The sequence below is a fragment of the Larus michahellis genome, chromosome 1 (genome assembly GCF_964199755.1).
Source record: "Larus michahellis chromosome 1, bLarMic1.1, whole genome shotgun sequence".
NCBI lineage: Eukaryota > Metazoa > Chordata > Aves > Charadriiformes > Laridae > Larus > Larus michahellis.
Window position 1 is genome coordinate 57,829,218 of NC_133896.1, and position 285,371 is coordinate 58,114,588.

Below are 285,371 nucleotides of genomic sequence, written 5' to 3' on the forward strand. Positions count from 1 at the left end.
TGCTCCAGAGAGGATCCGCAGCTAAGAAACCGCAGTGGGACCCCACGTGAGGAAAGGTGCCGGGTTTGTGCTCTCCATGTTTACTCAGGCCCTTGCTGTGAAGCTGAAGGGAGTTTATCGTCATGACACCCCGTCCCCTTTGCTAAGGGCAGTGCTCAGCTCTCTGCTGCAGCTGGGGAGTTTGGGTCCGAGGAGAGACGGCCAGCGCAGCCAGCAGCCCTGGTGTTCCACTGGAGGGTAACACACAGCATCTCCGTGGCGCAGGAGGAAATCTACACCAAGAGGAAAACCTCCCCTACCCCAGAGGTCGTTCGCCTGCACCCCTTCCCCAGGCAGAAGCTGAGAAAAACAGAGGTGTTTGAATAGAAAAGCCGGCGGAGTGGCTGGGGACAAGTGCCTGAATGTGCAGGGCTGACTGGTGCAGGACACGTGTCCCCGCTGCCACCGACAGAAGCGTCGGGACAGGTATGGGACCAGCACGGATGTTCCAGCAGCCAAGGATGCGGTGCCACGTGGAGCGTGGCCTGTGGGGCTGGTCCTCCCCTCGCAGGGCGTAGCGCGTCCCCAGCGTAGCTTTGCGGGGACACTGACAAGCAAAGCCTGCCACCGTGTCCCCAAGAAGGGACCCGACTTGTTTACTTTGGGCAGCAGATGAATGAGGGTTAGGGACAAAATCAGAGCGAGAGGGACCAGATCACAGCTTCTCTGTGGCTCCTCTCTCATTATCTGGGTGCAGAGAGGCATGTGATGGAGAGAGGAGGTGGTCACCCACCGCATGGACATGGGAGGAGCTGCATCCAGGATTATTGTGCAGGACGGTCTGGAAATAGCCTCTCTCCAAAGCCAGATTCCAAGGTCTTGGTGGACAGAGTGACCGTTCCCTGTTCTGCTGTCCATGCCCTGACAGAGGAGTCCCCCAAAATCTTCCCTCAGCATCCCCCCGGCACCTCTGCAAGCCGTGCTCCGGGGTGCCTGCTCTCTATAGGGCCGCAGTACCTCCGGCTCGCCCAGCAGGAGAGGCTGCCTCACCACACCGCCGTGGACTATTAAAAGCAGCAAGATGATTAAAAACTGTCACAGGACATTCATACCAAACAAAAAGCATGAGCTGGAATCCTTCGTTTCCTAGCAAAGTTAATCTGTATTTGCAGGCAAGGGAGATGCCCTGGAGTCGGGAGGCGGCTGGGCGATGCTGGCAGGACGCTCCCCAGCCCCACTTCTCCATCGGCAAGCGGTGTGTGGGCAGGGTGACTCCAGTTTCCCCCCTCGAACAAAGCCTTTCCTGACCGCTGGGGCGGAGGAAGGAAACACCCCGCAGCGGGAAGAGCTGTGGCTGGAAAGGCCGGTGTTCTCTTCCCAGCCGCAGCAGAGCCACGGCTGCGCTGCAGGAGGGGGAGAGGTGCCTGGGTGGGAGCTCATGGGGCACCTCTCGCCCGCAGCCGGGGCTGTGGGGTTGAGCCCAGTGCTGGTGTCTCCGGGGTAGGCGTATTTCAGAGGCAGAAAACCTTCCTGCCCTGCTCTTGCAGGGTCAGGTGTAGGCACTGCAAAGGGTGCGACACGACTTCGGCCACGCTTCCCGGTATTCCCTGCAGTAGGCGAAACACGGTACTGGGGTCTGCTAGACGGACGGGTGCCTGCCCAGCACCAAGAGCCCCCCAGGCCGTGCTTGCTGTTGCACCCTGATCGTGCGCTTTCTCTGGGCTCAGGTTGGGCTTTGAACCACCCCGTTCCCACCCACCAAGGCAAAGAGGGCTCCCTGTGAATTGTAGCGGGCTGGTAGGACTTTCGCTCACCCCGGGGCCAACCAGAAGAGCCCACGGCTCCCTTCTGCACTCGGTTTCCTCCAGCAAAGATTAGAGGCTCCCTGACATCCCTCCAGCTGGTCCCAGCCACCCTCCTGCCTGCCCAACGGGGCCCCTGCCATTACTAAAAACGAGGCACTTTTAAGCTCTTGTTTAGGCTGAGGGTAAAGCCTTGGTTGCAACCACTCAAGTTCCTTTGTTGGGACGATCACGGCCACCCCCTTCCCAGGTCTACCAGCCCTGCGTCACCTCGCACACAGCTGAAACTGGGGACCCATCTGTACACGGAGCAGGGCGAACCCACCACGTTTAAGTCGCCAGGTGAGAGGGAACCAAGCAGCAGCGATGGGTGGCACGGACAAGAAAATTTTGCTTTGACATAATTTGTTCCCTTTACTTGCTTATCTTTCAGGTGCTGCCTTTTCTTCTCCCTAGTTGTGACCAGCACAGCCCTTCTCGCCAACCCGGGCAGCTACTGAGCCAGGTCAACAACTGCTCTCATGTGGTTTTGATACTACTGCTCTCTGGTTTTGCTGAGCAGTGAATAAATAAAATATTTGCTGTCTTTTCTCTATTTATTTTTTCTTTTTTATTCTTTTTTTTCTCCTCTCCTCTCCTCAAGTGCTTTGATGCCTGTCATAGCACAACATTTCACAGAAAATAAGAAGTGCTGATGGCAATTCCTGCTCTGCAATTTGAAATCCTGTCCTCTTAAAAAGAAAACCAAAAAAACCCCACACTGATGGGAGAAAGACCAGTGGTGAAAACATGAAACCTGGCTTTAGCGAATGCTCACACCCGTATCTGCAGCTGGGCATAGGCTTCTGTAGAAGCTGTCGGGTAAAATTTGGGGATGTGTAGATCTGGTAGGGTCCTAGTGCTAAACTACAGCCTCAGAGGATGACGTGGGAATTGTGGATGGAGAATATCGGCTGTGACTGATGGTCTGGGATGCGTTTAAAAATTAAGTAGCTCAGAAAACTAATGAAGAATGGTTTCAGCTGAGAAATTTCTCATGGGTTGAAAAACTGGAGGAAGGGGATGAATTATCAGCGCTACAGCAGGTGAAAAGGGGTCGCCTTATTTATTTCCGAAGCACAGCAAGAGGCGATGTGTACTTACCTGTGTTGATTATGAGCCCCGCTGAGCTTGATTATAATCTGCTCTCCCGGGCAGGCATGCTGCGCTCGGCGGCACGGAGGAACCGCAGAAGGAATTTGTCTGCGCCGGGATGAAATGTGGTTACTGGCTGCCACGCTGCAGCAGGGGCTTGTTTCTGAGGGGAAAAAAAGGGACACGGGGACAGTTTCTTGCAGCTGGTAATTTTTTTTTTTTTTTTGGCCTGTTTCTGACTGGCGTGGTGCCGTGACACCTTGCTGGCGTCTCGTCACAGGGCAGAGCTGAGAGCATGAGGCGATCTTCTTCAAAACCAAGCAACGGCGTGGTAATAGCTTTATGTTAAAAGCAGAGAGTTGCTCTAAACTAATTCTAAAGCAGACGCTCCGTAGAAGTAGAGGAGCTGGGAACTGCTTTGACAGTGGTTTTAGCTGGAGCTCGAGCAATTTATGAAAGGAATTACCTGGCGTGATGGCGGTGCTAGAAGGGTCTGGGCTCAGTGACACAGGGTGGCCTTTCCCCTCTCAGAACAGACATCTTCTACCTAAAGATTAAATCTGAGCATTTACGAAGGACAGATGGAGCAGTTGCTCCTTCTCTTTTTGACAACACGCTGCCTCAGGCCACGCAAGAAGGCTTGGAAGAAGCAGGCCTGGAAAAGCTTGCTTCTGCTGGCAGAACCCTGAGGTTCCTCCAAGACCTCAGCACCCGTCTCAGTTTATGTTTCAGGAGCCGTCGTATCGTGACACGGTGTTTTTCCAGTGGTGACAGTTAGAAAACCAGGGGGATTCACGAGCAGCCTGATCTCTGCCACTGGGGACAAGGTGAGCCACGGGCAGCACGAGCAGGGATTTTGGGCACACTGCAGAGACCTCGGCGGGTGCTGGGGAAGAAGGCGGCTGGAGCAGAGGCAGGGCAGTGAGCCCCAGCTTATGGGCTTATGCTCCTGGTAGCTCTGGAGCCTTTGACGAGTTTTTGGTAGCGGACGGGTGAGTTTGTGGCTGTTCAGGATACAAATGTCTGGGTTCTCATTTCTCCTCATCTCCCTTCTCCTGTTACTGGCTCCCAAGGGAAAGTTCCTGCTGCAGGAAAGGGTAAGAAAAGAAAAACCACAAAAGCAGGGAGCTGAGGGACACAGGGGGTGAAGCAGTCCCCAAGGGGCTGTCCTGCTGGAGCAGATGCAGGGATGTTGGCAAGGGGGCTGCAGCAAGGGCGGACATCACCCACGCATCCAGGCTTGCGTTCCCATGGCTCCAGGCCAGCCGGGAGCTGCAGAGGAGGGCGCAAGCTGAAAGTGTGCCTCCAAATCCCCAGTGGCCTTCTAACAGCAGGAGCCCTTGGGACCCAGCATCCAGCACCGTGCGGGGTGGTGGGGGTCCAGAGCATCCCCCTCCAGGCGGGGTGGGCAGCCGGAGGAGACGGAGTCCCTGGGAGAGGCACCGGCGAGGGGCGAGCAGCCCCTGCAAGGAGCAGAAAAGAGAGGTGCTGAGGCTTTCTTAAAGCCTTATGTGTTTGCGTGTGCACGTGGGTGTCTGTGTGTGTGCGTACATGTACATATAAGCTTACATACGGGTGCGCACAGACGCATGCGTGTAGCTTTGCATTAAGGAGAACGTGGGTGTTTTCCAGGGTAAAGTCCATTACGCAGCTATTGTAATTAACCTCTAAATACATACTGCAAACTGAGGAAACTTGGTGGTAAGGTCAAACACAAAGTGTATTTGGTGAGCGTGTTAAGGTAAGCAATGTACAGCTGAAGCACCCAAAGGGGCTGATGGCTGGAGAATGGGAATGAAGGGGAGAAAAAAAAATACCGTGTCTTTAAAAATAAGTGTAAGCGAATCTGGGAGCGAAAACTAAATTGACTCCTCCAGAATGACATGGTTATAACCTGGTACCGCAATTACATTTATTTAGGTGCCCTACCTGTGCATTCCCACTGCTGAAGAACACACTCGGATTGCTTCCAGCATTCCCCTCTGCCCTAAATTGCCTGAATTTATAGCACGTACTTGGGAGACTCCGGCAATTTCCCCGTTCCATATTTAACCCGTGTTACCCAAAGCACCTCAACTCCGTTCCGAGCACAACTCATGTGAAGGTAAGTGGTATTAGTAAAGTCTGAGGCGAGCCTCTGGAGGGAGCGGGGCCAGCAGGGCAATCGTAATCCTGAGTCACACAGCCCGTTTCTGGGTCGGCCGGCCCCTGCGGCGTAGGGCTGGTGTCCGCGGCCAGCGCCAGTGTCACTCAGGCAGGGATTCCACCAAGGTTTTATCACCTGCTTCACAGGCAGGGCTGTGGAGATCCCCTTCTGAACTTCGCATGGGCTGGTACCGTTTTATTTTGGTTTGAATTTGCAGCCCTGCCCGCCTTCCAAGGGGCTGTTCAGCAGGCAGGGACAGGAGAAGGGGCTGGAAAACATGACTAAATATGGCTGTGTTTCTGATTGCTACAGACTGTGGGATTAGCGGTCCCTTCTTGCCAGCAGCCACAGCTGAAGTTCCCAATGTTCAAGGAGCACCAAGAAGAGCTGCAGTCCAGCCCTCCCCCCTCTTTTTTTTTTCCTTTTTTTTTTTTTTTTTTTTGTTTTCCACGGAGAAATCTGCAACCTATTGTCTGGGCTAGCAAATTTGGCACCCTCCAGCCGCCTATAAAATTGCATTAGGCGTTTATATTTCCTGTAGTGAATTATGGGTTGTCTGGATTTTGGATGATTCCGGGCCTTGGTGGGTTTTTTTGGTTTGTTTTTTTTTTTTTTTCAGTAGGGGCTACAAATTGCATTTGAAATAATTTCATCTTCTTGGAGATAAGAGAGGACTGGCAATTGGCAGAGCAGACGGATGTGTTCTGAGACAGATGTGGGCAGCTTCCCCTGCCTCCAACTTACACCCACGGCACAGCCCTGATTCAGGGTACTCGCCTTGTCCAGAAGCGTGTCAGTAACCACATCGATCACAATGATCTTTCTCATGCTTAAAGTTAAGCAAGTGCTTAAATGTCACGCTGAATCACAAGAAAACGATTTCTTCGCACTCTCACAGTCAGTCCTCTTGACCCAGCTGGCTCTGTGTTCATGCACGCGTTGCGTTTTGATGCAAACTCTTAGTATTTCTGCAGATGTGGCACGTACGGAGGATTTTCTTTACAAACTGGGGTTTGCCTAACTTTGAAAATATCCTCTTGACTCGCACGCAGAGAATTTATTGTGCTTTATCGACGTTTTCTAATTTGGATCTGAAGCCAGAGAGGCAGTAACTATTTCTGGAGTGGAGAAATCACGTAAAACCAGAAGTGTGTTTTCAAATCTTATTTGAAACATGTGCTGTATCAGCAACAACTAGCATCGTGACAGGGTAAAATCAGATTGCAAGTGCTTATTGATACGATGCTATCATAAATTCACATAGCTCTTTTCTGTGCAAAGGAAAACCGATAATCTTTTGTAGAAAACATACAATCGAAGGGGCACGATTTTGGGATCACTTTTATATGAATAAGTAGTGTGCGTCTGTCCCGCTGAGACGAATGCTGGACTACTGAATAGCCAGCAGGTGGAGTCATCCATAATGTATGTGTTATGATCTGGAAAGTTGAATAAGTACGACTGGACACGTGGAAATTTCAGTTGAAAGCTGAGACCAAGGAAAATATGAGGAATGGAACTGGAAAACTCGGCGAGCGCAGAGGAGACAAAGAGCTAAAACTTTAGCAGCAGAAGAGGAGGGGCCTGCAAAATGTTTGGAATAGCGAAAAGCTGGAGCAATCCTGGAAACACTCCTGTGGCTTGGATCCCGAGGCGTAATTCATGCTGTTGTAATTTGCGCAGACGGCTGCCATCTCAAGGGAAGGCTGGAACAGCTGGGAAACATCAGGGTGTGGGCCTGCTTCAACCGCACACCCTTTCTTTATCCCTCCATCAGTCACAGAAGTGAAAGGTGATACAGGGCCTGCTGGAGAAAATATCTGCAAGCTGTTCTCTGCCCTGGGAGATGGCTCCTCTTGCTACTTGAGTCGTGTTAAGGACCAGCTTAGTTTGGCATTTTGTGTATAACAACGCACTTTCAAATGATTTTCAATAAAATGATTAGGGAGAAAGAATCAGCCTTGACGCCAGAGATCAGCCAGGTAGTAAACTGAGTTGTAACTGAGGGGCTCTAATAAACAGGGTACTTCACTGAAAACAGAGTTGCGTGATAACGCCGGTTCTGTTCGCATGATGTGCCCCACCACCGCGGCGGGTGTTTTGCTTTGTCCTTCCCTCCAGCTGCCTGTTACACCGAGAAATGAACGCTGCCTCCGGCAGGGCATGTGCCCTTCTCGAGCTGCGCAGCCTCCAGCCTATTTGGAAACGAGTAGTTGCAAATAATGATTTGTACCACCTGTTTGTCTGTGTGCCCACGTAGGCTGAATAATAACGTCATGGCCACTCGGCTGCTACAGGCTTGTGTCTGAGAGAGGAGAGGGCGGCACAGACCTGACGTACTTCGGAGATACAGTCAGGGATGTCTTTATGCAGGGGCTGTGGCTCCAGGGAGGCTACCGGAGGACTGCATCAACAGCCATCGCTGCTGACCCATTGACATAGACTCCAGCCTCCAACAACCTCTGGTTCACTCATGACAGGCAGCCGAGGGGAATAAATGCCAGGTATTTCCCTCCTTCCTGATCTCTGGCACCCAGAGGGTGGGGGAGAGCCAATGCATTTGGTTTGTCTTTTTTTTCTGGTCTGCATCCCCATGCGCTCGCTGTGGTACCGCAGTGGCTCACGCTACTTGTCTTGAGCAGGTCTGCCCCGCTGTCTCAACAGGAAAGCAAAAGACCTTTAGTTTCCCAGACACGCTCTTCACACAGTTTCCTATTATTACAAGTTTTGGGGGTATGGTGGGAGGCCCCTTCATATTAGAAGTGATGAAGGACCTACTTTATTCCCCATCCTCCCAGGCGTAAGCAGTGCAGGCAGACGGCATTTTTATGCTAACTGCATATATGCAGATAACTGCATCTGCACTGCAGGTGTCGTACTGCTTTAGCAGCATTGGTATACCTGAAACGGAACAACTTTTGTACACGATGATGCCCCACAGAACCACAGACCAAGCAGCAATTAGCAACGATAAATGTGCTGCAGCAATGTTTGAAGCCGGCAGGAAAATAAGTCAGGAAAATAAGTCAGGAAAATTTTGCTCTGAGTTCTCTGGTTGATTTCCAGACATTGACATTGCTGCCCTGCCGGAGCACCGAGGTGCTCGCTGGTGCATGCTGAAGCCAGGTGTCCTCTTTGCGAGAGGTGGCACTGGGAAAAGAGGTGGCACTGGGTGCATTGTGGCTGTTGCCCCACTGACTGACAGCTGCCAGCACCCTTGCGTCAGTGTGACATATTGATATTGGCCTCCTGCCACTGCATGGGGACTGGCATCCTTCCGGCAGACGGTTTAAGTCAGGTGACAAGGTCCTTGGATTTTGTTGACTTAGGTTATGTATTTTTGGCTGCATGCTAATTGGTGACAAGAAAAGGCAGCTTCTCTTAATAAAATTTTGTAGCAAAGAGCTGGCCCTAGATAAGCAAGGAGAAACATTTACCCACGCCTGTTGCTATGGAAAGCTCCATCACCGCTTCCTGCGAAACCAGGACCAAAGTGCAGGCTGAAACTTTACCTTGGCAGCACTTTGTTACCTGTGGGAGTTAGTGCTGTCAGGAGGAAGTGCATTTGGCTCCAGGAGCTTGGCTGGCAGGATAGAAACAGCAGAAAGGAGCAGGGTTGGGCAAGCCGCTAAACTTCCCCCGACCCGCTTAGCAGAGAGAGCGAATCCACTGGGAAGGAGAGGGGTGAAGCTGTGGGAGGCTGCGAGGGCAAGAGGGAGCCAGTCAGCAGGATGAGACATAACGTGTAGATGATGGAAGCAGCAAGAAACCGCCCTCAGTTGTGGTGGTGGAGAGGAGAGATTTGCTTTGAACTGTCTCCTAGTGATTTCTATGCCTTGGGGTCAAAGACTGAGTTTGTGCCTCACTTCATGCCTGTGCCTTAGAGCCTGCATGAGTCATTGCCTCTGCTCCATCCCAGCACGTCGTGGGACTCCTCTCTTTGTACTTCCATAGACCTTTCGCACCCAGCATCCCCATGCCACCTGATCTCCAGCCCAGAGGGAGCACCAGCACATGATCCTTCAAGGAACCCCTTCACAGGGTGTCTTTCTGGGGGAGAAGCACCCCAAAACTTTACTCTAAAAGGATATGAATCTGTTCAAAAGGATATATTCTTCATACCAGCTTCTGAGAGCTCTCTGGAAGCATAACATGTCTTACAGTTGCCTCTCATTGATCTGCCAAATACAAAGCACTGGTGAGAACTCTACAGACTTATCTGTAAAATCATGGCATGGTCTTTGGCAAGAGGGCTGTGCAGCAGTGTTAGGGTTAACAGAGGAGTCAGCTGTCTGTTTAGTATGTCTCAGATGTCACATACAAATACCTAAAAGGCAGCTGGGTTGTGTGAAAGGAAATCAACGGATTAAGGTTGTAGTCCCAGCTCAAAAGCTTTTTTTTGTGACTTCAGGAATGCCTCATATCCCATCTGCTAAATGGAGATAATACCTACCCCACAAGCATATTGTGAAGATTAATTCATTAATCTTTTTTAAGAGGAAATGGAAAAAGCTAGAGAAATAATAATATGAAATATCACAGCAGTAATGACAGAAAGCAAACGATAGCATAGAGCATGGCAGCGGCAACTGCAGAGTCAGTTTGGTAGGGAGGGCGCAATACCTGCCTCAGCTCTTTTCACCCGCACCATAGCCGAGGGTGCTCTGTGCTCTGCGGTGGCCCCGGCCGCTCCGCTGGCAGGCTGCAGACCAGGGCCAGCCGAAAACCCCTCGCCAAGGGACCTGCCTGTGGCACCACCAGCTCTCCCGGGCAGTGCTCTGCAGCGCAGGCCTTGCGAACGCAGGACGCAAGGGGGAACTGGCAGCAGCTTTGGCACCTGCATGGCAGGAGAGGGTGGAAATGGGGTTAGGGGAAGATAAAGAGAAAAATGGAGGCTGGGAACTGCAGAGCGACTCCTTCTTTCCATATCCCTCAAGGGGGGCATTGGACAGATGCCTGGATCACAGCGAGAGGAGCACACACAGACTTGTCTCCAAACTATTTACTCCTAGCTTGTCTTCAGGTTGAAGCCTTCTGCAGTGCCTTACGGGCCATACCTTAACCTGTACCCTTCATCCAGAACCCCTCATTAAAATTAGGAGGAGGACAAACACAGAAATGCTGCTTTCCTCTGAATGAGTAGCATGCCAGGCACGAGAATCTCAGCTTCTTTTTAAGCCAAGAGCGGACCGAACACGTCCCTTCAATGTTGTTTGACAATCTGGCTCATTTTATCAAACACAGTCAAGACGGATGAGACATGTGTTTACCCTTGGTGGGGGAGCAGACAAAAGCTGCATGTAATTGTCCTCTGGGTGCCTGCCATTCCATGGGGATTTATAATCATTTTGAAAAAAGAGATTTTCCCCATCACCAGAGGAGACAAGCTGGTACCTCAGCACAAAACATCCCACTTAAAATAGCTTTTAACGTGGCCTTGGAAACTATTTTTGGATTAGGAAAAATGTGGTGTAAGGGAAGGCTGGAGTCAGGTATTGTAACTGTCACTCATGAACATCAGCAGATGGGTAAAGACACACCAAGGTAACCCTAACTGGTCCACAGGCTGTGTTACACATGGTGATATTTGAGAAGTCAAGAAGGGCTTCCTCCTTTGTGTGTTGACTCATAACGACCACCTCCATTCCTAGTTTTCTGCTTTTCCTCCAAAGCGTTCGCAGGTGGAGGAAGAGTGCCATTCCCATCCTGTAATAAAACCAACCACAGATTGTACTATGATCTGCAGATTACTTTCTCCGTCAAGTTGCCATGGCTTCCAGACTACTTTCAGGACAGTACAGGCTGCCTGTGCGTTCCTCATTCTAGAGCAGGTATCATCCTTGGTGCTACCAGACAGCCGCTGCCTAATAAAATCAACTTCACTTTTCTGTTGAGGATCCCAAATTTGTTCCTCGAGATCAAAAACGTGGAGACATACAAAAGGGCTGATGAACAGGCTTCAGGTTTTTGAAGACTGGTGTCTCCATCTGGTTGGAAGTCATTTGCAGCAGAATGAATGAGGAGTTATATATATAAAAATGCAGGAGAAACCCATGGAGGCTGTTGGGAATTGGAAAACAGATCAGCCCTGTTCTCAAGAAATCAGACGCAGACTGGGGCTGTGAGATGGGCCCTGGGGTGAGCTGCCCAGAGCAGCACGGAGGAAGCCTGGAAAAGGCCAGAAAAGACCTGACATGAGGGACGGGAGGCTGCGCTGAGCAGGGGCACCATCAGGTACTGAGTTGGGCAGTGCACACCCAGATGCTGGATGCTCCTGAAGCAGGGGATCAAGTCAGTACCCTTCACCCCAGATTCTCAGCTCAGCACCACTCCCGACAGGAACAGCCACGGAGACCTCACCCCGAGAGGCAACCTTACGCGGGCGGGGGACAGAAACATGGCTGTGCGTGCAGTGGGGGCTCTGGGGACATGGCTCTGCCTCAGCCGTGCTGAGGGGCGGGGGGAAGTCCTGCACCCACTGCCACCTGTTAATCATGGGATCACAGAATGGTTCTGGTTGGAAGGGACCTTAAAGATCATCTAGTTCCAACCCCCCTGCCATGGGCGCAGACACCTCCCGCTGGACCAGGCTGCTCCAAGTCCCACCCAGCCTGGCCCTGAACACCTCCAGGGAAGGGGCACCCACAACTTCTGTGGGCAACCTGTCCCAGTGCCTCACCACCCTCACAAAAACGCTTCACTGGCCCGAACCACAAAGCCTCCCGCCCAGCCCCGTGGCAAAGAGACGCCCTCAGCGGCAGGCAGAAACCAGGCCGCCCTCGCGCCTCAACCCTGCGGCCATTTTCCCCCCCTCCCGCAGAGCTGCTCTCCCGGCTCGGCCCAGGCCGCGGGGAACAAGGCCGGGCCGGGCGGCCATTTCCCGCCGCCCCGTGCGGCTCCACAGCGGCGGCAGCGGCGGCGGCGGGCGGCCTGTGCCCCGCGGCCGCCCCGCCCCTCCCGGCCCCGCCCCGCGGCCGGCCCCGCCCCGCGCCCCGCCCGCCGCCGCCGCCGAAGGTTGCCGAGCGGGGGTCGCGCGGCTGCGGCGGCCTGGCCGGCGTTTCCGGAGATTGCCGAGGGGCTTCGGCCCCTCCCCAGCCGCCTCCGAGCCCGTGACTGAGGCGCTCCGGCGGGTCGGAGCCCGCCGCGCCCGCTGCTCTGGTCGCGGCGCGGGGCTCACCCTCCTCCTCCTCCGGTGTCGCGGTGACAGAGCGGGGCGATCGCGGCGGCGGCGGGGGGCGGCCGGGGCTCCGGCGGCGCGGATGGCGGAGGGCGGCCAGCCCCCGCAGCAGCAGCAGCCACAGCCGCAGCTCCTGGCCGGCGGAGGCGGCGGCGGCGGTGGTGGGGCCGCCCGCGGCGTGAAGCGGGAGCCGGAGCTGGAGCAGCCCATGCCCGCTGGGGACGGCGCCGAGGGCGGCCACAGCAAGCGGCTGCGGACGGAGGCGGAGGCCGAGGGCGGCGGCATGCAGGTAGCGGGCAGGGCCGGGCCGGGCCCTCGCCGGTTCTCCCGCACCCGGGGCTCGGCGGGAGGAGGGGGGCGGCCGGGCCGGGCCGGGCCGCGTTTAATTTCGGTTTTGCGGGATTTGCTTTACCGACCTTTTTCCCTACCGGGAGCAGCGGGTTCTCCTTCCCGGGGCTCAGTCCAACACGTGGGGCGGCGGCGGGGCCGCGGCCCTCGGGGAGCAGCCGCTGGGTCCGGCGCTCCGGGCACCGCCGTTCTCCGCCCGTCTGGGAGGCGGCGGGTGGCGGGGCTGGGCCGGGGACACCGGCAGGGCTTTGGTGGGTCTCCCAAACCATCGCCAAGATGCCCACCCGACGCCCCACGACCCCTTTCCTCCTTCCCAGGCGGAGCTGCCTGGGAAGGGGGAAAGGGGTCGTGGGGTGTCGGGTGGGCATCTTCCAGCTTGGCACAGGGGCTGCCAATGTTCCCATGGTCCCAGAAACATCGCTATTCCCAGGTGCCTTTGCCTTTGCGTTTGCCAGAGTGATGCTGCCAAGGTGCTTTCTGCTTTCCTTTGTCTGGGTGTTAGTTTTATTACGGCCCTTCTTTTTGCTCCCGTTTCTTGCGACCAGTGTGCCGGAGCTCTTTGGAAGCAGCGTGGGTTTATTCGCCTGAACTTGTTTCTCTTCTCGCCTTTCCTTGGGTTGGTGAGCGCTGCTGGGAGTTTCCAAGGGGAGCATCCTCTCCGCTCCAACGTGCTTCTCATCTAGATGCCCAAATACTGGCCAAGGATCTTCCTTTTTTATTTCCCAGGCTGTACCCGGTTTGCATGTTCAATATTTCTTTTTTTTTTTTTTAATAGTTTGCAGCAGGAAGGTTTTGTTCGTGGTTCTGTTTGATGTTCAGCCTTTCCTGGTGGTCTCTCCGCCTCACAGCATCACTTTTTCACTGGTGTGATAGTGTGGGCTGAATGTAGGCTGGAGCTTCACACCCGAGTGCTGCCGCTTGCGCTCCCTCCCGCAAGGGCCAGCAAAAACCATGCCATGCTCTTATTCCTTGAAGTAGTATCTTCTCCCACACGTAGATGTCAACTGTGACTCAGACAATGTGTATAATTGCAAGGAGAAAGATGCTGAGCGTTGAAGGAGTGCTTATACGTTGTGTCTTGCTAGGAATTATGAATGAGTGCCTGAACATGGTGACATGAAATTCTTCCAGCTCTTCGGGGTCGAACTGAGGCACAGGCTACAGGAGATGCACTCGTTTACCTGCAGTTAGTGATTAAGCTGGTTGGTGTTGATGTAAACTGGTGGTAAATCAACTGAAAATTGCTCAGGAAGGAACTTGAATTGGTTTAAGAAAACAATTTTAATATTTTTTTTTTCATTGCAAATGAGAACAATTTCTATATACATAAAAGACTCTCCTCTATATTTACATCGAGGAAAGTGTTTTGTTATCTGTTTAATGAATAACACAAGATATTAAGATTGCAGCATTCAACCATGGGGCTACAACAGTGTGCGTGCACAGCAGTGTGTAATATTGGTGGTAATGGTAGTAAGGATTAATTGTGGATCTTAGCGCAAAGTTGGATTTTGTTTTCATATCAAACGCTGGCAAACAGTGGAGAAATTAGGTGGAGAAGTGCAACTAAAAGAGTCCAATTTTGAAGTTAAGTGTGTTTATAGTCTGTATAACTATTCTTCAGACTAGGACACTCATATTGTAACTACTTCGTATTCTTAGTGTAATTGTAATCTTTCCATATGTATATATATGGAAAAGATTTTTTTCAATCTTTTCAGTATAAAAGATGATAATAAACATGTATGTATATATGCACACACACGTACCATTATGTCCAGACGTTTCCCTTGACTTTTTTTACTGTTAAAAGAGTGTGGTTTATTTATATGGAGAATCTTCTCATGGTTATAAGCAAGAAATACCAGATTTGAAAGCCAAACATACAAATAATATCAGAGTTATGAAAACTGTGTTCTGTAATATTTAGGAAATTTGATATCTTTTTACCTAAAAGTCAAAATACAGGATTGCCTTTCATGAAGATTTCTGTCAGATAGCGTATTCTTTTGAAGTATCTTATTTGAGAATAGTGGGTGGTTCTTAGTAAATTCTCTATGTTTAATTGTACATAATGCTTACAAGAGGAATAAAGAGCCTATTCTTTGATATTTTTTTCTTTTTCTTCCCCCCCCCCCCCCCCCCATGTACTAGAGGCTTTCTGGAAGCTGGAAATAACACCAGCAACCTTGTTTTTCCTGCAGATCCTGTCAATTTTCTACTTCCTGTTCCAGAGCCACAGGCTGTTGCTGTGTAAACTTGGTGACCTCGTTCGCGTCTCAGTGCTGATAGTGAGGAATCCCGGGGTGCCACGCTTGCCACGGTTTCTTCTGTGCATAACCCCTACCTGCTCATGGTTCAGAATGTGAACACGACTTGTAATGCTTAAATAAATAATTTAGCTATAGAAATTACTAATGCAACTCTAAAACTAATAGCTTTTTTTGTGTGTCTGTTAACATGAAATATAAAAACTAGCCTATAGGGAGATTATAGCTAGTTATTAAGAACCTGTGGTAAAGTGTGCCTTAAAGCTTAAAGTAGCCCTTAAATTTGCTGGGCTGCTTGTTTTCTGCAGTCTCAGGCCAGCATGCTCAGACAGCTTATGCAGTTAGGGTTTCATTATCTAATCCATCTCTGATCAGGCCGGATAAATGGTGTTTGGCCAGTGCTGATCTTGTTAGGAGGGTGGTGTAAAGCTGCTTGAGTTGGGATTGGGACAAATCGGATCATGGCTGCTATCTGCTTCTGGGACATATTTCAGTTAATCGTGGCGTGGGAGGAAAAGGTCCAGCACAATCTGCTGATTTTTAGCTCCCTTTGGTCCATATGTGGCAAAAATCAAACACCACCAGCCAGGAATGTCTCCTGGAAGTATTTGGATATGTTTGTAAGCTTTGGAAGTGAAGGGCCCCAGAGGTACTGCTGCTTTTTAACTGTATAAATACTAGCTAGGAACTAGCTTGCTCTCTGTTTGCTGGCTTGGATGAGTTGAATCATTTGGATCAGCTTGCTGATTTGGGTAAAAATAGTCCCTAACAGAGGCAAGGGGAAAAAAAAGTTATATTGGCTTAAGTCACTTGTGAAACTGCACTGAAATGCAGTTGTTGATGCAGCTGTATTTGCTGCTTGTCGGAAGAGATTGACTGCTGCACCGATTGTAGAGAAAGCACCCTTGCAATAATCTCTCTCCTCCTCCATTCCTCCCATGATGAAAGACAAGAAATGTTGTGGCTAGCTGGGAAGTGTCCCTTCTTTTTCTTTGGAGCTGCAGACAAGGATGTAATTCCAGGGTGCTGTGTTTGTCTTTCCCATTGAGATGCTAGGGGTGTACCAGCCAGCTTATGCAGCTGAAGAAAGTTATTAAATATCTTCCAGTTGCTTTGCATGGGGTTGAATGAGTTAATCAACCCCTCATTCGGTCCCCAAGCTGAATTTTGATTTAACTTTTTTATGGGATCTAGGCTGGTTAGTGAATTAAAATTATACGTAGGGGTCATCTGTGGTTGGAATTAGATGCAAGACGTGAGCAGAGCTGATCTGTGCTCCTCTTTCATGAATGACTTGTGTGCTCAGTATCCCTGAGTTTTTGGGAGAATTACTCTTCTGCAGCGGTGAGCATGACTGACTGGTCAGGGAAGACAGTTAACGCAGCTGTGGCCTATGCCTTATCCAGCCCACATAAACTTTTAGTGGCAGCGATGAGTGGTGACTTTGTGTTGTCATTCAGGCATGTCTGTGTAGGGTTCATAAAGATGACTAGTGGTGTTGAGATCAGTCCCCTGTGACTAAATAATGACATAACAGACGATAAGTCTTTGCTCTGCAAGAACGTCTGCGGCTTCTTTTCCTACTGTGAGCCAGATGATGGTCTGTAACACCCTCTACCAGCTTGACTCCTTCCAGTACAAAGACTGGAAACCTTGAATGGCAGTGTGCCACAGAAAGGGGAGAGCGGGGATGTTGCTGGTGCTTCATGACAACCAGTGTCCTCGTTCAAAGTATGGCCTGTTTGTGGTGTTTCAGAGGAGGGCAAGAAATCAGTCTGCCGATAACTTCCAAAGACAGGTTTGGGTTTTACAAGTAAGATGGCTGACTGGGATTGTAGTCAAGAAGGGGCCAGTGAATAACAGGTTTTATGCTTTGGGGGACCCTATGGAAATCTGTATTTTTAAATCTTAGAGATGAGAACATCTAGTTCCAGTAAATCATGGAAAAGCTGTGTAATCAGGTTAGCTTTTTCCTCCCTCTTATTATTCATGGCATGGCCGTCGTCTTAAAGAGATGCAGAGCAATAAAAGGGATAAAAGATACCCTAGAAAAGAAATGGAAGTTCCAATTTTTAGAAGCTGACCCCTGCCTTGGATCCAGGATGAGGTTTCCTGGTATGCTTTTTGGACAGACTGTTGCTGATGTGATGAGACATAATGAATCACCTTTAAGTTTGCTGTTATTTCTCTGTTTGCTTTTGTCCTTTGTGTTTTTTTTTTAAATATTTGAGTGTTATGAGTTAGACCTGACAGAGTCTGGCAAGACTAAGAAAATCTCCAGTTCAAAGAAAACGTTTGGCAAACAGACTGAAAGTTGTGATTTTAGCGATGTTGAGAGCACTTTAATGTTGGCTCTTTTCTTGCCATATTCAGGAAAATGGAAAGCCCAAGTAGAATTTTCTGTGTGCTTTAGTACCCCTCCAGGCTCCGTCGGTATTTCTCTTTGGATTTCAGAGGTTTGTCTTTAAAGGTGATGGCTGCGGTTGTGAGGTTGGAAGACGAACAGAGGTCTGACTCTACTGGAGATGGTTTCCTTCTGCGTATGTGTACCAGCTGTAGACATATGCTTTTTATTTTTCCCTTTCAAAATTCCCAGTTAGAAACATGAGTGTGCTGGCATTTTGCAGAAAGCTTGGGCTCTCCCTTGCGTTTTGAAAAGGTTGCCCACCTAGCTGAGTTCAGAGCAGTGTGCCTCTCTCCCAGGCACGTCCTGTGAAGTACCCTCTGTCAGCTTTTCTTCCCAATGACCCAGCAAGCGAGGCTCCCACCTTGCCCTTTTGTATCAGGGATTCACACACCTGTTTTCAAGACCGTCTCAAAGAAGTGCTGGTCACTGAAGGTTTAGCAGCTGTGCTGCTGTGCTGGCTTCGTGCTTTATAGTGGCGGGGCTGAGGGCTCTCAGTGGCTCTGCTGCAGCAAGGCTGGTGGCAGCAGGAATACCAGAACACAGGAGACGTAAAGGAGGCATCAGTAAAATAAAATAAATTAACTGCTTCGTTTGGACTAGTAGTAGGGAAGCCAAACTGAAGTTGAGACAGACCTGAACTGGATTCTGTGTGTGGTCCGTGGCCCCCTGGAGACTGCTGCTGAAGGACATACCCCTGTTAGCTTGGAAAAATAAAGCCTGTTGCTAGCAGCCTTTGGTTTGCTGCACAGGAGCCTCTGCCCCTTTAGAAAATGTTAGGGGTCGCATCGGTTGAAGACGCTTTAAAACCTACCGCTCTGCCCTGCTGACTTGTCTTGTGGCATGGGGCAAGCCTTAGTTTTCATGCGAAGCAAAAGAGGAGGGCAGGTGTTTTGGTCAGCTGGAAACCTCTTCTTTCATTGGCCCATCTTGGATATTACTTGACCTTCTGTGTGTATGTGTGCTTTTGAAATGCGGTGGCTGAGGGATCAGAGGAACATCCAGAAGCGAAGTGAGAGAAGCAATTAGAGGTAACGAGTTCCAGTTCATTGAAGCATTCTGTTGATCTACATTTTGAAGTGGTATAGAGTGGACGCTGGAGTGTAGCTGTCATGAGATAATCCCAATGTTTAGGGATTAGAGCTGCTTGACTGCATTTTGGGCCTTAACTCCCTTTGCTCTCCAGTAAATTTAATTTTGCCAGCAATATTTTCTAAATTCGGGAAAATGCCAGTTTGAAAGATGTGTGTGTATTTTCCCCAGACTGCTTCCCCCTCCTGCTTTACTTTAGGAGCGCACCTCTTTTTTTCCAGGTTGAATTTGAGATGTTTGCAGGAGCCAAGCCCAACGATGGCAGGGGCTGTATGAAATGGTCTTCACCAGGCTTGGACCATGCCACCGTCCTGATCCGCAGTGTTTTTTGTCAGGACTCTGCCAGGTTGTCCCACCGAGCCGTGACAGGGCACCTCTCTTGCAGGAGAGCTTTGCTGTCTGCTGGGCTTTGCTGAAAAGGACCCGTTGTGGGTTGACATTCCTAACCTGCGTTCTTGGTTCTGGTGGATTTCCAGGGTGTTTGGGAAGAGGCTTGTGAACTGTTTCAGTCTCTCGTTTGGCTTGTCGCACCTAAGTACAGCATCTATTGAAACCACCCCTAGCAGCTCTCTTACTGGACCAAAGGAAATGGGACACTAACCCCTTAGCAATGATAGGATGTATTTAAGCAGCCGCAAAGTAGGAAAGGTTGTATACAAAAGCTCCCTTGTTTAATGAGAGGCAAGAGCAGAACTTGAGCTGGATCCAGCATCTGTTTGGGCAGAGCAGGAAGCTTTGGCAGTTTCTGCCAGTTCAGTTGGTGTGACATTGGTGTTCAATCAGCTATACCGTTGCCACCTCCTAACCTTTGGAGTGTGGGCAGAGTCTACTTGTGATTCATACCGATTAGAAAAGAGGTCATGAGATCTTTCACTTGCATCTCTTGGGTAGGACAGTGGGATTCGGTCTGGCATGTTTTTGAAGTGGCTGTGCGTTCCTCGGGCTGTTTCTTGTGTTTGCCTTTGTCTAGGAAAGTTCATTGTGCGGGAAGATTGGATGCTTGCTTCAAAGAGTGTGGGCTAGAAGTAATTGTTGCTTTTTCTGTAGGACTTTCTTGCGTTTTATCTGCTCATAATTGCCTCAGCAACAATGCAAGTATTAGCATAGAGATGGGGAAGAACTTGAACCATTTGAGAGGGAAAACCCCCCCAGTGTGTCAGCACTTGTTACCCTCTGGCAGTACTTAGATAAATTTCCTTTAATAGAGAGGCTAAAGAAGAAACCTTATGTGGCATTTCTGTGTGTTGCAAACATCAAAATATTCTCCCCAGAGGCCTTTGAGGCCCTGAGATCTGGATCCAGCTCAGGTTTCTTCAAGGGACCGGAGTGTGCTCTTTTAGCTGAGGCTCTCTGCACAGCTTTTCCGCTGCTATTTCTGTAGGAGATTCTTGCAGACACTTGGGGTGGTTGTCACCACTGGGGGCGATGCCTGGGAAGAAAATCCCACTGAGGCTTCACTTAAAAGCCTTGATTTAGTGCTGCGTGGGCTGAGGAGAGGCTGTAGCTGGCATCCCAGGCCTATAATTTGTGGCTTGCAGTTGCCGTTCCCTTACCTGGAAAGGAGTGGGAAGGTTGCTTTTCCTCCAGCCTGCTTATCCCCTTGGGGTGGGGGGAAGGCTGGGCTTTGCCCTGCCGCAGAGCTGGGTGCCTTCTCCCTGGGGTCCTAGTTCCGCCGGCAGCGCAGCCAGGCATGACTCTCGGAGCAGCTGTGGTGAGATGGTTCTTCTGAGCCATCTCTGCCCGGCTTTTAGTTTTTATTCTGTTCTGTGGCTTTGCTTCCTTTTTGTGGGAAGATGAAATGAGGGAAGTGTGTGCATTAAAGGGCTTTCCATTACCCTTTGTACTTTCTTGTCCTGGAGAGAAGGTCCATCAAAAAGGCCTATTTTCCTATCTTGTTTCATATTAAAAGCCTCGTGTAGCCTTGGAGCGGAGCTGGATTGGTGTGGAGTATGTTTTGCAGGTGCTTCTCCTTGCCTGTGGACACCAGTTCTTCTCAGAGCTCAGCTTTGGAGTGACTTGGGGTGGTTCCAAGAAGTAAGGATTGCTTCCTCTAATGCTTCTTCTACTCCCATGAGTGGGACCAGCCTCACAACCTGGGGAGATCCAGAAGGTTCATTCAGGGAAGAAAACCTAGCATGTGGTGTTGCCGTGGCAGATTGAACCGTGGGGCATACTCATGTCCTGGGGCTGGTGGGATGGATGAGAGCGGGAAGCAGGAATCTGTGTGACATCTGCCTCAGGAATGATCCAGATTGCGGAGGAAACCGAGGCAGTAAAGTGTACGCGTAACTTCTGGTTTGCCGAGATCTGAATGTCTCTTGGGCAGCCTGCAGGAGAAATCAGTTGACTTCTGCAGCTGCTACCTGTCCTGTTACTTGTTTTATCCAGGAGTGGAAGTTGAAATGTGTGAAAATTCAGAATGCCCTCAATGTTCCAGTTTTAGGAAGAAGTGTGTTATGCTGCAGCAGTGCTATGGGAGTTGGTGTTTGTCCTGGGTGGTCTGAAGCTGCTGGTTGCTGTCTCCTCAATGCAAAGGGGTGGAGAGACAGAGAACGTGCCAGAGTGAGAACCAGTGCCGCAGCAGGCTGTGGCCGGGGTAGATTTAGTACATGGTACACTCAGAGTGGTAGGGCCTAGAGCTTGTACCCGGCAACTACCCCGCAAGGAGGATGTGACAAGAAGGCACCGTGTGAGGTCTTAATTATGTGGTCGTACATTTTATGTTTTTAGAGATGACTTCATCTCCGTAAGTCCATCAAATGGATAACGCTCACTGACACGCTATTAAATCTAGCGGGAGTTTTGTTATCAGTTAAAATGGGTCTGAGGTCAGGCTTTGGACTGAGAGCTATTCAATATTTCATTTCTTCCTTTTCATCTCATGTGTGACCCCAAACCGAATTTACTGCAGATAATCTAAACCTTGCACTGAATACAGAACTATTAATTTTTAATGGCCTCTTCTGTGGTACTCACCACTGTAGTGTGGGTGCTTCACAGATACTAATGATCTTGTTTTTGCAGTTTTCCTGAGAGATAGAAAAGGTATATAATCTCTTCCTGTGGAAATGGGAAAAGACATATTGGTAGTAAGACCAGTTTTGCAAAAATCCCATTGATGCTTGCAACCAGATTTATTTTTTATTTGTATTTGTTATTGTAGCTGTTGGGGTTTTGGTAATGTTTAAATCCTTGATCTACAGCTCTCTACAACTTCCACTGTATATACGAATATCTACCACTTCCACAGGCTGATCCTTAAGTGTGTCATGGTGGGCCAATGTAAAATGATGTTGTCTTCATCTTAAAATAAAAAAAAAAACAAACCAGTGGAAAAGCTTGAATTAAGTAACTTGGTCATCATCGTAGTGAAACTTTACTTGGAAGATGAGGTTTGAAATCTGACTTTTTAAGCAGAAGGGATATTGCTTGTCTATAACTACAAAACCACTTGCGTTTTGGTTTCTGCTGCCATTTTTCCTGTTCAGAACACAGCGCTTCCTAGGCTTGAATGAGGCAGGAGTCAGGAGAAAATAGCACATAAACCTGATTTGTTGTAACATCCCTGCACACGAGGAAACGGAGTGGAAGTTGCATGGGTAGCTGTAACTGGTGTTTTTTAATCCACAGCCCTTGACTTTTGCAATTGAAATGCTGTTTTTAGGAGAGAATGTTAGAGTTAAGAGTGTGTTTCGGTCTGTTAGCAAGCAGAATGCTGCTGGGTGGACAGGAAAGGCAGGAACTGGCTCCAGACCTGCTCCCTGCACTCGCTGTGTGGGGGGACCAGCAACTCGCCCCCTTCCTGAGGACACAGGTCTCAGCGTGGGCGCTTCTGGGGTCAGTGAGGAGGAGGAGACAAGCTACGGCACGTTTTGCTGGGGAGGCTTTGAGACACGTTTGGGCTGCAAAACAATCCTGCTACTTGGGATTCAGGTGTCTTGGGTGAAAAGTACTTGGGTGATCATGGACTTGGTATCTCCTTCCTTTTGCTTGTTTAATAACGTATTCCTGGTGTGTCCCATCACTGTATGCTTTTTATTGCTTCTACATGGGTGTTCGGTTATGTTCTCTTCTTAGCGGAGTACAGTACTGAGAAAAGGGGGAGCCAGAAATGTGCTGTATGGCTGGGACTCTGTCATCTGCAGAGAGCCCTGGAGAACAAGACCAGGATTTTTGACTGGATGCCCTATCTTGTTGCCAAGATTGTCAGACTACAATACTGGAAGTAGTATAAAGCTGTAGGGGAGGAAAAAACACGCCGTCCCACTGCTTTTTCACCAAGAGGAGATAAAAGACCAGCCTGGCAATGCCTACTTTGTGCCTTGGCGTGTGTTCTAGGAACTCTTGTTGCCTTGAAGTGAGGGTAGGAGATGAGGCTGCAAGCCTCTCCCGCTGCTCACTCAAATCCAGCGGAGACCTGGCATCTGCTAATGTCACCAGCTGTATCTAACAGCTTTTTCTGTATATGACCTTTATACCTAAGCACTTCTTGGAAACTTTCTGGGCTAGTTAGATTTCCCTAAGAGTGATGGTCTGCATGTGAAGTGCCTCATGTTGGGAGAGCTGTGCTGAGAGGTCACAGTCACAAACAGCAAGGCCGTCGTTTGCCATGGTGGGATGGATTCTGCAGGAGGTGATAGTGGCCTTTTGTGAACAGTGCTGTCTGTGTGATGGCTAGACATCAACCATGGGCCGGAGAAAGCTTCAGAGAAGAGGAGAAGGGGGAGAAAAAAGGAAGTGGACCAACTATGGATTTTGATTTTTTTCAAATAAAGGGGGTTATAGTGGAACTTAACTCTTTGTAGTGTTTTCATTTGTCTATCCCTTCTGACCTGTGAATTATTCTTGTCCAAGAACTGGACTGTTGTGGTGGACTTGGGTGTGGTGAATGAGACTGAGACTGGCATTTGAATATATGTTGTCTGACCAGTTATCTGATATATGTATGTCTGTGTGTGGCTATGCCGGGAAATTGAACCCATGCTTGTAATTAGGTCTGGTTTTTCTGTGTGTGCCTCTGTCCACTGATTGCATCCTTCCAGAACAGACTTGCTGCATTTCACCATCTTGCCCGATCTCTTCTGTCGTCTTTTAATAGGAGCATCATGTGGTCAGTGCCAAATACTGCAGATTCAGAAAAATAACTTTGCTCAGTTGATAAATCGCAAATTAGCACCACTAAGAATTCTTGATGCTTCATTTCTGTCCTGAAACCTCTCTGTTGCGGGGTTGAGAACATATCTGAGTGTATCTCTTTCAGCCAGACTGTGACCGACGTACACGTTCTCCTGGGAATGGGTCTTTCCCATGGGGAAGGTGTTGACTAGAATAGATGGAGGTGCTGTGAGACTTTTTTGTGTGTGTGTTTTCATCCTATTATTCAATGCTTAAAGGGGTACGTAAGGATTCCTCTTCTGCTGATCAATGAGTTCATGTTTTTGTCTTGAGTGGTATCAGGTGTTCCTGACTGCTTTGCATGCCAGGAGGAGCATGGGTTGGATTCATAGCAGGGACCAAGACTCCTTTAAGGACTGGGAATTTTTTGATGAGTGATTACACTGTACTCTGGGCTGTTAGTTGATGGATGTAGATGGAGCATGTCCATGTTGCTTGGGAAGGTTTCCTTAAATAGGCATGACCTTTCCAGTGAAAACAGGAAGATAGTTTTTGCATTGGTGGTTTTTTTTTTTTTGAGGTTGGCATTTGTTTCATTTTTGGAACTCATGATTACCGCAGGCATTTACCATAGAAGTAGCTTACAGTCGTGGTAGCTTTGTGGGGCAGGGTTTGGCAGCTCTGTTGGAGTTTGATAGGGAGATTGGCTTGCATTGCAGTGCAGCATTCAGTATAGCATTTGTTCATCCTTTCTGTATTGACTCCGTCCTTTCTGTACCAGCCACTATTTTTCACCTTTGGTGATCTGGTTCTCCTTCCTTATCATGCTGGCGTCTGAAAATCTGGGGCACATCTGCATATAAGGAAAAGACTAACCAGTCTACATATTTTAACATGTAGATAGGGAACGGGTAGTGCTTCACTAGGTCATGCTACGATAAAAATGTTCTTGTTTCTGTCGGGGTTTAGTATTTGTTGGCGTGGGAGTTGCAGGCAAATGGGGGACAGTGGTCCTGTCCCCTCAGAATGAGGAACCCTCTGGCTACAATGTGAATGTGGTGACAGTCTGCCTGAAGTAGTGCCTGTCCCTGGCCATCCTTGGGAGGTGTAGCAGGAGATGGGTGTTTTTGACTCCTGTGTGTACTGAAATTTTCCAAGTTGCCTGGTCTCAGCTATTTTGTCACTGTTGCTGACAAGGTGTTGGCAAGCTCCTCTATGAACTCTGTCGTCTATGTTTGTCTCTAAATAAGCATAAAATCTCTGTGCTTGGGCTCCCATATCTATTGTAAGTTGTTATGGTGGGTTGCTTCTCTTGGATTTGGTCCTTGATAGAGATGATACAAATATGCTGGAAAAGGTGCAATACAGTGGACAAACTGACCAGCCTTGGTGGCACAGTATTATCAAGTGTTTTGTTTGGCTTGTGTGGTTTACTTGATCCTCAGGGTTAGTCCAAAATACAATTTTTATGTTCATTCTCCTGAGTAGTTTCTTGTTCTAGGTCACCAGTGTCTTGATGCCTGAATTCTTGGGAGTTTGCAGTTAAGATTCAGAGGTTTGTAAATCTGTTTGGTTCTAAGATTTACAATTTCAACTTTTGTTTCCAGAAGAGGATTTTAAAGACAAAGACAGTCCCTAAATCTCTGGGCCCTTTGGGCAGGAGTAAACATGGGGCATTGTTCCCCTTCCATGGGTGAATTCCTACCATTGTAAGCCGTTCTCTGCCTCTGACTTCCTGGGCAGGATTTTGATGATGAATACAGTCACACTAAGTAGTGGAGAACTTCTTAATAGGCCACTTCCCAACTCTAATTCCCAGGCAAGTATTTTTCTGTTTTGTATGAATTTTCCTGGGATGCAGAAGCTGTTGGGTGGTTAGCTTCGCTCTTGGGATGATCTGCTTAACTACAGATGGTTACTACATGGTGCTTGTTGTGGAGGCAACTATCTCCACAAAGTTGCTAGAAGAAATTACAATGAATTTTGTACAGGCTGTATTTGAACAGATGCGCTGTGGAAATAAGAGTGCAGTGGGAAGGGAGGACGGGACATGGTACGACTCATCTCCCAAAGGCCGCTCCGTTCCAATGGAACCAGGGCAGGTGGTGCTGCCTTCCCCAGTGACTGGAGGAAGACTTTCACCTCTGGCTACTGTTAAATTGGCCCTGGGTTGGAGTTGCTGGAAGTCTTGTCAAATGATAATTTAGCATGTTATGCGTGAAGCTAATTGGCAGGGTAGAAAAAATGATGTGCCTGTACAAAACTTTTTTCTTACCTGGACGAGCTTAAGCAGTAAAGATGTAAAATGTCCTGTAGGAAAATTTCCTCTTCCTTGCACAGTTAGCAGCAATAACCCAAAGCAAATTATGCAATGCTGTGTTCAGAGCCCTCTGATAGTATTGTCATGCCTTCTGCGTCTGTTTACAGATTTCTCATGTAGCTGAATTAAATTAACAAGACTGGTCAATTCATTGCTGTTGTATTTAACCCCCTGGGCAGCAATGAATCTGGCAAGGATGGCGCATCATTTTCACATGCTGCTTGAAAAGGCAGAATGTACAGCAAAAATAAAGCAGTGTTATTACTTGGGCGAGAGGTTCACAGTTGCAGCTCAGATGTTAGATGAAAGGAATAGAGAAGGTTTCCAGGAGTCCTTTTCGTCTGCCGCTTCCAGTATGGCTCAGTCACTTGAGTGAGTTAGGTAGTGTGATGTTTTTTTGTCATGTATGGGCTAGCCAGAGACTAATGTACCCACAGAGTTTGTTCAAGGCAGACAGCATTACAGGAATCAAAACAGATCTCTTGATTCCTGTTCATAGATTTAATCCTTTGTTTTTAGCAGTTAAATATCCGTGTATTCTTTAGCCTAGCCTCCGTTATCATGGATTTGAGCCCTTCTTAAGTCATAATGCCTGTAATTGCATAGCATTAATGTTAGGAAGAAAACTGTGGCACAAGGTAATGCGCAGAGGTCTGAAACAACTCCACCAGGTCACCTGTGGTATGTGGCCTCCTCACTTAATTGCTGCCCACTCCATCTAAGGATGGTCCTTGGAGGGTGTTGGCAGCACATGGTGAGCTATACACTGCTACCATCTTGTACTGCATCAGCTTGCTGTGTTAACAGAAGATATGCTCTGCAGCATTTTAATTACAACATCTTCCCCTAGTACCAAAATTCACTTAAAATTAAATACATGCATGGATCTGCATCCTGTTGTTAGAGATATTTCAAATTTTCTTTAGGCTTGTGCAAAATAAGTAGTATAGTTGTAAAGGTTGTACAGATTTCTCTTCCCTTTTTTAATCCCCTCTCCTATGAATCTGCATCGCTTATGAGACTGGGATGGTACCATGTTCTTAGCCTTGCAGCCAATTTGGAGATCTGAGCTTCACCATACCACACTTGATTTTCTTGCCTGGTTGCTTAGAGTTTGTACGTGGAGTTTACAGGTACTGGTGCAGTTTGCACAGTAGAAGGTGTCCTTTGTAGCAGCTGATGGGTGGATGACAAACAGCTGATCAAGCCAAACCTTCAGAAGGTTTTTGGAAAAAAAAAAATAAATTAGTATTAAATTCATGCTTTGCAAATGTTATATCAGTACTACTGGCTTAAGCAGTGTTAGGCCATCTGGCGTAGGTTGGTCTGATTGATAACACCCCTTTGCTCCGGACCACCAAGAGCTTGTGTTTGTGGCGTGTCTACAGTAGGCACAGCCCTTGTGTAGTGACTCCCTGTGTTGGGGTGGGTGGTGTGAAACCTTACCTCAAGGCTAAGCTGATCCAGTGGTAAACAGCTGCTGAAAGAAGTGATCCTTTCCCTCTGCTCGCCATTTCACTCCGACTTTCTTTTTTGTGATCTCATAGAAAATGAGTAATGCCAAAGAGAAGGAGTTTATCATTAAATCCAGCTGACTCCACTGTGGTGGATGTTGTGGCTGTCTGTCTGTGAGGTCATGTTTAAAAAGAGGGGATGGCTTTGTGAACCCACTGCTTTTTTGGGGAAGGGTGTGGGATCGTGCCTTTTGGATCCCACCAGGTGTTGGAGTGATTTATCCATAATGCTCAACTTTGCCCTCGGTGTACAGCAACTGCATCTTCCACGGTAGTTTAAAGTGATCTGCAGATTAGCCTGGGGTACTGCAGGCCTGATGTCTGTGTGGTGGTCCTAGGAGCAAGGGACATGAGGCACCAGCACCTGCCTGGGGAGTCGGGGTGTCCTGGGGGCTGAGATGTGCTGGAAGGGTGCAGGTGCCGGGAAGGGGTCCTGCCTGTGGGTGCAGTTGGGAGAAGGGGAGATGCTTGTGGCTGAGACCATAACAGGTAACCCCAGATGTTGAGGGGATAAAGTGAAGCAGTAGGTCAGCAGGATTTTTCTCTGTGTGTGCGCAGCAACAATGGCAAAACTTTTATCCTTAATACTGATTTTTTTTTTTAATTTTGTTTTATTTATTTTTTAAATCAGTAACTGCATGTTGACTTTCTGGAGCCTAGGAGACTCGGGGAATGACCTGAGAGGAGACTCTGGTAGTGTTGTAGAAAGAAAAGCTGTTGAAGAAGCCGGGTTGTTTCTGCTGTCCCTTCAAGAAGGAAGGTGATGTCGGGTGCTTGCTGTGCCTGTCTCTGGTGCTGAGAGCAGCAGTGCGTACGTTGTTGTGGTGCGCGGTACCCACAGTGCAGCTGCATGTCACTTCTGTCACCTGGGCAGCATCCACCTGGGCGGCATCTGTAGCTCTCGCAAGGAGAGCCTTTTGCATGTTTAGTACCGCCACACTGCTGTCAATCTCTCTCACACCCGCACTGCTTTAAGAGTGAGCAGTTGTGCTCTCCTCCTGCAGAGGAGGGGGGATAAACGTTTGTTCATCTGCGGTTTCTCCCATTAACTGTATTTTCAACTCAGCCTTTGTAGCTGACGGCAGGCCCTCCTTCCCCTCGGCGCGCGTCCGCAACGTGCTCATGTGCTGGCACGCGTGTGCTGCCCTTGAAAACAGACCAAACTTATTAAAATCATTGCTAGTTGCCATGGCAGCTGTTGTCGCTGTGGGCTAATAGGAAAGGCAATTACTGCTGCATGCTGGGGAGCGTACGGGGAGGGTGTGGGCAGAGGGGGGACAGGCGACTGCATGCTGATGAGCTCTGTGACTTATAGATTGGCTGTCATAGTGAGCAAGCAGCAGAGAAGAGAAAGGCCGGAGGTGCCCTGTAATGAGGTTTGGCCAAATACGCTGTATTTCCACCTCCTGGGCAGGCTCATTGAGAGATTCCCACCCTTCCTTTGATTGTCAAGGGGAGTCTCGGGGTTGAGATTCACGTTTGCAGCTGGGCACAGTGCAGTGCTGCTCGGTGACTCTCAGCTGGCCCAGAAACTGAATCGGGGAGCTGGAAAACTTTATACACGTTGAAGATACTCATATGGCCTGTTTCCAGCTGTTTCCTCTCTGTAAATATTCATCCTCGGCTCTTACTTTGCTGTTTCCTGTAGGTTGAAGGTCGTGATATAAAATAACTCAAATTTTCTTGGAGTGAGGAGGATCAGTTATGAAAACTGAGGTCAGTTATGTTTCAGGATGCTTCGTGGGTTCTTGTGTGCGGCTGTGCTGGTAGAAGTCCAAAATGTTTTTTTTTAACGGACCTGTATGTAGATCCCTGTGTATCTGCAGGTGTCGTGGTCATATGGCAAATGCTGTGTTTTCATGCTTTTCATAGTGAATTTGAAGCTAAAGAGAAATTGCTTCCTTCGTCTTTTTTCACTGAGTTTGGGCAGTGTGTGCTCAAGCAATGCCAGCACTGTTTGTGCCCAATGCAAGCATGAGAAAAACAGGGAACATTTTATAGTGAGGAGCTTGTAGGAAATCAATTAATTCCTTGAAAGATTTGAGTTGGGGAGGTAGGCGAGAGCTGTAAATCTGCAGCTTCTGTAAAAACTCAGGGATACCAAAACCTGCTTTGGCAGTGTTTAATGAGCCCCGCACCCCCAGATTGCAACCCTCTGTCCCCACCAATTTGTGCTGCTTTCTTTTTCCCTTGTGCTAGGAAATGGCCTGAGACCTCGCTGTACCGGAGCTCTTCCAGGAGGAAGAGCCACCAAGAAGCACATTACATAAGTTTCTTCTGATTGCTGGAGTCCATCATGGTGTCAGTGAAGCTAAAACGATGGTTGTGGTCCCCTTTGATGGGGAGACAGTCCCAGGAGGTGTGGGGAAGGCCTGTGGTCCAGACAAAGTGAGAATAAAAAAACAATCCTCTTGGAGCAAGCAAAATCACGACCTTGTCTGAATTTCTCTCCCTGTTTCAGTTGATCTCCTGGCAGCTGTTTCCAACTGCCCTCCGTATCGTGCCCCGTTGGGATAGCAGTGGTGACTCACTTGGCTGGGATGGTTTCCGCAGTGTGCGAGAGCTCAGCTTCCCAGGGAGCCATGGCACCAGGAAGGGGAAGGTTTCTGGTGCGTTTGATCCCTCAGTAAAGATTATGCTGTGTCTGTTTAATTAGAGGCTGTTGCTTTCTTTACCAGTGTACTAAATATAAATGGAGGAGCTGGTCTAATATACTTGAAGTTGCAAATGTCAGGAGTCAATAGCTTTATTTTCCTCTTGCTAAATCTGATTTAAGTACTGCCACTAAATCTAATGATGCAGTAATTCCTGTTTCTTAAAAGGAATGCACGATTTAAGCTGAGAGGGACTTTATACTCTTCTCCCCCCCTCTCATCCCACCTCTGTTTGCAAAGGAAGAGCTACTGTTTTGCAGGTATTTGTACAGTATGATATGGAGTGTCAAAAGGCTTGATCTAAATATGCCTTGTCTAAGTTTATATTCAGCTAAAATATAGTTGTTAAGGTTTTCGCTCTGCACAGTGTTTTGGTGCAGATTTGTACATTCCAAACATTACCTTTATGACAGTCAGCAGAGTGCCAAAAAAATTTAAAAAACAAAAAATGCAGTGAAGATAAAGAAGCTGCTGCTGGAGCCCAGGCTTGCAGGGATTTATTTGGGGCTTCGTTTTCGGTTTGGGATTCTTTGTCTGCTGAACTACAGTCTAAGTCCTGGCAGGCCCCAGGGAGATCTGTAATGGGACAGACATCTGTGCTTAAGATGCCTTGCCCTGTCCGTCTGCCAGTGCGGGAAAAGGAGTAGGTAGCAAATGAGATCTTTTTTTCTATTCCCCCCCACCTCCTCGGGCCTCCTACTGAGCACAGTGGACCCTATCTACCTCCGTCTGCTTAGCCTTGTGCAGTGCCATCGCACACGCTGTTTGCTTGAGCATGTCCGTGAGCCGTAGCGCGATGCCCAGGAAGTACAGCTCGCTGGGACGCTGCTGGCGCTGCTGCCATACGAAATGCTCGGCCCCAAATCAGTCGATTGGAAAGTCGTTGAGAGCAGAAACGATGGGGAGAACTCCTCATGGTAAAGGCTGACTCAGTGCTGTTATCAGCCGCCCGGTATGCAGTGAGGCTCTATGTCTTGCCGTCGGCTGCTGTAACCGCTGTTTGTTCACGCCCTGGCCGATTCGGCGTGCTTTTTTGTTCTGGCTGGTGGGATAACATGGGGTACCTGGTCTTGGGGCAAAGCTGGCTGCTGGGCTGGAGGAGGAGGGAGCACGCTTGTTACGTGCTGGAGGCATTTTTTGCCGTGTTGCAGCACGTGCTGGGGGGAGGCATGCCTTAAAAATGGGAGCACCCAGAACATGGGGTTGATCTGCCAGGTCTCTTCTGGCCTCGAGGTCTGTCAGAACAGTTTCAGCATTAGGTGTGTTTTTGTGGAAAGGGGAGGAGAGAAATCCAGAGATACTTTTCTGCCCTTCTTGAGGTTTTCTTGATCCTAGTGGTAGCAAGAAGAAATTGCGTTTCTGGAGTGTGTTGATTTGTAATCAGCCTCTGTTCTCAGTCTCGGTGGAGGAGACAGAGACTCTTCTCGGTGTTTCTGTGTGCTCCTGGTCATCAGTAGACATTACTGACTGGCACAGAGGATTTTTTCCAAAAGCTGTTTCCTCTTCTGCATGATGCAATGTTGAGTCAGTAACCTGTGCCTTTGAAGGTTAACATTTTTCACATCCCCAACACTTACTTATTGTCTTCCTTTATCCCGCCCCCCCCCAGCTTTTCCTATTTTTGATAGACTAATCTAATGCTAACCTTTCCTAGGGCAGAGCGGTGGCTACAAGAGGAGATTAGACTCCATCCTCCTCTTCTGCGTTAAGCTTTGGGAGCTGGGCTGATGGAGAGCACATGACCCTCCCGGTGGCTTTTCCTTCCCAGCGGGACACAGGGAGCTGTGTGCGAGGGGAACAAGCGGTGCTGTGTAATGGCTGGTGGCAAGGGCAGGCAGGGCTCGCTGGTTCCTGCCAGTGTGGCACGGTTCGGCGAGCTGGTGGCTTTCCTGGACAGTGTGGGGCTTGCCCACCCGCGTGGTGCTGGCACTCCAGCTTCCCATTTTGACCCTGAACGTAAGCGCGCGGGCTGGCTGAAGGCGATGCAAGCTGGCTTCGTCTTTCCTTGATGCGGTGTAAGCGAGCAGGGTGCCTGAATTATTCACTCCTCCTCAGCCTGCTGTTTGTATTGAATTCCCCGTGTCGGGGCACCCTGCCAGCGCCCGGTGATGAATTCATTGCTATGCCTGCCCCGGAGGCACCCCGCGCCGTGTGTGTTCGGGGGAGCGGGACTAGGGAGGGTGGGTGGCTGCCAGCACCAGGCTCACCCTGGAGTTTTGTAGCCTGGGGTCGGTGGGACTGGGTTGCCCCACGGTCTTTCCATCCATGGTGTAGGTGGGTGCCGTCCCTTTCACTGCTCCAAGGGCTGTTGGCAGGTTTGCATGTGTTTGTATCTGTCTCTGCCTTGCAGCCATGCTGAAGTTTGCCTGGGCACTGGGTCCTAATCTTTTTCTACCATCTCTCCATAGGCAGTATGTGGTATCCTATCTGTATTTTGTGTTTGTAGTGTGGATTTCCCTGCAAACCACGTCCTTATTTTTTACACGCAATTTGAGGTTCTCCTCTTTTCCGCATCCTGAGTTTTCAGGGGTGGCTGTGCTAAAAAGCAATCACGTTTCACATTTTCTGAGAGGAAACGCTTCCTTTATTGTCCTAATGGAAACCATTTCCCATTCCCCTATGATGTTAGTCTTACTAATCTGAATAATTTTATTGTTAAATGGTTTAAAAGATCTCTACTTGTTCACATTATCACAACTCATAAAAGCTACCTAAGGTGTGTTTTATACTCTTAGAGGAGATTATCACTTCTCTTTGCAAGAACTTCTGGATGTAAGTTTGGTACCATATTCATTGTATTGATCCCAGCTCTGCTTTATTACTCTACGTTTTCTTTTTTAAGCAATTAGAGCAGGTGGCTGGTCCCTGGGGAAGCTTCCTTTGACCAGGGTGTGCTCTGGTCCCGGTTGATGGGGTCAGATGGAGTTTCAGGTCCTCCTCCTGGCTACACAGAGGAGTGCTTTTTCACCTCTAATTGGATCATGTAAATCAGACCTTTCTTTGTCTCATCCTCTTTGTCCAGAGTCTCCTTCTGGTGATTTTGATGAATAAATCAGTCTTGACATTGGATTGAATTTTGTTTAGTAGTTATGTTGATATTTAAAAGGTACTGTATCTGATGATCAAAATAGGGGTAATAATCAGAATTGTGACCAATAATTTCCCTCAAAAACTGATTGCTGTAGTAGAGGTGATACGTAAATGATTGAGTACAAAGTGCCAGGGTCTGGTTTTTGTTGTGGGGTTTTTGGTGCTGTGGTGTTTTTTGGTTTTGTTGGTTTGTTTTTGTTTTTTTTTTTTTTTAGTCCTGTGCTGTTACAGCCCTCTGGGATTTTAGTGTTTGATGAAGTGCTTTAGGATCCCTAGGGTCTGACAGATGCTGGAGAAAATGAAGCTCCCTCCCAGAGAGAAACCCAGTCCTTTCACGTCAGAGCAAATGCTGGATACTGGAGGGGTGCACTTTTCTGCTGGCCAGTGGGAAGCTTTTGCTGATGAACATCGGCCCTTCAGCCAAACCAAAGTCTTTCAGAGTCGCTGCTTGTCTCCCTGGTCTCACTTTGCAGTCTGTGACTGTGTTGGGAAACCCGTGAGAAGAATGTGCTGTCCTCCTTTTTCCTCGTTTGAGTCTTGTGCATGGAGCAGCAGAGTATGCCATTACCTCTGAAGTGATGGCTGCAATATTGCTTGCTGTAGCTTCTCTGCAGCAAGCGGCAGAGGAGATTTGAGGTGATCCAATGGAGAGAGAGAGAGAAGCAAAACAAACCCCAGGAAAGCCTAGGTCGTTGCTTGTGTCCATGAGCATAGGCCGGTGGATGAATCAAAAAGGCTAGAAAGAAGGGAGCAGAGGATAATGTTGCCTGTTTTGTCCTTTGTACAGGCAGGAATGGAGAGAGGTGTAGTATTCCCTGTCAGCAGAAGAGAGAGAAATGTCTGAAACAGGCTTCCTCCTATTACTTTTAAAGTTGGATGAGTGGAAGGGAGACAAGAAGTTACAAAGTTGTGAAGCCTGCAGTGGTGTTCATGCAGAAATGGGGAGGTCGTCTGGGGCTCTGCTTCCCAATTAGCAAGCAGGGCTTGCAAATGTGACTTTTGCTGCGGGCAAAAGCATTCAGCTCCTCCAGAACTAAATACAAAAGCAGATGGACTAGGGCTCATGAATGGCGAGGCCTATGTGTAGTCAGTTGTGAAGCTGAGCCTTATTGTAATACATGCCTTCTAGGGTGCGGGAGAGAGGTGGAATAGCCATTGCCAGCATTTGGGGCTGTACACTTCTGTATTATTTTTCTGTAATAGAGATTTTAAGTTTTGGAGCTTCTCATTTATACACATCTTGACTTTAGTAATGGCAGCAGGAGAAAGGGAAAACTTGTTCTTCTTCCTTCCCTTTTTTTTTTTTTTTTTTTTTCCTTCCCCTGGGAGATTTTTGACTGTTTCCAGAAGGGAGCATATTTCCGGCTCTTTCCCTCATCCTCCTGATCCGATGGAAGAGCAGTGGGGGAGAGAAGCAATCTCATTCAATCTGTGATTTGCATGTGTTCAACCCTTCTGTCCTGAATCTGCACAGTGCCTTTCTGTGTGGCGGTAACAGCTTTCCCATGCAGCAGCAGCATCTGTGTGAAATTCCAGCATCTTTTAATTTATTTTTTTTTCTGCTGCTGCTTTGAAAGCTGCAAGTAATCCTCTAGGCACCAGTGCTATCCTTCAATAGACTCTGACTGATGCAATGCTGTCTTCATATGGGATGGGATTTGGGAGGTTTGGTTTTTCACCCAGGAAGATTACAAGCTTCATTTTGACACAAACATTTATACACTGCAGGTGGTAGTGCTGGTGCCTCAAGACTTGATTTTTGGCACTAGGAAGATGCACCGCAAATCCAGTGACTTTCCTAGACTTTTCTTCCTTTCTGTGACAGTTTTAGTGCTACAAAATCCTTACTTGTGTTGGTCATTACCTAGAGAGTTCAGGGGTCTGTTATGTTTCAGTTTTGGTCAGGTTCATATATATATATATATATGTATTTGTGTGTGTGTAATATATGTGCACAAATGTATAGTTTATATACACACACACAATGTTATCTTCTGTGGTCATAGTCTGGGTGCTTTCTTGTAATGCATTAAGCAATGTGACTAACATGAGATGATCTGTGTTCTTTCCTATCCTCTTGAGGAAGAGCAAAATATGCTCCTTCAAGAGTAGTTTTTGAAGATTTCTGTTCACTTTTTTAATGCAAAAGAAATGTTTTGCTTGCTGCTTTTTTTTTTTTTCTCTCTTCCTCTTCCCCCCCGCCGAGGGAGGATCTGAAGCAAGCGTGTGCCTACCACTCCTGGAAAGTGATGAAGTTTGCGATGCTCCTTGGCTTCGAGTAGCATGTTTTGCACTACGACCTGTGTAAATGTTCACCTTGAAACCTGCTTAGTCATTTGTATGGAGAACTGCAGTGGTTCAAGGCATGAGATTGTCAGCTCCAGTTTCTGTGTGATTTGGAGTTTCCTAAAAAGACTTGTGCTGTCACTGTCACCATGCTGTAGTCCAGCTGAGAGGTAATTAAAGCATTAATCATTGAAGCCAGGTAATGTTCCAAGATGAGTCTTGCAGCTTTTGGATGTGTACAGATCTTGTTATTGCAAGCTTTAGCATCAGGCTGAGAAGCAGGAACAGTTCTAAAATATGAATAGCTCTGATGACAGAGGATGAGTACTTTTAGCATGCTTAATAGTAAAGTTTTCTGTGTGCCTCATCCTACCATCAGCATCCTCCCCAGAATCAGTGTCTGCCAATATTTCTGCAGTTGGTGTTGTCAAATACTTGGCATCTCTTTGTGACAGTGGTGTATGGGCTACAAGCAGAGAGCAGTGCTTTTTGTCCGAAAGTCATGGAGGTCACAAATCCAAAGCACTGAAGACAGAAGGGGTCAATATATGTTTTTACAAATTCAGTGGGTGAAAAAAATATTAGCATCTGTTTTTATATGTCCTCTGCAATTACTGATCTGAAAACTAGCTAACAAATGTGGGTAGATTTAATTGATAAAAATGGCTTTTCACTCCTGGGTTCTCACAACTCTGTAAGTAATTAACAGACCAAGCATGACAGCTTGGTTTTCAATACTCATGGCTACTATCTATAGAGCATCCCTTGAAATCTCACTTAAGCAGCTTCAGTCTTTGGTCAAGCAGCAGCAGACTTGAGTTGCTCCCTGCTTCTGAGGGATGAAGAAAGGAGAAGAGTATGAGCAAACATTACCTGTATCTGGTTGGGCCATACAGTATTGGAGACATCTTGGCATGAGGAAGGGAAGCCGTGAAATGTGATCAGAAATAAGACTTTCTTCTGCTGCCTCAGATGACTGCTTGATGTTTCTTATGATCTGTTCTTCAAGGGACTAAAAACTCTGAATCTTGAAGTAGTGTTAAAGATCCCTGTGAAAAGGCTCTGAAACGCATGGAGATCAAGGATTGGTAGTTTTTAAGAAGGAGGCTTGTCAGTAAAGCTCACGCAGTTGCAGTTTCATCATTGGTTTAAGCTGATCTAAGACTATGCTTTCATGAAAAGAGGAGCCCTGCTTTCTCCCTGACTCCAACCATGTGGTCCTACACCCTCCTATATACAGGTGTTGGGGATTACGTGGCCTGTAGTGATGACCACCTTTGTTCGCGAAGCTAATCCTTCTCTTTTTGGGGGGGATTAGTTTACAGGAGGATCAGCAAGCTCATATGACCTGCCGTGTTCTTCTGTGATCCCTACTGTGTGTGCAAGAGATGAGGTAGGGATGCACACTTGGGAGCAGAAGGGGAAAAATCAGGTGATTCCCTTTGTTGGGAGTATGATTTTTGAGGTTGGCCTTATCTAACTGTAAACCCCATGTTCTTAGAAGGTGTTTTGTATCACCGTGTAGCTCAAGAGAGTTGAGATTTAGTCTCTTTATACTTGGTCCAAGCAGTTGTTACCAAGAGTGCAGAAGGAAGGAGCAAGTAGAACTGAATTTGTAGGGCTGCAGCTGTCTAGGGCTTTGGATAAAAACTTTGGCTGTATTTGCAAAGAAACCTTGAGAAATAAAAAAGGCAAGTGGTGTTTTGGCATGGTTTGAAGCTTTGCCTGGCCCACTTGTCTGCTATTTGCTAGTGTGACTTTGGTCTGCTCCAGTGCAGGAGTTTGCTATACTGCCAGTTTTTCTGTACCTAATTTAGGATGTTTGTATGTTCGGTGGGAGGGTGGCTCCCTTTTTTGTTTCCTTCATCTGGATGTGCCGCATAGGAAGCTACATGATGCTGTAATTTCAGGAGTTGAGTGTTTTTAGATCTCTTCTGTTCTGCATTTCATCTCTAGGCTTACGGAGGGAAAATGGAACTTCTTAATGCAAAGAAGTCTCCGGGGATTGCACATAGAAGAGGTTTTTAGACTAAATTGTGAAGGAAACAAGCTTTAGGTGAATGTGCTGTGAACAATCCCTTCCCACACATGCACGCTTACAAACTCAGCGGTAATTTCGATCGCGTTTTAAAATGGTACAATTGTAATGCTATCGCCTTCCTAAAAGCTTCGTGAAAAATGGTGGTGGGGTGGTGGTGGGGAGAGAGATGCAGACGAGTGCCCACAGAGGGTAAGGCGGTCAGGACTTGTGAATTACACAGTCCATATGGAGCAGGCAGACGGATTGGTCTGGCCCCACAGCATGGTGTGTGCTCCCTCCTGCCTGGCGGGACCGTGGCAGGGGACATGGCGAGGGGGGCTGCGGTTGTAGCTGCGGGAGGCTGGGATGGGAAGCAGCCGGGGGGCAGAGGGTACAAATCTGTGAGGAACTAGTTTCGGTTAGTTCCACTAGCGCTGTTGGAGCGGCTTGTTTATTATATTGTCTTGCAGGCAGGGAGGGGAGGGGGCTTTGATGCTTTTGTATGGTGCTGGCAGGAATGTGCAGTCCGGGGGTTTTGAGACCTCCTGGGGGATGGGTGTGTGTGGATCTCTTTCCAGTGGCTTCAGACTGTCCGTAAAGACAATAGGGTGGAACTGAGGCTCCGTAAGGAGGTTGTCTGCTGTTTCTGAGGACTTCCTGGGCTTTCGCTAAACCTAAAGCTGGTAAAAAGAGAGAAATGCATCGCAGGCTGATGGGATGCTGCAGGCAAGAGGTGTGTCTGTCTCCTGACCGTTCGGCAGACCCAGGTCTTGTAGTCTACTAGGTGCCTGGGGTGCAGCAGCCTGGTCCTTTAGTGCGGCAGTCACCACAAAGATCGCTGGCACCTGTCTTGACCTTTCACAGGCCCAGTTAATTCCTATGACCATGTGCTGTTTAATTGCAATCTTATTTTTATGGTTGACAGTCATATTTAAACCACGGGATGCACAATAGTATAAGAATATCTAGTGCCTGAGATTGCTGGCAGTCTCTCACTTCATTTTTCCGTTAATACCTAAAGTTCTTGGCCCTTGTGGGTAGTATACAGGCAGCAGCAGCTTTTCCCTTATAAGCAGGGCTAGCACTCCCATCTGGGCCAAACTGAAGAATTCAGACCACTTACAACAGATACCTCCTTGCTGGGTAATTTTGTTCTCCACAGTAACAGGATCTTTCTTAGAAACGCCTTCAGAGTGGCTTGCCTTGCTTCTGTGTGCAACGAAATGGAAACAGTAACTTACTGTAAATGCCTCATTTTGTCCCCAGGGCCCGGTTGGGTGGTGTTTTGTTTTGAATCGTCCTCTCTTTGCAGAGCACTCTCCCAGCTTTTTGGATGCAGCTTTCCAAATGAAGGGCAGGTCTTCCTTTCTCTTAAAATTTTGAAGCAAAGCATGTACTGAAACTCCTCTCAAAACTATTCCAGAGAGGAGGTGTTCCTCCTTTGGGAGGGAAGGAGATGCTTGGTTAGTGCTCCCTTCCTCCCTGTTTTAACCCCTTTCTAGCTCTGACCATTGCCTGCATGGGGATGCTTCATTCCTCCATCATAAGTTATTTGACTAGGTTGGGTCATCAGGTATAGCCTGCCATACTGGACAGTATGTTTAGGGTGGGTGTTTCTGGTAGCTTAGGCAGGATTTCTTTCTTCTTATATACTCAGTAGAGAGGTGTGACCACAGATACAGTGCTGGCATCTCGGAGCAATCGTGTTTAGCAATAGTTACTTTTGCAGATGCAGCGAGGAGGTTTGTGTAACAGAAGTGGATTCCACAGAGTCCTTGGTTAATGGCTGAGAAAACCTGTTATTTTAAGACTTTTTTTTTTATTTCTATGAATTGCACTCCAATTATAGAGGGCCTTGGCATGTGGCCACATCCCATACAGGCTGTCTGTGGCCCATAAAGAGATGGCAGTCAGTTACAGGGTAGGTGTAAGAAGAAAAGCAGAGGTGTGTTTTCTGTAGCGGGGTGGCATTGTGTTATAGCAGGAATCAGTCATGTTACTTTTCGTGTGTAATTGCTTAATTAGGATGTTGAAAGGTTAGCTTTGATTTTGTTTTGATATGTTTCTACATTTTTGTAGGCAAGTGTGTAGCACTTGGGTGTCTAATTAGAAGAAAAACCCTGAAAAATACTGATGTGTGGGGGAGAGGTGAATAAAGGTAAAGGCAAGGAGGGAATGTAAAAGCCCTGCAGGCTCTACTTCCTTGTGGAGATTGCAGCCCTTGCAAGGGGAGTACCTCTCTAATAAACTGCTACACAGTGATTTATTCTGGTAAAATTCAACAGTCATGACCTCTCCTTTTCCATTTTAAAATACTACCAAACGGCATTTTGGAGACAGACACCCTCTTTGTCTCCAGAACGTGTGCTGAGGTGCTAACGGGCTGTCTCAGTCCTTATTAGAAGGAGCCCTTTTGGGGGCTGGAAATGGCTGCATCAGTCTCTATCACCCTTCTGATTCTTGGTACCTCTAAGGCAGCAGGGGAGCATCACCATGATGATGTGCTTTGCATCGTAGTCTTCCCATCCTCTTAAGAACTGAATTAAATCTCTAATGTGTGTCTGGAGTATTTGTTTCCGCTGGAGTGGATTCTCTCACATCTGTGCACTGATTTTTGGCACAGAAATGAGAGCTTCCAAGGGGCCGGAATTCAGAGTGATCCCTCACCCTGCACATCTCCCATTTGGGGATATTCTGGCTGCAGTTGGACTCACTGTCCGTGTTTTCCCCATGTTGGTCTTACTAAGTGCACGTAGCGCCCTGGATGCGCTTTCACCAGCACTGCTTCTGAAGCAGTGTGCTTCAGGAGATGGAGGGTTCAGTCTTTCTCTGTCCCTTGTGATGCCACTTTGGGCTGCCCCTTGCGAGCAGAAGAGGCTACTGTGCCATGCAAGCCACCCTCACAGCACTGGAGGGGGTTCTTTCCCTTGTAGAGATGCCTTTTTGTTCCTCGTGGTTGCAGGGAGAGGAGCTTTCCAGGAGGGGGATGAAGAGGCCAGACTTAATGGTCTTAAGAGTGGATTTATTATTTTTTTTTTTATTATTTTGGGAGGGAAGGCCTGGGAGTTGTTTCTCTCTAACTGTTTCCAGATGGTGCTGCTGGAACACAAAGATTTCTAGTGTGTTTGGGATGGCGGCGGCTGAGACCCCCTAGCCCCCCCGGTGCTTCCTGTGCAGCTCCACAATCCTGTGGGCTTAATCAGAACCAGCCCTGGCCGACAAGGCGCTCCTGAAGCGTGCTTTTTCTTCACCCTGTGCCCCAAGCCCTGTGCTTCCTTCTTCCTCCAGGCTTTTTAACCCCTTGCCATTACAGCTCCAGCCCTTCAGCCTGCCCACCTCACTTCTCTCATTTCTCAGGCTGGCTGTGGGCCCTTGCAGTGCCCCGGAGATGAAATTGCATTCGGCTAGACTGCTTGAAGAAATTATGTCTTTGGTGAAAGGGAAGCTAGTTTGTAACGCGAACCTGGGGAAATAATTTCTGTAACTATCTAGGACGGCTTATGCAATCAGGCAGCATGTCCAGGGCACAGAAAATTTCTCTTGCACCTATTTGCCTGCAGCACTTGGTATACAGCATGATTTCATTGGAATCATGTGCTGTTGTGCCTCTATCTCTCTTTTGTGCCAATTTCCCTAAAAGCAAGGCAGGTTTAATTTTGTATCACAGCCTTTTTACACCCAACCAACAACTTAGTTTCAGCCTTTTTCTTCTGCAGGTAATGTAACAACTATAATTTTGTTCTGGAAAGTAGGAGTACTCTTCTTTCCTTTTACCCTTTGAGCAACAGCCTCTGAATATCTGCAAAATCAACCAAGAAGCTTGTGATCAGCTGACTTCCTTTCTGGATCTGAGGTCTATCATCTCCCTTGTCCTGTTCTCTCCCGTATTTTCCATCCTGTTTTTGGAGAAAGCAGAAGCGATGAAGCCATCATCTAAGGCAAAACTCTGTAGTCCTCTTTGCCTTGCGAAAGCTTGTAGCTGTCTTGTTTGAGCAAGCTGGATTTTAATGCCGTGAGCATGTTGCCCTGTAATGAGTGGTTTAGTGTGAATTATGTGTGAAATGCTTCCTCAGCCCAATGTAACAATTACAGCATCCAAAGGTGCCCCCAGTGCTGGATTTTAAAGCCTTATTATGAGCCCTGTCCTGTTCCTGTTGAGTAAGAGTGGAAGTGAAGATGAGCTGCCATTTTAAAATGCTTCTGCCTACTAAAAGAGGAGGGAAATCAATATTCTGTGCTATTGACTTCTGTGCATGCACAGTGTCCTTGTATTTGCTGGATCATAGATGTCACACTGTGCACAGTTTTCCCAGGGGCTTTAAATCGCACTGGGATCTATTGTTGCCAGTGTAGGTCATGGACCAGCAGGGGCAGGCTGTATTTCCTTTAAGCCTGGAGCAGTATGAGGATGCTGCCATATGTAGTCCAAAAAAAAGTGTATGTTTTGCACATTTAAATTGCCCTAAATTAATGAAATCTCATCTCTTTGAGAAGCTGAAAATACCCCTTGGCTGATCTGGAAAATGAAAAACCCAGTTGGTGGAAAGCTGCTTCTGACCTCCAGCAAGCTACTTACATTATTTAAAAAAAAAAAAAAAGCCAAGGAAGAATCTGCGTTGTTATAAAGAATCTCTGTAAAATACTTCCATTTTAGCTCTTCGTTTTAGCTGTGCAAGTGCATTCTGTGTATGAAAGTCCTCCTTCTCTCTGTAAAATTAAACATCTGTATTGTAACTTCATATGGATGCTGTCAACCTAAAACCTGAGTGTGTGTTTGTAAACTTGTTGCAGACTGAATTTTTTTAACAGGCCTGGAAGGTGAAATACCATCTTTCTGTGTGGTTTGGTCGGATATATATTTGCTTGTATACAGTTCTGCCGCTTCTGCTGTACCACCTAGTTATTGTTCCTGTAGTATATAGAGGGTTTCTCAGAACAGAAGTGCCAGGAGGCTGGAGTTAAGAAAAGAATGTATTTCAAATACAGAAAATCGCAGCAATGCGTTTGGGCAGTTTTACCAGGGTTCTGTTTGATGGGGCGCAGCCTCCCCCAAAGTCGCCCTGTTCTGTCTTGCTGGCAACCTCGTGGGCTTGCCTAGCTAATGGCTCCAAACTATTCAAACTCTGGTCAGGGCAGAAAGCTATTTTTATTAGTCTGACATCACCTTCCTTTCTCGTCTTCACTGTGTCACTGGGCTTCCCGCCCAGGGAGCCTCTGGCGGGCCTGGCCTCCCTCCGGCCGGGTCCTGCCTGTGAGTGATGGCCAAGCGGCGAGGGCCTGCAGGCCCCATGGCGGGTCACAGGCTGCCTGGGGCTGCGGGGTACTCCGTCCCCGCTACAGAGGGGGGCGTCCGGCTTTGGAGAGTCGTGGTCTGGCGGAGCCTTGGGGCCGGTGTGGACACCCAGGAGGGGGACCCCCGTTTGCCGGGGTCTGGGGTGGGTGAGAGGCTGGAGTTGGGGGAATTGGGAGCCCTGCGAGATGGCGGGGGCCGGTGCAGGAGCCCTCTCCAACATCGTGCTGACTCCTGATGAAAACACGATATTTTTAGGAGAAGGAGAAACCTGGGAGGGGGGTGGGCGTGGGGGGGAGAGTGGGCTGGGCCGGAGGCTGCCGTCGCTGTGACAACTGGGCTAGAATTCCAGGAAGGAAGAGGGGCCGGATGGGCCTCCATCCCGGCCCTTGCCAGGCCCTGGCTTCCAGGCCCTGGAGCAGGGAGCCTGTGGGTGCTTCCCTGCTCCCGTGGGGGCAACTGATGGCATCAGGCCCCCCATGGCTGCAGCATCGTGCTGGTGGTGGCACTTCTGGTTTTCTGTCCCTCAAGAAGTGGCCTCAGTATTTCAGGTAGGCGTAGGAAGCCAGGGTCCTGCCGTCCGGTGTGTGTCTTCCCTGCCATCAAGGACAGTGCTGTGCAGTGTACTTGATGTGGTGCCTTTATCAAAATCTCAGGCTTTTAGTCCCCAGATATGCTTTTTAAAAAAAAAAAAAGAAAAAGGGGGGGGAAGCTGGGGGGTAGGTAAGGAGTAAAATATAAGTCCTGTTACTGGCGCCCCTGTGAGCCCAGGTTGTTGACGTCAGGAGACTTAACAAGGAAGCAAATAAATGGAAGTCCTTTGCTAGATGATGTCTGTGTGTCTGGAAACCAGCCAAAGCCAAGAAGCAAGTTTAATTGAAAGTGAAGACAGCTGAAGAGAAGGGTCCCACACTATAGATTCAGTTATTGGAACTGCAGAGTGATTAGTGAGAGCTATATATCAAATTAGGGTAAGTATCGAGGGAGAAGGGTGACATTAAGATCCATTTAAAAACTACTTTAGTTCAGTTTTTCATTAATAATCGGTAATTCAGCCTTAGATGCTGCTTTCCCCATTAATTTTATCCACAGACAATTTGGGATAGGGAGATGGCAGACACATTTGAGAAGGTAGATCAAACACATCAGATACACTTGGACAAAGAAATGGATATTTCTTTTTTGTTTATATGCAATAATCTCTGCACGTAAGGGTCTAATGAAGAATTACCTGTTTTCTTGGTAGCTGATAATAAGGTCAAGGCATTTACGGTTTTACTAGTGCTCTGCCACAGTTAAAGTACTAAAAAGCCTTTTTCAAGACCCCCGTCTTCCCCAGCACAGGGTTTCTGTCTTTCCTCCTATGCAAGAAGTAAAGCAAAAAAGATGATGAAACCACTGGGCTGCGGTGAACAATGCTGGGATTTCTGTCTGGCTCGCAAGCTTTACTTTTTTGCAACTGTCACTTTCAGATTAATAGCTTAGCTGCTAGTGTTCTCAGATTTTTTTTTTTTTTTTGTAAACATCTTATTCTCTGTGTTCTGGAAATGTGGCTTCTGTTTTTCTAGCACAAGTCTCTGATAAATGTGTAGCTTGTGCTATCGCACCACTTCAAAATCTCATTTTGCTTTTGGGAGGAACAAGTAATTTCTTGTTGCCTTTATTTCATTGCTCTTTGTAGTCCAGGGGTTTCTGGCTTTCCAGAGTTGGGGCTCTCCCTCACCACTTCTGTCCAAGATACCAGGCTGCTGTGCCACCGGTAACTCTCAGGGACAGCTGGAGCAGCAGCAGATGAGCTGGGGTTGTGTGGGTTTTGCTGCTGTTGCTCAGAACGCAGTTGTGAAACTCAAAGAATTGCGTTAACTTCACTCCACTTTTTCCAGCATTGTCAGGAACGCAGGCATGCCGTAGATCCAGGGAAGAGATTGTACGGTTGTGTTTCTGAGGTTATCTTTGCAACTGAAAAGACTCGACACTTCAGATTGCAGCTTGGATTCAGCAGGAACTGATTCTCCAGCTGGGGAAATGTGGATGAACTTGCTAAGCTAACAATTCCTACCAGCAGAGTTTTAATCTGCAGACTTTAGGTTTAGTTTGGCTGTCAAGAAACCATTGCTAATCAGGCCTCACTGATTGTTGCGTCTGGCATAATGGCCAGTCTGTGATGTAAAACTAATTTGTTCTGGGTTCAAGTTAGGTCAAAGAGAATTACTGCCTTTTTAAGCTAAAATTTAGTTTTATTTAAAAAAAAATGGTGAGAGGACTTTCAGAACTTCCACTATATATTACAGCTGTGACATTTCCTCCAGAGGACTGATTCCACTCCAGTTCTCTGTGGCCTTTCGTAAGTTAATAGCACCTGCAGAGCTGATCACTTCTTACTCATGTCCTGGTTTATTGACAATTCGTCATGTTTTCAAGATGTGTCTAATTCAGCAACTTCTAAAACTTATAAAGTTGAGAGCTGTCAAAAAGCCCCACGACCCCTAAGCCTGGCTGTTCTGCTAGTGCAGGAGCGTCTCCTTTGTTCTTCGGTCATCTGCAAATGGCTGTTCCATGTTTGCCTTGTGGTCCGAGATGGTACCTGTGGCTTGCGGTTTGTGGCAGAACTTACTGTTGCAAATGCCAATGAAAAAGAACTTCTGTTAGCAAGGCTGGAAAATTAAAGAAGGGGGAAAATTTAAAGTAAAGCAGGGGGGTTAAAGGCTTAGTGGATTTGACTGAGTTGTGACTTTCATCCCATTAAATCCCATAGGCCGGCACAGAGACTATTACTGGGGTACAACCACAATGCTCACGCATCCTGTGGAAGTGTGGAAGCCCATGCCTGAGGTTTTTGATACGGTTTGAATAAAATCACAAATGTGTTGCAGAAAGCTGATGTACTGTATTAGCTTCTATTTTTTTCTCCCCACTCTGAAGCAAATCGCAAGTACCTGAGAAATGCCTTTCAGTGGTAAACAAAGTAATGAAACATCCCAGTGGCAGTTTGATTTGATTTTGCAGGCTAGCGCTGCCTAACTCAATTTCTTTACAAATGTCTGGTTGCATGTTGGTATCGAAAGAAAAATGTAATTGGCAGGAGGGAGCTGCGAGAGAAATGGAGTTACCTGGGGATTCCTTCTCCCACCACGCTGCTGCCAGAAGGCAGGGTCCCTCCGTGTTTGTGGCAGGGTATTTATCTGTGTCAAACCTTCCCTCTCTCTCTTTTAACTTCCATTTTGTGAGATTGGTTTTGTGCGTGTGCAGCCAGAGGAGGAGATTGAGCTGTATCCCCAGCCTCTGTTGCCTTATATTGCCTGCTAACTAACAGGGGTTTTCTGTCTGGATGTTGCTGAACTGTCCTGTTCCAGTTGCAGGAGTTTAACGCTTTCACTTCTTGCTCTGTTTAGTTTTCAACAAAAGCAAACTCTGTATGGAATAATCATGCAGCAGGCCCTGGATTCACCATTAGTGACCTGTAAAATTGGCAGCGCTGGAGATTATTGGCAGGAGACGGTTTCCCTAGGCGCTTCCTGCCTTCTCTTGGAGAGTTAAGTTCAATTAGAGCAATGATACGCACAGCAGGGATTTTGCAAAGAGTTCAGTACTTGGTGGTAGTGTTGCTACACGAAAGGCAGAGATATCTTTGGCCTTTTTGTGACCTTAATGCTCCAGCTGCTACCCTCTTGCTAACCTCTGCTTTCTCCAAACTCTCGCTTTCCTAGTGTAACCTCCTTTCACCTCTTTTACCTTCTGAAGCAACTATGTCCCTCAAACGTTTTTAGTCTGCAGTTTGTGGTGTTTGTCTTCCAAAAACCAAAGTGGAGATTGTTGGCTGTGGTTTGGTTTCTTTTTTTTTTTTTCTTTTTCCTCCACTTGATTTTTCTTGTTTTCTTTCTGACCTCTTAACGTATTGTGGACTGCCCTCAGGTCTTTGTAATCGTCTTTCTCTTCCTTTTCACACTCTCGTGACTTGCTTCTACTTAGGAAACCGTTTGGTTTCTAGAGGTGGTTTCTGGGCATCCAGGTCCTTTGACTTCAGGAAATCTCACAGTTTGGTTTTGTCTCTTTTCTGCCACAGACTCCTGGTGACAGTCCCTTTTGTTAGTCCCTCATGTGAAGAACATCATCCTCAAAATAATGATTTCATTTTCCTTTCTTCATTATAACTTTCTATTTGTGTTCACTGCCCATGTATTTAGTATCTACAGCGGTAACTTCTCCATTCATCCTTATTCTCTGTGTTGAAATCTTCCTGGTTTCCAAGGCGTTGAGAGAGACTGGCACATGAGCGTGTCCAAGGTACTGACCTTGCAGGTGTGTGTACAAGTACTGTTAAAAGTATACCTGGGAATGGTCTTTGAGGAGAACACCGTATCTCCTGATACACAGTGGACGTTTATGGCACTTATATCTAAGTTGGTAAACTGTAGTGTGTGGGAGAAACAGCAATCACAGTACTTTCTTACAGTGTGTACTTACGTTGGAGGAGAAAAGTAATAGCCGTGCGTTTTCATCGTGATGTTGCTTGGGTTTTAATTAAGTTCACAGTTAAAATCTAAAAGCTCGGTGAGACCGTGGTACTGTAGCTGTCAGTCTCCACTTGCTTCTTCCAACTTCTGTGTCTTTCCTTCTGTTTCTGTATTGTTTGCGGAGTTTTGTGCTTTACCTGCTTGGTGGCTATTAGTATTTGAGAAGAATGTACTCACAGGGTGTTCAACCTAATTAATTACTGTTAATCCCCAAAACTGGCTGCCAGAAGTTTTGTTGTCCTTGAAGCACTCATACTGTGCGTGTTCCTGTAGGTTTAGCATGAGAGCCTGAGGAGAGGCTGGATGTTTCCTGGCAAGTTTCCATGGAGAATCCCCTGGGCAGGTCTGAGGTAAAGCGGAAGAGAGGGAGGACGAACACGAACTTAAAATAGCATTGTATTGAATTTTTAGCACTTTGCTTTTTAGCAGAAGTTGTGTTAGAGTGTTCTTCTGTAAACTCTGAAATTGTGCCAGTGGCCACACGCCCTGTGTAGGGCAGAAGACCTCTCAGGTAGGAGCTGGCCTGTTTAACCTGAATATCCCAGCACAAAACCCAAAACATCTTAACACAAACTCTTCCTGAGAGTGGTCATACATCTTGGTTAACTTCATGCTGAGAACATCTTTGCTTTTGAAAATTTGGGATTGTTTTACTGTGTTTTGTCAGGGTCTTCCCCTTGGGTCTCTCCTCTCCCCTTCCCCAAGAGCTGCTGGAGAAAGTGCAGGCCTGGCTTAGGAGTTCCTCCTCACAAGTCATAACAAGAGATAGGAACAGACTTAAAAACTAATTGCGGAGGGCGGCTGCCGCCTTTCCTCCTTGTAGCATTCTACTGGGAGTTGCTTGTGAATTCACAGGAGTATCAGGGTGGAATTGAAATAGACTTTGCCTACTTCATTTAGTTTATCCTTCACCCAGGAAGATAGATACACACACGGCACATGTAAACGCCCTCTCCCCATTTTGAATAGGAGATGTCGGAGGGAGAGTAACAGAAAATAAATTAAAAAAAAACAAAAAAAAAACAAAAAAAAAGTAATTTGTGAAGTATTTTGAAGTACATTATCTTAATCCCCTCTGCTCAAATAGAGACGGGTCTGGGAATTGAAGGGAGAAATTCCAGAAGTGTTGGAGGTGCAACATATTCCTTCAGAGCAGGATGACAGGGCTGCCAGTAACACAACACATGTAGCCTCAGAGTCCCTTCTGGGTGAAGGAAGAAAGTCTAGAGGATTCGTTTCCCATTGGGAGTGTATGAGGTATTGTTTGGGCTTATCAGGGTGTTTGAAGTTACACTGACTGATTTTTAAGTTCATTTTAAACTATTAGTATAGTTCTGAAAAGGAGAAAATTGACACTTCTATGGCTAATGTTTAGGGAAGCATTTCTTCAAGACTGGGCAAGGTGGGCAGCAGCTTCTGTAATTTTATGTTCTGTTTTGTTCAGTTTTTCATGATGGTAAATTAAGTTTGCATATAAAAATTCTTTGGAAAATTACAAAAATGATAGCCAACTGAAATTACGGGCAGTAAGGTAGGATTAGTTTATGCTTATTTTATGGCTTTGATTTCTTTTTCCTTCTGCGCTATTTGGCATATGCAGTTGAAAATGAATCTTAGATGTATTGGCTTACATGGAAAATAGGAAGTTAGCAAAATACTTTAATCTTAGCTCATTCTTCCCTCGTTTCATGCAGGTTCTTGTTTTCAGCTGAGTTAAGGGAGACTTATAATTCCTTGGTTTCTATTCCTTGTAACCACTACATTCACTCTTTGTTTTCTTGTCTTGCAGAACGAGCCTCTGACTTCAGGTTATCATGGATACCCAGCAAGAGACAATCAAGTAAGAGTCTGATTGTAGTAAATGTGTGCGTGTGTCTCTCTCTGTACACTTATGGATGTTTTGTCCGACAGTTTCCTGGCTGTCTTGTTATGGAGTGGAAATTGTTTTGTTCTGTTGTGGAATGCTTGTGGAGATATATGTGGTAAATTGAATGTTTTTTATGGCCTCTAACGCTATGTGGCAAATTGCCTGGTAAGGGGTTAAACATGATCCACATTACCAACGGCTCAGGAAATTCTTTATTCTTAAAAACGTCGTAACTTAAAATCCCTGTCCTAAGCTCCCTCTGTATCTCCTCAGCGTTAATGAATGTAGATGTTCAGTGCCAGTGCATGCTTGGCCCTGTTTTATACTTATTGCTGTAATTCTAGCATCTGGGGAGCAAAACAACACTGAGTTTTTGTGAGAGTCTGCTTTTCTGGTACAGTAGGGAATGACACATCCCGTTGGGTTGTTTCTAGTGTCTGTGAACTTGTCTTGCCTTCCTTTCAAGTCCTGCAGGGCCCCTGCCCCTTGCTCTTATTCAGGATGTTCTCCTTTTACAGCAGTAAAAATTATACTGTTCAGTGCATTGTAGCTGTAAGCATTCTCTTGCCTCCTAGCAGAAGACAGAGAAATCCCAGTTGATGAATTTGCGCGACGGGAGGAGGAGATGCTTTGGAACAAATGAAATTTAATGGGTTGTAAGATACAACCGTCACACATTAAATCTCCATTCTTAGAATGAAGTTTTTTTTTTCCAGTGTTTTGCAGTGCTACTGCAAAACAGAGTATGAACCAGTGTAACAGGAAATTAATATGCACGGAAAAGCAATAATGCAGCACACTTCAGTAATGAGCAAATAACAAAACCAGAATCAAATTCTTTAATACTCTCAGGTACTGCTATATAAAGAAAGTGATTTTCATCATATCTTGATGAGTCTTGGGTATATGCAATAACAGCTTAACGGGAGATGTTTTTATGAAGGAAGTGCAGCATAGTGCAGGCTCAGCAATTGAAGAGCTCGAATCTTTGGTGCTTGTAATGTGTGTGTGAATTTCCATATAGGAGGAAATTATTTGGAATGTCCACTGGGATATATTAAACTGTTACAAATAAATATTGCGTGCTGGGATGCTGTGGGAATTGTGTTCCTGCTCTATCTAGGCAAAGTGAGGTATGCTAGGTTGAGAGGCAGAGCCAGTTCTAGATCCTTAAAGTGGTTCATGTCTGCCTTTGGCTTTTCCATTCCGGTGGTGCCCTCTGCACCCTATTTTGCGCTTCACTGTACCTCCAACCATTTAGGGGTGTTTTTGTATGTCTTGAGGTGTTTCATTTTGGTGACTACCAGTATGTCCCGCTTCACAGGTTTTGTCTTTCTCATCCCTTAATAATTCCTCTGATTTGGAAGTCCAGAACTGCTGTTTGCTGGCAGGTCACCAGATCAGTGGAGATGGGGATGGAAGCCGTATGGCAGCCAGGGTGTGAAATGAGAATTACATCCTGGGCAGCCCTGAGGCCTCTGTATGGGTGAGCACAAGAAGTAAAGTGTGTTAGCCAGGGTGCGTATGTGTTTCAGATGGCAAATAGATTTATGGAAATCTTTTAGTGGACAAACAACTTCAGTTTAACTCAGGTGTTTTAATTTTAGCAAATACTTGTAAAAATCTTTTTTGGCTGTGGGGTTTTTTTTTTCTGCTCTCAGTAACATCTTGATCTGTGGTAAGAGTTTGTCTTTCTGTCTTGCATTTGGCCCAGCTTAAATTCAGGTCTGGTTTTCACTAATGAGGTTTCAAGGCTTTTAGCTAATCTGATTGGGAGCCTCTAACATGATAGCAGCAGAGAAAGAAGTCTTCTGTTGCTACAGACTGGGGCTGGTCTGGGAGAAACAGCAATGGCTGATCCATCACCTGCCTTTCTGCTCTGGGGAAGGGGGAAAGAAGCAGTGTGGGAATACGTGTAGCTATCCTGACCTAGTAATAAAGCAATTCTGAGATGCAGGAGCAATTGTGTTGGATGTCCTCAGATTAGGAGCTGGATTTGAGCTGGTGAGTGTAAGTCTCTCTATCTTGCACTTTCTCATTGCAGTTCTTTATTGTAAATACTTGTACTGTGCTTTTTCACTCAATGTTTTCCTTAGCAGAAGTAGCAAAGCAGAGCTTTATTTTCAGGGTGTCGTCTTGTGTGACCACAGTAGTCCTGCTAGAAATTCTGTGGATGTAACTTGCCCTTTCTTTCACCTTACATAGCATCCTATTCCTTCACTTGTTTGTATGTCCTTTTTGCTCCTTAGAGCTCTAAATGTCATTAATTGCTGGCTGCAGACCTTTCACTATGCTGTTTTTACACCCTCTAGTGGTTAAATCATACCCAGATGTTCCAGATTATTGGAGTTTTCTTTCTGCCAGTCGAAATATGTGATTGGTCTGAGTCCTTGCTTTGGCCATTTGGGAATGCTTAGGTCTACAGTATGAACTTTATTTTGTATCCCTTCCCAAATGTTTAAGCATTCTGTCATCATCACGCACAGGCAGCAGCACTGAGGCGAATGAGGTGGGTTCACATCGAGGCTGTGTTCCTCTTAATTCTGGTGCTGTGTGGTGGCTTTATGGTAGCCCAGAGCTTTGGGTTGTTGTACAGCCCCCCCTGTTCCTCACCTGCTCTGCCAGAGTGCTGTCTTGCTGGACTTCTTGTGGTGGTGGGGCTTGGGGAACATGTGTGCTAAATCATTTACAGTGTAAGTTTGCCTGAAAAGAGAAGGCTTTCTGTTGATGAAGCGTTGTGCTGCTGGGGCTACGTTACTGCAGTGTGAGGAGCTGGAGAGCTCTCTGGGACTGTTCTCAGGAATTCAAGGTTTGCTCTGTGGGTGTCTAATGCACATAGAGGAACGGCAGGATGCCCCTTCTTTTCCCCAGAGCTATGCTGATGGCAGGAACAAAGCCCTTGCTAAAGGGAAAAATACGGAAAGTGTTAGTGTAACATTGTTAACCGAGATGAGAACCAAGTCTTTTGGTGAGGAGACCTTATTCTCTGGGGACTATTCAGTTCTTTATGCCTCTGTTGGGCCTGCCAAGAAAATGGTGTTTCTTGTTTTGTAACATGAGCGCCTGCCTGAAATGCAGTGAACCAAGACTTCCTTGCTTCATTTCCCAAGCTGTGACAAACAGCTCTGAGGTACTATGAGTTGGTCTCAACATGGAAAATGACTGGTACAGCTACACTGATATAATTTTTACATATAGACAAACTCATCAAGAATAAATACTCTGCTTCCAGAAAGCTAACCCATGCTAACTGTGCCAGCTTGTTTTATATATAGCCAAGGCCTATGTCATACTGCTCTAGTGCTTTTCATGTCAAAATCTATTAGATGTGATATCTGAAATTTGTTTGAGTGCTGAATACTGGCACTTCTGTGGCAGAATTTGGCAGCTGCACAGAATAATTTTGTTCCCCACCAGGAAGCAAAATGAGCAAGAACACCTTGTTTAACTGCCACTGAAGGCAAGAGAGGAGGATAGAGGGTTTATGGAAGCAGGAGGTAATTGCACACACCAGAACTGGGTCAGGATGTTAGAGCTATTACACCTCTTCTGTTACGGAAAGTGATCCTCACCTATCACAACGGGTTAGAATGTTGGTTTGAAGCCTCTTTTAAAAGCTTGTACTTCCATGAGTACAATTCTTAAATCAAACTGGGCCATTGGCTTGGTACTAATGTGGTGGAAACATTGTTACCTATCACAAGTGACAATTCCTTCAACAGCTTAATTTCGGTGGCTGGTTTTCCATCTGAGCGCTCACCAGGCGTGACCTGTTGTTCTCGTGTATGTAGATGAGACTGCAGCCCAAGGTAGCGCGGGTGCCCATGGCAACTGCTAGGAACAGCTTTATCACTATCCCCTCGGTTTGAGTTCAAGCTTAAGGTGAAATGCTGTTAAATCCTCTCCAGTTGTCAGCCTGCTCCTGTGGGTCTTCACTGACTTGTTGCTTCGGAGTATCTGTTGGGGCATTGTAGGCAGCAGGCAGCTGTGTGCAGTCTCCTCCCTGGAGCTGCTAGCTGGTCTGGGTGAAGGGTGGCAGTGGCAGACTGTGAGAACAGGAAGCCTCGCCTGTTGTTTTTTCCCCCCTGTTTGTTTTCTTTGCCCAGTCCCCCCTGATGTGGAGAGTTCAGCAAGGAAGCCCTTCATCCTGAGATGTGAAGGCTGTGCGTGAGGTCCCATGGGGAGGCAGGACAGCAGGTCGTGGGCTTCCTGTTGGAGCTGGCTGCACAGAGGCACCGCTGCTCCTGTTGGTGGCTGTTCCTGTTGGTGGTCTCTCTGCAGCGAGCAGCGGGGATCTCGGCAGAGATTTCAGAGGCAGAAACCTCTGTCTTCTTGTCTGTGTGGTCTGAGGCTTCTTCACCTATCTTCTCTGTCACGTGGATGAAGCGTGAATTTGGGGATATCGGCACAGCTTCATTAGCAGTGGAGTGGCTCAGTATGGATTAGGATTTCTACAGAAAATACCTCTTGGTTTAGTATTAACAGACTGAGATGCTCTTGTCGTAACACAAATAAAATGTGACCTTCTGGAGGAAAATGGTTTGACCATTTTTATTTGTACCATGATAGCACCAGCCACAGTCTCTCCAGTGCCCTACTTTGTCGGTCTTGGAACAAAGGCTCCCTGTCTCAAGAGTTTAAATCTGTAAGTAGTGCTCCTGAAAAGCATTTTGGCTTTTAATTTGTGTTCCTGCTTGTAACTGACCATGAAAATAAACCCTAGAGGGTTATATGCTAGCTGGCTTGGTAAACAGTAAGATTGTGGAAGTGTTAAGTTATTCAGGAGCTAGAAAGGAGAGTTGTTTGTGGGTTTTTGGTTTGTTTGGTGCTTACACTTCTGGTTTGAATAGAGTGTATTTAATACAAATGCTTAAACTGAGAGACAGAGGGAGGGAGAAAGGCCTTAAATAAGGTTTTAACACCTTACTCCTTGAGTTGAATAGCCAGGGCAAAGATCAGGAAGTGTCTGAGGTCCTCTGTATAAAATGGAGAAGACCAGTCTTGGTATTCCTGGTGCTTCTGAGGAATGCCTCTTTGCTTGAAAGCAAACAACCCAAAATTTGAGATGGGACCAAGCTAATGAGGGGAAACTGTTCTAAACATCTTCCTTATGTTTAAAATGTGGTGAATTAGGGTTAAGACTGCCAAATCTACTGCTTCCTGACTTCCACAGCGTCTCTTCAAGCAAGTAGTGAAATATTTTTACTCTGTGCTTGAGAGGGCCAAAGGGATGTTCTGTTACTGACCTAACTGCAATATCCCGTAGAAAATAACAAGCTTCGCTTCAGAGAGTGAACTCTGGGCAAAAATGTCCAACATATTCAGGAGATGGGAAGCATCTGTGAGGCAGTTGCTTGCAGAGGGGTTCAAGGGTGTGTAGTGGCATAACTGCTGGGGGGGTTATCATTTAGCACCTAAGCTGTGATGGATGTGGGACAGTTAAGATGTGTTACAGAAAGGTGTTTAACACTACAGAAGCGTGAGAAATCCTTTACCGGATTGCATCCAATGCTGTTTATAAGTCTCAGCACGTTCAGAAGGTAAAAAAGTGTTGATAGAGTAGAGAGAGTTAAATTAAAAAGCAAAGGAAATCGTGATACCTGACAAGGAAAATGAAGAGCAGAGTGTTTAGCTAAAAATTGAAGGAGGAGTGGTTACAGACTGAAGTTGAAACAATTATCGTTGAGTTGGAAGAGGAAAGATATGATCCACTGAGACTAATCTAGTAATACTTCTCCCCTGAATCCAGCATTGTCTTGGTAACGCACTTGGTCGATCACTTGAAGCGCAAAGAAGTTGTTCCTAGTTTTCTCAAGCCCAAACTACATCCCTAAGAAACAGCAGGGAAGATTCAGGAATTGGAATTAGAAAAAATTGTAACTCATCCACCACTAAATACTGAGCCTGTTGTAAACCTGGTTTCTGAAATTTCAGTCTGAACCAAGTCGCTGTGCTTACATTTGCCACCTTCCCCCAAATCTCTCCTTTCCTTTCTGTTTAGCTAATTGCCTACCATCGAACCCCTTAAATAATACAGGAAGCATGGTGTCTTGCAGTTGACACAAGTCTTGCAAACAGAATCACTCTGCGTATTTATTTCCCTTTTCCCTCACGTCTGCAGCCTCTCCAAATACAAGGCAGGGAATCCTTTCCTTACAGAACCTTGAATACCTTTCACAAACACCTTTGGCGAGCTCCACACCAGCGCGTGCCTCGCTGTCACTCAGTAACAAGAAAGAAAAAATAACCAAGTGGCGCAAAGTTGTATGAGAAGAAGTTGTTAAGGAGTGCATCTAATTGAAATACGTAGGAAGACTTCCTGACAATAAGCTCCTTCAGTCCTTTAAAGAGCTTCTCAAGGGAAGTAACGATTACCTTGCTGATGAATAGTTGGGTCAAAGCTCTGGGTCTGTAAGGCGTTGGCAGGAAATGGGCTGGATGATGTAATACAAATTCCTTTCATGTTTGAGTCCTCTGCTTCGAGCAGTTTCTCATCTCTGCTTGGGGTTAAAGAGAGGAGATGTGAGTCATCCTTCTTGGGAGAGGACCAGGAGACCACTTTTTCTCTTGCGACGTACTTTTTGGCTGTTGAAGTGTTACCCGATGTCTGCAAGAGTCTTGGAGACTCCCAAGCCCAAGTTATTTTGGCAAGAGGGACAGCTGCTTGTTTAGATTTCCCCTCCTGAAATTGTAGGAGTGCTAGGGAGTCTGGCACGTGTGTTTTAGAACTAGGCTGTAAAATGATCAGTTGGAGGACCAAAACCAAACGGTGTAGAGAGAACAGCCCGCTGATGGATATTATATCCTATTGAGGACGTGAAAGCGGCTATTCTGGGTCAGACAGAAGGTCTCTGCCTTCCAGTGTTCTGGCTCTGACAGTGTCTAATAGCAAGTACTTAAAGGAGAGGGAGCAGCGCCAAGATTTGGTGATACTTCCCTTCCTCCGTACTCTTGAAGTGATCCTGTGGCTTTGGGATTTCCTGGCCATAGATTATTTATTTTATTTTAAGTCACCTGTGATAGATTTCTCTTTATTGAATTTGTCCAAATGGCTTTTGAGCCCATCTAAATCTTTGGCATCCGCAACATCCTGTGGCAACGGGCCCCCCCACTTTAGATATCTTTTATGGGGGAAAAGTTCTTCTGTGCACAGCTAACTTGATACCGAAGTGGTTTTAAAGCTCTCAGGTGAGGGGGGCTTGGGGTCCTCAGCTCGCACTGAGTGAGGATTTTTATCTTAACTCGGGAAAAAAACCCAACAAAACCAAATCAAAAGAAAATTTAAATAGTTTGTGTGCCTTTAGTATATTTTTCTGTTTCTGGAGGATGATAATAACTTTGCGAAAGTTATTGCTCGGTACCTGCAAATGTTGCTGACGGGCACGGAGGGCTTTTGAAGGGCGCTGCTGCAGCGCGGTCGGGAGCTCAGCCCCACGGCCCTGGCCTCCATGTCCAGCCCCGCTGCGTAACCGGGAGAGCTCGGGGAGGAGGAGGGTGCCCGGGGGGCAGCGTGGCTGCGTGGGGAGCGGGTCCGGGCCGGCTCTGGCGGCGGGCTGCCAGGAGAGGGCAGCCGGCGCACGGCCAGCGCTCGCCGCCCCGCCCCGCCCCGCCGGCGCGGGGGACCGGCACGGAGGGCGGTGCGGGGCGGCCGCTTCTCCTCCCTCCCCGCAGGCTGCTTCTTGGGGTGTCCCCTGGAATAAGCCCCTGCCGTGGCTCTAGGGCTGAAGGCCTTGGGAGAGCGGGGGAAGTGGGTTCGGCCTCTTGTGCCCCGCAAGACTTCTCTGCAGTTCTGGGACAGCCATCTTCGACGGGGACAAAAATTCTTGTTTGGAGGGCTGGGGAGAGGATGCGTCACTGCCCGAGCCCAGCATGGGGAGCATCCAGGGAGGGCTGAGACAGGCCCTGCCACCCCTCCACAGGGCCTGCTTAGGGATTTGATTCTTCAAAGAGAGATTGAGGAAAAGGTTTTTGTAATGCACGTCTTTGCTCTGTTCCAAAATGTCTCGGGGGTGAGCAGAGGGGGAGATGCGGGAGGGATGTTTGAGGAGTGCTGGTAATAGAGACCTGCTTTTAGAGGGGATTCTGAGCAGGCAGACTCTAGCGCTTCCACAGCTTGAGCAAGCTTCTGGCCCGAGCTTGTTTTATCAAAAGGCACATGTGCTGCAGAGTGCTGCTGCTGCTGCTTAGAGGGCAGTGCAAGATGGATGCACGCTTATGGTGAGGGTTATGGTGAGCCTTCAGGCCCATAGAGGCTGTTCTTGTGTGATCAGTTGTCTCCAGTGTCTATTCTGCGTGTCAGGAAATCTCACAGCTTTCAAGTGAATGAAGGGAGTGTGTGTCTTCGAATAAATATTATTCTCCCAGCCTATTTTTTTTTTTTAAAGGAGGCTACAGATCCCAAGAAATACAGCTGGTTAGTGTAGTTACCAAACCTGGAAAGAAGCTGAAAAAGGTCAGATGCTTATGGTCAAATCCTTTACTAAAGGAAATTAAGGCAACAACAGACATACATTGCTAATTTTTAAGGACTGATCATGTCAGATCAATTTAATTTTCTTCTTTGACGCAGCAGCAGGCCTGGCAGATGGAGAAAGTTAACTGGCTTTGGACCTAGTCCCGCATGACCTTTACATAAACTAGGCAAATGAAAGGTGAAATTAAGAAGGGGCTGAGCACCTCATTGGAAAACTGCATTTGGAGTAATTATGTCATGCGTTTCTCTGTGTGTGTGATCTGGAGTCTTAATGTGGTCTGCCCTGGCTGCTCTGCTCTTCTGTACTGTTGATCAAACATCAAGGTTATGAAAGTGACTGAACATATGTATGTGGAGGGGCTGGCAGCTTTTGGAAGGTAGGATTAGGTGTCAGAAGGATAACGGTAAATGGCAGAATTTGCCTGAAATCCAACAATGTGAAATTAAACAAAATGAAATTGTGTTAACACAAGGAACTGTATACGCAATATAAAATGGAGAATAGCTGGCTAAGCAGTAATATCGAAGGAAAGATCTGGGGTAGTAAGAGATAACAAACTGAGTACATGGTGCTGGTTTTTGTGATCTTCAAAACCTGGAATGTATTTCCAAGAGGGTCAAGTAGGTGCAGAAGGTAGTTAATTCTTCAGAGCCGAGCACAGTGATTGGGGCACTGTACCTACTTTTAGGCACTTCAGGAAAGATACACACAGAATTTGGAAAAAGACTAGGGAAGAATGAGAAAAGGAGGCTCAGAGAGTGTGATTTAGGAAAAAAATATTGAGCTTGTTCCTTCTTTAAAAAAAAAAACAAAGAGTAGAGAAGTATGGAGGATGGGGATTGGTTATTTACTATGTCCATTGAATGCAGCTTAATTTGCATCAAGGAAGGCTTAAATTGGATATTATGGGGTAAACCAACATTTCTGAGTCGATGCAGTGAAGCACTGGAATGATAATTTAGGGGACAGAGTTCCTGTTTCTGAGAGTCTGTAATAACAAGTCAGGCAATTCCTGATGGATGTTTGTCTAAACATGCTCTGTGCTGCCTCTGAGCACGGAGGACCTCGTCTCCCCTGCCCTGTACTTGCGTTATTCTGTGGCAGTCAGAAGCCAGTTGTTGCCACCTACATAGTTCCACAGCCGTGTGACTGCTGTTGTCTTGGGCCTTTCTGGGTTTTTTTGTGTGTCTAAACATAAGATAGGAAGCTCCTCTGCTCCTGTGTGATCTTAAAAGTGCCAGAGATCCTTTCTTTGTGATGGTGGCCTCGCAGCTCTGTTTCTTCCTGAGTTCGCCTATTACTCAAAGGGTGCGGGGTGTTCAGCATCTCTGAGTCAATCCTTCCCTTTGTCTCATAGTGATAACATGTATCATGTATGAACCTTGGAGTGTTTGATATCCTGATTTCCCTTTAAGCTCTCTGGCCAGATCTCCATTTCAAGTGTGCTTAGAGGACAGATGATTTTTTTTTTTTTTTAAAGTAACATAAACAAACATCTCCTTCCTACCCTACCTGCAACTCCCCTTGCACGAAGAAAGGACTGAGAGAATTCAGCAGGAGCATTTCCTCAGCCTGAGCGTGCTTCTGCCTGCTTGCTGCTGGGATCTGCTGTGGGAGGGCAGCCTGTGTGCGTGACGCCGAGTACGGTCACTGCTTCACCGCCCTGCTCGTGCCGGCTGCTTCAGCAGGACCCCGAGTAAATGAATGGGATCGCTTTCTGTTCTGCTGACTTCTCCTGCATGGTGAGTGAGCAGCTGTGCATTGGCTGGGGAAGGATGCTGCGTTGCAAGAGAATATTGCTCCCGAGAATAGCTGGTGGATAGAAGATGGTTTCATTCTTCTCAATATTAAGGGAGAGGTATTTCCAGCAGTAGCATAATGTTGCTCGGAGCAGGCATTTGCCAGATGGTTTTAGCTCCCCCGAGGCTTTGGGATGTGAAAGGGAAAGGGCCAGGAACACACTTTTGATTCATTCCATTAGTAGATTAATCGGCACTGTCCTGGCTTAATAAGTCTCTTAGATTTCCCAGTGGAAACGGCACATGTAATTCTGCCCAGGTCACGCTCTGCACACCTGTGTTGAAGCTTTCACAGTAAGAAGCTATGCTGCTGCAGGCAACATCTGCAAAACTAGACTTGGGGGGGGGACACAACAGGTTTTTTTTGGTGGGGGGAGAGGTGAGAGAAAATCTTTTTAATAAGTACTCTTAAATAACGCTAGTGGGAGTGAGATGGCTTGTGAGAACATGCTTGAATTTTTCTGTCGTTTCACTGGGGGATGTATTTAAAAATCTTGCAGTGGTAATTTGATGTTATGAAGCTTTTGTTTTTTTCCTCCATTCTGTATTAATTGCCGGCTAGATTGCGTTTTCCAGGAAGTCTGTGATTAGAGGGCAAGGGTGCTTTTCCTGATAGGGGTCAGAGGCTGCTGTTTCAAGAGGATGGTGATAAAATGAAGAGAACTGTCTCACCGATTTCAGCTGAAAACCTGAGCAGATGCTGTGCTGCTATTTATTTGGGGCGGGGGGGAGGGGGAAGAGGGTCCCCCATCACCTGTCTCTTCCCGCCTCTCTTTCAGCTGGGCCAGCCAATTGTTGGGGAGTGGATTTAGTTGCTGCTGCCGCCCACACAGGAGAAGGTTTGTAGCTCTTGGCAGTTTTAGCAGGAATCTGCGTTTTTAACTCTCTTGGTGCCTGAGGATTGCAATGAGCTGCGTTCTGATGTCACAGCAGCGCTGAGCTGTGGTTGCTGCTGGGCCTAATAGAGGTTTACTGGTAGGATTGTATCTGATGAGATATGCTGAAATTCCTTCACAGTTGGATTTTAATGAGGAGAGACTTCAGGTACTGCCAGCAAACACATTTTCCTTGCCTTTTCTGCTCCATTGTTCCTCTAATACAGCTGGAGAGTATGGGCTACCCTTTCTTTACAAGTCAAGAGGACGGCAGCGGCTAACGTTGGCAACAGTTTGCTCGTCATCTCTATTTCTGGGACACCTGTCACCCTGGCTCCCCGCCATGGTCTCCCTAAGCTAAAACAGCACTCCTCAATTCCAAGTGCTTGGAGAACAACTTGTTTTCCAACCATCTATGGCAGTCAGCTCCAATCCTTTGCAGGGTCTGAAGAAAGACTGACAAGGGCAAAGGAGTAAATGTCATGAGACTCCGGACTTTGTGTTGAAAGCTGAGATAGAGATATTTTACGTCCCACAGTATATGTTGCTGGATTTAGGCTCTCTGGTATTTCCAGTGGAGTGGCATTTCAGAACTGGGAGCTGAACTCTGACAGTAGCGTTGTCCCCAGTTGCTGCCAACTTCACCCCAGACAGAGAACTGATGTATTTTTTGAGCAGCTGCTGCTCTGGAGCAGAGCACGGGAAGAGTGCTAGTCTCTGAAATAATTTGAAATATACTGGCACAATAGACAGATAGAGCCAGCCCTCTGAATTTCACTCAAGAATTAATCTAATCACTGTGTAATATGTTCTTACTGGTCTATCCTACCTAAAGGGCAAACTTAACTACATTAGGCACAATTTGGAGCATTTGATTTCCTTCAGACTTAGAATTAGGATACAGCTGACTATCCATGTACATATTTCGAGGTTTCTGGGCATCTCTAATCCAGTTTGTAGTGACATTAGCATTAGATAACCATAGCAAGGCCTTTATCTAAAAGGAAACATGCATTCTTCAGGTCACACAAGGGTGGAAAAAGATTGCTCTGGTCACTGTTGCTTTCTGGGAATTTGGGAATGGGTTGGAATCATCTCATATATTGTTGTTGCTGGTTGCTTTGTTATCAAAGTGAGTAGCTTCTCTAGTGGGTACAGTAGTTGTCAGACAGTACAGCTACACTTCAAAGCTTAAATTCAGATTAAGATAAGATGAGAATGTATTGCATAGGACCTAGGGCACAATAACTGCACGTGTTGACTGGCCATAGTTACTTCATACCATTCATCTCGTCTAAACCGAATGTGAGGGAAGTGCTACTCACTTGTCTGTCTTAAAAAGGGATTGCAAGAGTAAGGAAGTTGAAATCAGTTTCTAATGGAAGAGTTTAATTTTGCCAGGATTTGACCAGAAGAGGTATCAGAATGTAATTTAGTACTGTAACTTTTCTTTTTTTTTGGTCATGGCAGGGTGTGGGGGAACGAAAGGACGGGGAACAGCCTTAATACGAGCTCAGCTGAAGGTGGAAGGTGTTTGAGGTTCAGAGTATGTTTGAACCCCACAGACTGCAGTGATGCTGAATACCAGATCTGTAGCTGATCTGCTCCTATGAGAGCTAAAATTCTTCCTATTCAAGTACCTCAGTTGACACAAGTGCCAAGAAATACATCTGAATTTGCTGGAACATCACATGTTGCAAACTCTGGGTGTTTCCAGTACTCACTGCATGCGAGATATGCAGAATGGCAAAATGCCCTATTAAAAGATGTAGGTAGGTATCTATCTGCATGCCTTCTTGGAAGTCCCATATTAAATACATACACTAAAAAGACTTTAAAGAATCTTCTGCTTAAAAAGTAGGAAACAAGTAGCACAGTTAGTCTTTACATACACACACTTTTCTAAATTGTCTTATGCTCATAATTCCCTGAGGAACCAGTCAGATGGAGGGAGCTGTTTGCTGCAGCCATGAGAATAATCCAGCTAGATGGTGGTGGCGCGGATATGGTTAAGGACCGCTTTGCTCAGAATGAGATCAGAAGCAGAATTGCTTTTCTGACAACTGACCTTTGCTGATCATTGTGAATTGAAGTTGGGGATATTGTATTTTATAACTAAATTTTTCCAGTAGCATTTCTATACTCTAGAATTTTTCCTCTTGTATTTTATATCTATTTATGCCTCTTGTCTTATGCTTTATTAATGCCTTTTACATTTGAACAGTCTGCTGTTCCTTTATGTGGTTTGACAACTGCCAATACCCCTGTTGAAATATTTTGCTTTTAGTTCTGTTAATGGCGATTTCGCCAGGAGTTTCTTACTACCGTTACGTAATGGAAGCATCTGCAGTCCCCTGACACGTGTGTTTGGTCTCTTTCCACCCACCCTTACTTATCACTGGTTGATGCTGTGCTCCACCAAAGTCTTTTAGCAATTTAGTTTCATTGTTTCTTGGGAGATGTCGTTTAGTGTTTATCGGTGTTACCTCTTCATTAGCTGGAGCCATTCCTTCCTTCTTTGCTGATTATATACTTGTGCCATTTCTCATACTGAAGCCGTGTTTCAGGCATTCAGCTAACAAAAACATTACAGATTTAAGATATGTTGTCTTCATTAGGTATGTAAGGCTTCTAGGTAATGTCACGGATTATTTTGTTTTTCTTCTCAGAGGGTCAAATGAAAGAACGTTATTTGAATATAAAAAGAAATAAAGCAGCTGTGACAGTAAGGATAAAAAAAATGTGCACAATGTAGTATTTGTTAAGCTGATTTCTTCCCTCTCGTAGGTGTATTTGCACTCTACTTCTGGGGTTTATTAGTCTTTGAATCTTTCTAAGTTGGAGAGAATGCATTTTATACTCTTAAATAGGGATGCTAAAACCCAGTCTTCAAATGAAGCGTTACAGGATAGCATTTTATTCCTGTCTCTAGCAACTTTACTATCTCAGGATTTGTAAACTGATTTCTATGGTGTAGTAAATTAGATCCCAGCAGTACAGGGCCTATGTAGATAAATATAGTAGCCATTATACCTTGATACAGTTGTATTGCCTAGGAAATTACTACTGTTATTGAAAAGGAATTTGCTCAGGGCAAGAGGGTATCCATTACTTCCTGAATAACTCGCTAACATTGTTAACCTTCCTTTGTACAAACAAGCCAGGAGTCCCTTTCTACAGGATGGTATTGTTCTCAGCCTGTATTCCCCTTTATCAGCAGCAGGCCTAAGCCAAAGTTTCAGAATGTTAATAAACCCATGTGTGGTCCAGGGAAGAGAACTACACCCTGTCTTCTCCTTTCCCCACTGTTGCAATAATCTCATCTTCATATCCTTTCTTAATTTGCTGGGTTATTGCTGTGCAGATGAATTGCTGATGCGGTAAAGCTACTCGACATGATAAGCATGGAGACGAAAAATGGTGTAATGATGCTGTAGCTCTGTTGATGAGGTATTTGAAGCAGTTTCTCTTGCCAGCTGAAGTCCACCACCTTGAATAGGATAACACGTGGACGCCATCAGTTCATCCTTTGGTATAGCTTCCCTTGTGGACTATGAAGAGATGATTGTTGAGGTAGGGGCTGAGTTGCATTTTTTTATTTATGGCTTCCTCTTCAAAATCCACAACCAAATAAATATCCTCTGTAGCACTGACAAGTAAGGCTAGGGCATAGAGAGTCTTTTTGCCCTTTATCCATTCAATCGGATATTGTACTCCTGATTCAACACTAAAAATAGGCTTTTGTTAGAGTTTGATGCTGTGTAATGCTTTCTGCTACTTCATGGAAAACTTGAAGGGAAATCGAACTTTGTTCTGTGGATGTTACTAGTGAAGATATAAGGCAGCTGTTAGTTAACTAAACCTTAAAAAAATAAGGACTTAAATACCAGTGTTAGAGCTTATTCTGATCCCCTCTTGCAAGTATCTAAATAAATTTGCTATATGCCAATTCAGTATGGACTTCAGACTAGGTACAGGTGTGACAGAATGGAGAAGATACAGCTTGAAAATCAAGCCTGGGGTGGTAACACCGCTGCAGAGATGCCTTTCCTTCTGCAGACCTTAACCTTGTTAGCTTCTTCTCAGAAGGTGTTGGAGGACTGCAAATTTCACTCCTGTTCTGCCATAGTAAGGCTGGCAGGTGTAATTGATGGAAATTCCTACTTGTTTGCCCAAACTCATGTTTGCTATATCCTGGGAGCCATTTGCATCACCATTTGGTTTCTGCAGATGATTGCCCAAACCAGTATACCCTAGCTGTAAGAATTCCTTACATCTAAATGTTTGCATGCTCTTGAATGTTTAACTTTGAATTCTCGTGTTTCAGAATTTAGTTTTGTTGATGTGGGTGTTCTTGGTTTTAATTTAAAAGTGTATTTTTGTCTGGGAACACATTTTCAGCAATGTACCTTTTCTAGTTACTGAGCTTATTGCAGTTCTCTTGAAGGATTGACAGTGCCATCCAACATAGTGCTCTTGAGCATACTTGTGAGGAGAGGAAAATCCCAAACAAAGTCTAAAGAGCTTTTCTTGGTACCCGTTCCCTTTTCTTTTTTTCCTTTTTTTTTTTTCCTCTCTCCTACATACTTGAATGATAAGCCTGTGAACTGAGATCTTCTGAGGTTTATTTAAAGATTTAATTACTGTGTGAAGTCAGTAGCAGGACAGTCCCTGAAAACTGTTGGTTTTGCTTGCATGTCAAGGTGTTTTATTGTTTCAGGCTTTCTGTTTTTTGTGGAAGATAAAGTAGCCCTTGATAGTTTGCTTTTAAATAAGTAATCTCTTTTCAGAAGCCTCTTGCTGTGTAGCTGAACCATACCTGCAGGAGAGAGAAGAGAGAATCCAGTTTTCCAGTAATGAAATGGGTTGCTCTATAACAAAATGCCTTTTTTTTTTTTTTTTTCTTGTAATATGCCAATGTTTGGCTTATTTGCTTGGCAAAACATCTGAAAGGGATTGTGGTATTTTTCTGTGCCATTTATTGTATGCACTTTGTATTCTTCTTGCTTCCTTTCACAAACAGGATAATGCAGAAAGAGGCTTCCTGGAGTCATTTTGGATGTTGAGAGGAAATCTGCCTTGTGGTTCAGAAATTCTGATAATCAGAGATAATGCCAGGATCCTGAGTGGAGGGGGAGTCTTCGCAAATGAGCAGTACTCTGCCACCAGAGTAGTCTCCAGCAGCACCCAAAGGAGTAAACCAACCTCAAAGAAGATCCTCTTATCTCCATAGGAACTGCATGTGTGCCCAGGGCTGCCTTCTGTGCCTCTCCCCAGATAGCTCCCAGCCCCATCTCTAATCTTCTTTAAAAAAACAAGAACAACAAACAAAACAAAACAACCAACCAAACCAAATAAAAAACCAAGACACAAGGCATACCCAAACCCCACAACTAGCGGGAGTCTGATTCCCCTGTTCTCTGGCTGGGACGTTCTGCTGGAGTCAGATAAGCCGTGGAAAGCAGCCACTGAGTCAGAGAAATTTCCCTCTGAGCACCACAGAGCATGTCTCCCTTCCCATCTCCAGTCAGACCTTTTGTCGATGGTCCTTGAAGTGTTTATCATGGTGGGACAATGATCGAGTTCATCTTCAGTCAGAATCCAGCTTCTGCGTAAAACGTGAAAGCTCGGTCTGGCCCTTGGCTGTGAGAGCAACTGTCCTTTGGTTTGAAATGAAATTTCCCTCCTCAACCTGCCCCAACCTCAGAGTACCTCCCCTCCCACTTTTCAGCTAAGGAAAACTGCACAGTTAAGAGGAACAAGTAGATTCAAGAGCAGTTATTAGCTGTGAAAGAATTTAATCTTATTTTAGAGTTCAGTCTGTTTTCAAAAAAACTTGTTTTATGGTTTTGTTTTACAGGAGAAGTTGCCAGGAAGCCATATTAAACATCAGTAGTGGATATTTTTGAGGTGTATTTTTCATTCATGTATCTGAACGTTCTCCCAGACGTGTTTGGGTGCACAATTTAATTTGCGCTCCCCTACCTGAGGCCTTCCCCTTGCATCTTTGTTCTGCAAACCTCCCGTTATCAGACCCCACTTCACTTTTCACTTTGCTCAGCATTGAAATATTATTTTAGCTCTCATTCGTGGAAGAGTTCCAACCTGGATACTTCTAGGAAAATTCAGATGCTGTGAAAATTGTGTATTGGTGGCTTCACTGGTAGCACTGCTTTCCTGATGTAGTCTTCTGATGTTGACAGAGGTATAATCTTTTGACCGAGCTTAGCTAACAGCAGAGGGCTTTAATAACATGGGCTACAACAACACCTGCATTTGGAGATGTCATTGCATCACAGTTGTACTTTTGGCGTTACATCAGGTTTAATGTTAGTACTGTAGTTAGGGCTTATTAGAGCTGCAAATGCAGGTTGTGCAGTTCGATGCAGGCTGCAGGCCTTTCTGAGTGTCCACACCTGAGTATGTTCACAGCTGTAGTTTGGTTTAAAAACCCGCTCGTTATCTCGTTACATCCCTTCTGTTTGTAAGCGCGAGCTAGATATGAAGATGACAGTGTTCTGTTTGTTCAGTAGCTGTTGGAACATCTTCCTTAGTTACTGCTGGAATGGGAAGCATTTCGTTATCACAGACTGTAACAGCTGACTTTTCTCCAAATATAGAACAGAAATACGTATTGAATGCTTTGGCTCTTTTCTTCAGTATTGGGGATGTTTCTGCCTTTTCCCCCATAGTAGCAGGTCAACATGATTGCTGGGGTTGCTATTCTTCAGAAGCTTTGAAGAACTCATTATTGTCTTCCAGCTGTGGCTGTGGATTTCACCTCCTGTTCTTAGGGCTCCCTTGTAATTTCTCCCTCATCCCCCTTTCTAATTTCCTTTCTATTTCTGTCTCTCAGCTTTTATTTTTTTCACTTGCTAGAATATATACAAGTGTTCAGATGTGGGGATGTTACAGGGAAGCCCAATTAGTAATCTGTCTGTCCAGGAAAAACATGCCAATGTACCTCTGGTCCCACTCAAGTGCTGAGTATGTACGTAGATACACTGGCTTGGTCTCTCTTTTCCTTCCATATATCCAATGTGATTGTCACAACCGTTTTTACCTAAGCTACTACTAATTTCTATTTTTACAATTGATTGCTCTTTTCTGTCAAGATGGAATCTAATATGGAATTGCTCGTTTTCAATGTAACACTTCTTGAACTAAGAAATTGTTTTCTGTAATTTAGAAATTTTGAGGGTGTTCTTTGGCATTAGCCCCTCAACGCCTCCTGCAAGTGTTGCTCCGTTTGAAATTCCTGGTGATCAGATGCGTTTTTTCCTCCGTTGTGAAGAGGTGCTTAGCTAGCTACTCATCCTGTGTGCTATCTAATGTAATTTCAGTAGTGTGTAGCAGACACACCAGCTCATACCCTGTCTTGAGCTTTATCTGCTAGAATGTTAATCCGTGAGCATTTGAAATCATATGCCTCTGAGACACAATCAGCTAGAAACAGATAACGTCAGTCTGAAACCGTGCCATACCTACTCCCCCTTTGCCCATTCAGATCTTTCCTAAATAGGTTAGAACTTTTTCTAAATTATTTTTTAGCATTTGGCTTATTTGAAACTTATATACCCGGCAGTATTTTTGGGTTGAATTTATGCACATAACTGAGCAGCCACAATTCTTCTTATATGTAATTAAGGCTTTTGATACTGGTACAGAAGCAGGTAGATTTTTTTTTTTTTCTGTTTAACCAGTGCCTCTTATTTTGCCAAATACCTTGATTATTAAATAGGTGGTCACATGCTCCCTTTTTTCTCTTTCTCCTTTTGTTGCTTGCTAACACCTTCCTTACCTCTCTAACAAGCATTAATATCTCTGTAGACTGCTTTCTTCCCCTTTCTCTTTGATTTACACAACAGCCTAGCATCAGAGAAGAGGCACCAATATTTCAGTAGGCTATAGCTCTCTGAACGTTTTTCTCTTAGCCTGGTATATATTAATTTTAAAATCTTTCCCTTTCTGCTTTTAATCCTTTTTGAGACAGGAAAGATCCCTCAGAGATTGTGTGTATTTCCACACACAGCAGCCTTCCAAGTTCCCTGACACATATCCTGTAAAGCACTGTTGTTAGGATTAAGACAAAGCATTTGCAGGTGATTCTAGCTACCTGTTTCAGAAGCCTGTCTTAGTCATGTCTGCCTTTGTTTTTCTGGAATTAGACTCATTAACATACTGTTTTCCTCTTGCTACTTACAGAATATTTTGTGTTTTCTTAGGATAAATTTTCCAGAAAAAAATAACATCTTCTATTGATATCTTCTACATACCAGCTAATGTAGTTGAAAATCTATATAATCTGAATAAAAGCTTAAAGAAGGCCTAATAGCTCATCTGGTTCTTTTTCTTCCAACATAATTTTTCTTGCTTGTGATCTGAGGCTAACATGGTTGCCCCACTGCCACCAGTACTGTCTGCAACTGTGGGTAGTTTTGGGCGCGCACTTCATATTCTTGGTGTTGGTTTGAACCTCTGGGCAGCAGCAGCTCTGTTGAATCAGAGCAGCAGTGCCTCTAGAGGCATCCCGCAGCATCACTTCCTCACTGGTCGGGTGCTCCTCTCACTGCTTGAGAATATGGAGCATTGAGAAACCTGCTCTTGTGGCTCATTAAAAAGAGCTCCAGGACGAGGGTATTTCATCACCAGAAGTCCTCTGCTCTCAGTAGTCTTCCTGTGTACTTTCCTTGGAGAGGCAGTGGCTTAGTGGCAACTGTGGCAGATGAATTTCAAGGAGGGTTCATGGGTCTTGTTTCTCTTTGGAGGTTGAATGTGACCTGTCCAGCTGTGGAGTTGCTGGGATGATCTGTAACGACTCCCAGTTGTTGAAATTAAAGAACAGCCTTATTCTGAAAGTTTTTCTTTTCTCTCCCTCAGCAGAGTGGTCTAAAGGATGAGAGAGCCTGGGGAGGAAGGGGGAGAATCTTTTTCCTTTTTTTTTTTTTAAATTTATTAGGGAGCTTGTTGGTCACTCTTCAGCTTAGTTTTAACACTCATAGTTTTCAAGTCTTTTATGGAAATACGTACGGAATAGGATTTATTTGAGTTTGCTCACCTGGCCCCCATGTCTTCTCACTTTCTCCTCAGTGCGTAAGGAATCTCAGCTTTCAGTAAAATGTTCTTACTATCATTTTTGGATTGGGATTCTGGGTCAAAAGAAAACCTTAAAAATGCCATCAAGGTTACTTGGTGCAGAAGCATCTGCCTGAGTCTACGGGCTGGCTGAACTAGTAGTTACTGCTGGCATGACCCTGCTGCTGAAACGTTAGCTGAAGTGTCTAACTGTGATGCAAATGTCAGCATTGCCACCTTTTTGCTCGTCGAGGAGCATTTGAGAACAGTTTATGGATCATATGCTTCGCTCTTTGGAGACTGTGATACATAGGCTTTGGTACAGTAAGTGATTTTTAGGAACATTACTTTCCACTCTCTCGACCTGACCCGTTGTGCCAAAAGGTGAGAGCAGATGGGAGGCCTGAGAGATGCTGAAGTTGAACAACCCTGTGATATCTGAGTGTCCTGAAATGGAGCTCCTGTTCCTTCCCCTGAGCAGCAGGGCTTGGGTTTTCCTGGCTGGAAAGCCAAACGGCATCCTTCCTGTCTCTAACGAGCACATCCCCGTGGCTGCGGTATCCTGGTCATGATGATAAAGCCATTTCTCCAGGTTTTTATGTGAGGTGCAATGACAGTCGTGCATTTCCTTAGAGCCCATCAGCATCCTGTGTGTTTGCATCTGTAACTGGGAAAAGCCTGCCCCGGGTGTATTTGCACCTTGCTGAAGGCGAGGGGAGCCTGGGGAGCATGGAGTACGCCTGGGATCTCTGCGCTGGCTGCAAGGGGAGGCACATCAGTTGGTTGCCCCTCGTAGACAGGGCTTGACTTGTGGGTGGAGCGCAGCAGGCCACATGGCTGCTTGCTTTGCTCCGAGCCTGCTGGATTGCGTTTAAGTAATCTATAAGTAAAGGGAGTAGAGGTGATACGTGAAAGAGCACCATTTCTATGTCTTTGGCTGAGATAAAAATATTTCTTCAAAACTCATTTCCAAGGAGACCACTGCCTCGATGAAAATACGATTTTTTTATTATTTTTATTTTTTTCTTTTTTTTCCCCCGTTTGGGAAGAGGCCAATTTTAACTTAGCATTTGGAGCCCAGCGAGGGAAGTCGATTCTTCATTTTGAGGTGGGAAGGGGGCGAGAAACCCGTTTTCCTAGTTTGGAAGAGCGGTTTAACTGATTAATGAGATGAGAGGTGACACTTGTCCTGTAGCATCGGGCATGGGGGATGGGACGAGGATTCGCTGGTGCTGGGAAGGGCTTGCTGGAGCTTGTCGAGGTAGCTGGGGCGAGAGTGTCTTCTGCTCAGTGCGCCTTTGCTGGGGCTGTCGTCCCACCGGCAGAGCTTTGCAGACCTGAAATCGGAGAGCGGGGTGGGAGCACAAGGCTGTGATAGGGCGCTTGCCCCAGCCAGACTTGGGGGGAAGCTGCCTCTGGGCAAGTGGGAACCCGATACGCTCGAAGGAACTGGAGCCAGCTGCTGCTTTCCCTTTAGCAATATGCGAGTCTGTAAAATACTCTTGCAGAGCCACCTGTGAAAACAGATTAACCCCTTTATCTGTGAGTCGCTTCTTTTCCCCAGCTCACAGCAGTGGTGGTTGTTTCTCCTGCAGGAGCTCCAGCGTGGCTGGCACACCACAGATTTTCTCCTTAGCTTCAGGATCCCTGTAGTTGTGCTCCTCCGCGCCTGTCAGTGGTTAATGATTAAGTACAGCTACGGAATTGTGACTGAATTTTGGGTGTTGACTAATGGGGTAGATGAAGACGTGCAGAACCTGCCCATAGCACTGTGCATGGCTCCTGAATCTGCAGATGATTCTTGGAGAAGCAATTAGTGGGATGGGGGGGAATGGGTCCTCACCCCCAGTGACCTTGGAGGACAACGCTCTGCCTCATTCATGTCTAAAGATCCCTCTTCTGAAGTAAGCATGCTCCGGCACTGGGAGCCGGGCTGCATTTATTACTAACCCCACCCATCCCTGCCTCTTGCAAGAATCTTGTGAGGCCGAGATTGTGTTTTTAGAAGCAGAATGACAGAGAGAAATTCCCTGGAGGCGAATGCAGAGTGTGTGCTGTGCACGCCAGTACAGACACACGGGGCTGGGAACTCCCAGGGAGAGATTAAGTGCGAGAGAAGAGCGCAGAGCAGCCAGAGCTGGAGGAGGGGGGTGGAGGAGGCGAGACGCTTTCTAAGCCTCAAACTGAGCCGTTCGGATTTTTTTTTTTTTCTCTTTAAAAAAAAACACAAAAACCAAACCCTCAACCAACCTCGGTCTCGACAATCTTACTGAAGTGCCTCTTGCGTTGCTGGATCATCTCACTGCTGGGTTTGAAGGACCCAGGCTAACATGATGTACCTCTGGGTGAGTAGAGAAGCGTGTGTGAGGGCTTGCACACTTTGCACATATAAGGAATGGAAAGCTGAAGGACTCTGCACTAACGTGAGCGGCCTTTGCCGTTGGGCTTAGCTCTCTGCAGCCTCCACACACAGTGGGCTGTAGTTTTCCCTTGTAAAAAGTAATATTTAGAGCGAGTACTGTTAACTGGGTATCAAGCAGGCTTTTCCTGCGGTTGGAAGTTCCTCAGGAGAGAACAGTTTTGGGCAGGTGCCTTGGAGACAAAATTTTTGGTATAATGCTGCTTACTGTCTGCCATCTGAGAGACCTGTATGTATATATAGATGAAATAAATATATATATATATATATATATTTATTTCATGCATAATAGGACTGCTCCCATGTCCCTCTGCTTTATAGGATTTTGGTGTTACTGAGAGACATCCCAGGTAGTGAAGGAGTGCTGCTGAAAGGGATCTGTAGTCACTGAAGGAGCAGGGAGAGAATAGATAGTTTTGGAATGTGGGGCTTGGGGACGGGGGGGTGGGTAGAGGGAGAAGCTGTTTCAACAAAAGTTGGATGCAAGGTTGTTTTTCCAGAAGTGGCACTGTTACTTGAGTTTCTGGCGGAGTATGGAAAATAATGTCAGGAAAAACATGTAAAGTGTTATATAGATCCAGGAAGCAAAGTAAAGCAAAGTAAAAGCACATATAAAAGCATATATATTTTCAGCCTTTGAGCAAAGACTGGAATTTCCTCTGGAGCAGTCAGCTGTTAGGCTGCTCATTTAGTCATCTACGTGTAGTTTTGTCTTCTCCTGGGCACCCTTGAGATCAGCAGTTTGCCCTTGGGTTCCTTACCTAGATACACAAGATGAAAAGTAATCAGTTCCCAAGTTTTTGTTTGTTTGTTTGTTTTTTGTGGCTTTTTGTTTTTTATTTTTTTTTTTTTTAAATCTGTTCATAACTCTGAAGGTGGGGGCTCTCACTGCTGCTGCTTTTAGAGTCCGGCTCCCCATCAATCCCAGGAACAAACACTGGTTTATTTTAGCAACAAAGCGAGCCTTGGAACCCGGGCTGAAGGATTTGACTTCCCTCCTTTGCACATACACATTACTATCTTTGTTGCAGGGTAACTTGACTCTGCGCTGGGGTATGCACACTTGCCTGGTTTCATCCAGCAGGCCCTGCTGGCAGGCACGTCCACCTTCTCCGCTCTTCCCCCTCTGCCGCAGCCTGGCATGCGGGACCCCAAGTTGGGGTTGCCGGTTTTTAGCGAAGAAAGGCTGGGGCAGGCCTCGTGGCTCAGCTGAGATTTGTGCTTCGTTTATGGGTGGGGTGAGAGGAGAAGTAATTCAGCCATGCTGCTGCTGATTTTAGATAAGCAGTAAACAATGGAGATGTTCCTTATCCAGCTGAAGTGCGGAGGATGCCGGAGAGTGTGGGAGCTGAGGAGAGTTGCCCGGCTGTCTCCCTTCCTCCGGCTGGCGAGGGGCGGGCGAGCACTGTAGTACAAAGCGGAGGTGTCAGCCTGCGTGGAGACCGGCTTCGGCCCAAAAGGTGAAGCACTGTCCCAGATTCTTAAGAGAGGTTGAGTTTTGGGATGCTTTCCAATGGATGAAGACCAGTACCCTTCTGTGAGCTGCTCCTTCTGCCTGCACCCTAAACTTTGGGCAGCACTGGTGCTGCACTTGCGTTGCAGTTAAACTTCAGAGGAGTGGGGAAAATAAGTGTTAAACGCTTGAATAGCTGAAGGGGTTTTAAGGGCATCATTCAGGCATCGTGCCACGATAATTAAAAATAAATAGTGAATTTGTGCTATCTGGATATGATCTTTCCCTTCTCAGTACAGGTTACCCTATTACTTTCGGGGAATCTTCCCCTCTTTGGTCCTTTCAGGAACCTTTTCCTCTGTGCCTGTTTGTGTTTCTGCTTTAAACTCTTTTTATCCCGATGGGCTACATGACCTTTAGCAGTGAGAACAAGGAGCACCGACTAACAGATCTGGTTTGGTGGGGGGTTTCCTGTGCCTCAGCCATACCGGTTTCTTGCTTCCCTGCTTATGGGTTCCCCCCTGTTCCCTCCTTGTTCCCCGTGTTTTTTCTGTTCTGTGCGTCTTGTCCTTGGAACGTCAGGACTTCAGTAGATGCATGGAGATTTGTACTGAGTCATTCCTTAATTCAATGCATGAAGCTACATTAATGCAATGTTAAATTTGAGGTTTAAAATATGCAAGTTCTGAAATCCAGAATTAAGGTTCCCACAGCAACCATAATATTTCTTCCCCCCTCTCCCCCTGCCAGTGGTGCACGTTACAGAATTGTCTTCCTTGAAAAGATTGTGCAATATTGAATGCTGTCATATTTGACAAATAATAAAATAAAAAGGAGAATGTGCCTTCCTCTGCAGCTGTAATATGTTGTGGATCCTGAACCCAAAAGTGCAGGCTACCTGCAACATCACAGTCCCTGATTATAATGCTGTCTCTGAAATGGAGTGGTGGTGTAGCGTCAGTTCAGACTGACATTCCTGCTTGCTGAACTGTATTCCCTCGGGTGAAACTTGTTGCAGGATACTCTTAAATGAGGGCCTTGCAGACTGCAGGGGATTGTGCGCTGTGGAGAACTGGAGAGTGGGAAACTTAAAATATCTGTTGTGGTGACCTAATGCTTGGCATTGTGAGGGAAGTGAAGGCGGCAGACTAGCTGTGCCATTAAATATCAAGAGACACTATTTATCTTAACACTTTTATTGTGTAGGATGCAGTTGTATAAAGTCTTTCTGAGGCAGAGACGGTATGATAGTTGCAAACCATCGAAGTACATGCATCTGATTGTCAGTGTTGAAACTCAAGGTGGGTACTTTGCCTTACATATAGCAGGCGCATATAGGAGTTCTGTTTCTGTAGACAAGTATCTTGTTTGTAGGGGACCATCTAAATCTACCTTTGTCTCATCTCTCACTCATCCTCGTTAGCCTGCAGCTGTCTGGGCTCTGAATTGCTCAAGAGGGCTCCTAGTTGTCAGTTCTCTGGATAGGACGTGGGGTAGTTTGGGCTATGAATGTGAGAGGGTCTTTGCTCAGAGGGGGCTGTGTACTGACAAAACGGGGACAGGCGTTCTGCTGGCGACAGCCAGGAGCAGAGTGGTTTGAGTGTGGGAAAAGTATTCAACCCTTTTCTGGATAAGAAAGACCTATTTTTTTTTCGTTTATGAGCAGATGAATCTGTGTGTACTGTGAGTCATAAGATATAATCTAGAGTCATTTCATTCCAAGTATTTTCTGAAGAGCATGATGTGTTCTGAGAGTTGCATGTATGAATGTTGCCTTGTTGGAGGTCTGTTGTTACAAGAAAGGCTGAAAGGAAGGGGCAGCAGCCCTAGCAAGCAATTTATCAGCCATCCTTCTCCTGTGCTCAGACAGCTGAAACTATCAAAGGCAGGAGGGACCAAGGTAGGGGAGGTCCATGCTGTTGCTAGGCTTCTGGTAGGAAAGCATTGGATTCATCGCTCTGATCTCAGATTATACTGGGTATAGATAATTTCCTCATTTCTCGCAGCCGTGTACAGAGTACATGCTGAGTGTTTGTGAGAGGCTGGCTGCCTATTGCAACTAGAAATGATTTCTTTCTCTAGAGCCCTGTGAAAGTGAGGATCTTACCTAGACCTACTAATTATCTACAATGCAAGCAAGAATAGTGCTAGTAAGCTTGCCAAGCTCATTTTGAAATATTTTTTGTTGGTTTTCTTCCTGACCTGCCTTTTGCTTGCCTTTTTGTCACTTAAAAGCCTCTCTTTGCATTCACTGGAATAATTTTTCCCTCTAGGCTCCAAGCTCATCAGCTTTCCCACCAAGGGATTGGAAACCCAGCTCCGCTGCCAAACTTGGGTCTTAGCAACGTGCTCTTCCTCACACCATGTCTTCCTATTATTTGTTTGTTTTTTTTTCATAAGAGGTATAAGACTGCCAGTGAAAAGTATGGTCATTACAGTGTGGCTTTCAAAGCACGAGATTGATAGCAGCAAAGCAAGTGGCTATCCAGAGAAAGCGGCCTCCCTGCTCTGTTCCGGTGCCAAGCCCGGGGCAGCTATTGCTGGGGAAGTCTGGCTGTGCCTGTAGGCCTTTGGCTGGAACCTGTTTGGTAGGAATGGCAAACGAACACGTCAGCCATCAACTGAAGCTCTGACGGGATAGAGAACGTGCAGTTGCTGTGCGTGAAAGGTGCACACACAGAGTGGTCAGCGCTGAGGGAGGTTAAGATATGGTAGCCTGTGGGAGACTGCGGCTGTGAGGGTGCCACAAGGTTTTCCTGACTGCATGCTAGAGGTCAGGGATAGGGTGAATTTCTGTGAATATGGTAAAAGGCACTTCATGTTAATATAAACACCGATTTTGGATTCTTGCTCTGGAACAGGAAAGCCCTGGAAAAAATATAAAATGGAGCTCATGCAAAGATCCCGGAGCTGGTAGCCTGTAAGCTGATTTCCCAGCCTGCAAGTCCCTGCAGTGCCATACTGTGGCATGCATATGTAGCAGCTTGAATCCAGAAGTAACATAGTTATGTTTGTCCGGCACTGCAACTGAGATAATGAGTTCTGCTGCTCGATAAGGTTTATTAGCTGTGGTGCAGCACCTCGTGAACATGGTTATACTGCTTCCACACCCGAGCTGCACCGTGCACAGCTGGTTTGGGGATGTCTGCATTGCGTTCCCCTGGGGGTTAGTGTGACAAAGCAGCTTGCATCTATTTGCATCTAGGGTTTTATACAGTGTTTGGAGATTTGGGAAACAGAAAGAATAGTTTATGAAAGAGACTATATAATGTGACTGCCTGTGTTGTTAGAGAGCTAGAGTTGATAATCCAGGTGATCTTTTCCAGTTCTGTGTTCCTGCAGGCCTGTAATCCTGGAAGATGCCAAGGTCACTACTGAGACAAGACAGCCTAGTGCAATTCAAAAAGAGAAGGCATTGCAAATTAAGTTACTGGCTTCAGAGAAGGGAAATTTGGGATCAGGATGATCTATTTTGTATGCTACATTTGATTAATATGAAAACAGGTAAAATCAGTGCCCGGCACATTGCCATCACATTGAGGAATTTCCTTCCCTGATGAGTCTAAACAAAAGAATTAGAGGGATGTAGGCTGACTGAGTCGGTGTGAATTTCTCCAGCGGCTCTTCTGCCTGTCTGCTCTATTCCCGCCTGTCCAAACAGCGATGAGCACAGGGGACTCTGTTTGCTGTAAGCCTGTCCAAGTCTTGAGAGACTAACAGGGACGGGGTCCTGTTTAAGTTAGTTTTTCACCAAACAGCCTGTTTATCTTGGAAGGAAGAGAATAAACCATAAGAGAATAAGAAGAGAATAAACCTCAGCCTTCCTGGTTTCCAGATGAGAGCTTTAGGAAGAGTGCAGATAATAGCAATTGGAGACAGAACATCTGTATTTTCTGCACTTCCCGTGGTGCTTTTTTGCAAACCTTAATTCCAGCAGCACCAGAACTTTACCCTTTTCCTAACCTCCAAGGGTACAGCAATGGTATAGGAAAGGTCTTTGAGTGGATCTGAATTTGGATGGCTTTTTTGCCACAGCTCTAAACAGTCACTAGGGTATCAACTGTGTATGTGTGCATGCTTAACCAAAAGTATTGATTGGATGGCTTATGCAATTAGCTGGAAGAGATCTCTTTGTCCTTCAGCAAGGGCTACTGGGTACAGCAGGAGTTTGAGTCAGGTTGTGGGAGCAGACAAAATGTTTTCTTTAGGGAGTTCATAGAATGGTTTGGGTTGGAAGGGACTTCAAAGATCATCTAGTTCCAACCCCCCTGCCATGGGCAGGGACACCTCCCACTAGACCAGGTTGCTCAAAGCCCCATCCAGCCTGGCCTTGAACACCTCCAGGGATGGGGCCTCCACAACTTCTCTGGACAATGTGTCTCAGTGCCTCACCACCCTCATAGTGAAGAATTTCTTCTTGATATCTAATCTAAATCTACTCTCTTTCAATTTAAAGCCATTACCCCTTGTCCTATCACTACAGTTATCATATCACTATCAGCTGTGAGTTTGTAGGAGGATCTGTATCTACAGTACCGCAGGTCCGGGTGGTACTTTGTACCAAGTATGGAGTACCATACCAAGTATGGATACGACGCATCCTGCGGCCATGCGTTGGAGAGGCAGGCTGTACTGATGGACCAGTGCAGATTGTTCAGTGCTGGAAGTGAAAACGGACTTGCAGAAAATTAAGAAATCAGTCGAGGATGTGCTTTGTGCCCTCTGGTGCTAAATTCTTTTGTAGAAAGTGTTAAAGGTTCCCCAAAGCTGTGAAGAAGCTTGAACAAGTAATTAAGTTTCCCTCATCTGTCCCTTAAATTTAGGTTTCATTGTTCTCTGAGTCCTACGTCTTATGACTAATATACTGCCTGCACAATGCTCTGGCTGATTTTTTACCAGATGGTTCTTGGGTCTGTAGCCGAATCCAGGGCAAAGGCAGATAGTTTTTCTCCTGCCTCAAATGAAACATGCTGTCCCCCACACAATACTCTAATTGAATCTTGGACATTAAGACAATGATGAAATGAAAATATTTTGACCACATTACAATTTTTTTTTAGATATTCTTAGGGATTATTATTCATTGTGCTGTAAGGAGCTGGCATAGGATGATACTGGAACACTCCTCTGTACTTCTGTAATTTATAAATCATCTAATGTAGAAACAAAGTTTAAATGCAGAAAAGTGCTGAAATTCAATTGTGTCTATGTGGCTAGAAAATAGAAAATGTGCAGTGCGATCTGCCTGTTGCTGTTTTTTAACTTTTCATTTCTGTTGTAACGGCCTCCTTTTTCATCCCACCCTCAATCACTACGGTAATGTCTGCTTGCATCCGTGATGTACCTTGCGGATGGAGAACCCTTTGGAGTAAAGATGAAGCGTCTCTCAGGAAGGTGGCAAAGCCTATTTGGCAGTGTAAGTGGGGTATGTAGCTCCATCAGGCCGGTCTCAGTTACACGGCAGAGCAGCTTTGCTCACAGGCCTGTTGGGTCCAGCAGTAGTTTCAGCGATTTCCCCCCCACTCCAATTTATTACACTGAGATTTTGGCTGCTGCTTGAGTGAGGAGGAGCAGTGAATGACGATTACTTTTTTTGGTCCAACCAGCTGAAAAGGAGAAGCACTTCCAGCATACGTGAGGCTGTTGATTGAAGCATCTTTTAAGAAATGGGTGGTATCTGTATTTTTAAATTTTAGTGTTGGGGAAATTTTTCTTCTGCAGCAAAAACTTTGCTGGAGTGTGTATATTGTATGTGTAATGGTTGTTTTTAAGCACCTTTAGAACTCAGAAGTGCTGTGGAAATACGAGATGCTTTAATGCTTTTTCTTGCATGGGGAGCGTTGCTCTCCACTGCAGCTGTTTAGCTCTTGCGAACAGGTGTGCAATAAACACCCCTTCCCACTTCAGCCGAGCAGGGTGGTGATGGATACCCTCTCATTTAAACATGCACATTTTTCTCTCCTACAGGAATAAAAACTTTAAAAATAGTATGCATGTCTAGAAAGAAGCGAGTGCCTTGTCCTGTTTCCCTCTTTCTCTCCCCCACCCCCTGCTACCAACTCAAATTACCGGCAAGCTTTGGAAACTTTGGGACAGGGGAATAGAGGTGCAGCTGGCCTGCATGTGTTGCACCAGCTGTAATGCAAATGATACATGCTGAAAGAGGCTTTTCTCACTTTTGTAATTCTTGGATATTGTTGTGCAATGGGGACATGCGACAATTTGTCTTAAATGTGTTTGCTGATATGTTCCACAGAGTACACTGCATCCTTTGTTCCTTGCCGGCAAGAGACAATATCAAAATCCAATTGCCTGTCGGCAGCATGTCTGAATGCAGCTGGGACTGCCCTCCTGGCTTTCCCATCCATCAGACCTGGTGTGATCCCGTCGCACTTGATACCACTTGATTTAGAGCTGGCCAGAACCTGGACTTTGGTAAATCCTCAACTTCCTTGGCTGTTTGGACCGTTTGTTATAAACCATATTTTTTTGTCCTTTGTTTCTGAAAGCGGCAGTACCTATTGCTCGTGCCGTGAGAGGGCTGAAGGGCGAAGTGCCTGGCCGACCTGCATACTGGTTGTCTGTAGGTACCAGTCACCCTTTCCGTGGCTTATCCAAAGCAGTAAAAGCATGGGCGCTGGGGTTCAGTTGTGTAAAAACAAAAGCTGATGTTGATTTAATCCCATTACATTGCGTTGATCTCTCAACCACTGGACTCTTAGTAGGATTCCAGCTTTAATCCTGTAAGGATCAATCTGGCCCATTGCTTTTCTGTCCTGATCCTAAATCCCCCTTTAATCTTGTTAATTATACCAGGCCTTTTTTGGTTTCATTTTTTTTTTCCCTTGTGGACCAGCAAAACCACATTAAATCTTCATGTCACTGCCGTCTCTGACCTAGTGTTTTTACCCTTTGTTCATCCTGTTGAGGAGCAAGGTGCTTCTGAAGGCTAGTTTTATCATTACAGCAGTGCCACATCAACCTTTGGTGGTCTGGTGTCTGCTGCTGCAGACTCCTGTGGAGTCAGCTAGTCACGCTGATGTGCCGAATCCCTCCTGGTTCTGTTCAGGATTTTTTTTTTCATTTGTTGTTTGATATTGTGCTGTCTGAAGGGGGTAGGGAATCATGGAATATAAGAGCCACTTTAAAATAAGGAAGAAATTTGAAAGAAAAAGGCTTTTCGGAGCAGAATCCTGTTGACTGGCATTGAGGGTTTGGGGGGAGAAGGCAATTTCAGGGAATATGGAGTACTCCTGGGGTGACGAGGCAAAGACTCTGAAATGGATAGGGGGTCCCAGGAAAAGGCTTGGACAGCCCCGTGGTCCACAGATATATTTTGAAGGTCACTCAGAAATTCAGCTGCTTAAGTCAGCCCTTTTATGTTTACGTGTGTTCGGTGGCTTAAGAGGAGGAATAATGCACATTCAGACTTGAGGCTCTTTATCTTCACATTGCACTGTCTGCAGGCCTCCAAACCCAGCGCTGCCTTTTCTGTGTAATGCACAAGGCCAATTTCTCACTGTGACAATCTGCTCCTGGCACTTGCAATAATAGAAACTAGCTGTGCTTAATATATTCATCTCTGGTATTTCCTATACTGTAAAGAAGAAAACCAACCCAAAATTGCACCTACATTTGCTGTAACTCGATCAAGAGCTGACAGATCATTTCTGGAACATGTCTGTGCTGGGATCCTGACTGCTCTGCCAAATTTTATGCCTTTATCTTGCAGTGCTGCTCCTTCCTTCTTCCCTGTCTGTGCCGCTCTGCCTCACCTAGCAGAGGCTTCTGCTTTTCCAGCCTTTCAGCCAGATCCTGACTTCCTACCATCTTGCTAGAGCACTGTGGGTCTGATTTCGTGCTCGCCAGAATTGCATACTGTAGGGATGGGTCTGCCATAAAAGTAGCCAAGCTGATTCCCTTTTAAACCAGGTAGAGGGGAAACTGGTTTTGGATCACAGAGGATGAGCTCTCTTGATGAGTTTATTCTAATTAAAGCAGCCGTGATGCTTAAAACCTAACCTGGGAAGCACTTATAGCCATGACAAGAGGTGGCAATTGTTTCTAAGCAAACATGGGCACTTTCCCAGCAGTTCTAGGGTTAAGGAAATTGCAGAGGGGTGACATGGTGACTGTGTTCCCTATTTTTGTGTGTTGCCAGTAGCGAGAAGGGGGAAACTTTGATTTCTAATCCGCTTTGGAGGAGGCTCCGTATCAGGGCTGCACAGAAACATCCAGTCAAGCAGCTCCTTTATCATAAAGGGGATTTTAATTAAAACCGTTCTCGCATCATGAGCGGAATGAGCGTCAGTGCCAGCCAGCCCTGTACTGGGCATTTATCTCCTTCAAACCACATTACCAGTAATTGCTGCATTAAATCAAAGTCGAGGGAGATTACAGGTCTGAATTGGGCAGGCGGCCGGTGCCAGTGTGGGGAGCTCCGTGCTGCCGAGCCGCTGATATGGGAACCCCCTCCGCCCCCCAGCTGGGGGTGAAGAGTCGGAGGGCTGCTGGATCCCAAGAAGCCCTTCTCATTACAGGGCAGGAATTTGTGTCATAACCTAGGAGGAGTGGCAGGCTGTATGCTTGGAGCATTTTAAGCTGGCAGCGTTTTTCTGTTCACTTCTTTTTAAAACATACAAACCCGGTAACAGAACAAATCCTGTGGCATTGTCATCCTGCTCCTGTCTCCTGTTTGGATCCACCACAGACATTCACTTTTGTTCATCTTTTACTGCTTACTCCAGCCCTGAAATTCTGGGATAAATCGTCTCTTCTCTTGATATGTCCCTTTTTCTCTACTCATCTTGCCACGGCTCCGCTATGGAGCTGCTAACTTGGTTCCTTTCTGTCCCAACATGGGAGAGCTTCTCTCCTTCTTCACCTCTCCCCACACTGAGGAATTGTATCTTCTTTGACCTGTGCTTCCTTTGCCAGCTATGGCTCATTAGTTCGTTTAATTATTTTTCTAGGTTTTTAAGCATTCTGTTGTCTCTAGCTCTAAAGCAGCTGTTTCCCTTCTTCTTGTCCCTATACTTTGACCTTGGTGGCTCCAAAAACCATCTGATCATCCTAGCGTTGCTCTTGCTTCCATTCTCCAGACCTCTGGCAGGGCAAGGCTGAGGAATGGCCATGCCCATGTGGGGTTTTAGGTGTGTGGACTGGCTGAGGTAATTAGATCTCTGTGGGCAATCAGTGAACTATCAAAATGTGACAGCTGGATTTCTAGGGGCTGTTATTAGATCTGTCCCGTAATTATAAAGAAGGTAACTCAGTAACAGAATGTGCAGAAAGTGTGGGCTTATTTTTGTGTGTCCATTATTTTCTTTGTTTTCATCTTGATGGTGGTTATGTATTTTCCTGTTCTACTGCAGACAATCTGGGGCAGTTGGGTGGCAGTGACGGTTTTTCTTCATTTTGACCAGAAATGCCTTTGGCAATCTGCCATTCTGAAGTTTGCTTCCTGCAGGGTTTGCACATCTACCGCATTCCTCTGCTGCAGAAAAGGGTCTTATTTCCAGCACCGTACTGAGGACCCAGTAACATACGTGAAAGAGGATGCTGCAGCTCGACCTGCCTGCTAAAGCAGTTCAGTTGTGGACTGTTGAGCTGTATTAGACTTTCAAGATTCACACAAGTTTCTTAGAAGCTATCTAATTCAGAGCAGTCACAGGAGGTGTGCCTGCTGTGCCCCTTCAGAGCTTGAAGTTGCAGCTTTTGCTTCATTACAGTGTGAGCTTGAGATGCAGCTTAAATATTGCCCTACTTTTAACTCTGGCCTATGCACAAATCTCTAGCCTGAGATAAGTGGTTCTTTTAAATTCATGCTAAGAGACCCGTAAAGCCATAGAAACTGAAGTTTGAGTGCTGCTGATACCGAAGACGATAATGCAGAGGAGTTGCAGTTAATTTTTGCGTTGGTAGTCCTGTTACTATGAGGTGAGAGTAGCCCCACTGCAGAGTAACTGGAGAGATGTGCAGAGAACGTGAGCCAAGTCTTTGGTGGAGATTTCTTGATAGTGACAGAAAACGGAGATAAGGGTTTTCATGGGAGCCGGAAAACCATCTTTACGGCTTCCTGGTTTTGGGACAGAGGATGCAGAGAGTGGCAGACTGAGGTGAATGAACATGTGTGAATTTTTTTGTAGAGGTCACAGAAAGCTGCTGAAAAGAGCAGGTACCTTGATCGTGTCGATGGTGCAACCAGAGAAAGCCCATGGTGGTTGTTGTCCAGGGATTTCAGCTGATGTGGCTTGTTTTAGAACTTGCTGGGGGGTGAAGCTAGCCTGCAGGAAAGGGCTTTGACTGAGCCATGTCAAGCTTTATTCTGTCCTCTTTGCTCTTGGGGAGAAGTGTGGGTAGCAGTTAGCTTATGTGCCCATAGCAGACCTCTGTGCCCACATCTTGGGACTCTGGGTGAGAAGAAAAAGATTTCCAGAATTTTGATCACTCCTGCTTTCTTGGAAATAGATCTGTTTCAGAAAAACCCCAACCAAACACAATCTAGGGGTTTGCTGCCTTTTACTATTTTTGTCTTAGTCTGAGGCAAAAAGTGATGTGAAGACTACTTCTTGCCTAAGAGCTGGCATAGCCTCAACATACCTCTTCTGTTCTGCACCGTAGCCTTCTGCTTCTCCACTAAAACTACCGGAGGAGGGACACAGTAATAAGTAGCACCTCTGCACCAACAAGAGTAGTCCCTGGGGTCACTCCCCACATTAAAGCATGACTTGCTGCTTGTCACCATTCATTTAGTGTGTCTGACTTTCCTCTTTCAGGGTAAACTGCGTCGTTCTTGCCAAATCTCAGCTTTGCGTGCTATTTCTGGATCCTTTCTGTGCACTCAGCAAATGTACCTAACTGTTAACTGCAGTACTTCTGGTATTTTGCTGTTGAATCTCTTTGGAGCTGCCTGAGTTTGGGATTATTATTTTTTTTTTTTTTTTAAATGGGAGTGGGGAAAAAGCAGGATTCATCATCTGAAGTGTAGCAGGCGAGCAAGATTTTAAACTGAGGCCTACAGAAATTAATGGACAGATGTAATTCTTCCATCATGAAATTGTCTTTGCAGATTTATGCTGAAGGTGTCATATTCCATATACTGCCATGGTGGAACTGTTTCCAAATGATTTCCTGAGATTTATTTGGTGACCTGCTGTTGCGGCAGCTAAAGGTCCTGCCCGCATGATGTTCTCCAATTCCTCAGTTCCTGCCAGTAATGCGGTCTCAGACCCAGCTATCTCACGTAGACTGTGCTGCCTGATTATTTCTCTTTTACTTCCATTCAATTAAGAGTTTGGTTTAATATTTTTGATATGTTTTGTCTCTTGCACAGTTACAGTGTGTGGACAGCTGCTCTGCTATTCTGGTTGAACCAAGTTAGGCAGGGAATGCCTTTGCTCCTGTGTCAAAAGAACAAAATGCTGCCCGAGAAAACCTTTCCCCCAAATTCTTTTTCTGTTTTTGTAGCTGGGAAGCCATACTGCTCTAACGTAGGGATAAATTTAAGTCAATACTAGCGTAATTTATTGTGTGGACACTCTTTAACTTGGAACAAGTACCTTTTTCTATTTTAGTTTGTCACGGGGAAGCAATTTGATAAGCTGGGCGGTGAGGTGGGGAGGAAAATCCATACCCAAACCGTCTTCGTTAGGGAGCCTGCGCCCAGCTAGATGAGTAAGGCAGCTGCGTACCGCAATGCTGTGCGATAGGTGATCATGTGCTCCCTTCCCTTCACCCCAGGCAAAGGCGGGGTAAAAACGTGTTAGCTCAAACCCTGGGCAAAAGTGGTTTATCCCGCAAGCGTTTGCAAGGGACTGGGAATGCGCCTGGCGTCACCCACGGCCCCGTGGCTGCCACACAGCGACTCGCTGCTGGGGCTGAGATAACGGTGTAACTATACTTACACTACAGGGGGAAATAGACTGTGCAGTCCAACCCTGGTTTGTGATTCATTCAATTAAAAATACTTGGTGAGAGTATCTCTCATGCTACCATCTGGTGACTTTTAATAATATTTATTCTTAGGAAGATAGTTCTTTGAGGAATTAACCTTAATTTTTGTAGGCTTAGCATAGATCTGGAGAAATGTTCAGGTTTAAGCTGCTGTATTTCGTAGAAGAGTCAAGTCTTCCTCTTTTGCATCTCCCTGTTAACTGTCTAGGTATAAATGTTGTCCCCTTAAGGATTGGCTAATTGAACTGCTGCCGCTTGTTACGTGAAAAACTAAGTGGGAGTATGAGAGACAAAATGGGCAAAGCATTTCTCTGAGTTTCTGGAGCGAGGCGGTAGATCTAGCAGCCTCTACAGTGAAGGAAAACTGCTTTTGCTCTGTTCTTTTTGTCTGTGTCTCCTTTCTCCTCTGCACCCAAAGGAATATAGAAAGGCAGTGTGGCTGTCATGTAATGTCTGAACTACCAAGAGAAAACTTCTCTTCTTGGATGTTGAAAGTCTGCATCTGGACACCTTTTTGTTTTTCATGTAACAGGCAAAAAGCATTTTGATGGTCATGTAACATTATTACGAAAATCAGTGCATATACAAGTGGTCCCAAACGAAAGCTGTGCTACGATCACCTTCTTTGCCAAATGGCTTAGCCCAAAAGTACACTTATTTTCTTCCTGAAACAGTGCCAAGCACTTAGACTTCTCCTTGAAAGGAGGCCTAGGCCCAACACAACGGATATTTTTTTTCCTGGAAAATCCATGTATACTTTCTTTTCCCCCTTTATACTGTAATGACTTGGTAATAACTAAGGTGATGGAGCCTGTCTGGTTTTAGAAGCTCCTTTTGGACTTGTCACATGTTATACTCAGGTGTGCTGGAGTTTTCTCAAGATAGTGTAATTAAACCTTGTTTTTAATGCGTGTAAAGCGATGGGTTGGGGTAGAAATGAAAGTTGAACTCATGTCTTCTATATGCTGCTGGTATATCCAGACTGCTGCCAGATCTATTTTGCAACTTAATCACTAATACATTTTTTGAGTTACTGTTGTGTTAAAGCTGCCTTCCTGGGAGGCAGCTTGTTAGCTAGCATCGTGCCTAAAATCTTGGTTCTGGGAGCACAGTCTTTTGACAGAGGATTTTTTCAAACTTCATGTGAGTGTTCATTGCTACCTTATATTTTTAATTTGTGATAATTTCAGAGATGGACTTTGAGCAATCTGAGTTTTGCCTGAATTGACTCCGGGTCCTTGTCCGGCAGCTGAAGTTGTGTGGGCAGGATCTTTACTTCCAGCTTCAGGAAGACTGCCTACACAGATCTAACTTCAGGATCAATTTACTCCTTGCAATCTCACCAAGAGTCTGTCTTTCTTTTGACAGCCATGGCTGTGTAGATCAGGCACTGAGAGAGCTTGGTTTCTGGTTGAGGAAGATCCAGGCTTGTGATTTCATAGGTCCTGTTTTGGTCTGTAGGTTTCTGGAGTTTGCTATTGCTGCCATTCTGCTGGCTGGCTGTAAGAAAGCTCAACGAAACAAAATAAAGCCAGTTGTCCAGCAAACAAAGGTCTTGCAATATGCTGCTTTACCAGACTGATGCGGTATCCTTGCTCTGCCTCCATTTTCCATCTCCTTCCCTGAAGCAGAGTTTGTTGAGGCTTTGAAAATAAGTGGTACTTAAGAAATAATTATTTTTAATCCTGACCTGTCCTCTTATGCTGTGTATTTGTAATTGTGTTTTAAAACTGTGCTAGTTTTCCAGTCTAGACAAACCATTAATATTTAATAGCGATGTGTAGATGATGCAGTGAAGAGCTGAGGGCGGTAACAGGATGCAGGTATCTTGTGTCCATGGTTCAGAGTGTGCACGGTGCCTAGCTATTAAGCCACTTTAGATCAGTTTCAGGACTACAGAGCTTGGTTGGGGTGTGTTTAGAGTGGTAGAGGCAGATGCAAACAAACTCCATGGCTTATAAGTAAATTGCTTTGTGAATGGAGAACATGTTGCAGAAGATTGAAGAGGAAGATCTCTGGCACTTTGAGGGGAAAGGATGTGACCAGGAGCTATTTCAGAGCTTCCATTTTATTAACTATTGTCTCTGGTATTTCTCTCTCAAATTTTCTTGAAATAATGAATTTTGTCCATAAAAACTGGAATGTGTAATGACAGAGGTTCCAATGTCTGCCTGAGGTATTTCCTTGGCAGAAGCAGTGAGTGTGATAGGGCTACCTTCTCAGCTGCATGTAGCCTGGTATTTGCTGCTTTTTTTAGCTTTGGGCTTCTTAGGCCTTTTGCCAGAGGGATTTTTAGTTTCCTTGGATTCAAAGTGTGGTTTTGATAATTTCATTTGTGCTAATGTGTTTTAGGAACATTAATGCTAATGAACTCAAGGAATAAGTAGCTCTAACTAATCAGACTGGGTTCAGGCAAGCAGTGGCTCCTATGGCTTTCCCAACGCATTCAAATTTTTTCATGTGATGTCCTTATTACGCGAATCCAACACGCTCTTGTTTGCTTCTGCTCCACATCCCCCAGAATTGCTGGTTCCATTTCTGCTTAATGCATCTCATTCCTGATCTTCCGCATTTGCATGCTTAACGTGTTTCACTCGCAAAAAACGCACTGGCTTGGTGCTGAGGTATTCGCTCTCCTGCATAGCTGATCCACCACCAGATCTTCTTGCTCTTGAGATCAGGACATCTATGTAAAATTGCCAGGTTTCTGAAATGTGAGGAAAAACAATTTATCCAGTCACCTATTTTGTCATCGTCTTTGCTTCTGCTTGCCATTTTGGAATATTGAGCTTTCCAGTGCATGCCCTCCCTACATTTATGTCCTCCCCACTCGAATCTCTAATGATTTCAGGGTCAAAATAACAATTGGACCATATGTAATTTTTCTAGTTGTTGGTTATATTAAAACTGGGAAGAAAAAAATCATGCAGCTTTTGAAAAAAAGTTGTACCTATTCAAACCACACAAGCAACACAGCCCAGAAAATGTAGCCCTATAGAGGAATGATGACTTTCCAGTATAAATTCTCACCTGCAGTGAGCAAAACTCACCTTCGTTCTCAGGACATGAGACTTGCTTTGGTGCAAAATGAGGATCTCTTGCATTTCTAAAGATGTAATCTTGGTACCCTGGGCTGTTTGTCTAACACCAACATGAGCTGCCTGAGCGGCTTGATCTATTTAGCTGCTATGGAAATCAGTACATACCCAGCCAGAAAATGCATCCTTGCTTGCTGGCATGTTTCCTACATTTACATCAGTCTTTAAAAAGCAGGGACATATTGTAAGCTGCTCATCAGATCCCTGATGACCCAGTTTAGCAGATGTAGTGATTGGCTAATTGTTAAAGATGCCATTTTTGGTGGGTGAGAGGAAGAGCATCAGCCAGGCTTCTAGCGACGAAGAGTTAGAATCAGCGGAGGTAAGAGCTCTTTAGTGGGAGTAACTAGCTAAGGCTTGGATTAATTTGTCTGGAGAACAAAGAATTATACTAAAGATTTTATAAATTCAGTTTATAAAATGAAACTGTTGGTGTAATTTCTGTAGTAAAGATCACTGTCGTGTAATGACTGTGCAGCATGGAAATACCTCAGACTCCATGCTGTATTGCTGCATCCACACAGTACCACAGTTTTTAGCAATTAAAAAAAAAAAAAAAAAAGTACATGGAGAATGTCTGGAATTACCATGGCTGCACTTCAAGCATAGGGAGACTATGGCTAGTTTACGTTTTATAGCTGTACTTGTAGTTGTGACTTAGCATGCTTGCTATGAGCAGTCTGAAGAAAGCAGGCAAAGCAAAGCCCAGTGTTGTGGTCTTGCATTTTCCAAAAATGCTCCTCAGTCTGCAGACATCAAAGAGAGCAGTGCATGTGAAGCAAAATACTGGGTTTTGACAATGTTGGGAAGAACTCGTGTAATCTCCGTGCCTTGCTTAGTACACAGAAAGAGGAAAATTAGGTAAATGCTGCTACTGTAGCATGTAAAACAGTATTTCTAGGCAAAGTGATGGGTAGGTAGGAGATGGAAAACAATAAAATTCAATGTTATAAAAAGAATAATAAAATTCAGTGGCAACTATATGGATGATACTGTTAGTTGAGGGAGCTGGGAGCTGTGTGATCGGTAAATGCACAAACATATCAGGTTTTTTTTTTCAGGCTCCTGGCATCAGAAATAACAAGTAGAGGAACCAGAGCTACTGGTGCAGAGCATGAAACTGGATATTATAGGGATAATATCAATCTGCAAGAATAGTAATCATGGCTTTAACATGCATTCAAGATTATGTGTGTTTCAGATAGGGCAGATGTAAAAGGTGATAGGCTGTATTGTATGCAGTAGACTGTAAAGAAGAAAGAAGAGTAACACTGATAATGCAGGATCTGTTTCTGGTCAAAATTGCTGTGGGGAAGAATGGTAAAAGATGTCCCAGAGGGAGTACTGTGAGTCTGCTGTAATCCCTCATAGGATTGAATTCGGATACAAACTTGAGGCTCTGAAATGATAATATTCCCAGTACCATTAGAGAGATAAATATTAGTATGAGAAAGTTTAATTTCTCAGATACAGCTTGGAGAACAAATGCTGCTGCTAACAATAATAGAGTCAAAAGATCTCATCACTGTAGCATCATCACTTGTTTGTTGAGACAGTGAGTGAATTACTGGTGCTATGACTATTACAGGAAAATGAGCTGTTTAGAAACCTCCATGTCCCCACCTTTGGATGGGGTGATCATGATACAAGCTTTGATACATGAAGCAAAATATTTAATGAAGTCAGTGAACTGGATTGAAAACTCAGACTTGACTGCAGAAGCGCATGGTTTGGGTTTTGTTGTTGGTTTGGGTTGGGTTTTTTTGTTAGAAACACTTTGGATATAAATTCCTGATGATATAAGTAAAGGGGAAAAAAACTTGTAAGATGAAACTCCAGCCAAACTGGAGGCATAATCACCTTATAAAAGCTGTTAGGTGCAAAAGGAGAATTTACAAAAAAGAATTTATCAGCGGAGAATGCTGTGCCTTTAAAGTCAGTAGGGATAAAATGAGAACTGCCAAAAATCAGGCTCAGTTAAACCTTGCAAATGTTGCTAAAGAAATGGGTGACAGTTTCGCCAAGTACGGTTAGAGAGAAGGGAAGATGCGGGGCCGCTTAGTGTTGGTGATAGGGTAGTTAATGAGGATACACTTCTTGCGATCACAGAATCGAACAAATCTTTTTTGCTGTTGTTGAAGGTAGAGTTAATCATGGGAGCAAGGGCAGGATGGGTAACGAGCATGAACCTACGGTAGAAGCCACCACATTGGACATTTCGAAGACCCTAGAGCTACCAGGCTGGGCTGTGGAGCAGGGTTGCCTGGGGAAGGGTGATACATATTCCTGAAAGTGAAAGAGCCGGTTCATGAAGTTGCAGATCGGATACAAGTCTTAATCTATCAAATCAGGAGTGCTATCATATATTTAGAGAACAGGAAGCATAATGGCCCTATTGGTGGTGGGGGATAATCTGAGTAAATACAGACCTATTGGTCCAACCTCAGCTGTATGCTGACACAAAAATATTAATTAAAGGCTTGGACACAAATGAAAAATGTGATAAAAAGCAACACAAATCCATCAAAATAGGGTTGTGCCATGTCAACCTATCTGTTTTTAAGATAACCAGTTTTCTTAACTTTATAATATGCATTTTTCTTAATGGGATGATGTGTCTTACTGTAGACTGGTCTTACAGCATCTGATCTGGTGCTACAGGGGAAAGTACTAATGGGGCTAGAGAAGATGGAGTTTAGTGCTGGAATTGTGAAATGATTAGGAGCTAACAATGTTGTTCTGGATAATGTCTTAAAAAAAAAAAAAAGGAGCACAGGCTAGATCAGGTGCAAGAAAGGGTTTGCAGAGGTTGGGATACAGCGAGCCCATCATGTGACAGGAGACTGGAACAGCTGCTTGTTTAGATGGGTAGAGAGGGGGAACATGAGGAAGGTTAATTGTAAGGGGAAGAGAAAATATGGTTAAGCCAGAGGACGGTACTGGCAGAAGAACAAAGAATAAACAGAAATTGCTCAGGAATAAAGTTAGGCTGGAGATGAACACAGATCCCAGCTGCTGGGGAGGGCTGTTCTAGAGCAGCCTTTTGGCCAGGGTAGCATAGCTGCAAAACCCTAAGATGTAATGTGATAAACCTTATGAAAAAGATTAGATGATGTTGTATCATAGCAGTTAATCTGGTTCTGTGTGTCAGGAGGTCTTTTCCAGTCTTAATATTTCTGTAATTTTAAAATTATTCATATATGTAAGCATTTGCAGGAACAAGGCTATGATTTTATAACAGTTACCTAACTTGTGTTACTGGAAACGCATGTGCATAGCAGGTTATATGGTAATGTAGTCAGGCCTTTATTTCAAAATAAAATCATGGAGTGCAGCGCCATCTTATATTTGACTAATATTTGTTGTAAGTCAATGTGCAGTAGTAAACCAGGCATTACGGCCAGCCTTGCAGAAAAATCAGTAGTTTATTACTAGTCAATAAACTCCTGCTGTATCCATCTTGGCACATACAAGTTTAAAACTAGTTTTTGTCGTTGAATTTTCTGTGGGACACCGGAGGTACGATGCTTTGTTGTCGGCGTCACCCGAGTATCTCAGTGCTCATTAAGGCAGAGTACTTAAATCTGCATCAAAAACTTTAAAGCGTGGCAGTTCTATCCAGATGTATAGTTAAAACAACAGAGGAGCTTAGGTGATGCTCCCTGCTCCCCCTCCTTGTTTTGTTTTGCCCATTTGATGGTTATTTATAGAGAGTAAGATATCCGCACTAGGATTTGGAAACGTTTTGTTCCCCTGAGGCCTGGTTGGAAATGACAAGAATTGGATTGCGAAATAAATGTAAGGTTTTTAACTTAGAGATTTGGTTTTAAAACCTGGGGCAGTAATATGGAGTAGCAAAAACAGGCTGTGGAAAAGACTTTGGGTTTTTATAAATTAATGCCTTTTCATAAAAAGATGTTATTGGAGACACTAAATTGCCTGAGTGCATAGTAACGAGCTATGCAAAAGAATGAAGGGCAGGCACCTATCGAACATGTAGTTACAGAAAGGAGAAGGGGAAAAAAAAATATAGGTCATTCAGAGGAAACCAGATATTATCTGTGTCCCAAAGTGGGGCTGGCAGGGGGAGTGCTGAGAGGTGGCCACACAGCCCTCTGAAGGTGAGGAGGAGGAGGCATAATGTGAGCTCCAGAAAGCTAGTTTGCGTCTGGGGTGAAATAAATTGGCCAAAGGCAGAACGAGATGGAAGTTCATCATGGGAGCCTCATCCTTTTTCCCTAGTGAAGAGATCTAAAGCCATAGCTGCTTTCCTGTTTATGGGCAATTAATTTCTCTCTGTGTGCAAATCTTCACACACAAACAATGGCTATAGAAACCTTTTTTTTTTTTTTTTAAGATGTAGAAAATGTCATGCTTTATACTCCCCAAATTGGCCATGCTCCTTTTGTAAGGAAGAAGCGGCCCAGTGGCCCTAGGAAAGATGATGAGAGTGAGCGGCAGCTGCTGTAACCACTCACCCAGCTCCTGGCTGTCCTTTTCCCAGGCGTCTCGGAAAGAAAGGGCAGTGGGAGCCCAGGACGAGCCAAGAGCTGTCCTGCCCCACGCTGGGTGGGTCAGAGGGCTGCACATCAGCCACCCCTTACCTGTATTGCAGAGTGCTGCACATGCAAATTGTGCTACATAATGATCCACGTATTTAACCTCTTGAAAAGAAAAAAAAAATATCTTAAAGTTTAATTCTTTCTGAGGGGGAGGAAGTTATCAGTAACGATGGAAAGGCAGCTACCCCAGAGCTAGGCTGAGGTAGCTGTTTAGTGGTGCACAACAGCACTACAGAAAAGTTACGGATTAGAAATACAAATTAAAACGTTGACTGTATGCATTTAAAATGGGGGTGGGTGGGAATTTGGTTAGCCCTTCTTGGGTTTGATCACTGTAACATCCTTATTTTTGAAACCTGGGAGGGAGGGCTTTTATCACTGCTGTCCTTTGGAGGAAGGTGGGAATCTTTTGTGGTTTGGGGATGTTAACTCTTTGGGAGCCCGGGTTTGGGCCAGCATCAACCTGGTGAAACCTCAAGCGATTTGCTATGGGAGGTTGCCCCCCTTCTCCCCACCCCTGCCATGGTGTGTCTCCTAAGAATCAGCAGCCGGCTCTCGGGTGCCCGGTAGCACGCCCGGCATGCAGGGCCAGCGGGGTAAGCCTGCCGGCCTCTGTCCCAGCAGCTCCCCATCTGTCCCCATCGGTCAGGGAGCGGATTCCTCCCTGGGAACGGGGAGGACGGGCTTCCTAAAATGGCCACAACAACTGGCCCTGCCCAGCCTTGCCCCCTTCTCCCTACTGCTCACCGTCCCCTGTGGCAGAGTTAATCACACCCCCCCTCCACCCCCCAGTTTGATTGGAACAGCTGAGGGGGACAACCTGCCGGCCCAAGGCCAGGGCAGTGGGGGCCATCCCGGGGCCCTGCTCCCCCCGCCAGCCCCGGTTCCAGCAGCTGTCCCTGCGCGCCTCAAGTGTGGAGGGAGGGAGAGGCGTTAAACGATATGGGCGCATACTCCCTCGTGAAAGAGATCCCTTCAGCCCAAGATATCAATGTGGCTTCTCCCCTCTCCCTCCCTCCCTGACACCAAAGGGTTTTACTATGCTAATCCCAGCACCTGTCCCTGCCGAGGACAGCAAGAAGGGTATGGGGGTGGGGGAGGAACAGTCCCATATGTTTTTCCCTGTCCTGGATTGGGAGTGTTCCCTCTGACGCACCTAGAGCCCAGAACATATGCTCTTTTCAGATCCTAAATGCTTGTTTGCTTTCTTCCATCCCCGGCGGTGGTGGCTGCGAAGATCCTGTGTCCCCCTCTTCCCAGCAGTGGCTCCGTTTGCTGCCTGGGAGTCACAGGACGCTCCTCAGTCGAGGCTTGCAGGGCCGTTTTCAGTAGGAGATTTCTAATTTTAGGAGCCTCTGCCGCCTATGGTTGAGTGCTGCCTTGCTGGATCCCAGAAGAGAGGGGCTGAGCTGAGCCGAGCCAGGCAGCTCCTTTTTTATTTTCAGCTGAGCTAGTGTCAACCTGAGTGGCCCCAGAGGCCCGAGCCAAGCACTGCGCAGGGCTGCCAGAGTCCTTCCCACAGGGCTGAAAGACGGAGACTCGGGTTTGAAGCTTCCAGTCCTGTGTCCATTTGGCCTTTAGCTGGAGGATCTTTGGCTATGTATGGTGTGTATTGTATGGATTACCAATACCCAGTTGTCCAGGTAAGCAAAAGGACAGTGGTGACTTTACAGAGTCTTGGTGTTTGCTCTATATGTTCTTTGGGCAAAACTGGAGCTTATGTGCTTGTTTTGTAGAAGGACACTGCTTCCATGCTGAGCTCCTTGGCTTGGTGTGTCCGAGGCCTTGGCAGCCTGGAGGCTCTGCGGAGGGCTTTGAGGCTCCTGCACGCAAGTGGTACCATTTGACACTTTAACTCCAAGGACTGTGTTATTTAAGACTTGAGTGTTTTGGTTTGCATTTTTGGCCTTTTTTCTTTTTTTTTTTTCTTTTTTTTTTTTTTTTTAATAGGGGGGTTAAGCTGACAGCAATGCTGGGCTCTGCAAACTAGTGTGTTGTTGCGTGCCCTTCTGCATCGTCCAGGCGCATGTGACTTGTACTTGTGACTGCAGCCTGTCCCACAGGGATGGCCAGCCACCTAGAGCGTCTCCTCACCTATTTTCTTCCTCCCTCCTCTGAAACCACACACGAAACCTCCAACAAAGTCTTGTTCATCACCTTTTCGCTTTTGGAGGTCCAGCGAGGATGTCTAGTGTGATAGGAATGGGTGGGTTTGAGAGCAGCGCTCGGGGCAGGGTAAAGCCTGTGTTGCAGCCTCTGCTGGGGGAGGGGGCTATATTTGGAGGACACGTGAGATTTGCTGGCCCGGCGTGTGGAGTCTTGGAGAAGCCAGAGGCCGGTGGGTCAGGCTCAAATACTTTTGGAGCCAAGTGAAAGATGATGTTCTCTGCACAGTCCTTGGCTATTCAGTGTCAGCATTCCTTGTCACAGGCACCAAATTTATCCAGAAAACGTGAAACGTAGTCTGGCGGTTGAAGATTATCTACCGCAAGATACTTCAGATAGCCACTAAAGAGTATTTTGTTAGGTTACCTTGTACTGGGGTTTTTATTACGCACATGAATAGAATCCACCAGCAGAAGTGTGTCTTCTGGTTGTTAAGATTTGTTCCTGATAAATTGGTTCTTTGCACTTGAAACTTTTTTTCTTCCCTCTGGCCTTGATCCAGCTGGCAGGTTTGCTCCATCTAAACTTGAGCCAGCACAGAAATGCAGGTAATGGGATGTTAAAATCGAAGGCTGTGCTTTCTTTCCACCCTAGTAGCAAAGGGGAATTATAGGCATAGCAAAAGAAAAAGGAAAACAAATCCTGAAATTTGCTGAAAGCAGAGTACTTGTGGCTTTCTCCTCTCTCCGTTTCTACCAGTCCTATGAGTGTTAAACTAACCCAAGCGTTTGAAAGTGAACATGTAGACCACTTACTCAAAGTGGAGGTCAGTTCATCTGTGCTGTCACCGGCATGATTTCCGTGGCCTTGACCTGCCGCCTGCTGCTTAAACATCCTTCTCCAGTTTATTTTCTATTAGGATTTGAATGATAGGAGCTAACCAAAAACCATCACGTACATCTGGGTGAACACAGAAGAGAATATAGAAGTGGCGCAGACGTGCTCAGGTGGGAGCAGTGAGCTTTGCCTGGCATGGTAAGGATGATGAGCTGTGCCCTGGCACTGCAGAGGCAGACTAGTTAAAGTTGCCCATAGTTATTTCAGAATGCTTCATGGTAATGAAGTTTGAACGCATATGTGCCTGTGATGCATGAGAAATCATGAGAACTCATAAGTATTGGCATCTAGAGCTGTTCTGAATATGTTGCTTTTTGAATAAATGCAGTAAGTAGGAAGGGATGATCTCATGGCTCTGAGCTGTATGTTCTTCAGGCTTCCAGCCTTCAGCTCCACTTGTGCTTCTCTGTTTTCGGCAGCATGTTCTGTAGTTTGAGTCTTTGGTTTCCCTCAGTAGAGGGTGATAAATGGTGATGGTAAATTGGGCACTGGTTCCATGACTTGCACATAGGAGAAAACTAAGTGGAGGCCCACCAAACTTCTTTCACTTGGCCATGAGACAACATCTGAGCCCCCAGCCCTCGGTGAGGAAAGGTGAGTTGCACAGGTTCACCAGTTAATTTTATTGTTGATTATCATGTGTTGCTTTGTGGGCTCCAGTAGAGCCCCAGACAACAAAGACCTCAAATGTTACCAAGTCTAATCATGTTTTCCATGGTATTCTTAAAGCTTTTGAAATTCTGTATCAGATGTTCGTTTCAGATGTTTTTACAGCAATCTGAGCTCCTTGCAGACCTGTGTTTCTTATTGCCCGAGCATATCCATTGGAAATCGGGGCTTTTCTTTTGCTAAACAGGAGCAAAGGTGGATATGTTCCAAGCACGGGGGAGAAGATGCTTTCTGGCCTACAATGGAGATGAAAGAGGGAGACCAACAGTAGATTACACCGAAGGGAATTCCCACTCTGCTGGCACACAAGCAAAGCAGTTGTACCAACTGGGTGGTGGGAGGCAGTGCGAGTGAGGGTTCAGGGCGTGATTGGGCACCTCTTTTCCTTAGAGGATTCTTTTTGATGGCAGGTATTTCTAGAGGTTTCTAAGGTGAAGTCCAAAATGGATTAGAAATGATGCTATCCTGGTTAAAGTGGTGGGATGATGACAGCATGTTCGTTTCTGTGTCGTGAAGGTCTGTGCTACAGCCCTAGATCTGGGGCAAGAAGTTGCCGCCCTGTGGCACAGAGGAGACTCACTGAACGCAGCAGTTAATTTAAGTGGAGAGAATAAGGAGATTGCCCTGAGTGATTTGCAGAGGTCTGGTGAATGAGATGCACATTGCTGAAACCTGGTGCTTTGTCGTGGCAAAGGTATAAGGAGGTCACTGTGGTTTTTGTTGCTTTGAAATGGGATTTACACTTGACCCAGAATTGTGCTCCAGAATCTCAGGTTTGTAATAGTAGAGGGGAAAAAAAAAAAATCCAGTACTTTCCCTGGTTTTGCAATATTGCCTGTAAACCCGTAGTATTGTAAGATGCAAGTTAGCAGAGAGGATGAGATAACTCGGAAAAACGTGGACTCTGACTCAGAGCCCTGCGGGCTGCAGCCATGGAGGCTGGCTCCTTCTCAGAGGACCCCACACCACGGCTGACTGACTGGTTGCGTGGGGTGGCCAGCTGGCCGGTGGCTCTCTGCCTCCCTGCTCTGGTGGGACGTAAGGGCTTGCTGCTCGCTGTGTTGGTCTCAGGCTTTCCACTCTGGAGGAGCCAACCGAGCTGGGATGCGCGCTCCTGCTGGCCTTCTACCGAATTAGGAGAGAAAGGGGAAGGCAGGCAGGGAGGGAGGGAGCCAGAGGTCAGCTTGCAGTAAGTGAAACTGGGAAACTGAAGAGCGCCGTGGGTCAGCACGGGCCGCCTGGAGAGCAGCGCAGTAGCAGAAGCCCATGAAACAAAACCGCTAGGCTTTTTCTTTTTTTTTTATTCTTTTTTAGTGTAAATTATAACTGGGCATATTCATGCAAAGGAGAATGTGCGGGGATGCAAAGTGTTACTGCACCGTAATTTGGCTTTGCTGCTGCTAAAGCCTGGGGAGTCTCTTGAGTACCAGGTGTCAAGAAGAGATAGATGAGAGGGGCAACTTGCCTGAGCTGGTTTTATCTCCCCATCGTGAACACCAGAGCGTCGCACAGTCCTCTTGTCTAACCGAGGGATGGGCAGTTCTGCCCTCAGCCCTGTCCGTTGGGTTTTTGTGGGTGCAGAAAAAAAATCAATCGGAGAGTCTTGGATCCCGTCTGCCAAATGGGGTAGCAGTATATCGGTTTTTTTATGGGGTCGCTGGGAGAACAAATGCTGCCAACCGTGGCGTGCTCAGGTGTTAAGGGCCAGATGCTTACTGAAGATAAATGGGAGCGGGGGGAAAAAAGCAAGCTGGGAAGGAGTCCAGCACTCTCCAGTTTTTATGATGAAAGAAATGCAGATCCTGGCACGGATACTGCTTCCGGTTCATCCAACGCACCGTGTCACCCACGCGTTCTCCCCTTTGTGGCAGGAGGGGAGGCCTGTGCGAAACGTGACAGCTCCCTCCCCGGCACCCTCGGCCTGGGTGGGAGATGCTCTACCCCCGCCCGCTCAGCTCCGAGCTGGGGAAGCCCGGCCGCCAAACCGCAGCCGCCGGGAACGGTGGGTGCGGAGGAACCGCGGGGTCCTGCCCGGCCGGGACCACCGACCTTCCCTTTTGTTTCCAACTCCGCGGCTGCGGGGGGTCTCCGCCGCTTCCCGCGGGGGGGGTGTGGGTGGGTGTCCCGGCGGGCCGGCGAGGGAGAGCCTGGCCGGGGCTGCGGGGGGGGTGGGGGGTGGCCGAGCCGAGCCGGGCGGGGCGAGGCGGGGCGCGGCGGGGGCGGTCCCGGCTCGCATTAATTACCTTCGGCATTCGGGGCGGTGCTTCCCGCAGCCATCTGGCTGAGCCGGGGGGGCGGCGGGGGGAGCGGCGGCCGGGGAGGGAGGGGGAAGAAAGGGAGGAACACGGGAGAAGAAAGGGAGGAAAAAGGGCTCGGGGGGCACCGCGCCGGCGAGGCAGCGCAGCGCAGGCACTCGCCGCCGCCGCCCGCCTCCACGGGGCTGCTGCTTTTTCTTTTATTTTTTCCCTCTTTATTTTCCCCCCCTTCCCCCTGCGGCCGGGCTCCCCCATTTTGGTTTATGGAGAAAAAGAAAATGGTAACTCAGGTAAGGCTGGCGGGCGGGCCGGGATGCCGGTGCCGCGCCGCGGCGGCTCCTGCCTTGCCCGGCTTTGTCTGGGCGGGGAGCGGGGGGGGACCCCGGAGCCCGGCGCGGAGCGGCTGGTAGCGGGGATGCCCCGCCGCCTCCCCTCGGGGCGACCACGGCTCCGCGCCGCCCCCGCCCGGCGCTGGGGCGGGAGGGAGCCCCGCCGCGCCGGGAACCCGGGTTTGGGCGCTTTGGGGAAGGGGTTCCTGCAGTCTACCTGGCCGGAGCAGCCTGGCAGTGCCCTCTAGGGAGAAGAGGTGCGTGAGGGGTAGGGGTGCCCCTGCTCTCGAGTTAGGCTAAACCCGCCTTTGACCGGCCGAGCACGAAGGTAAACGTCTTCTCAGCCGTTTCTCCATCCGGCTGCCGGTCACCGGGAGGGCTGGGAAGCCCTTGAAGGTAGCGGGAGGCGTGGGGCTGCCCGTGTCTTCCCGGGGGAAAGCAGCTGACGTTTCCCGGGGAGCGCACCCAGCTGCCGGGGCCATCGCGTTTCCCCTGCCTCGGAAGGGGATTTTATCGGACAGCGCTGGCTTTTTAAGACTGCTATAGGTTTTTGGTGGGGTTTTTTTTGTTTTTTTTTTTTTTTTTGGCATGGCATCTGTGAGTTGCCACCGGAGGGAGGGGGCAAATGGAGGAGGAGGAGGAGAGCGGCATCGGGAGCTGGAATCCTTTGGCGTTAGGCATTATATAATGCCCCCGCAGTGCCTTGCGGAGCTGGAAACCTTTGGGGGATATTCCCAAAGGGGGTAGAGGGAAGGACTCTTGGAAGGAACTTTTCTTCAAATCTGGGTTTCGCAAGTGCTGTTCTTCTGTGGAGCTTTGCAGGTTTTTAGACTAGATGCATACTGCCTTCTTGGCTTTCCTTAGCCCTGGATGAATCCCCCTTCATTAGCTGCTACCAAGATCTGGCGTGTCCCACTGTAAGGGGCAGCGCTTTCGCGGGTGCGTGGCTCGGAGTGAATCTGCTGCAAGAAGTGACACCCGCTTTGACCCTTCCGGTCTCTCATCTTGCTTTGATTGTCAGTGGCTGAAAAATAGGTCTCTGTCCACTCTTAAGGTATATTCCTAGGCTTCCAAGCCCCACCTTCTGCTTCTGCTATTTAGTCTTCTCCATTACCGATTCTTTTTTATCTGGACCAAGGCTTTCTGTTTTGAGACGGAAGAGTGCTGCAGAAATCTCCTGAGGCTTTCTGTACCTATATGTAGTTTAGCGAGTGATGCTGAAAAGCTGTGTCTCTGCAGTCAGGGTCCATTTGTGTATTTCTGCGTGCTCAGAGCGTGCCCAGTTCGATGGAGGTGTATGCCCTGAAGCAGCAGATTGGCGTGTGCGCATTTCAGAGAGTTGTTCTGCCCAGCCTTGTATTGCAATGTGCTCTCAGCCATAACTGTTACGCACATAGTCTGTGTCTGTGCGGTGCAGAAAGGTGCCTGGGTCACCCGCACACGAGTGCGTGTAGTTTGTGCCTGTCTAGGACCGAGCACCCTGAAACGCTAGCCGGTTGGCTTGGAGATGTGCAGAACTGGGAAGGATGGGTTTCTGCTGGAGCGCTCACTGAAACAGGGGAGCGTATAAACTCATTTAAAGGCTTGGGATATCCTGATAGACTTCAGGGAAATCTGTCTTTCACAGAAATTAATTTACTGACATGGGAAAGGGGAGGCATCAAGACCATGCGTTACTAGTATTGGTTGACCTTGAATTATGTCTTAAGAGTATGTGCTATCTAGGATAGGTTTTCAGGATTTGCACTGCATATCTACATGCTGATGCTGAAGAAGGTGCATATTAAAATAACCAGTAGGGGAGGAGAGCTTGGACTGTGTCTCAGCTGGGGTCTCCGAATGAACAACGGATAGCCCTTTTATGCAGAGTTGAGGAAGACAGCGAAGGTGAGTTCAGCTGTAGCATAGTGCTCCTTCTTGCAGGGGGAGCGTTTGGCTTGCAGTCCTTAGCAGTACTTCGCTGCAGGTTTGTCCAAGCGTGGAGCTGAAGGAGCGTGGCACGTCCAGGACGATATCCCCAGCCACGTTATTCTTATTCTGCAGTGCTGTTTCAAGCAGTGGAGTGGCCTTACTCACAACTGTGAACGTATTTCTTTGGGGCTCTGTCTCATGTATGAAAAGTAAATGTTGTTGGTGTGTTAAGCTGGTAGTTGCCGCTGAATGAATTCAGCATTGCTACAGTCTCTTACTCTGTTGTGTTCAGTCTCCAGATAACATTGCCTGCCTGGTCTGCATTTTGTTGTGTTGTAGTGAGCAAGCTCACCCATCTTCCTTAGAAATCTGGCAGATCAGCTTCTGTATAGGTATGAGGGGCTGGTAAAAAAATAAATGTGAGCGTGTGGGGTGGGAAGACTAGAAACGGTGATGGGAAGAAGTGGGAGATGCTGGAAGGTAGAAATGTGCTTGAAAAAGAGGAAACCAAAATTGCTAATGAGAGCAAGCGCTCAGATTCATTAACAGAAAGTACCCTGGTCTTATCCCCCTTAATCCTAAATCAGTGAAAACGAGTGTTAAACGAGGCCCGGTACATCATGCGCTAATTGCAGATAAAAGAGAGAGTCTTTGGTGGATGAGAATTATATGCTAAAAGGCTTTTTTCTCTGTGTGGTGCATGGTGAGGTTGCTGGCTTGCGTGGAGCACAAAGCCCTCCCTTTCTTGGACAGCCCAGTGCCTTGCTGGCGTTTTCCTCCGAATCTGTTTCCCATCAGGGCTGGGAGAGGGGGAAGGTGTCGAGCATCCCGGAGAGTGGGAAGGGAGCTGCTGCCTCCTTAAGGAGTCCCGCCAGCCCATGTGGCAGCCGGCAGCGCCGAGTGACCATGTGTGTGTGCGTGTATGTATGTATGCATGTATGCCTTTGTAATGAATCACCCCGCCATTGTCTGCTCCCCTCCCTGCTGCCAGCGATGGAGCCTTTCACCTGGGCTACTGCCTGCCGGCGGGCCTTCTTCCAAAATGGAAAGAGGAGGAGGAGGAAGGGTTGCTCGTGGTAATTAAAGCCAGACCGGGGAGAGCTGCTATTTTCTAACTGCAGCACCCCATTTTCCCTCTTTCTCTGTCTTGAGTTCACAGCTTTTGATGTGGGTGTAGGCAGGAACATCTGAAGGTCCCCTTTTGTGCAGCTGTAGGATCACCAGTCTCCATTTTGTGGCACCATTTGAAGCATCTTTGCTGCCCTGCCTGCCAGTGTGCCCCCTCTTGTCCCCCCCCAGCACCCCGCGGAGGCTCCAGCCAGTGCCGTTTATCTTGGCACGTGTTTGACTTGCTACGCTCTGCCCAGGGCTCAGGGAGGTGATGGCGTTTGTGGCTTTGAGACTAATTTATGTCCTTGTTAAAATGAACCAGCAAGCAGCCTCATTTTTTCCAGAGGTTTTCTTCCCTTTCCCTTCCCCCTTCCATAACCCTTTCCCTCCCGGACCCCGTGTGTAGCTGTGAGACAACCTTGTGCAGCCAAAAGTTCCTCTCTGTCAGGGATTTTTTTTTTTTAAATTAAAAAAAAAAAAAAAAAACACAAACGCAGAGCTCCTTAAATGGAGATCTTATTTAAATCAGAGCAGCGGCTGACTCATTAAAGGCCCCTCTGTCTCCTTTTCATTCCTCTGCCTCATTCCCTTTCCCTATCTTTCTCTACCTCCCGTTACAGTAATGGTGTGATTAAACAGATCTTTGTCTGCGCTCCATGTTGGGATCATGCAGGGGTGCATATTTGGAGGGGGGGAAAGAGAGGAGATGGGGACCCCTGTCACGACAGCCACCTTGTGCTAGCTAAAAATGTACAATGCATCCCATTATAGGAGACCGTCCTCCTTTGTTTGAACTGTCTGCAAGGGAGACCAAGTCCCAGAACAGCCTCCCCCCTCCCATCCCTTTACATCTGCTTTAGGATCTGTTCCCCTCCAGGCAAGCAGAATGCTGCAGGATTCCCCTGCCCCCCTACAAGAAATAATTTAAAAAAAAAAAAAAAAAAAGGCTTTTCTTTTTCTGTGCTTAGTGGAAGGCTCCCTTTTTTTCTCTCTGACTTCTTTCAGGAGTTACCACTATTTGCCTGTCCCCTTTCCATGCTTTGAGGATTGTATCTCCCTTTCAGGCCAAGGTTTGCTCCTTGGTCTGGTGTTACTCTTGCAAACTTGCATGAGCTGTCTGAAGGGGATTGCTCTCTTCTCTGTCCACGGACTGGTGGTCTTCCCCTTTCTTTGCCATTTGAAAAGTGGTGCTTGTTCACATGGTAGCTGACTCTGTGCCCATGCCTGTCCCCTAGTTTTTGCTTTCCTTCTACTGTTTGTCGTAGGACGTTGTTTTAGCACTGCAGACATCATGTCAGTAGCAGAGGTTTGTGAGAGAGGAATCCTGGCCAGTCATTTTTCCAGGAGAATCTCCCCTGGGAATTGAAAGATGGATCTGTGGCTCACTGTCCCTGATGTAAGGGTATGGTTGCTTGAGGTAGGCCTACGAGTGGTGTCCGTAACTGTTGTGATTTAACTGCTGGTTGAGAAGGGCTTATTCTTAAGGGCTTAAAAATCAATGGGGCCTGTCAAAACCCGGTGAGTGTTTTTTAAAGTCCTTTTCCCTTTACCAGCTTTGCTGAGAACTTTCAAATGTGTTGGAGTAGGAGTGAACCGCTGTAGGCGCTTGCAGAGCAGCCTTGGGATGGCAGAAGCTGCATTCAGCGTTGCCTAGGCAGGATAGCGATGTGAAAGGGAACTTGATACAGCAGTGCCATTTCCTTAAGTCCCTGTCCTAGAAATAACCTCACTGCTCCCTTATGCATTTCTCCTGCAGGTGACTAGGTAACTATCGCCGGGTACCTGGGAATTGAGAAATGAGGATGCCTAAGTTTGCCATAGTACATGCTGTGATATTCGGGCGACAAGGCTGTGTAAAGTTAACATACTGTTTTATTGTTATATTAAGAACTATTAATTTGTGAAGTATCTGGATTAGTGAAAAGGTTGTAGTCAGCTGCCAAAAAATAGTGAGAATGTAAGGTTGAGAAGGAGGGAAGCCCTTAAAACCAGCAACGTCTTTCCCTGCAGGTTATTAATTCATGATGGCTCCATTGCACTTAATTAGTATTGACCAGCCTTCTACTATAAAATTCTAACACCAGTGTGAAAGGGGGCTGCAATCACGGGGGCCGATGTCTTTTAGTCCTGGATTCTGGTCTTATTAACTGCTTCAGGTAAAACGCTCAAGGTGCCTGTTTAAGATAGATTTTCAGCGGATGATGTATGCAGTTAGCTGCCCCTTTGCAATGAATTCCTTAACCTGTTTGTCCCCTATTTGAAAAGTCACAGAATTCTCTAATGGGCATCCCTTAGAGGTCTAAGCACCATGGAGGAGGTGGTTAATTTGCCTCAGTCTGCTCTCAAATATTATTTAAAAGGATGTAGTCAGGTATTCTTAAATTCTGACATATTCCCTGGAATGAGAGTAGAGAAACGTTAACTTTCCTACCAAAAGTATTTTGGTTTGCTCCTGTAGGGTTATTTATGATGCTGTGCTGTGCACGATAGTTTTTTACTGGTCTGCTGGAAGTTGTGCTACGACCAGTGAGGGCTGGGGATGTATAGGCTGGTTTTGTAGGGTTCACAGAAGCTAGAGCGATTAATGCTCAACTGAAGGCTTTTTGAAAAAACAGAGTGCACTTTGCGTATATAAAAGAAAATAGGACAAATGCTGGGCCTGTTCAGCAGTGTGCTTTGTTTAAAGTATCTGATTTATTTTTTTTTTCTTTGCAAAACTGTCCATTAAGCAATATTATTCACAAACTGAATCGAGAGTTATCAAGATGGTAATGGGAAGGCACTTCAATTCCGGGGCATTTCCATAATTTAAGTTGGGAAAGAAACCTTTATTTGTTCTCTTTATTTCTGTGTCTATTTATGATACTCTTTAATCACATGATTGCATGCTATTTTTTTCCACAAGAAAGGAAAGAAAAACCAGACCGCCCTCCACCCGTCCCCATCAGCTCCAGTATATGTGGCACCACGATGACCTCTGCAAGTATCAGTAGCAGGCTTGGCCATCCCAGATGCATCCCACAGACCTCTGCCACTTACACTGAATATGTAATTAGCTGTCATTTTCTGTGCAGGCCAGCTTGATCTGTGTTTGCAGTTGGTTTTGTATACTTGCTGACAACAAAAGAATGGTGACTTTTCGCAATATTAGGCTTCAGTTTAGGCTTTGTGAGTGTACACCAGTAGGCACATTTGTCCCTCTCTTTCTTCCCTGCATGACCTCTCCTGTCTCACCTCTGCCATCCATCTGGGATGAATGGATGGGTCTTCTTCCTCTCATTCTTTCCTCGTGATCCCTGGTCAGTAGCTTGTCCCATGCGAGTCCATGTCTGTGCTGTCCCTGTCTCCATTCCTCTCCAGTTATGTGTTATCCTGTTTTGGCTAATGACTTCTTTACCTTGATCATTTCAGTTCTTTCTCAGCTGAGTTTCAGACCTGCTTATTCTTTCTCTGCTGCTGCTCCTCCTCCCTGTCCTCACTACAGTCTCCTTATCGTACACTTTTTTAACTTCTCCACCCAGTCCTTACATTCCTCATTTAGTTTGCTTTTTCTGCCTATTGTAGTCAAACTTGTCTGATATATCCCTCTCCCTGCCCCCCATCACTAAGTCTGTCCTGTTGGTGCTCAGGCTTCTTGTCCCAATTTACTTTCCTGCTGCTACATGCCCAGATCTGTTTTTTGGATTTGAGGTGGGTGAGTGCTACTCCATGTTACTTGATCCCTGCAAAGGGGGTGGTGCAAAGTACAAGAGATGGGTCATCTCCTTTTTGTCATTGATTTCCTGACCTGGATCTGACGTGGCCGGTATCTCCTGTGAAGCTGTGGATGAGCCCCAAATGAGAGCATGAAATCACAGAAGAAGGGGTGCAAGCGGCACTGCCGGCCACCGTCAAGAGCGTCTCTGTTTCCTGTTAGAATAAACTATGTCTAAACCATTCCTGATTGCAAGTAACCTGGCTTAAAAAACATTTGCGATGCCACTACCAGCCTTGACAATCCCAGTCCTTTCCTTTCTGAGCATTGCTAAGTATTTCCTAATATTTAATGTAAAGCTTGTTGCCACCATTTGTTCTTTCCACGATAAATGCGAAGAACAAATTGGTTCTTTCCTTTCTGGCAGGTTTTGCATATTGGAATTTTTTTTTCTTTTTAGCTTTTTTGGGCCATCATATATGGCTTTCCTAGCAGATTTAGTTGATAAAATGTAAGACAAACGCTGTAGCTTTCCGTAGTTTTATTACAATGTTGGTAAGATTTTGTTGGCTTTCTAGTGTCGTTGCTAAATATAGATCCCTGAAATGCAAATTTTTCTGTGCAATATGAAGTCCTCATAGGCTTTTCGAAGTGTGGGGTTGGTGCTCCCCCCGCCCTTAATCATAAACAAGACAAACTATTCCCCCTAATTCTTACTCGGGTTGGAATAATACAACTGAAGTAAGAGGGGAAAAAAAAAAAAGACAAAAAAAAAAAAAAAGACCAACCCTAAAATCAAATGCAGATACCTGAAAAAAAATTTAGTTTGAATGGTTTCCTCAGAATTATAAACAACTGGAAACAAGGTCTTACACTGGGAAGCTATCAGCCAGCCTGGCTCTACCAGCCCTGCCTGTAATGGAGACTTTCACCCTGAGTAGTCTCTAAATACCTAACTGGAATTGCACTCCAAGTAATCTGAGGGTGCATGGAGACACCATAAATGTCCGAGTAATTTAGAGAGTTATCTTCTAGCCTGCAGTCTTCTGAAGACTGCCCTCGGGCTGGGAGTCTCGAGTATGGTTAAAACCCTCTGAACTGTCCTCCAGGTTATCCTGCTTAAAATTCATAGTCGCTGCAGTTGTGGTCCTGTGGAGTTTAGGATTCCTGTGTGCTTTGTAAGTCCTGGTCTCGCTGAGCTGTCTGACTTGGAGGGCATATTTGACTTTCAGATAATTGCTTGTGATTAACCAAGATTTAGATAATCAGAGTTTGACCTGTGCGGTGCATAGACCATCATTCACCTGTCGGGTCTCCTCAGTGAGGCTCCTTATCTGAAGCCCATGCTCTCCCTCCAGTCCTAATAGCAAAACCTGCTTTAAATTATTTAAAAAGACCGATTAAAAAATGCCTTGGAGAGGAGTTCAGATTTCTTGGATAGTACTAGTCCTCCTTTGTCTCACGTACCCTCTGTGAAGAGTGAAACACCCTTAATTTGATTTGGTGTTCTTTGTAGTTTTTCTTATTTTTGCTATTGCAGCATATGAAAGGAGGTTATCAAAACAGAACAATTATGCAAAATACTTGTGAATATTAGGGAGCAGGAGTAAGAAAGGCTTTTGTTTTCCAGCACATGTCCCTTTCTGCTTTGTAAAATGTGGTTGAGATAAATAGGGCAGAAGGGGAAAGGATTTCAGAGTTTCAACAGGCAGAGTTTTAGAGCTGTGTTAACTTAGAAAAGGTCTTGCCGGACTGATTCAGGAGGTAGAGGAGGAAGATCATGGTAGTTTGGTGAAATTAGTGAATTATCCCATTTGTTGACTGTTGGTTGGACTATAAGGTATTGTGGTATGTTAGCTTTACTTAGTGTTCAAATATTTAACGCGCATTAGTTTGCTTTAACTTTTCCCCTTGCTTTTCTTTGTGTATGTGACAAAGCTGTTTAATGTTGTTACATTCGCTTTGCAAAACCATTCTCTGGCCTGCCTCTACTCTGTTCCAGGACAAAGCTATTTTCTGTCTCGAAGCAGTGGGAAGGGGAGGAAAAAGTACCTCTAGGAGTCCTTCTTATATAAGTTTGGTTTGGGTGCAGGTGGGGGGGGTGTGAGTGAGTGTTGATGGGTTTTTTGGGTCACTTTAGTCCATGTGATGGAGCCAATCTGTGGTAAAGAGTGTAGAGTGGTGAGAAACAGGAATGAGGAAGGTGGTGACTGGAGGCTGTGGTGAGATCTTGGGACAGTTCCTTGCTCCAGGTGTCCTTCACAGGGACATGGGTGACAGACTGTGAATGAGTGTACGGTAAGTGTGACCAATGAAGAGGTGTAGTCAAGGAGGGACTGACCCTCCTGGTAGCAGAAAGAATTTAGGTCATCCAAAGCCAGTTGCAAACCTTCATCCTAAAAGAAGTTTTCCGAGGGACTTTAGATCTTCAAAGCTTCTTTTGGTCAAAATGCTGCAGTGAGTGTGGGAATGAATTTATCTGGTAACATGAACTTCAGAAAGGTGGAAAAAATACTGCAGAGATCTTGATGCTCCATCAGAAAGCAAGACTTCTAGATGTGTTGTCTTACTCAATAAGATGAATCTATATAAAGTGGGTTAAATCAGATTGAAGATCCCTGAGCCATGTTTTCCATCAAGTCTGAAACTGTAGCTTTGGGCAGTCTGATGGCAACTTTGGCCATAGCCAAAAGGAAGGTCCCCCTGAAACAAGCCCTGCTATGAGGAGGTAAGAGAGGCCATGATGTTACTGTCCCTTTCAGCTCAGATGTGATTTCTCATGACTTTTTTTGTTGTTAGGAATACTGTTAATTGGTTTTGACAATGAGCTGCAGGAATTACTGCAAGTGTGGCACAGAAGTCAGGAGAAAGCTGCACCAGAGGCTGCAGACTTGAGCTTCTCCGTTCAGATCCATGCCTGCCCTGCCTCCTGCCTGCCAGCTCCAAGCCTCCCTGCCTGATTGATGGGTGGCCAGGGTCCTGCCGGGCATCTCAGCCATGTGGCCAAGAACACGTCTCCCAGCAGACGTCGGCTTAAAGCAGAAGTATCCAGAAAGCCAAAGTGTCTTTTTTTAGTGGGTGGGTAGGAAACTCTGAGCTATGTAACACAGAGCAGAAGAACAGCTAGAGCTGAGTAATAGGAATTTCTTAATGTTTTGGAGGAGCGTAAAGGAAGATAAATTTCATTCTTCTAGGGGGCTTACAGAGGACTGTAGTGGCTTTCAAAAGTGTAGTAGGCCTCTAGGTTAGCTGTGAGGCTCTGTGTGTCACCATACAATTATTAAGAGGTACTGTCTGGCCTAAATCTAGGGGAAAAGGAGCTGGTGGCAGGAAAGAACCAAGGTCGATTGACACAATTTAAATGCAGAGCTGTGATGAGCCTGCTGGCTACTACTCTGGCAATCCTAGCAGAAGAGTGTTAGTGTGGGGCCAGGCCTCCTGCAGCCAATCCAGCTGTGAAGTGGTTTGGGAATTGCCCTCAGCTGTGTCCGACCCAACTTTCTGCTGGGGGTTACTGTGTCTGTGTAGGCTGCTCCTCTGTGCCCGTGTGAGGTCAGGTGCTTTAATCCTGCTGTTGCTGAAGTGCATGGAGATGAGCCCGTTAATTAGGCGTGATGCTGGTAGTACCCAGCAGAAGCAGAGCACAAAGCTAGAGGCAGTTGCTCAAACCATTCCCTCTATGATCAACAAGGATCGACCACTGCTATAAAATGCAGGTGGTCCTTGTACCCTGTGGTGACAAATTCTGGGATTCTGGAAAGCCTTTATGTCCCGGGCATGCGAGAGGAAGCAATAAGAACAATTTTCATCTTAAATGATTTAGAGGAAGTTTTTCACATGTGTCAGTCTTCCTGTGAATCTTCTAGTGCTTTTTGAAGGCCTAACAAAGCAAAGGGACTTCAGGTAATAATAAATACACTGGCTGCTGTGGGTTACTACTCATGCTGTCATTGGCCACTTTTAAACATTAACTCTTCCTAAAAATTTAATAGAACACAAACAATGGTTAGTTTGTGATAAGCTTTACTAGCCTGGACGCATGAAGTTGGAAAGGATCACACAGAACAGAAAAACGGGTTAGGGAGCACTGATTTGCTCTTGCATTCGGCCGGCGCCTGGCTAGTCCTGTAAGTTCTGAGTGTTGCCTACCCTCTGCTTCCAGCAGAGTGGGGCAGCTCAGATCCCTTCAAATGAGATGAAGTTGAAAACAAGTGCCGAGGGCTTGTGCTGAAGACAATTTCTCAGGTTTGACAATGATGAAGTGTGTCTGTGGGCTGTGCTGGCCCATCTGGAGGATGATTGCATGGAGCCCATCCAGCAAGCTGGGTCTCCGGCTTCCCAAGCTGAGAGTGTGTTGGGTTGCAGAGGGACATCTGTTTTGAAGGAGCATGTTTTGTAGGACACAGCAACTGTCCGTCTGTCTGTTCCATGCAATAACTTCAGACTGATGAGAAGTGATTCCAGTCCCTTACATCCTCATTGCTTCTGATCGAAACTTTTACATCTTCAAAGGAACAATTCACTTCTGTTTTTTTCTTGTTTTCAGTTAATTGTGCGTGTTCTAAAGCAGTGAGGATTATCATCTTGGTCAGTTACATACTTGTGCTGCAGGATCTCCTTCCTCCCTGACCTCAGTTACAGTGTTACGCATTTCACACATCTCATCTCTTAAAGGTGGCGGTTGCACCTTTGAAAATTTGAAGAACTGGCAGAGTCTGCTGAAATCTTGTGGTGTTTTAGGTCAGCTGTCAGTGATAGTAACCTGATCTATGGCAAATCTTTCCCTCCCTCTCCCCAGGGTGCCTGCTCTGCCCTTTGCATGCCAGTGGAGCTGATGTGATCCAAATTAACTTTTTCATCTGTTTGCATTTATTTTCTGAGTCATGAGAGGTCCTCAGGAGCCACAGGATTAAATATTGTTTTCCTTCCTAACACTTTTGTATTGTAGCAAATGTTATCTTTTTATTCTTACTTGGGACCAGATGCTTTTTTTTTTTCCATGTTAGTGTGCTGTTGGGTATGCAGCCCATCATGGGAATAACATGGAGCTGCACAGTCAGCAGAGGAGCACTCATTATTTTGATGTCTGCTGCAAAATGGTGGCTTCTGCTCTAAATTACTTGGTGAGGTAATTGCTCGTTTTCCAGGATATTTTGCTTCCTCTGTGTATGAGGTCTGTTAATAGGATAGGAAAGTACAAGGTGTTTTTTGGGCCAGGTTCGGTCTGACTGGATGTTTTAGTGATATATGAAGGACAGTTGGGGTGGTGGTTAGGAGCAGAGATGTAAAATCCCAGGAGTCGCTGCTGGCAAAGCAGCAGAATTGTTGCCACTCTTTGAACTACGCTGCTGTGATTATATTAAAAATATAAAATAGCAAACGGCATCTTTTTGGTGGCGCATCTGATGGCCAGTCCTGAAGGAGGGATGCTGCTGCCCTTCCAGGAGCCTTCAGTGAGAAGGGACAGAGAGCGGTGGCAGATGATTGATCCACCTATTCAGTAGGCTTATCTGGAGGGAGGTTTTGCTGTTTGACAGTTCAATACTTGGCTTTGGAGCCAATTCGTGCCATCAAACAGAGGGATGAGAATTTCATTAATCGGAAACCGCCATCCTGTGAAGGCTGTGCAGCGCTTGGATGCTGCTTTGGTCTCTTTCCTTGACTGTGAGGACCATGGATGAAATAGCAGGAGCTCTGTTTGGCGGTAGGAAGCTCACTGTTGATGTGCTGCAGGACCCTTTCTGCTCGTAGCAAAGACCCGGCTGTTCCCATTCAAAGGTCTAAAAGCAGCTGAAATTAGACTGCAGGGTAATTTAGCAGTTTAATCCAAGATTATGCATCTGCAGACCTTGCTGAGTTGTCGCATACCCTTGCATGCGCCCTGCTGTGTCCAAGCTGTGACAGGGCTGAACTGTTTGGTGCCCTGCTTGTACCTTAAGCTGGGCCAAGATCCAAGTGTGAGGAGTGTCTTCTCCTTGCACAGTCCCAGAGGCATCTTTGAGAGCATGTGTCACACTGAGGTTGCAGTTTAGTTACCATCATCTTTTAAAATGTGGGCACCAGGAAAGGCAGAGATGTCTCTCTCTTTATATACTATTAATTTTTACCTGGAAAGGACATGTCATGGTGCAGCTCAGTTAGCCAGGGCAGGCTCTTGTGCCTGTCACTTAGGATGACCCTTTGGCTGCTCTTTGTAAGGATGTCTTTTTGGCTTCCCTTCACTCAGAGTAGGCTTTACTGTTTTCTGAAGTCTTCACCATATATTGTGTGACCAGCAAATATCTTAATGTCTTTTGAATCTCATGAGATTGCAGTGGAAGCTGGTATGAAAGTCTATTTTTGAGCATGGCCGTGGGTTTTATGGGCCTATAAACTTGATCCTGAACAAGTGTCTTATATGTGATTTTTATTTCCTGCAAAATTTTAGTTACCCCCCGGAATTGTCTTTTAAAAAAAAAAAAGTTTCTTTATAGGTGAGAGCATAGCTAAGGTCCTAATTAAAACCCCAAGCTTTTAGCATTATGAAAGCCAAAATAGCTCCCAATACATGAATGACATGCAGATGACAGCTGAGTAAATGAATGCATTTTTTGTTACATCTTAAACCTGTTTTCTAGCCGATTTTGTTCGTGCCAGTGCTGGCCAAGTTGTGTACATCTGTTAGCATCCCACGGAGAGCCCAGTGGAGCTGCTAGCAACCAAGAAATGCTGGAGTAAATGCACCACTGAAATTAAGGGAGGGAGTTGTTGGGGGAAGAGACAGGCTTTCATGCTTTCTCACTCAACCAGGCACTGGTCGAGCTTTTGGGTTCGATGTTCTTGGTTTTTTGTTCCTCTAAGGTGCAGTATTAAAGATTTAAGACCCTGTGGGGTCTTTAAGCAAATTATTTTCTCCCTGAGTGTGAGCACTACACCCAAAAGCCAGAGGCCCCAGAAGAGGTGAAAGCAAAGCATGTGGTAGCTGTGTTCGGCACCTCTCTGGAAAGCAGAGCACCTTTTTACATTTTCACGGTGTTTTTGCTTGTTTGGAAAGTAACCCGAGCTGCACTCATGAATATTTGAGGCTCTCGGGTGCCTGTTGAGGGCTGGAGGGAAGGCGGGCCGAGGGAGGGCAGGCGGTGTGGGAGCTGGAGTGGCAGAAGAGGGAGCGGCCCCGGCCCTGGCCCTGCGTGGCTGTCTCATCTCTCTTGTGCTAGTAGACTTCTCATCGGGATGAATGTGCTCTGAAATATTTATTGCCCTGTTTAAATATTCATCGCTGCAAAGGCAGCGCAGCCTGATGGCAGCAGCAGAGCCTCAAGGGACAGGGGCTGCAGCAGTCCCTGGCATTTCCTTTCAGTAATATGATAAAAATACATTTAACAAAAAAAAAAAAATAATCGGGCATTCCCCCACTGCAAGATTGACAGGAGCAGCCAGGCGTACGTCTCGGTGTTTCCTCTTCGTGCTAGAGACTTGTGTTTGCTCTCGGGCTCGTATGCTGGGGTGCTGCTCTTGGTTGCCAGATGCTAATGCTTTTTTTCCAGGCCTGTATCCTGGAGCGAGTGGCTTTGTTTAGCCTGACACTGTGTGCGTGAAAGGGGATGTACAGAAGGGGAGACCGACTGGCTGAAAGGGTTTAAGTTTTGCGTAGCCTGTTCTCTTGTTTTTTTGTAGGTGTGAGCAGACAAACAGAGCCGGGAGGCGGGGGGGGAAGGACCTTTAATGCACTTGGCTGTGGAAGGTGGAAGTCTGCTGGGAATTACAGAGGGGTAAATTTCACAGGAACTCATGCACTAATGTATTAATGGAGCTGCAGATGCTGACAGGCGTGCCACCGAAACGAGATGCTCTTACATTAATTTAGCTTTTAAGGTTTATCGATTTAGCTTCAGTAAAATAGAGCAGTTTAAAAGTGGGACTGCCAGTGATATGCAGTAGTTTAATGTGAATATTTGGTATATTGCTGTTGTTAAGCCCACACATTTTTATGTGACCAAGGCATTGATGTGGTGGTGACAAGGGAGAGCAGCAGACTTCCGAAGATGATGCTGAGCATGGGGGCTGCAGAAGCTGTATTAGTGACACCCAGCCCAGGAGGAGCCATCTGAAAGGTGGTCAAATGTGCTGCTGACTTCGAGCTGCACCTTTGAGCGGTGCAGGTGGCCGTTTAGGGGAGAAGTTCACGCTGGTTCCTGGTTACAGCAGGAATTTGGTAAACATAACGTTAGCTGGAAGGCCTGGGCGAAAGAGACTTTAAAAGGATTTTATAACAAAGGGGAAATCTTTCCTGAGATACTTGACAAATTCGCTGGGTATAAACCACCTTTATGCTGGCTTACATGGGGACACTCTAAAAGTTAAGCATAAGCAAAGCAGGTAGTGGCCACAACATATGCTAAATGTCCATGTAACCTCTTGTTCTGGGATGAAGTGGCTTTCAGGTGCGTTTTCAAGTTGAGCTTAATGTAGCGTAACTATGGGCTGATGTGAGAAGAATAGTCCCTCTCGTCTCTCTGCTCTGGCCATATGTTCAGCCTCCTCACCGCTCTGGGCATCGTGCTTCGGCAGATATAAAGCAAGACAGTGCAGTTTATGACCAAACAGACGACTATTGTTTGGATTAATTTTCTGGCTATGGCCGTGGCATGACTAGATCTCACAACAGCCGGGGAGGGAAGCAGAGCCACTGCTTCTGCGGCCAGTTGGTAGTTTATCATATTACGTGGTACACGAAACTGCACCTATACTTCTCAATGGCTTGTTCCTCTCCAGAAGGTGAAGTCATTTTACTTATAAATGTGTCTGCTGCTTAGTTTAATCTGCTTTAATTTATGTGCATCGACTTCCACCAGCTCTTTGTAGCTTTCCAGAATATTGGCCTATAGATCTGGCTTTAGATCGTTTCTTCTGGCTGTATGTGTGTTGTAGGCCATTATGTCTCACTTAGGTACCTCTGTTTTGAATGACATAATGTTTTCAACATGAAGGCATGAAGAGATGGAAAGGACTGAGTCCTTCTCACGAGCTGACTTAATGACTGTCATTTAGAAATCAGTAAACAAAATAAAATGGTGTCTTTTACCAGAGCTGAATTTATCAGACTCAGCTTCTGGCTGTTGGTTTTCTTGATGCCTTTGTTTATTAGATTAAATATTATTAGTGCCTACTTTTTTTCCCCTCACCATTAATATACTTTCACAAAGTAATCAGTTGCCAGTTAATTTTTTTTTTTTTTTTAAATTACAAACAAAATAGTTTGGGCTTTTCAAGTTTTGCAGCATACAGCCATGTGGCTTTTTCCAATCTTGTGGGGTTTTTTATGGCTTTTTCATGTTCCCTTTTGAGTTTTTTAATTCCCTTTTTAAAATTCTTATGTGGAAACATGTATCCTATTTTTTCACCTGGCCGAAGCCAGGTACCAAAGTAGTAATGCTTCCCACATCCTACTTGTTGGAAATATGTCTGAACAACTGTAGTCACTCTTTGTACCAGGCTGCTGCACTGGTGAGTTGCTTCTCCACGACTCTCTGCTTCTTTCCAGAACCTCTGCTTTCCAGGACACATAGTGGAGGCTTCCTTGAAAATGGAAAACTCCTCTTGGAACAAATGAGGAGATGTGAGAATGCATTGCTGGAATGGAAAGTAACTGTGGGAAGAAATCTGCGTTTTTAAACCGTCAAATTTCTGTTCTCGAGCATGTGCCAAGTCAGTCGCAGAGTTCCTCCGCCCTGCACCCTGAGAGCAGCTTGATATAATATTGTTGCTGCGTTACTGAGTCCTGGCGCTCCAGTCACAGATGAGTCCCATTTGCCTCTGCTGGGGCTGTACGCATCTCATCCCCTGTCTTCTGTTCTGAATTCTGACTGTCCCCGTGATAGGCCAGTCGCAGTGAAAATGTGACAGGGCTGAGACATTTAGCTGCTTGCATGATAAAAAAGAGCCCCAAGAGGAGCTCTGGTTTTGTGTTTAAGTATGCTGTATACGTCTCGTCCCCCACCTTTGCTCTATAGTCACGTCTGAACGCGCGGCTCCTTGCTATGGTTTTTGCCAGCTCTGCAGTTCTTTCCGAGGCATTCAGCGCTCTCCAATTGATTCCAGATGTGCTCTCCCCTTCCCAGCGCTTTCTCCCTTCCTCCTCCTCCTCCTCCTCCTCCTGCGCTGGAGCGGAGGCAGGGCTGCTTTTTCCCTGTGAGTTGCTGGAATTAGTGCAGGCAGGCGGGATGACTTTCCTGCTGGGCACTGAAATTGGGGGAATTGAAGGGGCCTGTGTCAGTGCTGTACAAGTGGAGCTGCCTGACGGAGCTCTGAGGTTTGTCCCTCCTCCAGGAGCCAAGTCAGCTCAGAGCAGCACCTCTGCATGGCTCAGTGCCGCCTTCGGCTCATTCCCCTCACAGCAGCGGAGAGAGGGACAGGGAAGCCTGATGCCTAAAGTGATCTTCAAAATCCTTCCTGGAAGAGCGCTGGCCATATAGAGAGATCTGGAAGAGTCTATTACAGATAGCTGTGTCACATAGTAAGGGCTTTGAAAAATTCCTGTAACTAAAGTAGATACAAATCTTTCTAAGGCACTGAACGAGCTTCACGAGGATTTAAGCATTCAGGAAAGCAGTTTGAATTCTTTAGGTTGCAGGAATAACTCTCCACACTCACTGAGATTTGGTGATGTGCTTGCAGATACAGAGTGATAGTTCACTCGCAGAGCAGGGACATGGGATGAAAAATTACTTATCAGTCCAGCTCAGGTACCTGGTTGGAGAAACAAATACTGGTTTTTAGAAACACAACGTCACCTGGAGAGCTACCATCTTCCTTGAAACAAAGCTGTCTCAAGAAAGCAATCTGACTGCAGAATTAGCTGAGGTGACAGTAGCTGTGACACGACCCTGACAGCCTGGTCAAGAGTTACCATGGCACCAGGTGGGATTTTCTTCCCTGTTAAATTCCATGTTCTGCAGTCCTTCTTTTACTGAGTAGCACCAGGAACCGCTGGTTAGCTGTTGTTTGCTTTAGTGGCCAGCCCAGCCCAAACTGTGACAGGAGTAAGGTAGAAAACCAACACAGGCAGGTCCTCTGTGCCATCTTAGAGTTATGTACACGAGTGCCCAGATGCCCTGATGGAACCGTGGACCACTCCTGAAAGAGCAGTTACCATGTTCCTTCCCCACCACTGGCCTCTGGTTCCTGCTGCCTCCCTGCGTGAGGATCTGCAATCATGCAACTATGAGTGTGATCAGCTTGCTAATCCGCTGAAAAGCTAATCGCGGTTAGCTTGGATTAAACATACGTGACACATCTGCAGCACACTGCTTCTTAGCTATGATTCATTTGAATTCTGGTCCAAAAGAAGAAACTTAACCCTCTTCGCCTGAGAGTAAAGTAATCTCACTTGTGTGGGAGATGCTTCTGCCACTCTGTGTGCCTGCTGGATTAACGTATGACTAGATTCGTAATATTTTGAGGCTTAATTTTCATATTGATTTGGTGAAAGCTAGTCATTTTATGGAAATCTTTTTTCCCAGGAACGTTTGACTATGAATGTGAAGTGGAAAATATTCACTTGGAATATTGCAGAGTTGGGAAGAACAGAGCCAGGCTAGGTGCTAAAGGACCGATCTGGAACAAAAAATTGAGCCTGAGCCTTTCTCTTACTTGCTGGCTTTGCTGCTTGAGGACACATCCATCCTGGTGATTTTTTCCTTTGTTCCAGACCCCCACCCCCTTCTCCCCAATAATTCTCAGAGGTAGTTTCATTCCTAATATGGAATGGAAACAGATGTTGAGACCTCGATGTCGTCTCTTGAAGCACAATTCTCTTTCTAATCAACCCCAGAGCGCGTGAATTGATTGAAAGCGTTTGGTGGGAATGCCTTCATGCCAGTAATGTTTAACTGGTTTTTTTGGAAGGGGGAATAATGTAGATTTCAGGAGCAGAAAATAAGCGCTTTTTTAAAAGCTGAAAAGCGTGTTTCAGGCTGGTAAGTAGATGTGGCTCTGGGCCTTCCTTATTAATGTTGCGTTAACTCTAAAGCTTTGTCTGTATCCAACAGGAAGCCTCCTTGCAGGTTGCCCACAGGCTTCTTAATTAAGCATGTACGCGCTCAGCACCGAGAGCCTGCGTTTGTGCATTGGGATAGGGCAAAAGTTTGGCCATTACTGGAAATAATGACAGCATGGGGATGAGTGAGTGCTTCCTGTGTATAAGACTAAGATAAGACTATAATTTTCTTTCATCCTTTCCTCCAAAAGGGGGGCTTGAACTTCCCCATACAGTTATGAAATGCATTAAAAAAAAAAAAAAGGCCAGCTGTTTTATTTTACAGAACAGTTTTTGGTGGCCTGGAATGATAGAGTGTATATTGGAAGATAACTTTTTCTTCCCTTGCTTTTACATATCTAGGAGAAGGAAAGGCAAGATTATCTAATCTAGTGCAAGCTTGCACCGGGAAGTTGAAGAAAACATGCCTTTAAATGGTTAGCTAGGTGCAAGCTGGAGTGCAGGCATCTTTTTTTTTTTTTCTTTTTTTTTTTCCTTCCCTTTCCTGGTGGAAGATTAGCTTGTTTAGACTGAAGTTAACCCAGTGCAAAAAGCATTTCCTAAAATGATTATGTCTGATTTACATTAAAAAAAAAAAAGCATACATATAAACTTTCCTCTGTTTAACAAAACTAGCGTAAAACTCCACCAAACTTTTGCAAAACTACCTATAGGTAGAGCACTTGTTTTGGGAGGATTCATGGGGAATTGCTCTTGTGCCCATGGTAGGAGAGTCAAAATCCAGCATCCTTTTTTGTTACCCCAATATGTCATATATTGAATGAAGATCAAGCTCCAGACGTGCAGATGAAATACAAAACCTCTTATTACTGTGATCCTCTTCAAGGTGCTTTTATAATCAACCCACATCAAGAAAAAGAGTGTTGATTTTATCAGTCTGGGTCGCCAGACAGAGAGACATGCCAGTCTCCCTCTCTGTAGAAACAGAAATGCCTTTGTAGTATGGCCTGTGGGTGTCAGGTTAGGGTCACACACCCCTCTGAATCCAGGAAAAGGTTTGTACAAAGATGAAGAATATGAGAAGGTGGTTATATGCTTTGTATATCCTTTTCAGAGAATCACAGAATGGCTCGGGTTAGAAGGGACCTTAAAGATCATCTAGTTCTAACCTCTAAACTTCCTTTCCATAGGCTTTTTACCCATTGTTCCATTTGGAAACTAATTAGTAAAGAAGCAGCCATGATGTAGAAATTATTATTGCTGCATTTTGGCTTAAAGAGCTTGTATGATGTTCGTCGGCACCTGAGGGTTTGCATGGTCAAGTCACTGTTTTGGCATGATGGGGGAGCTGGAAAGCCATCGCTTTATCATCCCATACATTACTTCGGCTTGTGTTCGAGTATCTTGATGACCCTAAAAAGCAAAAGTACAATTTTGAAAATCAAGGCTTAGGTTCTACATGCCATGAGAGCTACTGATGTAGGTTGAGGTTTATCTCTGGTGTAATGTCCCAGCCCATGGTTTTCTGGAAGGGATAATGCTCAAGTTCCTGGTGGGTCTTTCAGAGTCCATCATGCTGCTTTGTAACCATTCCCGTTTGCGAAGAAATTGTTTGCCGATATGTTTGTTATCAGCGGGCAAATTATGGGATTGCCTGGGGAGAGGGTTAACACATGCTGGAGACTGCAGCTCCCCGGCAGCCTCAGCTCATCCAAGTGCTGGTGCCCATGGCCCTTCCCTCCCCATCTTCTCCACCCCCTCTCCTTTCTGGCTCCAGTTCTCTTCCAACTTCTTGCCAAGCCGTTTCAGCACTCTTAACTGGGAACAAAACTAACCTGACAACAAAAAGCAAGCAGTTGTGGGTTTTTTTGTTTTTTTTTTTTTCCCTGGGATCTGTGCTGCAAAGGCTCAGCGGAGCCGGATGGAGCACTGTGGCTGGCAGGGGAGAGAGGGCAGGAGTGCACAGCTGGAGGTGGGACGGCGGCAGCTGCAGCCAGAGTCCTTCTGGAGCCACAGCCAAGAGCGAGTCCCACCAGGGCTCCTGCTGGAGGAGCACTGGGAGGGGAGGCTGTGTTGGAAGGGGCTGGGAAAGGGAGCTTGCTAGCAACCTTAATTTGTCTTCAGCTGTGAGAAGTGGGGGGAACTCAGCCCATGTTCCTTATTATTATTATTCTCTTGCTCCTGGGCAGCAGCGTTGTGTGGTTCACTCTTTCTCTCTTGTCTGCGTACAGCCGGGGAGCAGTGCTTGGCTGCTTCTGCCGGAGCCACGTGTCACATTTGCCTCCCCGACAGGAGGCTGTGACCTGGGTTGGAGGAGGGATGGTGCGGTCCTCGCATCTCCCTCCCTCAGAAGGATCCCTTTCTCATGGAGAGCTGGGAGCAGTGGCTCCAGGTTGAACGATTGTGCCAGGCTCTTCAGATCAGAGTTGCAAACGTTTTTGCTGTTTACAAAAGGGATTAGGTTAGCGCAGAGAGCAAATAGTCGTAGCCTGGAACACACTGGTCTTCACAAACAGGTTAATTACCTCTGTTAGCTGCAAGTCGGTTGGCTCCAGGTTTCATAAAATGAGTTCAGTGGAGGCACATCTATTAGAAACCCCATTCTGCTAATAGGCATATACTTGCATCTATCCCAATGATTTGGGGGTTACCAGAGTGAAAAGGTATATTTAAGAGATTATTTGGTGTTTACATGCTGTAGCATTTCTCTGCACCTTTCTCTGATGCTTATGACTCGCAGTAGGGCTATGGACAGCACAGGCTGTTTACCTCATGGCAGTTTGTGTGGAAATGTCTATACAGAAGTTGTACCAGTTTAGCTTTACCAGGATTATAATTTTTATTTGGTTGGTTTTGCTTTAATATCTATGCATATTATGGCATACCAGTGCAGAAGGAATCTGGAGCTGCATTGCTATAAGGCTCCTTTCTTACCCCTATAATTACACCCATTTCTCTAATGAGCAAAACAAAACCATCCCTTCACAAAATAGACTGATCTTTGACAGTTTTATGGAAGTAGGAGGCCTTTGTGTGCGTTTCTGGTGTTCACTCTTGGCGCTCCAGTACCGTGATCTTGGATCACCACCTGCTGTCTGCTGCAAGAATTCATCCTACGTCGCATTTGCTGAACCATGTTGCTCCTTGCTGAGACGTTGTCCCCAGCTCCCACCCTTCTGCAAGGTCCCCCTGCATGCGGTTACTTACCGATCCTCAGCTTAGCTTGGAGCTACAAAGTTTGTTAATTAAGTTAAAGCTGCACAAACTCTCAGAAATGTGTCCCCATTAGGGATTTTTCACGGGTTTAGCTAATTTGTTTTTTAAACAAAATGTGGCATGGGTTTGGACTAAGCTGTTTAGGCAAAACCCTGACCTAAGGAAGGAAGTTGGCACCTGCGAGGACATGGCTAGACCTTTGTAAGGCTGAGAAAAGGGGCCCGAAAGGAGAGCCCAGACAGCTATCCTGTATCCCTCCTGTGCCCTCAGGGCTTGGGTGCTGTCAGCATTTTGCAAGAGGGAAGCTGCTTTGAATTCCTACCTGATGTGGATGAATGATTTTTGTGGGAGCAGAGCAACAGAATGAATAGAAAACATAGGAAATGTTGGTTTTCTTTGAACTACAGGTTACCATATACTGTATTTAAGTTTTTTCCTTTTTTTTTTTTTTAAGGAGTGTATGTTTACACTTCAGTTGCACTGAACAGCCTTTCCCAGTTTGGTGAGCATGGGATGACAGCTAGCATGGGTCAATGCGTGGCAGCACAAACTCCAGGAAGGATTAGGTTAACCTAGAACTGATGAAACTACTTCTGCAGCCAAATGTTGCTCAAGTTCCACTGCTGGAGACTGCCAGCCATCCTGCACTGTGGCTGAGAGAAGCGTCTATCTGCTCCTGAACATTACTTAAGATTTATTTCATGCCATCATACAAGTTGAAGATGGCAGTAGTTTTTGTGGGGAGCTGCAGCTGGGCTTTCCTAGTCCTCTGAAGGCATCCTTGCAGGTGTTTGAGCATGGTGACTACTCCTGGACATATCCATCTCAGTCCGTTGTTGCATTTGAGTCAATGTTTAAGAGAATTTCGTGAGCCAAAACAGGCAGGACTGGCAGTGCAGTGAGGTATGTTGTCAAGACTGGATAGACAAAATACTTTCAGCTGAGGCTTTCCTCCTATCTGCGTACCTTCACCAGGAAGTTTGGGGGTTTCTCCATGGTCTTTGTACCACCTGAGCAGTGGGAAAAGCAGTGCCTCTGACTGTAGGATTAGAAGTAGGGTGGTTAGAAGTAGGGAAAGGAGTGGGTTAGAAGTTGGAAAAGGAGTTCAGGTTCTACGTTTGAAGATAAATGGGATATTTTTTTTTCTGTGTTAGTTCTTGAAAATATGAAGTGTTGTGTAAATGTTGAAATTTGGTAGAATAACAGAAGAGGTAGAATCTCCTCTGGGTTTGGAGGATATCAGTATGCCGCGAAACCTGCAGAGATCTCATCGGGAGTCCTTTTCTGTAGACGCTAGTGGAAACAGAAGAAAAGTAATTCTAAAGCATCAAAGGAAATTAAAATTACCAAAAAAAATTCAGACGGGAAATGCATACATAATCATATCAAGAGAAAAATAACTTGAGATACAGATACTCGGTGGGATGATGAAACCTGGACAAGCGTAATGGTGATAGATATACAGATAACCCGAGACATTAAATTAAGAATACATTTGTAATAAAAGATAGGATTTATACATGTTAGTGCGATTAAGGAAAGAAAAAAAAAAAGGGGGGGGGGAGTGACAGTGGTATTAAAACCATTTCATTCTGCACCAGAAATACTGTATTTGAAAATCTTCATTGAAAATGAAGGTCAGAGAGAAGTAATAAATAAAGTTACCAGGATATTTTGGTGGTGTGATTAAGCTCAAAATAAACATGTATTATCAACACACCACAAGCAACAGAAGAGAGAGAGAGCATTTTTCGTCCTTCAAACATTTGTAGATGGTTGAAGAAGGGAGAGAAAATATTTAAAAGGTTGAAATGTGTTTAAACTAGAAGGAACAGTATTAACTCAGGGGTAAAAACATTGAAAATAAGATTATATAAGGTTTATGGGCTGGCATTTTAAGTAGTTGAAGAGTGAGATTAAACAAAACACTGGAGTATGTCCTTTGGGGAGCAGCCCTGCACTGTTGAGAGGACAGCAAAATAGGTTTTGTTTGTGGCTAATTAGCATTCTCTTCCTTCTGTCTGGGCTACTGCTGGCTTCTAAATCTAGCTTGTTCTAAGAAAATTGGAAATAGTTTCTGCTATTGCATCTTTCCTGGGGTTACTCTACCAATTTTTGAAATTTGAATAAAAAAAAAAGAAATCAGTTTCATATATAGCTCCTATTTTAAACCCAAGAAAGGGGCAGACAACGTGTGCTGTATGGAAGCACACAGACAATTGGAGCTAATTAAATATTGTATGCAAAAGAGCTTGGAAAGGAGGCAGTATGCAGACAGAGTGGAGCTGTCGTGACCGGGGATAAGTAGTCTGAGTAGGTGAGCGCTGGACTTGCTGATACCTGCTTTGCAGTGGGGTAGCCGTCGTTCAGGCTCTCCTCCCTCCCGTTTGTAAAACTCGCCCTGCAGATCTTGATGATGGCGTAGGTTGAGTCAGACACTCCTTGCTTTGAAGCTGAGAACGGCAAAGTGTGTGAGCAGAAGTGGAGGGCTGGTGGAGCTGCCCTCCTTTTGTGTGTGTGGAGGAAACCCACCCCTGTCCTGCTCTCAGAAAATGTGCTCGGAGTGTGAAAATCCGCCGCAGAGCTGCTAGCACGCGATGCAGGGCTGCAGCGGCTCAGGGGAGTACGTGCAAGGAACTGAGCACTGGCCATTGCTGGCACGCTTGCCTGAATTTTTTTTTTCTCAGATAAGGCTGCGGAGTTTTGTGTTTCTGCAGGCAGCGAGGCTTTGCCGCGGCTTGGACTTTAGTTAATGAAACCGTCCGTCGTTTGGTGCGCGCCGAGGCTGCAGCTCCGCTCTGCTAAGTGGTATTGAATGCCCTTCCCTCTCCTTCTCCCCAGTTGCAGGAGCGCGTGGCCACGTGGCCCCCAGGGGAGGCAGACCAGATAGTCTAATGTCAGAGCAAATTTGGGATTCAGCCAGTGTCTGAATGACCCGGTGCTGGCTGGAGGTGCGCTGCATTTATCATTGTTTCCTTCGCCCGGAAGGGAAAGCTGCAGGTAGGCTGATAAAAGGGACTGAAAGGTTTGTCCAGCTTCACTGGAGGTCCGTCAGCCCCTGCACGCTCTCTGCTGAAAGGCTGCTTGGTAATTCCCCCTCTGCCTTTCCTATCTGCCGGATAAGGTCTGCTTCTCTTTTACTCCATTGATTTAAGCATGCTGGTGTCAGAATAGGCTCGAGCACCTCTGGGCTTTGTGGGGGAGGACCCAGGGCTGGAACAGCAGCCAAAATTTAAAATCAGGATTAGTCTGTTGACACACACATAAATCAAACAGCCCTCCTATCATAAATCTTTTCCATGGATTTTTTTTTTTTTTTTTTTTTTTTTTTGCTGCGGCAGTGGAAGTGGTAGGAGCAGTGCAGCAGCCTGGGCTTCCCAGGGTTGGGTTTCAATGTCAAGGCTGTTCTCCTTCGCCCCAAGTGGCTGAATGCAGCTCCCTGCTCCCCCTGCGGTGAGATCCCTGCAGTGACTGCAGGGCTGCATGCTTTCATGTTTGCTTCAGGTGGTTTTCGGGCATGGTGGGGTAGGTTTTTTACTGTCTTTTGGGGATATTTTTTGCATGGTCAGCAGTCTGTTTCTGAGTCATCTGGTTGGTGTCAACTACATCTAAGGCAGTGCAAAAAGCTGCTAAAAAGTCCACTGTCGTAGCATAGGGGTCTCCGTGGGATACCCTAAGCTGAGGGAGGAGTGGGTAATTAATGCCTCGTGTGATGGTAGTGATGCTCGGGACTGGGGAGAGAGTGAGTATGCTCCAGGCTTGTGTTCTCAACTCAGGTCTCACAGCTCTTTGGCGTCTTCTGCACAGTTAGCGCAAAGCAAATGGGATATTCCAGCAACTGGTACCTGAGCACCCATGCTCTGTACTCAGTGCTGCTGGAGCAAAGGAGGGGGCTGCTGCACAGATCAGTTATAAAATGAGTACTTCTTTTCTCTTGCTGTAACGCAACAGAGGAACGTGCTCTGAACTGCACTATGTGCTTGCTTGTGAGCAGAGCCATGAGGATCAGGCTGGAGGAGATGGACCCAGATATGGTACTTCTAGGCATTTTAAAGGACCCTGGTTTTCTGTGTTTCCAGCTCTGTTCCAGTGTTTCAATGCCTCTTCCCCCTTCCAAAATAATGCCTTACTGTGCGTAAAGTCTTGCATGAGATTACAGGGGTATGCAATTTGCAAACCCCATAATTTGTTCTACATATGCCACCCAGTAGCAAAAAAGTTGCCCAAAAAAGAACAGGAAAACAGTGTCATGGCTCAGAGGAGCAAGGCAGGCTCTTTTTGATAGTGAGTAGAAGACTGTGCAATCTTATGGTGATGGTGGGTGGGATATTGACATGAACGTGTGTGTATGTCATTTCACAGGCTGATGTTTTGATCCATCTTCTGTAGTATAAAGCTATTTTCTCCTTTTCCCTTTCTTCAGGGTAACCAGGAGCCAGCAGCAACTCCTGATGCAATGGTGCAGCCATTCACCACAATCCCATTTCCGCCACCCCCACAGAACGGGATTCCCACAGAGTATGGGGTGCCACACACTCAGGACTATGCAGGCCAGACCAGCGAGCACAATCTGACGCTCTACGGAAGCACGCAGCCGCATGGAGAGCAGAGCACGAACACGGCCAGCACGCAGAACGGATCTCTTGCAGTAAGTGCAGAAGGGTGCACAGCCAGGGGAAGCAGCACTGTGCTTTGGGAAAAAGCAGCCATTGATTAGGTTGCTGACTGTTTCTTAATTATACAGCAAATATCAGTGGTAGACCTGAAAAGGAGGGAATTATAAACAAAACAGAGCTTCTGACCTTCCATTACTAGGTTCCTGCTTCTCCCCGTGTGCGTGTTCCTCTCGTAAATAGGTGTCTGCAAAGAACAGTAGTACTTGGGATCATGGTGCATTGTCTGAAGACAGTCCTTTACAAAAGTGTTAATTACCTTGTGTTAATTGGCGAACAGTTCAAATGAAAGTGATGGAGGCAAATTCTGGAAGGTTGATACTACAAAGGATTAGGGTGAGAATATGCATTGTAGGTGTAATCCCAATGTGGTTTTGCTTTCAGGAAGCTAGCAGAGTAGAAAAATACTTTTCTTTGACTTTCTGAAGATGGCAGGGAGCTTCAGAGGGCAAAGATAGGAGAGGACCTCTTAGCTACTGGGCATCCATTTGCCAGACGAAGATTTTCACCTTCTTATATTTTTTGCTTTCTTCTTCCCATGGCCTGGAACTGGCACTGGGCAACATGCTGGCAGATTATCCCAGGAAAAGCTTTATCCACCCCTTAAGCCACTTGTTAAGACTTAACTTCCTAATAAAGAGCCTTATGGTGAGAGCCTTCGGTGCTCAGGGGCGGATTTAATCTGTTAATGCTTTCAGTTTTACTTGTAGTTGGGTGTTTGGCTCGTAGAGATTATTTTTTCCCCTGCAAGTACTGAGTGAATTCAATGCCAATGATTGGAAGAACTGATAGTGCCAGCTCAAGTGTGCATGGTTCCTGGCGTGTGCCTGTGCCCCTTCTGCAGTGGGCAGTGGCTGCACGGTTAACACTGCTGGTTATGACTTTGATAAGATATCTTTGAGTTCATCCTGAGAATGCTGCGACTTCAGCAGCTTGAAGAAGAAAAAGAGTACAAACCCTCTAAAATGCATTCATAGTGAGGAAAGGGAACTTCAGGTGCCTTTCTCAGCAAACACAAATGTGGATGAGAACAGGCTGGAAATAAAACTTAGAGCTGGTGCAGTGTGCAGAAATGCAAGTCATCATTTTAGTACCAGATTGTCCAATGTCCTTCCAACCAGTAAGATCTGGGCTGCCCGTCTCCAGCAAATAGCTATCTCGAGCACTGCCAGTTGGATGGGAAAGCTGGAAACGGGGGGAATAAAACAGGGCAGTGGCTTTCCCCATGTATTTTTGCTCTTCCCATCCTTGCCCAGAGCTCAAGAGCATTTCTTTTTAATGGAAATGATGCGAGCCTTGACCTTGGATGTAAGCTCTTGCCAACCCTCCTGCTCCTCTTCCATATTAGGAGCCATCTCCACTGCGCTGCAGGGCCGAGCTCTGTGTTTCATCAACTAATGCCGGCTCCGGGGAGCCCACAGCATGCAGGGAGGCTGGCTAGCCTGCGAGGAGGGACTGGGAGCCCATCTGTGCGGGAGGGAGCGTTGCTGGGAGACTGCTGGGAGGCAGCCGTGTTGCCAGGAGGCTGCGGAGGGAGCCTGACTGGCAGGGGTTATCTGAGAAACAGGCTGAATAACACGTAGTGCTTGTACTGGCTGTTGGGAACAGGTGGGCACGTCTGGTCTGACCATTTGACGTGGTTAAAGATGTGCGAGCCGAGTGTGCCGAGTTGGGCTTGCAGACTGTAGCTAGCCAGGAAAGGGTAAGGGTGCAGATGAGCGTGTTGCTGCTGCTGCCATGGCTGGGACTGATCAAACCCAGAGGATCCCAGATGGTGGCACATGAAGAAATCCAGGGGGAGGGGGAAGGCGCCTCAGCCAAGGGCTTTTCACATGCCAGACTTTCACATGCACGAGGTCCTGGATCTTCTGTGTCCCTTTATCTTTCTGTTTAAGGCTCCTTCTGTATAAAGTTATTTTGATTCTGTGGGGTGCCTTTGGGATGTAATTGCTTGTAACTTTTCTCCTTCTCAGTATGCTGATTAATGATGAAGGAACTGGGGGAAGGAAGAACGCGCAGTAGTTACTCAAGCTAAAGCATGCTGTTAAAATATATCAAAACGGGTTGGTTATTTCACCTTGAACATCTACAGCTAACGTCAGGCATCTTGTCCATCACATACACTGCTTATTACTAGTTTCACATACACATTCAATCCATGTGGACTAGGCTGCTATGCTTTAAGGGATCTTTTCCTTTCACCATTTTGTTGTCTTGCTCAAACAAAAGTCGTCGCGGGTGATATGTGATCCTTCCCTCCCATTATTGTGACTGACAAGCGCAGCTGCTGTCGTGTGTGAAGGCGATACCCCAGACCAAACAGCCGGCAGATTTTTTAGCTGCTGACTTAAAGCCTGTGCTCCCATGGGATGATTCAGAAATTCCTTCAGCCAGACAGATAAGGTCTCTCCTTGTTTTTAAGAACAAGGCCTGTGCTTGGTCCAGTTGGCAGGACAGAGCAAGATAGTGAAAAGTGTGCTCAAATCGCGGGGATTTCCTGCTTTTCAGGCTGGTAGCCTTTAGGACAATTGCAAAAGTAACAAAGAATGTGGGGTGACATAAAGATCCCTCATGGAAAGGGGAGTTTCGTCTGATTGGTAAGATGTTATCCAGCAATGTAATGGTCTGTAGTGGGGTCTCTAACACACTGGGTGGGAGTACCTTTTCATAGAAACGTGGCAGATTCTGGCGGGCAAGTCAGACGAAATGATTTGAGATTAGTGGGGCTGAGTTAATAGACAGTGATCTGGAAGCATAAGGTCAAACATCAGCAGTGAACTTAAGTAAAATAAACTTTGAGAGTCAAAGTCCATGCCTTCCTACACAGTCTAAAAGCCCCGAGCAGAGAGGCATGACTGGTTGGTGTCATCAACTAAGGATGAGCTTAGTTCTGGAGGTCTGAGTGTGGTGGAAAGCATTCAAAGCTCTTGGAGCAAGGACATGGAAAAGAAATTGGCACAATAGGTGGTGTAATACAAACAGCTTAATATTTTGGAATCTTTTTTTATTTTAGGATCAAGCCTCATCTGTGGGGCTTTGTTTCTTGCCTAGCATGTGGGTCTCCCGGTCTTCATCTCCAAGCATCTGTCCTTTCTCTTGATACTGTCCCAAAGCACAGCTGAAAGACCTGGATTATAAATAGACTGAGGTACCAGACCATATTTGGCCTACTCGGTCTGCCTGTTGCAGCCTGTCTCTTAAACTGTTGACACTTTGCATTTCACTTCTTATGGTGCTAGGTCGCCTGGTTTCTTCCCCCTTCCCCCTTCCTTCTTGGTTTACATTAGTGCGCTTATCCCTAATGGAGACACCCAGCACAGATAGCTGCAAGTGGAGATGCTAATTAATGGCTGCAGTACCTCTGGCAGCTGAGCTGATCTAAAGATTCACTGCTGTCAGGAAGGAGAGATCTGGCTCCAAGCGCAAACTCCCACTCGTATTTACTGGCTCTGGCGTTCCTTACGTGAGCCATTTTAATTCACTGACCTGGCAGAAAGCTGTCCAATTCTTTTGCTGGGTTAATGAATTAGAGCAGCTCTTGAAGGGATCCAGCAAATGCTGTTGTTGCAAGGTAAGTGTATGGAGTGCATGGCCAGAAGCCGAGAGCAATTGTCAGCTCGCTGCATCTCCTGGTGCTCTACCCACGGAGGGAGATTAATCATCCACTGAACTAAAAAAGCTTGCTTGATAGTAAATGCAATGCACTTAATACTGTGAGCTGATTATTCAACTCATTTCTCTTGTTAATGTCAGAGGGAAGAATTTGTATGTCTGTATAAATTACGGAATGCAGCTGGAGGTACAGAAGTAGAGGAATGAGTTTATGTAAATTACTTTGCATGAAAATGGCAGGTGCTGTTCCCTTGGTGTTACGTTGTCATGAACCAATATAAAGCATTATTTAATTACAGAGCATTGTGTCTCGGCTTCTTGATGTGCCATCCTGAAAACATATTTAACTCACCTGCTATACCATAAAGGGATATTTATTGACTTTCTGATTTCTTAAAGGAGGCACGTCTGTGGTCGGGCACCCCTATGTATCCTGTTGAGAAGCAAGACAGGGAAGCTGCTTGATCATCTGGCTGTGCCCCATACATCCAGCAAGGGTTTGGAAAGAAGGGAGCCAACAGCACCAAGGGTTCCTTAACTGACTTTGTAACACGTGGATGATGTTATAATGATGACTTTCCCTTGGGTATTTCTTGCCTAGTCTGCGATTGCAGAATTTTCCTCTGTAATTATTTTTCATCACTTTAGTAATTAAAGCAATTGCTCATGTGAGGTATTTCCGGTGAGGAATATGTTTAATGAATATCCTCACTTATCTCTTGATACTGCTGAGCAGGTAGACACGAGGAAGAACTAGCTTCAAACGAGTAGCTAGCTGCTGATTGTTTGGCCACCTCAGCTCAGAAATTGCTGTTTTGTGGTAGCAAACTCTGACATTTAACATCAGGAATTTGCTTTGAGTATGAGGCAGATTATTTTATTATTTTGAGTATGAGGCAGATTATTGTCAGTACTTGCAGGCTTGTGTCTAGCGAGGCAGATTTAAAAATTTATTTTGAAAGAGAAATAGGAAATAAATCAGCAAATATCATTATGTTGGAGTATACAGCTGCGGTACTTCTGCATATCTCTCAAAGGTTATAGCATATCTAGAAGTAGTACAGGGAGGGATAATAGTGATGATGAAAGGGTTGTAGCACATTCTTTATGAGAAGAAATGAAATCTTCACTTATGAAAAGAGCTGACAGAAATGAAGGCATATGACAAGTACATAGAATTTTGAATGGTATGGGAAATAAACCAGGGAACTTTCCCATTCACTTACTAGGATGCACGCAGGAAATAATCAGGTGGCACATATTGAAAAAAACAGGGGTTTGTTTCTTGTTTTTTCCATATGATGAAGAATTTAGGTATGCAACTCTTGTCCATGGGGTTCTTTGGAAGTTGGGAGTATAAACAGGCTCAAAAAAACTCATTAAGACCGTTTCATGGGTGATATCATGGCCAGTGAAACGGCTACAAAGTTGTGAACTGGCTCAGTTTGCTGGAGGCTGGGAGACTCTGCTGGAGAAACATCATGTTTGTCCTATTTGTCCTGTTCTTATGTTCTTCCACAGATGCTCTGTTTGGCTGCTGTCAAAAAGAGGACAGTGTCCTGGGCAGATGTTAGTCTGTCACTGTGTGACTGCCGTTCTACCACTGTCAATGGAATGGTCCGGGGGTGACCACTAGTTCAGGAAGTCTTGTGACCTCCTTCAACTCGTCAGGGCATCCCTGTTTTGTGAGGAATGCGCTGGAACTGCTCACAAAGGGTTTGGCATTGTGACCAGCGGAGCAGACCTTTTCGGGGGCTTCATTTCACCACTTCATTAAAAGAAAAATTAAAAAAAAAAAAAAAAGAAGAAAAAACCACCAAAGAATCCTAGGAAAAAATACTGCTCAGAGAAACAAAGTAATTTTAAACATCACTACATGGGAAATGTTGCCTGACACATCAGAGATGTCTTCATTATGCAGGATAGGTAGCAAAGCTTCCTATGTGCTTTCCTATGTCAGATTTGTATTCTGACTTCAGGTGGGGTGTATCTTTATTTAATGAGGAAAGCGAACAAAATGACTTAAGCTTCAGTGTGTCTGAAAACAGGTAACTAACAATCAGAAAAAATATGCCCTGAATTAATGAGACTATATTGAAAATAGTTAAAAGCTTAGCAGAAGTTATTTTGTACGTCCTTAGTGATTTTTTTTGTTTTGGTCTGGGTTTTGGCATACAAAGTACTTGGGCATGTTGTTAATTGTGCCTGTAGTGTAGTCCAGTGGTTTTTTTTTTTTCAATATAACACTGCTGGCATCTCTGAAAAATCAAGTACATGGATATAATTTTAAAATTATATTTATTGCTGTTGAAAGGTGATCATTAGCCCTGCAGTCTTCTGTCTGCTAAACAAGTGTAGTCTAAGAACCAGAAATTCCCATGCCCTTTGCTGTTGGATGTGTAGGACCTCACTCCTTATCTGGTAGAGTGTGGTGGGGCAGGACGCTGGTTTTGTGTCTAGTGCCTAATTCTTCCCTCGTTTTTCTGCCAGACTTGCTCAGTGGATATCGATTAATTGTTGGGTGACAGGTCGTTTTGATGCGGGTTCTTCATGAGAAGTTGCAGAGGTCTTCCCACATTATCTGCACTCTCCTTTGCAGTGAGGAGATTGCCTTCTGCCAGTCATAGCTTACAGTCCTTGCCTCCACACAGATCCTCAAGCACTTGATCCAAACAAGCGGAGTGAGCACAGTCTGTCTTCCAGCTTTTGTAAGCCACCCAAGTCCCCTTTTAAATATAGTTATTAGTTACAGTTTGTATTTTGTAAATATTTTCTTTGCAGTGATTTATGGCTCTTAACCTCCTCATTATGATTCACAACATTTTGGACCGCCTGCTTCCTGAGGGAGAGGATGGGGGGTTGTTTTTTGCTTTTCTATAACTTGGACCTGAAGCGGTTCCAGTTCTAGAAGCAAGTAGGAGACGGAAACAAAATGTGCTGGGTATTAATAGTCCCTGTGCTGGCCTGTCGCATTGGTGTTTGTCTGGCTCGTTGGGGAGGTAGCCCTCTGTCTGGCCACGCAGATGGAGATCTGCTCAGAGCTCAGGTGGTGCTGGAGCTCCTGCCTCCCTCCTGCCCATGAGAAATCTTCGGCAATCGCTTGTTCACCAGCTGCTTTAAGACAGAAAAGTCTAGTCGAGAGGTAGGAAGACGGTTGTAGAGCTGCCCCCATACCTTTCAGAACACCCACGCGTTACTAGGTGTCCCTCTCCCCTTTTACATGCGTACATGCACATGTATACATCCATGCTTCTCTTTCCATTTGCCTTTTCTTGCTTAGGGTGTCCTTAGTGCTGGTGGGTGTAAGGGAGGAGCTGGCATGGGGGCACAGGCAGCAAATAGTTAAAAGTGAAGCACGTGTTGCACGTGTTCTGAACTCTGATGCATTTCTCAGTGACCTTGAGCGGAGCTCAAAGCTTGCGTGTGCAGGCCTGAATGACATTACCACCTCCGTAAGTGTATGTTACGCAGACTATGCTGAGTAGGTAAGGTAGATCCAATACTGTTTTCAAATGCAGGATGTTTGCTGCAGCGTGTCTCTGTGTTGCCTGATGACAGGCATTGAGACCTAGGGAACACGTATTAGCTCCCCTCTGAGCTGAATTGCTGTCCGTAGCGAAGGGAGAGGGCCGATTCTTTGCTGTGAAGTGTTGACGTGCTGAACTCGGTGTGGGGAAGGGAGTCAGGGTGGGGAGTGGGCACTCGGTGAAATGCGGGCTTTTATCATCTAACTTGGTCAGGGTAGTGCTGTTGCCAGTCTCCATTATGTGCTGCCTGAGAACAGGCTCCAGGCCCTTCCTTTCATCTCCTTCCTAATGAATTAAGACAAGGAATAACTATAAAAGGAGAGGGGGGGGAAAAAAAAAAAAGAGGCAAGATCTGAGGAGACTATTTCTTTCATTTGTGTTGTAGCTGAATGTGTGGCAGTAGACAAATGTATTGAACTAATGTTATAGTGGCTGAAAGTTCAAATCTCACCTCAGGGCCATGGATGATAGAAATGAGGGAGCTACAGCATCCAGAGAGAAAAGGTATTTAATGTTAAACTACTGCTGAAAAATAAGGATATGTGAAAGCCTGAAAAGCGTTTGGGGATTCTTAATGTAGTCAGAAAGGTAAGAGTGGACCGAGATCCCCTGTTCCTTCTATGGTTTCTCCTCTTTGAAGCCTTTCTCTTAGTGTACATATCACACGTGCTGCAAAATGACTCCTGTGTGGCGGCAGCTCTCTGCCATATGCAGGAGCAGCTGTGAGTGTTTTTGAGCAGGCCACTGTACATGATACGTCGCACCCTTGGTAAGAAAGGAGTTCTGCCCTCTGCCTGCGAACAAATGGATGGGAGAGGAGTGCAAACGACCTCCTGGCTTCTTCTCCTGTGGAAGCAGCAGATCCAACCCTGTTCAACCTAAATTTGAGTTTAAAGACTAACCCATTTTTGTTGTCACGGTTCAGAATCTGTACCTCTGCTCATTCACACTGCAGAGGATGCATTAGTGTGTGTGTGTTTGAAGATGTATCTGTGTGCATGAGTGTTCACCCAATTGCCAGTTCCACACGAAGCCATAGAAAACATGAGATTTGGCAAATTGCAGTAGCAGGGCTCCAAAATGGATTGTAGAGAACCCTTTTAGTAAGAGTGTTGATGATTTTGGGGAGTTATTTTGGAGCACTCACTTGCAGGCGTTGTGTGCGGTGGTGATGGATGGGCAACCCCTGTGTTTTGTTCTTGGACAGATTTGCCCTGAGGAGCAAAGGACTCTGATGGAGTCATAAAAATAAAACCACCAAATAGCATAGTGTGATTTAATCATAAGCCAGATGCATTGATTCTTCCCCTAGGGTGCACTCTCTGTATGTTTGGAGATGGATTTTGTCATAAAGGTGAGGATAGGAGAAGAGGAGGAACTTGGAGAGGGGGAGGCATCTTTTTAGATACGATCAAATAGAAGTTTCAGAGGTTCTTAAAAATTTGATGTTTGGGGGATGGATGAGACTTAGCTAAATAAAAATGCTTCATCCTGTTAGGCTTCTCCTGAGACTTGCGCAGCTCTGGAGAGTAGAGATACTTGTAGGGCAGATCTCCATTCTTCCTATCGCAGCTTTATTTATATTAACCAGATCAAATGTGTTTTGTGCTGCCTGCGCAGCCCTACTAAAAAAAGAAGGAAAGCTGCCAGTGCTTTACTCAGCATGGCAAGACCCCAGTGCTTACTGTTTGCTTGCTCTTATTAGTGCTTTATGACGAATATACAAGTTCAAGGTCATGTCTGTGGGGAGATGTTGCTGGTCAGAAGAAGCTCTCTTAATGTCGCCAGTGTAGTTAATCTGTGGAGAGACGTTTCTTTCCAAATATTCATGAAGTGTTGTATACTGAATGATGCGCAGAGCAGTCTAGTGAGTCCAGTCAGTGGTTGGGAAGTCAGCGTGGGCAACTCCCCTGAGATTTCTTTCCTGTTTGGTACACAAATTGTGTATTCAAAACGGGGCGGGGGGAAAAAAGGACCAAAACAATGAAAAAACCCTTATTCCTAAATCATTAGTTTAAGGCCTGTGTATGTTCTTGAAGGTGCCTAAAAAGTCTGACTCTAGCAATTACACAGTCCTTGGCTTCTTGCAGAACTTCTTTTCACCTGATGGGTTGAGGAAGAAGTCAGGTTGACATCTAAAGAAATGAAATGACACTTAAAAGTGCGTCACAGAGGTGGTCAAAGCATGACTCCTAGGAGGCTGAGGCAAGCAGCAGCAGAGGTGGAGGGAGTGAGTGGGTGCTTTTTGAATGCCTTGATCTGTCAGCGCTTCCCTTGGAAAGGGACAGAGCAATAAAACCAATCAAACTGTAGTCTACTTTGTTCTGTAGCTCATGAGTTTTTGAGGTCATTTTTCTGACTAAAGTGGGAAAAATACCGTTTTCTCATCAAGCCGTAGGTCTCTCCTCTCGTACACTGGTTTCCCTTACTCCTCTGCCTTCTTGCTGTACTTTCTCTGTGCACAAGTACCCCTGCCCACCCCTTGACCTGGCTTTGCTGTACCAGTCAGTGCTTGGGAATGCGGAAACAAATTCCCTTGGTTTAGCTGTGGAATTGGTAGCCGGAAGTAGCACTTAGAGTTTTGATAAATCCTGCAGCGCTAACGACTGCTTCCTGTCCCTGGGCTGACTTTTAAATGTATGAGAAAAATTGATCAAAGACATCCGTAAGCTGTTCGTATATGGATTTTACCATTTAATTATAGATCTTCTGTTGGGGTAATGTTTCTCCGAAGGGAGCTTGACAGAGCAGATGCCGTTTTGCCTGGGGATGCATTTCTGGTATTGGCCTGGTGAAGAGCTGGCACTTCAGCTGTGGGATTTTGATGATTGCATGAACATCCTGCCACATGAGATGAGAGTGGCGGTACTACCTCCCAGCTTCAGGATATGAAAGATCCGCCTCTTCATTAGAGCTTTCATATGGTGGCAGCTGAAGTGAGGAAGAACAGGGGAAAAGAGAGAAGCAATTTAGAAAAACCAAAGGCAAATTCACTAAGCTAAAAGGTGATTTGAGGGGAGGGAGGCTGAGATCTCATTACTGTTTACTCATGGAAAGGGAGGGGAAGAACAATAGATCAATTATTAAGCATTACTGGCTTTATCAAAATAATTGTCAAGTGCTCAGATACCACAATCGCAAGTGTAGTACTAATACCTAAAAAGAGATAGATAAAGCATGTGAAAGGAATTTGTGTGGTTTCTATTAATGCACACACTTTTGTCTTTCTGATTTCAGCAGACAGAAGGAGGGGCACAGACAGATGGACAGCAATCACAGACACAGAGCAGTGAGAATACCGAGAGCAAATCCACTCCAAAACGACTTCATGTGTCTAACATTCCCTTCCGCTTTCGAGATCCTGACCTTCGGCAGATGTTTGGGGTAAGTTACCAGCACCTTTTATGGCATGTCAGGTTCTCCTTTCCCACAGCTGGTACACGCGGTGCTAGTGTATTCACGTGAAGGAAAGTCCTTTCCTCTCAATTTAGTTAGTACGCTCTAAAATATTTGCAGGACTAGGACAATTAGTAGTGTTTACCTCAGCTGGTAAATACATACGAGAATTATAATTATGTTGTTCATATCAAGATGTTGAGTGTAACCTAACAATTGGTTTGGAAAAAAAAACAACCCACCAAAAATCAGAACTTGACCTTATTTCCCAGTAAAGACTAGGCTTAAACACAGACTTAATATATCCCTTGCAAAGTGCTGTTTTTCAGTTGCTTAGAAACTTGTTGAAATATTTATGTCTTTCCTCATGATCCAATTCTGTGATGAAAAATTGCTGCAAGGAATTGGCCGACTAGCTACTGCGTGTGGAAAAGCTATTGCAAGTCAGATGGTATTTTACATTGTGTACGATATACGTTCTGTTTCTTTTGACCAAATAGCTTGTCTTCCTTAATCTTTGTATGCTATTCATCATTCTCAATTTATAAGCTCTTTGAGGAAGAGTTTGTTCACATGAGTGTAGGTGGTGACTCATTCCATGTGGACACAGAGATAAGAGTTGGATGCTTCATCACCTAACCTTCAGGTGAAGTTAGGTGGTCATCATCAGGAATCCTTGACTTGTTGATATGATGGTAACATCCTTGGTTGATGGCGTGTTTTAAAGTCTTCAGAAATATTTCTCATTATTTATAAAGTTAATAGACTTTAAATGTTGCTACCTGTTTAAGATGCAGTGCAGAGGACTCACGTCAGGAAAGGTGTCAAATTAATGGACTTCAAGCTTAGACGGCTATAAATGAGAGCAGAATTGGGCTTATCAGTTAATCACTTGGACAGTACAAAGTGAACAAAGTGTGCAGAAATGTTAAAAATTTCACTGATGGTCTTCAGCAAGAGTCCAAATTCCTATATATTGTGAGAGATCTTTGCTCTTTGTTCTTGAAGCTTTTTGTGTCCATAAGAAACTATTTTGCAGATGAGACCGAATGGAGAAGAGTGGTAAAAATGCAGGGGGAGGAAGGGCTGCTATTCAGAGGGACCTGGCTAGGCTGGAGAAATGGTCTGACAGGAATCTTAAGATACTCACCAAGAGTGAGTTTCAAGCCTTCCACCTGGGAGGGATTAACCCCTGCAGCAGTACAGGCTGGCGGCTGGTTGTCTAGGGAGATGCTCTGCATCAAAAGATTTGGAGGTCCTCATGGATGACAAATTGGACTCAAGCAGCAGTGTGCCCTTGCGGCAAAGGTCACCAACCATATCCTGGTCTGTGACAGTGAGTGTAGCCAGCAGGCCCAGGCAAATGATGCCCCACGTCTTCAGCAGTTGTTAGACGGCATCTGGAATACTGTGTCCAGTTTGGGCTCTCCAGGGCATCTAAGTGAAACACTGGAGCAAGCCCAGTGGGCACCACTAAGATTGTCAGGGGACCAGAGAACATGGCATGTGAGCAGAGTCTGAGACCTGGGCCTGTTCGGCTTTGAGAAGAGAAGGCAGAGGGGACCATATTTTTTTTGTCTGCAACTACCTGATCAGAGGATACAGAAAAGATGTAGCCAGATTCTTTTCGATTGTGTGTAATGATGAGATGAGAGACAACAAACACAAGTTAGAGCATGGGAAATTTCAATCAGATATATCGAAAATACTTTTTTTACTGTGAGGATGGTTAAATGGTGGAATGTGTTGCCCAGAGTGGTTGTAGAACCTCCATCCTTTGAAGGTATTTGACTTGACTGGGCCAGCCTGGCCAACCAGATTGCATTAGGCCTGCTTTGAGCAGGGGTTGTGCTAAATGACCTCTGGAGGTAGGTCCCAGCCAAAATTATGATACTGTGATTCTGTTGCAAGAGGCCGGGTTTCCTTGTTTTTCATACATTAGATTGTCACACTCTTGACATCTGTGGGAATGTTTTCAGGGTGCAGCTCATCTCCTGGCAGTCTGTGATTGCTGAATCTTCTCAGTCGCCTGTTCTGCTTTTGTGTTTTTTAGCTTGCTTTTTGCTGTTGTGGGGCTGTGCGGTAAGCAGTTCCGTCCGGTTTGGATAAACCGGTTGCTGAAATCACAGCCAGTTCTTGGACCACCTGCTACAATCTGTATTTAGCACGTCCTGCTCTGTGCTACTGCTGCTCCCGTCTTCTGGGAGCTGCATCGCTTACATAAACTGTTCCCCGTTGCTGCTGCCCCTTCCCTTGAGGCCAGTGCTTGGCTTGACGACTGGCCGCTTTCATGTTCGTTCACCTTGGTGCATTTCCTCCCTGTGCTGCTGGTGTGGGGGATGTGGATGAAATGGAAATGACAAGAACATCCCTGTCCTGGTGACTCTTCCCTCTGCTTTGCACATGAGGACACCCAGGCAGTGTGAACGAACTGCTGTCCTGAGAAGCGATTTATAGAAAATGCGGCGTAACTGCTTGCATTAAGGTTTTCAATCCTTTTTTGGGCCCAAATGGTTGTCCCATAGAAGAGGTGGAGAAATATGCCATGTGAGTTGGTTTCTGCTGTTCCCCAAGTTATTTGTTGTTGGTTTATTTTTTCTATAAACATAATCTGGACTTGAAGCACAGTGATATGATTTTAACTGGGGTAACCGGCATATTCCCTATGAAACCTTTTGTTAGTTCACCTGGCCCTGTGTTTGCTGAGATGTATGCCTACCAGAAGAGCATTTATCTTTTGGGACATAAAAAACCCGATATGCCATTCTCCATAATAGAGAACTTCACTGCTTTGCCAACGAAATAATCAATGGTTCTCACAGATCTCCCAGTTTCTCTCACTGCTGCTTCTCTCGGCATGCTCGGAGCCTCAAGCAGGAGAGCATTTCTCTCTGAATCCTCCTCACTCCTATTTCTTTTTCAGGATCAGGATGCTTTCCCTTGGGTGACTCACTGAAACCTACCCTTTCTCCTACACGGGACTCAGTCTGAGTCTTCAGCTGTGGCTAGCTTCTAACCCCCATCTTCTCCCTTTCCCTTCTGTGTGTCAGGTCACATCTCCTCAACGTCATATCTGAGAGACTCAAAATCCTTGCCTGGAGTGATTTTCCCAAGCTACTGTACAAAGAGAGGAATTGGGTAGACAGCAAAGCCGTGGAGGAAGAAATAAATGTGATGGTAGGGAAGGGGGTGAAGAAGTCCCCTGAGGATGGAACAGCATGCGAGAGGTCAGCCCAGTCCTGGGGCACAGAACATTAGCTAATGCTTTCATCCAGATTTGAGTAGAGGTGGACTTCAGACATGTTGTCCTGTGTGTGATTAAATGGATATTACATAACGTTTTCTAAAACATCACGATTTGTGAGAGCTGCAGACATAAGGATTTCCTGACAAATTCAAGTTATTCAGGTTTCCAACCACCTCTCATCTATTATGTGTTTCTAACAGGTCTGTGAGAGATCCTCAGGAATGGAACAAACATTTCCTTATGTATATGCTTCTTATAGGGAGGCAAGTAAAATAGGCTGCTTAAAACAGGTAATATTTACTTGACATTTCATGATGCCAATAAAAAGACTTCCAGAAAGCTTCTAGAAGGAATAGGTCATTTTTTTTAATGCACACAGCTCTGCACCCACTGTGGAATAAATCAATAGTTGACCTTGTTCAAGCAGATAAAGAAGAGTTAATAGCTGACCTGAAATCCCACAGTTGCCTAGGTACCAGTGATTGTTATTTGTCTGTATTTACTTTGTGCAAACAGAATATGGCATCAGGCAGTAATGTAAGGAGCTTTAGAAGAGTCTGTTTCTTTGAGTTTAAACAATTGGCAGGATAACTGTCCGGGAAGGTACCTTTAAAAGGGAAGTGTTAATGGAAGCTATAAAGTATTCAACAAAATCATACTGATGGCCAAAAAGACATGATTCCACAGTCAGTGAAACTGTGTTAATAAAACACAAAGCATTCTGCACATTAAGCTGGGAGGATGAAGAGGAGGAGGAGGAAATAAATGGCAGTCAATATAATTGCAAACTTAAACAAAGAAGCAGGTGAGAAAGGAAATGTGCTAATCATGAAGGTATCAGTGATGTAGGTTCAGAGAAGGCGTCAATTTTTATGTGCAAAGAGAAAAGATCTAGGTGTAGGTCCAATATAAAATTAGGAAATAGTTGTGTGTTTGGGGAAAAACCCAACAAAACAAACAAAGAAAACAAAAAACCCAAACAACAAAAACCCCCAGCTTGCTGTGTTTATGGTGTAACAGGAGGTATTCGTACCATACCTGGTTTTGTATATAATTTATAACAAAGGAAGCTAAGACAGTGCTTGCTAATATTTAAAAACCAGCGTATCTAGATAAGGTATGTTCAAAGATAATAGCCAAAGAAAGAAGCTCTTTTATTCATTAATGTTAATTTTTAGCCAATTCTTGTAAGCTAGGGGAGTTGCAGAAGGCTGGAATGCTGCCCACCAGGATTCATTATTGAAAAAAATGAAAGAGATGGCCCAAAGAGCTACAAACTAATTATCCATATGTTGATCCAAGATAAAAATAATTTTGGAATGTTTTAAAAAACATTAGAATCTGAAGAAACCATTTAATGTCTATTCAGTGTGACTCTGTATGTGGTAATATACAACTTTTTAGACAAATATTGTCTTGCCTGTTTTGACAAGAGTGTATAAAGCAATACTGATACAGTTGAACATTGCTCAACCAATTGAATTTGTCCAAATGACCAATTTCAATTTTTAAGAAAAGGAATACTTATCTCAAATAATCGCAACACACATTAGAGGAATTAAAAACCTCGCTGACGATAGATAATAAAAATAAAAGTAGTTATTAGGGAAACATCAGTGATCAAGACTGTTTCTAGTGTCATTTTCCCCAGGGATCTGTTTCAGTCACAGTCCTGTTCCGTATCTGTATCAGCCCATGGAGACAGTACTATGAAAACCTTGCCAGTAAGGTTTGCGGTTAAAAAACTCAGGAGGATGAAAGAGAAAGATAAGGTTACTGTTAGAGAATGGATTGAAATGCCTGGTTAACTGACAACAAATCCAACAAAAACATGTTTGATGCAGCTTAGTGCAGAGTACTGAGTATGTGGGAACCGAGTTCTGCTTGTAGGATGGAAAGCTTTCTTTGGAAAACACGGATTTGGGAGAGTATTATTGATTATTGAAGATAGTTGCTTCAACAACGCAAAGGGGGCATGTATCAGGTTGAAAGAGGGATGCTATCTTGCTCATGTTTAAAGTTGAAAGGACCATGACTGCATGATTTTGTTCAGTTTGCGGCTCAATTTAGGACCTTGAAAAAATCTAGGGCTTGGAAGATGAGTAGCTTTTTAACTGTACGGTGTTGGCTACATGATTTACTCATCTTATTAAAGAGAGGTTGGAGATGACAAGTCTGTTCTGTACAGGTGCTTATGCATGGATGATACCTACTAATAGGGGGCTTAGGCCTTGTTTACAGTCATAATAAGATTTTCCAGTTGGAAGCTGAGATTTAACACAATTAACCTTGAAATAAGAGAAAATTCGTAGTCATTTAGGCTAATTTAAACAATGGAAAACTTACCAGGGAGTAGAAGAGTTGCCATCAGTGTTAAAAACAAGTTAGCAACTCTTCAAGATTTTATTATCCAGTTTCTGAGGGACGTTCTTTGGATAGCGCGTGTAAGAACTCTGACATGATGGTAGTAGTTTTCTCCTTAACTGCTGTTAGGCTGTCCCCTTCCTTACTGGCCTATGTATGCAGAAGAAAAGCTCGTGTTTCCCTCACGTGTTTCCAGTCCTTTCAGCTTTGTGGTATGATAATGTCTGTGCTTGTACCTCATGGCTGATAGCTTCAGTCCTTCCCTCTTAGGCTTCAAGAAGCAGTTTTCCTCCCAGTATAAAATTGACTGGGATACTCTGGTCAGTTCTGGACTTCAGAGTCAGATGGACTTCAGCGTCTCCTGGGGAAGATGGAGGCTGGGTTGGACTGCCTGCAAGAGGAAGAACCATCTGTTCTCAAGCTGAATCATTAATTGCCTCCACAAAAACAAGCAATGTGGATCGTTTTGGTAGTTCATACAGGTGTGTCTGCAGTAGATCCTTCTTACCTGTTTTGAGAGCAACAGTATGAAGAGTCAGAATTGACATCTCAGAATTTACTGTGGTGAAATGCTCTTTGCTCAAGAATCTTCAACTATTTTTAAAAAAGGAGATAGTGTAAGGTAAAAATAAGGACTGTTTTCATGACGATTGCAGATGAAGGTGAGGATAACACACTACAGGGTGTGAAGTCTCTCAGGCTCTGGCTTCAGGTGGAGACATTGCCTTCTTTACAACATGCTCGCTCCATGTCTACTACTTGTAGGCTGTTAACTGCTTCTGGTGGGGAACATCAACCAGCCCAGTTGATAAAGGATTTTTGTGCATTATCAGCTAAAGGAGTAATAATGCGTAGCTGTTTTAGATAAAGGTGACCACTCTGTCACACTTAATAACTTTCAGTTAATGAAGTTATTAATAACTTCATTTATTATAGGTGACAGAATGGTAGCTACCTTTATTTTTTTTTTTAACACTGGATTTTAAGGCGGGTAATGTTATCCTTTTCCTTCTCTAAGCATAATTCATATCTCTACTGTGAGATTCTTTATGGTGTATGTTTGTGGTAGACCAGTGCTTTGTATGACCCAAGCAACGCAACTCTGGGAACTCAGCTATTTTTGGAAGCTCATGTAGCCTTCGGATCTCGGCCTCTGGGGAGACATTTTGGCACTTAGCACTTCCTAAAAAATCTCAATGGATATAATTTCTCATCTAACTTCATTCTCATGTCAAGAGTGCAGAACACCTCCATGAGCCTATAGATGGAGGCTAAAGCAATAACAAGCTAGACTACAGCTCTTTCTCACCAAGAATTTGGTAGAATTTTAAGTCTGTATTTGCCAATGAATAAACTTAAATACACAAGTAATTCATGATACAAAAGTATTGGCAATGGCAGAAAACTACTCATTAGGCCTTAAGGTAAGTAGATAAATAATACAGTAGACCAAGAAGTTCTGACCTGCAGGTGTTGATGTAGTGAGGCCTGAAGTACAGCAGTAGGTAGGAAAGCTGCTGAAAGGGACTGCTTTCTGAGTGGGTTGGACATCTGAAGGAGGAAATCCTGTCTTCTGGGTATCAAAATGTATTTTAGGTCTTTCATGTCCAAATAGTGCTGGCCAGTGATGACACGTAACAGTATTGGAGCACAAACATTCTGATACAAGGTAGCCTTTTTGTGACAATTCTGATTTCCAAGCTCATCCTGCAATGAGAGAGCACTCCAACCCTGTCACAGGGTAGCCTGGAGAAGAGGAGGCTGAGGGGGAGACCTACAGCTACCTGAAAGGAGGTTGTAGAGAGATGGGGGCTGACCTCTTCTCCCTGGTGACAAGTGATAGGACAAGAGGAAACAGGTTCGAGTTATGTCAGGGGAGGTTTAGATTGGATATTAGGAAACATTTTTTCACTGAAAGGGTTATTAAACATTAGAATAGGCTGCCCAGGGAGGTGGTGGATTCACCATCCCTGGAGGTGTTTAAAAAAAGGGTAGATGTGGTACTTAGGGACATGGTTTAGAAGTGGTTTTTGTCAGGGTAGGTTAATGGTTGGACTTGATGATCTTAAAGGTCCCTTCGAACCTTGGTGATTCTATGATTCTATGATCTGATTTTGGGTAGAGTTAGAAGAGGCACTGCTGTTTATCCTGATGTGTTTCACCAGCGTGATTTCTGGAGTCACCTTTTGCAAGTGACTTGTGTGCTCAGCACAGCTTGAGTGTCCTGCTTTGTCTGCATGGCTGCGCTGGGGACCGTGGTACTTCTGCGCAGGGGTACTTGGACCTCTGCAGCTGTCAGCAGCTATTGCTCTGCAAAACTGTGTGCTGATGCCACAGGACACAGAAACTTCTGTAGTGACCGTCTGGTGGAAAGCAGTGTTGGCTGGATCATACTTTTATGTAAGATTTGTTTAGGTTTCCATATGAGTTACTGGAAGAGTTTGCAGTGAGAGTGGCCTGAACATCATTTGTGAAACGGTGCTGTGCTGTAGCTGGATTTACTTGCATAAAAGGCCTAGGTAAAATTAGATGGAGTTATCTTTTAAAACCCCAGTTTATATGGATTCAGTCTACACGTGCCAGTCCTCTCAAATTGAGCTCTGAATGTATGCTGCTTTTGTGGGCATGGGTCAAAGTACCTTTTCCGCAGCAGCAGTACCAGGTTACAGTGCAGTTGCACCTCTGGGGATGGCACAAGGAGCTGGAAGTGTAGATTTGGAAGCTGGCCTGCTGTTAAGATCTCTGGAACAGTACCCTGTGGTACTGTTCACCCCCATCTCACTGTTTTGTGTGAAAATCTTTTATTTGTGAGTCAGAGGATAACAAATGACTGAGAAACTTTGTTCCTTGTCAGTTTGTTCGCTGGGATAGCTGCGGTCTGTAAGCCCTGTTAGAAATCTGTACTCTTTGTGTGGCTTCCTTTTAAAGTCTGGTTTCTTAGAAAACATGTGTTTTGTTAGGTAAAAGGTCAACCCTAATAAGGGCTGCTTGGTGCTTGTTTACTGTCTGTTCAGTTGGTAAACAGTGGTAGTGCTTGATGCTTCCATCTTCCTGTCAGCAAAGCATACTGGTGTCACTTGGCTGAACGGGTTTGACTCTAGCAGGTTGGCCCCACTATTTTGAAGAGATGTGACCCAGCTTTAGGTGAGGAAGTTCATGTACTGATAGCAGCATAGCTCTGTCAGACCCCACGGTGCCATAACTAAGCACTGACTAATAACATGCTATGATGGAGCCAGCTGTTCTCAGCTGAAAGTATATGCCATGGAGCTGGGAGCTAGGGTAAGGACTCTCTCTGCAGCATGGACCTATCCTGCATATGAAATGCTCTTGCTCACGCCCTTCAAGCCTGAGGACCTGAAATGGTTTCCTGGCTTTTTGGAATTTCAGCCATCTTTGAGAATGGACTGTTTGGCACCTTCGACGTTTAGCTAGTTCACTGCACTCATCTCTACATTAATTTTGTAGGACCAGTGTACAGCTGGTTGGGCATAGAGCTCTCTTGTAGGAATGTGGGGTTGTTTAATGGTGTCTCACGTTACCTTTTGTTGTTCCGTGATTTCTAGAGAAATTCGTCTTGTTGTTTGCATCTTTAGGGTTAAGTTATTTGTCTGGCACGTTTTGGAGCTGGTTTTGAAAGCTCTAGACAGGGAGAGGAGGCAGGGCCAGCTGGAACGGAGCATACAGGAGGGGCCCTACTAAACTGTCAGTGCCTTGGAAGGCAAAAGCTCTCTGGTGCCAGATTGCTCAAATTTATTATATATAATGTAGTTATGGCCTCTGCTGGAAAAATCTGCTGCCTTCATGTCATCTGAGTGGAAAGAAACACACAGCATGCATATACCCTTCCTTGCACAATGCCCTTGCATCTGTGATAAGGTACATGATGTTCAAGCAAGAAAATTGTGTTCTGGTCATAGCTGATGTCTGTTAATATCTTTATGCCTCTTAAAACTGTTATTTCCAAGAGCCCCTGCTACCTTTGTAGAAGAGATGATTCTCATTTACCTGCTTTACAGAAAAGTAACTAAAAGCTGGTACAAGATCTCGCCAGGGAATGGAGTACTAGATGCTTTAGCTCCTATGCCACGGCATGACTTGGAGGTGTGTGTGTATGTATTGTCTTTCCATCATATGGCATGTACATGAGTTTATGTACATGAGTTAATGGAGAAGACTTCTTGCACAACCTGCCATGTGATGGGGGATGCTGGCTTCTTGGTCATATAGTAAGCTTTTAAAGTCATGGTGGGGAGCATTTGAGATGTGGGGACTTCTTCAGAGGCTGTGAACTCTGCTGAGGTTTTTTTTTCCGCTGCTGCTGTGCAGGCTTGTAAGTAGAAGTTCTGGGTAATCATTGAGTGAACAACTCAGGTCTGTAAGAACAGTGATTCATATCTTCAAGGTTAGAGATTAGAAGGTTAGTCTTCATGGATGACCTAATCATGGATCTTGTTTTATTTGGCTAGACAATCTGCCTGCTGAAAAATACAAACATGCCTGTATACATGATTTTAAAAAATTACTATGGGGGCATTTGGTGTTGACCCTTGTATTTAGATGGCCTAGCATTTTCCATACAAAAATTGTGACCTTTCGCTAAGGAGCTCTTAAAACTTCCATTGTTTTCAGTAGGCTTTTGACATTTGGTAGGGGAAGCACCATCAGAGAACAAAGTGCCTTTTTATGTTTCACTAAATTAGATTCAGCTTTGAAGGAGATATAAACTGGTAAAATGAACTAGTTCTTTTTTCCTGCTTTCATTCTTCGGGAAAATTCTGGCACAGTCCCCGAAAAAAAAGTGCCTCCAGTGCTGGACCTGCTGTAACTGTTGCAGCGGTGAGGACAAGAGCCATGGTGTTAGGAGCTGTCAGAGCAGCTGTGGCAACGGCCGCAGCAGAGCCTTGAGGAGCCCAGCACACATCCTGCTGCCTCCCGGCCATGCTGCTTTCTTCTAGGGGATTTCATGGAGCAGGAAACCCCTCGCCAGCTGACCAGGGGCTAACATCAGTTCAGTGGTTAGCCGCCATTGTCTCTGTTCCTTGTCTTGCAAGCAGGTCCTTCCCTCCTGCCTCTTCAAACACCCACAACTCCTAGGCAGAAAAGAGATTGGGGCAATCTGCATGGGTAGATGTAGCCTGTTGCAGTAGATGTCAAGCATGTGCTTGCTGCAGCCACAGGATTTGGTGATCTTAATTCTGTCATCTAGGAAACAACATACCTTCTTCATCTCCAGGGCGGGGAGGCAGCCCTGCCACCTCTCATGGAGCTAGCTAGGTCAGTCTATTTGCATTCAGCATTAACTGCCAGCATTTCATCAGCCACAAGAAATTAAACGCACAAGACAGGATTTCCTGTTGGTGTGGAAACCCTGCGCAGTGAGCTCAGCTGAGCAGGGCTGGCAGTAATACCCAAGGATCGGGGCCCAGCTGGGTGTGGAGAAAGGGAAAGGTGGCACAGCATAATTGTGCACCAGAAGCTGCACAGTTTGTTCTCTTTTAGTGAGACCTTACCTTGAGTACTATGTCCAGCTTTGGAGTCCTCAGCATAAGATAGGTGTGGACCTGTTAGAGTAGGTCCAGAGGAGGGCAACAAAGATGATCAAAGGGTTGGAGCATTGCTGCTGTGAAGACAGGCTTGAGAGAGTTGGGGTTGTTCAGTCTGGAGAAGAGAAGGCTCTGGGGAGACTTTATAGCGGCCTTCCAGTGTCTGAAGTGGACCTACAAGAAGGCTGGAGACGGACTTTTTACAAGGGCATGTAGTGATAGGACGAGGGGTAATGGCTTCAAACTGGAAGAGAGTAGATTTAGATTAGGTATCAGGAAGAAGTTGTTTGCTGTGAGGGTGGTGAGACACTGGAACAGGTTACCCAGGGAAGTTGTGGATGCCTCATCCCTGGAGGTGTTCAAGGCCAGGCTGGATGGGCCTTTGAGCCACTTGGTCTGGTGGGAGGTGTCCCTGCCCATGGCAGGGGGGTTGGAAGTAGATGGTCTTTAAAGTCCCTTCCAACCCAAACCATTCGATGATTCTACTGAGGTAGAAAATGGTGATTTTTTTGATAAATCTGAAGACTCTGAAAATAATTTTGGCACTTGCATTTATTGAGACCTTGGCTGTTTCAGCATGTGTGGCAAGGCTAGCCAGCTCTCAGGGACAGATCATGCTCTTGGGCAGGGTGTGCTGCTTTCTACTCCCTTTTGCTTCTCGGAGCTCACCAGACCCTTTGAACCACTTCAGATCAGTAAATCATTAAAAACTTTGTATTTATTCCTTTTGTTGGGCTGCTTTTTCGCGGGATTGGTGAGCTGTATCAGTTTATCTACAGGTGAGAATGAAAACTGGGGCCAGCTTTAGGAAGCTGGTGAGACCAGACGAGGAGTGACAATGGAGCAGGGACAGCCCTTCAGCAGCCGAGAGCTGTTAAATTGGTTCAGCCCCTGTCGTGTAACAACACTGAAATAGTCTACCAGGAAAGCAATCATGACTGATTTCTTTCATGGCAGTGCCCAAGCCATATGCAACAAAGACAATAAAAGCAATCAACGGCTAATCTCCTTTATAGACAAACCCACACCAAGTGTGGGATAGAAATAGAAAAAGTATTTTAGCTGTGATTGGCACAGCAGTGGCCAAAAGAGGATCCAGCATGGATGAAGCATAAGCTGTTGAGATGTTGAGGTTTCAAGGAAGATGCGTGTTTACATTAGCATTATTCAAACTTCGTGTAACGTGGGATATTGTGAATTCCATTGTTCTTGGGATGAATAGAAGATAAAGTATTGTCCTTAAACAATAGAACAGTAAAAACAACATCTGTGAACCAACATTTATAAAAGAATACGACTATCTCCTTTTTAAGAATGGAGAATGGAAGCAGACAGAATCTATAGCTAAAATTGTTGGAAGCGTTTTGTTTGCTTAAAGACAGTTGTGGAATACTTGTTCAAGGGACTTAATAGCTTTTTATTGCTTTACATATCCAGAGCTTCTCCTCAGTCATCATGGCTCACTGTTGTAAATGTTCTATGTTTGCAAATCTGGCCACAAGTCTTTCAAGCAGGGCACCCACAAAATCAGTATTATACCCATTTGACTCCGAAAGGAAATGTTAATTAAAAAAAAAAAGGCAAATACTATATTAAGAGTACCATAGCAAAGTGGAGAGTGCCCCAGCGCCTGGAGGCTGCAAAACCATCCTTTCTTTTTTTGTTGACCCTTCCTTCATTTGCTACCACCTCTAAAGCTTCTCCAAGCAGTGAGATCAAAACCATGGAAGAAGTTTATGGAAGCTTTCATAAATAATGGGGTAGGAAAAATGCTCAGATAAAGCATTTGTCTGAGTGCAGTGTGCATCTTCAGAATGAAGGCTGCTCCATATACATGCTTTTGAAAATGAGATCTTAGACCTGTCTTTCTGGAGAGCAGACCTCCAGTTTGGAAATACAACTTTGACGCTTCTAGAAGACAGAGCATTGCAGGGCTCTGTTGAAGTGATGCTTTTACCTATAGGTTACTGGTTTGAATCTGGCCCGTTCAATAAAAATATTTCGATCTGTTCCAAGATGAAGGATGTGATCCATGTATGGTTCCACAGAGCGTGGCAAATCTCCTCTTTAGCTTGTAGCTCTCATTTCCCATTTTTGCTCTGTGCTAAGTAGGGAGCTCTTTGTAACCAGTTGTTGAAACAGTGCAGAGTAATGGGGCCCTGCCCTCCTTGGGGTCTCCGGGCTGAGGCAGAGGTCAGAATTCTGTCATACGTGATAAACTTGCACAGGTTATCAACAGCCTGCTGGATAGCAAAAGTTGAAGTCAAATGATCTTTTTCTGAAAAGCAAAAACCTGTTGGGAGTTGGCTGTTTTAATGGTTTCTGAATCAATTCTTTTGAAGGCTTGGAGTTTTGGAAAGTAAAGGGAGGGGGAGGAAAGCAGATTCGGAGTTTGGAATCTGTGAGGCTGGGAGTCTTATGTGACTATTCCCTCCAGAGAAACAACATTACTGTTAAGTTTCTCTTTGTGATAGCCACTTCAGGAGGAAGACGAAATGCTGAATTACATTTGAGAAATGTTGTTAGATGTCTGAGATAAAACCATATAACCATGTCTGAGATGAAATATTAGAATGAGAGAAGAAAGAATTGTTTAGATTAAAAGGGGTAAAAGGAAAGCTGCCTGAAATCCCTGAAACTCTTCTGGAGATTGTTTTTCTTCCTTTAGACTTCTGTGAAAAACCTGGAGTCTGTAACCAAGAGGATCTGCATGTCCTAACCCCAGAGAACTGGGTCACATCAGTGGGATTTTATGCCTTTGCCTGGGTGCTAGAAATGAAAATATTCTCACCTTCCTTCTTGCACTAAGCCAGGCCCAAAAGGTAGGAAAAACGGATTGCCAAAAATAAATATATATATTTTTTTTCCCCCTTGTCTCTGCAGCAATTCGGCAAAATCCTTGATGTAGAGATAATCTTTAATGAGCGTGGCTCGAAGGTAAGTCCTGTTTCTGTACCCGCTTCTCTTGTTTTGATTGCAGAGTAAAAGGCAGTTCATTGCCTAGAGAATGTACTCTGTAGAGATCAGCAGGAATTAGTGTGATGGGGGAAGGGAAAACCTATTTTGGGGACTATGTCCTGTTCCCTCTGACTCCAGACTCTGAGCATGGTCATTTCTGGGCAGCATGTACAAATGCTCCTAGACACTCCTGTCTGTAATGTGGGGTCAGGTTCCCCCGGCCTTTTGAACAAACAGGGAGTCAGTCACTTGAGCCTTCATACCAACCTGTTCCCATTGCATTTGCAATGGGTGCCCTGTGGGGAAGGCAGAATAAGGTAAAACAGCTTTGCGTAATGGGAGACTGTAAGAGCAAAGCCTAACCCACCCACCCCCCCAGCCACATTTCCGTGGCATTGAAATACAGGTCATATCTTATACGTGAAAGGATTTTATTTACTCTGTTTTGCTGACTCGGCACTTCTGAGATACTGACCTTTCATGTTTGAGATATTTGATGCTTAATATAAGCATCCTCGTTCCACTTGCCCTGCCCCATGTGGACCTCTCCCCACTGAATTTGCATTCACACATCTATTTTCATCTTACAGATATATTAAGAGGGAGATTTTGTTGAGGGTTAATGGTAATTTATTTCTCTGGAGATGAGATTTGAAATGTTGCTCAGGTCAGCTGCAGAGAGATTCAGTAATCTTTGTCCTAATTGGCAATTGGTTCTCATCACGTAACCAGTATCACCACAATGACAAATTGATGTGATTCTCTCTCTGCCCAGGAGGTTCAGCACTGGAATAGCAGGGAGTTTTGCAGGTCAGGAGCGAGGTGCATTGCCAAAGCTCTATGGGGGAAGCTTGCACAGTGCATGTCTATACTCTGCTTGACTTAATCAATGCTAAGATTCCCATTTTCAATTAAAACAAAATTTCCCTCCTTCCCCCACACACGTGTGTGCACATGTGTGCATGCACACAAGAGATTTTGAAGTTGCAATTCGGCTAAGCAGTTTTGGTTTAGAGTCTTTGCCTTTCACTTGGATTTGAGGTTCACAGTCTTAAGGTGGCCTCTTTGCTTCAACATATATTCCGGGGTATGTTCATGTTCAGAGCCCTCTGCAGATTTCTTCCCATGTAGCCCAAGATGCATTCTGAAATTCTTCAGTCTCTGTATTAGCTGGAAACCAGAAAGCAGTTGATCTGTATACAAAAGAAATGAGTTAGCCTGTTCTCCGTCCTTTGTTTGTGCTTAATGCCATGTTTTTGTTTTGTTTTAATAAGACAGTCTGAACAAGTATGTCTATATGGCTTAGTTTAGAGAGTTTTACTTCCCTGTGTGGATAAAAATCTATACACTTTACTTAAACAACCAGCTATGCTGAGTTTGTAAATATTTATTCTGCTCTCCGCTGTTCTTCTGATATTTATAGGCCAGAGCTATCTGTGAATTAGTCTTGATTTTAGTAATTTCTGTTTGGCTTTGGGAATAGCCTCTGGCCTCTATCAAATCCTTACTTGTTTGGATGTAATTGCAAAAGAAAGAACAAAAATAACTAGCCTGGCAAAGTGGTGAGCTCTATCCTTCATCCCCCGCTGCCTGTGCTTTCCAGAACAGTGAGTGTTTTCCTCTCCACACATGAACTTCACAGCCCTGTATTAAATGCCCACAGCTGCCCTTTCCCTTCTAGGCAACACTAATGTTGGAGGCTTTCTGTGGAGACTTGATTTATGGCTATGAAAAGTACCTTCTTGTGCAGTTGTTAAAGCCCAAGGCTTCTGGTTTTCAGTTAAAACAAAAATTATTGCTGAAGAGTTCCTTGACAAATTTTATCCCGAACCCTTAATAAATATATGAAAAAAGAAGGCGATCCAAAGAGATGTTCTTGTAGTCCTTGACCATGCAGTTTTCTACTGCTTTTTTTGTCATCTTACAGCAAAAAGCAGTTGCAAAACTGATAGCCTGTATGAGGGATGGGGCAGAATCTGAACAGAATGAGAAAACACCCAAAGAGTAATTTTGTGGTATCTTTGCATCCTTCTCCACCCAAAATAATTCCTGTTTTAAAGAGAATGCAAGATTATTCCTGCTTAGCATGAAAATGGGAGGCCCCAGTGTTTGAGTGGGGTGTAGCTGCACGAAGCACCTGGTATTCACGTAACAATGGAAAAACAACAGTTTGGTGATCTGATGGTGAAGCAAAGGAAATGGATCTTTCTGGAGGCCACTCACTCACTCTTGGGTTCTTCCTCCACCTTAGGAAAAAAAATCTGAATGCATTTTCCTGCCCTGTGGTTTCCATTCTAATCTAATGATATGAAACCTCTCTCTCTTCTTCTCCTCCTCTCTCTTGGGAATCCGAAAGCAGATGCTCCTGCTGCCTGCCTTGTGCTGTGTTCTCAATGCTCCCTTCCCTTCCCCGGGTTCCAAAGGGTTGTAGAGTTTTGTGTATATGTTTTGTAATTATTTAAAAGGTACAGTGGTAAATCCCAAACTGCTCTGGGTTCACCCCCACCCACTGTACGATGGGGTTGAGCAGCGCCTTGTCCCTGCCAAGCTGTGGCAGGAGGTCTCTGCCGGGATCGCTCCAGCGCTGGTTGTAGGAGGGACTGGAGGAAGTGTGCGGGTTGCATTTCTTCCTTTTGAATCCACCTGAGATGACCAGGCAGTTTTCTTCGATAGCTTGGGGGAACTATATCAAACTGGCTGCATCTTCAGGATCTCTGTGTATTTAGGACGTTTGGTGACAAAAGAGAGAGCAGCGTGTGTCCGTCACAGCCACCTCGCACCTCAGGTTCTTGCATTTGGCTTAGGAAATGTTGTTGGTTTGACTTTCTGTGTCACAGCAGAGTAGGAAGCAGTTAATAACTAGTTTTTCTGATTCTTCTCTCAAAGCAATGTGAATTCTTGTTTCCTAACTCAATTTCTGCCCAGATTCAATCTGTTTAGTAGGATTATATGTGCCCTGGTGGGCTTCACACTGATACTGCTTTGCTACATATGAGAAGCAAGATACAAACTTTAAATATCTCCTGTATTTCATTCTATTTTATTCTTGTTTAATAGAATGACATCAGTCTTCCCTTGATGTGTTTGGTTTTTCTGCTTGCTTCCAGGAAACTAGCTGTTTGTTTCATTTATCCTGTTTACCATTACATTTCTAGTTCTGACCCGTTTAAGTGCCTTTAAATAGCATTCTGCTCATGGTTGCAGTTTACCATGCACTTCACTGAACCGAGAATAAAACACCTCCAGAGGAAGTCGAGAGAGAGGATTCCTACTCCTTTTGTAAGTGGAGATGCATCCTCTAGATGCATATTTTGGCACTGTTGTGCTGAACTAAACAAGTGGACATATTTGCAGAATTAATGCAGTCTGCCTGCGTAACAAGTACCCTGTGGCATTTGTAAAGCTGCAGGGGAAGGGAATCCAAGCTTTTTGCTCATCGGCTGCATACCGTGTGGCGTTCCAAGATGTGCCCTCAATGACATTCAGAGACCAAGAGCACGTAAACACGCAGCAAAACCTTGGCTCAAGAGGGAGCATTTTTTTATATTTTTTTTTTTTAGATTTTTAAATGGTAAGAGTTCATATTAAGTTCATGTTTTCAGGATGGCATAAGTTTACGTCCCTCACTGCCTTCCACTTGGGAGACCCAGATCTCCAGATTCTTGTAGAGGACTGAATTGTCTAGAAGCGCTTCATATTTAATTAAAGAATTGGTTGTATAGTAGCTTATGTCTTGTCTTCACAAAGAAATTGCATCTATTGATGAGTGGAGTTCTGTAAGTAAACCCATGCTAACTAAAAACTTGGGCAGAAAGCTGTGTGGAAACACTTAAGGTTTATTTATGTTTGCAGTTAACTGTAGGTTAAGAATATGAATTTAGGTTTTGATAACTGTGCCTAAAAGACTCTATGTTTGCATGTGCATTTATTTCTTCTTTGAATGGATTAGGTGCTTTGCGTTGAGCCACTCTCGTTCTGGACTTAGTTTCCACTCAGTGAAATAGATCCAACCCCTTGTTACATAAAATAAATTGGAGGCCTTGTTTTCATTTTAATTCTATTTTTCTAATTTTTGTTCAGATGTCATCAGTTGAGCCAGAAATACAAACAGCGTTATTAACACAAAGAGGCTTAATAACAAATTAAGTACCAGCAACCAGCATTGCTTTCTCAGGTCACCAAATCCCTTTATAATGCCAATGGCATGAAGGAGGCATGACCTGTGTCCCTTTATCCTAGTTCAGTTTTATGCCTTCAACTCTGCAGTAGTAAACTAATGACTTAAATTAGTCCATACGCTGAACTGGTTTGTTTAAACTTGTATAATTGAGGGTGAAGTTGGTAGCTTGATAGTATAAGCTGATTTACTGCCCCTGTGGGAGCTGCTTCCCAATAGTGCTCGTTTCACTGAGTCCAGGGTGCTAAATTAGCAAAATACCGATGCAGCAGGGGGGGGGAGAGAGAAATGAGCTTGCTTTCTGCCAGTTTAGCTGGTTGAACTTACAGACCATAAGATGATAAGATCCGCGATCGATCAAGGGCGGGAGGAGGAGGAGGAGGAGCACGCAGCCGGGGACAGCATGGGGGCCGTGAAGCCCCTGACCTGAGTTGGCTGGAGCTGCGGTGAAGCCCCAAGCTCTGGCTGAGCTGTGATGCTGGCCGGGCTCCCCCATCCACTCCCGGTTTTGCAGGAGGGATTGGCAGTGGAGGAACATAGCAAGCTGGACTGGGGAAATGATCCAGCTTAAAAATAGCCCTGCAAGTCTTTTGGTTTTTTCCCCTCCTTTTTTTTTTCTTTTTTTTTTTTTTTGTTTGAAGATACATTTATGGGTTTTTTTTAGCCAGATTAATTCCTGCGTCTGGTTCACTAGACTGCACCGATACAGCGACAGGTGCTTTACGTGTATGTGCCTTAATGCACTCCCAAGTGTGGCACGGGCACAGGGAGGAGCTGGAGGAGCGTATGTTTGTGTGCGTAACTTCAACAACGTGTTTCTGAATTTTCTGCTGTGTTTCTGTCAGTGCATTCAGTCCTGCTCATCTCAGGTGGATTATAGCTGAAACCCTCCTACTTTCTCCAAATGCCTTGGAAACAGGTAGCCTAAACTGCTGTCTCCTTGGCCATTTTTTCAGGCTCCTAAAAGTTTGTTTATTGTGGAAATAAGAAGGAGGAAAAAAAAAACGGGGGGGCAGGGGGGGAAGAAAAAACTTGGTTAAAAACAAGCATGCTCCAGTGGTACAAGGCAAAGACGCTGCTGCTGAGGTGACTGGTCTAAACTCTGTGACAAACGAAGGGTTAACAATGCATGGATTTCGAGGGGCTCTGTTTAGTTTCCTTTGGTTTTCTTTTCTTTTTTTATTTTACTTTATTTTTTGTTGTTTTTTGTTTAATTTCTGTGTTCTGGCCACACCCAGGAGAACCGTCTGCTTTTGATTTCTCCCTTAACGGTTACATGGTAAATTTTCTTTCTCATTCTTCAGAGATGGAAACGTTCAATTATATATACATTTATAATTTTTTTTTTCACTGCTCATCATGTTGCTTGTTATTTATTGCAGAGTCTGAGGCCAGACTAAAAGGGTGGCAGTTACTCGGTCTCTTCAGGCCCTTTGAATAAACCTGTGGGTAAAAAGGGGTTAGTCTGGCACTGAAAACTATTCACCAGTCCTAAAAATGTTTGCTGGGGTTATTTAGCGTTTGCTAGGTACGTCGAGGCTTAAACTTATTTTCTGCTTGGGAGAAATTCCTGGCAGTTGCTGGTGGAGAGGAATTGTTGCGGATTTCAGCCTTGTTATCGTAACAGCCTTACTAAACCCAACCTATTTGTATAATCTAAATTTTAGAAACCTTAAGTCGTCTTTTCCCAGGATTGTGTTTTCCCTTCCTCTGGCTCTATACCTACTACTATGGAGCAAACGGGTACCTGCTATAACGCTAAGGTAGTAAATGTTGGATATCTGCTGCCTCTTTTCTTTTTTTTTTTTTTTTTTTTTTTTTAAGGGCAAGACAACCTTGGGAGGGAAAACTGAGAATTGTTTGTTGTATATGTATTTAGGTACAAATTAATCCCTATTCTTTACAGGTCATCTGTGAAAAGGAATTAAAAGTTTTATGTATGTGCTTTTTTTCTCTCCCACATCAAAAATATGTATACATAATTGCTAGTTTATAAATTTAGAAATAACAAAAATGTTAAGCGTGCCTCACCTATTTTTCCTGAAGAAAATTTGAATGTCTAAGAGATATATTAAGAAGACAAACCAAGGGGGCACAAATACTGACTCTGCCATAGTCAACTATGTTGTTGTTAAATCAGCATTGATGTTAAATGGTTCTCAACAAAGAGTTGCACAAGCTCAGGACGGATCTGTCAATAAAACAAAAATTGTGGTTAATTAGTTATGTTGTTCAGAATCAGATTAATTCTGTTTTTATTCACATTGTTTTTTATTTTCATATAGTCTGCATGTGGATTGTACTTTACCTTGAGTTAACATTCCAAATAGTGAAAATTCCTAATCAGTTTAAAGATATTTAATGATAATGGGTTTTTTAAAATCCCATATAGACTTCACTAATTGCAAACAAATGTGAATTAAAATAGTCTTAGTTTGGTTCTAGCCTGCATGGATTAATGCCTAAAAAATTACCTTCCCTCTGCTCTTCAGCTTTCAGTTCACATCATCACCGAAGACATAAATTTCATTCGGTCTCCACAGACTTGTCTAGAACAAACAGAAATTTTAATGTAAAAAGAGAAGAGGGAAATAGAGATTCCTGTTGCAGTCTTTACCTCCCCTCCCCCGCAACCTTTTAAAGATGCTTTTTCCCCATTATATAGAACCAGAGGGAAAGGTGTTGCTCTATTTCTCCGTCTTGCCTTTCTCTGTAGGGGTTCTTTGTAGTGGACACGATACCCTGTCCCTTCATAATCAGCTTTGCTGTTACACCCCCTGCACCCCCCTGGTTCCCTGCACCGTATTTGAGAGTTACATGCAGTCGGGCTGTTTTATTAGGCCCCATCTCTTGTAGCTCCAATTTTAATTCATTTAAACAGAAAACTTCTGTGCTGTTCTAAAAAAGGCATCAGCTTGTTATTTATTTAGCTTTTTATTTATAACTGAAGAAATGAAATTATTTGAAGCTTTAGATTATTGAGATGGAGCCCAAAGGAGCGTTCTCGTTGATCTCAGCATTGCAGTACTTGGCTAAGTTCTTTTATTATTGCTGTTAAGGGGAAAAATAAATATATAAATAAAAGCTGCATTTTACAAATGTGTAACAGTTTTGTGCTGGAAACCTAGCTGTGGATGATAAAGGCCAGCATGTGCAAATGGCTTGGGCTTTTTAAGATTAGTATTGTAAAGACCTTTAAAAAGCACTTGAAGAATGATGGCTTGCCTGTGTCTTGTCGCTAACAGTGCTTAGAAATCATAACGCTTTTTTTTTGAAGGGGAGGTGTCCAGTCTGCACAGAGGGGGCCACGAGGCTAGCAAGCGTGCCATTTCCCTGGCAAGGCATAGCTGTAGATCACTCGCATCACCTCGCTCTCCGGTTAATATCAGGACTTCCCATTGCATCAAAATGCAAGTTTTGGTCCTCCTGCTCCTGAGGGTATCGGAGCCAGCAGAGATTACTCCCTCTCTCTCTGTACGTTAAACTGATACTTGCTTTATACCAAGTCAAGGGAGCCAGTTACCCTTCTCCTGTTCTTAAGACACCCTAAAAGCAGAATGCAACAAAACTTTATTTGGCCCCGCTCTCTGTAATGGCATGGAGTATATCTCATCCCAGTTGTCTGTAGAAAGGTATCATTTGTTACTGGTTAAAATCCTAATTCTCTTAGTCGCATTGGATTTTTTTTAACATCAGTGCACTCATCTCTGTGGGAGGAAGCATGGTCTCTTACCCTGCCCTGTTACGCGACTGCATGAGTTGGCAGCAGCATGAGCATGGAGGGCAGGCGTGTTGCATCTGCCTTCATGCATGCAGTAAACCTAAATTCGTCTAACGAAAAGGACATTCTAGTAGTCCTCAAGCTTTTGTGGTTGCTCCAAGCAGGGCACGTCAATTTTTCTCAAACTTCATGGCCTAACTACATGGAGCTTTGTTACTGTCTATGTTGCAGAGGTTGCCATCTCAGAAAGAAGCCAAGTAAGATGGGTAGCAGGGATGTAGCTGTAGGTCAGCAGTGTCAGACAAAACCTGCCTTTACCGATGAATTGATGTTTAGATTTACACTCAAGTCCAGCACAGTACTCATAGATAGGAAAACTTTGAAACTAGAATACATGATACTCTAAATCTTCATGTTAAGTGATGTTTATTTGATGGTGCCACCTAGAAGCCCCGCTTACTTTCAAGGCCTCATGCATTATTAGGGAAGTTACAGGCATAGGAATAGACATGAGCTGTGCCCCGAAGATCTTAAAAGGGATGATTTACAAACAGCCCTTCCTCTCAACAGTTTTCTAAGGTAGGTAATTATGATTGTCTCATTTTACAGGTGGGAAAAGCAAGGTTCAGTGTTTGATTTGCCCAAAGCTTCGCAGAATTCCTGGTGCCAGGCATGAACTCAGATCGCTGTTTGCTCTTGTAGCAGTTTCTCAAGAGAACGAAGTGCTGCTCAGTGTCAATGTCCTGTACTGTGTCTGGGGCGGGCGGGGGGTCCTGCAAAGCATGTGTGTTAATTAGCAGAGGGGAGAGAAGCCCCGCTTGGGCTTGACCAGCTTGCCTATGTCGGAGCAGGGTTCAGTGTTTTTAAACAAACAAACAAAACAAAACAAAAAAATTGTCTCGAGTAACTTTGTACTTCTTTTTTGGTCTGGCCTCAATTGCTTTTATGTTTTCTTTTTTTTTTAATTACTCTTATTATTCTTATTATGATTACAGTTCCTTTATTTTATTGAATTTAATTTCTTTCATTTATGAAACATGCATGAACCAACAATGTGACTCTAGGAGGTTATTGCTGAGTTGTGCTGATGTCGATTTCATACTGTGATATTTTTTCTCTATTTACCTAGAGATCAGTACTTCAATATATAACGATGTGCATGTTTTCCCCCCTTCTCCCGCTGCATGCAGGGATTCGGGTTCGTAACTTTCGAGAATAGTGCTGATGCAGACAGGGCCAGGGAGAAATTACACGGCACCGTGGTAGAGGGCCGTAAAATCGAGGTGCATGTCTTCAGTAATTCAATTTCTTCTTTATATTTATTCTTTTGATTTCTTTTTGTGTCTTGCTTCACTTATTTCACATTTGGATCCTAGTCTCGTGTGTGCGTGTGTGTTTGTGTCTGTGTCCTTCACCTCCCTGCACTGAAATGTATAAAAGTTTACACCCCTTATGGAATATTTTTATTGTTGTTTTGGGTATTTTTTCTTTTCTTTCTTCTTTTATTAAGTTTTTTTCCCACCCACTCCAAATTTTTGCCCTTCTGCTGTCTTGATTTTTCCTTTGCTTCAGTTTGCGAGGCTCCGATTTCCTGTTACCAGGCCTGAACAAAACTAACTGAAAGAGTACTGTCCGACTTCTAACTCTGTGTCCAAAAAAGAAAGCAGGGGGCCAGCCAGTATTCTCTCTTTCCTCCGAGGCCAGTTCTCCTCCACTTAAGTGTGAGATGATGCCCGTGGTGGGAGGGGAGGGGAGGCAGGGGGCAGAAGCCCTGAGTGGGCTGTGCTACACACACCGCTGGTTTCTTGACCTGACCGTGGTCAAGAGTTGTCTCGGTGAAAGCTAATCCTTAAAGGTTCTAGCTCTCACCCCAGGGGAGCGAAGGGTTCCTGTTGGATGGCCAACATGGCCATGTATCGGGCATGCCTGGTGTTAACCAGTTTGATGTTCCACTGTGTTGAAGGTTAACTGGCGTCTTCCCCTCTCTCCCTCTTTCCTTTAAAAAAAAAAAAAAAAGTACAAATATTAAAACAAAAAAAGCCGCCGTTTTTGAGTAAGATGTCTGCATATTTTGCTTTTTTTTGTTTTGTTTTTTTATTTCCCTTTTCGATGGTTTAGCGTTTAGGGCCCTTCACTTGACTCACTCTTTCCATGGTAACTATACACAATGCTGGCGATGGTACGAGTTGGCGGTAAGTGAAACAAAAGCGCTAGAGAAGAAGCTTTTTTTTTTTAATTTTTCTTAAAATTACAAAAAACCAAATTAAATAAGAAAGAAAAAATCCATCTGCCATCTCACATTAACACTACGAAATGTGATTTGACTTGTTGTCCCCACCCACCTCCTTCCCCCTTCTCCCCCTTTTATTTTCAATGCTGTTGAGTAATGCCGCCTGGACTTTGGATGTACATATCGTTTTGTAGCAGTCTGAGCTGTTTGATTACTGACTTCATGGTGATTTCCCCTTGCACATCTTACTCAGAGTTACTGAACTCCAGTTTGGCTGGTTTTTATTAATGCACCCATTTCCTCTTCTCTCTCTCTCCTGCCCCTTCTATCTGCTGCTCTCTCTTTCTGAGACCTGTTTGTAGCTGTTACTGTTTGTTTTCTCTCTTTTTCTTTCTCTCTCTCCCTCCCTCCCCGGTTTATTTCTTTACTCAGTTAAACGCAGCTGTTGGTCTCTTTGCTGACTGGTGGTTTCTGATCGGTTCTGGCAATTTTTCCTTTAAGTGCTTGTGTTGCACTTTGCTGTAGCAGCTGATTTCAGGCACTCGCTCCATCTTAATGACTGTCTGTGAGACCTTCTCTCCTCCCTCCTCCCCTCCCCACCCTCTGAATCAATTGTGGTGTTTTGTTTTTTTTTCTTTTTTCTTTCTTTTATCTGTGTGTGTTTAACTGCATGCTCTCAGTCTCATCATTGTTGTTTCCCATTCTTTCTTTTTAAATGTGTAATGTTTCTATTGTTTTGGGGCTGAAACGAGAGTAAATGTAGCTCCAGACTCCCCACCCTGTGTATGCTCACCATCCGTAAGTCTCAGGGGCCTGAGGCAGCTTTTATTTTTATATCTGTTTTTTTTTTCTTCTTCACCCTGGCCTCAGTTCCCATGCGAAATGTGTTTTGATGAATTATTGATGTTGTATAAAGACTTCACCCTCCTTGCAAGAACTTTGAGGCTGTCTGACACGGGGCTGCAGTAACTTGGCTTCCAAACTGGTCCATCTTTTCTTTATCAGCACCATCTCTGTGGTAACACCCCACTTGCTTGAGCAATCAAACTGCTTGGAACTATGCAGAGCTCTGTAAAGAGGGTGGAGGGCACAATATAACCAAAAAAAGACCCAGGTCTACAGCTATGTATTTCTTCTTCTTGCTCCATGAAATTTGTGACAAGGGAAAACTAATCTGGAAAAAGATTTGAAAATACTGGGGAGCAAATCGGTGAACGTAGCCCATCCAAACGCTTGGTGGAGTTCCAGAAATTTCCTCAAGCCCTTGGGAGTTCAAATCCTAAAGCTCATGGACTCCAGACTACCTTTTTTCTATCTAAATGTATGCCTGCCAGCGACCTGCCGGGCCCCGTTCCCAATGGTGAGCTTGAGAAACAAGTCAGCTTGTGCATCACCTGGTTCGGTTCCCCTGCCCTGGCTGCAGAAATTATCGCGGCCTCTTGAACAGAACCTGGACAAAACCCTCCACAGTTTTGCCCTTCCAGTCAATAAGCTGAAAATAAGCACGTGCCAATGGGTGGCAGGGTGGCGGAGAATCTGCACTTTACTCTCGTTGGCCTTTTGTTTAATGCATAATTTTAAAGTGCCATGTTTAGCTGTAACTTTTATAATTATAAATGGCAACTGTTAAAAGTAATTTAAAGATTGCATTCTTGTAAAATTAGTTGTTTAATTTTTTTTTGCTCAGAGAAGTATAGTGTGTGTGTGTGTGTGTGGGATCTGAGTTTTCCACCGTTCTCCCTAACGTCCTGTGCTTCCTTCCCTCTCCTCCCCCCTCCCCTTTCTTACTTTTAGGTTAACAACGCCACTGCGCGAGTGATGACCAATAAGAAGATGGTCACGCCATATGCAAATGGTAAGAGAGACCGTTTGTACTAATGACGAGCTGAAAGGTTTGAAGAACGATAAAAGGGAAAAGTCATGACCTCTCCTCAGGACCAAAAAAAAACCCCAAAGAAACCCAATAAACTATAATTTATAGCATTATTCTTCACTAGAACCCTTAAGCGTTTATGGAGGAATAGCATTTTACAGATGGAGAAATGGGAACAGAGAGGAGTAGTGACGTGCTGGATGTGGCCAAGCTGGTAAAGAAACCAAAGACCAATAGGTTGCCTGCCACTGCTGCAAGCTGATGCTGTACAGTGCGATATGCAGTACTCCTGAGCCTTATTGCCATCACGTAGATACCTAAATATGAATGCAGAAGCATAACTTAGGATACATAATTGGATATATCACAGTTTAGGTTCTAACTGTAAAAGTAACAGCTGTCCCCAAGCAGCCGGGAAGACAGAGGCATTGCGCTGCTTGTTTGCTCACTTTTTGTTAGAGACCATGCCTGTGTTCAGTCATGTGCCAGTGAACCTGAATAGAGAAAGAGCAAGTTGTTTGGGTAATGAAGAATCCTGTTTCATCGGGATATCTTGGTTCTTCAGTCTGTGCAGTGATTTTATTGCATAGGCATATATAGCATAAAAAGTCGTTCTTCTCCTGACAGAACTGAATGGTGCTTTGATACAGATTTTGGAACTGAGTCTTTGTCCTGAAACAGGCAGAAAAATTCTTTTTGGTCTGAAAATGTTCCCAAACAGCTTCAACAAGGCAGGAAGCTGCATATAGGTAGCTGTTATTGTGAGAATCCATTTTGATTACAACGTAAGACTTAAAAGTCAGAAGATAACGTATTTTATTTGTGGCTCTGCTACTGACTTGTTGCATGGCTCTTGGCAAATCAGTCTTTTTTTTCGTTACTGAACTGGGGAAACAGGGGCAGGCAGAAAGGCTGGGATTCCGAGTCTCAGTGTCTTAAAGGATCCTGGAGATTTTGTAGTAAAAGGCAACGCAGTCACATTATGTTGCCCTGAAAACAAGGGCAGAAAATCCGTGCGGCTATATGGTAACAAAACTTGGCTTACCTTGCAATGACTCGTGAAACCCTGATAATGGGCAGGAGTATTTTGCTTTTGCAGCAATTTAAAGCTACGCAAAGGTATTTAGTACTAGGGGAGGCTTAAGGCATACGGAGGAGTGGTTGTCCAACTGTTTTCAAATTTAAGGGTTGATGCCAGTCCCCTTGCTGCCACTGCTCGCTTTGAGTATTTTGCCATCAAGGTGAGCAGCGCAGTGGCAGCGTGCCCAGCCTTGCGGAGGGGAACGTGCATTGCATCTCTCGTTGATACCCTACCAGCAGATGAAGGGGTGGTGTTGATGGGCTGCGGTTCACAAAGTTGTTCATAAGGTTTCTAGGCCCATTAGAAGTGTAAAAGTGCAGTAATTGTGTCAGGACTCCAAGACAGAGGAAGAGTATGGATTTATTTAAATAAAAATGCCTGTGTGGTTGCTAGCTGAGCAGCTGAGATCTTCACTGAAACGAATGCTTTGTGGAAGCCAGCCCAGATCATGATGTTAGCTTTACACCCCTTGCCTCTCTTCCCACATAGAAAGGTGGGGGGGAAGACAGATATGTTTCTAGGTCTGTCTGGGAAATGCGTTCGTCCTCATACCCCAGTGATGATTTCTTCAAGCACTATTCTCTTGAAGGTGTTATGGTGATGATTTGCAGTTCTTGCCAGTTACCCAGACGATGCTAAAATCAATTCTCTGGGAAGGCTTTCACCTGAAAAGCAGCATAAAGAAGACAGGAAATACTAAAATAACACGGAGAGAAGAAAATACGAGATGAATAGATGGAATTGCTTTTCTTCACCGTAGTTGTGTGATTTGTTTAGTGAGGAAATTCAGACACCGTTGATTTTTAGCAGATCTCTAGCAAATAAGACAGACGGGTGTTTTGAGAATTTAAGGCTATAAATTGATTAGCCTGAGACGGCAGTCCGGGCTGGTGGTTTTAGAGAGCTTTTGGATCCGCAGCATTCCTGGTGAAAGCAGGGAGGAGCTGGCAGCGAGGTTCATGCAGAGAACGCAGGGTCGCACGGTGTTCGTGGCAAATATGCATATAAGGTAGTTGGCATTCCCTCAGTGGCGCCTCTGCCCTGCTGCGGATCAGCTGATGTTTCGCTGTTCCCTCCGATACAGCGACCTGTACCTAGAACTTGACATTAGAAAAAGGCAGTTGGCCTCCATCTACACCAAGGGGGATTGAGGCAAAGCAGAAATTGGAAAGAGCTGTGCATGTGAAGCTGGGGCGCACGCAAGAGACTGTTCCCCCTACCCACACTGCCCGCTCCTTCTCTTGGTGTAGATTTTGGCATTCACTGCAGTCTTTGTTGTTTCAGGTTGGAAGTTGAGTCCTGTGGTTGGAGCGGTGTACGGCCCTGAGTTATATGCAGGTAGAGCTTAAGTAGACACTTCCACTTCTGCCATTTAACTGCAGTGGTGTTTGTTTGTGTTCTCAATCTGCTGTTTCTTTATAACCTTTTTTACGTTTTGTGTTTTTTTTTTTTTATTCTTTTTAAAATTAAATTAGCGTCCAGCTTTCAAGCAGATGTCTCGCTGGGCAATGACGCCGCAGTGCCCCTGTCAGGAAGGGGGGGTATTAACACTTACATTCCTTTAATCAGTAAGTAGCCCCCGTTGGCCCCTATATTGTTACTGTGCTTGAGTTAACGATGACCTGTTACCCTTCTTCTCTCCAGTCTGTATAATATATACTTGAAAGGATGGGTCTCGCTGGGAATGAGTTTACCTCGAGCCAAAGTAAACTGTGCAGTGACTGTAACTTGTTCATCTGCAGTGTTTTCTGTACTGGTGAATGGGTCTTTCTGAGCGATGAGGAGGCTGCAAAACAAGGGGAGGGTGTGTGTGAGGAATAGGCCATTCCTTTCTCCCCCTCCCCCTTTTGAAATCAAAGAAACCAAACAGGCAAATCCCTAAAGTACATATTATACAAGCTGCTAAACCGCGAGTCTGCAGGGCCCCTAGTGGCATGCACCTGGACGCACATTGGGTTGGGTTTGCGCCCTGGGACTCCTTGCCTCTCGGTATCTGTTTATTATGTGTTTTCAGATGCCTCTGAGGTTTTACATCATTTTATCACGAGCCAGTTTACTCCAGCGTAAAGCGTAATAAAGCAGGCCCCACTATACATGGAGCCAGTTATTGGTCACCCTTGTTAAATGAAGGTGGGCTCTCAGTAAACTGGCACTTTATGGGAAATTTCTGCTGCTGTTATATGGGCTATCTTGTCTTTCAGGCTTTAAAATGAACATACAGAGGATTGGGTGGCAAAGAGTGGGAGGGGAAAGGAGGGAAGAGACTGATGTAAGTTGGTTGACTTTAAGGGCCTCTTGACAAATTATATTAAAGAGCCTCTGCAGTTTTGGAAGAGCCGCCTGCTATATCAATAGTAACTCTCTGCGCTTCTCGGACTCTAACCAGACTGCATGGCGGTGTAAAAAGGCGGGGGGATTTGTACCCTGTTTGTGGTGGGTGAGGCATGCCAAAGCATTAACCTCTTGCATGCCAAACCTCTCTGCAACCCCTCTTCCCCGAAAGGCCATGGTGTAGCAGGAAGTATGTATCGGATGCTTGCTGGGTTATAAGCATGCCCCTCTGCAGGACTGATGCAAAATGTCCCACCGCTGTGGAGCTATTGTGTCACTCTGTTTGGAGCAGACGGTTGTTCTCTGGACAGGAGTTCAGATCCTTTTCACCCTCCACCTTGTCTGTCTTTACAGTTCCAGGCTTCCCCTATCCAACTGCAGCCACCACAGCAGCCGCGTTTCGGGGAGCCCATCTGAGGGGCCGAGGAAGGACAGTGTATGGGGCAGTCCGGGCGGTACCTCCCACAGCCATCCCTGCCTACCCAGGGTAAGCACTGGTCACAAGAGCAGAGTGCTCTGCACAAACGTGTCAAATAGTTAATTGGTTAACCAAAAAATAACTAAAATTGTCTGGATGGTGAGAGTCAGGATATTGCTAGTGCCAGAGCATTCTGCACACGATGGCATCTAGTGGGGGCAAATCTAAATTTTTCCACATTAAGTTCTCGACTGAAACAATTCTCAGTACTTGCAGCAGCTTAAAGCGCTGATGGATTCCTTCTCATAATTTCTCAATTTGTCTATGTGGTATTTGTCATCCAGTCACCCAATACATTATAGTGCTGCTGAGAAGGAAGCAAAGAGAGAAGGTCTAAAGTTTCCGAAAGGTTCTGCTCTTTGCACTCCATTTGTGTTTTCATATCCAGGAATGAGGAGTATTATCCATTACCTTCATGCCTCACCATCTGGCAGTAGGACACAGAAGAGCCAGTTACCCACAATGGATTTGCTTTCTTTGTTGGAGACGGTTTAAAAAGGTTTAAAACAAAGATTAATCAAGTCCATTCATTTAAAGCTGGGAGCGTTTGGGACATAGGGAGAGCGAAAGTGCTATGTGTTATATGAAGCAATGGTGAATGCATAGCCTTAGCATTCTTTGCCCTCTGACTTTTCACTTGTAATGCAGTGGAATAGATGCTGTTGCAAAAGAGTATTGTGCTGTTTAAAAGTACAGGGAACTAGGTTTGTATGTGAGTTTTGGGTTGGGTTTTTGTTCATTTGTTTAAGTGTGGTGGAACAACAGATAAATCAGCAAATCTCTTCCAAACTGTCTTTTTTTTTGTTTGTTTGTTTCTGATTTTTAAGGATGCTTTATTCATATTGCCCGTCTCTGGAATTTTGCTTGCCATGTTTTCCAGGCAATCTTCTCAGAAAGAATAGGACTAGGAATGAATCCTCCAACATGAAGTGGACTGACCCTTTTTTCCTTTAGACTAGACCCAAAAGGGAAGCAAATAAATTATAAATCTTTTATTAAAAATGGAGGTGGAAGCCACACACATCAGTGCAAGCAGCTGGCCTGATAATATGCTGGATAAGCTTTGCAATACCTTCTGTATCCGATTAAGTGGGGAGAGCTACTGTGGCCCTTTCTTTCTAGAGTCCAGTCTGATATTTGAAGTAGAGCTCAAGGAAGCAAGCTGCAGTGGTCATGTATCTATCTAGCTTTGCTCTCCGGGAAATCTGGCAATGTTTGTATTTAATTCACCAGAAGACTTTAAATGAAACCTGTCGTTGGAACACGTTGGCCTACCAAACAGCGTGTTTCTTCTGGTTTTTCAGATCCACCTCTTTTTGCCACACTCCTAGTTCATATTCTATATCCTGTAACCGTAGCCTCTGACCTGCAACTTGTTTGTCTGTTTCTCTAAAAGTGAACCCAGTCTGGTTTTATTAGGAAGTGCTCCACAGTGAAACGCAGAAGCAAAGCTGAGCTAAGTGCTGCCGTCTAGCAGAATATGAAATACTTGCACCGGGGAGTGGATGTGCTCTTCATCCCTGGGAGCTAACGGCTGGAGCGTTCCTAGCAAGAGGCTGTCACAAGTGGTGCACTGGTAGGGACTCTAAGCTTGTGTTTGACATAAATCCAGCCTGAGTCCTGTATAAAAGGTTTATTTCCATTTGGAATATGGGCCAGTCTCCAGTGATGATTCCTTCCAAATACTGTCTCATGACTGTTTACTTATATTACATTGAGTTTTTCTGACCCTGCTGACTGATTTCATGTCTTCATGGGCAGCGTACTATCCAGTAAACATTTGCAGGGCAGCAGTAAGCAAGGCAGGTTCACCAATGGCCCACAGCTGTCCCTAGTCCTGTGCACTGGGATGTAATAAACTAATTCTGGTCTTTATTGTCATCATAGTCTGAATCTCTACAAGATATTTTGTAAAGGGAATTTTATACCTCATGGAATAATACAAAACATGCTGTTCAGTTGCATGTTGCAGTAACCTGTAGGACAGCTGCCGCTCCATGTGGGCATTGTTGACCTCCATGAAGCCCACACACCTTACCCTGCATCGGTTGCTTTCTTCCTGGCCAGTGGCAAGATGACACCATAAGATCAGTCAGCAACACATGAGTGATCAAGACATAGTGAGTAATGTGGAAGAAGACAGTAAAGTAAGCTGCAGCTTAACTCAAACCTAGTAGAAGGAATTGGTTTTCACAAACCTCAGTGGTGTTTAAGTTACGCAACTTAATGGTATCACTGCATTTGAGAGCTTAGCAGAATTCAAGAAATGCAGAATGTAGATTAATAAAACCTTGTTGGAATTGCCATACTGGATCAGACCTGAGGGCCATTCAGGTTTGAGTAAGTTTTCACAGTGTCTAGTGCTAGATACTCCAGAGGAAGGTGCAAGAAATCGTATAATTCTTAATAGTTTTAACATTTATTTCAAGAACTCAAACTAAGATTTTTCTAATGTATATGTGGAATGTACATACTTAGGTATGGACATGGACATTTATCCAGGGAAGGCTATTCATACCTTAGAAAGCAATTGCTCAGACCATTGGAGAGGATGTTAGATAGTCACCTGAGCCTGACCTCAGAATACAAATACAACCTTCAATTTATAACGGAGGCGGCAGTCAGGAGGAGTAAGGAGACATTATAACCTCTGATATATAGCATGAGTAAAACCGGTACTAGAATATTGCCCTGATTTGTAGTGGCCGTGCTTTCTAAACAAGAATGATGACAAATTACACTTCAGACCAAAAGCTGTAAGAATTAAGTCAGTCTTAAAAAACACTTGCCTACTGTAAAACTCTCAAAACTAAATAAGCTTGATCAATTTTAGTTTTCAAACTATAAGTTAGGTATTGACTTGTTCATGGTTGTTAAGTTTCTAAATGAAGAATAGGCTTGTTGTAGTAAAGAATAACTTAGTCTAGGAGTGTAAGTATATAAAGGATTCACTGACTCGAAGCCAAAAGTAGGTAGAAGTCAGACTAGATATAAGGCAATAGAAAGTTTTGTGGGGTTGGAGTGGGTTTTTGTTTCCTTTTACAGCAAAGTCAACTGTTGGTACACCTAAATGATATGATGGCTGCTTTACAAAACCAGCATACTACTTTTTCTCATGGGTGTGTTTTAGCTCAGCTAGTGGACTTTTTGCAGATGCCACTGAGATTTGATGGGCTGCTGAGTTGCTTTATGCTTCTGGTCAGTCTGCATAAACAGAATGGTCTCTGTGGTTCTCAAATGAATTCTCTCAGTTTTTGCTAGCATTAAGAATCACAGATATGGATATTCTAGCGTATAAATAAACCTTGCTAAATTTCAGCCCTAGTGTCAGTCAAGTCCTAACTGAAGGAGAGATAGAGGATGCACGTGTACTTGGTTGTTTGGACTCAGGAATTCTTGCTCTTACCTGTTAGTAGTGTTCCTTGCAGTTTTCTCTGGAGAGATGATGCTGGTATTTCTTGCTGACAGAATTCTAAGTTACAGGAATAGTGGCCTGATCCAACGTGGTAATGCTTATATTCATCCAGCTGATTGTGTTCGGAATAACTGTTAAAACTGCTAACCTGTTCATAAACCCAACAGTCACTTCCTCTGTCATGCGTTTGCCTTTCCTGCAGGAGCAGGTGGAGTATCACTGCTAAAACACTCCTGGTCCTAGATAGAGAACCCAGCAATGTAAGTCACTGCCCCAGGAGCCAAATTCTTTGTTATGTGGTTGTAAAAATTTAGCTTCAACAAACATGATCTTATGGCCTGCTTCTCCCTGCTGAAGTGGCTCCCCTCTTCCTCTAACAAGGGTCTCTATCTTCATATCTGCTCCCAGCCCTCTTGGAGACCACAGTAACTTTGTCCATTGGGAATGGAGTGTACTTTTCCTGGGGAAGACGACAAGACTAAGTTATTCAAGCAGTAGCTAACACTGCAACGTATTTTTTTTTAAATTTTATTTTATTTTTTAGTAATAGCATGCAGAATTTTGGCAAGATCTGCTGGGCTTTTTTTGTGTGTGCGTGCCTTACAATAGGTGGGTGTCTGAGGGTGGCAGGCTCTTGGCAGTATTTCACATTCCGTCTGATGAGTAAAAAATGATAATCAGAAGAAAAGCTAGTGTTCCATACCTTATTTTTCCTTAATGCTACTGGTAAGTCATGCACATCAGATCCACGAACATCACAGATGGTGGGGCTAATGCTTTTTCAAGCCTTGAGCAAGTTTGTGCGGAGCTATTCAGAGGACAAAACAGGAGGAAATTCCTCAGTATGAAGCACGCGCTGAACTCAAATGGGTGGGGGGCATCCCCTCTCTTCCTTCCTTGTCCTTCCCCAACCCCTGTCCCCAAAGCAAGCTGCATAGTCTTACACTAGCAAATGCTCTGGTAAGAGTGGCTCTTTGGGAACCCCAGGCTCTGGTTTAACAGTTTTCCTGCTTGAAGTTCTGAGAGAAAGAAAACTATGGCTTAAAGCAGAGAAAGCACCATCCCATGGAAACCCTTCCAGTTGCTCCTCTCTGCTACGCAATAGGTCGTTACTACCAGGGACTCCCACTGCACCTTTCAATTCTTGGACCTTGGACCAGTCACCTAACCTTTTTAGCTCATTATCTCTGCTTGTGAAAGCAATGCATTGTGGGTATTTTTGGTTTTTTCTTTTCAATTACATTTCTCTGTGTTTACTTTGATCAGAATTGATTGACTTGTTTTCCTGAGGTGTTGCATCGGTTCTTTAAGATGCTGAATAATAATACTTTGCATGCTTGTGTGATCAGCCAAATCTTATCGCATGTCTAATGTGCAGGGTAAAAGCAGGTGATGTATGGATGTCAGAAACAAAGTCATGCAGCCCTGTGAAGCTCAAAATAAGTAATCATACACAACTCTGAAACGTGCTTCTGACATAGGTGACTCCAGCCCCTGTGGGATGCCTTCTGAGGGGCTCCTCGATTTCATGAGCCCACTTCATGAAGCCAATGTTTCCATGTGTTTAGGGGGTAAATAAAATCATTCCAGGAGAATAACCAGAGTGGAGGTTTCTAAACCCTTGTTTCTCTTCTTCAGGACATCAGATCTTTTTGAGTCTTATTTTTATTGTACAAGAATGGTGGTTCCCCTCCCTCTCTCCTTTGCATACTGTCTCCCCCTCTGCCCGCCCCTTCCCCCTTTGCATGCTATGGAAGATGACTTGGAGCCGTCTAGCGTGCGTGCGCACACACATTCTCTCGCTGATTTGCTCCTGCCAAAAGCCCAGGTTGTGGATTCATACATCACCTGCCTGTGTAAAACGCATGTGCATGCTGCCGTCCTCAATAACCGGAATGTGTTTTCTGTTCTTTTGTTTTTTGTTTTTTGTTTTTTTTTGTTTTTGTGTGGATTTTCTGCAGTGTGGTTTACCAGGACGGATTTTACGGTGCTGACCTCTATGTAAGTACACACACCGGAGCCTTCTCGTCCCCAACCCCTGACAAGCCAGCCTTTTTTTTTTTTTCTTTTGGTTTGTTTGGTTGGTTTGGTTTGGTTTTTTTTTAAATATCATTTACTTTAATTTTCTTCTTCCTTGTGGATATATATATTTATATATTTAGGAATGCAAGCATGCTTCTCTGTCACTGCGCTTGCCCCTGGGTGCAAGACCTAAGCCTTTGGGTTTCCTGATCATTGCCAGGGTCAGTTTACTGGGTGTCCTGTCCCCCACATGCACACTGCTACTAATCAACCTGAGAGATGATTAGCAAATTGAAATTTCTCTCAACACTTCTCTCGTTTACCTAATTTGGATATAAAAATAACAGGACTGGTTTAGCCTCAGACCTTCCCTTTCCTTCTCCCCCTCCGCCCTCCCCTTTCTCTTCCCTCTTGGGGCCCTTTCAGGTTTGATTTGTGCAGCCCACACTAAACTGAGTGAGCTGTATGTTTAAAAATGTTCATGTGCCACTGGGATGTGGAGATAATCCCTTTGGGGAAGACACTGGGACTGATTAAAAATGGAGACTGAGATGCTAGAGTGAAAACTGACATCTCATTTTGCTGGTAGAAATGGTACCTAAATAGGCTAGATTCTCTCGCCTCTTTGGGGAATTGTAAAGTACAAATATGTGGAGATGTTCGGTTAGAAGAGTCAGCAGCCTCCTCCTGTCTGGGAATTAGCTCTGATACCACGGGAGACTTTGTCCTGTCATTGTCTTTGTCCTACCTAGCCAGTGTGTATTGCAAATCTCCAGGGCATCTGTGTATACGTAGGTGGGTCGTGGATGGAGGGATTCTGACTGGCCAGTGAGAAAAGCTGTTTCCTCTCTGCTGGAGAGCTGTTGCAGAGCAGCTGTGGTAGAAATATGCCCTTCAAAGCCAAAATGTTCAGGTCCGCTACTGCCATTGCAACTTGTGGCCTGCCTAGCTCTAGCAGAGCTCCCTTTGGTCGCATTGTAAGGAATAGCTCTTTGGAGCTGGGGAAGTTTTGTATTGGGTAGTGGCACAGTTGTTAGCATGGAATTCGCATCCCTGGTCCTTTGAAGGTGCTACTCCTGATGCTTATAAAGAGGACCCTGGGGTTAGAATCAAGATAATGGATGGAATTAGCTTTTCGATTTTGTTGGCTTATATGGAGGGTCAGGCCTTGTAAAGGTGCTTTTTCCAACACAGTTACAGCAGTTGGAAGACGTGCTCTCTGAGCACAGAGATACTGCGTGCATTTCTTCATTCTTACATATACTATTATGTGCACAGTCCTGCCTAGTCAAGTGTTCCTTTATGAAACTGTGTCAAGGACTACAGACGGTTCTGGGTTTTCCTGCCTCACTCCTAAAACACCAGCTTTGCAGACTGCTGACTTTGCTACAGCGAGTAAGCAAGCAAATGAGCAATGCTTAGTGCCTCTTCCCTCAGACTATGGGTGTCATGTTGAAAGGGAAGATTGGCCAGGATTACTCCCTATTTCTTTTGAGAAAGCTCCTTCAGAGCTTTCATTGCAGGGGGGAAAAGAGGCTTATTTAACATGTTTTAAGGACAGAGACTTTAGTAATGAAGAATCCCCAGTAACCGCTTGGTGCTGCAGTGCAGTAGCATCATGTAACACAAAACCAAGCCCCACCTCAGGTTAGAACTGTTGGGTGGACTTCTGACGACCTCGCTGTTGGTGGCTGTGGTCTCATTGTCAGAAAGTAAGATGGCAGAGGAGGGGACTCATCAAGGTAGATAGTGGTGCTTTGTCCTATGTTAATTGCTGCCCAGAGCCCTGCAATGGAGCTCAGGAAAAAGTTTTCATAATCCAAAGATGAAATTACCCTTCCATGCAATTTGCTTGGCACAGGTGGAATGATTTCAGTGTCCCTGTGCCCCACTGATTTGTCACGCTTTTCACTGCAGTGCTTACGCCACTCTGGTTGCTGTGAAAGGCTTGTCCAGATTGTGGAAGGGGGGTCAGAGGGCGCTTCAGTTAGGACTCAGAGGAAAGTTAAATTTGAGTTCCCTTAGGTCTTCTGAGTCCGTAGGGTTGTGTCAAGGAAGGGTGGAAAGGAGCTGAGCTGGCAGGGGCTGGTTAGTGTTAGGTAAGATGAAAGGGAACTGTCCCAAGTTTGGGCTGCTTTTTCTGCATACATGTTATGCACCAATTTCTCATTTTCCTCCTCCTCCTCTTCCTCACTCCTTTTTTCTTTCCTGGGGCAACCATCCTGCTAGCCATTTCTTCTGTGAAGAAGGCATTCCATCTCTTGTTGGATGCGTCCCACTCTGGCAAGACACCTGAATTCATAAAACAACCTGCCCCAGGATGCAGAGGGCTTCATTTCGGATCATAAGAAAGGTTATCTTTCTTCTACAATGGGGTCAATCTGGGTGGCGGGGGGGGAACCCAAACAAACCCACCTGTGCGAAGACCGCTGCTGCCTGTGAAAAGCGTGCTTGCATCCACTGGAAAGAAAAGGCTGGTGAGCCCTGCCGCGGGCTGTTTGTATGATTGTTTCTTTCCACAGCTGTGTTTTTTTGAACTGCTCTTCCTGTGTTCTGTTATAGAATAGTCTTACAGGAACCAATCATTAGCGCTAAAATACCTCAGGTAGGAGTGCCAGTGTGACCTGCCAACCGATCAGATTGTGGATTGCAGTGGAAAAAACTGAATTATACTAACCATTCCAGCACCACATTAGAGATGGGAACAGAGGCTTTTTTAGGGCAGCGCAGACTCACGTGTGATCCGAGCCCCTGCTGTAGCAGGGCGGCATGTGTCCAGATTTCACACCAAGTGGCATTTCATTCAAACAAAAAAATAATATAAATTCAATGGAAGGGTTAACAAGGTCATGCTTGTCCCATTACCATGTAGAAGCACCTGCTGCAATGGACACTGTTGTCCTGTCACCTCTTTTAATTCATTCATGCTCATTCCTGGTGCACATATGCCACCCTTCTAATACAGAAATACTGGAAATGGTTTAGTCTTTTCTGCTTCTTAACTTCTGTTATAGGGCAGTTTGTGGGTGGAGAACACACATTTGAGATACGACAAATAAAAGATCCTAAAATCAGGCTCACTGCCTGAACCTGGCAGGTGGTCAAACGCATCTAACTGATACCAAGAGCTACATGTTTCTCCAGGGCTATGGGAACGCTTGTGTCTTAGTGGCATAAAGGCTCTTTGGAGTAAAGAAGGCCAGCAAGACACTTTGTACTCCTGTCTAAGACACCAAGGGAAAAAGAAAAGGGAGGCTTATACCATAGGACACACTGACATAGTAAGATGTAGTTCCTCATGTTCTCATTGGATTGATCACCTATTATGGATGTGAAGAGTGGAAGAGAAGATGGACTTAATTTGAGCTGAACTGTATAGTCTTAAAGTGCTCGTTTTTCTACATTAACACACTCAGTAATTGGAATGCTGCTTTAGTTAGGATTGCAGCTTCCTTTATATGTTGTTTTGTCATGTTTGTGTTATTTCTGGGAATATGTGACAATATTGAAAAAGCTGTCAACTGATGTTAAAGAAGAAATTAAAAAAAAAAATTCTTGCTTCATTGATGAGCCAAGGACGATAACATCACAGAAGAGTAATTTTAAATTTGTGCTTTTGTGAATACCTGAGCAAATACGGTTGTTTGACAGTTGAGCTCTTGTAGGCTCAAGTGCTACACACTCACGTGGAGAAAGGGGTTTAGCACAGCCCCAGCAGCACTGACAGAATATTCAGAGAAAGAGAACTTGAATTAAAATAAGCAACATTTAGAGTTGTGTTCATCTCTCACATGCTCCCCAGACAATCCAAAAGACTGTATCGGACAAGACCAATCTTGATTTAGGCAGTCCTTTCGGTTGTTACTGCCCAGTAAAAATGCATAAGCCTTTTCCTTAGTTCTCCTATTTCCTTGTTGAGGCAGTGTTTAAACTGTCCCTTTGATAGAAACATCCCTGACTTAACATCTTCGCAAGAAGCTCAGCCACACTCATTTCTTTTGAGACAAGGTTAAAGGTTTTAAAAACTGAACCTAGGTGGAACCTCTCCCTGTGAAATGACTTCACTTAAATATAGATGGAGTGGGAGTTTGCATGGCTGTCCTGGGTTTCAGGTACTATGCCACTCGATGGTGTCTTCTGTTGCAGTTTGGCTGTGGCACTGGAGGAGTGTGGTGCAGCTTAGCAAGGGCCTTTTTTTTAATTATTATTATTATGATTTTTTCTTTTATTGGGAAACACGATTGTTCATGTTTGTTGAAGATGCTCTACTCTGTTATAGTTTATATTTACTAGAGCAGCCGAAGTGAGGGGCATCAGAAATCACTAGGGGTGTTAGGACTGTGTAGGGATGGTTATGGATGAGCTCTGCATACCAGTTAAAGTTGTGTGTGAACAGGAATAGCAGGAGAAAATAACTGGTGCATTGGACAAGCTGAGCAGGGCTTTAGATGCACTGATGGAATTATAGGTGGGTCCTGGGTTATGGAGAACAGGAGCATCAGCTGGGTAAGGCAACCTGCACGGTGTTTCCTTTGCTGTGTACTGGTCCCAGAGCTTGGTGAAAGCATTTAACGAAATAATGAGTAATAGTCACAAGTTTCCTCCTCCTTCCTTCACCCTGTTTTGGTGTATTTGGACTTGATGGTCATGCTAAATACATCCCCGGTCAGAAATTCCCCAGCTGTCCACACTCATTGCTCCTATGACAGGAACGTACCATGGCCATTATAATCCCCATTTTTGGTTTTATTTGAAGTACACACAAGTAGAATTTGCAGACTGCTTTGAACTGAGCAGGTCTGCCCATGTGTGTGTACCTCTATCCTGTGACTTTTTTTTTTTTAAATTAACAGTAGCTTCAATTTTGCATCAGTGCATGGTTAAAAAGCAATACACATGTCAGCTATTTCTTAACTTCATTTCTCCAATGAATTATTTCTCCTGTTTTTTTTGTTTGTTGTGCAGTTGACTGAAGAAATGTTAACATCCCGCTCTAAATCTCTCAGTGGAGTCTCTGTTCCCTTCTCTGATATAACAGATGGGTTATTGCTTGTTATAATTATTAACATTGTGGTGTGGGACAGGGCTAGGGTGGGAGCCATTTTGGGGGGCGAGGGCGGGAGTCTGTGGGAGTCGTTAAGGTTGGAATGTTAACTCCAGTGGTGACTGACTGTTTCCGTAATAGCAGGTTGTTGTGGCTGCACGCTCTAGTACTTGAGGCTGTGTACTTCACTGAGCTTGTGGTAGAGCCTAGGGCGAACTGCTGTCCCAAGAGAATGCTGGGATGGATAGAACTAGCCAATATGAGTCTGAACGTGGTGACTTTGCTGGTTGTTCTAGCTCCAGATGTCAGCATGCTTAGTTTTTAATTTTGATTAATAAATGTTACGCCATTCCCCCTCCCACACCTGATTCCAACCCTTCTTTTCTTTTCTTCTTCTTTTTTTTTGTTTTGGTTTGGTTTGGTTTCATTTTCCGTTATGAGAGACATGAGTTAAGAGAATTACATGATAACCCTTTTTGGTTTCAAACTGCATCTCAGTGTCATGTTCAGCGTATGTGCCAGGCACATTTGAAATGGCTTCTGATCTGAAATGTGGCTGGCAAGTGTGGGGCAGACTGGGAGGAATATGGGTGCCCACTGAAGCTGGCTGCCCTGAAGAAGGTTCTGACAGGCAAAAATGTCCCATGCGCCCCAAGTGGCAGACCCCGTCAAGAGTTCAGGAAGCTCATGAATTTAAGGGAATACCACAATGGTATTGGTATGAAGTTTTGTCTTAATATAGTGAAGGTGATGAAGGTTTGATTTGGACTAAGGCTGTACCTCATTCCTCTCTTCTCTGTCGTGTTTTGGAGGTGGGAGTAATGGTGGTGCAATGATAGCATGCCAGAACCAAGCTACGCCTCCCCAGATGGTCAATCCCAAATGCAGGGATTGAAACAGCTAGATGAGATTAAAAGGCAAAATTGTAACATGACATCTCTTTCACGCAACGTGGGGATGTTTCAGAGGCGTAGTTTTGTGTTGCTCTTTCTTCTGTTAATCAGAAGATTGAAGAGGCTGTAAGTCCCTCTCCTACAGAGTATGAAAGGGTCCCCAGGTGTGTTTTGGATAGCACGTTAGCCTTCGTGGGGCTAACGCAGGCCCCACAAAAGCAACCAAAATTAACTCAAAAACATTACTTCTAATTTAAAAGCTATCTAGTCCAAAACTGAGCAGTGCTGAGCAAACACACAGTCCTGTAGTAGAGCTGATCTTGTACTTTTAGATATACACAAAAGATCTATAGGGAAGAAGTGGTAGGGGTATGTTGAGCTGATTCGGGAGGTGGAAAGCTTAAGTCTGCTTTCTGGTCCTTCAAACTCTGAAATGTCAATTGGAGAAGAAAAAAAAAAAAAAGCCAGAAGCAATCTGGAATTTTCTGATGTTATTTATGGCTCATTGTGTTTCTAGCAAAGCCACGGTTCATTTACCATTGCCCTCCCCAAGTTAACAAAAATGTGTTCAGAAGTGTACAATAAAGAAAGATCTAACCTGGGCTTCAGAGCCCGCTTTGCTGCCGGCCGTGCAGCTTTCACCCCTGGTCTGAAAGGGGGCTGGCCTCCATCCTTCATTATTGCAGGGTGTGCAGAGCCGCCTGTCTGAGACAGGTCTCCCTCTACCCCGAGAGCTCCTTGTGGGAGTTCCAGGAGGAGACCCACAGGTCTTTCACTGGGTCGGGATTCGCATTTTGCCAACCCAGCTGTAACTATGTTTTTAGTATATGTTTAGTTAACTCTTAAGTTACTTAGGTAACTTACTGTTACCTAAGTAAATGTCTTAAAGACCTTCACTACAGGTGTACAGCATGGGCAGAAATGCAGAGCAATATGTTCTGGCATAATTTCCCCTGACCTTTTCCCCTCTTACATAGAGGGAGGGAAGAATGATCTGGTTTGTACCTGTGTCAGTTTGCTTGTTGCCAGCCCTGAGACCACCAGAGGCTGGCTTCTCTGGCCATCTTTTTCTGGTTGCTTTTTGGCTTCTCTGGCTATTGGTACTTTTATGCATGTGGACCAAATTAAATTTTAGCCTTTTGGGTTTCCCAGGCTTAAAAAAAGAGATGGGGGGGGGGGGGGGGGGGAAGCAGGAATTTCTCTGAATGGTCCCTTTTCTAAAATATACATTTCACAGAAAGTGCTTACCTCTGATTTCCCCAGTGTAAGAGGAAGGGGACATAAAAATTACATCGCATGCAAGATTTCATCTCTCCTCTGGTTTTCAGTTCCTCCGTGCAAAACTTAATTTCCTGCAGGGATATAACCATGCTCAGGCTTGCTTTAGTTTATTCCTTCTGCTAAACAACAGGGTAGTGGAAGAGTCTCCCTAGTCCTTCTGAGGAAAAGAATACATGAGTTAATGGGCAATGCTTGCGATAGACATGACATGGGAGCCGATGCAGTTTGAAACACTTCCTCTCCTTGTGATGTGTGTGACTTTTTTTTAATTTTTATTTTTTTTTATGCTCTGCGTGAGTGGACAGGTATCTGTAAAGTCAGTTCTCTTCTCTCCTGCAGGGTGGATACGCAGCCTACAGATATGCACAGCCTGCTACTGCAACAGCAGCCACGGCCGCTGCAGCCGCTGCAGCAGCTTACAGCGATGGGTATGTAAGGGGGAGGCGTCCACGGGGGCTAGCTTGCTGTGCTCAGGGATTCAAGGAGCATTGATCCATTACAGTACTTCTCCTTCTTTCCCCGTTTATTTGTCTCACTTGCACTCGCACGCGCACACATGCATGCACAACCCGACATGAAAGACTTGAATGCACAGTTTGTCTCTCTGCTGCCGGGCAGTGTTGCCCTCCGGTGTATGTGAGCTGGCACAAATCCTGGCCTCTTCCCTATCCTTGTGATTCTCTGCACAAAGGAGGCAGTGTGGTTACGGCCTCAGGGACAAAAGACCTGGCTTGCCTTGCCAGCTCCTTGCTGTGTGACTCTGGGCAGGTTGTTTAATCACTGGGTGCATTTCTCTCCCCATCCGTAAAGTAAAAATTACTCAGCTCATACAGTACTCTAGGATGCTTTAACGTGCAGCCCTATATAGATACAAAGGATTATTGTCATCAGAGTGCTTGCCTTAAGATTTTTCATCTCCTGTGCAGTGAGGCTGTGTTTTAATCCTAGCGCATGCAAGACCATTAAAGTTTATAGTCCCTTTTCATTCTGGAGAATCCCTCGCTGCTTTCCGTTTAGCAGCTGTTACCGTGCCAGTAGCATTAGCAGTCACTCTCCTCCCAAATTGCATCACGCGAGGTAAGGGCTGCACTAGCTGTCATGTCAAAGGTGCTGACATCTTTCCTACAGGTCAAGCTCATGGCTTCTGCCACATTCCTCCTTGCAGGCTGTTATCTCGCCCATCTCATACGATGCATGGCAGCATGCCCGTAGGATCTCTTCAGAGAGGGGCTGCCTGCGTGTATGTGTGTGCATGTATGCATACATATGTGTAGAAGGGCATGCTGCATCTTCCGTTGCCTGTGGTCAGACAGCTGTTTTTCTGCCCCTCCAAAGTGACCTTTTTTTTTTTTAATATCTTTTCTCCCTCTCTTCAGTTATGGCAGGGTGTACACAGCAGATCCTTACCACGCCCTTGCCCCTGCCGCTAGCTACGGAGTTGGCGCTGTGGTAAGTGGGATTTTCTTTCTTGTGCTGTTTCTCATTTTCCAGCGTGGGGAACGGCTGTTCACTGGGGATCAGGTAATGAAAATTCACCCAGAAAAACTTTTTTGTCGAGGGAGGAGGTCCTTAGCTGCAGTGCTGGGTTCCCAGTTGTTCTGCACTCATATGTTTGTGTGTGCAGTAGGAAAGGAGCCAGGTTGTAGGATATCAGTTATTATGTGGTCTTGCACATCACCTAGTACAAAGGAGATGGCAGAAGAATGACTTGAAATGTCAGGAGCCAGAACATTGTTGGTGAATCAGTAGAACTATATCGAGGTCATATATAGAGCAAAAATCAGAAGTAGTTAGAGATGTAAGACACCCTTTCTTGCTATATTCATTAACTTTAAAGGCTCATCTTGCATGTTGAGAAATCAGTTCTAGGAAGCAAGGGAATAAGTTGTTCTCGTGACATCTTGCAGCAAAGCTGCTCCACTTGATTTGCTCTTCCACTAGTGGAAGGATGCGGTGTCCTGCCTGCCAGCAATAGTTACACAAGGGCAGGAATGAGGTATGCTGGCATCGGAGGGGAGTGGAGCAGCTTGCTGAAAACACATGCTTGCCCATCTGCTTCTAGCCAGCGCAGTATCTGTGTTGTTGCAAAGGCTGGAATACAAATGTGTTCAGAGAAAGAGACACCTAAATATAGATATCTGCAGTGTAGCACCTCTGTTTGAGCCTCAGCTCATCATGTGGATTCTCTTTAGGGTTGATAAAGGAAAAGCAGGTACTTCTAGGATGCCAGGTCGTCGTGTCTGGTTTAGACCTTTACCTTAAGGTGTGGTAAAGAGCATCCTAGAAGTCCTCGTCTCTGCTATCCCTAAAGACAGCCTAGACAACTGGGTCAGAAAGTGGGACTTATGAGTCCCATCTCTGGTACTGAACTCCCTTTCACTGAGACCTGCCGAGCTTCACCTGCATCTGGCTGGCCGTGAGCATGTCCTCCTGAGCCATGTCTTTGGTTTTGCAGGCAAGGTTCACCTCTCTTGCTTCTTAAGAGGTGCTGATGGTGGCGGGTCAGTGCCAGGAGATGTCTGTTAGTCCTTCTGAGAGCATTCGGGTGCTGTCCCGAGCATTTCTTAACAGTTGACCTCCTAACAAACTCTTCTCTCATTTAATTTCTACAGGCGAGTTTATACCGAGGTGGCTACAGCCGATTTGCCCCCTACTGAAGTGACGTGAGCCCCCTGCAAGTGGGACAGCCCCCCCAGTTCATGAGGCCTGGCTATTGCAATATTTACTAGTAGAGGAACTCTATAGCAAGACGAGGAGGAAAAACAAAAGAGAAAATACTTTTTTATACCTCACTATGTTCTTTGAATATGTATTTTTTTTTCCTTTAAATTTCTGCCTTTAATTCTTTTGTTCCAAAGATTGTGCATTTTTTTGTTTTTTGTTTTCGTTTTTGGGGTTTTTTTAACTGTGGTAAAAATAATGCATTTCCGTGTCTGTATGTTGGTGCATAGCTTATCCTACCAATCACGGAAAAGGCGATTAGCGATAAGGAAAGCTGTTAGAAACCGATACCATGTGATTGATCAGGAACACGCAGACAGTTACTTCCCTGGGTCTGGTGCTTGGTGTCTGTGAGACAGGAGGATGCAAGGGAGAAGTCTCCACCTGCTGTGTTTCTGGTCGACAGAAGGAAGCACTCTTTGGCTGTGGCTGGGACCTTAATGCTGGTGGGAAATAGTCATTTACATTCGAAAATGGGGGAAATGCAGAGACTTTCCTCGTTTTTATCACCATCTGACGCGCACAGGTTTGGGACAGTTTCAGCAGTGTCAGGATTTTAGACTTGGCAAGAGAAGATTTCCTCAACCTGCCCAAAGACTTTGGCTGTTACCGGCTGTACAGGGGACAAGACTTTGGAAGGAGTTTTTGACGAGGATGATCTTTCCCCACCCCACACAAGTTATTCTAGCTGATTGTTGTCCATTGCTGATGGCTGTAATTATCTTAGTTTTCCTTCCTCCTTTTCAAGATCTTTCTCCTTTGCTGTCCCTTTCCTCCCCTTTCGTTCCTCGAGGAGTGGCAGATGCAATGCAGCATCACACAGAATACCTCTGTTGTGGACAGCAAGTGGTTAAACTGGCGGAGGTGAAGCGCGTGCAGCCTTGCAGAGGAAGAAAGCTAGCTGAAAAATCCTGCATCAGTGCGGTGCTCAAGAGATCCAGCGCGCAAGGTCTCACCTTCTGTTCATCCTGAGCTGCTTAGGTGCTTCTGCAAGTAATCTGTTTCAAATAACATGAGTGAGGAAAAACAAGTCATGTATAAGCTGCTGAGGCAAGGGGCAAGCTTGTGGGTTTGTGTAGGGGAAGAGGGGCTTTTATAACTAAACGTGATCCTGAAGTAGTTTTGTTTCAGTCAGGAGTTTAAGGAAAGGCAGGAGGAGTTTGTGCAAGCTCTGAATTCATAGGAACTTCCCACCACAAGCTATTTCAGGCCCTTACGTAGTTGCGTTGTAGCCCCTGGTTCTGTTTTGCCCAGCCTCTCATAGAAAGTTGTGCACCTGCTCTGCTGAGTCCATATAGACACTACATATTAGAAGATTTGGAAGCAGAGAGACTATTTAGGGGAGGGCTCCACAACTCCCAAGACCATCTCCCTTCTGCTCTCGCATACAGTGATTTCGCTGTTTTTCAAAGTCAGAATTTTTAGATGACTGCGTGAGCTGTGCTGTGATGGGGAGTTGCTGCTCTCCAGCCCTCCTCGCTTGGCTGCTGGCTCCTGGAGTGCTCCCAGTAACCCCAGTGCTCAGAGGCAGGGTCTCTAACCGCGTGTTAGAGAAATGCAGTAGCACGGTTTTATGAGGCTGCCTCGACTCCCTGGATTGGTACTGGGGTGAGCTCACCGCCCCCAGAAGGGCTGTTGGGAGTGTGGGTTTGTTGGTGGAGCCTCTCCAGCTCCAGGCGTACACCTGCTTCTCCATCCACTGCTGACAGCGGAATAGGAAACCCTCCTGCATTTAACACTAAGCAACGTTAACAAGCGGAGCTCCCAGGGAGGTGTCGTGGCCCAGCCACACATAACCACGCATTTTTTTGCTCTTCCCCAGCGATACGCGTAGCCGCTCTGTGTGGAGCAGAGAGGAGGCACCTCAGATGGGAAGAATGGGGAAGCCATTAGTTAAGCTAGAGACCCTGAAGCTATTGATTCTCTGGAGGAATAGCTAGATAAAGGGGACACCAAACTGCCAGCCTGTTGGCCACCTTTTATTTTTTTTTTTTGCTGGTTTTATTGTTGGTTTTTAAACTTTTTTTTTTCAAGCCAAAGTTTGGTTTGTTGCTGTTATGACAATTTTTTTTGTTGTTTGTATATAAATATTTTAATTAGCTTGAAAATGGGGAGGGGGGAACAGGGTGTTGGGGCTTTTCACAAAATCTAGGAAATGAGGGGGTGCTTGGGAGCTTTTACTGAGTTGGGGTAGGGGAGGGAGGACTCGTGATAGAAATAGTCATAATTCAAGGGGAGCCATTTCCACCACAGGGCAGCCAGGGGACTTCTGGAGCTGAGATGCAGCAAAAGCCTCTACTGGACTTGTTCTACCCACCTGCAGGGTGGAGGGGCTGAGTGAGGCCGTCCTTTCCCTTGCCCGCAGCTCCTCGTGGAGCGGGTCTGCAGGCTGCCAGTGAGAGGAGTGCGGCTTGCAGAGCCCGGCAGGGGCAGCTGCTCGTTCCTCTGCCCCTTTTCTACCTTTCAGTTCAGCTGGTTCTGACTGCAGCTCCCAAAAAGCTGGGCTCTCCTTCCCCAAGTGCCCTCCCCTGCCCTGGCAAAGTCGCCTGCAATCCCACCCCCACCCCCCCGCCACTTGGCCTCTCTGAGAGTAGGGAGGCCAGCCCCATTTCTGCCTCCAAGCAGAGTCTATGCATGGCAGCTTCAGCCCACCCAAGTATATTAGGAGTTGAAGGGTTTAGTGCAGAAGCGCCCAACCTTTGCAGGGCCGTGGTCCCCTGCAGTATGATCTCCGAGTAATACCTGATCTAGACCATCCAGCCTAATCCCTCCTGTAGCCGAGCCCGGCCTGCTCCAGTCACTCCCTGCCAGGCTGGTGCATTAACCAGCCGGTGTCTCCTCGACTTCGTAGTTACTCACTGGTGGCCCAGCTCCCTGCTCTCAGCATTGGGCTGTAGAGGGGATGCTGAGATGCTTACACGGCTGGGGGGTGGAGGTGGCTCGCTGGTTCCAGGTCTTCGGAGCACAAGACCTCCCAAAAACTTGCACACCAGCTGGAATTTTGCAGCGAGGTTTCTCGAGTGAGTGTTGTGCCGTGGCAAGGAGGGCTCTTCAGCCTTTCCTTCCCTCTTGGCAAACAACAGCTCTGGTTTGACTCAGATGTGTTATGAACTGGCTTGAGATGCATTCAGAGTAGCCAAGCTGTGGCTATATCCATCTTCTGAAGAAGTGAGGACAAAGCCTATATCTCTCCCTATGCAAAATGAATTACACTTAATGAATTAAACTGGGCCCTGGCTTATTTGACTGATGGCAGCTAGTGCTTGTCCCCAAGGTGGGTCTGGAGTCACAGGTCCCTCGCAAAGCAGGGTTTGGCTTTCCAAGGGAAACCGCACAGGCAGCCTGGCAAGTAGCTTTCTATTTGTCACCACCTCGTCTGGTGGCATCTGGGATTCCTCTTGATGTGGAGGGAAAGATGTTTCTTTAAGTGTTGCTGTTTGTACTGTCTTGCAATAGGTCTGGCCAGCACATGATATCATACTGGTAAAATTTTGGATCGAAGAGTTCATTTATTTTATGTGCTGATGTATCTTTCCTTGTGGGTACAGTTGTGCTGGTACAAAGATGGCTTCTACTGGTATAGCATATTCTCTACTGGGAATAAGTTACATTGATGCCCAGCACGTTAACAAACGGTTGTCTCTGTCCCCGCACTAGGGAGGCTGCACTGGTGGAGGTGGGTTGGCTTTTCTAGGAAAAGTCACAACGGGACCTGGAGACAACGGGGAGGTCAGAATGAGCCTGCTATAGCCAGCTATTCCCAGGTTAAGCGGTTACATGGATCCTGTGTCATGAGTTCAGATAGACAAAGCCATGTTTTTAATTAGCTGTGGCTTGGCTGTTTCGGTGCCCGAGAGCGAGTGCTAGCTCAGGAGTCGGAGACCTGTGTTTTGGTCAGGGCTCTGTCAGTGATCCTCAAGGAGCAGTTGTGTTGCTGCTCTAGAATTTGCTTCCCCATCCCTAAAGTGAAGTGAAAGTTTATCCCCTGTTCTCACCCATTTTGAGATCTGTGGATGCGAAGTGCACGGTGAGAGCTGAGGAGGGTTATCTGAATGGCTGGCTCGAGTGCTAGTTGTGAAAACGGTTAATGAAACCATTTCCTTGCCTGAAAAGAGACACTGGCTGCTGGGGTTTCAATTCCAGCACCCAGAGCTTCGGCAGCGGGGAATACAAAGCAGAGCCTCCCAGTTCCTACCCGTGTTTTTCCCCAACCCGTCCCTGTCAGTAGCTTCCCATCCCAGCCCCAAAGGAGGAGGCAAGTGGAGAACAGGTTTGGGGAGCACTTAGGAATTCAATAAAGGGAAAACCAAACAACAGCTCTGGGGAGCGCTTTTGCTGAGTCTAGCTCCAAAGGGAAAGCGTGCGGGCAGCGCGGCAGGCAGCCTGCTGACCCTCAGGCCTGGCAGGGTCGGGGGGATGCTGTCCTCGGTGCAGAGGGGTGATTTTTAAAGTGTGTTACCTGTTTGCACTGTCTTAAAATAGGAGGGGGGGGGGGGGGCGGGGAACAACCTAGTGAACAAGATGAACATCCAATGTAAACTTCTTTGTGTTTTTATTTTGTCATGCTCTTGGAAAATGTCAAACATTTTGTAGTATACACCAGTGAGACTTGATTCTTTGTTGCATAAAACACTATTTTTGGTGATGTCAATGTCTGAAAAGCCCCTTCCCTCCACCCCCACCTTACTGATTGCCCTCTCTGCCCTCCAACCCCAGTAAACTTCTCTTCTATGATGAAAACTCCAGTCAACAAGGCAAGCAGGAGTCTGATAGCCAGAGTGTGAAATGGGGCCCTTTTCAAGTAGGCTCTGGGGTTTCTCCCCGGTACGCTTTGCTCCAGCCAGGAGTTGGCAGGATAGACCCGTCCCTCTGCAGCACGTGCATCGATGGCAGCCTTGGTGGGACTTGGGACGTCCAACTCCCGGCTCTGCTGCCACTGCTAACCCTGGAGGGCAACTTCTTCTTGCCGGTGGTTGAAAGCGCTGCCCGCGGTTGTCCTCTCTGGGTGGCAGGCTGCAGCTGGTCCAGGCTTGTGCCGGAGACAAGCTGCCCACGCTGCCTCTCGACTCGTGGTAGAGCAAAAACTCATCAGCCAAAAATCTTGCCTGATTTCACCAGGAGATTGCTGGTGTCTTAAAGCCGTCCACCCCAATATTCATTTGTCTGGCAGACAGCAAAATGCCAGTTAATCTTAGGAATGGTTTTTCTTCTTTATATTCTTTTGTTGTTGTTGTTGTTCTGAAGTGGGTCAATAAATCTCTTGCCAGATTCCCAGTTCTCTGCTGGTGGAGGGGCTTGTTGCTTCCCCGAGGAGTGAATTCATTACAGAAATCAGGCCTCCCACATAAGTAGTCTCAGTTTTGGTCATGTTTTTCTATTTTTTTTCTGTTCACAGTATTTTGTGTGTGCGCGCATGTTGTAGTTTTGGCAGCTTGATTTGGCTGCATTATCAAGTGACGAAATAATCCTCTTTTACCCCGGGGGATATGATTTGGTTTTGGATTTCCCCCCCCCCTTTTTTTATTTTTTTTTTTATATGATAAATCCTGCTTGTAAATAGCTGGAGCTAAAACCTGGGGCTGATAGCAAATGAGAACCAGGGCTGTAGAGCGATAATGGAGCTGGTGGAGTATTTTACTGACCTCACAGGCTGATCTACTTGAGACTTGGAGATTTTCCGTGCAAGGCTGAGATGCCGCAGCACCTCCAATGGCAGCGACGGACTTGCCCCTTCACGCAGTCTCCCCAGCACCTCCCATTGCCAGGTACCGCCGGGGAACAGGACGTGTTCCGAGTGGGATGCGTTCCCTTCCCCTGGATCATTTCCTAGGACGCCCGAGCCGCTTGCCCAGGGTCCCATTTCCCCGCTGACTCTGGAGAAGCAGTATCTGCATCCCAGGGCTTTGTGACAGCCTCTAACTTCCCGCCCTCCCTCGTTAAGTATCATATTGTATAGTAGCTTTCAGACCATACAGTATTCATTGGGTTATTCCTATTATTATCAAGTAGCTGGAATTGTGAAGGTCGGAGTAGTTAGATCTTTAGCTTTTATTCCTTTTTTTTGTATTACTATCCATGTGTATAAATTATTGATCATGTTGCTGGCTTTTATAAACTCTAAGCAAGGGGGGAAACCCTTCCTAACCCTTTGCAAATGGTAATGAAGCACTGTTTTTAAATAAAAGAGAGAAACACCAGTCTGCTGGCTCTTCTTGTCTGTTTTTCAGTGTATCTGGATGGATTTCGCTGGTGCATCTCCCTGGCAGGTAAAACGCAAAGAAGGGGGAGCTGGTTGGAAGAATGAGGTGGGAGATGGGATCTTCTTCGCAGTCGTAAAGGGCGAAGCCGTGGCAAGTCACGCTGGCAAAATCCCAGCACAATCCCAGCTCATACATCGAGCCCTCCATAACCCCATGCCTTTCCTTGCCATTGTTTCCCATCGCTGCTTATTTAGCAGAAAAGGGGCCATTTGTTTGGTATTTGACAAGGGAACCTCTCTGGTTTTCTGGGTTTGGGGGTTTGGTGGTTTGTTTTTTTTTGTTTTCCAAGACTAATCTGTGTTTGAACCTGTTAGTGTGGAAGGAGAGACAACCATTTCAAATTACGGTATCAGCATTTTCTTTAATGCCTGTGTAGCCAACCTCCTGCTGTCTGTGTTAGCACAGGTTTAATAGTTAACACACACAACTGGAAGCCGGTGTTCCTGTGCTTGGCATAAATCTCCTCTGGGAGTTTGGACATGTCTTTTAATCACTGCTCCTGTTGTCCTGCCTGTAAAAGGAGTATCGCTGCAGACAAGCAGAAATTCATTCGTATTCTGTGAAGTGCTTAGAGGTCCTCAAGTGAAAGATGTCATGCAAATATATATCCATATAATCAGATGCCTTTTCCGCTGAAATGAGCCTAAAAATAACAAATAATAAAATCCCTGCGGCAAATTTGCAAGTAATTACGGAAACTCATAACTGAACGAAAAGATACAGTGAAACATGCCTAGTGCGGCTGAGGCCAGCGCGGGGTTTTCATACTGCTTTTGGAAATGCAAAGTACCAGGGACAAATAGGGGTGGGATAAGGTGCGTCCCCGGGTGGCAGGATTGTCCGTAATGATGCTGGAAGACGCGCGAGCTCCTTAAGCGTTCCTTCCTTCCCGGTATTTACCGAGGAGCTGCAATGTGTTCCTGTCAGATGATCCTCATTTCATTCTAACAATAACTCGAGAGGATGTTCGACAGTAACTGCTAAAATTAGATGCCTGGAAATCAGGGCTGAATAATTGTTGTGGAAGAGCTGGTTCCGAGGGATTCTGCACCGGTGAGGCTGGGGAGGGGTCTTGAAACGAAGCTCCGCTGCGCTGGGAGAAAGGTAATGCTTCAGAGGCACCCTTCCAAGGTGGAGCAAAGGTGCTCTTGGTCTTCCAGCCTACCTTCATTTCAAGGCAAAGCCATAAAATGCCCGATTCTGGAATTCACTAATAAGTCATTAGAAGTGTTGTGATGTTATTGCATTGCTCAAGAGGGGGTTATCGGAAGTAGGGCGCGTCAAAGGAAGCTGATGCGGGTTCTTCGAATGGCATGCAAGTTGGCTAAGGAAGTGAATGCCCCTGATTTAATACGTCCCCCTTCTATAAACTGTAAATAACAATAATAAATAATAGACAAACATGTCGAGTCAGTCGTAGCTGATCCCAACCCACTGCCCATTGCAGTGTGTGCAGGCAGCATCCGCTGCGGGTGAGGGTACTGCTGTCGCGTCTGGAAGAAGCAGGGGGGAGAGGGTTTGGTAACAACCTGGAGGTGGGCTCTGGGACACGGGGCTTGGTGCCAGCCCAAGATCCACCAACGCGGTCGCTGAGCACGCGTCCCTGTGCCACAGGGCTGCGTTTGGCAGGTGCGCGGTGGGGACTTAGTCACTAAATCGCAACGTTTGCTGGAAAAGGGGTGTTTGGACCACATTGAAATAATTTTCTGAATTCAAATCGGATTTGCAGAAGAAGTCTGGGGTGAGGCCAGTGTGAGCTCAGGCTGGGTCTCTGTCTGGCACTGACAAGCTGCATCAGGAATGTGAGCCCAAAAGCCCAGGGAGAAGCCCTGATCCCTGTGCCAGTGGCAGGGACGACCTGTTCTCAGGGGCTTTGCTGCTGGCCTGCTGGCTACACTGGCTGAGGGATGGTAGCCTGAGCATCCCGCTGATAGGAGAGCTTAGCAGCTGGTGGGGAGGGTTATTTGCATGCTTCCTTTCTGTCTTTACACAAAAATTCCAAAGTCATAGAATAATTTGGGTTGGAAGATGACATGCGGAGGTCATCTAGTCCCGTAACTTGCTCGGAGGTCAGTCAAGTTCATCCAACTGCGGCATCTTCGGCACCAGTTTGGAGGTGAAATGCCTTCTGGAGTGCCAACAACTTGGATCACGTCCTGGGAGGTGAGAGGCGACCCATGGCCCCCTGTGCCCACAGCCCTGTCTCCTCCTCTGCGCGGTCCATCGTCACTTTTGGCTGTTTCACTGGGGCAGGGAGAAAAAAAAACGTGATGCGCTTAATTTTGATTCAGACAAGACGTGTTTTTCATGCTTGCTCTCGATTGCTTGCGTGATCATTTCTGGCATAGCTCGTCCAGCGCTGGCTCCTGCAGCTCCAGATGATCCAGGAGTGGTTCAGGGAAGAGCTTCCAGTGTGGTTCCCAGGCTGGAGCTGGGAGGGAGGGGGGAGAGGGGAAACGGAAACGACTGCAAGAGCTCATCTGTTTATTTGTCAAGACGAAGGACAATTAATTGCTTTCTAGAAGTGCCTTGCAAGGAACGAAGATCTGACTTTTCCAGGTCTTTCCTACCTGTCAGCATTGTAACACACCCCAGCGCTTGGGAGGTGAAGCCAGACAACTCCAGCCTTTCCTGGGGGGGTAGGGACTTGCTGCAGTTAGTTATTTCTAAAGCATTTCAAAATGCCAAATCCCAATCCAGGAGCTTCCAGTGACTTGTGCCGGCCAACCCTGTTGCTAACCTCACTGGGGATGAGCCAGCTGCTGTGCTGGGTGCTCCCTGTTCGCCCTGGGATCACACCGACCCTTCAGCGGCAGCCCAAACCTCCAACGCTCGGGTGCTGCTCCCCTTCCCTCTGCTGGCAGATGGTGACAAGCCCCACAGACCAAGTCCTGGTCCATGGGGCCAGCCCGAGTGTGCCGCAACCAGCATGCCCGCATCTCTTCTCCTGCAGCAGAGGCGAAGGCTCCTGGCGTGAGGAGCAAAGAGGGTTCTGGAATCGAGAATGGAGGATTTTTGTTTCTGGGAAGAGGCAGTCTTCTTCCTGCAGGTCTCTGAAGGTGGAGCAGGGACTGTTTGGCTCCTGAGGTGCCACGGCCACCAGCCCGTGACCAGACTCTAGGAGTCAGCCTTCTCGCTTGGAGAAGCCTCTCCGTTTGGCTCCTTTCCCGCTGCAGCGCGCCGATGCCGGCAGCCCCGGCCCGTGCCGGGGAGGGGATGCGCAGAGCCGGCCCCGGGAGCAGCTGTCCCAGTTTGCGGAAACTTTCTTGCCTTTTTAAGGACATGCTGAGTGCTGTGCTCTAACTTTAGCACAAAGGTATGGTTCACTTGGCTTCTTTTATTAATGGATGGGTATAAATATATCTGCGCTCGGTGCCTGTCTTGTTCTTCCATGTGTAAACACTGAGCTCTGTCCCAGCTCCTTTTGATGATAAATTCCTCATCTTTTGAATCACAAATCACCTTTTTGTGTGTCAGGAGGAAGCGTCAAAGCCCAAAGTCACTTTGCTTTTTATAGCACCAGCGCTCTCGGGCTGAACTCCGCTCAGAAACCACTGATTTCACGGAGCTCTGCAACAGCAGCAGATCTGGCGTGTTTACAGTTTTAGTGAAATAGCCTTTGCGCTCATCCGGAGCCCTCATGTCACAGGGGGCTGCGCTTCTCTCCTATTTTTGCGAGGAATGTCCCCCGTCCTCCCCGGCAGGAGGCTGGGAAACCTCCCTCGCTTTGCGTTCCAAATGCCAGGGCTTTGCTTTTTTTTTTTTTCTTTCTTTTTTTTTTTTCCTTTCCTTTTTTTGCGGTCAGTGCACCCCGCTTCTGCCGCCGCTGCTGCTCCAAGAGAAGCTGCTCTCCAGAAATAGCTCCTGTGTTTTGGCCGAGCGCAGCTTGCGTGGGCAAGATGCCGATGGCTGTCCCCACGCTCTTGCTGAGCACCGAGGCAGGTCCGTCCCCTCCCTGGGCAAAGGGTGGCCGCAGACGCCGGGTGCCCTGAGCACAGGCGAGGGGGCTGGGGGGGCTTTCTGCTCACCCGGGCGTGAATGCGGGCAGGCACCGGGGTGAGCGAGCTGCCTGCTCCCCCGTCCCGCTCCGCTGCGGGAAAGGGAAAATGGGCACCATCCCGTGCAAAGCTTGGTGCAGGTGGTAGGAAGCTCCACGCCTGCGCTCTGGAGGGGGGGGGGATGGGGGCTGAACAAAAAATTGGGGGGAAAATAAGAAATTAAGTGTTGGGGAAAAGCTGGTGGCCATTGAACTTGCACGCTTGCCGTGTAGGCTGAGGGCTGAGCTGGCTGCAGGGCTGTGGCCCTGGGATAACGCTCTTATTTCTCCCCTGCGGACCGGGGATGGGTTTAATGGTGTGGGAGCAGATCTGACCCGCCCTCATTTGCCATTAATGCTACGGCACGACTGGCACCGAGCCGAGTGCCGGTGCAGCCCGAGGTCTGGAGAGAGGAGCCTAACACGCTCCTCAGGGTCAAACTGGGTGAGACTCAGCCCTGAAGCGACGGAGATGACAGCCAGTGGTGAAGCCGACTCATCCCTGGTTAAGATCCAGGTCCTGCTGTGGCTGAGGGAGTTGTTAGCTCTGGGAGGGTGGTGGCGGGGCTAGCCAGAGGCCGGCTCAGCAATTCGGGTCACTGGGTGGCTCTGCAGAATACCTCTTCAGCCCTGGGCTCTCAAACAGCTTTGACTCAAAAAAACCCAAATACCTGGGGTAACCACAGGGCTGAGCGAAACGTGCCATTCCCACAGGCTTGTTAGTGGCATTAAATACCTCTTGCAATATGAGGTGTGCCATATCGGGACACATCCACACCAGCCCGAGTAAGTACCGGGGCCTTTCTGCTGAGCAGCATGAATGCCGGTGCGTGGCGGGTCCCTGCCGTCAGCGGTGAGCTGTGCGGCACAGTGAAACGCTTCCTCACCGTCAGCCAGCGTCCTCACACCGAAACTGGGCAAAACCCCCGCGGGCAGAGCTAAAGGAGCTTGCTCCCGTCACCCCCTGGGGAGCCGCGTGCAGGAGGGGGCTGTAAGACACCCCCCCGCACCAAGGGGCATCAGAAATAACCCTGGGGGCGGGATCGCAGACCAAACCCGGAGCCTTCAAGCTCTCAAGCACGTTGCATTTCGCTGAGGAAAGGTGCCCTCAAAACAGAGAACAAGAGGAGGCTGAGGCCAAATTTCACTCCAGGGGACATACGAGTTTGTGCCCAGCCGGAGCTTCTCACGTCGTGGGAGCGGTGGCTCCCAGCAGGGGCTGGGGCTGCTCAGGGCCACGCCAGCCCCCACGGGAGGTGCCTCAGGTGGGACATCCCGGCACCTGCAGAAAACCCGCAGTGACTTGCAGGTCAGGTATGAGCCGGTGCCGTGGCAGGGAACCGAGGAGATTTTCTCTCAATGATGGCGAATGGCCGCTGGGCGAGCAGAGAGCTTTGTGCGCCATTTTTCATTCTTTGCCCGGGCATTTAAATGTTTCTCATTTTGGGGGGAGAAAAAGCATTTGGAGGATTTAAGTTGTGGCTGGGGGTGAGGAGCAAGCCTCCCCTTGTTTCTTCTATTGGAAAAAAGCCACCAACCCCCCCTTCCCCACCAGCTGGGCAATAAACCTGCTTGTAGAAAAATAAATGATTGCTCTTGGAGCCTTGCCCATCTTTGGCTTGAAAGGGCCTGGCAGCTGTTTTTCACCCAACCTCTCCACTAGAAATGAAACACCTTGACAAAAATGATGGGGTCCTGTGAGAAACACCTTGGCTGAGCATCCCTCTCCCCACCGGCAGCTGATGGCACTGGGGGAGAGTCCCGTGCGTCTGCGGTGCAGAGCCAAGAGCCAGGTTGTCCCCCTAAGGCAGCAGTTCCCGGCCCTACTTGGATCTGGGCAGATGCATGGTGGGCTTATACTTGGATCTCCTTGGGAAGATGCGAGATGCTTGATTGTCTGCTGCCCTTCGTGGCTTCGTGTCCCCTTACTGGGGACCATCACTGCTGAGAGGCCCCAAAGGCACAGAGGTGCATCCTTACGGGCACGGCAAGCCTAGGCGTGCAGAAAGCATCTCTTGGAAAACAGTTGGGTCCTGGTACGGTACCTCCCTGAAGTGAACCCTGGAGATTTTGCTCACCCCCCCCATTCCTTCCCCACAACTGCAGCTCCGTAGGTCTCCTGGGGCCACGCATTTCTGGATCAGTTACCGGCACCAAGTCTGAGCATCTTGTGCTCAAAATACAACGAGAGTTACCAGGAGGCGAGAAGAGGCGGTGGGTGAATCTCCTCTCTTCTGCTTTGCAAATGATCAGGTCCCGAGCTCTGAGGTCCCTACGCTGCCCCGACTCCTCACAGCCCTTCAGTAGGTGGCTGCTCGGGCGGTGCTGCAGAGCAGGAGGTACCCTTTGCAAACCCTTCGCTTCTGTCCTCTTGCAGCCAGGGCAATCCCCATGGGACAAAGTCCTAACCTGCCCGGAGACAAGTTTCATGCCCAGAAATGTTTGTGGAGCTCAATTTCGCTCCAGGCTTTGGGGAAAACAGAAGTGCTTTTAAAGACTGCCATTTCATCGTCTAAGTCAGAGAAACCGCCCGCCATGACTGTGCCCAAAGGAGTGACCCAGGGGAACGACAGGGCATGAGCAGACGGGATGATCCAAGGCAGCAAAAGCAGAAAGGCAGATTTTTGAGTGGTATTTTCGTAGTCTGCTCATGTGGATAAAGTTAAAAGGAGAACCCAGGATCAATAAAGCCAGGTCTAGCCTGCCTCCCAGGACACGGACCGTCTCCTCTCGACTTGCTCTGCCTGTGGGTTGCCTGGACGTGGCTGCAGGACTCAGCAGTGCCCTGAGCACCTGGAGCTGTGTTTTGCCCACCAGGACAGTCACCACCCTGATGTTTCTGGGATTCCTGTACCTAGAACAGTTATTATTCCCTTTTATTTTTCTTTTTATTTTTCTTTTATTTTTCTTTTTATTTTTCTTTTTTTTTCTTTTTTTTTTTTATTTTAACACCTCTTTTCTTTTACTAGTGTTTCTGCAAACAGTCTGGAGAGGCCCCAGAGCTTGGAGTTGCCCTCATCTCCAAAAACCACGCTAAGACACCTGGTTCTGTGATGTTCTGGGGTTTTCCTGGCTCTCCACGTGCAGGAAGGCCATTTCCAGAGCGAGCGCTGTGCTGCATGGCTGAGGGTCTGCGGTCACGCCAGGAGCAGGACTGGCTTCTCCTCTGCTCTGGCCTTGCAAAGGTCACTGACTGGTGAAGAGCAGCAAACCCCGGACCCAGTTTCAGGCCTGGCCCGCTGGTGGTCTGATAACACCTGCTTCGTGCAAACAGAACAAGCGCCAGGGTGGGAAATCTGGAGGGCTAAAGGACTGCCAGCATGGTCCTAATGCTGAAAATCAGGTCAAAGGGGTGACCAAAGGACGCAGGGATGGTGTAGCCTGGTGACCGTGGCAGGGTAGCCTTGGGGAGGCATCCTGGCACTGGGACCTCCAGGAGGGATCAGGAGGAAGGGACTCTGTGACGTTTCATCCCAAACCAGAGGCACAGGAGAACAGGGACGGCCCCGTTTCCCTCAGTGACAGCTGACCGGAGGATGCTGGAGGTGGGGGTGGAAGAACTGATGGGGCGCAGGCTGTGTCTTCTGGGTGGAGACATCGCCTGCTCCTCCCCCCATGCTCACTTGGTGCCTCCTGCTTGCCACTTCCACCTGAGAAACAGGGATAGTACCTCACCCTTGAAATTGACTTCATTAATATTTGTGCTCTAGAGAACATTTTGGCAAGGAGGCGTTGATGTTTATGTTTTCATTCCCATCGCTGCGATTGTACCTATTTCTGATATCAAAACGTGTGGGTTGTCAGACGTCAGGATGACCTTGTGGAGATGCTGCGACGCTCAGTTAATGTCCTTCCCGGGGTGTGGGCACAGCAACTCATCACTACCCTGTGATTTGCTCATTCTTGTGCTCCTGTCCCAGAGGTACTGCCTTTAGGGGTTTGCCTCTGTATCTAACCCCAAAAATGCCCTGCTGGGCTGCTACGTATGGAGTGCGGGTAGTGAGATGGGTTTGCAGAGATCTCTCACACCTCTCTTATTTCTAGACTGCACCAGGTCATGTCTGTAGCTGCGTTTCCCACGTGGAGCCGTACACAGATCCGGTCGCAGCCCTTTGTAGGGACCCAGCACAAGTTCTGGCCACTCAAGAGGCAGTTTTCCCCTGCAGGGGTGCTGTGTGGCCCTTGAGCTCCTTCTCGCCAACACTGGGGTCATTCCTTCATCCCCTTCAGGAGCACCAGGGTTTGAGATAAAGCTTTTGGAGTGGGTTGATCTCCAGGCATGCTGTGTGGGCTTGGAGCTGGAGGTGCTAAGGGGATGCTGCTGTTCCCGCGTCTCCCTGCTCCTCAGCATCTCCGAGGTGTGAATGTTGGGATGTGAGCTCTGCAATGTTTAAGGGTGAAAAGGTTATTTTTCTCACGCCACCTGGCTCTCACCTGTCATTTGGATGTCACAATAATTTGGATGCGGCAAAGGTAACAAAGGGTCATTTTGGGTGTCTCCCAGCATGCCAAGAGTGGGAGGTCAGGTCACGCACATAGGGGGACAGGAATTTCCCTTAGGTTTTCAGGAAAGGCTGGGACCCAGTCTGGAGTCCCAAAACTGGATCAGCTGGGCAAGCCCCGCCATGGGAATGTGCGTGTGTTGCTGCACTGGTGTTCACGTGGGTTTGTCATGGCAGCACCCTCGGAGGCGGGCAATGCTGTTCCACCACCACCAGGTTCGCCTGCCATGCAAATCACCGATGGCATTTTACAGGAGACATTTGCCTGTGTGGCGATGTTTGTGCTTAGGGTCATGTCTATTTTTGCTACTACGCCATGTATTTTTAAATTGGGTTTGAACGGCATACAATGCCCGCAGTGCAGCTCCTTGCAGATCATCTGTCATGTCAGAAAATGGTTTTGAATGTCTGTCTGCTCATTTCAAGCTAAATATTTATTCTGTAATTAGATTGTTTTGTTTCAAATGCTTTTTTTTAAAAAAAAAAAAAAAAGTATGAACGAGAAGCTGGTATTAGGCTGCCTAAGCATGATGGGAATATGTGGCTAGAGAGCAAAACACTTCTCGTGTGGGTGTTTAGCCTTCACAAAATATCCCTCCATTTCTTTTTTCCCCTGGGCTCATCACTGTGAAAATCTGCTCTATCGGTTTCTAAGCCAGGACACGCTGGGGATATTGCAGCTGTGCGCATGGAGGTGAGGGAAAGGTCTTCAGCCCAACTTCTTCCTACCTGGCCGGGCTCCTCAGCGCTGTCTCCCCAGCTGGGCCCTCGTCCCTCTGGAGCCATCCATGTCCTGGCCCAAGGATGCCACCTGGGTCCCTGTGGATGTGGGCGCGACGTTGACCCTGTGTGCTGTGGCAGTGCTGGAGACATCTCTGCGGCACAGGTATGAAAAATGACAGAGGTCTGGGGCAAATATGGCTTAATGTTTTCCTGCTGCAAGAGTACTTAAAAGTCAGGCTCTTGCAGAGACGAAGGGAGGCTGATGGTGCACGCACGCATGGGCAAAGACAGAAAGGAAGGAGCAAGTTTCATACTTCACTGAGGCACTTGAAAAGCACTTGCTGCTGTTGTAATTTCACCCCTGAGATGGCCAAAACCGCAGCTTCTGGTTCACCTGTGAGTTCATATCGGGGTGGGGGAAGGTGGGGAATGAAAGAAAATGTTGATGTCAACCTCACTCAGGCTTAAAATATGTCTTTTAGGTTCCTGGCAAGCCAAAAGCCTCTTGAGATGCGGGCAGTGTGCTGCACCAGGGGGTCTATGCAGTTTCACATTGCTTTCAGAAGAAACCGTTTCATGAGAGATCTTGTTCTCCGGTCCCAAGCCAGGTCTCCTTCTAACCCTTAATATACTCCTGAACGCAAACCCTCAGGTCCTCCATCAGGGCGGTGAGCGAGTCCCCAGCCAGCGTCGGGGCTGTCTCCCCGCTGCCCGAGGCTGCACAGACGGGGGTCCCTTGCCCAGCCTGGTGACCTGCCCCAGGGACACCGGGCTCTCTGTGGTGGACTCGGGGAGTTGCCTCTAGATTTCAAACGCTGCCTGGTGAAGAACAGCATAACACAGGTTGGGGGATGTTTGCGTGTTAACAAGGGCAGGGAATTATGAAATTCATGGCTGTATGGATAATAAACTAGGAAAAAATTAAAGGTAAGAAAGCGGGATAAAGATTTAAATTTAAACCTAAACCGTTACTTCAAAGGACACAAAAGGTAGCTAAGCTGCTAGGGAAAATGGTTTGAAGTTTGGGGATTTGATTTTGGGAGCGTCTGCAAGTAAGAGCCTCCCCGTGGACCTAGACTCAGTGCCAGGGGAACTCTGCCTCAGAGCACCACCTTTCCTTTAATTACTTCTACCTTAACTTGTATGAAGTGATTGTATATTATTAAATGATCTCACTCAATGTAAGATAACTTTGTATAGCAGTAGAGGCTTTTATTTTTCTTATCCTGTATAAGTAAGACATACAGCCACCGGCTGTTTCGTAAATAACCTCGCTGTCTCACCCCTGCCAAGGGGTGGCCCTTCTCGTTCTTCCTCACCTTCTCACCTGTCATGGCTTTTGGTCATTTCCTGTCAGCGTGCCTAAAGCCAAGGTAAAATATGCTGCCTAGAGTAGTTAGCCGCATTTGCTAAGCCGCTGCTTACATGTTGTCTTAATGTATCTGCTCAGGTTACCCCGCAGAAGCAGGTAATGCTGCACGAGATGCTCTGACTGACTGCAGGAGCTGGGATTAGCTGCTGGTTCTTCACACGGGGCATTTCTGCACCCGCCGGATGGTGATAAGCTCCTCTAAAAGGTGAGCTGGGTGCATGAGCTCTCCTAGTCCTAGAGTTATAATTTGGAGCAGAGCAATTAAGGCTTTGGCTTACCATAAAGCTGGCATCTCTCTCTCCTCCTGCATTCTATAGATATGTGTTCTCTGCCCCCCGGCCCCAGCCCCGCAATGTGCAGCATCTTTCACAATGACGTGGATGTCCTGCAAGGCAGGTCCTGCGGGCGTGCTGATACATCATCTTGCTTTGGACATGGTAGAGCTCTCCTTGCCCTGTTGGGGATGCTTGCCTAATGCCCCCGGCTGGGCCATGGACCACGCTCACCGCTGTGGTGAGCTCTTTGGCCAGTGGTCAGACTTAAGAGCTCGTATGCTTGCATGTCAACGCGTCTTTCCAGGGCAGTTTTGTATGCAGTGCCTGAAATACCAGCAGGCACGATGTGCTTCAGAGGAAGCATCCACAGCTTTGTTCCTCGGGCTGGAAATCCTTCTCCCCAGAGGGAGCCAGCAGTCCCGTTTGGCATCGCCTCTCTGCCAGCAGCTCCCCTGCTTTGTTCCTTTCCCCTGGAGAGCTGATTTTCTCCTACGCGCTTGCAGAAACACCACCGGCTGCTGCTGCCACCACGCCACAGCCAGCTGGGCACAAGCAAAGCTTGCTCTGGCAGTCAGAGGCTAACGGTGGCCGGAGGGTGGCCAAGGTGCTGGGAGCCACGCTTGGGGTTTTTGTGGTGCTCCTGGTGATGTGATTTGTATGGATTGCCCCTGGATACATTTCTCTAAGCTTTCAAGTTAGGAAACTGCCCCAGGAATGCTATGAGGTTCATTACAGTTTCTGCTAAATCACAAGGCAAAGTCATCAAAATGTATCTTGAAAGCTTTGGGACCTGGTGGCTTAGCAATGCTGTTTGTGGAGCTGGTGGGCTGATCCCACAGGGAAAATCCCCCTGGTGCTCATGCTGCGCTGGCACCAAGGAGCACCTCCAACCGCAGAGGCTGCAGAGGGGAGAAGGTCACACCAAAACCTTGGTGGGGGAAAGCCGGGAAGAAAAGGGAAGATCGAGATCAGCTGAGGCCGTTGTGGAGCCCTGACTGTTCAGGGTAGAGGTTTCACCCTGGGAAAGGCTGCGTAGTGCAGGGTGTATGGGCAATGGCAAGGGAGAGGCACGTGGACCTGCAGCTGGCAGGTGCTCACTGCTATTGCAGATGGTTAACCACTGCTCTGTGCCTCCTCCCTGTGTGGATGTGAGGATGGCTGGAAGGAGGCAGGAAGAGATCAGCTGCTGCCGGAGCAACTTATAGTGCCCCCAATCCACACTGACTTGTGGAAGTTAAACCAAAGATGGACATCTCTCTGGGCTGGGCTGGAGGAAGGTCATTGTTTTGAGGGGTTGGTGCTTCACCTTGTTCTTTGACTCTAATTTACTCAGAGCTTCAGACATTATCAGAGAGAACAAAAGGGCAAGACAAGGAAAATAGGAGAAAAACAAATTTAGAGGAACTATGAGGGGAGATAGAAAATGTCCTGTCGTACTAATTCTCCAAGAACTGAGAACACAAAATGTTCCTAAGTGTGGATATTTGACCAGGTTGGCATTTGGAAAAAAATATGATGGAGAGAAGGTTGCAGGAAACACTGCTCCAGCTGGGGAGGGACAAGTCTGGAAAGGGATCAGTTGCTGCTCTGCTTTCCTTTGGATATAATTGATGCTGCTCTCTCAATTGTTTACAGACCACATATGAACCTGCTAAAAATTCCGCCAACCCTAAACAACACAGGTAGCTTCCAGGGCACCTGATTTCCCACATCAGCTTAATTCTGGTTTTCTTTTCTTTTTTTTTTCTTTTTTTTTTTTTTTTCCTGGAAAATCATCTGTGGTGCAAGAAACTTCACACTAGTCATCTCATGATCTGGGGGTTTGCTCCCACCTTCTTCAGATGTGGCTGCATACACAGGCCTTGACCCGCAAAGAAAAATGTGTGCGTATGCAGGAACTTTTTTTGTCCATTGGATGTCTTGGCTTCACCTATCCTGGTCCATCCCATCCTGGGTCATTTCCATATCACCAGTGTCTTCTGGTGCTTCCTCACAGTAAGCTTTGTCCTGCAGAATCTCAGAGACCCCCAGGCTCTCCGCACTGGTAGCCATCAACTATTTTTGGAAAATGGACTGAAAACCCCATGTCCCAGTGAAGTCTGGTTTAGGCCTGAGGTGTCGAGGCTGAGCACAGAGCCCGGCAGGAATGGTCGGTATTTTGCATGTGTGCCCATAGAGGCTAATGGGGGTCCCCAGAGGAGATGATGTGGAGTGCCACCTCCAAGTGATAGGTTGGGCGAGAGGAGGGGAGGGATGCCTGTGCTGGGGCTGGCAGGGGCTGCCCTTCCATCAAGGTACAACAGTGGGAGGAAAGAGGAGCAGAGCAGCAGCGAGAGAAGAGAAACCGTCTTAATCATAGTGCCTTTCTGATGGCATCATGTCTAGTGCTTTTGTGTGTAGTTTTTGGCATAGCCCACACAAATAAGATGAAATACCATTTGGTTGGAGAAGGAGGAGGCAGGAAAATAACATGGAAAGGGGAATCGCCAGGAGAAGGAAACATTTCTGCTGGGCGAAGTGAAACGAGGGGAACTTACAACTTACAGGCAGCAAAGTGCCATTTGCGCAAAATCACCATCGAGACTGGCACCAACTCTCCCTCTTGTGGACATTCCCTTTTATTTTGTGTAGCGTCTGGTAGCTGCCGGTGCTGCTAGCAGCCTTGAACCTCTGATGGTTTTACCGTAAGCTGTAATGAGATGGTTGGATGTGACGGTTCGTAATAACTCCTGTAATAAATATCCCTGTGAATTAGGCCGAGAGAGCAGGCTGATCTGTAGAGCCGGGAACTGGAGGGCCCTGGCATCGCGCTCATCGCTCAGCAGATGAGGGGCACGTCTCTGTCTGTAAAGTGAAACGCCTGAAAGCAGGACCCATAGTCTTGAAAAGGGATGAAAAGGTATTGAATCAGTGACTTCCCATGCTCACTCCTTCCCAGACTGGCCAGGACTTTGCTTTCCTGCTCTCCTCTCACATTGCTCAAGGCAGCCTTTTTTTAAAAACAAAACAAAACAAACTAAACTAAACTAAACTTGCCCACCTGAATTTCCACCTGAACTTTCTCCCTGACCCCAAAGGCTACCTTTTAGCCCAGGTTACGCTCAGTGGGTGAAATGTTTGTAATACCTGTTTATTTCCCACGAAAGGTCTACCTGGTTTTTCTGGTTTATCTACAGCCCCATTTCTTCTCCTGACTTTTTGATCCGTGGTCCCAGTATTGTCCCTTGCTTGGGTTTTTTTTTATGATTTGGACCTTTTCTGCCCCAATAAATAGATGAGGCTGGGTCTGTCCTGCTGTGGGGGCCAAGGTACCCCTTTCAGCTCTTTGAGCCGCAGACCTGCAAGGGCAGATGAACACTGGCCTTTTGGTCAGGAGGACAATAAGTCGGGTGTGGTTTGGCCCTTGCTGTAAACTCACAGACAGAGAGAAAATTAATGCTGAAACCCAGAGAAGGAGCATGGATTTGCCTTAGAGCAGAGAGCCATCACGTGTGGCCAGATCTCTGCTGCAGCTGACGGGGAAGGAAATAAAAGGACCGCAGGCAAAGATAAGCAATTTCCAGGCAGATGCTGCCACAGACCAGCTGGATCTGACCAGCTGAGCCACCAGCACTGGAGTGTTTGGCGGAAGGAAGAAGATCAAAAAATAAAAACATGGTGTCTGGGGAACTTGCAGTTAAAAAGGCGCCAGAGGTGGGAGCACCGCACGGTACAGAGATCTTCAAGGGTAACTGAGCTTCATTTTTATTGGTTTTTTTGGTTTTTTTTTTTTGAATGGGCATGCCTTGAAGCCATTTGTGAATGGTTAGAAAGTGATTAGCAGATTTTTGTCTTTGCACATTGGTTAATCTGTTGGAGAGTCACCAAGTCGGCAGGTTGTCTTTAACAGTTTGACCTAGTAAGGCTCCAGCCATGTCTGCAATATATTTTGGAGACCGTGTATAAGAGGATTAAAAAATTATAAACTCATGCAAAATTCTGCCTAAGGCTGTTAAACACAAGCATGCAAATATAACCTTGGGAAGTCCTTTAGCCTCAAGCTGCTGTGATGGAGTAGAACCGTTTGTTGCTGCTTCTTACACTTTTCCTCAGCATCTGCCTCTGGGTGCTGTTGGGGATAGAGGCTAGATGAGCTTCTAGCTGTCCACGGATCCTGTGTGCATAAGATGCTTACAGGTGAGCTTTTCAAAGCCTGGAACATCCATATAGGCAACCCCAGACCCCAAAGAGCCGAGAGGGCTAGCCAGGCTGAGCATTTGGCAGGTATGATGTCTTACCCTTGTACCACTACCGAAGCAACCACAGGACCAGGTTTCTCAGCTTAGGTGAGATCTTCCAATCCTTGTTTTTCTTTGGCCAGTATCTTGCAGACAGTATCAAGGCCCCACCAGAGGACCCTAAAGTGGACAAGGCAAAAGGCCTGATTGCAAGCGCAGCAATGAAAATGAGATGAAATTGCAAGAATGACAATAATGGGGAAGAGATGCAGAACAGAGAACCCATCCCAAACCCAGCGGTAAATGCTCTGCTCGGGCACCCACGCCACCAGCGCCGTGTTTAGGTTGCTCACTGCCAGATGGTGTTGAACTGCTTGAAGAAAACAATTTTCTTTTGCCAAGTAGTTTTTGCAGAGGGATCGGTTTCCCTGCAGGCGTTCCCTGTAAGACCAGTGGAGCACAGAAAGCATGACTGGATTAGGGACTGCTTAAATTGGTGCTGCTTCTCAGTAGAGAAAAAGACCTGATTGTCCCTCTCCTCCCTAAGGGAGCGCTTGGCATCAGAACAATAATGCAAAACGAGACCGTGAACTTTGAAAAAGGCCATCTGCAGCTGGAAGGGAGAACCTGTTGGAGCTCATTAAAAGGCAAGTGTAAACATCAATACAAACGAAGGGTAGATCTTGGCTTCCCCACGTGCTCTTATCTTGCAGAAGCTCCGTGCTTTGTGGATGAGAGGCCGTTTTGCAGGCAAAGGGAGTAGGAATAGTGTCTGTTTCCTCGCCTTTCACCCCACGAAACTCAGGCAAAGGGAAACCCGAATTTGCGTGTGCTGTGCCAGTGGCTAGACAGTGCTGCCGGGGGTTTTGGAGAACAGCTTGGTGGGTGTTTCTTTCACAAGCAATGCCTACGTAAGTATCTCTGCCTCCTCCTTGCCCCCTACCAGCATGTGCTGGTCCATCTATGTGACAAACCAGCCCACAGAACTGATCTAGTTTTGAAATAAACTCACCAAAAGATAACACACTTACTTTAAACCCAGACCAGGCCCTTGATCCAGTTAATTTAAAGCCCTCATTAAGAGCTGGGCAAGCATCATGGGGTGAGGGAGGTCCTGCTGGCGTTGCCTCCAAATCCAATTTAAAAAACACACACAGCCTCATACTAAGTGCTGGTACCTTGAGGGCTACTTGCGTGCCCACTGGGGCTGGGCAAGCAATTTGCAGCCGTATCGCCCAATTTTACCGTGCAGCCATGGGGTCCCCCACCCCTTTTTGTGAGCCTGAGAGCCCACAGCTGAGCCGTGCACTGTGGTTGGTTAATTCCCCTGCCTCCAGGAGCAGCTCAGATGTGAAGAAGTTTTCATTGCTGAGAGAGTTTAACCAGCAGCCGGGTATTGCCAGCTCCCTGCAGACTCTGGGCACATGTGTATCTGTGTCCCAAGGACGGGTGGGCTGCAGAAAGGCTGCTTTTTTGCATGTTGGCTCAGTTTTATCACCTCTGATGCTGCTCTCGCTTTGGTCTCGGCCATGCTGCAATTGCTGCTGCCTTTGCAGGTGTGTGAACTCCTCTCCAGCAGCACTCAGCCATACCCAAAGCGCACCCCACACTCTCACAGGGCATGCCCCTTGCACCCACATTCCCAAGGCAGTGGGGGCAGGGGGATGAGGACGCACTCTGGCATAAGGCATGGTGTGGGAACAGCCACTTCTTCCAGAAGCTTGGATTTCAGTTTAACCTGAGCATGAAATCCCAGCCTCAGCCACGCTGCGAGCATCTCTGTTACAGCTTCCTACACATAGCTCTGAGCTGCAGAGTTCAGGGTGTCAGGCAGACACACTATACTGCACGCATGCTGATTGCTTGACGTTTTTTTTTTTTTGCCCATGTGTATTTTTGTAGCCCTTGCCTTTTCCAGTTGTCCCTTGGCAGGCTCTAGTTACGTGTTTTTGTTGGTGGTGAGGGATGAGGGGAGGAATTCCCCTCTTGCTTTATTATTTCAGTAAGTAGTACATAAATCCCGGTGTGCCTTTACGGTGTTATGAAGTTTAATCCACCGGAAGGGACTGCTGTGTGCCACAGTTCCTTCATGTCTTCCCACTGACTCCTAGAGGTCTCCAGGGTCTCGCTGGTATAATCCATGTTCTTCCCTCCAAAAAATAATTTCCTCCCTTTGCTCATGGGATGAGTGAGGCTTTAAAATTTGCCTGTTGTTTTCTAATCATACTCCTCCTTCCTCTAACGGCACTCACAGTTTCCCACAGAAATCCTCAGTCCTTTTGTGCTCTCGTTTCCCAGCCCTTTGGAGGAGGTTTGCATCCCCAGAGAGAGCTCGTGCAGCCTCGGAGATAGCCTCAGCTTCTATATTGGAGCCTAAATATTCTGGTCCTGGACTGCCCTGCTGCTTTCCTTCTTGTTCTCCCACTGAATCCAAGTACTGGCCTGCAATAAGTGTCCTGTTTAGCCCAGATAAATGTTTTGTCATGGTGCTGTACAGTGTCACGTACACCATGCAATGCCTAGATGATGGCACAAGAGCTATGGGTCATGCCTGCGTTACCCTGTGCACCCTCTGGAGAAAGAAAATGACTGAGTCATACAGTTGTCTGTCTGATAGTCACCAAAGGCTGGATCCTGTGAGCATTGAAGTGAAGGTAAAGCTACCTCTGACTTTATGGCACGGGGCACAGTCCCTGAAAGAATTCATGCCGAGATACTGATAAGTACATAGCACAGTTCTGCAAACCCATAGCCCAGATCTTGTCCTGGTGCCGAACTCCCTTCCTAATCCTTCCTCTTCCCTTTAAACAAGCCGCTCGGGTCACCTCTCAGCTGCTGAAATCCGTCAGTGTGTGAGAGCCCTGACTGAAGGCACTGGTAAGAACAGCGTTTAAGAGCGAGGGGAAGAGGGGAGTGAGCCTGGAAGGGATTTGGCCACTGCCACCACCAGTTAGACCCCACCTTGTTTCCTACTAGTGGTGGAGGCTATGCAATGCCTGCAGCTTCATACGGTGCACTTATCTGACGGTCTTCTGACCCTCTGAATACTGAAGTCAATGGCTCAGCCGCAGAAAACCCTCTTACCTTGCTATGGCGTTAAGATCCCGTTACTATTGCCCTTACCTCTCGGTCTGACGTTGCTGGGGGCACGGGGGTCTCACCCGTCTGTCTGCATGGGCTGATGCTGCCGGCTCCTGAAAAAAAGCGCAAATGAATCTCTTAGAAGCAGCCGTGTTTCAGCAAAATGCCATAGAAACCACAGCGGCCGTATGGAGGGCCTTTTTCCCGGCATTATGCAATCGGTAATTATGTAAGTTGGCCTCACATAATATTCCTGGCTTTTTCGGAGCGCCAGCCTCCCCCCGGCCTCCCCCCTGGCAGACCAGTGTGTGCTGCGCTTTCCTCATGCCAGGCTTTATACAACCCAGGGTCAGCCGCAGGACCCTTGGCTGCTCTCAGGGGTTCTTTAATTGTACTGGGGAGGAAAAGGGTCATTCGGTCAAAAAAATCTGTTTGTCCCTCTGAGCTATTTTGCTGGGTAAGCACACAAGATGGTTCGGGTTGTTTTTTGAGGAAAATTAACTGAGGTTTGGACCATCTCTCCTTCCCCCTTGCTGTAAAGTTTATTTCAGGAGCTTACTTCAAATGAAAAAAAACAAAAAACCCTATGATTTCTGCTAGTGCCTCTGTCTTGGGTACACATTTCCCTACTTGCAGCAGGTCTGGCCGCAGAGAAGACAGGGCTAGAAATCATTGGTGATTTGTTACGTTAACTGCCAAGGAAATGTGGGGGACTGCTGGGCTCTCTGATGTTCACTTTACAGGCCGGGGATGGAATTGTCTCTTGACAACAGCGATACTCTAAGAAAAAAATCTGAATGTGGCCAAAAGGACTTGGAGCTGGTCCCTCCCTGTGTGCAATTCCTACCATTCCTCCCAGCTACGCCTGGGCGGCTGCGCCCCGTATTAATAACCACCAAACAGCTGGTGTTTCTAAAACCATACCCAAGAGCCAGTCCTTGCTCTTTCACTGGTGCTGTCTTTGAGCTCGAGCAAGTTGTAGAACTTTTTTGTTCCCTCATAAAAGGGAAAAACGGCTTTTCCATTTGTGGGGCGTGTGGTATGGTCTAAATTCATTAATGCCTGTAGAAACATTTGCCATCTGTTGAGGGAAGTGCAAGGCAGAGATGAGATTGTACCCACCATTTTGCCAGAAATGTCTCTTTCCTTGCCTGCTGTGCCTGTTAGATGGAGGTGACCTTTCCTAAGCACCTTTTTGTGACATTTTTGCGTTAGAAACCAGCCCCACGCAGCCCCTAGGATAGCCTTGGCAGTATCCTGCAGCTCAGCTATGGCTCTGCTGCTGTCTCATGGGATCTTCCTCTGCCCCAATCCCACCACCCTGGAGAAACATCCAGGGATGCTGGGGGGAAGGCGGAAAGAGAAGCATCCTCCCCATGCCACTGACCTGCCACAAGGCAGAAGGCAAACCCAACTGGTCCTGTCAAGGCCCTGCCATCCTGACATGGACCTTTTCTGCAGAGAGCTGACCGTTTCTATGTCCAACGCTGAAAACGAGCCCCTTAGGAAAGTTTAGCGATCTGTCACCCAACTGCAGCAAGAGCCCTGTGGCCCTGCCGGCACTGGGACGCCGCAGTCCTGCGTGGCCGGGGGTCACTCCCCAGCCTCCGAAATTTGAAGGTTGCATGTTGGCCACCTCCCCGAGCTTGCAAATCCCGTGTCGGGGTTCGGACGTGGCCTCCAGTCGCTGTGGCTCTGTCGCCCGTGGCCACTAGATGGTAGCAAGCCCTGGCCGACGGAGCCGGGCGGCTGCGGCGCCTCCTGCCCGGGCGGGGGGAGCCGGCCGGGGGACGGGCGGCCGCGCCGGGAGGTCGCGGTCCACCGGAGGGGGGATGAGCTTTGCAACATCACCTGCATCACGCCAGCGATGCACCCCCCAAATACGGCCAAAAATATTAACGACATGTTTTAAGGCTCGTTTAGCCCGAGTGCCTTGTGTGTGCGGGGGTGCCGGCGCCCGGCCACGCGTGTCAGCCCGGCTCCCGTGTGGCCAGCGCTGTTCGAAATGGGCTATTTAATCGCCCAGGCGCTTTTTAAAAGGGGCAGCCAATATGTTGGCTCCTTGTAGTTTGCCTTTATCGAGATGATTATGCAAGTGATAGATTTTTTTGACCCGAGGGGGAGCGGAGAGGCCTGTAGATACTAAAATGTTATGTCCTTCTCGTGGCTGCAGGGTTGAGGGGCGGTCTGGTGCACTATAAAGCTTTTAGTATTTCTGTAGACTATTTATTCAAGCTCTAGGGAGAAGAGATTACGATTTCATTTCATTACCACTTCACTTGTGAAAAAAAAAAAGCAATATGGAATCCCATACTCGTTTTAAGCCTTCTGACCATTTAACATTAATGTTCATACTGAGACTGTTGGCTCCACAGCCCTGGGGAAAGCTACAGAGAGCAGAGACTCGGCCAACTTCAAATGAAGTTATTATGGCAACTGAGTAGTTTCAGCTTGGGGAATACGACAGAGCTCGGTGCATAAGCAGCAGCCTCTTGTCTACCAGGAGCACACACATTTCTGTCGTGTCTGAAACGCGTGTAAAACAGTAAGGTCAGTATTCAGGATCCTACCCAAGACTGAGCCTGGGATGGTGCAAATGCTTGTTTACTGCTATAAGTACTTGGGGAGTGAGGCCGTAGGTATGTGAGCTCTCGTTTCAGCCCTGTCCTGTGGAGAACAAGAGGAATGAGCTGGAGGGATCCTCACCTCTCTTCCATCACTCTAGCTTAGTTTGAGTAATTGGTAGCAGCCTCGTGTTTGAGCGGGTAAATCAAAATGAAGTCTTGGCCTTGAGGTGTTTAAGATGTGGATTTTTGGATGTGACGGGAACTGGTGTATAGAGAGAGAAGAGGAGGTTTGCAGGGTCACAGGCTGACAGATGCTTGTAACATATAACAGCCAAAATTCCCTTACCTCTAGGCTTGGACGCCAGCCAACACGTCCGTTTGGCTTTTGCCACCCTTCTTACTCAAACTATTCCCCTTAAACCTGTGTGCTTCTGAGGGGTGCGAGGCTCTGTGCCTCCGTCCTCCTCACTGCCTGGTTCCCCTTGTATGTGGGCACTTCCCTCCCCTTGCAAGGCTGGAGCAGGGAGACTGCTCCCATGTTGCAGAGGGTGGATGGGTGCAGAGGCAGCGATACACCTCAGGTCCTGCAGCACTGTGGTCGGGACCGTGGGGTTGTATGCCCTTCTCCTGAGCCCCAAGCCAGGTGTCTTCAGCTCTCACTTGACATTTCTCACTTGCTGAGGCCTGCAGTGTGTGACCCTTTGGAAATATCCAGAGGTAGGTGAATGCTTCTGGACAGCAGTGCTATCTAGGCTTTGTTATCTGGCTGTGTTCTGACTGCAGTCATCTTCTGGAAGGGATTAATCACCCCATTGGTGTGCCAGGCCATTATCAGTCCTGACAGGACTGCAGAAAAAAGGCTGGGAGGTGTCCCAAAGCATACCCATATTGTTTGTCAGCCTGGTGGCTTTTCCTCCGGACACTGATATTTGGCTTGACAGAGGCAGCCAGAGACCTTAACCCCTGGCTGGGCGTGCATTGAATGAAGCCTTGCTGTGTTCTTGTGTCTCTGGCCTGCTGGATCAGCTGTACGTCTGTTGGCTCCGATATCCAGGCTCAGCCAGTGGCTAATCCTGGGCGTTCCCTGGAGAGGCCAGCAGAAGGATGTGGGAGGGCAGGTGCAGGATAACTGGCCCCCCTAGAGCTTTTATCCCCGTCTTCCCTCCTGCAGAGACTGAGAAGATGCCCAGGCCACTTTGGATATAGTTAGCTCCTGAGGACACTCTCTTCTAACACTGTGCTCTGCTCTATTAGTAAATTAGTACCCCAGGGGAAAAGCGAGCTCAGCATGGGAAAGGAAAGGCGTTTGGAGCGATGGACCTGATGCTACCAGCCACCCTGGTCTCTTCTCCTGTCTGCCCTTGGCCTGCCAGGGGAGAGGGAGGCGGGGTGGCCTTGCAGATGACAGTGCTCTTCAGGAGTCTCCTGCCATACAGCTTGACACTGTCTCTGGGTCCTTGGGAACCCGGGACAGGCTCCTGGCACTGTGTTTCGGCAGTGCCCTTTCTGTCTAGAGTGGGATATGTGCCAGTCCAATACGAAAAGCAGAAATGATGCCATCAGTGGCACCCACAATAGCACCTGACCCAAAATAGCTTCCGAGAAAAAAACAGGGAGGCTGATTAGGTTAGACAAGCCTGAAAGAGAGCAAGACGTCCAGCTGACGATTGACAGGTGTAGATCTGTGAGCAGGGGCTATAAATCCCACGGGTGAGCTCTCCAGCCACCCTTTGGGGAAAGGCAAACGGCTGTGGGGAGCACTTGGGACCTGCCTTCAGTGAACCATGGGGCTCAGCGATCAGGAATGGCAGCAGGTCCTGACCATCTGGGGAAAGGTGGAGTCCGACCTCGCCGGCCATGGCCATGAAGTTTTAATGAGGTAGGCAAGAAGCTTCTGTCCCAAGAGTAAAGCTGACCAAGGAAGGTGTATATTTAGTATGGGGGCTCGTGTCTGGCAGTGTTTATTTCAACAGGCTGTTTTCTTTGTTGTAGGGTGGTGGTTTTTCCATTGCCATGGTTAAAAATTGCTGGGTTAAAAATTACTCAATTTGTAAATTGGCTGTGCTTCTGTCTCTCCATCTGTCTACGGGTGCAGGAGCAGTCTAGTGCTGCTTTCAAAAGTTGGTGGGACCTTGTTGCTCCCTGTGCTTCTGCTGGCAAAGCTCTGCCTCGGATCCTCATTGCCCAAGCACCGTGGCAAGAAATGGTGGAGCGAATTGTGTGTCCTGGGCCTTCAGATGCTCTGCAGCAAGGATGTGGGGAGGCAGGGAAGGAGAGGAGGGGAAAATCACCTCTGTGACAATTTTCTCGGAATCTATGATTTCAGTAAAATTAACTGTGAAGTACCTGAGTGTTTCCCTCTCCCCACCTTAGTCTCATCCACCAGAGCCCTGCTCATCCTGCTTTTTGGCCAGAAGGCTGGGTGGTAACACTTGTCCACTTCCTGATGATGAATTTGATGTCTGGGTGTGAAATGAGGCACATCCTTTGCCCTGCTTCCCTCCCCCATGATTCTGGTGTCAGAATGGGAGAGCTTGTGAGATTTCCATCTGAGAGGACCCCTGGCCCCATGCTGTCCTTGCGGTCTTGGCCCCCCAAGGGGGGAACACCGTGGGCGCCAGCAGCAAGTCAGCCTGGAAGCAATCTCAGGACTGCAGAGTGGGAACCGACATTGAGCGGGCATTGGATCCTAGCCTGTTCTTAAAGAGCAACAGGGATGGAGGACACTCTCTCCAGATCTCCCCCTCAGCCTGTGTGCAGTACGATGTGCTGGAAGGTCCTGGACACTGAGGAGAGCAGTGGGGATGTGGCATTCACTCCACACGTGGTTTCCTATCTTAAACGTGGCTAAAGGAAGGACCCCACACCACTGTCCATTCGAAGTTTTTTCAAAGATGAGCCAAAGCAGAGAGCTGTTGTATTTACCTTCTTTCTCATGGCCCAATTCGGCTGCAATTTGAAGGTGAGGGAGGGATGGGGGCAGCTGGGTGGCAATGTGATGGCTTTCCCCTCATGCTGGAGAGGTAGCAGGAACACAAGCCCTCCCCACCAGTCCATCTGTGTGAGATGGCTACTTTGGCTCTGGAAGTGCCAGAAGACACTGAAAGCAGTTTCCAACTGGAAAGGTAATACTAATTTTCTTACAGGCATCGCAGGGCAGAGTATGGCATTAAATAAATAGATGACACCCCTCTCCCCTGTGATTTTGTGCTCCCCAGCCAACCCAGGTCATTTCTTGTTCTTTCAAGGGGTTTCTGAGGGAAGAGAGAGGCAGGGGAAGCCCAGCAGCTCGTGGTTCAGAAATGTGTCCACATGTGCATTGTTAAAGACTTAGAGAGATGTCATATCCTGGGAATATGTTTACAAAATACAGATTTAAGTGGATTTTTTCCAAAGGAAACAAAAAAAATACTCCTTGGAAGAATTTTCAAGAGTCTCGGGAGTATATCGTCTTTGGCAGACATGATTCAGCCATAGCCAGACATGATGGAGGCAGATTTTTAGCAATAACTCCATCCCATTTCAAGGTGCAATATTTTTTCATTTCTCTGGAAAGACACAGGAAAAAAGGAAAGGCAGATGGTGGTGTGCTCAGCACCTGGTAGAGCACAGAAATCCTTTGGAGACCTTTGAAATGACAGGCCAGCAAAGACTAGTCATTCATTTACAGCATCTTTTTGCAGAACAGCTTGTGTTTTCCATGTGCTTGAGGTTATTTGTTAGTGTAGTTTAACCTATACTTACATCATACAGTGGAGAGCCTGGCCCTCACGGCAACATACTTAGGAGGAATGTCCAGTTCTAGATGGGACGCAAGCCCCGGTAGTCCCAGCACCAGCACCTGCCTGAGGGCAGAGCAAGTGTGCAACCACTGTACCATGAGAGGGAAGCAGGTTTCATGGCTGAGGCCCTGGGCTGGAGCTCCAGACGCTGCTGCAGGTAACTTGGGTGAACCACTTCATGGATGTGAGCCGTAGGGCCCTGGCTGTAAAGACAGACATTGCTTTTGCTGGTGCTTCAGCTGGTTGGATTATGCCCATCAGAGGGTGTAATACCTGAAAATAAACTTATGCAAGGGAGCTGGTGTCTCTCAACACCTAATTATTAGACTGCTCGTAATAATCAGGACAGGCAGCATCCCCTTTTCACCCTGACTCTAGGGCTCTGGCAGGGAAAAGAGTGAAATTTCCTACTAGTTTGATTGTCAGTGGTGTCTGCATCCTGTCTCCTAGGAAATGCAGCAGGGAGGAAGCAGAGGGGACAACACTAGCCTGGCTTTTAGCCACCCTTCCACCTTCTTGATTTCATTTCCATTTCGAGATCAGAGTGCCTATATATAGCACTGCATGGCATGGCACCAGCATACTTGAAGGCCCAGCGCTCTTGTTACCCACTTGCTCCCAAGGACTTTCGGAGGTACCACAGTTCCCGATGGAGGAACCACAGTACTGGCAGTTGGGCTGAGCTGGGAAACAACCTACCAAAGGATGAAAACCACTGAAACCGAACTCAGAGTAGGGTCAGATGCTTCCCTGGCTTATATACATGCTAAAAGGAGTGATTGTGAATGGTGGTGATTTGGAAAAGATCTAAAGTGTCAGAGTTCCCAAGTTAAAGTAGCCTCTACTAGCAGGGACTAGCTAAGAGATTTCTTTGGGTTGGAAAGCAGGTTGTCACACATTTGCCTGCCCAAATACTCCGCAATACCTGGAGCAGCTGGACCTCAGCTCTGGTCTGGACGACAACTCTCTCAAGTCCCTCTACTTTTGTCCACAGGCTCTTTCAGGACCACCCTGAGACCTTGGATCGTTTTGAAAAGTTCAAAGGCCTGAAGACCCCTGATCAGATGAAGGGCTCTGAAGATCTGAAGAAACACGGAGTTACTGTCCTTACCCAGCTGGGCAAAATCCTGAAGCAGAAGGGTAACCATGAGTCGGAGTTGAAGCCCCTGGCTCAAACCCATGCCACCAAGCACAAAATTCCTGTCAAATATCTAGAGGTATGGAAAATCTTGGAATCTTTGTAGTGAATGCGTGCAAGATAGCTATTGAGAGTTGCACTTTTATTTACTGATCACTGGTTGGACTTCAGTGAGCTCTCCCTCAAGTCCGAGGTCTCTGTGTACAGGCAGGAGGAGGCACAGAAAGGGCTCATGGTATGCAAATGGTATGTGAACCTCCAAGTTTAGATTTCCCATTCCAAACACCACATGCAGTCTGAGCAATCCTTGACAGTAATAAACCAGCCTGTGCAGCCTCTGCACGCCTGGGAAACTACATTACGTAAGAACTGTCGGTGGCTGGACACGAGGGATGTACAATTTTAGAGTAAGCCCTGGAGGATCCATTGGAGACCAAGACCCACAAAACTGTGTTGTACAAACACAGGGCATGAATTTTCAGCCTTAATGGACGAGGCAGACAAAGAGTGGGAAGGGCCATGATCTGCTCAAGGTCATGAAGCAGATTAGCATCAGAGCTAGTTCTTCTGCCCAGCCCAGGCTCCTTGCAAGCTAGACCTCACTGTCTCTCCAGAGACTGCGGGAAGGGCTACCGAATTAGCTCGGAGATATTTCCAGGCTCTGCAACCTATTTCTTAGTCTGGCTTTTCTGAAAATAAACCCTGACTGTTCCTTCTGTTTTTCTCTCTCTCTTTCCTTCCTTACAGTTCATTTCTGAAGTCATTATCAAGGTCATTGCTGAAAAACATGCCGCAGACTTTGGGGCTGATTCCCAGGCTGCGATGAAGAAGGCCCTGGAGCTGTTCCGAAATGATATGGCCAGCAAGTACAAGGAGTTTGGTTTCCAGGGTTAGCACATACGCACAGAGGGACACCACGATGGAGGCCTGGCCATGCATCTTAGAGTAGCTTCCCCAGCACTGTTTTGGACATCTCACAATTGGCCATCCAAGATGTGTGGGAAAGCTTTGATGAGAGGCCAAGAGTTGCTCCAGACAGTGTAGAGGCACTCAGAGTGATACCCGTGATAAACCATTGTTTCCTGGCTTTATGTATACAAGAGAAATAATCTGCTTTCTTAGGAAAAATAGTGTAAGAGGTTATCTGTGAGCTTCTGCCTATCCCTATCCCCTTTTTCTTTCCCTCTCCCCCCAACCCCAGCCTTATCCAAGAGGGGAATGGCATGGCCAGAGATGAAGGGATGTGGACGAACAAGGGAAGTGTTGAGGAGTGTGGTGAATGAGAGGGTGAAGGGATGACGCAAATGGTATGAAAGGGATGTCAGGATGGGAAGCAGAGGCACAGTGTCCCATTCCTCCCACAGGTGAGACTGATAGGAGGTTACTGTGGACAGCTTCCAGCACAGTATTACCTTGCTTTGTGGGGGTGAACGCAGCCAGTTGGTCTCCAGGGTCTGTCAGCTTGGAAACTTGCACTATTTGCTAAACTCATGTTAGCAAAACTCTAAAGAGCAGTACTCCCTGCAATCTGTAGGTTTCTGGCAGCCACCGCTACGCGTCCGAAGTTCTGTTGCACTGGGAAGTAAAGTATGTGTTTCTCAGAAAATAAAAATTCCTGCACCAGTGTTGTGTGTTTGCTCCTGGCTTTACAGGCGCTCCAGTGAGAAGTGGGGGAGACGGAGAAAGCAGAAAGGTGTTCTGCATGCGTATCTGGCTGCACCGCGTCCCGCGGTGTCAGTCCATGATTTGAGCGGCACGTGGCATCTGTCTCAGCCAGGGGACTCGGGGGAACTCAGATGTCACCATGAGGTCATGACCTGTTTACCGGACTTCACAACGTGAAATGGCAGCCTAGACTCAGCGCCTCGGAGCTCAGAGAAGTGCTCCCTGACTGAAGGCCGTGGCCACTGCTCTGCTGGGGGGAATATGGTGGGGAAGGGGCCCTTTGGTTATTTATGGTGAAGTAGCGTGTGCAAGCGGCCTTGGGTCCCAGCAGCAGCACAGTATGTTGCTCCCTCCAGACAATGGAAACCAGGGCTGCTTAGCCCAGGAAGAAGGTTGCAACGGCGGCGTATGCTCTTAAGACCCAAGCTTTGGTCTCTGCTGAGGTGTCTGTGCAGTGCATGGTGTACTCTGTTTACAGATGCATACCCATGTCCTATAGGGGAGCTTAAGGGACAGCCACAGCAGCAAGGCACCTACCTCTGCCCGTTGCCCTCTTCCCATCCTGGTACCACAGTGAGGTACAAGTGACCTGATTTTACTGAGGTGGGGTAGAAGCTGGGGGCCACATTGTGCCCAAGGCTGCCCAAGGGTTTGTCAGAAGTGGCTGGAGCCTGAAAAGGGGTTTTGAGTGCAGAGTCTTGACCTGACACCCAGGTTCACAGCAGACTAGCTGACTCTGTGGGACTTGTGTGGTTTCTCTGGCTGGACCTAGTCAGAGGCGCAGTTTGCCCCACAGTGAGCACTGGGGTCCTCATTCCCTCTTTTTCCTCCGTCCCCACCATCCAGCTCAGGGCCTCAGCAGCAGGGTGCTGCAATCTCTTCTGGCATGTGCACTCAAGCTGTCTCCATGCAGAAAGCAAGGTGGATGAGCAGCATGCTGTCTCTCAGTATATTTGCACAGGGTCGAGAGCATTCATGGCAGGGTCACATCTTGGCACAGCAGTGGGATGCTACAGAGGCATCAGCTGGGTTGCAGCTAGGGGAAATGCATGGAGTCGACACGGCTGCTCTTTTCTGGTACGGAGAAAGTAATGCACCTTATCTCACAGAGATAGCGTGAGGGCAACCACGAGAAAGAAAAATGAGGTGCTCATTTTTAGGAGCTACTAGCAGGGTCTGGTTCAAAGCACTCCCTGCTACACTGTGTGCAATGGAGACAGAGGAGGAGCCACCAGCTCCCTTAAAAATCAGTCCTGAACCACCGTGATCTGCTGTGTCTTTGGTCAGGGCAAAGGCCACAAAATTTCAGTCTCTGAAAGGAGAAGGAATGAATTCCGTCCCAGAACAGAGCATCTCTGATTTCTTGCTCTTTACAAATCCTCACTTTACCTCTTGGAGCTTGCTTGGGGTTTCAACCTTTCAGAGAGGGTCACAAAAGCATATGCTGTCACCTAGATGAAGTTACAGCCAGGTGGCCCCTGGCTTAAGCAACATGCTTCGGCTGACTCCAGACTAGTCTGTCTGGCTTTTTGGGGAGGGCAACCTATTTAATTAAGGTCTAGAATTGCCTGTCCAACACAATAAGGTTTTCTGCCAGTGACAACAGGCTCTGCTTTGGGACTAAAAGCCCTGCTATGGCAGCTGCCCCTGTCAGTCTGGGTGGGACTGGAGCTGTCTCTAGATATTTTTATGTAGGGCAATGTGGTGGAGGAGGGAGGGTTTGCATATATGTTGTGCCTAGCTAGTAATTATTAGGTATCTGGAATAAATGTCGGTCCATTGGGAGCGCTGACCCTTTGCTCTACCTGCCTTACCCCCAGCCCCGTGTCAGCACACTAGAGACCATCCTTAAACCTGTGATGGTCAGATGTGGGGCCTGCTGTAGGTTTTCTGGTTGTGCCTATGGCCCAGTGAAGATGTGCAAGCTGAGAGGAACCAGCAAGTTCAGATACCAGTAACAGTGGAGCTATCTCCAGCAGGCTGAGTGGGTTGGGATGCTTGTGGTGAAATCCATGTATCTGCACTTTTGCTACTCTGGGTACTGAGTATTCCCTTGGCTGCAGGTCTGACACAGTGTAGTGATACATGTAATTCCCAGAGCGAGTCTGTAAAGCTCCTGCAACTGCCCCTGCTTTAGGGACAGGGGAAGTTTCCTAGATGAAAGGGAATGGTGGGGAAAGGGTTTTTCAGTGCCATGCAATATTGATTCAACTTTTTTGTTGGAGTCACCCTTTCCACTGTGCTACTGGCACACGTAGCTTTTCTGATTAATTTATGGGACAAAGTCCATCAGTGGAGATAAACCATATTGGCGTAAGCCCAGAAATTTTCCTGCCTCCTTTCCAGGAATAGCTTTACATAAGGTGGATGGGTCCCAGGGGCATGTGTCCAGACCCCTCCCTGTTAGCACTATTTGGTGTCACATACAAGTTCCTGGTCACACAATGGGATGTGGATTGTGTGGCTGCCAGCCTCCTTGCCCCAGCACGTACACACTGACTACAGGCAGGTCAGGCTTATGGCTGTCCTATGCTTTCCATGCAGTCCTGCAATTTCTTTTATGCTAATAATGCTGTTTCTGGCAGCAAATGGATTATGTACCTGCATCCGCCCTTAGGTTGAAAAATATCCTTGCTGCTTTGCACTTGACATACTATTCTTCTCCCACTGCTATGGTTTCCATTGCATGGCAGAGCTCTCTGGCACCGAGCCAGTGACCTGTCTGCATTCTCTTGGGCTTCAGTGTCAGACGCTGGCAACTCATCAGGATCTCAGACGCAGGGAGCAGGACCTTGTTTCCCAGGCGCTGGGCAAATGAGACAGTCAACCCCAGCCAGGGGTGCAACAACACTGCAGGCTGTGCTGCCTGTCCCCCTTGTCTTTACTTCTGCCTGCTGATCCTGCCTGGCTCCAATACACCTGCCGACATCAACTGGCATCAAGGAGCAAATGCTGGGGACCATAATATTAAGCCTGTGATCTGTCTCTTGGTCGCCTCACTGGGAGAAAAGGATGGGGCTCCAGTGTCTAATTATGTTAAATATTTAGCACATTAGCATGAAGCTTGTGGCATTCTTCATATTTGCATCTCCCTGCAGGACTAATGTGAGGAAAGGGCAGGGAAGTTTCCAATCCACATCATAGTTGCTGAACAGACACGTCTGGCTTCTGGGTATTGAAGTACAGACAGTGCCTAAAGAATGTAATGTCTCTATGACACTGTAATTTAATAAGGAGACTCAAACGTTCACCTATACCACATGCTTTCAGATGAGGATTATTTTTGTCATGTCCCTATATTGGCGAGACCACCTTGCCAAAACCTGTCCCGTATGTTATGCCACTGAAGAAAAGAAACCAGTGGTGCAGCCAGCTGTTTCTTTGATGTAGACTTACTTGCCCATAACATTTTCTTCCAGAAGGTACATGGCATCAGAGTATGTCCTTCTCCTTCCTGGATGCATTCCTCTCAGATTTGCTCAAGGCTGCATCCTTGCTTGTTCAGGCTGTGCAGGGCTTAACAATCAGAATCTGTGCTGATTGTCAGACTGAACACACACCCACAAATATGGATATCTATACACAAGCACCAGATTGACAACACATATCGTTAGTAAAGCTCCTCTGTCCATATTCTTCAGATTCCAGTGTGATTGTTTGCTGGTTCTTCATTTGAGAGGATGATATATATTAGTTCTCACATTGTGCTTAAAGGAAATGTGGCCCTGAAACCAAGTTTTGCTAAGGTCTAACTAAGTGAGAAGACAGACTGTGCAATGACATGGCACCTGGAGAGTACTGGTAAGTAGGGGGCTGTTAAATTTCATGAAGGTGTGCTGGCAGAGTCAAGGAAGCCACCTGGAACTACAGTAAGTGAGAAGAGAAATCTTAATCAGACTGTTTTGTCCAACAGACTAATAAATGAGCATTTATGAACATGAAAGAGTCACAACAATGCAGCCTTCTTGACCAACACATAAATCCTTCCCTCCCCCGTGGTCATAGGCACAACAAGCCCATCTCCCAGTCCTGTGACTTCTATAAAATCCTTATCCAAATGTCAGTAGAGGTGACCTTGTGGCTTTTTAAAGCAGTACTTTATAGTCACTTGGCTGCACTGTACCGAAGTCCTTTCGCAGTTTGGCTTTCATCCCCTGTAAATATATAAACAGAACAGACTGCCTCCACTCAGCCTGCAGCCCTGTAGAGACCACCTGTGGTAAGCTGTGTCAGACAGAGGCAGGTCTGAGGCTCTGTTGGGCAAGACAAGCCCTGGCACAGGGCATACCAGCATAGCTAGTAGCTGGGTGGGCAAGGCAATGTGTATTTGTGATGGGGAGGGTATTGGAGTCTCCATCCCTCCCCCCATGTCCCAAGAAAAGCATCTCATGGTGAGAGAAACAGCAGTTCAGTAGCCCTGAGCTGGCCGAATGGTCACTTGGGTTATGCCCATGCAAATGCAAATACAAGTGCTGCGAGGTCAGTGGGGGCAGCCTGGACGTGAGGCTATACCACTTCATTTAAGGTACATGTCATGGGGCTGTGGGGCTGGTTTACTGGATTTTCCCAGACCTAGTGAGAGGAGGCTGTTGCTGGTATGACTACCCTGCAATCCAGCAGTAGACATGACCCCAAAACAATTTTCCAGTTAACTACCTCAGGTATTAAAAACGAGTACAACACAGATACCCTGGACTAGGAATTTGTAAATTTCCCCAAGCTGCAGGGCCCAGAAGGGGGCTGTAGATATCCTGTTGTTGGTATCCAAGAAGGCTACTTTAAAGCTAATACTGCCACGTGTATCTTAGCTGCAGCCTTATATCTGGAGTAGAGCTTAAAGAAAATTATGCCCGTTTCCCATTTCCTCTCTCCAAGGAAAGCTCAGTATGAATGCAGCTGCTGGGTGACTGATCTTATTTTAGACTGTCCTTAAAGCAGGTTCAAATGTTCCAGTGTCAGAATCGCTTTGGGTGGAAGACCTTCTGGATTATTAGCGCTTAATTCTCTACGTCTCCATGCTTAATATGTGGATCTCCTGTTGCTTCCCAGTGTGTATAAGTAATGGTGTTTATATACATTGAAGTTTTTCTATCTTCTGTCCTCCCCCAACATGTCTATCTGCTCCCTTCTTCAAGCTAAATTCTAGCATCCAAGCTCTCACCAAAGGGGTGGAAAATTCCTGGAGCTGATACCCTCACTGAGGTCTGGGATTGCTCTGCCCAGGGCTTGCATGACATCAGGCTTGTCCTCTTGGCTCTTGGTGAGCTTTTGGGTTATCTGGAGAGTTAGCTGATATGGTGTCAAAATGGGTCTGTATTTTTTCAGTCACCTCTCAGCTGGATGAATAGTCTGGTGCCCTCTGAGGGATGTAGTATGTCATGGATTAACTGTGAGTTGGTTGGGGAGAAAGGAGAAAAAAACCAACAGAGCATTGCCTAAACCAGCCATACTGTGTCCCTGCAGAGTCTGCGTGACAGCCTGCGCTGAGCAAAGGTCTTGTACCGGACATGCTCAGACAAGCTGTACAGAGAGGGAGGAAAAGCAGGCGGGGCATGCCTATGTGCCACACTTGCAGTTACCCCCCTCTGAGGGCAGATGGATCTGTGGGATTGGTAAGGAAGAATGAAAAATGAAATGCAGGTGGGAAATGAAGGCACAACTACCTCCCCCCAAAGGCTATTTATTGCTATCAGTGCCTTCTGAAGAGCAATAGCATCATTCTGACAATCGCCCTGCTGTAACACAATGGAGGGAGTTTCCTAACACAAGCTGGTAATCTGTGTGCTTTCATATAGGAAGAAAGATGGACTTGGAGTTTTCTCGGGGTGTTAGCATTATGGATGTGACGCTTTCACAAAGCTGGCCCATAAATCATGATAAAGAAACTTTTTGTGCATTTCGGTTTGCCTTCATAATAGCATGTATTGCTAACCCAGCTAATCTCCCAGCTAATTTCAGCATGTCACATTTAAACTGCTGTCTGTATGTTTTTTGCCATGTTCCCTCTACAGTCCAAATGGTCCCTCAGTGCATAAAGTCATCAATTTTTTTTCTTCCCAGTTAAAATCCTCTATCCCAAAATGGAATTCTTTGTAATGGTCACAAATTGCTAGCTCATAACAACAAGAGTAATTAGAAAATAATCTTTAACATATTTCCTACTATGGCTTTTCTAGTTCAGCTGTGCTGTAGCTTCCTTGTCTGGTTTAGATCAGAAACTTGTTGACTGTGAGTGTCATCCGGGACAAGCTCTGCTCTGATGTTTAATGGTAATTAAGAGCTCTGTTTCATCATGTTTAAAACTCTTGGTCTATAAAATGCACTATATGAAACAGGATCCTTCTTACAATATGCCTGAGTTATTTGCTATACTGTCTTTACCCTAGACCATAGTTAGAGACCTATCCATGCTTTCCATCTATAGTACTGCGCAATTAGCCTCGTTTTACAGAGGGTAACCTGAGACGGAGCCAGGCACCAGCACATCCATTGTTTCGTGCTTCGGTCATTCATCTGTCCACTAAGTCAGGCTGCAGACTGCGTGACAGAGGATGTTTGTGAGCTTCTTGTGTAGGAAGACATGTGAAGTTGTGCCGTCTGCCAGTATGCAGGTCTTTGATGTGGTTGCATTTCAGCAGTTGTCAAGGACATCCTGTATGTAGACCTTCAGTTGAAACAGTGGTGTGGTGTAAATACCCAGATAGATTACAGATGCTGCATACAAAGCAAAGCAGTGTAAAGACCTTTGGACTGAACTCGGAATGAAGTGCTCTGGAGATTAATGAAGTATGGTACCGCTTGGTATTGCTATTCTTCTTGCTTCCAAAGTAAAAGGCCCTGGACTGAGATAATAAAGGATGTAAATATCTAAAACAGGATACTGGCAGAAGTGAGGTCCCTAAATCCAAGAGTATGAACTTCAAATCCTCCTGTATAATTCTTCACATGCTTACATTTTCATCTCTAACCCCTTCCTTGATTTCTAACTTCTGCCTTTGCTATGCCCTGATCTTCCACCAATTTGGGTGACTGTAAACCAGCCAGTGTTCATCTGCCTAAATTAATTTGTAATCCTCAGAAGTGACCTTCCAGAAACCAGTCATATTTGCCTACATCTGACCTCCAAAAAATGCAATTGCAACCACTCCCATCCAACAGCGTGGTTAGAGAACAAGGTTCAGGTGCATGCCTGTTATCACATAGATCACTCAGCTCATACTCCTCTGGTCTTTTAAAAATGATCTGTGCCTTGCAGTATATTTTGGAAAGGGCTTGATTTCAGGAGACCAGGTTTGGGTGATGAATCCTTGCCTGACTTGGGTGCCTAGGCTCTAAAGGAGTAAGCTGTAAAAAAAAGGGAAAAAACAGAGCTGGATTTCATGGTGACTATACTTAGATAGCCCTCCCCACTCAACACATGGCTGTCTGAATCCTTTTTGAACCACAAAACTCTCTAGCAGTGTGCTCTAGTCCTGCGCAAGTAGCTCAGCCTTCATATTCTCCTCCAGCAACCGGGGTTGTCTAAAAGCCTTCATACACTTTGAGACTGTTGCTACCTTGATGGGACCACTCCTTCCCAAAGGGAGTCTCTTTGAAAAGTAAAATAGAGAGAGGAGGGAGAAAAGATTTCAGTGCCTAGCACTAAATGACATACTGCAAAGCATGAAGGCTCTGTTTGGGAACAACAGGCTATGTGTGAGCCTGCTATATGGTGTTCAGAGAGTTTGGTTTTTTTTTCCTGTGACCTATGCTTCCAACTTCCCCTCCGACCTCATTGACAGTAACATCTGGATCTACCCGCACTCACAGTTCTCTATGTAAGACAGCTAGTGCAACAGGAGAAAGAGGGTTTTCTTTTTTCACTGCTGTTTTGAGGATAGCTTGCAGCTGTGCTTGACTGAAAGGAATTCACAGATGTCATGTATGATGGTCAAGAAACATTTCCTCTCCTAACTTCATCATGTCCGTCTTCATACACGTAGTGGTTCATAACTGGGAAGTCTTCAGTTCCAGTCCTTCTGGCAACATATAGTGGGGAAAAAATAGATAGAAATGGAAGCAATGTTTTTACTTTCCATCTACAGTCAGGTTGGAGATGGAAAACACTGCATCCACCTCAGCAGTATAGGAGTTAATTATATCTGTGAAGAAAATTGTGTTAGAGCCTGTCAACGTTAGAAATAGACTGAACCAGAATAAGTGCGTGCTTCAGAGTACATAATCCTTTCAAGTACTGGTGTTGGTGAGATAAGAGATAATACATATTTGAGAGGAGAGAGAGAGAGAACGTACACATCGCTTGTATCTTGAGGGCAGAGCATCTCAGAAATAAATTTAAGGAATAACCTTTCTTCGGGCATTTAATTTCACTCCTGTTGGGAATGCTTAGCTGACAATTAAGTCTGCGATGAGAGTGTGTGTGTGTGGGCGTGTGTATGTATGTACAGCACAAAGCCTATAGTTAGTACACAGAACTGAATGTTTTGTTCTGGAGCCCCAAAGGTACACAGCCTCTCAGCGCTCATTAATTTCAGTGGGTGTGAGACCTTTCAAAGACCTGGATTCATACAACAAACTTTTCACCACAGGCTTGGGACCACTCATTTCATTCTGCTCATGATGCAGAAGAAACTTGGAAACCAGGTCTGCATCTATTCATCAGCTGCAGCATGAGCCCCTTTTATTAGTGCTTTTGTGGCAATAGCTGTGATCCATTTAAAGTGCTAAGCCTTCAAACTGCAGTTCCCTGCAGCAGATGTAGTAGAATCAGATGTCCATGGAAGTGAGTCAAAATGAACTTGTGTTGCTGCTCAAAGGCTGGGCTCTATCGCAATCAGTGACAGTTACCCAACTCCTGACACGTGAAGACAGGCTTTGGCTCCTTCTTTGGTGATTTGGGACTTGGAGGGAGGCTAGGTTTCCTGAGGAAGTCGTGCTGCAGTTTATATTCCCTGTTTCATATTAACTCTCTTTCATTTATTCCCCTTAGAGAGCATTCAAGGAGAAGGAGACACTGCCGTTTGCGTGGCCTAGCTCTGCATCCTCAAAGACGTCATGGCTAAATCCATGTGGCATGACTGCCAGCCTCAGTCCTAAGTTAATGGCAGCAAAGTCATTCTCAGCTCAGCAGGTGGTCCTTAAACATGAACTTTAAAGCTGCATGGGTGGGTAAGTGTTGCAGGAAACCAGAGTGGCTCAGCTAGATCCTTTTATAGGAGAACCTGCTGAGATGTTTTGAGTTTTCTTTTTCTTTACTAATCATCTTATTTAACTCTAATCCTCTGCGCTAGACTGATTGGTGTCAGAGCTGGCCAAGTGCAAGGTTTCTCTGCTTGGTGGGATACTATCGAGGGCTATGAAGAATTCTGGCTAGTAAAGGTTTGGCTACAAATTCCTATGTAAACCAAGGCTCATATTCATCAGAGTTGTTCCCTCTTAGGCTGTTCTCATTGGGGTGAGACTGGAGCAAATGGAGAAAAGAGCAGAAGTGGTACTAGGTATGCACTATGGAGGCAGAGTAGTGTCCTTGTGGTGTATCCTGACCATGTAATGAGTGGCGTCCCTCAAGGGTCCATACTAGCACCAATACTATTTAATATTAATTCAGTTTAATAGATAGTAGGATTAAGTGCATCCTCAGCAAGTTTGTAGATGACACCAAGCTGAGTGGTACAGTTGGTACACTAGTGGGAAGTGGGCCCATGTGAACCTCACAAAGTTCAGCAAGTCCAAGTGCAAGATCCTGTACCTGAGCTGGGGCAATCCCCAATGCCAGTACAGACTGGGTGATGAACTGGTTGAGAGCTGCAAGGCAGAGAAGGAGTTGGGGATACTGGTGGATGAAAAATTGGATGTGAGCCAGCAAAATGGGCTTGCAGCCCAGAAAGCCAATTGCATCCTGGGCTGCATAAAAAGAAGCGTGGCCAGCAGGTCAAGGGAGGTGTTTCTCTCCCTCTGCTCCTCTCTCATGAGACCCCACCTGGAGTACTGTTTCCAGCACTGGGGTCCCCAGTACAAGAAAGACAAGGACCTGTTAGAGCGGGCCCAGGGGAGGGCCACGAAAATGATCAGAAGGCTGAAGCACCTCTCCTACGAAGACAGGCCTACAGAGTTGCGGTTCAGCCTTGAGAAGAGAAGGCTTCAGGGAGACCTTATTGTGGCCTTTCAATATATAAAAGGGGCTTGTAAGTAAGAAGGAGGAAGACTTTTTGCCAAGGTCTGTAGCAACAAGACAAGGGGCAGCAGTTTTAAACTGAAGGAGGGTAGATTTAGATTAGATATAAGGAAGAAATTATTTACAATGAGGATAGTGAGACACCCAAACAAGTTTCCCAGAGATCTTGTGGATGCCCCACTGTTGGATGTGTTCAAGATCAGGTTGGATGGGTCTTTGAGCAACCTGATCTAGAGGAAGATGTCCCTATCCACGGCAGGGATGTTGGACTCCATGATCTTTAATGGTCACTTCCAATCCGAATAATTCTATGATTTGATGTCCCTTTCCCTACTGGCTTGTCATTCTGCTTTTGCACTCTCTTCATCCTATTAGTGCCTGAATGAATTAAATGATCTCACCCTCAAACAGGAAATTAGAAATAAAGTATTTAAGTACCAGCCTTGTTCCTGTAGGCCACATACTGACATGGCAGTTATAAGAACAAGTGCAGTTTATGCTTGCTCAGGAGTTCCTGAAAGGGACATCCACCTCATGAAGGTAAAAAAATGTGGCTGAGAATAAAAATTTTAAGCTCCTAAGTTATACATAGCAATAGTGGGGTATTTTTGTTTAGGAGATGTGTGGGCCACAGGGAAGAGAACAGATATTTTTTTCTCCCAGAGGAGGTTCTGTATCTGGGTTTTTCTAGTCCAAAAGGGTTTCTGCTGTATTTTATCAAGATTTGTGAGTCTACTTCAGGAGACATGAGGTACTGTCAGTATGATATAACCAGACTACAGAGCCACCAAGACTAAACCAAGGACATTTTTACCCTTGCAGCCACATTGTTGGTGCGTATCATGCTCAGCTAGCTGGTGATAGAGGGGACCATGCAGTTCACAAACAAATGGTGAACATCATTGGGGGCTCAGAGGGAAAGGATGACATCACATGATACCATGTTTTGCTTCATTCTTGAGTTGTAGCTGTTTTCTCCTAAGAAAATTCCTTTTTATGGACTAATTATTGCAGCCTCCCAGTACAGCCGAAACTAATCGCCATGACATCACTTGTTTCTTTGTTGTTTTTTTTTTTTTTCCTGAAATATTTCTGAATAATTGCAATTTGGCCTGTGACAGAGCCAGGAATGGGAAACATATGTGCCCATCCAGACTGCAGAGAAAGATTATGAACATTAGTCAAGTTGCAGTTTGAGTCACACCTGGTACCACAGCACAGCTGACTCAAGAAGCAGTCCTCTAGGGAATTGATCTAGGAAAAATGAAAAAGGAAAGGAAAGGAAAAAGAAAAAAGAAAAGAAAAGAAAAGAAAAGAAAAGAAAAGAAAAGAAAAGAAAAGAAAAGAAAAGAAAAGAAAAGAAAAGAAAAGAAAAGAAAAGAAAAGAAAAAAGAGAAAAGAAAAGAAAAGCTTTAACTAGCAGTGACTAGTTCTAGTTCTTTATTTCTTTTATTTCCTTGGCATGTTGTCACCTGCATTACTGGAGGAGATATTGTTTGGCCCAAGTACGAGTGACTCCCAAGACCCCTAGTAAATCCTAAAGTTCTTTTCAAACCAAGACAGATATTAAAAAGGGACTCCTGGTTCAGACTCTTTCTCCCACTCAGATAACTGTTACTGACCAATGTCCCAGGTGTGAGACACCTTCTCACGCAGCAGCATCTAGCCAGATGTTGGGCATGTGGTTAGACACTGAAATGAGAACTGGGGTGGGGAGAAGAACATTTGTATCTTCAGGTTCAACCTGCTTCTTGACCACAGACATAGCAATGGGCTATGTCAATTCCACATTCAGATGGCTGGCTTCATAATTTCATTATATAGCATCTTTCCTAGCCTTCTGCAAGACATCATTTGTCTGAAAAGGAAAGAAAAAATCTCCTTTCTCAGTGAAGGCCATTCTGTCTGTTTGAGGTATTACGTTTATTATGATTGGTGGAGGGCTGACAATGTGTTTGGACAAAACACAAGACACCAAAGATTAATAGTCCCTGCTCCACAGAGACAACCTTGCTGAGCTGGCTTGTTCTTCCAGCGAAGGTTGCACTGGATTTCCCAATAAGGTAAAAGTAATCTGATTCACACAAACATGAAAAAATTAGATGAGCATGACTATAGTTCCTTAAGATACCTGCCTGTCTTCTGCGGGAGGTTCACTTTTACATTGACAAAACTGTTACAGAAGACTACATGAAGTTTTGTAGAGAAACTTCTAATATTCCTCAAGAAAAGCTGGGTGTAAGCATAGCCTGCCTGAAATTGTTGACTTCTGCTGTTTCTCTTCTAGGTGTAACCTGCTCCAGAAAAGGCCATTCACTTCAAAAAAGACAGACTTTGGCTCATTTCCTTGCAAACACTATGTCCCGTTGCACAAGGTAATGTGGCATTATTTCATTACATGAACTTGAACACTCAACACAGCTTTAAACTGTACTCAAGCAAACACCAGTTAGACACAAAATACACTCAAAATGCATCTACTTGTTCTCCACGTGACTCCTTTGAGTGGTTGTGAAAGACAATGCACTGTATCTGTAGGAATAGACACCATGACACGAAGAACTTCAAAGAGTGATTCAAAGAGGTGAAGGGTGTCAGGATAAGAGACAGCTTGGCTTGGTTACAGAGCAGCCAGGGAAATGAGATGAAGATTGTGAAAAACTGAATTCAGTTGCTGATAAAAAAAAAATAAGACAGACTGAACATTAGCTTAATTGTGAGTTCAACTCAAAGTTTTTGGAAGGAAATTATTTAGCTGTGCTGTATTGAAAGACAGACAAGATGACCTCAGATACTACAGAAGATCTCTACTACTTTCTAAAGAAAAAAACAAACCTATTTTTCTAGTTTAAGATCAGAAGGACTACTATAGCACTTCCAACACTGTCATTTGAGTTTACCTGGAGTGGACAGAGCACTGGATGGAGACAAAGCAGGAGATGTGGAACAGCTCCTTATGTATTCAAAACATGTTTGTGACTATGGGATGTGATAATTTCAAGGTACAGGAAAAGAAACAGAGATGTGTTATTCCAAGACATGAGGTTCAGACCTAGCTCTTCCAGAGCGTATATGTTTGCCTGTGTATCACTATGCAGCACACAGAGCACAAGGGTTCCTATAAAGGACCTTACCAGGACTTGTCCAGGGCACAATTTGCACTGCTGTCATAAAGAATCATAGAATCATAGAATGTATTGGGTTGGAAGGGACCTTTAAAGGTCACCTAGTCCAACCCCCCTGCAGTAAGCAGGGACATCTTTAACTAGATAAGATGGCTCAGAGCCTCATCAAGCCTGGCCTTGAATGTCTCCAGGGATGGGGCCTCTACCACCTCCCTGGGCAACCTGTTCCAGTGTTTCACCACTGTCATCGTAAAGAAAAAACAGAAGAACAGAAATAGAAAGTTCAAAGTCTATTCTATTGGGAGTTTTGGAGTAAATGTTGCAATACCCTTTATTCTCTTGGTTTTTAAGGAAAGATTTTAATGTGAATTTGTGATGGAGAAGGACAGGCAACAGAAGGACAGATATTTTCTCTAGAGAGTACCACACCTGATGCCGTGCCATATGGCAGCCCATATTACAACACTGGGCTAGGAGAACTGTAACCTCTTAGAGGAGTTCAAACCCAGACTTGGATCCTGGTTTTATGGGAAGCTGCTCTCTGGTCCAACATAGCCTTTTCTTTGGCAGAAACAGCAGCACCACCTGGGAAACCTATAGGCAGGAGGGAATTTGCATTCTCTAAAGGATTTGAAACAAACTTCTAAAGAGATCAGATGAAAGAAAACTGCATGGAAGAGTTTATTTTCAGTAGGTCTTTACCTTTCTCATTTTTTTCAGAGTGCACAAGCAATTCCTTTGACAAATCTGACTTGACTACATTGTCATCTTTGAAGAAAAGAACCAGAAAAAAAAAATCCAAAGAAGAGAACTGCACTTGTAAGGTACACCAAAGATGCTGGGGCAAACATGAATGTTGTGTGAGGGGTGCTGAATTATACATATGATTTTTGGTCGATTCTGTCAGAACAGACTTCCCTTCACTTAGTAGGTATGATGGGTTGGATTGCCACATTTTTGCAGTCAAGCAAAACAGCATCAAACTGTTCTCTGGGAAGAGAAACTTTCAATGCAGGTGCTTACTCTCTCAGCCTTGACTGATTGCATTGAGTCCAATGACTAAGAAGGTCAAAACCAATTCACTCAGAAATGAAGGTACCCAGACCTTTCTTTCAGTTCTGCTGCTGCACTTCAGGACTATGGAATAAAGCCTGAGAACTCATTTTCACCATCTTCTCTTCCCGAGCTTTGGAATCCTCATTGTTTCTCCGCATGCCGACTGGTCGCTCTGAGGTGGGTACAGAGGGCAGTATCTGCCTGATGGCTGCTTGCAGGGACTTTTCTTTTGCAGTCCCTCTTGCTTTGATCAGAATTTCCCTGCTGGGACATGGAAACCCTTCTGTAACACTGCCAAGGCAAGCTGCCTGTAGATGAAGACCTTACTGCTATCTAATTTCCCAGCCGAGAATTTGCCCACCTGGCATATGCAGCAAAGGAGCAGTTACTCAGGCTTTTAGTTACCAGCACAACACCGAGCTTCACAGTGGTTAAAGCCATTTTCCTTGAAAAACATGAAGTTTAACAAACTGACAATTGCTAATCTGTACCGTTTGTGTCAGAAAATTCCTCCCTGGTCCACTGGGAAAGCCAGGCTGCTGGGAGCTGTGTGCGGTGCTCAGCCTTGGGGAGGGGGAAGGAATGTGGCCCTGGCCCCAGGAACCACCATGTTTGCACAGCTGTGCTCCCCTGGCCAGGGGTGCAGGGAGGATGGGAGGAAGGCACCTCCACGCCCTGAGCTACGTGTGGTCTTGAGGTGCTGTATGTCAGGGGATCACTTTCAACCCAGCTGCACTGGGGTCATGGCAACGTTTTCTGCTGTGGATAAAAAGACGGAAAGTCCTTTGCTGGCGTTTCTAGGAGACCAGGAGGACACAGGGCGGAGACGGGTCCCCTTGCCTCGCTGGCCTCTCACTGGTGGGGAGGTGCCACAAGATGGCGCCCTGCCACCTTGCGCCCCCATGACAGCTACCCCGGCGGGAAGCCATGGCGACTGCAGGTACCAGGCCAGGCTAGGCCCTCACCCTGCAGCCCCACAGCACCCAGACGGTTTGTCTAGTTGTTGGCCTGTCACTGCAGCTTTTTTGTGTGTTTTTTTTTTTTTCCCCCTCCGTTATTTTTTTTTAAGCCTCTATTTTTTTTTTTTACCCCAACATGGGGAGCTATGCAGTTGCCTCTGGCCAAGGGAGGAGGGGAAAGCAGCAGGGGAAAATGCACTGCCCCTCCCTCCCGGCAGCTGGAGCCCCTCTCCCTCACGCTGGCCCCTGCGGAGCTGCCCTGGCAAACCAGAAGCCCAGCAAGGATTTTGGGAGGCAGGCTGACTTTAAGATAATGGTTTCCCACCCGTTTGTAGACTTCTAAATATTTCTGAGGTTACTGGCAGTGTAATTTTCCTTTACCTCTCTCGCACTAATCGCAAGGTGGCCCCTGGCTGTGGGTTGGCATCAGCCCGGGGGGGGCACCCACGGTGAGGGCCTGCAAGCCCCGACCACATGCTGACATCCAGATGGCTCAAATCCATATTAAGCGTGGTGAAGGCAAACCAAATCTCCTCTCTCTGGCCCCTTTGCCCGCACTGATGGCCTCTCCCGCGTTTGTGATTACCCTGTACTAAAGGCTGATGTGTGAAACCTGGTGCCAAAACAGTGGGACAACATGAGTCCAGCATTCCTCTCTCCAGCCCAGCCCTCCTGCAAAGCACGCTTCTCTGGGAGGCTTTTCAGTTCCCATGGGACGCCTGGGAAGGACAGGGACCCTCACCTTCATCCAACCCCACCACTCACTGAAGAATGGTAATCCTGAGCCACTGAAGGTGGGCAAGCCCAGAAGAAAGACATGGCACCGAAACACCCCAAGTAACCAGACCTGCTTAGCATACACCTGCTTCAAGCAGCCTCCCCTTTCTGTCTCTATGTGTCCTGTTGTCTTCACCACCTCCAAGGAATGATTATGTGTGAGGGGTGCAGGGATCTCTTCCGGGAAGAAGGATCTGCTTTGTGAACTCTCAGCCTTTTTTTCCTTGTTAGAGGTCATTTGATTTGGTGCCAGGACTGTCGAATTTACTTTCTCAGGGGTGTAAACTAGATCATTGCACTACTCTCTTCTCATCTTAAAACTGTTTGCTTCTCTTTATAATCCCTAAGAGCACTGGAAAGCTTGCGGGGCCTGGTTTTGAGGTCTTCTGAGTCTCTGCAGCTTCCCTTGAAAACACTTCTTAGAGCCCTTGAATTACAATGGCACGTAAGGCTTTGGGGCAAAAGATGGAGTGGAAAATGTGATAGCTGTTCTGCTTATAAAAAACCCAAAAACAAATAACAGAGACTGTTCTTTCTACGTAGGGGGTTTGGTGTATAGGAGTTTACTAACTCAGTTAAAAATAAACCAACGCCAAATTGACTGACATGAAAAGTCAGTTAAAAAAAAAAGCTTATAAACTGTAGGAAACAAAATGATTTTTGGAAACATATTTTCCCTTAATTGGGCATCTATTTCTGTATGGAGTCATTTGTGTATGCAATCCAGCCGTATGGCTTTTGTTTGACAGTGAAATGATCAGTTCCTCAAAGTGTGAATGTCACGTGGAGAACACCATCAATGCCTTAAAAAGGACTCCTGCCCTAGCAGGGCTTTGTCAGCAGTATCAGAGAGTGCAGAATCAAGCTGCATTGTAATTCCTAACTGTATGTCATAACATAATGGCCTTTTAATCGTAGCAATAGCTTTGTGGGTTGTAGTTAGAGCCCCAAGGAAGGGGTGGACTCCCATGTGCTAGGTGCTGCAAAGGGCTGGTACAGCACAGGATCTGTTGCTTTTAACAGGCCTTACAGGAAAGGCAAGCCGAGGTGGATCTGAGTAGAGGTAGGAGAGGCAGCAGTCTGGCGGATAAACATACAGCAGCCCCTCTCCTGCAGCTGACCTTGCCTTCACCAGGACCCTTAAGCCTGGCTGTGGCTCCAACAGAATTCGGTGTGGGAGCCGATGACTGGTGCTGGGAAGAACAGCCACTGACTCCAGTACTTTCTTTCCCCCAATGACTGTAGGACCATCTACCCCAACACTTAAGAGCTCTCTCCCAGCCCTCCATCTCCTTTTACATCCTCTCTCCTTAACTCTTCCCACAGCAAAGTCGACCTGTCCAGGCTCCTCGTCCCAGAGATGTCAAAGCTCACGAAACTCTAATGATACGTCTCTTTTAAAAGCCCAGTCCAACGAGATTGCAAACCTTCCCCAGCCCCTTCCTCTGCCGTGATCTCACTGCCATCAGTTGAAGTGGTGGGTGCTGAGCACCAAGCATGCCCTCTGTTGTTTGACTTCCAGGTGTCTCTTGGGATGGGTATTTGGACTCCCCTGTACCCCTTTGCAGGCATGCCTAAGCCTTATAGTGTCTATCTCAGCAATATTATCAGCCTAGTTTTGCTGAAAGTGGAACTCACACCATACAGTTAAATCTCTGTCCCATTGTAGACAGGACTTCCCTCCTTTTGCTCCAAAAGTCCTGACTTCAAATGCACTGAATAATCACTAAGCAACACAGATATTTCTGTTACACTCCAGTCTGAGGCGTAAATTCCCTTTCTTCATCTTCAATCAGATTTAATTTGGGACCCTCCAACCCTCCCGCCCCAAAGTCCATAACATCCAAAATAACCCTTCACACAGGATGGTGACCACAACTCCAATTCCCAGGCATGCTCAGGCTTTGGAGACATTCCAGTTCAGATCCTTACAGCTCAGCACCATTTCTAGCTACTGCATGCCACCTCTCCTTAGACCAACCTTTAGCAAAAGCCTTCTGCATTAAGCTTCCAAGATGTTGGCTGTCAACACGCAGACATGAAAACCAGCCTCCCACCTCCCTCCCCCTTCCTTCCCCGCCTCTGTATCATACACAGAGTCTCTTGGGCTCCTGCCACGTGGAGCTAATCCCATAAAGACAATCTAGCTATCACTGACAGATGGATATTGATCACCTGCCTTCACAGGGACCCCCCGCAAGTAGCGTAATTTCCCAGTATATTCCCCCACGCCCTGACCCTGAACCATTTCATTGCCAAGACATCACACAGTGCTCCTAAAATCAACCTACCTTCTCTCTTTCCCTCTAGTGAACTAGACCATTTCTTTCTTACAAGAAATAAAAGCAGCCATGAGTCCTTCCAGGGAAAGATGTTTTCCTCTCCTCCCCCCTCCACCTACATGGCATGAATCTTAGGGTATATTTCACAGGTTTGATTTGAAGGAAGTTTCTTACCGCTGGCAGAATCTGCCTCCGCGCCCTCTCTGCTCATTCGGTGAGTGACACTAATCAGTGGTGTGGGAGGCAGGGACAATATCAAGCACCGAGGTGATTGACAAGTCTCTCTCAGAATGTACATGTACCCCAATAGGTATGTGAGGGTGAAATAAAGTGAATCCAGCAATCTCTTTGTATCATTGCCCATTGCTGGCTGCGGTTCTTCATTGAAATTAATGGTTCACTGAGTAGAGAAAAATAAGCAAAACAAAATTTCCCCCCAAAAGCGCTACTTAGTGAAGGTCTTAGGGTTTGTTTTTTTTTTTTTTTCCCCCCTCCCCTGTTAAATGAGCAAACGTCTCCATATTAATCACAGTATGTAATCAACATGAAAAATCGGGTCCTGCTGGGCAGGGAAAGATACTTTGAATTATCTCAGCAGGAGAGCTGGTACTAATTTACTGAGAATTTAAGATGAATGAAGTCGAAGGTTTGTAACTTGACTTCCAACTACATTTAGGCTTTTTGCATAGCGTCAGCAGGGCAACGTGAATTCACGTGAGACCCTTGAAGCATGGTTAGAATCAGCAACCTAGTCCTGTATAACCTGCCCTCATGCCTCATTTTCTTTTCTTTTTGAGCAGCCTTCCTTCCTTCCTTCCTCCCCACCACATATTTTTTTCCCACGCCGGACACCTAGGTGTAGAAATGTGCTGGTGTTTCTCTGCAGTACCTTCCAAAAGGGTGAGTTTTATGCCCGTTTATTTCCATTACTTTGCCAGTGGGACATTTTGTAAGCAGAGATAGAGCTGAAGGAAGCAGCCCCAGCTCTGTTTATCGAAGCAACGTGAAGGATGATGTTTCACACTATAAGCAGGTTACATCAGAGGTATTTCCAAACCCTGTAACCTTTTCTGCCCTGATTCTTGAGTGGTACTGTAGGCTACAGGTGTACTAGAAAATTAAATGTGGGATCTTTCTCAGGCACCAAAATCAACTGGAATGGAAAGGTCTGCATTCACTCCATTAAATCTCATTACTCTCCAGAAGTGGGTGGCTGCCTGCAAATTCTTTGTGAAGAATTGTTCCTGGCCTGGGCTTAATCACGAACTGCTTGAGGGAATTGTATGGGAGGACACCTCCTTTGTCCTGGTCAAAACTGTGACAGGGAATGTACAAACAATGTAACAGAATGGGTGATTCAGTTCTGGAGTCTGGAAACACAACCTGACACCGCTTAATTTATTAATATAGACATGGCCTTTGTGTATTTGATTTTTTTAAACCTTCTAACACAACTGCCACCTTTCTTCTGTGTTGGGGTGACAATGGACCAGAGAAGAAAAGAAGATGGAGGCAGCGGAAGCCCTGCTGGAGGGGAGCAAAAAACAGCAGCAGGCAGGAATCTCCCATACAGTATCTCCCTCTCTGCAGGGCAGAGCCTCGTGCTGCTTCACTTCCTAGCAGGAGGACCCTAGAGACTGTAATTGCCCAAGTGGGAAACTGTCCCAGCTTTCTTGGTGGCTTCTGTTTCTTAGTCTCCCCCTGCCTGAACGTGCATGTGCTGTTTCTGTGAAGAGGCAGGAGGTGGGAAGCTGCATTACCCAGGCTGGAGGAGGAAGTCAAGACTTCTGGCCAAGGATTGGACCTGTACTTCCAACAGATAGATTGCCACTTTAACCACTGCTCAGCTTCTCAAGTTCTCTGGTCAGATATAAAAGAGCAAGTCTTTGGGTTTCCAAGGACTTTAGTCTTTGGTTTTCCAAGGACTTTAGTCTTTGGACTATATAGTTTCCAGTGACTTTGGTTAATACTCAAGATCAACACCTCCAGCTTTTTGGGCTTGCATCAGATTACATGCTAGTACGAGCTCAACCTGTCAACATGTTATCACATCTAATTTGGAGACACAGGCACTTGTGATACCTCACATGTGCTGGTGCTTTCACATCAACCCAGCAAGTCACAGGCCATTGGTGCCCAGCTACTACTGCTGGCCTGATGTCAATCCCCAGACCCCAGGAATAGCACTACTGGTCAGTTAGTTAAAGGGGACATCTGACGTACTCATCTCCTTAGACATTTTTTTGTTCATCTGAGTTTGCTTCCCAAAGTCTCCTTTTTTTTTCTCAGAATCATTTCTGCTTGAGTTGAAACTAAAGCCAAGCCTTTCCTCGCCTTGCCTCTCCTCGCCTTGCCTCTCCTCTCCTTGCCTCGCCTCTCCTCTCCTTGCCTTGCCTTGCCTTGCCTTGCCTTGCCTTGCCTTGCCTTCCCTTCCCTTCCCTTCCCTTCCCTTGCCTTCCCTTCCCTTCCCTTTCTCCTCCTGAGAAAGAGAGTGAAGCCTGCAGACAGCCAGAGCCGGACTGCAGGAGCACAGTGCTGGAATGCCTCTCCTGGGTCATGGTGTCCATTTCCTGACTGCAACAGCCTATCATGTCACACAGACTCCTTCATAATGCGTCAAACTTATCTTTAAAAATAGTCAGGCTTCTTGTCTCTGGCCTCTAGAGCAGAGGCAGAAAACGAAACTTTTAAAACTATCCGAAAGAAACATTTCCTGTCCTCAGGACAGACTTCACCCAATGATGGCTCTGTCGGATTCATTTTTCCCCAGTTCCTGCACACTTTCTTGTGCATTCTCTTCTCTCCCACTTCCAGGCTCCAGAAAGTAAATTAACTCTAGCTGTTTTGGGGAACCTGAAGACTGACTTTTGCCACCTCTTGGCCTGACCTTTTTGATATACTCAGCTACTCCCTCCCTGCCCCTTCTGGCAAACAGGCAGGCAAGTGCATCCCACCACAGAGCAGTTTCTGGCTAAGTGCCCATGTTCAGCTGGAGTTATGTCAAGGCATGGGCCACTTTGACATTTCCTGTCACAGTGGACAACTGTTGGATGAATTGTCATGCGTCAGGCCTTTGTGAGGTTGTGACCTTGCTGGCATGGTGTCAAAGAGCGATGTGTCCCTAAAGTTACCCTGCTAGCTTGTTAGTGTGGTGCCAACATACTCTGGTCCCTCTGAGGCTACTGACCCCAAAGCTGTGGACTCAGCTGTGCTTTTCTGTAAGCACCCCAGGACCAAGCTGTTTTAACAGGGCATAGTTTATTCAGTAAGCCTTGCATAACTGGCCTTGCATAGCACTGCAAAGCTGCCACAGTGCTCTCCTTTTGACTTCTCACTTTTGAAGTTAAACTAATTATGGCTGGCTGTACACTTATTTCTGCGATGGTGTGTGGCTATGCACCACAATGGACTTGTTGGAGCATGCCATGCATCTCTTGGAGCATACCACGAGTGCCTTTTAGGGTATTCACCCAGGTTTCCTCTCTGCAGACAAAAAAAGTGTGGGTGACTCTCACAGGCCTGATATGGGACACGGATAGCATAAGCAGTGTAGCATGGAAATTCAGAAAGACTTCTGTAATCTAGGTACTCTTTACAGTACAGCTTCTAATGCTTTGCCTGGCACTAATACTTACTTTGGTGAAGAAGGGCAAACCAGGGGAAGACCCTCAGTTCTGGCAGTCATTTGTCACTCTCTGTATTGTTGCCATGACATGAAATGACATCTGATGGCTTTGTGAGATGGGACACAACACATTGCAGAGAAGAGTCACTGTGCCACGTGTATAAAAAGCCCTTGACTCCTCAGCCATGTCCTTAGAAGTGCCAGAATGGAATAGGCTCTGGAAACTCCATCTGTGGAGACCCTGGTAGCAGCCTTGAGCATTTGTGCAATGTCATGGGCTAAAAGCCATCAAGAAGGCACCAACACGGCACTGCAGTATGCACCAATATGCTGCTGGTGAGGACAATTGGAGCACAAGGGCTGACGTGCAAAATGGGGAGTACGTGGCAGTATAGACACAGCTCAACAGAGCCATTTGTTTTCCTTTGATTGTGGCTAAGCACAAAAAAGAGGAAGCTTTCACCTGAAGTTTAGGAGGGCTAGAAATAGCAGGTGCTATCTTTCCCTGTCTGGACTTTTTGTGAAAAGCTGGAGGGGAACAGAAGAGGACAGGACCATTCTAGAGAAGAATAGCAGCTGACACAAGACTTAGAGCTGATTTAGAGATAATTTTCCCACTCACTTGCTAATGCTGTTCTTCCTACAGCCTCGAGGTCTTGGAGGACCCCACATGCCTCTAGTCAAAACCAAACTGTCTCTTTTATCTGTTCTTGCTTCAGATTTTCTGTTAACCGGTAAGGGAAAAGATAGAGGTAGGGAACACAGACCAAACCAAACCCAGATGGGGGCACAGATGACAGATTATTTTTGGGCGCTCAGTGTCTTTTGCTTTAATTCCTGGTTGAAAACAAGATACCATGGGAAAAAAAATGCAAAAACATTTCATTCTGGAATACATTCCTTTTCTCAGTTCTTTTAAGAAACAGCAAGCTTCTCTCTCTTTTTTTTAGTGTAAATGAGTGGGAAAGCAGAAGGGCCTCTCAGACAGTTCTTGTTTTGCTAAGAAAACCTTCACTACTCAAGCAACTCTCATGCAAAATCATTTATCTTTTCAGTTTTCTCTTTCAGTGGAAATTTGGTTCAGAACAACGTTTTCTCCTGATAAATCTCAGTCCTTAAATGCTCCCTTTTCAGGCAACAATTTTGATAAAGTTGAGAAAGTGCTTAAGCCTAAGCTCATCTCATTTTCAAAAGTCAATTCAGAGTCAGAAGTGTCATGGAAAATCAGCAAAACTCAAGGATCCTTAATTAATGAGGTGCTTTTAGACACTGTCCTCTTTGGCAGAATTCTTGTCTGACAAGAGAAAATGCACTACAGGAGATGTGTCAAGTCCCAAGAAGAAGGGATAGAAAACATCCCTAAGGCTCTCCTTACTACCAAGGGCGTTCACTTCTTATGCACCTGCTCGCTGTCTAGGACAGTAAAATGTCCTGTTGCTGCTGGGGTGCTCTCCATCATCTGGGCTTTGTATCATCTGGGAGGGCTTTACCATCCATCTTTCTCCAATGATCATGCTGTGGAGGGAGGAAATAAAGTTTTAGGATACTGTGAACTGTTTTGCCAAAGCCTGTGCCAGAGGTATTCCCCTCTGGGAGATCAAGGACAAGTAACAGCTCTTGCATGGGCTACAGCAGTACAAGGGGGCCACTGAGGAAAATCTCGATCCGCTCCATGCTTTTTCACTGCTTTCAACTTTAAATTCCTTGAGTGGCTATTTCTTCTGTTCCATCACTTTGTATTTCAGAGGTAGGTAGACACCCTGCTTCTAGCAGTGTATGACCCATTTCTTTCCCCTGAGATCCATGGGAGGTCCCAGCATGGCTCAAAGACAAGAGGGGAGCAGACTCCCCTTGAGGCATCACCCGGTCACTAAAGGACAGGGCAGTCAGCAGGCCTTTGCCATGACTTGGCAAAGCCAGCACGGCTGCCTCACTTCCTCGCACTGCCCAGATTCAGGTTTCATGACAGCCATGTATAAGGCAGCTCCGCTGCTCGTCACAGGACACAGTTCGGAGTTAGATCTGAAGTACCAAGAGCCACAGCTGGCTTGGGGCTTGCACAACCACAGGACTACCAACATAGCACGAAGGTGTTACCTAAGCGATCTCTCATTGGCAAGGCTGGTAGGAACCACCGCAAGGAACCCATGCAGGAATAATAAAGAATTCACCCATCCCATGAGCATTTTGGAAACAGTGCATAACGCTTACATCTGCTTTCTCCGTTTCAGTAAGTCCAGCTGAAGGAAGAGCACTGCTAAATTATACTAGGTCTTGGTGCTTCTACTACCACAATGTAGTAGTTACAAGGTCTCTACAGAAATAATTGGCTCTGAGATGTTAATCAGGAAAGTAGTGGACTAATATTGCAGATTCTGCCCTGGCCTTTGCGTACATTGGGACTTTCTGTTTGTTGTGCATTTGTGTATTGTCTGGTATAATTGGGTCCTGATCTATGGGCAGGGCCCCATAATACAAATAAATACTACAATGACTAATGACAGACCTTGTGTAACTGCCCCAAACTCGACAAAAGTTGCAAGCAGTCTGAGTCAGTACCATTGTGTAAGGGGATAATTTCTGCTTTGGCAGTGTTGTGGCCAGCTGGAATTGTTCTCTCTGATAATTGCCAATCTGGATTTCTCCCAGATGGCAGCATCTCATAAAGAGTATCTGAGAAGAGCTCTGGTCCGCTGTCTAAAAAGGCTCCATGAGAGAGCTGTTCGTCTCTGTCACCCCTTATCCATTGCCTCAGGCAACTCTCCTGTCAATTTGCAGAACAAGTCTTTGCTCTGTGTTTATTTTTCCTTTTTATTTTATTTCTTTTTAGAAACTTGTATTTATTACCTTGGCAATGAGCCATCCAGCAAGGAACAAACTGTTTTGTGACAGAAAAGATGAGACATTCTGCCCTGGACCAGCCAAAAGCTATGCCACTGATCTTCCCTATGCCATCCTCTAACCCCCCAGGTTGTGTTTAATAAGGCTGTGTTTCCCTGAGGCACTCATTTCTCCAGCAGAGAGAGTGAAAGGAGAGGTTGTGCTGTGCATCCACCCAAGGGTGCCTGAGCAAAAACCTTTCTGCATCACACTGCCGTTTAGCACACAGGTATGTAGTGATTGAAGAGCAGGGGGTAGCCAGTGTGTTATTTTAGTCCTGAGGCTCCTGGGACTTGCCAGCTCAGTGGATGCTGAGGAGAACAAGACTGTAAGTAGTGCAAAAATTGGGGATTATGCAAAATGTAATTGCCCTCCTGTGTCGCTGGCACTGCAGCAGCTCAGCTCCTGATTGAGGTGGTATTTGTTTTCGGTCTGCCTCTTCACCTTTTAACGTGTTTATCCATCATTGCGGTACCCAAGTGCCTCGCAATCTAGAAGGTGTTTATCCTCTCTCAGCTCTCCTGTGAGTGCTATTGGTCCTCTATCAGGGATGGGAAACCGAAATGCTGATTTATGTAAAGAGTTTAGAACCTGGTGGTGCTGTTCCTATGGGCTGTTAGACCTCTGACTTGAAGAGTAAGACAGAAACCCGTGGTACCTAACACCCAGTTATTTTAGCAACCTTATTTTAACTCTGAAGATCCTGGGAGCTTTGCAAAGACATTGAGGAACTAGGTGGGATCCGTCACAGCACTGGTGTTAGTGGGGTCTGAAATGCAAGCTCTGGTTCCACTGCTGGGAGTGTGCCTCTTGTGTTTCTCTTTTGCTTTGGTTCCCAGACTAACACAGAAAGACCACAAGTCCCAGTTTAATACAGTTGTGCAATTTCCCAGATAAGGTCTCAGTGTGTGAAGGAATTGTTTCTTGGAACCAGAAATTTCTTGCCCCTTTCCCCCAGCTTCTCATCACTAAAACTGTAGAAGTTATTGTCCTTTCTTTCCTCTTTTTTTAAAAATTTTTATTTTTTTTTAACTTCAAAGTATGGACTTAAGACATATTGCTAAAAGCAATCTAAAATGTTCAGTGCTCTCATGTGTGAATTGGTGCTCTATGCTAACTCCTGAAAGACAAATGCTTGTGAGAGGACACTCTATTTAAATAAATACAGTCCACATGAAATTCCTACTTCAAGAGCCTGGAGGGAAGGAATGGTCTGGAGAGAGGGAGTTTGCTTCCTTCTAGGTCAGAGTGATGTGAGGACATATTCAAGTTGATTTTTTTTTTTCATTTGTATTCTTTTACTTTGCTGCAAGATATCCTGAAACTCAGTGACCTCATCCCTCCTTGTTTTCATGTTTAATCTGAACTAATCTTAGTTATCCATCCCAGCCAAAGCACAGGACACATTTGCATAAATCTTTCATCAAATACTTCTGAACAATAAACAAATGCGCAAGAAACTGTTCATGGACAATTCACCAAAGGAGCTGTTTGCTGCAAACAGTCCAGGGATCTTTGTGGAAATGGTCTAAAAAGCAGGGTCTGACGTAAGAAGTCCTGTCTCTACTGTCAGTGGTCTGGCTGGAGGGGACCAGTGAACTACCAACCCTCCACTTGGGGGGTTGGAAGCATGGAGTGAGGACAGGCAATCTGAAGAAATTCCTTTGAAGCAGTCTTGGGATCAGGCTCCATCACAGAAAAAAGTATGGGGATCAAAATAACCTACTGGCTCAGCCACTCTATCCCACTGCCAACACCAAGTTACCCCCGTTGGCTATGTAGATTTCAGTGTTTTTCCCAGTGTTTTCCAAATGTGACTTTCATGACATCTCTTAGAAAATTTGCCAATTGATTCCACTGCCCTAAAGTCTGCCCTGCTCTTTTGCTTATGGTTTCCTGCTTAATACTCTTGTTCCCACTGAGATATTCCACTGTCCAACTCTAAATAAAGTCCTATCTCAGTTGTCATCTCTACCTCTTAAACACATCTAGGGTTTTCAGCCAGCCTCTCTCAGACTTTGTTTACCTACATGGCACAGAGTTATTCCTTTCAGACTTTTCTTAAGGCTTACTCAAGTTTAGGCTCATATCCCTCTAGGCTCATAAAATGTTTTTTCTTGCTAGTCCTTGGCCTCCTTCCAAACTGTCAATAACTTTCTAGGAACATGATGCCTGGGACTCAGGGCGGTTCTGCATGCTATGGATGACCAGTGATGGTAGGGGCAAGGAAAGGTCTTTGGCTGATGTTGTCATGAGAGCAAATGGAAATGTTCCTCTGGGAAGTCTCAGGCTCTGACCATACCAGATGTCGGTCTATAAAGACACAGGGAAGAAAGAAGTTGGGCAACGCTCATAGCTCTAGCCAGACCTGAGTACAGAAGCTGGGTTGTGTATTCCCCGTGTCAGGGACTGTGCCAGGAACAATGCCCCAGTTTACAACCACATCATGGAAATTACTTTCTTATCTGCATAGCCATCCCACAGCTTTACCAGATATATTGAGTGGTCTGTGATGTGGGTCTGGCTGGCGGTCTTTGTTTCTCCACATAACAGAAACTGAAGAGAGGAAAACTTCCCATGAGGACTCAGAGGTGAAAGATCTAGGGCAGAGCCACCGCTACTCATCTCCCCCCTGCAAATCCTCTGCTCTTTCTGAGTGCAGAAAAAAGGCTGTTGCTATAGAAACCAGTGGGGAAAATGTACATTATATCATGTTTTATATATTTTTGCAAGGAAAGCCTTTAATCTGAGCTTGCCACCGTGTATTTTTACAAAAACAGTAATGCTAATAAAATCCCTAAGAGTAACAGTGATTTCAAATCAAATCAAATAACCATCACTTACTTCAAAAACACCTGTGCCTGTAACCTTCTGCCCTAGCCGAGACACTGGGACAGGGCTAGCAAGGCACCCCACAATATGGTACATGACAGGAGGGTAAACATAAGGCAGCAAAAGGTGTGAGAAGTGGGGGGTGGGTCCTACACAGCGGTAAGTGGTGGTTAACATTTCAGGAAGGACAAAAAAGCGAAACAAAATGCGTTCAGATTTGCCTTGTGTGTAGAGAAGGATGAAATAAGGGTGAAAGCTTACACTCTAGCCTATCTTTTCTGTTCTTTACCCACCGAACCTTCTATTGCCATCCTACCATTGTGAGCCCCCTTCTGAAGCTCTTTTCTCTTCTGCTGCCCTTTTAAAAATTATCCCACCATTTCCTACCTGCCTTTATGATAATAACAAGCCCTTCAGCCTCCTAGACAATCAGACCTATTGCACCCTGGGGTCTCAAGGAGACAATGCTTTTTGTGAGGCTGCGCCATGAAAGCCTGTCTCTAGTGTTAGGCTGGCCTGGTGGCAGCAGTCCTCCTGGGGATCCTTCAGAACAGAAGCCTAAATCAGTCCTCTGGACATCAAAACAGGCTTTCTCTCTGCCCTTCCCACCCTCAATTTATTTTTTACTTATTTCACCATGACCGCTATTTCCTTCCTGATTTGTACTGACTCTGTGGCTTAATTAGATTTTTGTTATTATTTATAGTAGGTCCTATAATGTGTTGATTTCTAATTTCTTCAGGACAAGGACTTTCTTGCTGTCTTGAGCAATGTACAAAATAAATCTCAGCCCTGTCTTGTTCCAGGGGCTGTGATTGATCCTATGTCAGCTATATGCCCTTACTTGTTGGCCTGGAAGTAAGTACACAAAAAAACATCAGTGAGGCTTTGGGTCACTAATGCTACGTTTTTTATGCTGCAATATAGGACAAGGTAGCTACTGGAAGAAAGAAACTTAATTATGCTAGGTAAAACCAAATAAAGGTACAGCTGCTCGCAGCATCTTTGCCGGATGATCCCTTCCTCCAGACTTGCCCTTAGTCCAGTGCATTTTCATGACTTCTTGGGTTACTTACAGTAAGTGCTGTGTAGCTCCCTTGAATCCCAAGGGTGTGTGGGGGAAAGTCATTTCTCTTTCTGCTGCCTCTGAGGCCTGGCTATAGGTCTGCTCTTTGCTTCTTTCAGAGTCTCGCAGTTTCTGCACACATGTAATAGCCCTTCCCTGCACTGTTTTACAGCCAGACAAGTTCAGTAGTTATCAGGGAAGAAACAATTCCCTTTTCCTCTTCGCGCCTTACCTTATGCTCCTTGTGCAGACAGGTAGCCCTGCTCGCTGTTTTCCAGTCCCAGCCCTTTTGACAGAACATAATGGCTGCTAACTGTGAATAAACAATTGATACACATACTGTCTGCTTTAGGGGCTGTAAGCACTTCTAGAGCCCAAATAATATATGAATATTAATAGAATGACTGTAACGATATAATAAAAGCCAAAAAAATATATGTCCTCAGGAGCATGATAATCTAACTTCAAAAGCAATTATCATCAGTAACAAAATGCAGAGAGAAGACTAGGATTACTTTAATAAGATTACCTGCTTATTGCCATTTGTTTCTGTGGGTGACTCTAACGCTGCTTCACCTTCACTCCCGGACAGTTTCTCAGCTGCTTCTCACTCTGGGCATAGACAGGCCAAACTGAACACTGAAGATGGGGCTCACTGGCCTTCCCGTGGCGTTCCAGCATATCTTTGTGTGCATTTGCTCCCTGGTCTTCAGCCTCCTCTACTTCTGCACCCTTGCTGTCACTGCAACATTGTTTTTTGGTGCCCTGTGGCTTCATATCCATGGTGGAAAAGGCAGGAATGGGAAGACATGGAAAGGTGAGGAAAGCTGGTGTTTTTGGGGAGGTGGAAGGACGGCAGGGAACATAACGTAAGGTCAGTGTTGTCAGACAAAGGCAGAGACTTGATGACTATGGAGGCTCTTTAAAAATTCAGCTTTATCCAGCAGGTGAGGGAGAGTGGACATGGGCTCAGTAATGCAGCACATGTGCTACAGTGCAAGGAGTTTTCCTCTAGCTTCCTGGAGCCCCTTAATCCAACCTATGACCAGTGCGCATGCCCTTCTCACTCTGTCTTCAACCCCCTGTGTCCCTGTGGCACATGAGTCCCAGAGCCTGATCACTCAGCAGTCATGCACTTGGGTGGAGAATCTGTAGGGAGGTAGGCGTGTGCTCAGGGGAACCAAGACTCACGGAGTTGAGAGGTACAGATGGTGAGATGGAGAGACTGCTGAGAGTAACAGTGATGTCTCTGCAGAGACCACATTAAATTGCACTAGGGATGAGCACACCAGCTCTGTGCATGGAGAGAGTGGTTATCTTCTCGTGTTGGAGGCAGCACGGGGAAGAGTAAGTGACTGCTTCTGCTTGTGAGGATATCTGTGCATATAAGCCAATGTTCAGATAGATAGAAATATGTAGCTATAGACACAGTTCTGTTCCAAACAGGCAAATGTGTAGCCCCTGGTGTCTGGAGGACATAAAAGGTTCTTCCAGAATTTACTGGAGATGTCATCAGGGTTCTCAACCCACAGGTCACTTGCCTAGCTGCACGGGCACGATAAAAATATAGGACCTTCCTCATTATTCTTGGACGAAGTGAAAAAGGATCAGGACACAGCTAATAAATAAAACAGGTTTAATCATAAACAATGTACATATTTATAGATAGGGAGGGGGGCATGATCGGAAAAGTGCTGCCCTGGCAACAGGAATAAAAGAACAGTGTATTTTACCAGTCAATATACAGTACCAATGAAGGGTGAGCTGATAAATGAATATGAGATTTTGGGTCCCAGAGGCTAATTTTTACAGACAACCATCATTCTTGGTTTCCTGTCAAATTATAGCATGAACTAGCTCACAGCTCTGCCCAGGATGCAGCAAGGCAGATACAGCCAAGAACAGAATTTGAGGGTGAGGGAGGGACAAGAAACCTAAAGGTCATTCTGAGGTATATATAATGTATATACTCTACTGGTGGTATAGTCTTGGGGCCATGCTTTGCCCACAGTTATGTGTGCACACGCCTCATTCCAGTCAGCAAGAGTGGCAAGCTCACATCTGAGAGAATATATTTGGCTTTGAGGGCATATAGGAGCACATTGAACAACAAAGGCAGAAGCAGAACAGGGAGAGAGCTGAAGACAAGGAAGCCTGGACTGGGCTGAGAAGGGGAAGAAGTGAATATACAGCCCCTGATTTATTTGGCCAGGCAGTTCAGCCCTGTTTGGACAGCCAGTTCAAAACTTCTGTTCTGAAGGACTTCTGCAGTGCAAAGGTTTCCATCAAGGCAACCTTTATCAGACAACAGGGAAAACCATGAACAAAATGACTAGAGGCATGTTTCAGAAGGAATATGAAGGAGCCGGCTCTACAACTGTTCAGTTCTTAATTTTGAAAGAAAACCCAGTCCTGCCTCCAAAGTGGTCTGAGCCAACGTATGAATCTGGTCAGTCTTGACTGATACAGGCAGAGGAAGGAACCATTGCTTCGGCAGCCAGCAAGGCAAAGGGTGGCATTTGTACCACAGTATTCAGAGTTGGAGTGGCTGCTTTGAGAAACAATATCACATTGAGCTTGCAAAGCAGTCAAATGTGTTGGCTTCTTGCAGAACAAATCCACTTTCAATCAATGTACATATTATATAGTTTTACAGATGAAAACCACCTTTCACTGCTAGAAAGTAGACACTGTTTTGATATCAAATGCACTCGCCACCTGATTTTGCTAAGAACCCACCCCCAGACAATAAAAAAAACAAATCCCAAATAAAATCTATAATACAAAACAACATTCATGTTGATGTCAAATGATAACTGTCCCAGCAAACATCAAGATCTTCTTACTGCAGGTCCCCCCAGAAGCGAGTTAGAGTCATGCGTCTGTATATAGAGTCCACTCCCAATCTTGGGAAACCTCAGCAAGACTGGTGCCTTTTGAAATGCAAGTCCCATTTTTTAAAGGAGTGCTCCACACATGCATGCACACATACACACAGACACACAGTGATACACACACGCACACACGTAACTTCCTCTCTCTTAGCAAGAGCTGCATGCCGGGTAGCTGTTAAAGCCTTCTGTGCATTTTTTGCCTACTTTCTTTGTAAGGATGAGGTTGAAACTTCTTTACTTCTCAGGTCTGTATTCTTTAAACAAAAAGGGGAATGAAGAGGAACTACATTACAAAGACAGAGAAATGCACTCGTATCTCAGGCCCTGTGATTTTTCCCAGTCGTTTACAAGGAAGATATTATTTACATTCGTGACTCATCAGAATCTGTAGGAAGAGTTATCCTTTCTCCATGTTGGGTTTTCTCGACGAACCCATGAGCCCATTCTGTGCTTCCACAGACCATTTTCCTTTAAGGCACTGCATGTGGATGATGACTTCAGATGGAAGTGCAAGCCCCTTTCACTGGATTGTGCATTTCTCTCTCTCCCTTGACTGACCTTCCCTGAGAACTTTTGATTTGATATACTTCAGGTCACTGTTGACACTTGGCCGGCGAGCAAAGGGAGAGATCATGCCATAGGCATCCATGTCCTTGACTCGGCGCATCCGGAAGGATTTCTGTTGGAAGGTGTCACCATACTGGATGGAGATTTTCCTGTGGAGGGCAGGGCTCATCTCATGAGGTAGCTTGGCCATGCTGAAGAGGACGTAGAACATCTCATCTACATTGGTGTTCTTCTTGGCTGAAACTTCAAAGTAAGCACAGTTTTCGTCACTGGAGACAAGGTCCTCACCTTCATCTGAGCGTACCTTGCGGAAGATTTCACTGTGATCATTTTTGTTGCCGCAGATCACCATGGGGAGGTCAGCTGATTCCTTGGTCTTGTTCTTCAGGCAGGATTTGACCTCAAGGATCTGTTTCTGGAGCCTTTTGACCTCATCAAAAGATTCTCTGTTGTCCAAGCTAAATACCAGGATGAAAACATCCCCTGCAATTAAAAAAGCATATTGTAAAGGCTTGTTGGTTGCAAGCTGTGTCAGAGGAGCTAATTTTCAAAAAGCAATAGGTTTATTTGCCATATCTTCCCCCCTCCTTTTTTTTTTGTTTGTTTGGTCCTTTTCAACCTGTTTATTAAGCTGTACTTTAGTTCCAGTTCTTGTAATTCAACTCCCCATTCCTTTCTGTAGTGCTATGGAAAAGGCTTTTGGCTGTGGTGTTACTTCAGCCATATCCAATTGTGTGCTCCTCACTTGCACTGGACTTGCAAGTTATTGCCCATTTGTACTCTATTTTGTAAACATGTTTCTATCTCAGCTCTGCTGCCTTGCTTATATTTTTTCTTCCTTTTGTTTATATCTCTGTGTAAAAGAGCCTGTTCTGACACGAGGAAGAATGGAGAGCTAGTAGCCACTCAGCCTTGACCTTTTGATTATACAATACAAGAAACAACATCTGAACTGAAGATTTACAGCTAGTCCCGAACGCCTAAGTCATGAATGAGAGGTTTCCCAATGTGCAGTGCTCTGCTGTCATTTCATTTACTCAAGAGAAACAGACCATGGAAAAAAAGAAATACATAAATGACACAGATCCCCTGGCATTTCCTTTTGACATTTCCTGACTTACAATTCCTTTTGCAAATATAAAATAATGCAAATCATTGCCTGTTGAATGACATTCACGTGGAACAAGCTGAAAGAGCTTTTGGGGACAAAAGCTCACATCTGCATCCCAGAAATTGTCCCTAGGACCTCACTGAATGTGGACGCTAGCCTGGTCAGATGTGAACAACATGTTTCACTGGCTAGCTACGAAGGGCAGATAGCAAAACCAGAAAGTAGGTTTGTTGGAAGCTGTGGCTCAATATTTCTCCACTGTCACTTTCACAGTTAGAGAATACAGTTTAGCTCACAACAGGAATTGCTTAACAATAAGAACACAAAATAAGCCCACCATTTTCCATTTCTACTCTTTAATTCATTTCACAGAATCACAGAATCATAGGGTTGGAAGGGACCTCTGGAGATCATCTGGTCCAACCCCCCTGCCAGAGCAGGGTCACCTAGAGCAGGTTGCACAGGAACACGTCCAGGCAGGTTTTGAATGTCTCCAGAGACGGAGACCCCACCACCTCAGCCATATACCATATTGATTAACCGTATACTAAGGAGAAAGAGTAAAAGTAGAGCTGTGTTTTTACTGGAATATCAAATCAATGGAATCAGGCTGGAAACTTTAGGGAAAATAAATTTTTGAAATTTTCTTATTTTGAATTCCCTTCCGGTGCATTTTACATTTGTTTTTCACTGCTTGTGTCTTATAGTGGCATGCTTATTTTGCCCCTTGCTGCCTTTTATACCATTTATTTGTGGCTGCAATAAAAAAATATGGAGCAAGAGGGGAAGGTAGGAGGTAATTATACCAGGGGGAAATCTCAATTTTGGACTTTCACCCAGGGGCTAATGCATTCCCTATAGTGCCTGGAGCGTCCTGTCCAGGAAATATCTCTCTAGAGAAGTGCATGTTGCAACAAAATCATGCAGTTTCTTTAGCTACCTCCCAAATGCATCTTATCCCTCAGAAACAGTCATATGAGGCTACAGTTTTCAAGCCAATGTCTGTCATTATGATCGTTCACCCACCATTCCCCATCTGCAAACTTTCCCCAACTTTCTCACCTGTCAGGATGGAAAGCCTCCTCATGGCAGGGAAAGGGTGATTCCCGGAGGTGTCCAGGATATCCAGCTGATACATGTCTCCCCGGATGTTGTAGACCTTGCGGTGAAAGTCCTCAATGGTGGGAGTGTACTGGTCCTCAAACCGGCCATTGAGAAAGCGTGAGACAATGGAACTTTTCCCCACCCTGGAGGCTCCCAGCACTACCATGCGGTATGAGTTCTTGGCTGGCACATTCAGGTTGCAGTTTCCACCAGACATGGTCTTCATCATTGCTCAGTCCTGAAAGAGGAAACAGCAGAGCGGGAGGAAAGACCAGAAATTAGATGGAGGATGGAATAGGTCAGCTCCTTGCCACAAGCTTGTCAAAGAGTGCTCTGGAGCACAGTCCTGGTTAGTATATCAATGGTTCATACAGAAATCTTTTCACTGGAAATGGCTTAATTTTTTTCAGTCTCATTTCCAGAGAGTGGGTTTTTTTTGTTGTTGTTGTTGGTTGGTGTGGTTTTTTCCCCTTTCTTTCTTCTTCTAAAGTCATGTACAAGTGAGGGCATTTACAATGAAAATAGCATGGTCTTGAATTGTAATTTGCTATTTCATTTAAACATTAAGGGCTAATTTTATCAGCTGTACTTCAACTTAGACACCAGGTTCCTTCCCACCATCTGCGTCACTTAGACATTACCAGATTTTTCAGTAGAACTTGGTTCTCGTTTAGATACATAAACACAGAGGTCAGATTTCCCAATATACTGCATCCCTTGCAGCTGCCTTTAGGACACAGACCGCTTTGCTTGGTTGCCTGAATAGGAGCTGCACCCAATACTCATTTTCTGAGATCAGCCAAAAGTCAGACAGAACCAAGAATCATGCCTGACATCAGTGCAAGCTAGACATCCCAGTAACTTTAAATACCTGGTCCATACAACCTTCATTGCTGATACAGGGAATTTGAGCCACAAAATAGCACTGGCTGATGAATCTTAAATCTGTGCCTTCAGTGACCTTTAAGAAACCAGATTTTAATCTTGCTGTTTGGACTGATAATGTGGGAACTCCCTATCGACAAACTATCAGCATTGCAGCAGAATGGCTGGCAGTGGATGGAGCTGCAGAAATGTAGATTTCGTAGGAATTTCAGTCTTTATACATACACAGCTGGTGGGGGTGTCACAGTCTTTGCGGGTGCTAAATACAAGCAGGAGAAAAGATGGACAGCCATCTTAAGTAACTATTAGACAAGATTTCCAACTCCTGACAATGAAAGTCAGTCTCGAGACTTCGGAGACTGCATTTGACATGGCACTCAGATACTTTGATAGAAAAAAAAAAAAAAAAGAGTGTTGCTCAGACATTTTTCATGTACCAGTTCAAATGAATTGTGTGCTGAAAGGAAAAATATAACCCCTTTGTGGGGAAAGCTAACTGTTAGAGCAAAGAAGGCACATTTTTGACAGCATTTATTTTGGTTATCTTATTAAAGAATAATCAAGTACCCACTGTGACGTTTATTTAACTTAGGTGTTGTTTATTTAATATTACAACGCAAGTACTTTATGTACACTGAAAGATCATTTCTGGGTCCAGATCTGGATTCCTATCTTTCCCTCAAGTGAATTTTATCTCCTAAGATTTTATGTAGCTGACATCTCAGTCAAAAGCTTAAAATCTTTTACTTTCTTTAACATGTGCTAAGCACCAAAACAGCAGTGAAGATACGGTCACTGCTAAATAAAGAAGTCTCTGGAATTCTGATCCAGCATCATTACAAGCGCTGTGCTATAGCCCAAGGCAACAGCAAAACACTACTATTTATTTTTACTGCTATAATTTGCTGCTCGCTAACAGCACATTCAGCCCTATCTAAAGCACAGAAGAAAATGCAATGCTTTCCTCAGAGTAGCTTACACTCCAAATTATATTCAGTGGGCAGGACAGCATAATATTAGAGCCAGACAGTAATGTGAGAACATAACTTTGGATGGACACACACATGCAGAGTTATGGTACTATTGGGATTGCTGTGGCAGGAATGACAGCAAGGAGCACACCTGGTACTTGGACTGGACTCTGGGTTTCATTTAGAAAAGGACCCATCTCCAACAGTGCAGAAACACCAAATTCAATCTCTGAAACAACACTGCCACATACACTGGCTCTTCCCTTTCCTACATGGCCAGTTCAATAGTGTCTTGCATTCATGGACAGACAAATGACGACAGAGCTGCTTTGGGATGCTTCCTTTTACCCTTTTAGGCTTTGTTTAGCTGGCAGAGAAAAGCAGGGAGATCAATTTTGTGAGAAAAACTGCAAACTGCTCTACAGCCTGGGTTCAGTGTTTAGAAATGAGTCAGGTTTTCAGGCTAGGATGGACCAGTGTAGCTGCATGAGGGCAAGTGGACTGTGTTGGTTCACACTTGCTGGAGATCGGTTTCGTACAACTTGGTGCAGCAGCATCTGGGACCGAGCACAGTTATGCTTTTTAAGCAAATGCCTTATATGTCCTGTACAGAACATGCACTCTGGGGTCCTGATCCTGGCCAGCAGCTTTACAATCCAAAATCCTACAAATTATACTGCTGACTGACAGGTAACCACTGAGCTGCTGGTGATTAGAGAAACTCCCATCACACAGCAAAGGAAACGGACTGTGTCACTGCAGCTGCTTGGCGGGTTATTTTTGCGCTTTTAGTGCAAGAGGCACTTCTGTCCTCTACCTTGAAATGAATTCCACCGCTTTGGACCTCAGTACACTGAACAGCTTGGAGAAGGGATTGCTGCCACAGGTACCCACAGATGGGTAGAGTAAAGCACAGGGAAGCCGAGGAACCATCCAAGGTAAAACAAATGGGAAGCATGAGCAACCTCCAGGACTCCTACCTTGCAAACTCTTTCTCCTTTCCACCTTTCCTCACCCTGCATCTCTGGTCATTAAATCACACTGCCTCCCACCCCTGTCAAAGGCAAAATCCTATATGCAGGCATGTGCTAATTTCAGGATGCTTTGCCCCAAGGATGCAGATGCGCTGAAGGGGAAGAAGAGGTGTGAGGACACGCAGATTTTAATGTATTAAATAGTCACTTTATGATGTCCTTGTTCTACCTGTCAAGGCATTCAGTGAAGAGGACTTTTGTGCTTTCCTAACTGCATTTCATTTCACATGGAGTCAAAAGATGCTTTTCAGCACTTTGATTCATGGAGCTGCTACTCATCTCATCACCTCTGCTGCAAACCTGACTCAGAGCATGCCATTGAACTGTGAGCTTATATTTCTGTTTTGTGCTCTCTCTTCTTATCCCCCCCTCTGTTTTTTCTCCAGTTCAATACAATCTGTCTTATTTCCTCCTCAGAAAAGGAATGAAACTTCAGCCTTCACACCCAGGGGTGAGGGGGAGCACAGGGACTCATACATTGAAAAAGATTAAAGGCAGAAGAAAGGAAACAGAAAGAGACCACATGTTCATGTACTAAATAAAGCAAAATCAATCAGAAGAGAAAGAGGAGACAAACAACCTCCAGCTGGCTTTAATCTACATCTTTTCCTTCCAGTTTATTAAATGCTTAAGCATAGATTAATTCCCAATAGTACCATCTACTTTATGCACTAGCTTGATGCTAGAAACTTTACAGAAGTATTTTATATTGGTACAACACAGGGATTTCAAAATGTCACAGAAACATATCCAATGAGTATTTTCTCCACTTAATAAAGGGAAAGGCTCATACACCCAGAGAGAGCTGAAACAGCTGTCCAAAATTAAGCCCCTTTTCTTTTGACTCCCTGTGTTGTCTTCTACCTGCTAACAACCGCTGCTTGTTTCATAGGCAGACATTGGAGTGAGTGACAATGCACCTGCTTTTGCATGTTCCGAAGAGCACTTGTCTGAATTCCAGTGAAGTGCTGACAAATTCTCAGAGAGAGATATCTAAGGAAGATATCCTTCATGCAACCTGCCTAGAGCTTTTGCACCTTAGTTTTCTATCCTTCCATCCAGGGGTGTTCTCCCTGCCACTCCCCATCCACAAACAGACTTCTGAACTACCTCTCTTGCACTCCTTGGTCTTCAGCTACTGTTTGAGTATCTTTTTTGCCATCCCAATGTAATTCATTGCATCCAGCTAAAAAGCACGTAAGCAGACACAAACTGTATCATGCATAACAGAACTGTCACTGGTTAATCACTACTAGTATCCCTGTAATTTTCATGCACACCACAATCACTCCTGTGGGATGATTGTTTCCTACTTTCAACCTAAACTCTATGCTGCTTTCTTACCTCTCTTTCCTTGGAGGACCAGTCCTGGGTCTTGGTGCAGTCCGATGAAGCTGATAATTTTAATCAGAGGCGGCTGCTGCTGTAAAAGGCTGTTGTTCTGTGGATCCCACGTTGCTTGCTCTGGGCTCGGTTCTTCACCAGTATTTCCCGAGAACTTAGCAGGATGGGGAAGGACTGCAGGGCTCCAGAGGGCGTTCCCCCATGGATGGTAGGTACTGGATCAGGCGACCGACATGGGCTGGAGAAAGGTCTCGGAACCAGTGGTAGCTTTTCCCTTTGGTGAGATGAGCTCTTCTCCCCACAGCCTCAGTTCGAGAGAAAGAGTGGCAGAGTCTCTTCCACCCCCACTGGCTTTTCTTGCAAGTTGTGCTTCGTAGGCTCTGCTGGGGAGAAAGGGTCTCCGGAATGACACCTAGTCGTGCAGGATCGTGGGTGCATCCGTCTGGCCCACCCTGCTTCGACGCCACCTCAGACCCTATGGGGAAAAATCAGTGGGGGCATGGAAGTTGTCTATGGTGAACCTATGCTTCCCCAGGTCTCGCCTGGCATAACCCCCCCCCCCAAGCTTTTCTTCTCATCCGAGATTTGCCTTAAAATATTGTCTTTCCAGGGCAGAAGGGGCTTTTCTTTACATTCGCCAATTAAGTCTTTCTTCTTCCCTCCCTGTCTTTCTCCCTCTCGCTCTCACAACTACTGGCAAATTGCAGATTTTCCTTCTGTAGGACTCGCAGATAATTGGCTCAACTCCTCCCTCGAAGTCAGTGTCAGACACAGGGGAAGGAGGGGTGCTGAGAGGGTGGGATTTTGTGCCTATTGAAAAAAATCTTTTCTTTTTTCTTCTAAACAGAAAGTTCATATGCATTGCAGGCTGCACATGCCCCTTCTTTCCACCAGAGACCTGTATGTATGCATGTGTGGGGAATGAGTTAGCGTATGTGAATGAGACACACAGAGACTTCACTTACTTTGCATGTTGTAAATTCATAAGCTGTTTCTATAGGCTCTATACTTCCATGCTGATCTTTTCCTCTAGACAGAAGTGGACTGATTCATTTTCCAAGTAGGGGCTTTCTGTCTGTAATTCCTGTAATTCTTTTGCTGTATGTCATACTTTCTCCTATTCCCTCAACCTCGAAGACGTTACATTAGGATTATTGGTTGGTTTGATTAAAAAATAAGAATAATGTGTAACTGCTGTTCTTTCATTAATATTTGAATAAATGAAAAACTGAACTAGAGCCGAGTAATAAAAATGTTAAAAAAAGATCAAACAAACTGAAAGTGTTGGGGACCGAGGGTCAGAAGCGGAAGAGAAACAAAGAAAAATCAGAGTGCATTCAAGGAGTTTGTTCAACCCTGAGTGAAAAATCTTGTTTGCAGTTTATTTCACTGTTTATTGACTGTATTTTTTCTCCTTTTTGAGCTGAAGTAATAATTTAGTTCTACAAGTCTATTTTAAAAGCTGTCAAAAAGATGGATTTTGAAGGATTTGAAATTAATATTTCAGCATTTCCCACTTAAAACTCCTAAACAAAGGGGGAAAAAAAAGAGGAAGAAAAATACTTTGAGATTTTCTAGATATTTTGACAGTAAGAAAATGGAAGGGAGGCACAATCTTCCAAGTACAAATATAGTTTCAGGTCTCTCACAGTTTCTCTTTTTTTCTTTGAGCAAGTTTACTCTTTGTTGAACACAAAGATTCCTCCAACTACCTTGTGTGTTTCATCTCCAGAACTCCCCATCAATTCCTGCAGCTTTTGAGGAATTCCTGAAATGCTTTGCTTTTTCTCCTCCTTCTCCTCTGAGTATGACGAGGTTTCTGTTTTCACCCTCAGAATAACGCCTGTGCTCCTGGGGCTGCACAGCAGCCATCAGCAGCCCTTGAGGAGGGTGTCGTAGCTGTTGCAGGCACACGGTCCGACAAGCTTTTATATCTCTGTGCTGATGAACTTTGAAGGCCACCACACAGCCTATGAGCTGGGCCCTGCTCTAACTCTCTGCAAGAGGCTGCCACTAAGGTCAGGCCTGAGCAGGAGTTGGATTTGGGGCTTCCAGGCTAACACAAAGGCAAAACACCATTGATCGAATTTGGGAAGCTTCCTCCTAATGCAGACAACTTTAAATTTGGGAAGGAAGAGCGCTGCTTGCACAGCACCATTGGAACCCTGCTGGCTTCCTCCAGGGTAGTGAATTGGTAATGGATCATGACCTGAACTCAGCTGTTTTTAGACCACAGTACCAGGACTCCTTTGTCAGCTCCTGAGTCTTCTCTGGCAAAAAGTAAAGGAGTATTTTTATGGCTCAGACAAATTTTTGAAATAAGATGTGATGCTTTCCTTTCCCAAGTCATTGGGTCAGATCAAGCTTGGACCAAAAGCTACCATCTTTGGCATCTAGTCAACAATTTGTGTAGCTTAGATCCAAACAGAGTGACCAGCACCCTGGTATTATTTCCATGGGAGGAACTGCTGCAAAAATCAGCGAAGAAGTCAAGTCCTGTATTACTACAGAGAATAAACTCATATTTCATCCCTATAGCTCACACATCGAGAGTACGAGTTCTCTGCCAAAAAAGAGGGAGTGTAGTCATGGTGGAGAGCATCTCATCAGCCTGGAATCTCAGCCTACTCAAGTTCTTTTGTAAACCAAATGTAAAACTCTTGCCTAGCTGGCTTCACCAAGCCCACACTCCCACTCAACTGTCTTCTACAGCATTGAAACTAGCCAGTAGAATCCCTATCAAAATTAATTAGGAGCATACTTGACTAGGCACCTTGGATTTATTTGATCTCTCAGCAAACAGCTAATAAAATAATAAATTACTTTTGAAGTAAGCCTTTGAAAGATAATTGCTAGCTATGAGTCTTCAGAGGCTCGAGAGATGCTGCTGTAGTTTTTGGGGCTGTTTTTTTTTTTTTGCTACAATTTTTCTGGTGTGCTCCCAGTTTAGGATTTGACAAAAAGCTGAGCTTTCATGCCTTCCGTCAGGGCTCAGGAGACCAGAGCTCAAAATTCCCTGCTTTTCCAATAACGTCCTGAGGGGCTCTGGTGGAGAAGCCACGTTTTATTTGCCCCCATCTGAGAAGTAGGGATGGCAGCACCTCTTTGCTTTTAGGCTTATTAAGGGAAAAAGTGGATCAGAGAGACAAGGCCCCTGCCAAAACAAGAGAAAAAGTTCCCAGTCTCAGCAGTTTCCTCTGGTTAGTCAGAGACCATCAGCCTTTCTTAAAGCTTACAGATATTTACCAATTTAAAAGCCAGGCTTACAATGAATGACTCTCTGGAGGCATTTTCCCCTCCTACTCTTCCAGTCTATAAAGAAAGCCTAAATGAGGTTTTTATCTGGCTAAGGCTGTCTCAGAGGATGTCAGGCTGCGGCTGCAGAGAAGCACCACGGCTATGAAGGGCTGCGCTTGCTTTGCTGGCTGACACTGGCCAAGGCTTGTGGTGCAGTCCTCAAGTCTCTGTGTCCAGTGTGAGAGACAGGAGAAACTGAATGTGCAGCAGATGAGTTACATCAACTGAGCAACACGGTTTATGCAGGACTGACTGAAAGCAAAGGACCTCCATGATGCAGCGGCTCATCAGCACATATAGCTGTTGTCTCTGAGGCTGGCGTGTGGGTCATGTCGGCTCATCCGTGGGGCTGCCCCATCTGCGGAAGGTGCTGCTGATGGTGCAGCTGTGGATGGTGCTCAAGACAGTCCACCACAGTAATGACACACGCTGTGCTTATTTTGGTGTTGACTAGACTGTGAGTGAGCATAGAGGAAGGACTTGAGAGGGCAAGTCAAAGGAAGGGGAAGAGAAATGTTGCAGGGAGAGGCTGGGTAGAAACTTATATAGAGGAATGGAGAGAGAGAAGAGGAAAATACTGCTGTTGTGTTGCACGAACCACCTAGCTCCAAACGGCGGTGAAGGTCTAAAGTGAAGTGACTTGCTATATTGTGGGACACACGAGTGAGCAACTGCGCCTCAGACCCATCAGAGGAGCTTCCTCTTCTCCAAAGAAACATGCAGCTCGCAGGCGGTATGCACACTGACCACCCTGGCACCAAGATCTTGGTCAGCATGGGCTCGTGGGGCCCTGTCACATACCTTCGTGGGGTATCACTGTCACAAGTACCTTCTGCAGCTCCAGGTACTGGCCGTGGCTGGAGATGAAGACTCATGTGATGGGCTGATGCAGCAGGACCAATCTGTTTCTCTCCACCTTAAGGCAAATGACAGAAGTGACAATCACACGCTGTTCAGCTCTGGTCAGAATTAGTTCAAGACAAAAGATGTTCCAAGGCTTTTGTCTCCTCTTCAAAAGCAAATGCAACAGAGATTAAATATTTAAACCAGCTTTTCTCTCGATTTTCCCATTCATTTTCACTTCCCTCATTATTCAGAAAAGCAAGCTCATTTTCCACCCCCTCACCTTCCCTCCCTCCCTCCCACATTCATTTCTCCTGCTTGGTGCCCCGCCTTTCAAGCAATCCTGAAAAGCTAGTGTTCAGGAGTCAGTAAAGTGCTGGTACCAAATCACATTCTAAACACCAAGTAGATGAGCAGCCACAAGTATGACTGCCCCTGCATCACCTGTGCTCCCCAGGCATTTAAACTTAGTGGAGGGCTCTCCAAGGGTGTTAGAGTGACAGGGAAAGTAAGTAATGATCATCAGTTGCAAGCGAGAATAGTCGTACTTGGGAGAATACAGCTAAAGAAGGCATACATTTGAGAAAATGGTGGTCTGACTTATATTCCTGGTCCTGTCACAGAATTTGTGTATGACTAATTTCTCAATGTCCCAGGGTGGAAAATGGGTTAATAATATTTACTGAAATCCCTGCAAAGTGGAAAAGCATTGCTTAGCTGTGAAAAACATCTAAATTACCTCTTATTTCCTGCATTTGCTGTGAATCATTTTTTTTAATTACATTTTAATGAAATATTTTTGAGAAAAGACTGCATTTCTAGTCCCCCTCCTTTCCTTTTGCCACTGACACAGCATGTCCAGATTTCCTCACCAGACATGCATGCACCCTTTCATTTTTATTCCATTGTTGAAACTTTTTAAAACTTTTCCTGTCTCTGTAAAATCACCAAGAAGTAAAATTAAGGCTTAACCCCCCCCCCCCCATAATTCAAAAAAGCTTTGGGTTAGAACATGGGGAAAATACCCCAAAGCGTACAATTAATTTCTTTGCCCTCAGTGAATACCAAGGGGGGTTGGTTTAGTCTCCCAGGCCCTAATGGAGGAAAAGCGACCCCCATGACATTCATCCTGTGTAGCCTGTGATCCTGCCGGAGAGGAAGGACAAGTCATGCCCTCACCTGACAGTGAGTACGGAGTGCTGTGTCAGCCCTTCAGGAAGGAGTGGGTGTAGGTATCCACATCACGACTTTCAGTCTCTGATCAGCATCCCATTTATTTCCCTATCTGCTCCCAGACCCTGCGTCCAGGCAGATAACTGCACACCTGGGAGGGAGCCAACGCGCGTCCCTCCTGCTGAACGATGATGGTAGGAAGGGGTTTATTCAAAAGGTCCCCCAAAGCTCTCCTCTGGATGACACTACTCCAGCGCTTACGAAAGAGAGAGAGGGAAATGATCCCTTTTGGGCCATCTCTATAACCGTGTCCCCACTGCTGTTACTTGCCTCCCCAAAATACACCCTTACTTGTCCTCTTTTACAATCCGTTCTGACCCTCTTACCAGGGCTGATGATTGTCTCTGGAAGATTTTTAGCTGTGATGGGAATATGAACAACTAAGGAGAACAGAGGGGAAGGAGGAGCTGGGAGAAGATGAAGACGACTGGGGAGGAGAGCCCTGTAAGTCTTCACAGAAAAATCTCTGATCAAAAGCACAATGAAGACTCATTAGATACAGCTGAAAAAAAGACAAAACAAATGGTGTAGGAACAAGTGGAGATACATGAAAAATGCATGAAATGGAGACTGACAAGCCAGAGCTCTCTGCTGCACACATGCTGCTGCCTGTGACCAGCTGTTCTATTTTGGTCTCCATTAAAAAGTAGCCGTCACAATGGCTGGGTCTGGCCGTTGTATATGGGATCAGCTGGGTCCATATAAACACTCCCATTCAGAAGCCCTCCTTGCCTTGCAAGCTGTTGAGTGCAAAAAAATTGCTTCTCTAGGGATCTGGTTTCTCACATTCATTCATACTCCACCAACACCTTCCATCTATACCTGTGCCTCCAGACAACAGAGGAAAATTCACCCGTAAAAATTGATGATCTTTACAGGTACGTCTTTCTAGCAGAACTCTGCCAACACTGTTATCTTTTTATGCCTGGGAGACAGGCTTCTCTAAATCCACTGCTGCTCCCTGAAGCCGTGTGAGTGGACTGCACAACCTCAAGATCATCGCTCAAATGGTTCCCTTGGTTGTCTTCCTGGAGCCAGATCCTAAGCACCAACGCTGTCTGCGACGAAGTGATCTTCTTGGGTTGCCACTCTGAAGATTCATGGTGTCTCTGGCTCTACATCTGCATGATTCTGTGTGGGTTTTATTTGGCACTTGGTTTCACTATGGTTGCTTACAGGAACAACAGCAGCATGGTGATGATCAGTGTGAATTAGGGCACTGTGTCCTCCTACTGGGTTAACTGCCTCTCTGCTCTCCTCTATCTAAAGGACCAGTGCTATGCCAGACCCTGGGCAATTACAGCACTTGTTCTTTTTTTACTGTTCCTTTCATTAAGAAAATAAGGAAATTTGGGGGACTGAAAAATGCTTCATTCCTTTGATTTGTGAGATATTATACACCTTTATTTATAATCAAAGCAAGCTAGTGAATGGTAATCATTCCAGAAGGAAGATCAGGTGAGAATGACAGATTGATCTTTAAGATTTCTTTTTGTTCTTGTTCTGGTTCCCCCTCTCAGAGGACTGCAATCATCTACTCAGGATCCAAAGTGAAAACCATTACAATAATAATGGTAATACTCTGTACTCTTAGTGTAACTTTTTTGCTAATACCTTCACACATTCTGCAAATACCTAGGAAGCTAGGCTCAGTCCCTCCTGTGGAGCAGGAACATAAATATTTTATCAGTTTACAAATGGAAAAACTGAATGTGCATACAGGTGACTCAGGGTGAGCCTCTCCAGACATAAGCTCCCTCTTCCCACTCTCCAAACTATCTGGAAACTGAGCAGCCATCGCTAATGAGCTGTTGAGCATGAGTTAATCGGCGCTGTTGAGGGACTGTATAGCTTTTGGCCAGTTTGGAGCATGACCAGAATGAGTTGTATCTGTCTGCTAAGGGTCACGAAAATAATAGCCTGCAGGCTGCAGGACTGGAAATCGAGTCCTCATCTCCTCGCCCCCAGTCCTGGGCATCAGCTGTATGGCCAGGAGGTGACACAGCACACAGACGTGAATGTATAACAAACGCTCGCTGCAGAGTACCAAAACCTTCCAGGGAAGTATAGTTGATGGACATGTCAATAACCTTATCTGCATCCTTGAAAGGAACCAGAGCACAAAACCCCTTTGGCCCAGTTTTTAGAGGACAGCGTCGCCTGCTACAATCTCTCCACAAATATACGTCAGATCCTCAAAGTCATGAAACAGACTGAAAAACTGCAAGATTAAAACAAACTAGATAAGAGGAAAGAAGCCCTCAGGGTGTTGCAGGGTCAGGTCTTTCTCTGCGGCAGAAACGACTAGCATGTTATTATTTAACTAAAAAATCGGAGCTCTGACTAAAGCTTCTGTATTTGCACATATGTACTGACAGGGACCAAATTTGAATGGGTCCCTTTATTTAATGTGAAACTGGAGAATTTTCCTGAACCAGCCTGGTTTCTCTGCCTGCGAATCTGTCTGATGATCTGGAATTGAGAAGATTCAGATTTTTTCAGTGACAGCTACAAGCAGTTCTTGTGTGTATGGAGCCAGCAGAGCTACTGCCTGCTTCCTCAGGGGCAGGATTTCAAGGCTGGGGAGATCCACCCTGGGCCTGTGCCCCGATGCCCTGCCCAGCAGAAGCCGTAGGGCAACGGCAGCTTTTCCTTGCCACATGCCTGTTTCCTCTGCTCAGGCTGCGCGAGCCTGGCACCCCAGTTTTAGTGGTGTAAAAAGCTATCGTTCTGACATGAAAGCCTATCAAAGTGGCTTTTACTCTGGTGTAAATGGCAAAGCAAGCTGCTGAGTCAAAGGAAATCAGACCTGAGGCGTTTTCTACGTGTTTGTTCTGGCCGAAGGCTTGGAGGACGTGTACAGGAGTATAAATTTATCTATTACCTTCTCTATGGCTCTGTGTGATCCCAGCCTCCCTCTGACCAGAGGAGCTTGTTCCTCTTCAGATTTTTTTACAACAGTCCAATTAGCAAGAAAACTTTCCGCCTTCAGCGCCGGATGAGACTATGAGATTATTAAAGGCTCCCATTGGCTCTGACCTGCACTTTGCTTCGAAGCAGAGGGCAACTGCATCTGTGAAATGAACAGAAGGGACAAATTTAATTACTGGCAAACTAACCCATCAGGATTCCCACTCCTGGTAGTGCTGGAGTGTAGAGAAAAGGGTCTGTGATTTATGTGGAGGGTTGAACAAAGAAAGGGAAGGGGATAACCATAAGATTTTGTTCATTGCTGGAAATTACTACTAATTAGGAAAAGACGCAAAATCTCACAGCTGCTTCTTCTGCGAGCCTCTTCCATGCGGTACAGTCCTAAGCCACCTTGCATTTTTGTTCTCCTTCAAGGATTTGACCCTTTTGCCATACAGCATAATTCTATATAGTGCCCTTCTTAGGGGAGGGGGAAGGGGAAGAACATAAGGAGTTGAATGTTTTTCACTTTTGCACTTGAAGACAGTTTATGTAAGCACCCGGAAATAGCGATTCCTCCTTCTCCGTGTCTTTGAAAGGCACTTTACGCTATTTTAATGCTAGAGAAAGGAAACCAGGCATACAGACTCATGCTGCACTTGTGATTCCTTTGATGAGTGACAGCACAGGCTCAGTGCTGCCAGTGAGGACTGGAAACCAAATTCAGCAGTGAAGGTAAAGCACTCGGGATAACAAAGCAGAAGTGCCACAAACCAGTCGCTCTGGTGCAGTCCCTCGCCGGTAGCACAAGGGCCCCGGGTACACACACCTCCTTCAGCCTGCTCCACTGATGGAGCAAAGCCTTGTGAGCCAGTGGATCGTTCCAGGGTGGGCTCTCACTCCTTCAGGCCCACGGCGTTGTTCAGACGTGGAGATAGATGGGAGGAATTAGGGACACAAGTTGGCATAGCAACCTCAGGCTCTGTGCTTTCAGGCTTATGCAACCACGAGCAGGTTGGGAAGGCGCGAAAGGGCACTTCCCTCCTCTCGCATGCAAAGCCTCCTCGACCAACACTTTGCATCCTTGGTAGTTAAGCAGAAATCAGCAATCTGCCAGTGCTTTGTGCTTTCCCCAAAGCCTCCCCCTTGCTTTGCGTTTCCTTCTGGAGGCTTCACAAGTTTTTGAGCAGCAGCGGAAGCCTCCAAAGCACCCCTCATCCCATCCATCACCCATCAGAGCATGCCCTGAGAGAGGTTACTGGCTCAGTGCTTTTTCCCACCACCAGCAGCCAACCAAGGGTGCATCAGGTACACAGTGCACTACAAAAAATAGGATGTATGAGCCTCTGGCTGCTATGCTGTAGCCCAGCCTTACAAAACCCTGTGCTCTAGGCCTGCACCACAAAAATGCAATCGTGCAGCTCCAGGGACAAGATGAATAGGGTGTAGAACAGCATTTTGCTGATAGGAAGTGTGGAGATTTTAGGCACTAAGCATTTTCAGGTGAACAGTTAAGCAACTCTTCCGTCGTTCCCCTATAAGCAAAGGGGAAAGGTGAAGAGAAGCCAAAGGTTTTGTTTGCAGAATGAACCTCCAAGAGGGTCTTCCAGTATATGTTAATAGGGTTCATTGGAGATCTGCTTTCATCTTGGCTCATTGAATCCTCCGTTATGAGGTTTTTAGACACCACTAGCAACTGTAGCTATCATGCTAGACAAATTTTATTTGAGAATACTGAAAAGGGCAAATAGAGAATAAATCTAATGTCCTTGCTCTATCTAAGCTAATGTAAACTCTTGCCAGCAGGGAGAGCTTTAAAGTGGACAGATAGGCAGCTTGGTCAGGGGTGCAAAAAGGGCACTGCACGGAGCCGAGCATATGGCTGCTCAATAATGAGTGCAAATCCTTGTGATTTTACAGTAAATCTAACTGCTGAAGAGAATCAAGTCCTCCTGGATTTGGATCTGTGTGATGAGACAAAAAAAAAGTCAGTTTTTTTATTTCAAAGCACTGAAAACAACATAAAGACGACAAACCAAAGTTTGCAGAGGAAATTTGGTAAGCATCATTTGAATTAACCCTACATATTCAAAGGCTTGGAAGTAAAGGCAGGTTATTCCTATTTTCAGTCAGAAAATAAATATTAATAATTTGCAAGCCAGCCTCATGATTTGGGAAGAGGTGACTCATACTTCAAAATGCTTGGCGAGGCAGTATTGACATAGCTACGAACACCTTCAGTGTCCCATTAGCACCTGGTTGGAGGTGCGAGGACTTCCTACAGAGCTGCCACATAAGCAAAAAGCCTTGGCTACCCAGATATTAACGTTTTGATATCCCTCAGTGCCTTGGCCTGCCAAACATGCCCTGCTATGTTTCTCAGCGAACCTGGCCAAGCTTCTTTAAGGATGGATCATCAGATGGGATGAGGAGCGTTTGGCTGGGCACAGCTCAGCCAGTTCACTGCCTGCTCTGTGGCTGGACAGCTTTTTTCTTTACAGAAGTCATCTCTAGCCAGGGTGCGGTTTTCCAGCATTCCAGACCCTGAGCTTCAGGGCATTTATTATATGGGTTGCTGGAGCAAAGCAAATGCGTGCACATTCTTTTGGGGTACTTTCAGGCATTTCTCACCTCTGGACAGGAGAGAGCAGGGGAAGGTGACAGAGGGAGTTGGCGAGCTCCTCCCAGCTCTGAAGGTGGATGTACTTGTGGAAAGGGAACAGGTACACAAGCTGCCTTGAATGTCCTTTAACAGCTCTTCCAGCCTCTTGCCCCAGCTCCAGTCTCACAGCTGTCCTGTGTGTAGCCCACAGGACTCGTGAAAATGAAACTGCAAAGTGAAGGGAAAGAGGGGTAGTCACACCTTGTGCCAGAGGGGAATGCTGCTCTTGCTTGAGCTTGCCCAGAGCAAGCCCAGACTTGCTGGGCTCACAATTAGGAAGAAGGTTAAGGTCTGTTCACCAGCACCTGGGCGAGCTAACCCTTGCGTGCAAACCAGCCTGCACTGAAAGGTTCTCACATTTGGTGGCTTGGGCCTGTAAACTCCCTTCAGGTTACCTTTTTGATCAGCCCCAGGTTATGACACTAGGATGAAAATGTGGGTACCTGTGAGAATGAAATGTCAGGTACTGTCACCTCCCCTCTGGTTATTGCCAAAGGAAGCTAAGCAGACGTAAGACTGCAGCGTGTCAGTCCCGAGTCCACTGAGATCACACAAAGTCATAAATAGCCAAGAAATATGTCACAGCACATTTTTTAACTCTTGCTTAAGCTAAAGGCTTTGCATTCCTTAACTGTCCCGTAGCTGCAGTACAGAGAGGTCCTGGAATATCACCTGCATCTGCGTGCGGTGATGGAGATGTCCCTCGGCTCTATTCACACTGGAAGACCTTGCTACCACACACAGACAGCATCCACCTTCCTCACGGGCCACTATCTGTCCTGAGAGACAGTCTGACACAGCAGGCCAGAGTTATGTAGAGGGGGTATTGCCTCCTGATGCTATGACCAAGACCTATCCATAACATAGGCCAAGATTACATTTATTTTTCTGGATGGCGTACGTGGACCGCACAGCCAAGCATAATTTGCTGCCTGCTATTTCTCTCAAGTGTCTCTATAGCCATGACAGCTTTGCATTTCTCCTTGCTGTGGCACCGGCAGCAAGCCTAACCCAGCGTACAGACATGGTTAGGAAGCCAAATCCCAGGTGTTCAAGGGAGTTGTGGGAGACACAGCAAGGGCCTTTCAAAATGCTTCATTGCTGCTGGAGGGAAGTGCCAGCTCTGAGAAGGAAGTCGACAGGGGATAAATTTAAAAACGGGCCAAGTGGCTCTCGGAGGGGCCTCATTCCTGGGGATGTCAGAGGGATGGCGCAGAGCTGCTCATTGTTCTCCTCTCCGGCAGCTGCCCCCCTCAATCTCTCTGCTCACGCAAGGGATTTACAAGCACTCCGTGCCAGCCATTTTATTGAATTTGGCCCGATGACCAAAGCAACTCTCAAACGAGAGGACAGCCAAATTCTTTCACATCTCTGCTGCCTTCTGTTGTCTTCCATTGTCAGGGAGGGTAAAAGACAATCATGGATACAGCGCCCAAGCACGATGGAGTTGGAGTCAGTGGCTGTGGGGAACGGTTGGCACGCTTGCCATGAGACCTTTAAGGAGCTCTGTAAGACAAGCAGATCCCAATTTGCAGTCAGTGCTGTACCTGTGCTCTGCAAAACCACCCTTTGTGGTCCCTCTTTGGACAGAAAGATGCAAGTGAGCATGCGATTAGTCCTGTTAGATAGTGCACCCCAAGCCTACCATTGTAGGCTTTGTCTCCAGTGGGATTTAGGGGTGGGGAAGGGGGGGAACATTATAAATACTTTCCCTGATTTGTGCTCTTCTGCCACTTTCCTGCATCCAAAACTTTGCTCTCACTTTCCAGCGTTGACTCTGGCCAGTCCCATGCAAAATTAGGCACTGGTCCCCTTGCTTTAAACCTCTCTCCTCCCAACGCTCATTGTACCAAGTTGTGTACTGCAGACAGCAAGCGTCAGAAGGAAAACAACCTCGTTAACAGAAATGGATTTTTCTCTCCACACAGATGGGCAGTGAATATTTTTAAACACAGTCTCAACAAGATGTGCTAATTGGTACCACTGTAACCCCACGATCCTTTCTCGTAAGCAAGCTAAAGAACAGATGGATATTATTATGAAACTCCAGGGAGATGGATGGCTGAATAGTGAAGTGGACACACTTGGCCCTTCTCCAGTTCTCAGAAAGGACCCCAACAAAGCACTTAATTTCTGAAACCCAGCCTGCAGTCACAAGTAACCCTGAGATATGCACACCAGTCCAGGTTCAAAAGCATCAACCGTGGTTGCACCAGAAGCTTAAAGAGAGGAGGTACATGTAGAGAAGACAGTAAGATCAAGTTGTGTAAAATGCTAACTGTTGAAAACAGCAAAAAGCACAGATGCTCCCTGGGAGGGAGAAATGTAAAGCAACAGGGGCTAAAAAGACAGTTGAGAGAAATAGCCAGCAGCAAATTGATCTTGGCTATGCAGGCCATGTATGTCAGCCAGAAGACTAAACACAAGCAGTTTGGCCTCTGTTGGTTTCTGTCACAGCCTTGAAAGGCAATACCTACTATTTATGTGACTCTGGCCAGCCGTCTTCTGGAATAATGAGCTTTAGTGTGGTCCTTTACCAGAAAGATCCTGGGGAATGGTGGAGCGTCCTGTGACTCCTTGCCTGGAGTCCACCTTAGATCACCCTCTTCTCCCACAGGACCACATCTCCCTGTCCTCTCAGTCACACCCTGCCGAAATCCGCCACGGAAATCTGTAAAGGGAGAAACCTGCTTTTGACATCCCTATTTTGCCTTATTTAGAGCAGGGGCTAAACCCAAACCTTTGGGAGCATGACCTGACCATCACATCCCTGATGATTCAAGAGTTGAGAACCCCAGGTTCTGCTGGAGCTACTCCTCTTTGAAAAAAATTGGAACTGCTGAAAGCGAGGATGGCCATGACACTCTCCCATGGACCTTGGAAAAACGTCTTTCACTTCTGCTCTCTGGCCTCTTGAAATGCTCTTGTTGGTCCAATGATGATCTTTGTGATACCTCAGCAAATCAAGGAATTATGCAGCTTTATGTATGAGATACCCATAAAGCCTTTATAGACTTTATAGTAGATAAGCTCCTTTGTGAAGTGAGTAACTGAAACAAGAGCATCTGCTACCTCAAATATAGATAGTTTTTTCAGCCCAAATTAAAGGCAGATTAAAGGCTTTCGCCTAGTACTGTTCAGTGAAGGTCTGGGTGCCTGTGAAAAACAGGCAGCAACATTTGGAAAAGGAAATGCATGAGAGAATGGCCCTGATGAGAGCCTGGAGAAAGAAGCCTCTGTGCTATATGTTCTTTAAAAGATTTTAGGACCCAAGAGGAAAGAAGCTCTCCCCACCCATTTGATGCCTGCTGTGTGCACAGAAGCAGGATTTCATACGTCCTTGGCAAACATACAGGACCATGTCAAAAATTACCACCTGCGTTAACAATTTATTTGCCTGATGAATATTACCCTTTGGTTGAAAGAGATAGCAGCTGTATATCTATCCCTCCATAAGTTGTAAGACCTTTGTACATGGGAGATGCCTTAAGCAGGGAGATTAATGGAGGATATAACCATAGTCCACAAATACCCCAAGGATGCAGACATCAAGGAAAAGAGAAAACTGTTTGGCATGAGTTGAGGAGCAGAACGTTTAGTCTGATGTCATGACAGTCTCTGAATACTGGGATCTGGCTGGCTTTGGACTAGTCTCCAGGGGAAGTGGTGAAAGCTGCGTTGCTTTTTGTCGCTTGTATAACTCAACTGACTCAGACGCTGGGAAGTGCCCTGTAGGGAGCAGTCCTCTTTTGGCAAGGATTTACCATCTCAGATCCTCTTCCGTCTCTAGAAGTCTGCAAGAAGACACCATTGCAATGAACACCAGCCTTTCTTACCCCTAAATAAACCAAGCAGCACTCACAGCCCCGCCTTTCATGAACAACCCTGTGACAAGAGTCCCAGGAGTCCTCCCAGGGCAGGCTGCAGCACATCTCAGCCTTCAGACCCAGGACTGCAGGGAACTCTCAGAAGCAGAAATCCAGGTCTAGTCTGCTGTTACGAAGACGGTTGAGAGGCAGTGTGCATAAATAAATAAGGAATGCACAGCTTAAAATGGAAGCTGCCCATCTGACAGTCTCTTGGAAGAATTTTCTTTGCTTCTAAAATCTGACCCTGGGCAGCTCCCTCTCTTCCTGAGGTCTGGAGCTATTCTTGTTGGTGTCACTGGATGAATATTGTAGGAGGCTGCGAGGTGATGTATGATGCTGTCAGACATGGACAAAGGGGAGCATGCCCTTCTCCCAGGGAAGGAGACAGCAGTGCGGTGAGGGTGGGAAGATGTCAATCAACATTTGCCTCCCTCGGCGAGGCTGGACTCACTGAATGCTAATGATGGGGGTGAGATGGTTATTCCGCTGCTCGCAAGCTGATTGATAGCAGTAATTAAAGCTGCATTTATTTATGGGGCAACTTGGTGTGGTTGCTGCATCTTAGGAGCTCAAGCATTTTGGAGGCAGAGTTTGGAGTGGGCTCTGTCATCTGGTGGAGGCTGGAAAAGCCACACTGGCAATGATGTGGGGACAGTCAACACCCCTGCAGTGCAGACCCTCCCACCATGCAAACTCAATTAGGTTTTTTGCTGTGTTTTGTGTTTTCATGCTGCAAATCAACTAATTGTCTTGGTCCAATTAGAGTTACAGCTGCTAAAGCCTAGAGCATGACTGGCTGATTGGGTTTTGAAGAATGTGACATTTTGCAGCTAAAAGCTTTATCAAGAGTAAGCAGCATTAACCTCTTCTCTTGTTTCCTTTTTTTTCCCTTTAACATAAGAGATAGACATTTTCTCTCTGCAGCTGGACCCCTTGCTCACGCCAGGGTCTGGGCAGCTCATGATAAATGACTGCCTTCCCATGGCTTTGCAGCCCAGCCTTCCCACCTCAGCTGCCGAGTGCCCCAGCCTACTGCAAGTGAAAGCAGATCCCCCTCATTAAACCACACACCTGATGCGAAACAGTGCCTGTGCAAACACACACGTGGCAGAAACTCCCCAAAATGCCATGTCCCAGGTGGGCTGGGGCTCCCTTTTGCTTTAGTGACAGCCCTCTCCTGCCTGCTCATCCCACCTCCCCAGAGTGCGCGTTGCCACGTATGGATATAACCTTCTCTGCCTCTCTCCTCTCAGTCTTACTCACCTCTCCTCCTACTGCACCTACATATGCATCTCTATGCACACTTCCAGGAAACTCTCAGCTCAGGGAGCAACTTTGGTGGGCCCCGGATGGGTCTGTCAGCCGCAATTCCTTGTGCATTTTTAGCAACGGTAAAACAGACCAGGGACATTCCCGAATGAAAATCTTCGTTAGACGGCAAAAATGCAGCAACGTTTCCCAGAACCCAGTTGGCTCCCCTCCGCTCTCTGAAAAGCAGTGCTGTGCTCCAAAATCCTTCTAAGCTTGTCAGAAACACCTCCACCTCGGAGCGGAGGGAGGTGATTGATTGACAGCTGTGATGCTGACTGGAGCTTCAGCGCCGCAGACTGGAGAATCACTGTCAGGCAAAGTTTGTTGGGGTAAGTTATGTAGCAGGAGAGCTGCAGAGCCGCCTGCGGGAGCTGCAGTGGCTGAAAGACACCATCCGTGTAGACAGGGACGGTGGAGCTCAGGAGGGCGTTTGGACAGATGTCACCTTAATAAACAGGCGGATTTAACCGAAGCCACCAACGCTGCCAGAATGGCCCCAAGCCCAGCTCTGATATGTCGCTGCAAAGGCCACGAGCGCATGGCTGACCGAGCCACGGCCTCTCTGGCTTCTTGAAAGCAAAGCGCCGTGGTGCAGACAAATGGGCATCCTCGTCACAGAGACAATCCAGGCCGGGCAGGCGACACCTTGTCCTTAGCCTGCCTCCGTGTGATTCGTCTGAGAAATACCAGCTTGCAAACATTTTGATTATGGGTCCAGTTCCAAAATGGCAACATCCCTTCGCACTCTGCCACCCACTGAAAGGGTTTCCTCCTCTCACCCTGCCCAGGTGTATTTTCATTTTGCTGGCAAGCCACAGATAAGTGTTTGGTAGCAGGAAGCTATCAGCTTACCACTGGGTACACACCTCCTTGTGAACACTGTGTAGGCTCGTACCTCTTCCACATTTTTTGTCATAACAACCAGCAAGAATGAACTTCTTTACAACCTGCAGATAAGTGTCTTTCCTCAACTGGAGGTCAATCTGGTTTATGACTCTGCTCCTAGTCCTGGGTACATATTCGGAGAGATAGGGGATAAAATTGGCCAGCAAACTCCTCTGAGCTTTCCCCACTCCTTATTAGAGTCTTGAGACAGAGGCTGCTCTTTGCCTTAGCTGGTGTGGGTCACGGTACTCCCTAAGCCAAAGGAAGGGCTAGTGGGTTCCCGCAAACAATATCTTTCTGTTCATACAGGCTCACAGCAAGAGCTTGACTTTTAGAAGGCAAAGGAAATCAAATCCTTCAAAACGTGTCTGCTTTGAAGATTAAATCGTAATCAGTTCAGCCTATTTGTATATTTAGCACATTTTCTTGGCACAGATATAGATGCAATTCTCATTTCGTTTACACAGCTGCAAATCCCCATCTGAGTTAAAAGAAGAGGGTAAAGTCAGAGCCTGTTAATCCACCATGGAAGAGATATTCAATCTTGTAATTCACAGTTTACACTAGACCTTCACTGCAAGAGACTAAGAGTTGTCTTTCTACCCTTAGAGTCAGGATGTGGGACTTACAGACAGACTAACGCAATTTACTTATAGAAGCCAGTTCTTCCCCCAGCTGTACCTGTGAAGCCTCCCAACACATTGTGGGTAATTAGCTGCTCCATGGTGAAAGATTGCTGTGGTTTCCATTGGGATAACCCATGTCCATGGTCTAAGCCTTGTATGGCAGCCTGGCATCACTGTCAGAGCCCGACTCATGAACGGTCTGTGCATCGCTACAACCATCAGTACAGAAAAATACTATGCCCTATTCTTCAAAAGGGAGGGTTTAAGCATAAAAACTTCTGGGAAGAGGCATATCATGGATATATGGAACCATCGGAGACACTGGTTTGAGTCCATTTCAGAGGGTGCCTTTTACACTTGCTCAGGAAGAATTTGGAGGGGATTCAAACCTGCCACTATGAGCCCAGTCCTAAATGGGACATGGAGATCAGGCAGTGCTCCCCAGTTTCCATCTCTTCCCTACTGATAAAGCCTGTTAGGTGTAATTTCCCCTCTCTGTGTTCATTACTGGTAGATCAGACTATTATTTCAAGACTTTTTTTACTGAAATATGGCATTTTACTGATGCCATATTTTTTACCCCAGGACCAAAATATGGCATCTCCATATGGTTGCAAAAGACATTAGCCAGCCTGAACAGGAACATGGATGTAGAGTTAAACATTAAAGATACAGTAAAAATCTGCTGTATGTTTGATAATTCTGGCTTCCTTAAAATGTTTTCCACATGCACGAAACTGTACATGTTAATATAAATACCTGTGACTTTTACTCCTTCTGACTGAAGCCTGGATCAAGACTCCAGGATCTTCCTGGGAGCCTTCAGGCTCAGATTTGTTTTTTGACAGATGAAAATAAATACCAGGGGCTGATGGATGGAACAGCTCTGTTCAGTGCTGGCGTAGGTCTGAGAGCTGCGTATGTGTGTGTGGGGTGATGGGACTCAATATCTCCCAAACGCTGCGCAGCACGTCGGTTTTGCACAGAGCATGCTTTAGCATACAGCTGACTTGGGAGAAGAGTACAGTGGGGAATTCATGGGCTAGGGCAGCATTATGTTGTGATTACCGCCTGGATGGTGGAATGATGCTCAGTCAACCAGTCTGCGCTGGTACAAGCCACCCTGTGCTGGGAACAGACTGAGGCCCTGCCCTAACAGCACCCAAGGCGACATCAGAGGCAGTGGCAGGAAAAAAATCAGTTTTTAGTATTAAAAGGTATTTCAAGAGACTGCAAGACCTGAACAGGGGAATAGTCTGCTGCTTTGGCTGTGAACTTTGTGTGTCCTACACACTAGTGGGAGGTGTCCCTGCCCACGGCAGGGGGGGTAGAACTTTAAGGTCCATTCCAACCCAAACCATTCTGTGATTCTGTGCATGTGTGACAGGGCTGGTGTCATTCTGGGTCAGCTCTCCCCACCCCACAGGACAGGACGTTTGAGAGCATGTCTATACTGCCAATAACTTAGCTCCCAGCTTTTCTCTTCAGTACTGGTCATGGGATCATCCACACTGCACATATGTTAACTCACTCCTGGCTTCTCTTTTGGAATGGATAAACCAGCTGCTTCTGAGGCAAAAGCTGGGTGTCCTTCTAGGGACATTCAGCTCTCTCCTCAGGCAGCATAGTGGAATCTGCACTAGACTTGGCGTCCTCAGCCCTATACAGCCCTCCAGTATTGTCCCCCTGGCCACTGCATGCTCTCATGTCCCTTATACTACTTCCCAAAGCATGCAACATAGGCACCCGGCGTGGAGCTATAAAAAGCATTCTGGTGGGCTGCAACACAGTCCTCATAATTTCAAACTCCAAGGCTCAGGGGTGTGAGGGAAGAGTAAACAAAAGAGGAGTAGTAAATGTGTCTTTGGTGCATATGAGTGCCTGAGGAGGCTCAAGGCCAAGCACTGTGCAATGTAGATACAGCCAGGACACTCTCATGCAGGTAGCTCTCAGCAAGACAGATATGACACTGTTCTGCATGGCCAGGGGATGGAGAGCTCTCTCTGGAGTGGATAACTTCACATTGCAGCCATAGCTACCTTCTGCCAAGGGCACTTTTTTGTCTCTTTCTCTAGCCTAGAGCACAGATTGTCTGATATGAGCCTTGGGGTGATCCCTGGGCACTCTCCCCAGCTCCTGCAGTGGTTTTATGCAGCTTCTAAATCTGTGGGAACTGCTTGTAGGATGGTGTCCTCAGCAACTGCTAACCGGTGCTCTCCCAGCATCTGAAACTTGGTGGTGAAACAACACGTAACTTTCATCTAAGACTTATTTGCCAGAGGAAATCACAGAGATGGGGAGTTCCCAAGTCAAACTTCCTCCTTTAGGAGTTTAATAATGCCTGTAAAGATATGAAATAGCCTTTGTTTAGGACCTCCTAACTGTGAGTTATTTCCCTGGAGATTTTGTCTGTTTACAGCTTTGCTCATTCTTCTGTACTCTCACTCCCGACCAACTGGAGGTTGTTATTTTGGGGCTGCATTCAAAAACACCCATATGTGAAGAACATAAGTTGCTTTCAGAACAAAAATAAGTCATGGTTACGTACATGCTTTAAAATGCAGACAGTCCCTATCTGCTTCTTGCAGCGGTATTTGAGCACCTTGATCTTTTGCAGTATTTACCCAGCTACTCAGTCAGCAAAGCACCTGAGCGGGATGGGATTTAGCCACAACTTTCTTGTCAGGCACATATTGGCCAGTTTAGGCACTGTTTTAGTCTACGAGGAAACCAATTGCAAACCCCAATTCTCCCCACGAATGGCCTAGGCATCTCACTCAGGGTGGGCCATCTGGGCAGTTATCTCCTCATTTCCTGCAGCATCTGCCTGGAGTGTCTTCTGCCTCTTTCCCTTCCCTCTCCCTGCGCAAGAGGTGCCAGCTGTGCCCGGCTGTACCCCGTCCCTCTGCCTTCGCAGCTTTAGGGGAGCCGGGGGACACAGGTGGGATGGGCTGCAGAGGCTGCTGTTAGCAGGTCTTAGAGATCTGGGCTCTTTCCTCTGGGGGATAAGAAAGGTGAAGGACCGAGGTTTAAAAATAACAGTTGTCAAGAGAGATGGACTGCTTTAAATTCTAAAAACTGGCTGAACTGGATAATAGCCAGGAGTGCGAGTTTACCGAAGTGGTGGATCACTTTGACAACTGAGATCCCTTTTCCAGCTGAATGACATTTTCTCTGCTTTTGTTTCCAGTTTACATCAGCCCCACTGTTAACCCACCCAAAGCTAAGAAGCAGAATAGACATTGTAAAGGGACGGGTTTTTTTCTCTTCGAAGTCAGGACTAGCAATTATCCTGAGATCTACTAGTTCTACAATCCTGGTGAACACCAAGAGGAAAATAATTTCCAATAGCACATTTTCTTTTCAGAACAAACCATATGCTTTAATGTAAAATATTGTGATAAGTGACTTCTATCCAGCACATGTAATGTCTTTTCACTTAGCTAATAATATCGGTTTAAATGTTAGTTTTCTGGATTCTCAGCTGTTTCCTAATCTTTGTCCAAAATGATTTTTACATAGGTTAGGAATAAAAAGAAAATGTAGCCATTTAGAGAATTGTGCATGGCAGTTCCAACATACTAAGAAGTTTAAACATGTGCCCTAATTATTCTCTTGATTAGCAAAAAGAAATACCTTATTTATTCTTATTTATTTGTGCTTATTGTAACTAGTTGCAAATCTGACTGTCAAGTAGCCAAAAAGAAGCAACTTCTTTTTTTTTTCTAGAGAAGAAACTTAAAAGCAAAAATGCAAAAAAACCCCCATGAATAACAATAATAAATAAAGTTTCTTGTTTGATAGCTTTCATCACAGCTAAATGTGGTGATTTTAAAATCAAATTCGTTTCACCCAGCTGCCCTTGCAAGTGGTGATCTGACATTTCTGAGGGGAGCAATCAAATATGATCTTGTTACTTGGTCGTCCACCTGTTACAAAGCAGGGATAGACAGGTCCCTGTGCCGAAGCGAGATTGAGTTCCCATGTCCTCTGGCTCAGCCATCTCTAACCTTGTGCACACCATGCTGTCTTTCTGCGCCGTGGGATTGCGCTCCTGCCAGAGACATTCAGATGTTCTTCATCGCCTGCATCTTGGGGCCCGATGAAAGGAGTGCGCACGATCTTTATGTGTGGTCCTTTCTGCATACGCCGAGGAGTTAGTTGTCTCTGTAAGAATCAATCCCATCCAGCCTTGCTCAGTACGCTCTGGTTCAGTACACTGTGGACTCGAAATACCTTTCCAAGTACAGTAACCTTATGATGCAGTGCTTAATGTTCCTCGATCAAGTCGCCAAGTAAGTTAGAAAGATTGATTGTCTTGTCTTTTCATGTTGCTATGGCTCTGGGCTGAGTGATGGATGATTCCTGGCTCTCCTGGGCTAGCTTCATTCTCGCAGCCTCTCCTTTGCCAACCTCTCTGCCAGCCTTTTGCTGCCTCCTCCATCTTTTGCCACTGATGGGTCTGCCTGCACAGTCAGTTCACAGGCCCCTAAAAAGGCTGCCAGATGTGGAGCTTTCTCAATCTGAGAAAACCAGTGCTGAGTTGATTTCTGCTGTCCCTGCAGGCTTTGTAAGTGTGGCTCCTCATCTTCGATGAAAGCAGTGATTTTTTTCTAGGTCCCACCAAATGTGTGTCAGCAGCAGTGTGGATTTGGGGACCCCATGTCCCCTCAGTAAGGATGCTTCCTTAGAGCTACCTTGCAGACGGACACAGTGCCCTGGTCTGGAGAGACACATGCTCTGGGGCACAGTTAAGGGGAATTTGAAGGGGAGCATTTACACCTACTCGAAGAACTCCCTACTCCTCCCCTCCTACATACACTGTGGGAGAAAAGTAACGTGCCCATATTTTAAATAAGAATCGGGCTCAGTTAAGTCAAACCAGTATTTTGGCACATATGGTGCAAGCGTACATCTGGGTGATGTTGTACCAGAGAAATCAGATCCGCATGATCACAGGTGCAGTTTTCTTAGGACACATCCTTCAGTTCAGCCCTCTCCAGGTGACACCAGCGAGCGAGGGCAAAGCATCCAGGGCTTTGCTGCCCCAGGGAGAGCCAGGAGAAGGGATCCTCCCCAGGCAGAGGCAGGGAGCACCAGGAGGCAGGTGTGGGTCAGAAGAGGACTTTCCAACCTTGCAGGAGCACTAGGAGCGAAACGCCCAGGTGGCTGTGAAGTCTTCAGATATCTCAAGAAGGGGAGCTGCAGAAATCCCTCAGGAAGATGGATAAGTGCTCTCCCAAATTAGTCAGCATCTAAATATAGTGGCTCAACCCTTGCTGAATGACATGTAATCAGACCTCTACCTTAATGCTGTATTGTATTGTTATGCTGCATTATCAAGAATAATTATCACATATGTGTGATTAATATACCAATACCAACGCACTGTATTATAATTTATTTTTTTCCTGGAGGCAACAGATATGGGTATATGTGGTAGTGAAAATATCCTTTAAAGGCAGGCTGCAAACTTTCTTGAAGAATGAATCATCTTGAGGGGGGTCAAAAGATCGCTATAAATATGTCTGTCATGAACTTTAGGATAACTGCAGTTCACTGGCTTGCTTTTCAGATGGGGGCAGTTATTCTTTCAGTTTTCTACATTATGGGGGGAGTTGTGTGGGTTTTTTTTGGCCAAAAGGATTCAGGTTTTAGAAGTGCAATTCTTAAAACTCTTAAAAATGTGAGAGGTCCAGCTGAAAAAAAAAAAAAAAGACCAAATGACTCAATGATCACTAGAGCCTCTCCAAGATGTTATCAGATATTCCTAGATTTATAAAACATTTCATGATGTTGCAATAGGAAAGAGACTTCACAAGGTTTCTGAGCTTTTTAATATTTTCTTTTTCTAGAAAAGTGCCTTTTGAAGAACAGCATCTTCTTCTTAGGAACCAACGCCTGGGTAGACCAATTAACTCCATTCCCTTTTCCATACAGAAGCACATTGCAATATCCAGTTCACAAGCTGTCCTAGCTCCGTTTTAAAAGCATCGCTAGTTTTTGCCTCACTACTCCTATCAGCAGGGGTTGCTCTAGGGTTAATGCTTTTATAGAAAACTTTTGCTCATTTGCTGCTTTTTTAACATCATCGTGTGTTTTTAACAGCTTCTCTCCCAACCTTATATTTTCCTACTGCTGTGTTTAGCTGCAGATAGAGTCAAGAGATAGGCTCTTCTAGTCTCTCCTCATATGACAGCATTTCCTCAATATTCCCAAGAAACTTTCCTCTCTGTCTGTTGAATTCACCTTTCCTGAACACGGCTCGACTAGGGTTGAATGCAGCCTGCCAGCCAGGGTTTCAGCACAGCCGATACCCACTGTTCTTCAGATGTTTGAGCATCTGCGGAGCAGATTTTAGTTCCCTGAAAAGGTGCCCGCATGTATCCCAGGAAGACCTGGACTCAATCCCTGTTCCCTTAGTAAAGTCTCTTCCCATGCTTCATTCCAAAAGGCTTTTCATTTCAGAGGTGAAAAGCGGAACAGGCAATTAACCTGTGGGATTTACTTTATCACAGCTGCTGCCATTTCCCTCCCCCATTTCCACCAGGGTAAAGTCTCATCAAGATGAGATTCCTTTAATGCAAAATGTGAAACCTCGGGAGGGGAGACAGCTTTGGGGGATGTGTGGCTGTAGCAGGTAGCACACTAGGACCCTATTGTATTGTATTATATTGTATTGTATTTTTGGCTCTGATGATGATTTGATATTAAGCGTCAGGCAGATCATTTCTTCTCCATTTCCCCTCCATCCATATGCCTGTTTTGCTGTTTACACATTTACGGCCCTTGGGGCAATTGCTGTGTATTATAACGTATGGAATAAAACCTAGCATGGTGCAGCTCGGATTCACTGACTCCAGTTGCTGCTGTTTTAAATACTAATAACCGCCATTCAACAAAAAAAGGTTTTTGATGTAGGAATTCTCCTCCCATCCCAGCGGCTGATTGCTCTGACGTTATCAGTGCACAATTCTAGTTTAGCTTTACCATTTCAGCCCAAAGCTGAAATACTGCATCATGGGAACTCAGGGCTTTAAGAATAGCATCTTTCCTATTCACATCAGATCATTCAGCATGTAATCTTTTTATCTCCTCCTGCAATTGCTTCTTGTGGCGAGTCCAATCTTCTATTGCAGCATTATTTGAAGTGATTAGCTCTGACAGATTCTTAAATTCTGACTCCCAAAGTTGATTTTTGGAGGTATCGAGCCACAGTGCTTCATGATACATTTCCCCCCCAGATTACGATCAAAAATGGAATGGTGATTGTTGTTTGTTTGAAGTTGAATCTTATTTCCCTTTAGGCATCTGAATAAGGCAGTTTCCTGGAGCTTGATACCCACAGAGGAAACACAAGATTAAGAGCTTAATCAAACTGAGAAACAATGCCTGGCAGGAGCCAAATACCTCCGAGTCTCCTTCTCAGTAGCAGCTTCTGCTTAGAACTGTCTGTAACAAAATTCCTGGTCAGGAACTTTCCAAAGAAGCATTTTTTTTTTAAATGTTGTTACGCCCGTCCACTGAAACTCAGGATTTTTTTCAGGGACATACCATTTGGGATGAAACTGTCCCTGGGTGAGGTTAGTCATCATTCAGCACCTCACTGGGTATTTTTTGCAATTGTTGAAACTGAAGAGAGAGACCCCCCCAGTAGATTCATATCGGTGCAGGAACAGAAGAATATTCGCCATTCCAAAAACTTTTAAGAATGGAAAAATACATTCACTAACCAGATTTAACCTGAAATATATCTCCCGTTGAGGACAGAGGGCAGATTTCCATCTTAAATGAATCGCAGACTGTTCTACTGGCCTGTAGTGACATTCTGCATCTATGTGGTCTTATCCCAAAGAACTTGCAAATATCTTTACAGCCCTTACATATGTGATCCAAAGTCAACAGCAGGTCTTACTACTTACTTCAAAGGCTTTAGATTAGTCCTCTCTATATACAGCAGGAATTACTTCAGGAAATTCACATCTGGTATGAAATGTGGCATCTGTTTAACAGCCTGCAGAAAGCTTTAGGGTTGAGAGTGAAAAAAAACATTCCAACCCAAACTGCAATTAAAGTTTGCCAGACTAGGATCCGGCCAGGACATGAGCAGTCCGACTGCTGCTCTTTGAGAAGGTGCTTTTTGTTTGCAAGTAACCATAAATGGCGACTAGCCTGGGTTTTTGTATGATCAGAATTCAGAGGGTCTTTTGATACCTGGATGTCAGTCTCCTATTAAAGACTATTACATTTCTGAGAACAGAAAATTGTACAGTTATGCCAAGTAGCAGGAAAAGAAATGTCTATTTTGTGAGTAAGAGCTAGGCTAAAACTAGTTCCTAACTTGCGCTAATACTCTGAGCGGAGGTCCAGGAAAAAGCCAAAACACTAAAATAAAATGCCAGGGGTCACACAAAAAGGACAAGTTGTTTCTTTAAATGGGAAACAAGAATTGTGATAAATCAATACGTATTTCTAACATTTTGAAAGTTATTCTGTTCCATTTTTTGGACTGCAAGAGGTGGGAGAAGTCTCTATTCTTGTCTGAAATGTCTGATAGTTCCTTTTGCAAAGGGCAGGACAAAAGGCTGCACTTGATTTTAATTGTCCCTCTGGCTCTAGCTGGTAATGAAAGCCACCTAATTGGCAGAGTGAAATCTCCCACTTATCCACAAAAAAGCTACAGCTGTGATAGCAGTAAGGCAAGCTACTCACCACCAGGAGAGGACTCTGGAGGAAAATACTTAGACCAAGTGAAAAAGGTGCTGTTCATAATCCATTTGATCCATTCAATTCCATTGAAAACAGTATCGGGGGGCTGTGGTGTTGGCATCTGGCCACTGAGTTAAGGAGCCTCTCCATTTCACCTCTTTTTATGTAGCTCAATGAAAAATCCAGCAGGCAGGAACCACTTCTAGTTACTAATGACCAAAACTGGGTTTGAATGAGTGGCTGGCAGAGGAAAGTATTAGCACTCCTTGATTTCAGTCCTTTTGGTAAGCACTCTCTTAAACCTGTAATCTTTTGCATTGCTAAGGGTCTGATTATTGCTCTTTTCTAAAGACAAAACTTCAGTTTTAACATGGCTATTTTCAGTGAATATCTATAGTGAGGGAAGAAATGTGTCAGGGAGGCTCAGCAGTTTTAGGCAAATGGAAGACACCAGCAGGTCAGCATCGAGGCCAGCATCAAGGTCCTTGAGCTGTGTTCCCCATCCATTGGACCAGTATGATCTGACATGTTGTGTTTTCAAATCCAGTGGCCACCTGTCTCTGGAAAGGTTGTCCTGCACCCTGTCCCCAGCTAGGTGCTCTCGCTCCTTCCCTTGCCCTGACACGGGTGATCCTCTGTCCCCAGAGTGGCCCAGAGCACAGGGCTAGATCACAGAAAAAAAATAACTTCCTAATTCTCCACTGCTTTTCGTCTCTAAATCAGCGTACTGAAGGATCAAATGAGCCACAGTCCCATCAGAAAGAGGGAGAGGGGAGATGGTAGCTGTCAGTGGAGAGAAAACAGAAAGATCCCTTGCAGCATGGTATCCTCCAATGGTACTTGAGAAACATCAGTTTGTGACCAGGGAAATGACTGCAAACCCCTTTCTTTCCTAACCTCCTGCCACTCACCATTCTCCTGCTGTAGGAGATGGAAAATACACACACAGATGGAATAAACCGAACTAATAGATGCATTTCTAATGGATTAATTGTTACTGAATTGTGAATAAAAACCTCCTTGGTCACACAGCATAAGATGTCCTTGGAGCCCTTTCAGAAAGGAAAGGTGGTCCTTGGATTTTAAAAGCTTGCGAAACTGCTCTAAAGGCATTTCTGTTTGAGAAGTTTAGCTCTAATGGCTCCACACAATAAGCAGGGGAGAGGCGTCTCTGTTACTCTGGGGGAAGTGAGACTGTCAAGGAGATGCATGGGCAGGAGGAATGGAAGGCACCACGTCAAGGTCTTGTGTGAACGGCAGACAGTCACTCTGGGGCTGACAGAAAAAATCCCTCAGGCTGACGGTGAAAGTAGGGCTTAGTGCCCACTGATGATAGAATTGACAGAAGTATTCTGGGATAGCAGGAAGGGGATATGAGCAAGTTAGGCAGAACAGCTTGAAGCCATGTACTGTAGCCTGAGGGAGAAGGCATGTGTGAAGGACAGCAGAAGTCTTGTGTGAAGATGCAAAAGAGGTCTTGAATGTATGTCCTTCATACACATGAAGGTCCTGGACAGAGGTGTTTCGGTGGAGTCAAACCCCTTGTACAGTGCACTTTTGTACATTAGACCACTGATCAGTAATCGTCCCCCAAAGGCATATGTCCCAGAGGCCCCTGTGCTCATTAGCAACCCTTGTCCCATCCTCTTCTGAACCAAACCCCAGCCCGTCCACAAGCCCTTGTCCTTCCTATGTTAGAGCTCAGTTCAGCTCAGCAGTTTAGCAGCAGACAACAATTTTTATTTTGTGGCTGAGCTAATTTTCTGCCATCTCAGCGAGTCGAATCAGCAAACCTAGGAGTCCAATGAGTGCCAGGAGTATGCAGGACAGGCTACAGCGGGGTATGACTTTCCCCCTTCAGTGAAAGGCATTCCCTGGATCCACCACATCGCAGCATGGGCTTGTGTGCCTGCAGCTGCTGTAATGACAGAAAGCGCTTTTGTGAATTTAAGCTAAGGGTAATCAGCTAAGTTTAAGACCAAGGAATCAGCTAGCCTAGATTGCAGTGTTTGGGGTTTTTTTACAATTAAAACTCTTCTTCCTTTTTCACCAAATCTTTGTACTTTGTATATAAATACATTGCTCAGATATTTAATTTTAACCTTGACATGTTTGTATCAGCTTTTTTTTTTTTTGGTGTGCGTGGCATCCCCTTCCTGTAAATACAGAATGCAGTGCTATTTAATCCTTCTTCAGTTCTACATTTCCAAGCAATTGTAACTCAGGTTGGGGTCAATACTGTCCCCTTCTCCTACGGAGACGACTGTGTTCTCTGATCATCCTAAACCAAGCAATCTAGCCGAGTGCTGCTTCCTCCTCCTTCAGAGATCAGCCTTGTACAACACCAACCTCTGCACAGCCTGGCTCCTTGTTCCAGCTGGTGCTCGTAAGAGGCTCCTAAAAGTCCTTTCCCTACCTGCGCATGAGGCACCATGCAAGCAGGGCAGAACTGCACTTAAATACTTGTAGGGTGATGTGGCAACAGAGCGAAGGTGTTGAGACTCTCCAACATACCAGGCATTGGGCTTTTGTGCTTCCAGCTGCTATTTTTAGAGGAGATTATTTTCATGGATTAAAAGCTAGGGGACTTGCCTGGGGACTTTAGAGCAGAGCATTGACCATGGTGTGTCCAAGCTATGGCCCTCACTGTGGAGTCATTCTTCCTTTCTTAGCATACCCAAGAGCTCTCTGTTTACCTTTTTGTTTTGTTTTGTTTTGTTTTCACTGGAAAAGCATCCGTATAATGAAAAGTGACCTGTGAGAAACAGGGAACTAAGCATGGAATATATAGGACAAGGGGATGCCATATGAGCCGAAGCTAGAGAGAGCTGCTAGAACAATGGCACCATCAGGGATTTAAAGATTTTGATCTCATGCTGAACTGAGAAGGATGATGTGGATTTACTGGCAGAGGAGACTGCATGAAAACAATTTGCTGTAGGTGGTGAGGGATGCTCATTTGGCTGTGCAGAAATGCTGATTTACTCTAGCTGAGGATCTACCCCATCATTGCTCTATGCAGAGAAGAAATTATAGCTTGCAATAGTTCTCTCCAATTAACCCTAGAGAGACAAGTACAATATTTTCCCCTCCTTTCTGTAAAAGGTCCTATCTTGCTTGCCCAGATCTCCTAATCTCTCCTGTGTATGCTTGAGGATAATGCATGGGATACCTGGCCTGCAGCAAGCAAAAGTGAGGCAATTGTATGTTTCACATTTTAATCACCAGGCTCTCTTGTCCTGCCTCCCTCCACCGCTGCTTGCACAAGTCTGAAGCTGCCAGGCTTTCTTTATCCCTGGATATCTTCTGTGTCCTTGAGGAATACTTAAAATATGTGGGCTTCCCCCAGACCCGTGGGCGAGTCCTCTTTCCCATGGATAAGTCTCTTCTGCCTAAATATCACAGAACAACACAGACATAAAGAGAAACAGATCTACAGTCATTTACCATGGAAGCCAGCCCAGTGCGTAAATAATAGGAGGGAGGACAGGTCCCCACGGGCCCGGAGGGTCCGCTTGGCTCTAACTGCTGCGACATCCCAGCACTGCATAGTCCCACCAGACGCTCTTGTCCCTGGCCAGTGTAGAGGGATGGGCAGCCAGAAAAAGGGAAGAGGGGAAAACCGACTGCCAGTTTTTCAAGATGCCATTTCCTAGAACTCTTTCCTAGATTTTCTGATCTTTATGTGTTAGCGTGTTCCTGCCCCTGCTTTTCTTTGCTGCCTGCGGAGGCAGACCCTGCTGTCCTCTGTGGGTCTGCTCTGCTGCGTGCCGGGGGTCTGGCACTGCCACCTCACCGCAGGGAGCCGGCTCGGGCCCTGGGCTGTGAATAAACCCAGCAGGTGTCTGAACACAGAGGCTTTGCCTTCGAGAAGCACGGCGCTATCCGAGGAGGGGCGGATTCGGGAAAGCGTCATCTGTGCTTTCGGCATTTCTCATCACCCGCTCCAGGACACGTCTGGGCAATGGGGGGGTCGATCCCCCCCACCCGACGTAAGGATAGGGATGTGAACAGAGCCCAGATTATTGCAAGCACAGATGAGAGCTCACAGTCTTAAGACTGGCAGGCTAATGGGCAACAGATTTGTCTGGCAGCTTTGCACCCGACCTGCAAAGCATCCTGCAACTGGGAATTCGCCCTCTCCCCATTCCCACTTGGGCCAGCTGAGGCAAAGATATACTGCTCAGCTGGCTGAGCTTAACCCTCGGTGCCACCGTCTTAATAGGCTCCGGGTCTGCTTTAAATCAGTTTTGTTGCATTCCGTCCTCAGTGAGCTGGAATGAATTAGTGTGGCTTTACTGTCACTAGAGAATACACTCGCCGTTTGTTTTGGTTGTTCCAGTTAACTCTGTCTCGGTTTCTCCTCAGTTCTTCTCCAAGCATCTTCTGCACTCCAGGTTTCCCTCTCACTTCTTGTTCCCTGAGCAGTGTCCTTGTTGTGACACCCCTTTTGCTGAATTTAAGCATTCCCAGTGAGGATGGTGGCCAGGACTCTTAGCAGCTGTGCCCCTGCTCCACCATCCACGTCGCTGGATCCTCCACCCCTTCCTCACAGCCCTTCTTGCTGCTGCAGCCCGTGTCTTCTTCTGGCCTCTCGCCCCAGCACAACTAGATCACCTGGAAAATTTTTGACAAACACTGAACGGAACTACTTGCAAAATTGGGTCAAAATCAGCAAATAATTTTGGCTGGAAAAAGAAAAACTGTGAAGAGAAGGAGGAATTTTGAAAATGCCACGCGATGTCACTTAGACAAGTGAAAAATGAGATGTTCCATTTTGGAAAAGCCTGAATTGCATCAACATTTTTCAGAGTGACTTCAGGCTTTCAAACAGCACTCCAGCCATAGAATTTCAAAACAGTGGCTTTTGATTGAATAGCTGACTAGCATTTTTGTTTAAAAAAAAAAGAAAAACTAAGATTTGCAGAAGATACACAAGACAACAGTGAAGTGTTTTCTCCTGGCCTGAAGAAAAAGGCTTCGTGATGATCTGAAGCACCGTTTTTCATGTTTTTATTTTTTTGTGTTGAGAAAAATACATGTAAAACTTTCTCCTTTAGTTTGACCCAAACAATCCCTTCTACCTCTTCTCCCTAATGCTGTAAAAAGTCAGTATTTGCTCCACTGAAAACGCACGCTAAGAATGACCCTCTTTCACTCAGTCCCAGTCGGAGCCTTGATTTCCACCATTTTAAACAGAATTTTGGACCAGCCTCTTTCGCCTTTGGCTATAGGG

At 46.0% G+C, this 285,371-nt stretch overlaps 3 protein-coding genes and 2 long non-coding RNA genes across 33 annotated transcripts; 3 read left to right on the plus strand and 2 right to left on the minus strand.

Moving 5' to 3' along the window:
- Positions 1-12,069: 12,069 nt before the first annotated feature.
- Positions 12,070-181,702, plus strand: RBFOX2 (RNA binding fox-1 homolog 2). Of its 29 annotated transcripts, XR_012586164.1 has the most exons (16): positions 12,180-12,527; positions 48,945-48,995; positions 125,320-125,544; positions 135,946-136,092; positions 150,145-150,198; positions 159,308-159,400; positions 162,142-162,202; positions 164,586-164,639; positions 164,777-164,869; positions 165,503-165,570; positions 165,987-166,119; positions 171,487-171,526; positions 174,110-174,152; positions 179,105-179,193; positions 180,142-180,214; positions 181,378-181,511. XR_012586164.1 is itself a non-coding variant. In XM_074580245.1 (15 exons), exons 1-15 carry the CDS (start codon positions 12,321-12,323, stop codon positions 181,430-181,432), a joined length of 1,452 nt encoding a protein of 483 aa, XP_074436346.1. In that variant the 5' UTR covers positions 12,070-12,320; the 3' UTR covers positions 181,433-181,701. The 29 variants fall into 29 exon arrangements, 20 of the variants coding, with proteins under 20 accessions (XP_074436346.1, XP_074436164.1, XP_074436192.1 ...); XM_074580245.1 differs by lacking the exons at positions 165,503-165,570; positions 174,110-174,152 and adding an exon at positions 176,513-176,589 and having other exon boundaries at positions 12,070-12,527; positions 181,378-181,701; XM_074580063.1 differs by lacking the exons at positions 165,503-165,570; positions 174,110-174,152 and adding an exon at positions 176,513-176,589 and having other exon boundaries at positions 135,949-136,092; positions 181,378-181,701.
- A 20,674-nt stretch (positions 181,703-202,376) lies between these two features.
- LOC141740865 (uncharacterized) lies at positions 202,377-206,262 on the minus strand. The gene is made up of 5 exons (XR_012586183.1): positions 206,197-206,262; positions 205,995-206,065; positions 202,932-203,051; positions 202,671-202,807; positions 202,377-202,570 (listed from the first exon to the last, which is right to left on the minus strand). It is a non-coding gene; the product is annotated as an uncharacterized LOC141740865 (long non-coding RNA).
- Positions 206,263-209,691: 3,429 nt separating this feature from the next.
- On the plus strand, positions 209,692-215,064 carry MB (myoglobin). Its single transcript, XM_074580299.1, has 3 exons — positions 209,692-210,398; positions 213,296-213,518; positions 214,187-215,064. The coding sequence occupies exons 1-3, from the start codon at positions 210,304-210,306 to the stop codon at positions 214,331-214,333; spliced, it is 465 nt and encodes a 154-aa protein (XP_074436400.1). The 5' UTR covers positions 209,692-210,303; the 3' UTR covers positions 214,334-215,064.
- A 5,540-nt stretch (positions 215,065-220,604) lies between these two features.
- LOC141740867 (uncharacterized) lies at positions 220,605-231,694 on the plus strand. The gene is made up of 4 exons (XR_012586187.1): positions 220,605-220,716; positions 224,094-224,272; positions 227,566-227,653; positions 229,124-231,694. It is a non-coding gene; the product is annotated as an uncharacterized LOC141740867 (long non-coding RNA).
- Positions 231,695-245,499: 13,805 nt separating this feature from the next.
- RASD2 (RASD family member 2) lies at positions 245,500-254,538 on the minus strand. The gene is made up of 3 exons (XM_074580288.1): positions 253,791-254,538; positions 249,515-249,794; positions 245,500-247,824 (listed from the first exon to the last, which is right to left on the minus strand). Exons 2-3 carry the CDS (start codon positions 249,783-249,785, stop codon positions 247,295-247,297), a joined length of 801 nt encoding a protein of 266 aa, XP_074436389.1. The 5' UTR covers positions 249,786-249,794; positions 253,791-254,538; the 3' UTR covers positions 245,500-247,294.
- Positions 254,539-285,371: the final 30,833 nt, after the last annotated feature.

What these genes read in the sequence shown, in the direction of transcription:
- RASD2 (XM_074580288.1), bottom strand. Translation starts at nt 249,785, where the DNA reads ATGATGAAGACCATGTCTGGTGGAAACTGCAACCTGAATGTGCCAGCC. An exon ending in GAGGCTTTCCATCCTGACAG is followed by an intron (nt 247,825 to 249,514) that starts GTGAGAAAGTTG and finishes TTTTAATTGCAG; the next exon opens with GGGATGTTTTCATCCTGGTA.
- RBFOX2 (XM_074580245.1), top strand. Translation starts at nt 12,321, where the DNA reads ATGGCGGAGGGCGGCCAGCCCCCGCAGCAGCAGCAGCCACAGCCGCAG. An exon ending in ACCCAGCAAGAGACAATCAA is followed by an intron (nt 48,996 to 125,319) that starts GTAAGAGTCTGA and finishes CCCTTTCTTCAG; the next exon opens with GGTAACCAGGAGCCAGCAGC. An exon ending in TAGAGGGCCGTAAAATCGAG is followed by an intron (nt 159,401 to 162,141) that starts GTGCATGTCTTC and finishes TCTTACTTTTAG; the next exon opens with GTTAACAACGCCACTGCGCG.
- MB (XM_074580299.1), top strand. Translation starts at nt 210,304, where the DNA reads ATGGGGCTCAGCGATCAGGAATGGCAGCAGGTCCTGACCATCTGGGGA. An exon ending in GGCCATGAAGTTTTAATGAG is followed by an intron (nt 210,399 to 213,295) that starts GTAGGCAAGAAG and finishes TTTTGTCCACAG; the next exon opens with GCTCTTTCAGGACCACCCTG. An exon ending in TTCCTGTCAAATATCTAGAG is followed by an intron (nt 213,519 to 214,186) that starts GTATGGAAAATC and finishes CCTTCCTTACAG; the next exon opens with TTCATTTCTGAAGTCATTAT.